Below are 288358 nucleotides of genomic sequence, written 5' to 3' on the forward strand. Positions count from 1 at the left end.
TCCCTGCCTGGGAACGCCGCACCCCCCCGCACCCCCCCCCCTGCTGGGTGATAGACCTCTGTGAGCAGCACGCTTTCTCCACCCGCTCTTCTCAGGATGGCAGCTTTATGGCACTGGCACAATCTCTGCCGGACAACCACTTGTCGCACCGGGCGCACGCTTTATTCCATTCCCTCTTTCCACTTTCCAACACTTTTCCTGCAGCCTCCCCTACCTGCCCGGCTCTCTGTCTGGGAGCCGGGCCTGCCTGCCTCATGTTTTCCCTTGGACGGGTTCCTGCTCCTCGCAGAGGGTGCCCGCCGCCGCGCTTTGAAGTCGTGCTGCACGCTGGCTCTGGGGGCTCTTCCCGGCCGACGTCGCGCTGTGCCCCCCCCTCCCCCGGCCGCATCGCCTCCCCTCGCTTTGATCAGACGAAACCCATTCACAAGTGCTGGCGCAAAAGGCCCCCGGCTTCTCGAGCCAAAACCGGCCGACGTCAAAATATCCTGGCTCTGACTTCAGCTGGGTGCTGGGGCTGCCCAGGAGCAGGCAGAGCCCGCAGAAACAACCGCTTCGTTGCCATTTACGAGCAGGTCCTGTTTGTTTCGCTCAAATGAGTCAGTCGTCATTTGAAGCAGAATCGATCTACGATTGGTTTGAATAAAACTCAGCCCCCCCCCCCCCCTTCTTCGCCCTCCCCCCCATTTTTTTAAGTTCATTTAAAATGATGCCCCAAACTACTTTGCTGCTTGGAACAGGCCTGTTTCCAGGGGCCAGCCCCGCACAGCTGGGTGGTGATGTGGGGAGCAGCCGGGTTGCAGCAGTGCTGGGGAACAGGGAGCACACTGACCCAGCCCACATCCTCCGGGCCCCAGGAAGCCTCGGCTGGGGGAACTGTCCCAGTGAGATGAAGTGGGTGAGCTCTGCATTGGAGAAGTCCCTTTTTGCTAGGATTATAGTATGCAACCCTCCTCGTGTTTGATAAGCGATTGTCTAGAATGAAATCTGAGGGGTTTCAGCCCAAAAGTTTGCCGTCCACTTCACCAAGTTTTTAAGAATTTGTGACTATCGGGGGCTACGCTTGGCCAAACCCTGGGCAGGAAGGCAGCAGCGGGGTGCCTGCAGCCAGGTGCAATATGCCTTTCCTTTAACACTCCAAGCTGGCCACCAGGAGGACGGGTCTGACCTCAGACCTCTGCTTTCCACCCCTGCACAGAACACTGTGCTCCACCCCCCCAGCTGCACACGGGCACCAGATGTGCACTGGTGCTCCACATCTGCCCCAGCTGTGGCCGAGCCCCAGCCACCCTCCATGAGCATCCTTCCTTCCCCTCCACTCGCCAGGCTGGCAACATCCCACCTCGCTCTGCTCAGCTCCTCCAGCTGCTGACCCCCTTGGCTTCTTATTGGTTAGCCAGCAGTCTCCTTCTTTCCCCCCATTTCACATGGGTTCAGCATCGCACGTTTCCCTGTTATTCTTGCTGCCCCTCGTTGCCCTGGCCCCTCGCCAAGGATCCTTCCTCCGCCACTTTTAGCTTCTTACCCCCAGGAGGGGAGAGCTTGAATTTGTTTCAACATTTCCTTCTTTCTATTTGTTTTCTTCTGTTCTGCCAAGCCTGTAATTTAGTTCTGCTGACACAAATGGTGAACCCCATAGTGGGAATCTACTTAGAAACCCTCTCTGAAGAGATCTGGCTCTATCGCTGCAGCCTCTGGCTGTTTGTTCCCCTAAGGCCAACAGCAGTGAGGGGTTATAAAATACTTCCATGCGGCATTACTTCGCCAAGAAGTGGGTGCAGTGCTGCACCATCTGAGTGAGGGTCTGGAACAGAGAGAATTTGCATTCAGCCTTGCACGAGGCATCAGACCATCACCTGTTCCCTGTATTTCCTCAACAAATGGTGTCTCGTTCCCAGCTTGTTTTATGTTTGCACGGGGACGCGAAGGCAGAATTTACGTGTGCTAGTGTGCATTAACTCCTGTCCTGACCAGTGCTAATTACCGCTAATGATGTGGGCCAGTGTTAATTCTCTTAGCAGCATTACTGCTGGCCATACGCTTCTGAAAGTGCCTTTGGGTGAGGTAGCTTACTTTGAAAAGATATTTATGTGGAGAGTAAATACAGAGCAGCTAATACACCGTAAATCCCCCCTGCCGGATTGCGGGCTCCGACGGCTCCGTAGCACTGAGGTCCCTGGGCACGAAGGCAGAGGAACCCTCCAGTAAGAACCACTCAATAGAAAGGTGTTGGGATCACCCCGCGTGATCCCAGGAAAGTAATTTTGATCTGGCATTTCTTTTCTCTGATACTGGAAAAACAACACATCCCTCACCACCTCAGGGGCACCGTATTTCTTTCCCCTGCCTTGCCAATCATTCTCTTCGCTTTTAAACAATATCCTCCAAACCCTAATTGTTTCTATGCCTTTGCAGTAGGGAGCAGAAAAAGCTGTGAACCCATCGTATTTTCCGACGCTGTGTTTTCCCCATTGTGCCGTAGCGTTACCGCACGGAGGCCTGGCCATTTGCTGGGAGGGTGAATGAAAACGTCCCGAGTGCTTCGGCTCTTGGCTGGGCAGCACAGCAGGGCTGGGAGGTATCACTGGGCCGTGCACACTGGTTTCAGCAGCTCCACTCTGATTTATGGGGCTGGATGCCCCAGAACCGCTGCCTGCCCCTTCCTCCTCCCTGCTGCAGCCCCGGACGCGCTCCTCAGTTTGCCGTCATTAACAGCAGCTCTTGGAGCAGCGCTTGCCGAAGAGCCACATCCTTTCAGAATCATCACGGGTTTCTGCTTTGCCTGGAAATATGCAGCGGTTTAGTTTGTATAAAGCCTGCATGAATAAAAATTTAATCTAAGGCTATCGCTGCTCTAGCGGCAGTAATTTCTCTTAAAGGCTGTATACAAAGAATACTAAACACTGCCTATAAATAAGACTGTATTTAATAGAGGAGAGAAGTGATTTAATGGCCTTACTGGCAAAACCTTCCCTGCCACTTCCAAGCCCAAATGTGGGTCTTTTTCCTGAGCAGAACTGCTGTCCTGTGAGGAGAACTCAGACCCACAGAGCTCTGATTTTCAGGTGAAGTCACTCAGCCCAAACTTTCCTCTGCAAAAGGAAAGGAAAACCATCTTAAAGGAAATATGTGTTAAGCAGAGGACATCCCTTTCATAATAGAAGCTACGAGGGGATAAAAGTACGTTCTAATTATAATAGCTTCCTAATTATCTGCCTAACATCTCATCTTTCTGTCTAATCCCACTTTTAATTACAGAGTACCTTTTTTTTGCCTGTCACCAACTGAAGCACTCTATTTTCCTGGCCATAAATCCTTCTAAGTGGTGATATCAGAGAAGGAGTACTGCTGCTGCCCACCGGGATGCACGCTGCGTGGCAGGGAACATCCAGCCACAGCCTGGGGTAGAGCGCATGGATGCTCCCATTAGGAACAGCCTCCTGTAAGCCCTGTAGGTTTTCTCAAGCAAGAAAGCCTTCTCCAAACCACACCGCTCATTGGGCTGTACAAATTTTCCATCAGGCTGCTCAGCTTTCCAGATTCCTGCAGCTTGGTCTGTCTTCCAACCAATGCTCAGCGGGGTCCCAGTGCTGGCTGGTGTTGGAATGGGACTTGGCCTTTGAACCACAGCAGCGTGCAGCTTGCGGAGCGGAAGCAATACGGTATCATTGAGCTACCTTATCTCTGGGCATCTGCTCATCAAGATCTCACCCGGAGATTGCGGCCGGGGAGGAAGCGCTGCTGAGGATGGGAAGGAAACGTGTGCGCAGGGTTCCCGCTGCCGGCCCGCCGCTGGCTTCCTGCGCCGGTGAATCCCGGCCCTGTGCTTCCCCAGAGCAGGCACAGAATTGCCTTTCAGGGATGCTGTCAGGCTTAATGGGTGCTCATCACTGGCTCTAACAAAAGGTGCGATGTCAGTGAGAGGTACCCTTGAAGGTGATTATTCAAACGCTCATTAAAATGCATTTTGTTCCATCCTTTCTCTTGGCTTGTGTGGGAGGAAACTGAAAGATTCAGGGCTTTGTGGGAAAGGGGGAGAGCTCGCTCTTCCTGTCAGGTGTGGGAGCAGGGTGTACTGAGGTGAGCCCTCTGGCACACAGGTGGATTTGCACCAAGGCTCCGAGCCAGGCTGCAAGCTGTGACAGCCCCGTGGCTGGCATGCGTCCTCCAGAGCGCCGAGCCACAGATTGATGGCACCTTCCCCACACGGATCTGCATGTATCATTTACTTAGCCTTGCTCCTGATGGAGTTAGGTATCATCCTTTATTGAAAATTATTCCTAATGTGTATTTAAGCATTAAAAATGAATGCGGGCGTGTGATAAAACTTCGGGAATAATTTATAAACAGCTAACATAACGTGAGATATGGAGTACTTGGCTGCCCTGCAAACCTGTGCAAATGGCAGCACGATGCCAGAGAGAGCTTCTTCCTTTGTGGATGTCTCCTTGCATCTCACTGACCCCTCCATGGCTGCTTGGTAGCACCCATCTGCCACAATAGGGCCCTGGGCAGCCTGATCTGGTGGGGGGCAGCCAGCCCACAGCAGAGGGTCGCAGCTGGGTGGGCATTAAGGTCCCCTCCAACCTCAGGCATTCCTGTGTTTCTATGCTTCTATGTTTCTATGCTTCTGTGCTTCTATGACTCCATGATTCTATGATGTGGGGCAAAAAGCCACTGCAAGTAGTAATTATCATCGCTTCTTACTAAAGTGCTCTTACTTGCTCCTATCATTATTTCTAGAGGACAGGAGGGAGATGAATGCTTTGTGGGGTGCAGTGGTTGCAAGGCTCACGTTGCACAGCGCATTGCACAGCTGGGGGGACCAGCACCACTCACATTTTCTTTGCAAGGGCTGAGCCTCTCTGGTCTCGCACATCCCCACATTGTCCAATCCATGTCCCTGTGGTGCCCTAGAGGTGGTTTGGTAGCGGAGTTCGTAGTGTGAGCTACTGTAGAGCTCCTCCAGTACTAGCCCATTTCTCCTGAATGCAGGACTTGGATGTGACACAAACAAAACCAACAGAATTTGCTCAACATGGCAGAAAAGACACCTTCTACAGATTAAAAATCAGTCAAAATCCAAGCTGTGGGACTGAGCATACTCTGCAGGTCTTCTTGCTAGTCCCAAGAAATACTGTTCTGCAGAAAACTCTGCTTTTATCCTCAAAGTCCCGGGTGGTATGGCCATACAAAATCCTATTCCTCCCCTCTGGATGGGAGGAAAATCCTGTCTGAGATTGGGGATGACAATGTGACTGCTTTCTCATCTCTTTTATTGAAGACCACTGGAGTCTACCCACATGTGTCAGGCATTAAAGACCAGGGGTATACTGGCGATGTGATGAGGTGCATCTCAACCTCATTCCTACCCTCATCCTTCTTTTCCTCATCATATTCTTCCTCCTGATCCTCCTCCTCTTTGGGGCTGAGTTTTGCTCAAGAAAGGGATCCGAATGCAAAGAAGGACAAGAACTAACCTCGGGCAGAACCTAGCCAAATGCCCTGTTAGCGTGCTTTTCTCTCCCTCTGCCTTCACTCAAATATTGACTGGCCTCATCTGTTACTAAATGGATTGTTTAGTTTCATTTTTCAACACTTCATTTCTTAGCTCATTCAAAGAGGCTCTGCTGAGTGGACCAGTGCTGAGGCTGGCTGCCCTTTGGACAAATTCAGCTCTGTTAGTCAATTATTCTGGCAGGACCCTTTTTCAGCATGCTGAACCATCCTGTGCAGGCTGCTGAAGTCCAAGACAGGGGCACTGTCTACTGGTGGGGCCCCGGACTCCCTGCGGGTCTCAGTACTGGCTCCAGTTTCCATCTGGGTGCTCACCACGCTCAGCTGACGTGAGGAGGCTTCAGTGGCCCAGCTGTGCTTTGCAACCCACATGCCAGTTCTGAAAACACAGTTCAAAGCTTTTAGCTTGCATCCTCTTATCTCTGCAAGGAGCATCTGCCAGGCTCCATGCCTTGAACACCTCCTGACCCTCAAGTCTGACAACGTTAAACAAAAGAGGCTTCCTTTGTACCAAAAGGTATTGCTGAAATTACTCCAGTGCTGGAAGGACACTGGCATATAGATGGCCTACTGATAACTAAGCAAGAGAAACAACAGAACTTCCTCTATCTTGCAAAGGTTTGTAAGAGCTGATGCAGGCTCTGCTCCCCAAAATTAGGCCCATAAGCAATGTTTGCTCTTGTGTTACTTGCTCACCTGATGCAGCTCCCATTTCACAAGAACACAGGGAGGACGCAGCCCCCGGACACTTCCTTTTGTCCACATCCTCCCGACCCTTCCCTGCCAAGGATCTCAAAGCAGTGTGAAGTCATTTCCCCATCTGAAAAACAACTGCTAGAGAGCAGCCCTCCAGCTTGTTTGAGGGCTTGAGGAGAGAGGTGGATTCCTTCACTGCCAAAAAGATATTCAGGCAGAAACACTCTTGGCAGAAATGTACGGGTTTTCTGTCCCTATCTGTGCATTTGGATACATCCCCTTACACAGGGTGATGCAATCCTTGTCTATCTCAACAGAAACTCAAGATAGCTCTCATGTTTTTCTGATGGCCAGATGTGCTCTGTAGCACCACAATTTACTGCATTACACCCTTGTTGATAATACCATTCACTCCATCTTGGAACAAAATGTAAAGTATCTATTAAGAAGGAGAAATAAATGTCATTATTTCTGCTCTTTAACAAACAAATGTCATTAACTTTCCTGCTTATTAGCCTGCCTGGAGGCTGCTGAAGTCCACTGTCTTGCAGAAATCACAGCAGAGCATTTCCTTCAGCAAGTCACCATACCTAATCCTCTCTGGAACCACCTGGAAGCTGCACGGTGCAAAACAGGCTCACATTAATTTTTCCACGACACTGAAAAGTTTGCCATAAGTCTTGAGAATCTGCGTGGAACCTGATGGCCATTGGCCATCCTGCAGCTTTCTGAGCAACTGCTCTCCTGGCAGGGTCCCACATCTGGGCCTCTGCATTGCATGCACACATGGAGCTTGCAGATGGCTTTGTGCCCAGGGGCAGGGAGTGACAGTTCTGCACAGAGTCACTTCTGCTTCGCCAAAAACTTAGAAGCTATGCTTCGCATAAGCAGATGATAAAGCTCTCTACAACTACCTGAGAGGAGGTTGTGGCGAGGTGGGGGTTGGCCTCTTGTCCTGTGTAACTAGCAATAGGACAAGAGGGAATGGCCTCAAGTTGCACCAGAGGAGGTTCAGGTTGAATATTAGGAAACATTTCTTCTCCAGAAGAGTGGTGAGGGGCTGGCAAAGGCTGCCCAGGGAAGTGGTGGAGTCACTGTCACTAGAGGTGTTCCAGAAGCATGTAGATGTTGTACTGAGGGGTGTGGTTTAGCAGGGAAATATTGGTGGTAGGTGGACAGTTGGACTGGATGATCTTGGAGGTCTTTTCCGACCTTGGTGATTCCGTGATCCTGTGATTCTATAAGTTGAAAATTGTCAAGATTTGGCAGCAGGCTTTCAAGAAGGTCTTCCAAAATTAACTGTGGAGTGGCAGCCAGTAAACTGATCTCCACTGTCTTCATACCTACACTTCCCATTCTGCAGAAAACACCGTCTTTCCCACCTCTCAGTACAAACTGCTCATTATACTTACCCTAGTAAACACAAGTAAACTCTCCTATGCCAGCCTTCCATACCTCTCAGACGTTGCTGCAATGGGCACTGCAGAAATATTGTAGGACGAGTGTCACCTAACCCACTAATCATTGCTGGCCCTTCCCACCCGAGGGTCCCGTGGGACTCCTCAGAAGCTGACGAGTCACCGCCACGTGTGCAGTGTGCAGTACCTGGGGGGCTGCAGCGGCCGGAGGGATCTGTAGCATGGCTCCCAGCACATGCCAGTGGCTTGCCAGAGATATTAAACCCAGCAGCCCATGCCAGGAGCAGAAGACAAACAAAGCCTGCACTGGAATCAATTTTCAGGCTTTTTTGGATGGTTCCGTTTCACTTCTTTTTCAAAATAAATCAGTGTCTGCGGAGCAGTGCTGGGCGCAGTGGTTTGGGAGCAGGAGGCAGAGCTTGGCCCGCGGGCAGCTCTCCTGCAGCTCCCCACGGCTTCACCCACGCTGCATTAAAACACAACCGGGAACAAGGGCTCCCTCACCCTCCTGTTTATTGTTGGAGAAGCGCTTCTGATTGAGAAGGAAAATGCTCTCCGGTCAGCCCACGGCCTGGGAGCCCCTTCTTTCTCACGCTGGCCCTGGCTCCAGCCCCCCCAATAGCTCAGCTAATGCACCTATTTCTCATAGCGCATCCCGCTGCCTTCCAAAAAGCCAATGAATTATTCTTGTTTTTAGTGCAACCGCTGAAGATATTTCAAAGTGAAAAGGAATTGACCCAACCTACTGTGCACATTATTTATTCAGAGGTAGTACAAAAACGAGTCCCTGATGTTACTAAAACAAATCCTAATAAGTACAGAGAGCATCAATTACAGGCTTCCCTTTATAGTCCTATATATCTCTTTCCCTTTCTAGAGATAGTATCACATGTGAGGGGGCACCGTGTTGGCTTTCAAACCTATTGAGCTTTCATAATTATAACCTCTGCTTTAACCTCTTTTATAGGACACACTATAGCGCTCCACGTTATGTTCCTTGAATCCCAACCAACCCTCAGAGAACACGTCTTTAAAGCTCGCTTCGTCTAAGACGTGCAGAAAATGGGAAGCATTAAGCATTCATAACGCCGCGCACACACTACATCAGGGTGCCCAAGCAAAATACATCTCAGGAACCCGCTTGGAATCTCGCTGTAAGCTCAGTAAATATTCAGCACGCACATATTCTGACATAATTAAACCAGGAAAGTATTAATTGCAGCAGAATAGATGGATTTCTATTTTTTTTTTTTGTTCCAAGTCTGCATGGAGTGTCCTTCTATTTAATCAAAAAGCTTGGAATGACTCCTAATCTATCATAAAAATTTTTAAGGACATGATTAATTCCATTGTTTAAATTCTGTTTTATTGCCATAAGAAACTCTCATAAATGATCCCGCACCTTTCTCTGTGATCATTTCCTTCTAAAGTAATACACTAATTAATTTCAATTAAATATATGTAAAGGAAGATATATTTTGAAAAATGCTTCTCCCATGCCATTTGTTAATATATTGAAAAAGTGTAAACCTTGGAACATTTAGCATAGAAAATATTCATTTTTGGTAATTTCTCAAGGGGGCAATTTATTAAATGAAAGGCTTTTAACATTAGCTAAAAGCAGCCCTGTAAATCATGGGTGTCATCAAACTGCTTCATCACTTCATTAATTTAAAAGATTATTATATGCGTAACTGACATAATTTTGAACAATGTTACATGGTTAATTTATTAATGTAGAAAAGCCGAAATGACATGCTGAATTGATTTATTATTATAATTGTATAATTTTAGGACTTTTCTCTGTGACTTTCACCAACTGAGCAAATGATTCAGGGCAAAACTGTGCCATTGATTTTTTCCAAGCATGGCTCCTCCTCGGTGTCAGGCGGGGACGGAGGCTTTGAGGAGCCAGCCCGGCCTCCTGCTCTGCCTTCCAGCCCGAGCTGCAAGGCCTCCTTGACAACCTCCGGTCACCTTGGCCTTGAGTTAATTTTGAAGTGCTTTTATGTGCCTCCCAGTGGCCGAATACATTCACAGGTTCTTGTGGTTACGCTAGGAACCACCTTGAGTGCTGCGTTCCTTGTTGGGCCCCTCACTCCAAGAAGGACACTGGTGCCCTGCAGCGTGTCCAGAGAAGGGCAGCGGAGCTGTGAGGGGTCTGGAGAACAAGTGTGATGGGGAGCGGCTGAGGGAACCGGGGGTGTTTAGTGTGGAGAAGAGGAGGCTCAGGGGAGACCTCATCGCTCTCTGCAACTGCCTGAGAGGAGGCTGTGTGAGGCAGGGGTGGCTCTCTCCTACCAGATAACTTGTGATGAAGGCAATGGCCTCAAGTTGCGCCAGGGAAGGTTCGGGTTGGGTGCGAGGAATAATTTCTTCTCCAAAAGAGCATAGGCTGCCCTGGGAATGGTGGGATCACTGTCCCTCGGGGTGTTCAAGAACCATGGAGATGTGGCACTGAGGGACATGGGCATGGTGGGAGTAGGCTGGGGTTGGACTGGACAATCTTAGTGGTCTTTTCCAACGGTACCAATTCTACAATTCTATGATAAAAACCTGGTTCTGGGTGACTGCACTTATACATGCCCGTACCATAGGCTCTCCCCATGCACAGAAAGAGGTTGCTGTTAGTGGAGCTTGCTCAGCCCCACCAAGGAGCCTGGAGCCCCATGGCTCGTGCAGAGCAGCCCCCAGCACTTTTGGCCATAATTCTATTAGCCAGCAGTTAGTGCTGGCTTCCTGCCCGAGCCGAAAATACGATGCAGCATCACTTCTTCGCTAGGCGCTGCTTGGAAGCACGGTTAAAGTTGGATTCAATAATACCATACCACATTTGGGATTATTTTTAGATGGAAATGATGCATGACTCCGAAACCCTGCAAAGCCAGTGGAGCATTCCTGTTCCAGCACAAGTGCGGGCGGGTGGGTGCACGGACTGCATTCAAGAAACCTTGCTTCAAAACCTGCAAAGGGACACAGCTTGGATTTAACCAAACAAGGCCCCAGTTCAGCCTCGCAGCCTTCTTTTTTTCAAGCTGAATTATCACAAAAACAGCTCAAAGTGTTGCCCATGTTTTGGCTGAGCTTTCCATCCCTTGAGCATAAGCTGCATTGCTCCAGTTGTGCTGGGACGCGGTGGGGGTGGATGCAGGGTGATTGCACAACGCTGCTGCAGCATGTATGCACCATATGAAAGAGCAAACATTTCCAGCAGCACGGCTGTCTTCCCCAATGTCCCCAAGCCCCTCAGCTTTGTGCATTTTGTTTATTCCAAGCTGTCTTTGGTTGGCTGGACACAACGGGTCTGGGCTCTAGGAGGGACATCTGAGATGCCAATAATGACACCAAAATCAAAGGACTGCGCCACGGATAAAATTTAAAATGCAAATTAAAGACTATAGCGTTTCGGAGCAGTCGTTAAGGATCCTGCATCAAAAAAAATGGTGTCACAAGAGCATTCTGGGCAATTACGGACAATTTTTAAGAGCGTATTTTTCTTTCCCTGTAATCTTACATAATGCCTTTCATATGTAATACCTTGAGCGCATGCAGTATGCAAAACACTCTACCAACTGTATACATGCAGAAATCATTTCACCATTAAATGCAGCCATGCCCAGGGTGCAGAATGGTGACCAGATGGGCTGAGCAAAGCGCTCTGCACGACTAAAGCGCAGGGAACGTTTTAGCCAGGGCCACTGGGGCAAACCCAGGCTCCTAGGAAAGCACTGCATGGTTGTCAGTGCACACAGAGCAAAGGCAGGACCCTGATTTTCAGATACTGCCCCTCAAGATGTAAACGGTGCAGAAAGGCATCCTTCATGCCATCGCTCACGTATATTATTCCAGTGCTCCAACCCTAGATAGGATACATTATAAATCTCCAATTACCTCTGGCATGCGTGAGGTTGACTTTTTATGATGATCAATTTTTATTTTTTTTTCTAAGGGTGTCACTAAGGACATAGGGAAACAATTTAGGGGATTAAAAAAAATGAGAGAGAGAGAAAAGATTAGAGCCAAATGCTTTCTTACAGGAAACATTTATTTGCATAAGAGCGTCTCATCTAACAAAGTTCCACCATATTCTCCCACAACAGACAGGAACTTGTCTGCATTAGCATTTTAAGAAACGAATCCCAAAGACCAGCAAGTGTCAATAAGCTGTCACAAGCAGGATTGATGGCTCTTCACAGGTCTCTTCTCACATGAGTGCAAATGACTGTCCCTTAGTTCATCACAGGCATTTTGGTCAAAACAAACTTTTCTGATTTTCACACAGCCTTTAAAATCCTGACTAAAGCAAAAGAGGGGGTCTGATCCTGCCCCGCCACGATCAATGGCAATGCTTCTCTTTGCCCAATTCAATGCAAAACCAGAATTCCAGCCAGCATGAGCAAAAGGACTACCACGATTTCCTACAACCTCATCTCTCAGGTCACGTCACAAGGTGAGAGTTAAAGAAAATAACTTGTCCCAAACCAAAACACACGTCCTCCGTGACCTGGAGTGTATACGTACTGGGTAGGAAGAGCTGGGCTTGCTCCAACTTTTGTTTCATATTTAGCCCTGCAAACATCTGCTAGCCTTATTACAAATTGCACTTTGGTAGTCATAATTAGTAACCACATGATTCTGTTCTACATGTGACATTCTCAAAATCAGAAAAACATGGAGCAGTGGAAGTACTCCATTAATGTAGTTTCTGGATGTTCTATACAACTGCTGTATGACTCTCAGCTTTCCATTCTCCCTTGATGCAGAGAGATGCTTTCTTATAAGGGAAATATTTTTCCCTAAGTGACAGCTCGGTCACAGATTTCCTCCTGATGAATATCACCACTGCCAGTGTCTCTCAGTTTGCCCTGAGGAGTGCTGCCTCCAGAATGGAGGAAACCTGAAAGCCTCGCTCACCCTGGAGCTTGGGTGGGCAAATCTGGAGACGTAGCACAGACAGCAACAAAGCTCAGCTAAAGCTGTAAAGCTGCATATTTCCTCGGTGTTGTCCCGTCCATGCTTGACCCATGGAGCAGAAGTCTCCAAGATTACAATCACTGGCAGCAGCTTAATTCAGATAATTGAACACCCATAAACCTCCCAGCATGAACCAATGTGAAGTCAAACAGAGGGCTAAGGAGTGCTGACAGCAGGAGCCTCCCAGAAGCAAGTGGAACAGGAGGGTAAAAGAAGAAGGGACAGTTTGGGACCCATGTCCCTCTGCTGCATCCACCAGGGCAAAGCACTGATTGTGAAGCTGGGCTTTTCACCTCACAGAAATCCTTTGGCTCCAAGCATGTTCCTTTCCAGACACAGTAAAATGAGGAATGCCAGACACCATTTGCGAAAAACAACCAGACTTATCAAGGCAGAGGGCTGGCAAGGGAAGGAGGGTCTTTGCCATTCTGAGCTCTCACTTTCTGGCTGGCAAATGCAGTAATGTTGTGTGACCAGCATTTGATTCAGCTCCCAAAAGCGACAGCTAAGCTGTGGAGAGCGCATCACTCGTGGTCACATCACTGTTAGCAAGCAACAGTATCCGTGCCAGTGGGGTTTAACACAAAGCCATCCTTACCACTTGCTTTTTCTGAGTCAAAAAACGAACCTGAAAATCTACCAGAAAGAAACCAATCTGATGAGCTGCTTAGACTGATGCTGTGAGACATCATCTCTGGCTGGAGGTCAAGTCCCCCAATAGCCAAACTGACTTAATTTAGGGGAAATGTCCTTCTATGCCTCTTGTGTGCTTACATTCCTTCCAGGTATTGTGGGTTCCTGTGGCAGACAAGATTCTCAGTGAGATCTTTAGTTTTGAGCCACTCTGGCTGTTCATATGCTCTTTTTGTAGCCAGGAGCCAGCAGCCAGGCTCACCATAGCACAGAGGCTCTTCTTAAAGACCTCCCAAGATGGAGATGAGTGTTGTCCCCAGGAGCCACCCACATCATCTGCTGGAGGCAGGACTCCATTTCCTTAGGCCTAGCCTCTATAGATGTGTCTCCCACAGAGGTGCTCCAGACAGTTGCTGAACAGTCTGCTCTGGAGCTTAACCATTTCTGATACAAGTTTATCTAGTATCTAATCTCAATCTCCTTTGCTGCGTATTAAACTGATTATTTCTATTCCTCCCCTCAGCAGACATGGATAAAAATCTGATTGCCCTCTACTTTCTACTTGCAGATAGTGGAAGGCTGGCAGCACCCTCTAGCTTAAAAGAATCTCATCCTATCCACCTTTTTGCTCGTTTCATGCTGATATCATAGAAAACTTAAATCCTCTCCAGAGCAAGTCATGTTTTCTCTGCTTCCACAAGAGGTAACAGGGCAGGTTGAATTGTCTGCAAGAAAATGTCAGAGTCAATAAAGCAGGCAGTGTTCCCAGAGAAGATTTACAGGTGAGGAGGCACTAGGAGCTGTGCTGTCCGAGTGCTTCTCCTGGAAAGCTGTCGGGCACAGCCAGCCCATCCCTGCCCTGCCAGCTGCAGGCTGTGGTGTGGCCACCACTCCTCCACTGGGAAGGAGGGCTATGTATGGGCAATTAGCATTTTTCAAGAGTGGTGCTGGAGCCTGCTGGAGGGAGAAGTGAAAGCAAACATAAAATAAAAGCCAGGCAAGAGGGTAATATTTCCATCATCAAAGCCGACAAGCTGCACTGTGAGTCCTTTGAGCAGCACAAATTTGACGTGCAAACCCCTTTGAAAGAGAAATCTTTGTACGAGCAGTTCTGGTAGGATAATTTTAAGCTTCAGCACTTCTTTTCACAGGGGCAATTTTAAATCTGGAACCATTCACGACATCTAAGGTCATGGAGTACAACTTCTTTTAGAACAGGGGCTGATTAATCTCTCCTACATACTCCTATAAACATTACTGCTGGGAAAACTGTGTTCACAAGCAGGGATTTCCATAGTCAAACAAGAGATATGCTTGGGAGGACAGGCAGGACTTCCACCAGGACAACCAGCCCCTTGAACTGGTGGGCTGGCACCAATGGAAGGGTGCTCTGAAAGCTCCCTACCTCGCTCTGTCCCGCCCTCCTGGACAAAGGTGGCACCTGACTTGGTGACGTTGTCATGCAAACTCATTGCTTGGCAGCCACTATGTTATCAAAGTGAAAACTCTTTTCATGTACCAAGGGAACGGGCCAAAGCAACACGCTTGAGCATCTTCATGCTTGAAAAGTGATGCTTTTAGAGGGGTATATAAATGGTTAAGAGTAATGATGGTCCATGTATGTGCTGACGGAAAAGAAGATATCACAGAACTCAAAACAAACTAGTAGGACAATAAAACCCAGCAAAAACCCTAATTCTGGCTCCCTCCCTCCCCCCAAGGTTAACAAAACCTCTTCAAATCAAGAGAGACCGCACCAGCAGACAACTATAGGAGGCTTTACATTGATGTTTTCTTTCTTTGAAAAGGCTTTAAATGCCTTTCTCATGTTTTTACAAAAGCTTTTACATTTTTGAGGGGTTCTCTTTCTGTCTGAATGCCACCACTAGCAAAGGAAAGGAAATTCTTCATGTCCTTTTGTTGAAGCTACGGCAAGGGCTTCATGAGAAAATTCCGCACGCAAGGAGTCCCGCGTGGGGCTAGAGGGAGGGAAAAGCAACCACGGCACAGGAAACAAACAGATGTTTCATCGACGGCAGCGTCAACAAATCAATATTAATCAATAGCAAGATCTGTCCATTGCCCCCAGAGGTGACTGCCTAGATGATTTTCCCAAGACCTGCCTAGGCTGAAATCCAAGGGGATTCTGTCATTTGTACAAATGGGCACAAAAGCTCACCTCCAGATGGCATCCAACCAAGCCAAGCATGCTCCCCACCAGCATGTGCATGCAGCCTTGACATGTAACTAGTTGAAGACCTACTTATTGGCCTTAGTGTTACATCTAGTTTGCAGAAAGCTAGCCATTACTCCTTGTTTTGGTGCCCATCCCCAACACCCTTTTTTAATGATTATCAAACCATCACGGGGCTTGCTAAAGACATCCCCCAGAAGTCACTCCACCCACCCAACATTCCTGTTAAGTCTGAGCTGCACTTGGTGAGAGCAGAGAAAAGGAGTGGAAAAAAAGTCAGTAGTTGGGAACGGAAGGGAAAGGACGGATTAAATGGAAAGCTCTGCCAGGAAGCAGGCGTGGAAAGCTAATTCACCATGGGCACAGCAACTTGAAGGAGGACTGAGTTTAAAGGGTCGGAGTCTAGGAGACAGCTGGGACTCAGCCGGTGATGCTGCTGGTTTATGCTGCTCCAGCATAGCCCATTACCGACCCCAGGATGTCTTTTATATATATGTGTGTATGCATACGTATGTATGTATACATATATATACACACACACACACAAACATACATACATATATATTTTTAAGTGACACGTACAGGAAATTTTTCCTCATTGCACATGAAAGCTGTTCCAATTCCCCAAAGTAAGAGACTTGGCAAGTCCACCACAAGGAAAGTAGAAGTGCTGAAGCATATGAACAAATTTTAACAACATGCAAGCGTAACTTTTATTGCCAACAGTAGATGCACGTTGGAATTTGAGGGAGGAAAAGAAACCCTGATGAAGTGGCAAAATGCAGTTGTTTTTCTTTATCTACAGAGAACACTGTGGTTTCATTTGCAGATGAATCACTTTGTTGTGATTTATTTCGTTTGTAAATGGATCTGATTTATTTTCCCAGGGGATTTGAGAGATTTTTAGTAAAGCAAGTTACTGAGCTGGCTAAAATGAGAGGAAGCATAATTGCACCGAAATGTTTGAAGAAGATCAAGTTCGGGTGTCACCTGCCAGAACATTTTGGCAACAAAACAGAACAAAATCCAAGAATATAGGAACATAGACAAAAAAATGCAAAGAAACCCAAAATAAACTGATCCAAAATAAGGGAAAACTATGATCCGAGCTAACCAAACACAGACCTGCCAGTTGTTAGAAGACAGCCTTTAAAGGAATATCCTCCTCCGGCGCACTCAGTTCTTGGGCACTGCAATGTCAACTCTGCCAAAGCAATTAAACTGTTTAATAATCAAACCTGGATCTCATTTATATGGCATGTGAACAGAGTAAAACAGAGCGTATGGAATGTGTGGTGTACAATGAGATGCGGTTTATTTCCTATCACAAGTTAGCTGGTAATTAGATAGTTCATATCACAGGAAAGATGTTAACAGCCAGCAGATTTATCAGCTTCAATAGCTTTCCTGCACACACAGTCTTCATTTGGTTATTCTGTGTCCTGCTGAGAACAAGGAAGATAAGATTCAATCCAAATCTCAAGAGTGAGTGGAAAGATCTTTTGGTTAACTCAATGAAAGCTTATCTGAAACTCTCCACAGGTGACACTGTTATACTGAAGCGTGCACACAGAATCTATCCTTCTGGCAATATTTTTAAGCTGATCGTGGTGAGCCTGCTCCGGAGGCAAGCAGCTTCTCTCAGAGTTTCTGCAAAACCCGTGTAACCAAACAAGGGGAACACCTCACTGCCTTTGCTAGAAACACCATCACTGCAAAGATGGGATTGCAGCTTGGAGAATCAGACTGATGCTTGACTTTCTGCCACTGCAGAATGTATTTGGGTAACTAGGCCACCTCCCCTGGCAGCAGGGGACTCCAAGTCTATTCCTCCCAGCAGTGGAGAACTCCAGAACACCTACTGCTCCCAAAGTGAGCGTTCCTGTGGCAGGTTGGGAAGAGCTGACAATGGGCTTTGGTGCCTTTGCTCAGCCACATTTCCTCTTCTGGGATTTGTTGGGAAGAGGGGGAGGGAGAAAAAGGAAGAAGTCCCAAACCCTTTACTATCTCTTCTGAGCTTGTTGTCTTTTGTAAGCCACAAAGAACAGATTTTCTTTTGTAAATCCTTAGTAATTAAATGAGTACTTCAGTGGCTATATTCTTCAATGGTCTTGTTTCCTAGGTTTTGCCTTTGACAGTCATATTTTGCAAAGGCTGCTAAGATGACTAGGCACCTTACCCTACTTAACACTAAACCAATTGATGCCCGTGCACGCTGCATGAAGGAGGAAAAGTTTCATTAATGGCACTTCATTAAAGAACTACACTGGAAAGCCCTAAATATGACCGAACCAACTGAAATCCAGAGCAAGCTGTCTATTAGGAGAGCAACAAAGACAGTTTCGGAAACTGAACTCTGGCTCCACTGCAGCGGATTAGGAAGAGTGATGGGATTAGTGTTTAATGACTTGGGGCAAGAGACAAAGGGAATTTCGACAAAGAGGCTTAGATATGGAAGAATTAACACTCTCTATCCCAGCCATGCCTCTGATGACTTCCAGCATTCTTTCCTGGCTCTACTGATGTTGGGAGGGTGGGGGGGGAACAAAACAAAAAAAGACTAGCGGGGCTTTAATACCTCCTTAGCCTTTTCTTATCACTACTCTTTCTCTTTGTAAAGAAAGAAAAGATCTTTTAATTTTTCCTAATGCAATAAGCAAAGTTGCTAAGGGCTCGTGCTTCAGCACACTGCAGACGATCACATTCCCAGCCATGCATGCATGGGGGATGTTCCACCACGCTACAGAACTTCCTATGTGTGTGTATATGTATTTATACAGATAAAGCACATTTAAAATTTCTTCAAAGGGAGTGGAAATTTCTTGCTGTTGCATGGACTTGAGAAATCCTCCTTGATTTGGAGTTGTCATACAGCAGGGATCCGTGTGACACAGGATATGATCCATGTGCTCAGACCTTACGCTTAACCACGGACTTTCCCTGAGTGACTCTGCTGAGGGCAGAACGTGTCCCAGTGACCAGTGGTGCCCAGGATTTGGGGTGCAGAATGTCGAACTCCTCTGGGGTAGCTCATGATTTTCTTCAGCGTAAGAGACAAAGAGGAGAAGATTAAGCAGTAGCTGTATACCAATCTCCAGTAATTAATAATAATTTAAAAATGAAAGCCCTGTAAGGAAGCTGATGCCCTCAACCGGATGATGGAGACACTAACCCATCTGAGCTCTAAGCAGCAGTGCCCTATGGGCACTCATGCCAAACAAACACAGAGCAAGCCCCAGCCACCTGTGGGAGATCTTAGGGGAACCTCTGCTGAGAGGTGCTCCAGGACTGTCCTTGCACTGGGGCCATTTGGGGCTCCTGTCCCCCTGCAAAACCTGCTTGCCCTGTAAACCAACGCAATGTGTATTTATTTTTTATTTTTATTTTTTTTTTCAAAAGCAACCCAAAATGATGGCAGAAAAGCTAGGTATTCATTTCACATGTTAGCCAATATGAAATGCTCCCAGAGCAGCTTTAGACTCCAAAGTATTATTTAACCAGTGTGGTTTAGTAGGACAATGGCAGCCCCCTGCCGTAATCCATTCAGAGGCAATACCATCAGTCAGTGTGAAATTAAATACATTACAGGGTAAGAGCTTAATGCGTTTTATAGGCAGTTGTTCATCCACATCAAACTTTAGCTTTTAAAATCCTAACATTTGATCCCACAACAGGAACCATGCCTTGAGAATGAGATTGGCACATTTGTGCTGCCAGCAGGGCAGAAAAAGCAGAGTGCAGCCTTTAGTGGGAAACGCAATTGCCTGAGAGAGAGAAACGCTCACATCAAGGGAGCTCTGCAGAACCACAGCCACTTGTAATACACGAGGCGGGGCTGGCAGCACGGGAAATGCAGACCCAGGGCTGGTGGTGGGTTGGTAGAACCAGTGCTTCCCACCGCGCTGTGTACAGATCCCACTTACCTATACACACAATTATAATTTAGTTGTGCACATTCATCCGGACCAGTGGTGGCCCTGCTCCTCACGACCCTGCTGGTGGGTCCTGCCCAGAGGTGACGCTTGCACAGGCTCCAGAACCCGACTGCTGCGGCCTCCCCCTGCCCCGGCAGCATCCTGGGCTGTGCAAACAGCTCTGTCCGTAAAAGAGACGTGGGGATGTGCCAAGCGGAGGAGGCTGTTAAATTCTGCTCTCGGTTACACTTGCTCAATGCAGGAGTAAATTCCATTTGCTTCAGCTGAGTTACTCCGGATATAAATAGGTGTAAGTGAGATCAGAACTTGGTCCTTGGAGAGCCTTCTGCCTTCTGTGATGCTGCTTCTTGAAATGAAGTGCTGATAAGCCCCAGTGGTAAAAAAATTATTATTTAAAATATCTTCAGAGCTATCTGTTGCCCAAAATGGCTTTTAACTGTTGAAAGAGCATCAAACATTAAAAAATGCATAATCTGCTCTCAGCACCGGCACGCGGTGCCAGGAATATTCGTCAGCCTTATGTTTTTGGATCGTATGTCACAGTGGATTATCTGACATCCATGAACATTGACTGCTTCCTCCAGTTGCGGCCACAAAACTTGTTCCCAGGCATGTCGCTGGGTGCTGCTACACCATGCAGCGGTCCCTGCGTTCACAGCCAGGGCACTGCATCTCTCTCCCTCTGAGCAACATCCCGATAATGCCTTCCCCTTTGAGCAGCAAGAGTCAAAAGTGATGAGTTTTCTTTGGTGATGATCGTTTGGATACCTCTTTAAAACATTTCAGGGCTCCAGATGCTATTTATCCAGCGGCGTGGTTGGAGAGCCGTAAGCCCCACGCCTAAAGAAAGGCTTTATTGCCTGGGGTGAGTGGGTGGGAAACTCTTTAGGCTCAAATGGGGTCAGTGAAGCTGTAGGCGAGCGCTGCAGCTGACTCCAAACACAATGGGCAAAGGACACAAAAAGAGGATGCAGCGAAGTCAAAGGAAGAATTGAATTTATTTGCGGGCTTGTATTGTCTAGCTAAATGGGGACAAGAAAGGAGCCTCCTTTGCAAAACATTTTGACGAGCCAGAAATACCTTAATTCACAAAAAAATCTTTCTTTTTTTTAATTATTTTTACTTCCCCCTCCCGCTGTCCAAACCAGTCCTTTAGAAGACGCTCCTTCGGCCTCTTTCCTTCCTTCCACTTGACTGTGCATTATGTGTTTTTCTGGGACAAGTGGCAATCTGTCTGAAGAGAGAAGAGGAAAACCTCTCTTCCCTGAAGACTCCTGCTCTGCTCCCCTCTGTCCCTTCTCTCTGCCTACCCACACAACCCCGCAGGTGCGCTCCCTTCCACATGCTGCAGCACTGGAGCAAGGCAAACCACTCCAGACGGCGCTGCAGCCCAGTCCCAAGCCCAGTCCGTGCTGAAAGTGAGTGCCAGAACCAGGATGTTTTCCCAGACACGTAGCGATGGTGTTTACATTCGGTCTGGCTTTCTCCATCAGTCCTGCAGGGCTGCTCTGAAGTGCAAAGTGAGCTTGGAGACCTGTTCCCTGGCTGTGCTGCCTGCTCCCAATGCTTAGCACAGCCTTGAGATATTGGATATTTTCACGAGCATTTCAGGTCCAACCTCACCCCATCCCTCATCCCCAGTGGGTTTCAATCCCTTCTGGCCGTAATCCTGAAAAAAGAAGCCAGAGAGTCAGAAACAGGCTGGCACACTAACCCAACATTTTTATCAGGCCGTTGCAGCATGATGCTGGGCACTGTTTTAGGCTCTGACTCACTATCATACCTTGTGTACACTTCACCCTGGAACTGCGTCAGCAGCAGTAAGTTGCTGCCTGACTTGGTGCAGAGGAGACTCGTGTCTGTCAAGTACAGAAAATACAAATTTAGCCTGGTGCTCCACTGGTGAAACTGAGAAGGTGATGGAGCCCTGCATTCAAAATGGAGAAAGTCCCCGAAGCTCAGTTGACTTTTCTCTATCGTTTTCATCCTTAGTTGTGCAACAAAAAGAAAACAGAGGGAGTGAGGTGCCCCCATAGCCGCGCACTTCTCCTCCTCAAAAAAGTTCTAGAAAGGAGACCTATTTTCAAGATGCTTCTGGTCAATTTTTGGTATCTTCTTAAACTGAGATATCTCAGCTATGTGTTTCATCTACTGTTTCTTATACAAAAAACCCTTGAAACTTGGAAATTTTAGGGCTTCAGATGCAATTTATCCAGTGGTGTGGATGGAGAGAAAATGCAGCTTCTTCTGTTCTTCCCTTCTCCCAGGCCACTGAGTTACTTGATTTCACCAAACCCAAAACTAACCATAACCTGTCTCCATGATCATCATATTCGGATGCTTTCTTTATATCAAACTGCTTTTGGCCAGTGGATAGCATACCAGAAAGCTGGCACATTAGCCTGCCAAAGTAAATAACTACCCTAACAATACCGATTTGCATACAGCTTCCTTTAGGAGGATTTCCAAAGCCAGACGTTGGCTTTTAAACTTCTCTCCTCGTCCCTGGTTCCCCAGTTGAAAGAAATGCCAAGGCAAGCCCATCTTCACAGAGACTCCTACCCAGAAAGCAAAGCAGCCTCTTGTAGGGCACTGCTGTCAATGCCTCGAGGTGGTCTCTCAAGAAAGAAGTCACCCAGTGATGGAGCTCTCCTGGTGCTGGGCATTCCCCTCTATCAACACGTTTTTCTTGCCCCACGGTGGAATATTTGTGAACAGCTGCTGCCTTACGTGTGGGACAGCCCGATAGGCCATGCGGAAAAGAGTTTGTTTTTTCTCTTTATGAATTGCTATCTCTGATCCATTTTTCACCCGTTTCCCCGTGCAGGCGCACAAAGACAAATATTCATTGTAATATTTATGAACACAGCCCGATAGTTACTATGGTTTCAAAGAAAACAGGGAAAATGGATCAGAGACTGGATGCGCTGCCCGTTGGGCGGCCATAGGTACAGCACGTGTTGCAAATTCGGCTCAAACTGACTCACTTCTTTCGATGAGGTAAGTGTTGACATTAGACAATTTGGTGGGGACCATTTATTTCTGCATTTATTAAAATGTCAGTAACAGCAGGGGTAACACCTCCTAAAAGGCCTGCAGGTGCTTGTCTTCAAAAAAAGTCTAACGTTTGAAGAGGATAAAAAGCACAAATTACATTGACAATGATTCACCACTGGCTGAAAGAGAATAGATACGTTTGGTGCTTAATTAATACGTGTAATACATAATTAACACCACTCAAATCCAGGGGACTGGCCAAACTGCTGAATTTCAGTTTGTTCAGAACTCCCCGCAGAATCAAAGCAGGAAGGCAGCATTTGTGCCGATTTGGACACGCTGATGAAACAACGTGCTTAATTTATTCAAGGGCAGTGCTTCATACATTCCCAAACGCAGGTGAACGCTACCTCTGAAATGCAAAGCGCTCAAGTGAAAGGGAAGGGAATGAAAAATATATTGGGGAAAAGGCATTCAATACGTAAAAATAGCTCTGCAGAGGTCAGGGCACGAAGCAATGAGCGATGCCTACAGCCTAAGCACCGAGCTGGTAGGACAGCACCAAGTTCTCTCATTCTCTCTGCCCCAAAAGGCTTCAGAAGGCTGCTCGTGTCCCCCTCTCCTTGGCTTGCCGGAGCCATTGGTAGGGCCAGAATGAGACGTCGGCTTGTTCACATCACAGGGAAATACAAACTGAGGTCAAGGAAACCACAACATCTGGAACGTGAGAAAAGGATTTACTGTTAAGGGCTTAATGAACTCTTAAAATAAAGTTCTCAACATTGCTAATTTGTTCGGGCTTCAAAGGGGAATAAAATGAGATGCTGGAAGAAGGTTTTATTGCTCTCCCGAAGAAATAAAAAGTGCATCAGAGCTAAAATTAGCAAAGCACAATGACAGTAGAGATAGCATCACTTATTTAGCTGATGCTAGGAGAAAATGCTAACTTGTGACTTCTAGGGATTTATGTGCAAATTACTGTGGGAAGAGAGTAAAGAGAGTAACCCCAGGTTCTGGGGTTTGCAGCATCCCTGAGCTGATGGGGATGGCACTGGGTGGGACGTGCCAATACCTGCAGGCAGCAAGGACCTGCCCAGTTCCCCAGGACCAGATGGGTGGAAGGATACTTCCATCCCTTTGTTTTAGTTCAAATGGGAAATGCTTGCAGCTGCAGTGCTTTCATTCACATTGGGAACTATTTCTGCAGTGTTCAAAGGGAGACTGCTTAGATGCAGGGAAAGCTGGAAGATACATCTTTATGCACTCCAGGAACCATCAGGCATTCAGATCACAGAGCCAGAGGAAAGGTAATCCCAAGGAGACCCCTCCACGGTGCACACAGAGGCTGGGACAGGTCCCCAGCACTGACTGCTTTGCTCCTGTGTGCTAAAACAAATCGCAGCACAGCTCAGCTGCTTGGGCAGGTTGCTGCTAATGTTCCCTCAGGCTATCTCAGAGCAGCCTCCTACAGGCACTGACCCTCTCCACTGCTCTCTTATAACAGCTTCATCTGCCGTCAGGCTGGGGGCAAGAAGTGGGGTACAGGTACAGGTTGTTTCTTGGGCAGCTTCACTCCAGCCACATGCCCAAAAACGAGCAGTAAGAAATCCACCTGAGAACTTAGATCTCCTTCCTGCAGGATGCTGAATGTGCTGGTCTTGTTCCCATAGAGCAGGAGAGCAAATGCTTCTCTGCAAAGGGACCACTGGCTCAATCCTTAGTTCCCTCACAATGCAAATCAGACACAATTCCACTTAAATCATGGGAGTTTCTGCTGCGCAGGGACTGGAAACGAGAGACTGGGGTCCCCGGGATCAGGATCTAATTAGGATTGCCATTCACTTCCCTGCTTTCAGCAAGGGGCCATCTATCGCCTGATAATTGAAGCTGCAATAATTTCCGAGGCCCAGGCCAGGAGGTTAGTGGAACAGGAGCACATGGAGCAGCAACCGGGCGATTTCCCCAACACAACTCTTTGTCAGGATTTCAGTAGCCTTGATGACCTTCTTTTACCTTTAGCCATCAATACAGCTGCCTACAGCTTCCGTGACCACACGGAACTGCACATCAGCTCTGCAGGATGTGAAAAGGGGCACTGGTACCCAACGCAACGCCTTGTCCTGCGCTGGTCCGAGCAGTGGGTGGGGGACTGGCCTCATGAGATCCCAATTGCTGCATGTCCCTCGGACGCAGCACCCCAGGACAGCCACCCACAGAGCCCCAGCACAATCCTTTTCTGCATCAGAAAAGCCAACACTTCCCCTACATCCAGTGTGTTCTGGTCTTCCATGCAGTATGGAAAATACATGAAATTAACACACTAAACAACAGCATTGTGGTGCACGTTGGAAGTGTTGGTTTGGGGCGTGGGTGCCCACGCTGTCACTGCATCACCACAGATGGCAGTAAATATCCTCCATCTCCACGCTCCTGCCCGAGAGGTGAACACCTCACTGGTATTAATTTACTCTTTCCCAAACCTCAGACCACATTACAGCATCCTCAGGGCAAGGATCTCTAAGGACATCACCACCATCACCAGCAAGCTAAGGCTTGGCTGCAGCAAGATGCATCAAAGCCAAACCTCAGCCAAGCACACTGGGGGCTGCCGCTACAGCACCAGGCGTGCAGGCCAACCTCCTCCCCTTTCACAATTATTAATTGTAAAATAACGATTTCCCCAAGAAAGAAATTTAATTCTTCAAGTGTACTCACATCTGTTTGCAGTAAATATTTCAAAGTGACTTCGGGGAGGAAGGAAGGAGGAAAAAAAAGAAAAAAAAAAAAAGCTTACATGAGTTCAATATAGCGATTTCCAAGCGTAAGCTCATAAAATATTATTTGGGGAAGATGAAGTGAAGCGCTGATTAACACACAGTGTTTGTTCACAATGCCAAGTTACTGACACTCCGGCCGGGTCCCTTTTGTCCCCGCTCCGAGGATGGCTGTGGCCACGGGCTCACGGCCGAACGGGAGCAGGGTCTCCACCCTCCGCTCCCTGCTCCTCCCCATGCAGAAAAATGGCAAAAATTGACCATTAGCCGGGGATTAGCTCATACATTAAATAACGCTGTAAAATATTTTTATGGCGCTACTTCTAGTGGCTTTAAAGATGACTATTCAGGACATCTAAAGCTCAGGGTAAGAGATATATGAACTTTTTTTTTTTAACAGTAAAATGATTCTATGATTCTATGATTATCTTTAAACAACGAAGATTGCAGCTGATTGCAGAGCTGCAAAGCACTGGCATGTACAGCGAAATCATTCTGCACTAAATACAAAATATCGTAGGTATGATCACGTCATAATAATTACCTAATCCCTATTATTTTGCTTTTAGAATATTTACTTAGGCTTGGGTTACTAAAATTTCAAATAATACGGGCCCTGCTGTCATGGCTCCTTATCCATCTGAATCGTGGTCTCTTGTAAACAGTTCTGTGATCTGATTTCCATCGGGACAAGAGTTGTAAAAGGCTGGGGATTTGCGATGGATTTACACGTATACTGTTTCAGTTAAGTTACCAAGGTTGACTTAACAGCCCTTTTCCTCCGAGTCTTAAATACATTTGCCACCCAGCCTCCTTCTGCAACGATCAAGGAAATGGGCGCTGTGATTGCAAAGGGTGCTTGAACTCCACTCCAAGCTCCCATTTACGCTTTTTCAACCAGAGGTGAGATTTCGTTTTGTTGCTTTTTTTTTTTTAAAAAAAAGCAAGCTTTGTTGAGTTGCTAGAAAGCCACTCTTGCTAATACGCACTTGGGCAGGACACAGGTTTCTTTGAGTTTTGAAAAGGTCGCTCCGCTTCCCAGCGTTCAGAAAGCAACAGCGTGCCGTGCTGGCTGCCAGGCTGTGCTGCAGATACTAGCACGGCCTTCTGAAGCCCACGGTTTGCTCTCCGGAGGAACATATCGGGTTACTGACCCGGTAATAGGCAGGTCTTGCTAAGAGCAGGGCTCTCCTCCAGACTAAACACAAAACAAACAAACATCGACGCCCTTCCATTACCTGGGACGTTGTTGGTAATGTTCCACCAGTTGGGCTTGCGGTGATTGTGCAGAAATGTACTGATAATAAAGGTAAATGAAACCCACAGCTAGTTCTCAGCTCTCAATGACTGGTTTGATTGTCTCGTTCGCTTGGCAAACAATTTCTTTTCTAAATGTTATTTCAGCCACAGATATAATTTCTCTAACACTGCAGAAAGAATCAGATTAAAATATGATACAGAAGCAGCACTTACCTTGGGCTGATTAATATGCTTAAGCTGTTACCATGCCACCATGCTTAAAAGCATAAAGATACGCTTTTCTACACCAGTCTATATATATTGATACCTCCTGCGTGCCAGGAAAACCTCTTTGATTAGTCACACTAAACCACCGCTTAAGTGGTATGAATTTCTCAGGCCTGCACTTTCCATAATCAAGTAATAAATTCTGGGACTAATCATACGCGGCGCTGTCTCTTCCCCGCGACGCGCAAAGAAATTCATCAGGAGTTTCTTTAACCGCAGGAAAGCTGCAACACCTAAGGAACTGAAGACGCAGATGACAGCGCAGAGCAAATCTCATCGTAACACAGACTGAAGACTGTGCACCACCGCGTGTGTTTTGGGAGGGATTTTGGTTTGGGCACCAACTCCTCTCTAGTCCTAGTTTCATCAGCCTGTGCTTTTTCATGGGAGAAAAACCCTTTGGTAAAAACCAAAGTGCTTTTAAAATAAAGGTAGTGAGGATTTTCTTCTTCCCCATGCAGCCTGTCTGCCCAAGAGGCATGGACAACCCAGATCTCCTTCCTCTGTGGGCCATCTTTTAGAGCTCCCAGTGGCAGCCTTGAGAAAGCGTGATGTCCGAGCTGGGAGCTCGGGAGCTTGCAGTGAATATCTGAAACCAGAGGGTCTGCAGAGTGCTCCTCAGCCCTCAATGACAACATTCTTTAAAACTGCGCGTGAAATTTAATCTAATTCTTTTGTACTCATGTTACCATACACTTGGCTTAAACGTTGCGTTTTTAAGCCAAAATGCAAAGTTAATCATAATGCCCCTCCAGGTGAGATTTATTATAGACCGCTTTCTAAAACCAGTGTGCTCTATGTGCATGTGCATACCATATTCATCTTATTATTATCCAGTTGAAAAATTCCCAGTGTGCGCAACGCCTCAGATATAATAGCAGGCATGCCAACAGAATATGACACTTATGCTAATCTGCACCCCGCTGTGGAAAAACATACACAAGGATTCCATTACCACATTCATTAGGCTGCAGTGCACTTCATCTTGAATAGGGATTATGAACTATAATAGAGTGAAAACAGTTGATTGAATCCACTTAGCCAAATCTCTATGACATCAGCCAAATATTTCAGCGCGAGGAAGAGGAGGAGCAGAACCTTTGCCTGGTCCCATCTCTCCCTGATGATTTTTTGGTTTGGGGGAGAGGGTTTGGGGACCGCCAAGGTCCCGATGACACTTGGCACTAACAAACATTGAGAGCTGCCCAGGAGTTCGGTGAGAGCAACGAGACACGGCCGTGGGGACTTTGCATACACGTGCACTGGGAATGGTTTTGCATGGATTTTACCAAATTCTGCATGCACCTGTCATAAGCTTTCTTGGCACCGGCGGAAAGGATTTCCAAGTCAACCATACGTGCAGCAAAAAATGGCAGTGACATCATTACGCTACTTAGATGGTAATCACAGTCAGATGAAAAAAGACGTTGTCCAGTTCTGTGTTCAGGTTTCCCAAGTATGCTTTGAGTGGATATTCAATTTTTGCTCCTACACAATGCAGTGCAGCCTGACAGCCTGCCTTTCTTGGCAGAAAATTGGACTCAAACTATTTAAAATATTGTCAGAAATAATAAAGAATGGAATACAAGTTACCACTCGAGAAATGTTCTGGAACTTAGTCGTGTCCAGAAGAAAAAAAAAGAAAAAAGAGAAGGAATGAAGCCTTCCCCATGCACAAGATTCAGAATACGATAATAAAAACCTTCTGTGCTCAGCGTCCAGTCATTTCTGGGACTCTCTTGTTTATATACTTCCTTTTCATGTAGCAACTAAACAGGAAGTTCCTGTTAGCAGCAGCGTAATGTAACCAAAGGGAGAATCGCCGAGACTTGTGACAGACACTGTTTGCTCCGCTCTTTTTTTTTCTTTCAGTTTAAAAAGAAAAAGAAAAGAATAGAAAAACACAGAAAGCATCATCAAGCAACTAAATATATTCAGCATGGCTAAACTTTGGTTTGCCTGCATGCACCTGACCTGCGTTGCGCGGCGCTTACTGGGGGCCCTTGCTGAGCTCACATCCCCCGAGAAACCCCCACACTTCTTCTTCTACCCAAATTTTGGCAATGTTGGAGGCAGCCCTGGTGGGACAGACGAACCCAGCACCATCCAGCAGCAGCTCGGGGAGGAGACATCCCTGTGGTGTACCAGCCCAGTGGGGTGGAGCTGGTGGAGATGGCAGGGACAGCCCTGAGCTCTTCCCTCCCAGAAGTGCACGGAAGGGAGCTGAGGGATAAAGGGCACTTGGAGGTGCTGAGGAGGAGTGCAGATAATGTTCTGAGCTGTAAAAGCAGGAGATGGATGGAGCAGATGGGAGGGCTGGGCACCAGCAGGGTTTGGTGGCAGCAGTCCCGTGAAGGGCGAAGGGACAGAGATGAGATGGGGCTCGGCAGTGGGGCAGCTGCGAGGGACTGGCCAGTGGTGGTGTGGGATGAAGAACAGACCCAGTTTCAGAGTCTGGGAAGGAAAAACGAACTCCTGGGCAAAAAGAAAGGAAAGGCACCAAGAGCCAAACCTGGCTCACATTGCTCCAAGGCAGCTGACCATCCCTGGGGAGCAGTATGGGCTGCAGGGCTCCAGGGACATGCAGCAGGGCCTGGGGTTAGTGCTTCTGCTATCACACTGCTGAGTTCTGCTTTGTACATTTTTAAAAGAGACCCCATGTATGGAACTGCTGAGCCTGCAGAGTTAGCAACGCTGTCAGTGCAGATATTCTCAAGGTCCAGCCCACCACCTCACAAAGCCCTGTTGGACCCAGGATTTGCCAGTAGCCCGTGCAGACTAGATCTGTTGCATGGCATTACTTCTTATGTCCCCACAGTTATGCCCAAAGATAAAACACTGGGTTTCTGCATGCATACAGGTACGTGCTGGGAAAAAGATGCTGAGTGCTAGGAGAAAGTGCGGTTTCATGGAAGGTCAGTGTTTTATGGTGCCAGAACCTTCGCCTATAGCTCTGGTCCTCCTGGAGGAAGGTTTCCCAGTGGCTTCAGAGGGAAGAGGTCTGTGGCCAGCAGCAAGCAGCCCCCCGAAGAAATAGCACTGCTCCTGAAGGAAACACGGCTCCCAGGGATGGTGCGAGGGAAGAAAAAGAAGCGTCACTAAATATATAGAACACTTAATTTAGCAGAGAGAGGGAACAAACTCTGGGGAGGATTTTTTCTTTTCCTTTAGTTGAGGTCCAGCTTCTATTTTTCAACTTTGAAAGATAAGTGGAAGCATCAAACAGGTTGAACGAGGCACTGTTTTCTTGCTACAGGAACATGGCCCTTTGCACCGAGATTGTAATACAATCCATCCTCTCTGGGACTGCAAATGCTACAGTGCAAAACTGTGTTTGAAAACCTCTTTTATCATTCATCGTCTCCAGACTGAAATCATTTTTGACAACCTCTGCAGAAAACAAGCAGCTTTCTGGCTACTGGCGAGCCGATTAAAGGGAGGAAACACATGTTCACTGTCAGACAGAGCCCCTGGAGAAAGCATTGACAACCTTTTAACCTCCTTTCCCAGTGAAAGTGCCCAAATGTTTCTCTGGAACAAAACCCCAGCATTGTTTTAAGCATCTTTTCATTTAATGCACTGTATTTTTCAAGATACGTTACAAGTCAGAGGAATTCCATTTTAATGGGGAGGTTTCAAAATCCGTTCAATTCCCATGCAAATGGGAATGAAAACAGTTACTAATGGGAAATATCTTTCTATGAACCTTTTTTTTTCTCCTCTTTCTTCTTCCTTTTATTTCATTTTCCTTTTTTTTCCATTCTTTTTTTTCCCTTACTGTCTGACCACAGGTTAAATGCCAACACATTGAAAAGTTCAGTAACCTCTGCAGTGATTTCTCAAAACAAGCCAAAAAGCCGCAGGAGTGAAATTTTCTGAACAGTAGGAAGGCTGACTAGCAGACATTATTAGCACTTTGAGCATTCAAATCTGGCCGTGGAAACTTCTGAGAGTTACAAGATGCTGGGGCAGGAAGCACCACACATTACCAATGTATTTGTTATCAAGGGAGCCGGTTTCCACCGTATTTAATCATCAGCAAGAGGGGAAAATAAATTTGCTTTTCAGAAGTAGAACAAGGATTTTTTTATTATTATTTTCTTTTTTTCCTAAAAAAAAAAAAAAGGCCTTCGGAGCAATTGGTCTGGCTCTTTGTAGTTACAAACGTCCACTCAGAGGTTGTTTAACATTTAACCTTGCTATTTTTACCTTAATATCAGCAGCTGGAATAGTTCTGTCTGTTTTGATAAAAACGAGACTTTTTTCCATGTTGCATATTTGCTTTTACAGCTGAAAGGAACTGTTCCAGCTGAAGTAGGTAACTATAAAACTGCAGCGGTCTGAGCCGCCTGGGAGAGCAGGAGATTATTTGATTAAATGTTCCTGTAAGTAACTGCACACGGCACTGCCCAATATTTGCTAATGAAAGATAAAAGGCTGCAAGCTCTGCAGCTATGACGTCCCACGAGGGTTTGCTGCTCCTTTTCCAAAAGCCCCTGCTCTAGCTGCGCTCTGCAGCTCCGCTGTGATTCCACGTGCCTGGGCTTCGTGGGGATCATGAGTTGGCCAATGATGGGGGCACTTTGCAATGTCCAGCATCACCCCAAAAGGACTTATTCTGTACTGGCTTCTTGTTTCATTTTGATTTCTTCTAAAGTAGCCCCATGCCAACAACCAAGCTCAAAGCTGTCCAAACTGCATCTCCCTCTGCTCTCAGCACCGGTCCCATTGGTGCATGGCTCTCCATCACGGGCAGCACCAGGAGGTGGCTTGCAGGGACATGTGCCACAGATGTCCCTTGTTGTTCCCCCTCCTGGGTCAAACCTGCTTGAAGTGATCCAAGGGGGAGGAGGAGGGGACCGCAGCCTTGCAGGGTGTTATGCACAAGACCAAGTCATTTAAACACCGTTAAAAAGGGCCACCCATGGAGGCAAGGCATGCTGCGGCTGAGCACCTTGCACTGGGCAGAAAGCAAACAATCCTGGCTTTCTTCTGGCCCCCTCATGTCTTGCCCCAGCAAAAATTCCTATCTAATGCATCTCCCACAGTTACAGGAAGCAATCTCACTCCTATTTTAAGTAACACAACAGCTTTAAAGGAGGAAATTTCCCTGAGAACAGAGTTGCCAAAGCAAAAGAAGCAAAAGTTTCTCCTTTCCGGGAGATGCTTGTTGCACAGCTTGGACTATCCTCCCATATCCCAGAAAGCACCAGCAAGACTTAACCATTACAAAAACTGTGGTATTCACCTTCTTCTTGGATCCAAAAGGGGATCTCCCTTCTCCTGAAGTGGCGTAGAAGCAGTTGGTGGCAGGGCTGGGAAGAGGAGCCAGATCCCATCCCTCAGCCCCACACCTCCTGCAGCACATAGCAGCTCCCCTGCAGGTCAGGTCTGGAGGAAGCATTGCCTCACCCAGCCTGAGAGTTTGTTGCGGGCCATGAAATGCCATGGATGGAATCATGCTCATAGGAAACTGCTAATTCTGTTCGGTCACTTCCACGGCTACAGATAAATGCAGAAATCCAGAGTTTACTCTCTCCTGTTTTAGGCATGCATGGCTGACTGTTCAATCTGTCCATAACTGCAAGCAGGTGGGTGTAATCTCTGTTCTATTTCGCCACTGTCCAAAGCTTATTTTCTGAAAAATGGCCTTCTCTCTTGATTTGAAGAAGCCAAAACCCCCTTCCTCTCATACTGACGGTTTGTCTGAGCAGTTATTTATTCCAGGCATGCTTACATTTGTCTTTTTTTTATCTTCCTGATACCGACTTTGTCTTGCATGATTTATCTGCCACATTCAACAACTTGGTACAGCATGGAGCCTTCTTCCCCTGGTTCATCCTACCAAGCCACCTCTCAGCCTTCCGTTCCACAAAGCTAAGCAGGGATTTCTCACCCCTACCCCTGCAGGGCTTTCCTACACTGCTTGTTACACTCTCACTTAAGTCTCAGCATCCCTCCAAAAAGTGAAAACCTGTACTGTGTGTGCTGACATGAGTCTCTGCAATGCAAAGCGTGGGTGAAAGCCCATCCTGTCTTTCACTTGCGTTTGCATGTCCAAGGACAGCAGCAGCACTTGCTGCTAGAACATCATGCTGAGGCTTTGCTTGAGCCTTATAATCACCCATTGCTCTTTAAGGTCCAAGAACTCCACAAGGCAGCTCCATTCTGTTGGCATGAAAATACATTTGCAAATATCTTTTAATTGGTATAGGCTAGCAAGAGGCTGAGCTTGACTCTTCCTCATCATTATTTACTGGTGTAAATACAGAAGTAATTCATTGTTATTACCACATCATTATTTGCCAGCATAAGTGCATAAATAATTCAGTGATATTCACATTACTATTATGTATAATACCATGAATTATAGGAATAAAAAAAATTCATAGTGGTTACCATTAAAAAGTCAACATTAATCAATGTTTGCCTCAAAGTTCTGTACGAGATAGCATAGCCTGCTCAGCCCTCAGAATAGGAAATAAATGTGGTGCCTCAGATACCACAGTATGGGAACAGTTGGCAGATGCCGCTTCTAAAACGGTAACCACTGTAACTAGAAATTTAATTGGAAAGTGCATTGTATCATGCTCGCTAAATAACTGTGGCTTTCCACTTTTCTAAATGCTCACCTAAATTATCCAGCCGCAACATCTTCAGGGAAATGGTCCACAGAAATTCCTCAAAGAGCAACCACATTCCACTGCTTGCATGGGATTCTGCAGGAACCATCTGTCCCCATGCAGTGCGGCAGAGAGGGGGACTGTACCAACCCCATCCCGAGCTGCTCAGTCAGGATCTGCCTTGTTGCTGCATTCATTTGGTTCCCTATTGACTCTTCTTCCTACTAAGCCCCACTTGAGGCTAACACGTATCTGATGTGGCTTACGGTGACTCTTCACCAAAATCGTACGACTGTAGGTGCGTCACTATGGATCTTACAGCCATCACCCAAGTAATTAACACTTACACTCATTTATATGCAGATTTGTATAAGCTCTCTACACAAAGCTTGTGTAGAAGAGGAGAAACACAAGATGTCCAGATGTCACAGAGACACTCTGATGGTTGACGGAGGAGTAAATACTCAGCAAAATCTTGAACTTTTTCTCCTGCTCTGCCGTATTTTGATTCAAAATTCAGACTATATCAGCAAGAACATCACCTTGAAAATGACTTTGTGACATAAAGGAAGGCAAACAACGACGAGTGATGGTTCCCTAAATATTGTGAGGCTCACCAAGTTCCTCTGGCCCATTTCTCTATTATTTTATAGAATGAAAAATAAAAAGTGAAAGAAGATTTTAAACCTGAGGTGCCACAAGATGGTCTGGGTTAAAAAGGGAAAAGCTGAGAAACTTCTCAGCAGCAAGTTAGCTAGGGATGCTCAAACTCTAGATTTTAATTTCCATTAAGGGAGAAAAAAATCCACTGTTCCTCACTGAAAAAAACAACAAAATCCATCAGAGGCCGTCAATGGATAAAGGAGATGTTTCCATCAAGAGTGGAGACAGAGTACATTCAGAAATGACTAAAAAGATTGGCTTCACAAGAAATGCCTTAGACTTTTCTTCAACCAAATGGTTGAGTTGGAAGGAACAGTTAGAAAAAAACTTATGTTAAACTCATGGAATATTCTTAAGACAAAGAAAAAAAAATGATATCCCTCTGCTCAGCTACTCCTTTTCCACAGCCCATCCCTGCTTTTCTCATCATAGAGCATATGCATACAAACTCCTCTTCAGCTCTCAAAGTTGCCATGAAATTATTCTTTCTACAACCATGGTAAAGTCTCCAGGGATCAAGATCCAGAGAGAAAGGGTGATGAGAGAGCCCTTCCATTTCTTGAAGGCTTCCTGAATTCGTGAGACATTACAAAGCCTGTCATCGACATCCCATCCACATCTGGTCAAATGACGTTTTATGCTGCGAAAAGAGTGCTGCAGCAAAAGCCATTCATTGCTTCAGTACCCCTTCAAAATTTCTGTATGGTCATGCTCTGAGTATTGAAAACAACAATCCTCACTTTCTTTGATGCATTTCATCAAGGAAGATGCAACAGCTACACATGGTATATTATTTATCAGAGAAATAAACTATGTTTCCATATGCAAACCTCATGCTCACATATTTAGAGAGAGAGATTTCTGATATAAGCAGCACAGCTCAGGGCAGAAATGAACCAAAGTGCAGAAAAACACAAGTTATTGCATTTATTTCACTGGGTTGGGATCAAGCCCTTTGTATACAAACACACGTACATGTGTTATTTCCATTTCATGCTACACAGCTCGCATGTTCATTTTCTGAAATGCTAAACCCAAAGTTGGTAAAGAAAAAGACATCTTGCTGGGACTGCCATTTACAGAGTTCCAGGGTCCTCGTGGAGACATCAAATCACCTTACAGTCTTTCCTTGCATATAAATTAATATAAGGGAGTTGTCCAGTACCAAAAAATACTAACTCAATTACTTCGGGGTTGTTTCTCACAGCCGATACACACAGCCTTCTTGTTCTTCCCTAACCTGAAACTTGCAGAACAAGATGCAGAGCTCGGATTCTTCCTCAGGCTCTTACTGAGCTTTGATACCAGCCCCTTCTCCCACACCCCAGTAAAACGTGTTTTTTAAATGCAAAGTTTCGTACAAACATGCACCTTAAAAGAAACTGAACACTGACTAAAGCTTGCCTGATGAAACCCTCTGTCACAAGCCTTGATAACATTGGCAATAGCAAGGAATTCATTTATTCCACTTTGCCTAATTATACTGACCTATTTAGGAAAGCACAAAAAAAAAAAAAAAAAAAAAACAAATTAAGCAAGAACCATCTTAAAGCTCGGGAAACCTTTTAGTGGCTTGGAAAAAAAATCAGCTAGTGCCTTTCTGTATTTACATAGCTCCAACTCTTCCTGACTTTCACTGTCTTCTCTCTCTCAAGTTTCCATACACCACATGCCCCAGTGGTATCTAATTCAGAGGCAGGCGAGAAGCACCAAAACCCCACAGGGAAGCCTGTCTGCAGGATTTCCAGACTTATCCTGCAGGCAGTAGAAATTCAGATATTTGGGAGAAGCCCCAGGCACTAGCTACCACATTTTTGGAGGTTCACCTTCCAGTAAACAAGACCAAACCCAACACACAACTTCATCGTCACACCCAAGCCATGCCTGGGAGATCAATATGAGCGGCGACGTGTGGGTCGCTGCATGCAGAGGCTCCCGTTGGGCTCATTGAATCATAGAATCATAGAATGAGCTAGGTTGGAAAAGACCTACAAGATCACCTAGTCCAACCATCCACCTACCACCACCAACCCCACTAAACTATGTCTCCCAATGCTATATCTAAACGTTTCTTGAACACCTCCAGGGATGGTGACTCCACCACCTCCCTGGGCAGCCCGTTCCAGCATCTGACCACTCTTTCAGAAAAGCAGTATTTCCTGATGTCCAGCCTAAATCTCCCCTGGCGCAACTTGAAGCCATTCCCCCTCGTCCTGTCACTAGTCACAAGAGAGAAGAGGCCGACCCCCAGCTCACTACAACCTCCCTTCAGGTAGTTATAGAGAGCAATGAGGTCTCCCCTGATTGAGGTCAACTGGATCCCATTGGATGTGCTGCCACACCTCAATGGTGAGTGAAATACAGGCTGCTGGCCCTGGGCTGGAATTCACCTCGTTATAGCACGAGCCTTACCTGAAACTCAGTGCTTTATGCGTTAATAATATATTTGATACAGCTATGCTGAGGAACGCTTAATTAAAGTGATATTTTCTTTCAGCTGAATAATCTCCGACTGTTTTATTGTCATTTGACATTAAATTGCAATTTGCCATGCCACGTACATTTCTGCACACGTTGTCAATTTGATCATAAAGGCACCATTATTGACCAAGAACATAATACTTACTGAGTGCCTTGAGAAAACACTGTGATTTTTAAAGTTCTGCTTTCTCTTTTCTGTTGTTAAACCTCAATCGCTTTGGTTTCTTTAAAGCTCTTTGCTGCCCAATAACTCCGAGTGCGAACAGAATTTAATATTCAGTTGTCATGCACGGCTCAGCTCTCACCCCGGCGCTCCGTGAACTGCGTGCAAGCCCAGGTCAGCCTTCCCCTGGCGTGCACCTTGTCACCATGTGTGCGTGGGATACCGGCGTCCCCTCCGTGCCACCTCTGCCCCTTCTGCAAGAGCCGACAGAGGGAGAGCCAGCGTCAGGGCACCAGCACTGGGCCCCCGCTCCCCTCTTGGTCTCGCAGATTGAGTTCAGGCTCCCTCCTTCAGGCTACATGAATCACTTCTGCCGTGAACTTGTGACCCTGCGACGCAGCACGCTGCTCTAGCAGGACCATACGGCAGCTAATGCACAGCGACTTTGCCCCGTACAAGCCCCGACGGCCGGCAAGCTGCACCGAATTACCGCGAGGCAGCGCGTATCGCAGCAAGCTCAGCATGCACTGGGAATAAAACGCTTGGGTAGTGTTTCCTAAAGTCGGAGGAAAGAGCTAAATCCAGGCACTCTCCTATTTCACTCTGATTGAAGAGGTAAATAAAATAAAATGGGCTTACATGAAAATGTTGTCTGTATTAGTGCCATGTTATTTCTGCTTTACCAGCAAGCTGAAAAAGTTGTTGTATATTTTCTTTGTATTTCCTGCCTTGGTCTTGAATATCTGGAACTGAGCTGGTGTGTTTTCTTTGAAAAAAAAAAAAAAAAAAGTTTGAGTACTACATTCAGTTTGGGTTAAGTTCCATTTCAGCTGGATTTTTCCAAGATTACCAGTCTTAAATACAGTATTGCACAAGAAGAGTTCCTGAAAAAAAAAATATGAAATCTTAACTAATTTGGAATTAGCAGGTTACCATTGCCCAATGGCAAAGCCAGCTGCCATGGCAAATAAGCATCCCAACGATGCACAGGAAAACTTCAGCAGCCTCATGGCCTGCTGTATCAGTTACAGTAGGGTCACCATGAGTCACTCTTTTAATGGCTCATCTCATTAAATACTAAGATATTGCCTTGCCATTAGGTATCGTAAGCGGAAAAAATACTTAAGTTCAATTAGGGATGCATCTTTTACTGCAAAAGGTTTAATGAAGTTGCAGCATTACCACAAGTAACTAATCATGAATATATCTTTTTTTTTTTAATGACAAAATTAGGATTCTTATAGAAGTGGCTGGCATGTGTAATTCAATGAGCTCGCCTAAATCGTTCGTTCGTGGATCAAAAAAGCAAATTATACTCACTCGAACAGTTCGACTGTGGATCAAAAAAGTAAATTATATAAGTGGATACTGCAAGGCAGAAACATGTGGACACAGCTGTAGTGTCATGTGTCACAGCTCCGCTCCCTGCCAGCTGGCATCGGCACAAAGGCAGGCCAAGCCAAACAATTCCTGTTATTCATAACAGCAAACGTGTATTCAAAACTCACAGTGCAGGCTCTATAAAATAACTTGGTATTCCAATGGATCCACGCTGCAGGACTGTTTTTCAATTGCACGCTGCTGCGCTATGCCCGTACACCAAAGTGTCCTCGTGGCCCACTGGTTCCTGTCTGTCCCCAGGGCCATGGGGATTGGGTCTGCCCATCCATGGGCTGCTTGTGCTTGGATCTGCAGCTCCTCCTGCACTTGGTACATAGATGCACACCACTGGTGCATTCAGCATGCAGCTTTCAACTAACAAGGGTGCCTAACATGCACATCCATGCTGTATCAGAATCAGAACTTCCCCAGCACAGAAAATCACGTCGTTAAGAAGTGTGGTTATTGAGAAAGCAAGCAGTCAGGGCAGTTCCACAGACACGCTCCTCCTAGACTGCATTTATATTTAGAACTTAAGTACGAAATGCCAGAGGTATTCATGCACTCCTCTACACGGGGACCTCTTCCAAGTATGCAAATGTGCTCCATGTATCTAACCTCAATGGGGACTTCATGAAATTTGCCCCTACTGATGAAGAGGAGAAAAAAAAAACAGAAGAGGGAGTTTCATTCAGCTCTACACTGCTGTTGAGACAAGGCTTACATGGAAATCTCCTTACCCACCGCCAGCCTCCTTCTCCATCCCAAATCAAGCCAGAGAAGGAATGACGAGCTTTCCCAGCAAACAGAGCTGATGTGAAGGCTCAGCCCTACACCATGCAGCTCCTGAGGCAGGTGATGAGCACAGCAACCCAGGGCTGGCTGAGCCTGCAGGGCTGCCCCACTTGCACCTGGCCCAGGACCAGCCTGTGGCTTTTTCACATAGAATCATAGAATGGGTCGGGTTGGAAGGGACCTTAAAGCCCATTCAGCTCCAGCTTCTCTGCCATGGGCAGCATTGCCCCCCACCAGCTCAGGCTGCTCAGGGCCCCATCCAACCCGGCCTTGGGCACCTCCAGGGATGGGGAACCCACAGCTTCTCTGGGCAGCAGTGCCAGCGCCTCACCGCCCTCATCATGAAGAATTTCCTCCTAACATCCTCCTAAAATCCAGGCTTTTATCTGCGCCAAGAGCAAGACTTCTTTTTCCTAGGAAACATAAATAAAAGGCTGCAGATGGAGGCGACGGGAGGGGTGACAGCTTCTATCACCTTGTTTACAGTAGCCACTCTTTAATGTCTGGTGCCTCGGGTTTGCCAAGCAGCATTCCATTTTTTCCCTCTGGAAATGTAGACGAGGAAAATTACACTAACTACTTTTTGTGTGTGTGTGTGCATCGTTTACAGCCGGCGCTCTCAAAAAGCAGCCTCTTTCCCATCTTCAGGATAATTGGCACATGGGTAATAGGTACCAGACATCCCCTATCAGGCACTGTGGTTTCAATAGGCACATCATTAAGGTGTCTTACTTAGGCCATGTCTCCTGTTGAATTAGTGGTCTACGGGCCAGTGCCAGGGAAGGGTTTGGGGCCTGCAGGCTGGCTATTGAAACATCTAAACCTTGGCCCCAACCTCAAAAGGAAGTGTGAAATGCCTTGGAAGAGGTCCCAGTGTTCAGGCTTTCCCTGAGGTTGAAAGCAAAGCTCCTGCAGGCTCCACAGAGCTGTTCCACCCTGAGCTGGAGCAGCATTCAAGGGGAGCTTTCAAGAGGACACCAGCATTTCAGTTTAACCCTTCTCATAACATCCCTCTTCAACTTGTATTATGCTCAGTAATGAAATTGAGTTCCATGTAAACCAGCAGATGTTTCAGCAGCAAGGGTTTGAGGTTTTTTTCAGGCCAGATACAATTGCTCACAGATGTTACCTGCCACATCCGAGTGATTCTGTCAGGCTTGCTGTTTTGTACTAAACTTGGTGTTGAGCACACTGAAAAGCAGACTGCAAGGCAGGAACACGTAGCTGCCCACAGCTGACCCGTCAGATCCACCAAGCTGGACCCTCGTCCCACATAAGCAAACCAGAAGCAGACTTTTCAGACATACACTGCACATAAAGCCCTGGCTGAAACTCCTGCTGAGCCTGTTTATGACAGCATAATCCTCACCAAAAACAGGTAATAGAAAATGCTGTTCTTTATTTGACCATGATGTAGTTATCCGACAGCAAAATTGGGTTGACTGCTCTGATAACAATACCTGCTTAACAGGGTCGGGGGGGTCACACATTAAAAAAAGGCAATGAAATCTTGGAAACTCCCCGTGACTCCTTTTTTCTCCATACTCAACCGCAATAGATTTACTGAGCTGTGAAAAAAGCATCTCTGGAATAGAGACATATTATTACAGCCTCTGACCTGGCAAACAAATGCTTATGCAGTGTGCCTAACGTGATGTAAATTGCTGGCAGGGCTGGAGCCACAGCCCCGGGCTGGCCATGCGCCGGGACACGGCTCGCTCGGCGTCACAGCCCACAGATCTGGCTGTGCTGAGCAGCCCCAAACCCACTCATGTTGCGGGGTGTGGAACGCTGGGGAGGAGAGGAGAGCAGAAGGAACCTTCGTTCCTTCCCTTGCACAGGGGGCTTTTCCTTTCCTCCCTTGCCACATGAACAAGATGACTTGAGTGAAGGACAATGTGAATTTAGAGTGGCATCCATCATGACACCACCTTTGTGTCTCCTCTAAGAAAATGAGATACTTTATGCCCTATTACTTTTTTTTATTTTTTATTTTTCACTTTTTTTCTGCTTATTTACTTCCGCTTATTTATTTTCTGATTATATTGAAAATAGCCTATTCGTTTTCTGATTCTTTTTGAGTTCACTCAGCCTCACACAGAGAAAATTACCCATGGAATGGGAAATGTGGCTCATTAGCAAATGTCCAACTTGCACAGGTATGACAAAGCAGGGAGCCAAGTGAACTACATGTTGTTGGTCTCGAATGGTTGCAGAGATGCAAAGGACCTGAACTTGGCTGACCCAGTGTCCCAAGGGAGGATGCTGTACGCAGTTTGGATTCAGACCCTGTAGCCTTGCATATTCAGGGGGCTAAGCTGGGAAAGAGCTTGAGGAAATCAATTGTTTTCTAATTGCAGCATAGAATCATAGAATCCTTAGAATTGGAAGAGACCTTAAAGGTCACCTAGTCCAGCTCCCCTGCAATGAACAGGAACATGCGCAGCTAAATCAGGTTGCTCAGGGCCTGATCCAGCCTCGCCTTGAAAGTCTACAGGGATGGGGCATCCACCACATCTCTGGGCAACTTGTTCCTGTGCCTCACCACCCTCACTTTACAGACTTTTCTTTCATCTTTCCAATTTGGAGAGAAGGATGTAATATTCTAGAGGCTTCTGAAATTTCTTATTTTTTGAATTTGTTTAAGTGAGAGCAGAGTACAGAACATTTCTGAGCACCACAGAAGATGTGGCAGGCATGGACACACTGCTGTGGTGGTGGCAAGGGAAAGCAAGACAATCAAAGAACTTACTAGCTACCTCTGGACATTTATTTCCTTTGGTTTGAGAGCGTTCCCCCTCCAGATTATTTGCCTGGCCTTGAAGAAACCAGCTGGGAGCTGCAACTCCAACTTACGAGCAGCTTGTCGGCTCACATCCCTCATCCCTTATCCCAGCATCACCTGCCTCCCTCTTTGGCTCCCATCACCCCAGATGAAGAGTCTAAAGAGCATCACATGAGGAAAACAAACAAAACAAAAAAAAAAGAAAAAGAAACAACAACAAAAAAAGAGAGAAATCCCAACAATAAGTATGAAAATCAATATCACAAAAACAAATTCAACTTAATGCTTGCAGCTATGGTCTTTGCACCTTCAACACCCTTCTCATTTGTCAGCCTTAGATGGAGCCTGGAGCCTGGAGAGGCTGCACACAGCTTCAGATCACAAAAATTGGTCTGTTGTTTTCTCCTAAGCAGTAATACAAGATAAATCGAGGCTATATCCATATAAAGCTATCTCTTGCTGCAGTTCATTCTGTCTTCCTTAGTTACAAAATATTCCCTTTTCTGCTCAAAATACTTCTAGGAGGAGGCTGAGCTCTTTTTCATAACTCAAAAATGTGTTTTAATGAGACTGAAAAACAAATCAAAAATCTTGGTCAGCATTTTCTGAAGCTGCTAATGATCTGGGGACATCCAAGACAATACATGTGTTGATCTTAACGAGGACTGATGACCTGACATTTTAGGAACAAGTTTACCTGATGCTGAGTACCTAAAAACACAAGCCAACAATTAGAAGGATTTTGTTTTGCAGATGGAGTCATGAAAAGTCCTTACTCAAGTTGAGATGGCAGTGGCAGCACCATCAGTGAGAATCTCCCAGTAAGCAATGGAAAAATCTGCAGGAAAATTAAGTTTGGAAGCAGAACACCACTGGAACTTCCCAAGCCCCACTGCCAGGTATACAACCTCAACCCAGCAGCTTCCTGCTTTTACAGACGTTATGGACAAACAACCCGTGGAGTCCTCTCCGTCATCCGAGTTTGCTCATTCCTGTTCCCTACTGAAGTGGTGCCAAGTGGGCTTCCCATCCCCATCTCCATCTCATCTCCATCTCCATCTCCATCTCCATCGCCATCTCCATCTCCATCTCCATCTCCATCTCCATCTCCATCTCCATCTCCATCTCCATCTCCATCTCCATCTCCGTCGCCGTCTCCATCTCCATCTCCATCTCCGTCGCCGTCTCCATCTCCATCTCCGTCTCCACCTCCGTCTCCATCTCCACCTCTGTCCCCATCTCCACCTCCGTCCCCATCCCATCCCATCCCATCCCATCCCATCCCATCCCATCCCATCCCATCCCATCCCATCCCATCCCATCCCACACGCTGTTTCCCTGGGAAAAACTCAGGGTCTGACAGCCAGTGAGGTCACCCCCAGTCTTGCCAAGGCCTGTGTGCCATTACAATGAAGTAATAATGTATTTATAACACACCTAACCGCTGATGGCTTCTATTCCAGCTGGGGCTTTTTTTTTCCCTCCCCCTGCATTTGCACAGATGTTTTTTGAGAACTGGCCTCCAGAATGAGCCTTGCAGAAAACAAGCTATGTCTGTTGATTCTGGCTGGCTTTTATAACGATAGTTGTTAGCACGCAGGATTTATGTTTCAAATATCATTTTAATTTCTCGGGCTGCATTTTTAACCACAAAATGTTAATTCAATGGTGTACTATAAATGCTGCAGCTCCTTTATAAAAATGTAGGACAAGCTGTTTCTAAGGAAATATTCTGAGAGTCTGATTCATAGAAATACGACTCACATACATTTTCCATGGAATTTGCTCTGAAATATGTGTGGAATACGTTCTACAATAAATTATGTACTTTTGTGATTCATTAAATCCTCTCTCCCTGCTCACAAGTAGCAAGCTCTTCATTATACACAAAAAAGTGCAATCAGCCAAAACCAGAGACGTTCTCTTTCTTACACTCAGTGGATGCTCTTGTTTCTGATCTTCAAAAAAAAAATTAAAAAGAAAAAAATCTATAAAAGCATTTAGGGAAAGACAGCACATAACTTAAGCTGGCATCCAGCTCTAATTTACACGAAGGCAAATTAAGGATATCTACACACGTAATTACTTCCGTGTTCAATTTAAGGCGGCAGGGCTCAGAATGACTCTCATAAAAATCACAGTGATTATTAGGAATGGATGACTACCGAAAAAGACATTTCCAGGAATATTCACTCGAGTGTTATTTTCCCTTCTATCACTTTGTTCCAGCAACACTAATGCTCCTTTTGTGCTGCCTGCGAGCTACGCTTACCTGTGATATGGTGCTAACAGCATGAATCTTCACGAAAAGAAAGTTTTAAGGCACTGTTTGTGATGTTCATGTTCCACTTCAGCTCGCAGGTGCTCACATTAGCAGCGTTCACCAATTAGGCAGGAGAAAATATAGCATGTGTCTCACTGGGCTGATGACATTTCAATAACTGGAGCCAACTGGCTGGGCTAGCAGCAAGCCACACACCGACCTTGCAGTCCCTTCAACGGTATAACCTATCCTCGTTGCCCTTGGTAGCATTAAAGTTGTGATGAAAGCACAGATACTGCTGTACTCATACGGGCTTCAGCTTTCACCTGCCCTGTGCCACCTGCCCAATAAAATGATTTCTCAAGAATCACCAGAATTTGGTTTAATCAGTGTTTCTTCTTGCTGGAGGTAACACCTCCCAAACACGTCCCACCCAATATCCACATCCCCATGTGCAGTATGGGCAGCAGCCCCACAGCGAGCGGGGCCAGGTGGGCTTGGGATCCAGCACCGGTGTGCTCTATGCATGTCTGCAGCCCTGAAGTGAAGGGGACAGAGGCAGAGGGACAGCCTGGCTCCCACTCTGAAGCCAGACTCCAACTAGAGGTACCCTGCGAGCACACATTTTGCAGTGAGAGCCAAGACATGTTCCCTCCGCACAAAATAAGAAATATACTTTCACCATTCTCTTTAAATGTCCTGTCCCAGCATACCAAACTCATCACATCTTCAGACCATCCCACCGTGCTCCATTAGCTACCAGAAGATGTGAGCCAGCGCTAGCACAACAAACTCCCGGTACAACCATATCATTTCGATTCTTCACACATTTTCTTCCCGGGCGCACAATGCATTCCCCAGCTCCGTACAAGTCCCACTGCCACGGGCTACCAGGCTGAAACAAAGCTCGGTTTCAAAGCTCCAGCATAATGGCAAGGCAGGAGGGGACACATGAAAGACCAGGCTGTGGCCATGCTGTGCCTCCAGATCTCCAAGCCGAGCATGTGGGCTCAGCCTCGCTGCTGGGCAAGCGGCATTGAAGTGCCACCTCTTGAAGAGCAGCATGGTGAAGAGGGGCAGGCTGCCAGCCCAAAAAACGTCACCGTATGAAAACCCCAAGGCCCCCGCAGCCAAGTTTGCTTTTGTCCCATATTCGCTTCTGCTAAGGCAAGTTGGGAAACGGGCCAGCAAGGGGCCAGCGTTCCGGGCAGGGAGCATCTCTGGGGGCGGTTGGGATCCTGGGTCATGGCTGCCATGGTATGAGGCTTTGGGGCAACACTAACAGGAGCAATACTGTTAGCGAGCAGCAAAAAACATGACATTTCTCACAGGGGAAGAGGAAAGGGGCTAGCAGCATCCTTGCCAAATAATCCCTAGTGGGCTGTATGAAGCTGTCTTCCTGGATGGGCAGGACTGGGGGGGCGGTGGCTGGACAGAGAAATGGTTCAGAAGTCAGAGTGTAAAAGTATCCACAGAGAGCTCTCCGGCAGAAAGAGAAGCTCAGAAGGAGAAAGAGGGTAGCAGGAGGAACATTTTTCCCCGCTTGAGAGAATGTCGGTCCAAGTCGTGTTTCAGCCAGCACCACTTTCCCTGGTGAGTCTGGATCTGACTTCTCGCTCCCTGCACCTTGCCTAGTCATTTGCAATTGTACAGAGCCGAGCCAGGAATAAATACAATCTCCTTCAAATTTGGCAGCACTTTGCACCTCTTCAGTTAATGCAAAACAGAGCTACGAGGTTGGCCAATTTTTTTCCTCTGGTGAGAAAAAACACGTATGGCACCAGTGGAACCATCTGTTGCGTATTCCACTTGGAAAAAAAAGGGATGGCTACTGAGGAACAGTGCTATCCCCAGATGCCATTTAGAGGAGAACGTGGTCTCCAAGCACAGGGACGAAGACAAGAGGGTGCTGTAGTGTGGCTGCAGGACTGCTCCGCTTCTCCTGCTGCTCTCAGGATTCTGCATAATGAAACAAATTACACAAGCGAAACACAACAAAGCCAAAACTTTTTTACAATGCTAAACTGAACAGACTGGTTTGAGTTCTTACATCTCCCGAGCACTTACAGGCACCTGCAGCGGAGCATAAGGACTGGCAGAACATGGAACAAACTATCCCCAAGTAAATGCATCACAATAGAACAGATTTCAGCGGAGCAGCTTTCAAAAGCAATAACACAAAGTCCCTACAAGGAGAAGTAACCAACCAGAAGCCTAAGAGGCAAAGAAAGTTTGAAGGCAGAGTTTTAAGAGAATCACAGACTCAGCAGCAGAGTCCTGGAACACAAAAATCTGGGGGGAAAGGAAGGGAAAAGCTTTCTCGGATCAGCCTGACCCAGATTTATGTGTTTATTTCTTGCAAAACCAAAACAAACACAAATTTGTTTGGCTCGTGAAGGAAATGTTCCATTAGACCTGAAACAAAACATTTTGTTACAGACACTTGTAAGCAAAGGACCTGGAGGCTTTTTCACACCACCGCTGCTGCTTTCTTCTCTAGTTCTGTGCGCAGTGATGCTGCTTAACCTTTCTGGGATGCGAGGCCCATGTAACCTTTCACGTAAAACCAGGTAAAAGGAAAACCAAGTTTTCTTGCTCTTGTTTTTTTCTTGTTTTTTTCTTTTTTTTTTTTGTCCATTTGTTGTTTCTTTGCAGATTTGGATGTCTTTTCTGTCTTTATAGCCAGCACTATTGAAAGGACAGAGCTTTCAGAAAGGCCGGGAAGTGAGGTTTCTTATCACCTGAGCTACTTCTAAGCCCTGGGGAGGGAAAATCAATGCGTTTTGCTCATTCCTTCTTTCCTTTCTTTTTTTTTTTTCCTAATGAAGTGGAACATTTGTATAGAAAGGATTAACAGTGGCTTCACTCTCTCCAAAGGAAACCTCCTGAGGACTGAAGCCCCTCACCCAGCACTAACCACACATTCCAGTCCTGCTAGGACTCTGCTAAAGCACGATCTTAATCCTGAAGTCTCTCGTATCTTTGCAAGTTATCTTAACCCACCAAGTCTGAAGAGGGGTGAGCATCCATTTCTTCTGGTGAGTTTGTCCCTTTGCTACATGTAACTAAACATTTATGAAGAGGCAGAAGGTAGAGGTGTGATTATGAGTGGGGTCATTCATGTGCGTTCTGTTCCTCAAAGGGAACTGAAGGAGTGCTGAGGAAAAAAAAGGTGAAAGAAAAAACTTCTGGATGGATACAAAGAGAGATGAGAAGATGGAGAGCCTGACAGCAAGTCAACTGGGTGGGGAAGTTTGGGAGAGCAGGACAAGAGTCAATGTGGAGTTATCGACGGAGCAGGGAGCCAGCAGTGGTAAGAACTGAGGTTTCGGAGGGCGGAGAAGCCAGCATCCCACAGTGCCCATGAAGGCCATGGTCCCATCAGCTCTGCCATTAACCCTTCTGTGGGATGACGTGACACGGGCTGAGTATGACATAAAAACTCCCTTTGCCATGGATGTGCCACATCACAGCCACGGGATGCTTAGGCAGAGCTGCTGTATTCTATCCTGATATGAAGTTCCACCTAATGCTGAAGATTTTCCCTTCAAAATGTCAAAGAACAAGAAAGTCGGTGGGAAAGTTGTGTAAGACGACATGCTACATTTTAGGCAAGCCAACTGGGAAATGGTAAGCACAGAGCAATACTGCAGCCTATCAAGGCACACAGCTCTTTATGTGGGCACAAACTTCACAAAACTCACCATCTGAATAACGGGGTTGAAAACGCATTTAAAGAAAAAATACAGATGAAAAGGACAGATTCCTCTGCCTTGTGACTGCAGGCACTGGCCAGGAATGCTCAAGGCACTTGGATTTCAGCTGACAGACGGGGGCAGGATGGAAACCTCACGAAGGCACTCAAATGACAGATTACCACGAAACACTGACGTGACCTGAAACCTATTGCTAGACTAATTTTAAAAAGAAAGGAAAGCTGATGCGTGTAAGGAGAAAAGGAAGGGAAAAAGCTATTCAGTGAGATACAATGAGAAATCGTTCTGACTCCAGCGAGCATTTTAATTTCCTAACGCAAACAGAGAACTGAGCAGCACTGTGCTGATCTTGCGGATGTACAATATGTCCAACATCCCTGGAAGGAGAATTTTCTTGTGTGATGTTGAGCTGGGCTTTGGTGAACATGAATTTAGTGGGAAAAGAATGTCGTACTGTCAAAGGATTTTGAAGGCTAGACCTTCCCGGGTAATTAACTGAGCAGCTCAGGCTCATACGCTTTCACTGGAATATAACCCTTCCCAGTTCTGTGGCTCTTCCTTGCTTCACCTGATTTCTTCTCCCTGTACTGAAGACCTGAGAGCGACCAAATAAACGCAGAGGAATAAAAAGGTACTTTCCACAGAATCACTACATCAAGATTGCACAGCATCTCTTGCATTAAACACAGGGGGAAAGAATGATGCACTGTGTGTAATAAGAAGGGAACACCATGTTTTGTGAAACAGCAAAGATTGCATGGATACGAGTTGCAAAATGCAAAGAAGATGGGATCCTTCAGGTTGTATGGCTCTACTGTTCCTTTTCTAAGCATATAGTCAATAATTATCACTGCAAAATTCCCCGTGTTTTTCTTCATCAAGTTCTTCACCCAAACCACAGACTGTACATGCTTTGAATTGTATGGAATTAATTTTTAATTTTTTTGCTTGATTAATTTATGCAACTGTCCCGATGATTGTACTTTGCACAAGTGACTGTTAAGTGATGTATGATACGAACCCAAGCAACACAAAATATCTTACCACGAGGACAGATGCTCTTAAATAAAACCCAAATGCTGAAAATAAAACAAAAGCCTACTTTTACCAGAAATCAGTCATTACAGTAAAAAAAGTTAGTAGTAAAGAATGGGTCAGCATCTTCTCAAAAGCTGAGCTCAAATTATTGTTCAGAATAAAGATACATATAAAGTTCATCACTCTTTAGTCTTCCTGCCGGTTTGCTTCACAATTTCTGTGAAGGGCGTTGACTAAGCATAGGAGATGGCTGCTCCTGTGGTATTTCTTACTTTGTCAAGCTCATAAATCATAGAATCTCACCAAACTCTTCATCTTTTTTTGAATCCAACCTGGTTTCTGGGGCTGGAAGGACAGCTGGGACCTGCTGCCACACCAGGCAATGGGTAGGAGAAGGCACTTTTTTTTTGGACAACCCAATGTCCACAGACAAACTGCAGGCATTAGTTTGCATGGGGTGAAATTGGGTGAAGGTACATTTATGCCACGCTCCTCAGAGAGCCTGAATCTCAGTGAGGCCACACACCGCTGCCTGGTGCTCCGCGGGACTGCAGCTGCAAATCCCAGCTTGAACCACGGCGGGTGCCCTGGGGATCCCTCCACCCGACAGACCAAACCATCACGGGGCTACCTCTAACAGATGCACAGTGAAAGCACAGCGTGCCCAAGCTAGGGAACTGCACAGCCCTGCCTCCACGTATCTATTTTTAAGATTCCTTCATTTCCAAAGGATCTTTTCTCCTGACAGCATTCACTTGATGAATCTATCCCGATACAGACATCATACTCATCGTGTTACAATAGCGGCAGCAACAATCCAGAAAGTGTTTTTGCGGCATCCTTTTACACCACACGACTGCAGAGTAAACAGCAAACACTGAAGTGCTGATTCTTCACCTGGAACAAATCTCTGCGATGTCATAAAGCTGCAACGATTGCTTCCGATCAGGGCCCTAGGTTTCAAAGCAAGAATTTTTTGAAGACTAAATACTGATCTAGAAAAACGTTATCGTATAGAAGATAGCCTTTGTGTCAGTTTTTAGGCTTTGCATTTATTGCATGAAATTCCATTAGTACTTTGCAGCTTAAAGCAACCCAGCAGCACTGACACGTGCTGTGCCACTGGCCTTACTGGGGGTGAGAGAGACAACACAGCCTGCAGTTCAGTGCTCGCTGAACGCGTTTCCTATGTCTATAGATTTTGCTTAACTACCGTTACTTTATCTCAAGTAGTTATAAGTAACAGTTATTAATTAATGGGATATTTGCCGAAGTTCGTTTCCTTTCTTCTTTTCTTTTACTGAAAAAAGGCACAAGGGGACAAGCGGAGAAGAGCTGAAGACACGCGTATTCCATTTGAAATCCATGATTAAAAAGCTTAAAAATTCAAATCAACGTAAAAAACTGTTTTATTTTAATACCGTGGAAGGTTTCAGTGAACTCCATTATTTTCACTCACTATTTGCTTGAATAATTTAGGCAAGAAAGCTAAATTATACATAAAGTGTACAGTTAGAAGAAAAAGTTCATGCACAGCCTCGGGCTATAGCCATCCCCTAATGATGTCTGTAGTCAGTGGAAAAGAACTCGTTAGACTGAGAGTAATTTCTCGGGGTTTAAAATTTTTTTCTTAAAGCAATCATGTTCTTATAAAAATCTGACAAATAATACGCTGAACCCGAAGCCACAAAACAAAGGCCGTTCCGAAAACCGCAGCCTCAACTTTTCATTTCATCTAACTGCAACGCTGGCTTCTCGGATTCTGTGTGTCCTGTGTCTTTAGCCATCAGTTCTTTAGCAAAAAGAACTGATTCAATGGAAGCAATTCATGTCTCGGTACCGCACAGCTCTTACTTTGTTTCACCGGAGACTGAAAGTTTGCAAGGAGTTAAAATAGATGCCATGCAGCTCTCTGAGCGAAACTGGAGCCTGCTGTGAAAGAAGTTACTTCTACACTCGGCACACAGTCATTTTGCTAGTGGTTGCGGCTCGCTCCGTGATTGTGTTTAAGGAGCAGCTCATACCATTAAACATTTACGGTCTGATTCGCTGAAGTTTCGCATGCCTTTTCAACTTGACTAGAGAAAGTGTGCATGCCAAAATGGAGCATGCTGCCAAAACTCAGTGAATTCACCTCTGATGTCGTGTCTGTCCTCTTACCCCGGGCTCAGACACGGCAGCGGGGAGCTGTGCTGGGAGCAGGGAATCATTGTATGGAAATCAGCTGATACGAAGTTTGTGCATCAGACTTATCATCTTTTGATCAAAGTAGCTCAGCCAGATCAGAGAAAGAGACAAGGAGTTTTATTCAAAGTGTTCCTTAGAATCCTTTGCATGAAATGAATAACTTTCTATAGTATTAATGATTTTACATCACTTTATACTTGTATTATTCTGTCACATTAGTTTAACATTACTACCATGTACAGCGGTTTAGCATTAATGTGATCAGAAGTGAAATTACATGTGCACTTTCATATTGTTATATTGAAATCAAGGTCTTCTGCGACACTAATATGCAGCACACCTCAATAAAATAGATAATTTCTAACATAAAGACACTTTTATATGGCGTTGGAACAAGCACACATATTACTTCTTCTCAAAGGCACTGGCAGCACGGCATCACGGTACGCTGGGGAACACCCCGAGCAGCCCCGTGGGGCAGAAGGTCACTGCCCCCTGCTGAAACCCACTCCCCATGGCCCTGTTCCGTGGGGGCTGTGAGATGTCTTGTGCTACGAGTAGGACATTGCCACTCGGAGCAATCCTTTGAGCTTATTGCATTCACTTTCTTCCTAGAGGCTGAGGGTGTTACAGACGGACACAGCACAGAGCAGGTGTGCTCATAAAACAAGATAACCAACACCGGTGATTTCCAAGCCCCAAGTCCTTTCCACCGTGCACACCAGGATGCCCTTTTCAGCCCTGCTCCTGGACCACGCAGAGGTGGAGGGCTCTCTCTGATGATACAGTGCCCAATATTCACTTAACCTCATGCCATAAAAACAGGTAAAACCCACCAAGAGCACCCATTTACTAGCAGAGAGCATCTACTGGAGGGGTACGGTCAGTGCTGGCTCTCCAGCCCCAGCACGCAGCACAGCGGCCTCCTCCTCCCCAGAAACTGCCACACTATGGGGGTGTTGGCCTGAACTTCACCGCACAGCTGAAGCAAGAACCAGCCTTAATCCCCCAGCGCTATCCCAAAACAATACTGTCGCTGTTATGTTTCATCCTCTTAGGTAAAAAAGAAAACACCCTCTTCACAGATACAGTTGTATTTAATTCTATATTTTCCCTAGCCCTAATAAAGATGACACCAGCCTATAGCCAAAGCAGCTTCTCCATGTGGGCTGATGTGATGCTCTTCCTTTTGCCTGCAGCTGCTTCAATTCTCCCAAGTGATTTGGGGTCAAGCTCTTCATCAGCACTGTTGTTACAGAGCCTACGCATACTCGAGTCCCTAACCATGCTCATCATGATTGCTTCTCATCATTGAGGAACGCTTCCCTCGCTTTCCTCCTAACTGCCCCCTGTGCAACAGCACAAACACTTGTTCCTCAAAGCCAGCCTTCCCTCTCACTAATCCATGAATTAAACTAAAGAAATGGATGTTCTTTTTTCCCTGGAAATGGTGTTTATTCCAAGTACCCCATTGAGTACATGCACGGAAAGGGAATTTCATTCAAAATGAAACGTGAATTTATTAAGTTTTTAAACCTCCAGGGCTCCATTTTGGTATTCAAAAGCATGACCAGATTTTCAGAGCGAGGGGAACTCCAGCTCCTGAGGATGCTTTGGAAATCTGGTTGCTGCCACGTAGAAGCCCTTACACTTTTCTCCCAAACTATGGCTGTTGAACACTCCAAAACCAAACCAAACCAAACCCCAAACTCTCCAGCTGAGGACTGCTCATGACAGAGGCCGTGCCCCCTTCCCTTGCCAGCCCTTGGGACCCTGCTACACTTTGGGTGGGAACTGACCCGTCCCCACCAAGCGTGGCTCAGCCACCATTTGGGGACAGAGCTGCCTGCCGTGAGCCGCAAGGACATTGCCTCAATTTAACTCTCTCATCTTTCTTTTTCTTTTTTTTTTTTCTTCTCTGTTTGATTTTTTTTTTTTTTTAATTCCACTCACTCCTGTGGGAAGGCTGCTCCGGTCTCACCCTTCAGATGGCCGGGCATCTTTTTCTCATCCCCAGTGTAATGTATTCATGGCCAACGTCTAGCCATTTGTCCCCATCTCCAGCCATTTGTCCCTGTCCTGACGCAGCGCTGCAGGCAGCATTTGCCAGCCCCGAGGGATGCTGAGGATGGGGATTCTCACCACTGACTCCAGGGCTCTGCAATAAGGCGCTGCAGCAAGGGGTTGAGGGGAAGGGAAGGGATAATCTTCATGTAGAACGCAGAAATATGAGAATAATCATATTCAAGAAGCTACTTTAGCCTGATTTGTTTATACATTATCTGAGCATTTTATTTTATTATGCATTTTAATAATGCAAAGGCTTAAGAGCTGGAAATGAGCATGTTCCACGAGTTCAATATATTGCGGTTTGTAGACCATCAATTGTTTTTCCCTGCGATTATGCAGTTTTATTTTATCATCCCTTTGATAACAATTTCTGCATAAAAATCTGACTTTATATTTCATTTTTCTCCGTCTGTTATCTTAGCAAAATATATCCAACACATCCTTTGTACTGCTGCACTAATATAACAGATCAGGAGAAGCTGTGGCATAAGAAATCAAAACCATAATAATGTCTTTGGGTTTTGCATTTTAAATACTGCATTCATTGTTGCACTGAGGTTTGAGATCCCTTTTCAGACATTACCGAGATTACCTTTGGTAATGCCTATTTCATTGTACTTTGATATAAAATAATGTATGTCATAAATCATCTAAGTGACTGTCATCAGAGTGAAAAGCACCTACTTAGGATATGTAACAATTTGCTTTTCTAATTTGAAGAGGATTGAGGTGTTTTAATTATATAAGGTCTAAAGCCCTTGCGGATGAAATTAGAATTCAATGTGAAATCACTTCCTTCTCAGAGCTGTAAGTTGGGAAATGATAGCGGCTATACTCATCAATTCCTAGTTTTGGGGTGGACCCAACGCAGGGACAAATGGAAACATTTCTAACGCCTGAAGTTTCATTCCAGCAGGAAAATAAAAACAGCAAAAACCCTTCTTGTCATCAACTTGAGTGGTTCTTAAAGAAGACTTCTGACGTAGGAGACAAAAAAAAAAAAACAAGAATAAAAAGCCACCTTTCAGGCGAGCAGAAATTATTTTAATGTAAAGGAGCGCTGAAATTTTGAGTTGTAGGAAAGTCATGGGAGTACAGACAGGGTTGGGCAGAGAGCTACTTAAAGTTATTGGTGTGCTTCACATTGTCAAGACCGCTCCCATTTGGGAGCAAAGCGGGGGTTTAGAGCCTTCCCTGCGCAGAACCACTTAAAATTATTGGAGCGCTTCGCTTCGAAGGTGACGGGGGCTCTGAGCGTGTACACTGCAGAGAGATTTAAAATTATGAGAGCCCTTCAAATTGCTTAAAACATTGATTTTTTATAAAATTGATTTTTTCCCCCCATTTTATTTCTTCAGTGGCTGAGTAATTACAGCAGAGCAGGAGCCGAGGTGCTCCTCTCCCTCCCTCTCTGCTCTCCCACTCTTTCTTAATAACTTTTCTGGTTTCCCTCACCGCTGGGACAGACACATCCCGCTTTGTTCTTGCTCGTAAATCTCTCTCTGGCCAAGGAACCAGGAAGCTCGTAGGGGTGAGGAGAAGGTCAGGTTGAAAACTCATTTGGATCTGCCCCGCTGTGGCCAAGGAGCACCATGCCCGTCTTGGGGAGCGAAACCACAGCTTGTGAACTGTGCAGATCTGGCCTTTCATCAGCGCTGCGTCCGGAGGAACCCTCCGGTGCATCTCCCAGCAAAGGGTGCGGGGGCTCAGAGGGATTAAGGAGCAACCATTAGTTGGGATTTAGCTGCACGCGTTTATGGGCGCACGCACGTGGCTTTTTCCAAAAGCCTTTTTTCTCTTGCTGAACACGAACAACGATACAGAAAGCCCCACAGGTTCATTAGGCAGATTTAGGTGTGTGGTGTTTAAAGAGAAGAGCACAGATTTTCCCCAAAGATTTGAACTCAGGCACGGGGAGGATGAACGTTTTCATCCTCTCTCATATTTATGGATTGATTTTTGTTTTGTTTTAAATAGGAATGCAAACACTAAGCCTCCAGATTAAAGAGGGCTTCTACTACAGACTGCGTATAGGATGACACGGATGTGATGGGGCAGAACAGGCTTATATCAGCTATATCTTCGCTCACGTAAATCAGCAAAGCTCCGCGGGGACCAGTGCAACCGGCAAGTTCTGCTCTGACACAGATTGCTTTGCACAGGTCAGTTTAAGTCCCACTGTTTGACTTGCAATAATAAGTAGTTACTCACACTAGTAACCCCAAGGCGTCCATGTAACTTTGGGGTTCGCAGTTTGTCATAATTCTACCGTTTTTCGAGAAAGCAAACAAAAAACCCCCCACTTCATCGATGCTCCAGGAAGTGCATCATTGTGTATCAACAGAGAAGAGCTGAAGCATTAATTTAGGGGAATAATAAATAGACAGCCTTCTAGGGAACCATTACACAGATACACTTTTATCTAAATACACAGACAAGCACACATCTAAGATGATTGGTAATTTCTCCTAGTCCATAGGATCCTCCATTTGCCTGTGTTTAAAATAAAACTGTTTTGCCAAGAGTCAACGTAGAGCTTTATGTATTTTGTAAAAGGCCATATCAAAGCAAAATGAACATATTACTGAATTTTTGTCAGCTTGAAATAACACCTGCCACACACAAGGTCTTTAGCCTTTCATGCACATCATAACTTTAGTCTAAATTTAAAGGAACAGGGAAAGCAATAGAGCAAAGCTACCCAGATGTTGTACGGTCTGTGCAATTGTAAATTTAAAAGTACCAGCTTTCCATCCAGATTTTAATGCACCAGAAACAATATGAAAATTCCAAGCCACACCAGATTATTGAAATGTCTGGCCATTTTGAAATGAATTTTGGAACAGATGTACAGAGGTAGGCAATAAAGCTGTGATAATAAGGAACATTTCTACATCATCTCACAAAACTACTAATCTATAATGAGGACCAAAGCTATTCATGGGAGAGGGTGTTTTTCATTATTTTTTCTCAGCTCCAGTTTGAGTATTCCAGTTCCTTCACTCGGTTGTTGGGTTTTGTTATTGTTGTAAAGCATTTGGTAGCTATCTGACATTATCACTTCTAACCCATAACATAGGCAGGCGACTACGTAACTTCATTTCTTCCTCTCCTTTATTGAAGGGAAATGGCAGAAAAGGAAAGCAGCCTAGCTAATTTATCGTGCTTTGTCTTACTGTAATTAAACTACCAAACCCGCATCTTTCAAGAGTGGCTACTGAGTTCAGATGTCTCTTTTTGGGGCTCTCAATTCCAGACATCACAAGAGGTTTTAATTTAAAGATGATGCCAAATACACACACCACAGAATGAATGGCCAGCCACACTGTGCATCCCAAACTCCCAAACCCCAGGTGTCTGGGGATTTTGGGTGTTAACACAGAAAAATATCCCGTATGAAATAAACAATCATAGTTACGTTTGGATAAGACGGCCATAACGTAGACCCAGGTGGAAAGGTTGGAAAGAGCAGGCAAATCACAAACCTGAGCTCCAAACTGCTTCTGCAGGTCAGCTGAGAGCAGAGGTGCTGCCTGCATTCTCTTTGGCTCCCAGGTGACCTGCAAAAGGGCTAATGTGCCTGAACGCTTGTCTAACGCTCCTAATAGAGCCCGATAAATTACTTTGTCTAGTAAAAGATATCATCACTTCCAACAACCCTCATCACGGTGACACAAAGCTGATTAGTCAGGCAAGTTGGGTGCTGCGCCGGATTAGGCTGCATACCAAAGGCTTGAGTTTAGACATATTACTCATTACATTTTTCAGGCTATCTGTTCAGTTCATCCTGCCATGAAAAAAAAAAAAAAAGCACAGACTCATTAAATCAGGTCACTTTTAATTTCAAGGTTGTTAGATTTAAGTCCTTTTTTCTTGTCAGGGACATGAAATTTCAGTCTGGATCTCAATGTCCCTGAGCTGCGCAGTGGTTCAGAGTTACCTCTCTTTCCCATACCCTCCAAGTATGCCAAACCCTGGCAGCTTGAGAGCAATTCCCAGGCTGTTTAGGCAAAGCCAACAGCTCCCAGATCACTGCTTCCCATCCTTCCTTGCTTCTCCTTGGAAGTTTCCCATCCTAGCGTTGACCAGGCCAAACCTACACTTATGAAACAGAACAAGAACACAACCCAAAGTAATTCTGCTTTGGTATGCACCTGCTCATTTACTCCAACCCCACCCAGCAACTGGGGTTTTAGATGTTTTCTCGGCTTTGTTTTTGCTTCAGGTGTGTGTAACACTCCCTGTGTGGGTCACCGGAGGGTGGGAGAATGTCACAGAACGAGTTTGCTGGTTTTTTAACCCAAAGAAAGGCTTCACTTTGCATGCTCTTTCACACCCACGTACATCTCCAAGATAGCACACATTTCTACTTGGACAAGTATTTTAGTCATACTGAGAGGATGGGAAGATTAAAAAATAATCACAAATAAAGATTGCCAAGCAGAAATTTTCATCTGATTTGTGCAGTTTAATGAGCAGAGAAGGAGGAGAGGATACATTCAAGGAAGTCTGCTGCTATCCCAGTCTCCTCGCCTGGAACTCTAGTGTCCCACCACGGCACTTTTTAGTAGCAGGACAGCCAGAGGTACAAATACTATGATTAAGTATCATGCAACAGTTTGGAAACGTAGCAGCCATTCCTACTTGAACTTGTAACTGGAAAGCCAGGCGACACATCATGAAGTTCAGACTTGAATCTCTGTTTTGCCACTGTTTGTATTTTTTTTTTTTTTTTTTGGACAGGCTCTGTTCTCTATGATTCAGCTTCCTCTCTGTAAAATAAATGCTTCTCTCCTTTGTTTTGCTTCTTGAATTACATGCATTTGCCGGATCAAAATCCACAGAGCTCAATCTTATCCAGAACTTTGAAGCATTATGTAAAAGAAACCACTACCATTACTTAGACACAGAGAGACACATGAGCAAGCACAATGAACCACTCAATGACTGCTCCAAACTCACTCACTATTTCCAAAACAAAGAATGCTCTCATCTAGAGGGTCGTCCCAACCAGTATAATGTTTGCTCACCCATTAGACACAAAAATTAAGATGCTTTTTGAGTAGGTAAACAGAGTATTTCCAAGGATGGTGAAAGTTTGGGCAGTTTACTAGTTTTTGAGATGTTTTAATGTCTTAAACGAAGGGAAATAAATTACAATTGTATTTACAACAGCTGTGAACCATATGCTTTCCCCTGCTTATTCTTTCCAAACACTACGTTGCGTTTCCTGGGTGTACACCAATGGAGAGATGTGACTGGAACAGTGCTTTGTGTCAGAGGGGAGCAATCTAACTGTGGAGTCCTAGGGCCCCCCTGCCCAGCCTACAAAGCCTTTGGGTTGTACGTGGAGACAGCACCAGCAGAAGGGAAGCAATGAGAGAACAGGAGGGTCTGATAAAGGGCTATAATGGTATTTGACACAGCAGTCACCATATCTTTGATTATTACCTTTTTTCCATAAAGTAAAATATAATAATAATAATAATACTGCAAGCATCGCACAAACAACGACCCCTCAATCTCCTGGAACATCAAGCTGAATGCACAGCATGCAAATTCACATTTCCAGCTCCTTGACCATAAGATCGTATTATCTGAGGCTGTATAGCTGCCAGGAGAGTACCTAACCTACCCAGCACAAGGAGCATGCATTTATATACAGGGATGTTTTTTTAGTCAGTCCATTATGAAGTATGAGAATACTTTGCTCAACAGATACTAAAATAAAGCTTTTTGACTGAAACTGTTTACCAATTCAACGTAGATTTGAAACAAAGTTAAAAAAGGTTTTGACAGGAGAAAATACTGCCAAGTTCTAGTCCAAAGTCCTCTTTTCAGCTTAATAATATAATTGGCAACAAAGCTTCACAGAAAACAGTGCTGTGTCTGGAAATCAGGTTTTGTCAAAAGAGCTAGTTATACAAGAATACTATTATTGTTTGTCCCAAGCATAATTTACAACAGGAACCAGAGTCCACTTAGCTTGTGGTTTTTACTAGCTTCTAGAATAAAATGAGTGTAGCAGCTACCAGCAGAGCTGATGTCCCTGGATGTGTCCCTGGATGTACTCACACCCCTCTGCAACGGCTGAAGGATCTGGCTGTACACCAGCAATGCCATTCACACTTACCTGGAGGGACGAAGGATTCAGGAGCTGAAGCAGAGGTTCCTGGAGCTATTTGAGGCACCACAGAGGTAGCCCACAGGGCTTCCAGCTGCTCTTCTGGAAGGGCACAGGTCTCCTGCAAGGGCCTGTGTCACATCTGCAAATCTTGTCCGGTTTTCACGTGTGCCAAGAGGATTCAAGATGGGACTTGGCATATGTATGTGCACACCGGAGCTGCTCCCGAAGTGCCCTGATCCTCACTACTCAACAGGAGCCTAGAAATATTAGAACTGAAGCAATTCAAAGCAAAGACTGTAGCAGTAGCATAAGCATATACTTGGGCAACTGCTGCCTCTGGGTATTACTCCAAGCACTGCACTGACTGCTCTCAAAAGACAAGACTGAAAAACCTCTCCCATCCAGCCTGCAAGACAGTAGTGACTATGTTCATTTTATTACTGACAAATATTCCCTGAGCCTATTCCTACTCATTGCCAATAACAGAAATCTCACAGCTTCACCAGGCAGTCTATTCTAGTTCATTGCTACCGGGACATCTGGAGACCTTTTCCTAGTGTCTAATCTGGAACTTCCCTGCTATGACTGTGGGCCCTGATGCAAACTTGTAACACAGGTCATTAATTTTCTCAGAAGTTTTCAGTGTACTGGAAGGTATCTAGGTGCGACAGCAGATAGCATCTCCTCAAAGCGAACTTTATTTTGTCAGATTCCTCCCCATGAGCCAGGCTTTGCAAGCTTGATTATTCTCAGTGTTATCCTCTGAACTTTTTCCAGCTGACCCACATTCTTTGAAGAACAAGAGTAAAACTAACAGAGAGCTTATCACTGCTGAGTAGCATATAGAGTGTCTCAAGAAGCAGATCCATAATAAATTCCTAGTTCAAGGACTGCCTTTCTTTACAATACTATCACCTTTTAGTTGTTCTATTTGCATTCAGCATGTGATCAGCTGTAGTTCACCAAAACTTTTCTGAAGTGCCATTAGTTACGCATCCCATGCTCATGAAGTCAATTACTTCTGAGGTTAGATCCCTGTCTTTTTCCCAGTTTTATCTCGTTGGGGCTTTTCTGTTTGGGCTGTGTTTTTGTTGCATTTTTATTGACCCATTCCTCAATTTGCATATGCCCTTCTAAATTCCCGATCCTGTCCTCCACTATATTTGCAGTCCCTTCCAGCTTTGTGTTGTCTGCAAATTTAATAAGCGTGCTCTCTACTGCACTGTGCAAATCATTAATGAGAGCACCGAACAGAGCTGGAAGCAGGACAGATAGCTGTGGAATATTACACATCACATCCTTCCAATTGGATAGGGGAATGCTGATAACAACACTCTGGATACAATTAACCATCTAGTTTTGCACTCATAGGAGTCTCATCTGGTTTAATCTCTTTTCCTTTCCCCACTTAAAGTACACGCATTCCATTTACCCTTTTCTACCTCTCAGTGGATTCTCAAAAAAGTCAACGGCTCAGGAATGGCTTCAAGAGCTACAATTCAGACTCTACAAGGAAATGCCTATTCCATCTAGGACTTTTTCGGTCCCTACTGCAGGTTGAGATCTAACATCTCCACAGATGCTACATCCAATTTATTCATTAAATTTTACTTTGAATACGTGTGAATTTTCAGAAACATCAGAGAATTTAGTTATGCATCCAGCACTTAAGCCTGGCAATTTAAGACGAAACTTGAGATCCCACCTGTACCTCATGGCCTGACTTGAAACTAGAGCCTCTATTGCTCAAATAAAAGGTCAGACGTACCCCAAATCCAAGTCCTAGCTCCGAGAACAACTTCAAGAAAGCCGTTTGATGGACAGAATGGGTGACAATCCAAGTTAGGTATACTCACAAGTTCTTTGTCCCCAATCCTGATGTCTAAGCCCAAAATATGGGGTGTTACAGAAGTACCACATTTTTTTCACGTGCAGAGACTTCCCAGAAATCACTAGCGTGAGTTACCGTGAGAGCTAAGCACTTCTGTCTCTCTGGAGACAGCCAAGAAAGGTAATCCAAATTAATTTCAAAGCAGGATTAGTTAAGTCAACTAATTAGCTAATCACACCTCTGCAAGGAAACATTTACCAAGAGCTAGGGTGGATTGAATCAAAGCCCAGCAAAATTCAGACAACTTTCATTCCACACAAGGGTGTCTACACAGCTCGTACTCTGTAAATCTGCACCTAATTCAGATGAACTTCCTGAGTGTCCCTTCGGGGGCAAACTAACGCGGAAAGGAGCGAGCATCACAGATTTTATTTTATTTTATTTTATTTTAAATGAATAGCTCGATGATTCAGACTTGGACTGAAATCTATTTCCTATGTGTTACTTAATCAGATAGCTTCATTTGGGCAAGAAGGGAGCCAAAAATAGAGCTGTGCAAAGTGCTGGGACAGCAGATAGAGTGGAGCTCCAGCTCTCCTTCCAGGCCTGGGAGGACTGCAGAACTCCACGAGGTTTCAGGGCAACATGATGATGCTGGCAAACCCTGCCTGAAACATGGCTTTGCAGTGAAATTTGGCATCAAGAAAGGCAAGAAAGAGCGAGCCAAGCAATTTCTGCAGCATTTACACAGCACAGCAAAGAGAGAGTGGTTGGGTTTGAATATGCTTGCTATGAGAAATGCAAAGGACAACTCACTACTAATTCTTTCCCCATCCCTGCAGCATTTTGTACAAGTGGCAAAGAGGAACTGACCTTTTGGAAGTAGTTAGAGAAAGATATTTTTGAACTGATACCTAAAAACAGATTCAGTAAAAACAGGCAAAGATGGAACTGCCTTACCCACCAAGCTAGGCAGATAGTTTTTTCGCAACCAAAAAAGGAATTTTTGATGCTTTTATGGCCCTCAGTGCATTGCAAAAGTTTGTACCAAATTCTCTGGCATTTAGTTGCACGTCAAGGAAAGGATCATTTACAAATGACACTGGGAAACTGCCATTTCATACAGGACACGCAGGGAGTGGAAACTCTGCGTTTCCCCATTGGTTTTTCACACCCTTTTCTCAAACAGAGCCCAGTTTTATGGGCAACCTCTGAGCAGAAACAGAAGACTTTCTGCCAGCCTCTCTGGATGACCACAAATCCTACCACCTTCCGTAGGCGGCACTCTGCACTGCCATGGCTCATTCCCAGGCAGGCACAGACAAGCTCTGCTCTGGAGAAACTCTAAGAGCTGCACATCGCAAGGCGAGATGGTCCGAGGCCCATTGACAGGTTGCTTTGGCGTCTCCTCACCTTCCCACAGTGGGAGGTGCTCTGGCAGTCTCCTCAGATGGATATACCCACTGCTCCTTGGGACTGAGCAATACTCATCCCAGCCAATCCATTCCACCTGATCCAGGAAGGCAAGCAATAGCTTGACAAATAGAACCAGAAGTCATGTCCCAGACTTGCAGAGATTAAAGTCCATCTAACAATATTGCCAGTCAAGTGAAAAACATTTTGTAAGGTTGCGTCTCCCTCGCTCACTGACATTACTGCAGTTTGGGGATGTGCAGACCATTTCCAGCATTTTGCAGAATTGACTACTGCAAGAATTTAAACTAAAAGAGCATCCCAACCAAACACCAGATAGGAAAGCTGCTTTGCAGGCAGGCCACTGGGAAGGAGATCTCAAGGAAGCATTTTTAGGGTCTTGAAGTGCCGGGTCTTTTAGAAAGGGGACCTAGGGGATCTGACTTCATTTTTCTGTATTAGCCCCAAAAGTGAAAATGATCTGCCAAGCACGCGGAACATTTTTTTTATTTTTGTAATTCCTTAAATGAATGCACATGTCTTTTGTAAGCGCTGTTTTTCCCAGGCATTTAGAAATATTCTTTTTTTAATTTATTTCTTCTTCTTGAGAAGACAGTAGAGCAACGTGTGACACATTACCCGTGGATATACAAGGAGATGGTTCTAGAGGAATCATCTGATGGAAATGCTGGCTCTTTGCTCGGCTCATCTGGGTGTTTATCCTTTGATCAAACCACGGGGATGTCAGTAACTGCACCTTCCTCACAGAGGCACTTCTGCGTAGCAGAGAGGTGTGATTATCTCATGACACAGCTCTGTTCTGCAGCCCTCCTGCTGAATCAGCTTTCTTACAGCTACTGAAGCACGTGGATGGTTTTGCTTTTTGCTTTCTCATGTCTCTGTACAGAAGAACAGCTCTGTGAATAACTTGAGAATGAGAAGTGCTGTTTATCTAAACGAGTCCTCCGGTGCCTTCTTGCACCTTGTATTATTTCACTTCATTTAATTCATAAAAATACAGAATTTATTCCTTGGCCAACAATTCAAGGAACCAGTTGCAAATAAAATATGCCTTCATTGAGAGGTTCTTTCATGCAGAAACTCTTCAGAAGTGCACGTACATGCAGAACTCCTGGGGAAATCCCTTCTCTTTCTGCTGAGGAGTCTTCCTGCAGCCATCACTTCGGCAATTCCAGCCAAAACAAGAAGGCACACACAGGTGGGGTGCTTGCTTTGCCAGGGGGTAAATCCCAAACCGCTCTCAAATGTGGCTCCAGGAACACCACTTCTGTGCTCTCCTGGGGCACAAGGCCTCTCCTGCACACCGGTCTCTCTCAGGTCTCACACTGCTGCTGCCTGATGTTGAGGTGACAGAGACATAAGCACCAAGCACAGTGTCCATAAGAAGCGCTTCCAGAAGGTCAGCAGCTAGAATGGGGAGGAGGTATCTGGAATGGTGGTGTTGTGGTGTTCAGTGGGGACTTGCCAGCATCACTGATAGGGGATGCAGCTCCCTCTGATTCAAAGCCTATGCTCCTCATAGCAGACATCAACCACTACAGGGGTTTCTAATGCGTTCTCAGGAGTAACAGCACAACTGCATCAATTTCACAAACTGAAGCAAAAATTGTAAAAAGTGGGGAAGGTTTCGCCAAACTTGAAACCTGCTCACCAGCATAGAATCACAGAATCCTAGAATGGTTTGGGTTGGAAGGGACCTTTAAGCTCACTTAATTCCAACCTCCTGCTATAGGGACACCTCTCTCTAGACCAGGTTGCTCACAGCCCCATCCAGCCTGGCCTCAAATGCATCCAGGGAGGGGGCATTCACAACCTTGCTGGGCAATCTCCTCCAGTGTCTCACCGCCCTCACAGTAAAAAATTCCTTCCTAATATCTAAGTCTACCCTTTTCCAGCATGAGCTTAAACGCTCTATTTTGCCAGTAAGCCAGCTCACCAGATACTAAGTGGAATAGCAACAAGATGCCTGAACGTAGAGAAAACCAGCTGAAAATTAGCAAACAAGGTGAACCGAGGAACAAGTGGCTTCAGGGAGCTGCCGTGGGCACGGTCTCCCACCACCGAGCGCACGTGTCAGAGCGCCGGCTGTTATTCTGTCCTCAGTAGCGCTCATTTATCCGGGAACGAATATGAGATTTCTAAGCTGGATTTGTGAATTCCTGCGGAGGCTTTGATTCAGCCCCCGACATGCTGCGGGGAGGCACAACCGGAGTCAAGGGCTGCATGCCACGCTCGGAGCTTAATCTGCTCTGAAAAACGCTGCAAAAAGGAGAGCCCTGTCACAAAAAAAAAAGCATGCAAAAGGGCGAGAGCGGCAGAAGACACCGAAGTGCACCTTTCTGGGAGTGTGGGAGACTTCTCTGTGTCAGAGGCAGGGCTGGTGGGAGCCCTCGTTTATGCACGCAGCTAATTACCCGGGGTCCTCTTATCAAGCAAATGGACTGGGATGATACGCCAATAATGGGAGGAAGGATCTAATTGAGGCATACCAGGGGGTAACACCGATCTTCTTGTTAAACTAAATTTGTTAATCTAGTGTATATGAGAAAAGGGCAAATGGGAGGGAGAATTCCTCCTTGTTAAACATTTACCAAATGTTGGGTTATTTGAGCCCTGGGGAGAAGTAAATGTATTCACTACTTAAAGGCTGGAGCATTTGGTCTTCTCAGTTGGAATTTATCCCCGATTTGAAAGGAACATTTTTTCCCACTTGGAAAGGTTAGCAGCCTTTGTCTGTGCGAGTGATTTAATATAATGGACCATGATTATTGTTGGATTATTGTAATGGCACATTGGCACAGTTATAGTTAAAGTTTTGGCAGAGTTTGTCTCATAAACTGCTATTTTACAACTCGGCTGTAAAAGTTTACTTCGGTCTGAAACTTGAGATACAAGATCTCAGTCCAGAAGGAGTCTTTTTTTACTTTTTCAAGCCAAATTAAAAGAAAAAAAAATCCTTAAAAATTCTCCTGGCTAATGTTTAAGTTATGCAAGTATTAAATACAAATTTAAATCTACTGGCTGAAGACACTTGATGGCATTCGCTTGCTCCTGAATGTCTTTGAGTTAGATCAAAATATTTCAACCTCTGATGGAGAAACATGGCTTTCTCACTTTTGGTATTTTCAAGAAAAATGTGGAATAGTAAAACAGCTGGCGTATTAAACATCGAAAAATGAAGAGAGGGAATGCCACAAGCACTTCCTTCAATAGGATTACTAGCGTGTATTTGTTATTAAGCTTATAATTGATTTTTTTTTCTTTTGCATATGTAAATACATTTGTTTTAAATCAGTATCACAAAGATTTTTGCAATATACTGGTATATTGAGCAAAAATTCATCTCGTTTTAAAAGCCCCTCTGGCCATTATAGAGTAAGTTTATAGGATGAATCAAGTCCAACACATTATCATCTGCACAAAGCCACTGAGTTCTGTCCAGATTCCTTGAATCTTAAAGGCACAGTAGCCAAGTGACCACATCATTTCTCATTTCTGCTTCCCTGAAGAGCACTAAAGGAACTCAAATAGCAGACTACCAAACAACCACTTACTGGTACTGCAATCCAGCCACCTGGTGCCAAAGCCATTGCAGATGGCAAATACAGCACGGATTTGAGAAAAAAGGGCTGCGGGAAATACAGGGCAGGAAGCAATTTCTGGACCAAAGCTGTAGGAACTATAATAAAGAAGAGAATTACTCAGGATGAGGATAAACGCAATAAGCCGAGGAAGAGCCATCAGAAGATTTTGAAGAGGAATGTCATGGCTCCCAAATCTATTAGAGTGCTCTGAACAAGTCCATGCAGGTGAGGGTGATACAAGGAATACAGAGTCCTTGGATTCCCCAGAAGGTCGTAGAATCATAGTATTGTTTGAGTTGGAAGGGACCCTTAAAGGCCATCTGGTCCAACTCCCCTGCAATGAACAGGGACATCTAGAGCTCCATCAGGTACTCAGAGCCCCGTCCAACCTGACCCTGAATGTCTCCAGGGACGGGGCATCCACCACCTCTCTGGGCAACCTGTGCCAGTGCCTCACTGCCCTTATCATAAAAACTTCTTTATATCCAGTCTAAATCTTCCCCTCTTCTAGTTTGAAACTTCCCAAAGTCCCTCAACAAAAGCTCTTACAGAAGCAAGGCTGGTGTACAAGAAGTTTTAATGTAGTTTTATAGGTAGAAACAAAACAGTGATAAATGGTTGTTCCTCACACGGGAAGGAAGTTTTGAAAGCAATCTCCAATAATCACTGCTGTTTAATATATTCATTAGTGGCCCAGGAAAGGGGATAAATAGTTTCATGACTTCAATAATTTCCTATCAGCAGCCAATCAGAAGGTAACAGCAAACAGCTGCGGAAGGACTCTCTGCAATGAGCAACTCAGTGATAAAATGACAAATGAAATTCAATGTCAATAAACACAAAGTAATGCACTGGGGAAAAATAACTGGAGCCATAAATACCCAAGGATAGGCTTTAAGTTTGGTATAACTATGCAGGAAAGAGGGCTGGGGGTCTAAGCAGACAGTTTTGGAGAGGAGAGCTCAGTGGGAGTTAGAAGGGAAAATGAGGGTTTGGCATTCTTAGGGAAGGAACTGGAAGACCTGCTCATTTCCCATAGCTGCAGGCTGCCTCGTGTAGGATGTAATTCTCTATTTCAAAAAAGCACACACAAAATCTAGAAGGGAAGAGGGTCAAGAAGGATACATGCCTTTTGAGACAAGCCATATGGGTAAGGACCTTTGGTTTTAGGGTAGAGATCCAGGAAGCACTATTGGCAGAGCTCTGCAAAGCCAGAAGCCGCGCAGAGAAAGGGTGTAAAGAGGAACTCTTCATCACTGCTCACTGTGCAAGAATTGGGGCAGGTGAAAAACAGGAGGAAGCCCCTGTGTCATCTTTCAGAGCAAAGCAGCAGTAGTACCACGGGAGCCAGAAGCACAAATGATTTCTAAAAGGGATTGGGAAATTCACAGAGGAAAGGTTGTTGCTGGCTCAGAAAACTCAGCTGTTGCCCTTAAGACTGCCCAGACTGCTACTTCACAGGTAGGACAGGTCTTCTTCCACATCACCTCTGCCTCCCCAGAATGCCTGGCTATTCACCCCCTCCCTCCTGCCCACCACTTGCTCCCTGTCTCACTTCTTTACCCCAAGCAGACAATGCTGCCTGCTGGAGCATCCCTGCCTGCATTACTTCTGCTGTCAGCCCGTGTCCCCAGCAGAAATACCAGCTCTGAGCATGGCTCTACTAAAACACTTTCCTAGAGCATCCACCACCGCAGAACGTCACTGTTCTGGAGCAGGTTCAAGTTTCCAGACTCGCAATGTGTAGGCTGTTTCTGCCTGATGCTTTGAGGTTATCCTCCCTGTTTTGCTTGAAGCCACTCTTGCAATATCAAGACATTTATACAGCATGGAGCTGATGCAAACAGATGTGGCTCAGGAGACCCGGAATCAGGGATCTGCGGGCACCTTCTGAGAGTGCTTGGAGCTGTGGGACTAATTCCCCTGCTGCTGTATGGTGGGGAAAATGATGGCTGCTCCTCGGTGAGAGCTCACCCATCCAGCCAGGCAGGCAGCAATGCGTTCTCTTAAGAAAGAGCCTTTACAGAGAGGTCTGAGCAGCTGAACCCCGCAGCCCACTCCCCTGTGTTGCTGCACAGAGCAGTGGGTGAAGTTCTCCTCGCTCTGCTTCACTCCCTCTTTCCTGCAATACCTTTGATAAGAGCACGTAAGAGGAGCAGCACGCCACAACACAGTGCTGGTGTCTTTCAGCAGCAACCAACAACAAGGCAATGGCCAACCATGTGCTGGCCACCGGGACACAGCCCTCCGTGCACACACTGCAACAAAGCACTGAAGGTCGAGACAAACTCCAAAGGAAAGCAAATCTGCTATCTACCGTGAGACAGTTGGCATTTTTCATAGGATAAAAAGCATTAACGGCAGCCTATAACTTCTAATATTGAGTTAAATTAATTTTTCATTTTTTAATCCTGCTCGCAGCACAGTTTGTAACATTCCAAGTCATATTTATCTTTTGTGTATTAAAACACTATGCCCTTCTATAAATAGCTACAGGTTTCTTGGCAATGGCGCTGCAACGGTGGATTAATTAAACTGGAAAGCAGAGAGTATGAGGACTAGATTTATATAATGAAAACAATATATCTGCTAACACGGGAGAAATGCTGACACTGTAATAATGCTGATATTAATATTTAGTGCAGAAATCTCAGAGCGCATTACTAAGAAAATCTGGTGGGCTGAGAAATTATCAGCAAGCAGAAGTCGCCAGGACAAAATGAAACTGTTGCATCACTGTTAAAGCCATGGGTGTTACTCCCACTCAGGAAGGTTCATGGGTATAGGCTGCTCTGAAAGTAATGCCTCCTACTTATTTCCAAGGGAACTGCAATCGATATAAAAAGCACAATAACACTCTTTGACAGAGTAAGCTCTCAGCTACGAAACACTGTTTTTCAACACAGTCACCACCACGAGCTGTGCATTTTCTACTAGTGATGAACAAAAGCCTGCATGCCACACTCATAAAATGTGCAGCAGCAGAAGTGACCCTCTGTAGCCACTGCTGAAACACACCACCCGCTGCCTCACTGTGCTCACATCCTCGGTTTGGTCTCCATAAACATTCAGCAAGCGACAATGAATGTCAGTGGGTGCCATTGTTTCCACACAGAATAACTCAGTTCCACACCTTTGCTTCACATGCGCTTCAGTGTCAGACCCCATTCTGTCAGACTGCCCCTCTGCTGCCATCTGTCACACAGCAACAAGCGTAACAGAATATGGGTGGGAAGGTTCAGCCTTTACTGCTACACCACCATTATCTGCCTCTGACATCACCAGCCAACATAATAAAACAGGAGGCATTATTTTCAGAGCAGCCTTCGTATTTTAAGACCCAGCACCTGCAAAGAGCTGTCTGCTGATCTCCATGTAAACCCTACAGCAGCCACAGGAATATTAGGATGTTTGCTGGATTGCATCCCTAGACAACACCACACCACGCTGGTGTCAAATGTGGGATAGAGAAATTAATGAGAAAAAAAATTAAAAGAAATGATCCTCTCTTTTGGTAGTCCAGGTAACTCACATGGACAATGTGTTACACGGTTGCACATAACCCCGCTGACGCCAAAACTACGGTTCCAGTGTGGAGAACGAACAACCAAGCCCTACAACATACAACCTTAAGGACCTCCTCCAGGATTTTGTAGAAAGTCTCGGGTAGAAAACTGTCTTCAAAGTGTATACTAAAGCCAACCGACCAAGCAAAAACCAGGGAAAGCAGCAAATGAGCAAAGAAACTAATTAAAAAAAATCCCTCCTTGCACCAAGATGTCCCAGGACACTTAAAGGCAAGAGTGTTAGAACTCATTTAAACTTTACTATGCCTGAAAAATGAAAGGCACCTAATAACTTTCATTTCATACCTTCTGCATTTCAAGTTCCACCTCATTCCATGGTATTGCACACGATGGAAACAAACAGAAAAAAACAAGATATTTATTAAAATTATAGAATAAAGAGTAACAGCAAAGATATATATGCATGTCAGTGGTCTAAATAAATTAGGGTCATTTACATCAGCAGATGATGACAATTTTTACATTTATTATAATATTTTCCACATAACTATTCTATCCAGTGACATCTGTGAGCATATATTAAATATATGTGACAGTACGCAATATATTGCTAAATATTTGACCACTGCTAAATGCTGCAGTGCTTTGAATACATTTACAAACTGTCAAATATTTTAGACTTTCAAGTGATGTATTTTAGAACCGAATAAAATGAAGATAACTTACAGAGGAAGAGAAAGGTTCCCTTCTTGGCTGCTAATAAGGAACCCCAGGCTGCCTGCAGGTCTGGGAATAGCAGAGCACATCTTTGGTCCCCTTAGAGTTAGGACTCACAGAGGTGGGAAGATGTGCATAGGATCCACTCTGCCTGTTAAAATCAGTACAGAGCTTTTGAGAGTGTTATAGCAGTTCTCCTCAGTTGAGAGCCAGGCCAAATATCTTAAATCCCAGCTCACATAGCATACGTGTTGACATGGGAAGAAGGACATGATATAAGGCAGTAGTATTTGAGCTTTTAAGGCAATCTTTCTTCTGGCACTTGGCGTTTTTGTTTGTTTTTCTTTTAAATAAACAGGTTTAACCTGGAATTAGCACAGATTAAATTTATAGCAAGAATGGCAGAAGAAAATACTCAGAAGACAGACCCCCTTCAGTTCCATCTACTTCAACCCACGTCTTGTCCCTCTTCTCCTCCCCAGCCCTCACCCTTCCAGACCAGCATCCCTTATGCCACGATCACTACGCCCTCCAGGCTCCAGCCTCCTCTCCCAACCTCAATCCTTCATTCCCTGACTTTCTGCCCAGAGCCCCAGCTCCTCACCAAGCCCTCTCCAGGGCTCACTGCCTCTCTGCTCCTTCTCTCCCACCCTCCCTCAAGCTCAGGAACCTTGGGTTTGGTGGGAAAGTGCCCAGCTGTTCCCCTCCTCCACCATCCAAATCTGACATTGGGGCATTTTATCTTTCCACCCAGCAGCTCTGAGGGCTACACAGAGGTGCAAGCTTCCTAGTGCAAGAGTACACCCCTACAAAGCCCGAGGAAAGGGGCAGCACAAAGTGCAGCTTCCACCCCACAGCCCTTTCTCTAGGGAAGAGGCAGAGGCTCTTTGGGCAGACAGCCCCATGCGCTGCTAAAACCCAACTCCTTCCTGCTGAATATGCATGAGCTAAGTTTGTTAAAAGCCTGACAGCTTTGCAAATGTGGGTGGATTCTGACAGAAACTGCAAAAGGCATAGCCTTGAAACAAAAGGCCAGTTCTCTGCCAGCTTTCGTGCCTCTGCTCCAAAGCAAGGGAGTGTCATGCAGCTTTAGAGAAAAGAGCACCAGAAAGGGTTTTTTTTTTGCCTTTATTTCATTATTATTTTTATTTTGCCATTGCAAAACACTGTTCCAACCTCCCCCCCTCCCAAGCTCAATTTTGTGGGATTGCTTTGGCTGAGATCTCGCAGCCTAGAGCAGCTAACCTGGTGCAAAAAGCACGTCCCCAAAATGGTTTAACTTCAGCAAAGAAGCATGCACCTGTAAACAGGGTGTCTCCTGAAGGTGCCCTGCTTACAAAATGCACATCCAGCCCTAATTTCTCAGAGCTCAGATCACACAGTGCATGCTGTTTTTCATCCCAGCTCAGGCTACTGCTGTTTGCGAGGTCAATTCCAGCAATGGAATGGAGACATTTAGGGGAGGTGCAGGCTTGTGCCAGCGTGGCAAGGTGCTTCTCTGTTCTATGGGGAAAGGCTTTTAATTAAAAACCAGTTCCAGAGAAAGGGATGAACTGAAACATGAAACCGTTGCATCTAGAGTTAGTTAATGGCTTATTTTAAACATTTGTCAGGTGCTCTGAGTCCAGGCGAGGTTCCAAGAACACTGAATAAACATAAATAAATAGTGTATTCTCCCCTCCCTGCCATGAATGGGATATAAGCAAAGCCCTACAAGCTGCCTGCAGAGTTTAAGGAAGGAAACAGATGTAGGAAATTTTACAGGCATTCCCTCAGATTTGCTGCGAACACCGGAGAAGCGTTAAAAAAGAAAAGTGAGCTGTCAGGTGTGCAAAGCTTCTGTTCAGAGCCAAGATCTGGCCCAGCCTCCACGCTGCTGGAGATGCCATCCTGGTCCTTACCTCCTCCCAGAGCAGACAGCACCTGTCTGAGGGCACCGTGTGTCCCAGAAGGCAGCACAGCCCGCGCACTGCTCATCCATTTGTCATGAGCACCAGGAGCTCCAGCTCCTGTCAAACCCAGCAATGGCTGCAGCTGACAGGCCCTTGTGCTGCTCTGTGCCATCCTTTCCTCCCCTCTACCACTGCATGTGCAGAAGTTGGTCACTGAAGCCCAGCCGTCTCTCACTGCACCGCTGAACATACCCAGAGGGCACATGAGCACCCCCCAGTTCAGCTTTCTGCTTGTGAGCCGGAATTCTCAGCTTGTTCCAGGCAGCCACTGCTGCTTCTCAGCCAACGCCAGGCTTTGTTGGGTGGTTCCAGATGAGAGAAACATGGTTCAGGCATTACAGAGTAGCTCCAATGACGCAAACAATTCTCGTTATGGTATATCACAAAGCTCTGCATATGGAAACACAGCCAGGCTGGAAGGCCTCTGCCCATTTACACCAAAGAAGCGGGTGTCACTGGAATGCTCTGCTCCAGTTTTGGAGGTCCTGGGCTCTGTGCTAACCTCCCCAGTAAGTGCTCATCTCCTCTGTGCTGAAACAAAGCATCCATCTTCCTAAAAAGCCTGTGGAACACTGTGGTCTCCAGACTCCATGCGGAAGCTTGGGGCACTGGAATGTAGGTCTGTTCCAGCATCCCACACAGGTTCTTCCCTGGGAAGTCCATGCAGCCCCAGGCTGGGCACTTACTTTGCCACTCACTTCCCTCTGACAAAGTCCTTGCAGGGTACACACATTAATTAAATTCCTTCTTTCAGGGAATGGTTTACGCCAGGACACCCAGAATCAAGGCTTTTACTACAGGCTCAGCCCTGTCGGATGTTAAACACCTCTTTCTAGCCCAATGAACAGCCCCAGCTGAAAGCCCCCAGAGCCAAAATCCCATCGCTACCTTGCGGGGAGGTGATTTCATCCACAAACCATCACAGGTCAAACTAGTCTCGCTACCAGGAAAGCTGCACCAGAGTGGCATTTCCTGCCAATAAGAGGCAATCCTGTTATTCAAGAATCAATAGATAAGCATCCCTTTCTTTTTTGGATATCGGCTCAGTATTACAGAAAGAAAAGCTTCCTTTAAACCCGTCTGGTTCAATTCCCCTTCTAACAAACATATGCGCGCACACACCCCATCCTAGGAAGAGGAATGGTAATTATTTCCCCAGAGAACAATAATTTTGCAATAAATTTCAGAAGCAGCATGATTTGGCAAATTAAGCTGAGAGCCAAGGATACTAAATACAGTTGATTTCTTTGAAGCCTGCGGTATCAAAATTATTTCCCATATCCGCTTAAACACTTTCACTTTGGAAGGATAAACGCAGAGATCTTTACGCAGCTCCTGGCTCGTGCTTTCCAAAGAGCAAGGACCTAAAGTCAACTCGAGAGCAGTGTCCTCCCAGCTGGGAAGTCACATGTGCACTGCTCTGCCCGCCACGTGCTGGAATTCCATTTCATTCCATGAGCCATTGCTCATCGATAGGCTGATAATGGGAGAGCTATCGATAGCAGGCTCCTGCTTAAAGCAGAAGCACTTTTACTTGCATTATTCGCATTTGGACCTTTCCACACGTCAAACGGCCTTTTTCAGACCTTCCTATTACTTGCAGAAAGAAAAGACACCATACTCCTAAGAAAAAAAAAAATAGCTAAAAGCACAGTTTTCCTTATAAAAACAGCGGTGTCCTGCCAACACACAGCCTCTCGGGAAGTTCCAACTGTTGGAGCATTTCTGTGTGGCTGGGGGGTTCTGCACAAAATGCTTTTATTTATTTATTTTCCCTATGACACAGGGAGGAACATATTAAGCTCCTAAAAAGATCCATCCCTCCATCAGTCATTCCTTCTCTCTTTGCTAGGATAAATGCCATCTCAAAGACATTGATACCCATAAACGTGGAGGATTTATAGCACATTTCCAACAATAATATTAAACATATCCCTTAAACTTCTTTTTGGAAGGCTTTAGATTTCCCCCTCCCCCCTTTCAGAATCATTTAAGAGATGTTAAGTCACCTTCAAAGAATTTGCAACTCCTTTGAAGTACAGTACAAAAAAAAAGGAAGACTTCAACATCTTCCAAACAGTTGCAGGTAACGTGTAATAATTTCTCAAAGCAGACATAGAAAGAGCTGTTTAATACCAGGTTGCTACCTCCTACCCTGAAAACGTACTCTTGCCGAAGTCAATTTTACAAGCATGCTTTTGTTAAGCTCCCTCCTTGCACTCCAATGGCATTGAACGTGAACAACAAGGATTCCCCCCCCTCCTTTTTGGATAACTTATACTTCATTTTTTTAAGAGACAAGATGCTTTTACATTCAGCCAATCCCTTTGCAGCAGGACTTTGGTTTGCAGCAATGCCTTGCTATCCCTCTCAGAGCCAACACATATCTCCTCTGCCTAGTTTCTTACTTACAGATCCGATTTGGTGTTGTTAAATGGGAAGACATCTTCATACTTGTCAAAGACTTTCCATTTTGTGACAGCGTTGCCAGGGATTGTCAATAGTAAGTCTCTAGGAACAAAATGTTCCTGAGCAGAATATATCACTCACTCTTGGTCAATTAATAAAGTCTTTAAAAACATCTCTTCAAAGATTTCAAATTTTAGCTCGCTCCCAACTCCCTTAACACGCACACGGCAGACTGATGCTATTGCCCAACCACCTGAAAAAAATTATTTCTAGCAAATGAAAAAATGTTTCTGTTCTTTAAAGTTCAGAGTGCAGAAGTTTTGCATAATTAAAATGTTTTCCGATTCTTACTAGCAGTCCAAAGGTTAAATACTTCTCTTTGCTAGTATACACCACATAATCGAGAGGAAGCAAGTGAGTTTATTCTTTGAAAGGCCATGAAAAAAAGAAAAAAACAGAAGTTTATTTGTGCTTGCAAATCCTTTCAGGTCTAAAGAACCAGCGAGATAATAAATTGTTTTTGTTGAAAACAGGAAGTTTGGCAAAGATGCAAAAGGACAGCTAAACTTTGGCTAGACAACCCAAAACACTGTGTTCTACTTTGAAAGCATTTCCAACAACAAAAAAAAGAGTGAAGTGCCTTGAATCCATAGAAAGCTAAAGGAACAGCAAAGGCATCTGGCAGCAGGAATTTGTTGCCAAACTTGTGGTTGCGTTGTGCTGGCTTACGGGCTGGGTTGCCAGTTTTCAGTAACTTGCATCAAGCGCAGCTGAAACCCACATTTCTAAAGCCTCAGATGGTGTCAGAGCTAGAGAAGCCTCAAGGAGTCTCCCTTCCTCTTCTCATCTGGCCAATACTGAAGGGATAAATAAATAAGCATCACCACAGCGGTCTGACTTTGAAAGGGAGACGAGCAACCCTTGACGATGTGGCCACGAAGTCTGATGCTGCGCAGCCACGCAACGCCATGCGGTGCCATTGGGGCTGTGTAGGGTCCTTCTTGCCCTGCCATCAGGCCACCAGGACCCACTCCTGAGAGAAGGCAGCACCATTTACAGGACACCTGTCTTACATGCTAAATCATTTGACTTTGAAAAGAACATACGCTCATAATGCAAGCACTCCGGACACCACTGGAAAAGTTAAGACGATTCAGCCTTTCCGAGGGATTTAGGATGGGTTATAGGATTAGAGCGGCTGCTACAGACTGGGAAGAAGCCAGTGATTATGCTTATGGAAGGCTCCAGCACCATCCCCTTCTCACTTTGTGGCACAGTTTTGGCCTGGGTGAATGAGCTGCTTCCCAGCAGCCACACAGGGCTCAGGCGCTGCCACAGCCCAGGGCCCTCCCCAGGAAGCTGCTCGCACACTGCTGCCTTGTTTCGAGGGGAAAGATTTCAAACCACATGGATACAAGCTGTACCACAGCGCTTGCCCAGAGGAATGGAGAACAAATCCCCAAGCACTTCACTAATACAAATCAAGGAAATGAAGGCAAAGGTCCCTTTCAGTACTATGTCACGTGAATGAACACGAGGAAAAGTTAAATATATGAACTCTACTTTACTGGATAGAACTGTCCACAATTAATCTAAGTGTCTTCTCTCTCAAAACACCTTTTTTTTTTTTAATTTCCCTCCCCACCTTATTATGCAAATGCATATCTCCAAACCACTTATTGCAGAACTCCACTGGACTCTCCGGGCTAACCAAAGCATAAGCATGCTTTTGCTTTACAGTGTCCACTCTGGGACAGCTGAAAAACATCAGGCTTCCAGAAAGCTGGAACCCTGATGTTCCCAACTCCTTGAAAACCTAAGTGAGGTATTTTGTATTTAGCACCCAGATCCTCAACATTTGCTCCTCAGAGCAACAATGACAACAGTATCCACACCTTGCAACGTAACAATTATCTGCTGAAAGCAAAGCACTTCACAAAGGAGGCAAAACATCATCATTCCTGTTTTAGGCACTGGGCAACCAAGGATGAGCAATGAAGTCACCTACCAGACCCAATCAGCTGAAGCAGCAGCGGAGCCAGAGTCCCTGTGCAGATCTCCATCATGAGCCTTTACGCGCTGGGCCACACCTTGAGCTTCAGTAGAGCAGGTAATATGCTTGACTCACACAGAGCTGGGTTGAGCTGTAGTTAGGATCAGGAAGCACTTCTAAAGCTGGGGAATAAAAAAGCACCGTATAAATGCAAAGCGTAATTGTTATTCAGCAGATATTGGAAAAATTACTGCAGTTTGTATTTGTTTTTCTGTATTTGTGGGATTTATGTTGTTTCAACACTCAAACAGATTTTGATAATGACACCATCTGTTAATTCTCACCCCTCACTAAATTAGAACAAGCGGTAGAATTGTTAGATTGCAGCTTCACAGATCCCAGCTTAACAAACAAATGAGAGCCCAGGGTCAGCTCAAGGGGTTACCAGCAGCCTCCAGCCAGGTACCTCTCCCAACCCCAGCTTAGAGCAGAGCACAGGAGCAGCAGGAGCAACACAGCTCCCACAGAACCCCCTGGAAGAGATTTTTTGGTAGGTTATGTCCCCTGTCCTCTCCCCACCATGTGAAGTTCACTGCCTTAGGTGCTGTGTACACTGGGGCCCAGCAGCAGGTGGGGTATTTCAGATTTGATTTACCTACAAGATGGGACGCACACCTGGGTACAAGTTAAAGGCTTGCTGGTTACAGAGGCAACTGACCCCCTAGCTAGAGGACTCCTTAAATTAACATTGCTAGATTAGGGCCCAAGATGGTGTAAGTTATGATAATTTCATACCCAGAGCACACGAATTGCCTGCAAGAAATGCCTGTTGAGCAGGAGGACCACCTGCATGTATTAGCAATACATATTTCAGTAAAATATAAGTTTACAATCAATCTGTAGGTTTTTTTCTCCTATTTGCCTTAAATACTGTTATCTCTCCCTCTTTGCTCATAAGATATGCTCTTCCTTACTCTCTGCGAAGGTTATATGAGAATTTGTTCCAAGCACATGCAAAAGGATCAGACTGTGCCACAAGCAGGTCACACACTGAAAATAGATGGCTCCTGGTCTCTGGACAATTCTTTGTAAAGACTGTTGGGCATCCCTTAGTTTTTTTGTCTCTTGCTGAATTGGTCTTGATCCTGTCATTCTTTTCTTGGGTAGTGAATCAAATTTGATTCATTTGAAATCTATTTCATGTAGCCATTTTCTTAAAAGAATGGAGTTCTACCACAAGGTGTAATACGAAGATACCTCACCATATAAAGCAACAGGGAGTCTGTGTATGTTATTTACGAATGTTCAGGACACATCTACAAAAAACTCAGCCCTCCATGTTGCTGATTGTGCAAGTCAGGCACAATACTGCAGTTATACTTGTCTAGCAATACCATTGGTGGAGCTCACCATATTAAACTTGTTTGGTATTCATCATCATTGGAACACCTAATTATGTCCAGGAATGAAATAGATTTCTTACCTGCCATTAACACAGTTTCCCATTGCCTTATAAGGGCTTATAAGAAAGTGGATGTAATGCAGGGAATTGGGCTCCTTTTTGCTTTACAGACAGGAATCTAAAGGTATATCTCCGGATGTGTTTACATCAAGAAGACAACCTGGGACAATTTGTCAAGAAGCACAGGGACAATTTGTCTGCCCTAAAGTCATACAAAACATCAGTGGTAGGCTTAAGCAAAAGTCTTAAGATTTTCCAAATCCTACTTCCATGTCTGACATGGAAAGAAACTCTTCCAACCAGAATTTCCTCCAGCAGCAAAAGTGTGAGCTCTCACAGAATCACAGAACTTCAAGGATTGGAAAGGACTACCGGAGATCACCAAGTCCAACCTCCCTGCAAAGAACAAGGGCACCTACAGCTAGATCAAGTGCTTACAGCCCTGTCCATCCTGACCCTGAATGTCTTCAGGGATGGGGCATCCACCACTTCTCTGGGCAACTTGTGCCAGTGCCTCACTACTTTTATCATAAACACTTTCTTTACCTCCAGTCTAAATCTCCCCTTGGCCCACTGCTCAGCCTCTCTAGGTCTCTCTGAATAGCATACAGACCCATGGGTGTGTCGACCACACCACACAGCTTAATGTCATTTGCTAATTTGCTGAGGATGCATTTGATCTCACTGTCAATGCCACTGATGAAGACGTTAAAAAGCACCAGTCCCAGTACTGACCCCAAGGGACAACACTCACCACTGATCTCCATCCAGACAATGAACCACTGACCACCACTTTCTGGGTACAATTTCACAATCAGTCCCTCGTCCATCAAACAGTCCACCCATCATATCCACATCTTTCCAATTTGGAGAGAAGGATGTTACAGGGGACCGTGTCAAAGATCTTTCTGAAGTCCAGATAGAGGACATCAGTGGCTCTTCCCTTGTCCACTGATGCTGTTATGCCATCACAGAAAAAGCCACTAGGTTGGTCAGGCAGGAATTGCTCTCGGTGAAGCCGTGCTGGTTGTCTCATATCACCTCCTTCTCTTCCATGCGCCTTAGCATAGCATCCAGGAGGATCTGCTCTATGATCTTCCCTGGCACTGAGGTGAGGCTGACAGGTTGGTTGTTCCCTGGGTCATCCTTTCTACCCTTTAAAATGGTTGTGACATTGCCTTTTTATCCAGTCTTTGGGCACTTCACTTGGTTGCCATGACTTTTCAAATATCATTGAGAGTGGCCTGGCAACTAAGTCAGCCAATTCCCTTGGGACTCTGGGATGCATCTTATCGGGATCCACAGACTTATGGATTTTCAAAAATCCGATCTTTGCTTAGAGAGGGAGAGGCATTGTTCCTCCAGTTCTCACCTTTGAACCATCTGCTCTAGGGGCGTGTGAAGAGCAGTTGCGAGTCAAGACTGAGGCAAAAATGTTGAGAACCTCAGCCTTCTCCTTGTGCATTGTCACCAGCATGCCTGAATTGTTCACGCTGACTGTGACTACTTGAAGCATATTGCAGTTAGCTCAGAGTGCACCCTAAGTGACATAAAGTCACTTGCTGCTGTTATTGAGGGGCAATTATTCCTAAAAAGGAAGAAGAACGAGGCATTTACTGGGCATTATGGGCACATGGTTGACATCACTAGGAGCCAATCAAGATCCCTGAATTCAGGCCAGCTTTCTAAAGCCCTTTATGTCATTGCTTTACAAAAGGTATTTGATACCATTGCTGCGTTCTCAGATGTGATCTCATCCTTGACCCTGTTTGGCACTCTTAGGAATAGCTCCCTCAGGTTTCCTTTTATCGGGTCATAAACGACATCATATTCCCTTGCCTATGAGATGTGCTAAAACTTGTATCATTTGTAACTGGAAATCCTGTAGACATGTTTGACATTTTTGGTTGGCAAAAATCTGAAGTCAAAGTTGGAATGGACAAGGAGGAAACTTCTGGGATTACAAAAGGGCGTGTTTGGTAGAGGGAACTAAAGTCTGGAACACTATTCCCTAAATACTGTAAGGGCCAAGATTTTCGTAGTAACAGCAGGGCTGTGTCCCTTCTTGGAGTAATACACAGTCCCTCACTGACTCGTCTCAATAAAATTACAAATACATGTTATGTACGATATTACATACTTTCAGTCTTCCCCAGCTCTACCCTAAGTGAATGTATTTTACAACAATTGCTGCAATTTTCAACCGAGCTTTCTGTGAGGAACCAGAGCAGTGCACAGTCACCTCGCAGTGACCTGGGGACTCGTGGAGTTACCCTTTACTTTGCAGAGATGCGAACTAGGTATGTGGAATTAAATGGTTTGCCCAGCACCACGGAGTAGCCAGATTTCAGGGTAGAGTATAAGCAACACACTAGCCAGCAGCGTGAACATCAACAAGCTGGCAGGTTGGGGGGTGGCACCAAGGGGCCAGGAAAGCTCAAGTCACAGCTGGCACAGGCCAGCATACAAGATGAGGGGCAGAGAATAAGCTGAGGCTAAATATACTCCAACTCCTTGTAGACTCTGTGCTGGCGGAGGGCCAGTCTGCTGCAGCAATAGCCAGGGAAGGTTTGCAGAGCTCTCCCCTGCCAGCTAGTCAGCTCTGCTTTAAACTAGCCCAGCTGATTTTGTAGTGAAACAGATGATGGGTCCCCATAAAGCCAATTACACAAGTAGACACGAGTGGGGAAGGCTCTAGATGAAGTGTGGAGATTTACAAATATCTTGAGCCTTCGCCATCTTCCCAGCAGTGGCTTTTGACAGTGACCTAAATTCTTAAATCCATCAGAAAGACAAAGTTTCTGGTTAACCTAAGCTACATCACTTTCAGGGGGCTTTGTCTAAGAGCGCTATACAGACGATGGAAAGAGGCTTTCTGAGACCATTCCTCCATTTGATGTCAACATGTAGCAACGAATTCACTCAAGAAGTTCCTGTGGATTGCTTTCCTGTTAGAGTCATCCATTTCTCTGGGCTCCTTTTATTACAGTCTCTGATCTTTCCAACTGAAAGAAACCACAATGCTGCTTTACTGGAGACTTGTTTAAGTCCTGATAGAAAATGATGCTCACGTATACCGTTAACAATTCTACTACAGTCCAACCACTTAGTATTAAATCAGTTTAGATAAAATAAAACCCCAGTGTCTGTAAAAGTATGTGTATTTGCATGGATATAAATATACTTCAACTGCTAAATTTACATGCCGAGCCTACATTTTCTGCAATAAAATATTTAAGTGGTTTCAACTCTACAGTGAGATTTTAAAAAAAAACAACACACAAAAACCCATAAGATGGAACAAGACATCAGCATAGGACAGTATTGACTGGACACAATCACCTGCATGAGTACAAAATTAATATCTTCACTGTGGACTGACAAGGGCTATTACAGATCTTCAGAGACAAATGACTTCAATAATACCACCTCATGCAACAGTAAACTAGGACTATGCTTTCATTTTGATGCCTTGCACTTAAATATCTGGAAAGTCTGATAAAGAATTGCCTGAGGCTGAGCCAAAACAGAGCGAAATGTGGGGCTGCGATCCAGCCCCATCACACTTCTGAAGCTGGTGGAGGCCTAGGGCAGCAGTTAGCTGCTATCATGGAGCGCAGTAAGAGCTAAATACTTTGTTTCCCTTCCCAGTTCATTTTTTTCCTATGCTTTGGAAACTGGCCTTTCTTGAAAAGCCACCTTCGGGGTTGCTCGGTCATCACTGAAGCTGGACTGGTGGCAGGACTTGCTTGAGCTGAGTCCTGGTAGTTCAAGTGGAAGCTCTCCCACTTGTCATCACAGAATATATGACCTTATTACTCCTCCCTCAGTTCTGGCACCGACTGCTAGCACTGTTTGCAGCCAGTGAAGTTTCCTCAGCGCTCTCTGCTGTCGTCTCTCCCAGCTCCTTCTGCTTTTGTTTTCCAATTGCAGCAAAAATATGTGAATCCCATTTTCTGCCAACGCCGAGATGAACAAACTCCAGAAAACAACATGAAAGACAGCAAAGCAGGAAGAAATGTGATAGGGTTATGCTTCTGGCAAAGGACACGTTCAAAGCTGCAGGAATGTATCGGTGTGTGGACAAGATGATGCCACTTGCTGCTGCAGTGTGTGGACAGATTAATGAACCGTGGCCCTCAGAAGCTCGGATTTATCTCGGATTTTGCTGGCTGGGAGCACAGAGCTAGAGAAGCCACAGGACAAGCCCATGATCATGGAGAAAGCCGGCAGCAGACTGAGACCTGCTGGCTCTCCGCCCCGGGCTCTGAGCTTCCTGCAAGCTTCCTGCTACCAAGGGGCGTTGCGGAGAGCTGGGGACCCAGGTGGTCTGGGGCAAAGCAGCCCCTTTTCCACCAGCTGTGAGAAGGTGGCCGGGTAGGACAGGGAGATGGCAGCCCAGCAGATCCTCGCTGGCTCAGAGCAGTCCCTCTGTCTGAGCGAGCTCCCCTTGCACAGCCCTATCCAACAGGCATTGTCTGGAAGCAATTAGAGAGATTTTTATTTTTTTTCCATCGTTGCCTGACAACTTCAGCAGACGCACATGTAGTCATCCCCCTCCGCTTCTAAAGAACTTTGCTTACTATTAACTATTTAAATGTTGAAAGTATTAAAGCTAATTGAACTCATTGCTCAGAGAACTGAGTCTGAGGTCAACTGTCGTCTACGGTAACACTGTTTGGGTACAAGGACTTGGGGGCAGTTTAGAAATCTTTAGAAAAGCGCTCATGCCTGTCCATATACTTGTCAGTCTCACTTGTCGTTACTGGTGGGATTTTCGGTCAGGCAAACAGATGGCATTGCTTTCAGAACTCCTCCATGAACAGTTTAAAGATCCAGCTACAGTCAATGCTGAAAGCAGTGACATGAGGTGCTCCTGGGCCCAATGAAAGCATCTTGCTTCGGGTGCTTAACTTGGGACAGTCATTCTCTATGGTCCCTGGTGGGGCAAGGGAGGGGGGAAGAGGACTACTTCTATAGGGAAACTCAGATTCATATTTAGATGCCTTCTGGGGAAACTTTTGTGGCACTGTTTCTTTGTCAGCTTTATGAGAATCCAAGAGAAACCATCCTCCAGCTGCAGATACTGAGAATATCCTCTCTGAGGGTCATACTGAGAAAGACTCCCAGACGGCAAATGAGAAAAGCTGTCTTGACTTCAAAGGTGTTATTGTTGACTTACATCCTGCTGAGGATTCAGCCCAGTGTTTTTAAAATGCTAATGCTCCCCAGCCTGCGGTGAACAAATTTATTCTGATTGCCATACATTCTGGGAGAAAAAAGGAAAGGAGGGAGGAGAACTTGGTGGGTGTTAATGGAGCAGCAGAGGGTTCACCCCTGAAGGTGGCAGATCATTGGCTCGTGTAAAGCCAGAGTGACACCAGGACCAGATCTTACAGCAAAGCTGTTCCCCCAGTGCTGCGAGAGCATCTCACAGAATCATAGATTGGCTTAGGTTGGAGTGGACTTTAAAGATCACCTAGTTCCAACCCCAGCACCTCACCGCCCTCCAAGTAAAAACATTTCCTCCTAACATCTAACCTAAATCTCCGCTCTTTTAGTTTAAAGCCATTCATCCTTGTCCTATCACCATCAGACCATGTAGAGAGTCGGCTCCTCTTCTGCTTGTAAGTTCCCTTCAAATACTGGAAGACTGAAATGAGGTCTCCTCAGAGCCTTCCTGTCTCCAAGATGAACAAGCACAGCTTTCTTAATCTGTCTTCATAGGAGAGGTGCTCCAGCCCTCTGAGCATCTTCATGGCCCTCCTCTGGACTCACTCAGTTCCACATCCCTCCTGTACAGGGGCCCCAGGCGTGGATGCAGTACTCCAGATGGGTCCTCACAAAGGCAGAGATCATCTAAACTGGTAACTTCGGGGGTACCAGGTCTTTTGTTGTTGCCTGGAAAAAGCAGCCTGCTAGAAATAAATGGCAGGTATTGTTGATTTTTTAGAAGCGTGAGTTGTCTTTAAGATATGCTGAGGAATGGGAGCATCTCACATATCCAGAAACTTCTCACAGTCGAAGATCAAAAAAAAAAAAAAAAAAAGAGAAAAGACACCACGGCAAGGAAGGTTCATGCTTTCTCATCTCTCACAACTGGCCAGGTCTGAGCTGGGTAGCCTGGAGTTCCTCTTCTGTAGGAGGATGTGAAGCCTGCTGGAAGCACAATCCTGGAAGGTCACAAGAAGAAGTCCTGCTGTTGGAGAGGGTATCAACGGATCAGAGGCAGCCAAGTTTAAAAGAAGACTGGAATTACGGTAAGTCCATGCTGTCTTCTCATCAATCATCTAGTCAATCTTCTGGGAGATGACAAGAAACCCCCCATATCCCTTCACATCTGTAAGTGTGGCCTTGCACAAACTTTGCAAAGAACAACATCTGAGCTTCCACCAGGCTTTGAACTAGGGTGAGAGCTTAGATCCCCAGCAGCACAGGAAACGGTCACGAATGACTCGCTCTTTACTTACTGGGTCATCAGCCAACCTTTGTAATGTGTACAGAAATAATGAATTACTACCAAAGGGATATGACTGTCCATAGCAACTGCAGGCCTCTTCTCAATGAAAGCGAAGGTCTTGCATTTGTCCTCCGTGTATCAGAATGGGAATAACCTGATGACCTAAGAAGTGGAGTCATTTTTAATACCTGCTCCTTTCTCCCAGTACCTGGAGGGGTAGTCTTGCATGCCTCATCTCACTGGTTATCATTATTATGTCATCCAGATCAATCATTTCAATCTCATTGGGTTGTAAATGCAGCTTTGATCATTCGTTACACTTTGTTAGTATTTATCAGAGCCAGGACTCTGCTAATTTGAAACAGCAGCACACAAAAAGCAAGGAAACCCGGGCTCCACGAGTGCTTGCTTGGAGGGCTGATGTTTTGTTTGTTTTCTAAATTATCCACTTCTAAAATTTTGCAGACTGCTGCAGGATACAGCTGTGAAAGGCAGGAGGAAATTTTCCCTTTTTCAAGACGGACTCTGTGAGAGTGAAGATCTAAGCACCTGATGGTTGCTGGAAGCCCACAGCTGCTTGAGTGGGTTGGAAATAGGCACAGGAGAGGGAGTCCTTCACTGGCAAAGTCCCTCTTTGCTCAAGGTATGTGTAAGGCTACCGAGGCTGATCTAATGTGTACTGAAGTCGCTGAAATCAATAGGTCTACTCCTAAAGTGCTCAGGAGCAGGTCTTTTGCCTGTTTTAATTCCTTGTATGCATTGCCTACTGCTTACATTTCATTTAGGACAAAACGAAAGCATTGGATTTTAATCCCAAGCCCAGGAAGCGAAAGAAAGACTGCACTCCACACGCTCTCCTTAGCGACGACAAGCAAAAATTCTTTAGCACCATCTAGCTAACGTCGAAGGTAACCCACACTGACACTTCCTACAAATCTCTGCCACCGACAGCACTCCCTGGCTTTAGCATGCAGACTTCAAAAGCCGAGAGATCGCCGCTGCATGCTGATGAGCAGCCAGGGGCAGGGCGTGCATTTCACATAGAGCCAGATGGGGCACCTAGTATTGGCCGCGTGAAGTACAAGCTCAAGTTCCTTAAAACAGTTTGCATCATATCTTGTTCACCAGCCTGGGAAAACACAACAGCACAGACATGGGAAAGGATGAGAATACTTTTTTTCTCCCAAAATGTCCTTGAGAATGACAAATGCTGTGGAAGAAAAGCTTCATGCAGGAAGATTTAGTAAAGCTGCATAAAGATGTATGCAGTGAATGGGAGGTGGCTGGAAGAACTTTTGAGAGAATAGATGGAGGAAATGTCAATCAAAATCCTTTATAAATACAAGCAATATTTGCTGAAATTTTCTTGTAGGAAAAAAAAATCATAAAGGAGACAGTTCAAAATAGCCAAATATTTTGTAATGAAAGAGCTAAGATTTTCCATTTTTATTTCTTAAGGTTTTATAATGATATATTATTGTATAAAAATGTAAAAACAAAACCCCAGAAAATCAGGCTAGCAATCTACATTTAATTTTTTCTAAAACAAATATTTCAGAGTCCCCTTCACGGACCCATTTTGTGGAAAAAAATTGAAACTGATGAATATCGCGTTTCAGAACGAAGCCAAACATTAAAAACTCAGAGTGCTTGATGAAAAGGATTTTTTCCCTCTAGAAGTTTTAAGGAAAAAAATTCAAAACGTCTTCTTTTTTGTCTTTATGTTCTGATAATAAATCAGTGATGCTGCTGCCGGCACTGCCTGATGGATAGATCACAATCCTCTAAAGGAGCGCGAGACTTGGGAGCTCCCTTTTCTGACAAATTACTCATCAGCAGTAAAGCGTGAGTTTACCAAAGTTATTGTTTGACGTAGGAATGAATCTTCATCTGAGAAGAGTACGTCTTCACCTCACGTGGTTTTATCAAGGAAAAAGCCTTACAACACAAAATTGGAAGCGTTCCGATGGAGCACTGGCCCATTTACCTGTTTACATGTGGACCTTCAGAAAAATCATCAGCTGAATTTTAATTTCTCCCCCAACTAAAATGCTACATTCCATTCTGATACCGATCTTTCAACCTAGGTTATTCAGAAACATTTGCCAGACATTCTTATGCCCCCTCCACCTACTATTTTCTTTAATTTAATGACCCCAAACAATAACATGCCACGTTTACACAGGCAAGGACTCGGGCTTGTACAGAATTCCCTGTCAAAATGCATGTGTTGAAATTGCCTCCGAGACTTTGAATGTATGCTATTCCTACTATTCCCACACCCTGTCACTCCCTGTGTCAGGCTTTTTATTCTATCGTAATTCAGACTCAGGAATCAGTCCTTGCTTCCTTAAAATCACGCAAAGCCCTACATTTAGCATTTTGCTGCTGCTTTTGCTTTACCTGCTAAGAACCCTTTCCCTTCCCTGAACTGCTTCCATATACTGGCTGAATTTGGACTTCACGATTGCTTAATTAAGACATACTCTGTATTTCCTACTGAAATTAGCTCGTGAAATCACTGTGTTGCTGCATGGATCACTGCCGTAAATCCAGAACTTCGTTCACATTTGCAAGATGTTTATGGAACGTATGGCTCATCCTCTTATTCAATATTTCTGAATTTCAGAGGGATGTTTTGACACCCAATGCCATCTTATAGGGCTTTACTCCTGCAGAAGACAGGTGAATATTTCCAGTACTCCCAAGTAAGCAAGGCACTTGCATCTCCGCATGCAGAACTCACGCAGGCAATTAGGAGTCTCAGCCTCACTGAGAACTAATGAAAATAAACGAAAATTGAGATGTTTTACCTAAGTCACATAGACCATTTGCAGTATTTTATAGTCTTTATCTTAAGTAAAGGTGCCTACGTTGGACACCTCAGCCTGAATTTATGACAATTTTGAAAAGCCCATAAGAAGAAAGGAGTCATTCAATAGCAGCAGCTCAGGATAACCCACTTTTAGTAATCTGAAACAATCAGAAACATAATGTTCATGCAGGAATATGATCCAAGCTCCTCTGCAGCCAGCACACTTCCCATTTAATGCGAGAGGCATTAGATCAGGCTTATATTGACTGATGGGAGGACAGAAACCGACTCTTCTGGCTTCAAAAAAGCAAACGTCTTTTTTTCTGAATAATTATTATTATCGTTCAAACAAAATGTATATTTTCTCAGCTTTTTATTTACAATATAAAGTGCTTTCCACAGTAAATCAACAAATATGAGTATTCATGTCACCAAGTGCTGATGATTAAAAATAATTACTTTAATGGTGGCTGGCCTGATGCCAAACATGATTAGCTTTCGCATTTCAAGCATGATAGTGGATAATTTACATCTCCTTTCACACCAATACCAAACTACTCCTAATGGATTCTATTTTAGTTTTTATGAATTAATAGAAATTTAGTGTCCAATTCTCTATGTTATAGCCCCCATTTGCTTTCAAAACCAAAGAATTGTTTCAAAAAAGGGCACCAACTATCCGAATCACATGGGCTCTGCAGGATCCATACCAATAAACCCAGCTTCCACGCTGACAGTGTCCTCAGCTATGCCCTTAGAGCTGTCGGAGGAGGAAGAAAACTTTCTCAAATAGGGCAGGGAATCCTGTTTATATGAAGAAAACCCCCAGGAAGGTATGCATGGACACGTGCAGGTTGGGGTCCCGCTCTCCTGAAGTGAAAAGCAATCCTCCCATCCACTTTGGTAGACAGGGTTTTATTCTGGGGATAGTGAAGGAAATTGGACATTTGCCCTTTAAAAACATGAGAAGCTGTTCAAGGACCTGGTGGGTAAAAGCAGAAAATATATTTACATTCTTCCCAAGTAGCTTTAAAACCATTTCCCTTTTGCCTACCCATTCGGTTCGAGCCCACAGCCCTGTGCTTATCCCATGGGGACAAACATTGATCTGCACACACGGAATCCCATTTGCACTGCAGGGTGAAAAGCATCCATATGCTCTTTGAGGGAGGAAAAGGAAGAGCCAACAATTTCCCTTCCACTTGGTTTTGAAGACTCTGCTCAGAGGCTATGTGGAAATCCAAAGCAAAAGAAAGTAGCTTCATGGGCAAATGGGAAGGTCAGAAGGACAGCCTTAGCTTGAAGAAATGGGAATGGATGTAGTCTGGATCCCTGCTTCTTAGCTGGACACTAATCCAGGGAATGACTCCTTGAGGATGTGAGGTGAGAAGGGAAAGCCAGGTAACGCCGCACAGCCAGCAGGAAGGGAAAGGAAAAGCGAGGCTGAAGCCCCTGCAAGAGCCAACCTCAGCAATTTGGTTTCCTCTTCACTCCAGGTCTGTGCCCCACAGGTCCGGTGAATCTCCAGCCTGTGCCTGACTGCCATCAGGCCCTGATCCAAAAGGCTGAGCTGCTTTGGGTTGCCACAGGAAGCTGGCAATGTTTTCAAAGGAAAACTCTGGGAAAAGTATCCAAAAAAAAGCATCACTAAAAAGAAGCAAAAAGATCCAGCTCATCCAGCTTTCCTCATGCTACATGATAGAATTTCTGCTGTCCGTGATGCCCTAGTACTGTGCTTAAGGGCTGGAATAATGAGCCCCAGACAAGCAAATAGGTTTCAAAAGACCTGTAAACATCTTGTTTCAGTGTTCATTTTCTTTGCTGATCACCAGTGAAAAAAATATGTATTTATCACGTCTAAGTCCTCACCTTTCAACCTACTGCTGACGAAGAATATAAACACTCTTACGAAACCCTTCCAATTTACATTTCAGTTGACCACAACCCTCATATATACTGACAGACGAAAATTTCCAGTGCTGGCAACCTCAGAAGAAGCACAGAGCACACGGATGTGGTGCTGGCTTCCCTGTGCTGCCTCTCAAGCTTTATTCTTGACCCTCTGCAGGTTCCTGTAGGGGCTGATGGGAACGCAGGTCTTCCCATCAGGTCAGTGCTTGGTTGCGCACATCCAACCAGCAGCAATGAGTGCTGCTGCAATGCTGCTGTGATGCTGGGTTTTAATGGGCGGACAGCTGGTGCAGTTTTCAACAAAGGTCGCTTGCATCACTTCCCAGAGGGTGTACAGCAAATATTTGGAGGAGGGAAGGTGGAGGGAAGAGCAGACAGAAGTGGTGGTCCCCACCAGTTGGAGCAAGTCCGGAATTGCTTACTTAGAGATAAAACTCAGTATCACAACAGGAAATCCCGAGGCCCAGCCCAGTCCCCCGATTAAATGCTGTTGGTCTGGCAGCACAGCCCTGTTGCTGAGCCATCTCCTCTTGCTAGAAGGCTCCCAGCACCCCCCCGCCTCTCACTTTGGCAGAAATCCGAGCGTGTCCTCCACGCCCCGACTTAAAGCAAACCGCCATGTCATCGCTCTAGCACAAAAACACACAAATACCCTCCCACCTTCGTGAAGAAGCAAAACATTAAGCTTTATGGGTACAACAACTATTATAAAAAAAGCCTGACTATTTAATGCAATGTTGTGGTTGAGAATTTAACCACACAAAAGGCAGAAAATTCAAACGTACAATTCCCACAGAAACCATAACTTGGCCAAGTTTCACATACACAATGCAGAAACTTTAACAGTGCATTCCCCCATCTGAACTATTGCATCTGCAGAAGAGGTACCACTCTCTTCCTCCTACCTTTGCTTTTTCTGCCTCATTTTTTTTCTTCAAGTCCCCACTAGTGATATTTACGAGGGGAGAGGATGCCAGGAGGAAGGACGAGGGGAAAGCCAAAGTGGGTACACATACAGAGGTGGTCCCCATGCAGAGGTCAGCCTCTAAATTGCTTCCAGCTTAAGCTGTTCACATCCAGGCTCCCAAGCCCAAACCTTCCCTTGGGGCAAATGCCAAAACCTGCATTCTCTCTCATGACGTGATGATACGGCACCTAGCAACAACTAATCTGGATGGTACTGCCCAAGGGACAGCCCTACAAATCTCAGCTCTCTCCTTGCCCCTTCAGTGTGACTGGAAACCCACCAAGGGTCTACCCAAACCTACTCGGCCCCAGGTGTGCCAGTTTCCTGAAGCAGCTGCACGAGGAGATAAGATAGTTTGCAGCTTGCCCACTTCATCCCATAGTGTGAATGAACGTTACTCTTTACAAGGCATGCTGAGTGACGTCAGCCTTTTGTATAGGTCTGGAGTGAAGATGAAAGACATTGCAGGAGGTTACCTTCATCACTACAAAATGGAAAAGGCCAATTCTATAGAAAATCACAAACTCCAAGCTTATCTGCCCAGCTTTTAGGGCAGTATGCTCATGGTGATGTACACACAGGCAGTTAAATCTTCCTCCATTCCCCAGCCTCACTGCTTAGTCCCTTCCTGCCTGCTCCGGGGAAGGAGTTCTAACAGGTAACCAGCTACTTTCTGCCTGAATTTCCAGCCCCAAGGTTGGAGTTAACTTTGCCGGAGTGTCTTTACTCATACAAGAAAATGGGCATTTGTACCTGCAGGGAAGCTGTGGATCTAGCTATTAATCTGGACTGCATGCTCACTTGGCCAGGGGCAGTCACAGCAATCCGAATGGAATATGTTATACTTAATGTGCAGCACCACATCTGTGATGGCTCTGAGCAGCTTGTCCTGAGTGGCCTGAGCAGTCTGAAATCTGAATTTTTTGGCACTAGTGAATTTCAGCTTGTAGAGAGGAGAAAGATAAGGTAATTTCTCTGTTCTTTGTACAAAAATTAAGAACATAAAAATAGAAGAGCCATTCTGAGCCACCAAGGGCCCATCTAACCCAGCATACCATTTCCCCAGTAGTCAATGGTGGGTGATTCAGAAGCAAATATAAGAAGCATAGCAATTACGGCGATCCCTCTTCTGGTATAACCTCTCAGATTCCAGCAATCAGCAGTTTTGGGACTTCCCGAGCCAGAGGTTGCATCTGGACCCTCGTGTTTAATAGTTCCCAGTAGACTTCTCCTCCATGAATTCGTGTAATCCCTTCTTGAACCCATTTATACTCTTGGCTTCCTCAACATCCTGTGACAAGGAGTTTCACACTATAATCCTGCTCTGCGGGTGTTGGGAAAGCAGGCGGGAAGAAAATCTCCTTTTTGCTGATTTAAACTTGCTGCCTGATTATTCCAGGGAGTGTCCTCCAGTTCTAGCGGTATGAAGAGAGGAGAAAAGCTGTTCCCTAGGAACTCCGCACCATCCAAACCTTTATCCGGCTCATTTTTCACACCACTTTAGCTTCACTTTTACAGGCTAATCAGTATCTCACTGCCTATTTACTATCTCTCAGAACAAAGTTATTCCACATATTGGACACCTTTCTCTGTGCTTTTCTGTTTTACCCTTCTGATAAAGGCATTTTTTCTTCGGCAAAGGACAGTTCTGACAACTAATCAGAGTACATTATTCAGAAAAGCTTAGAAATAAAATGATCTACCTTAACAATCTAGGCATACATATAGAAAAAGCTCATTTTGCACTTTGATGGCTTCACCGACTTCAACCGTGCAACTGAGCTTTAAGCAGATCTATGTTTGATCTTCACTCAGCTATCTAAGTTAGCTCCTGAGCTCCTACATATACCTTCATATAATAATGCAATGATATACTGTTATACGTTATTAATTACTCAATAATCACTATAATTGAATTATGTAAAAATATATAATTATATAATAAAATGCTATGACAATATAATACGTAACAGACATACATATAACATACATATAATATATAACAGACATACAGCATATAACATATGCTCGTTATACCCATGTATGTATGCATATTATATTTAAACATAACAAATATATAATATGATCTCTATCTATGCATAACTTCCTTCAACTAACTAGCCCATTCCACCCCATTCCTTCAACTAACTACTCCATTTCACTCCAAACAGTGACTACTCACACATTAGGAAAGCAGATAGCACACAGCACATGGCACAGTAAAGTGAATTTGGGATACTGGTCATCAGAAACAGCAAACAAAAGGCCCAGAGTTTCAGCTTGGCCTGGATGCAGAGAACAAGTTCAGAAAGACCTGGCAGAGTTGTAAGGTAAGTCAGACATAAATTTGGTCAAATTCATACACAGCAAAACATGTAGGGATATGTACACTGCCACAATGAAGCTTTCAGGGCATGCATACTTTTAGGATCTGCAAAGCACTACTAAAGCTTCCCTTGATCTCATGAGCCAGGAGGGAGTTTCACTGCCCATCCCACCCTCCTCTGCAGTTTTGAGTACACCCCAACTGGGTGAGTTTTAGTGATCTACGGCCCTTCCAGGGACAGTGTGAAGGTTAGAAGGGAAAGAGAGTAATCTATGGGAAGAGAGGAGGATGACCAGAAATCAGCAGTACAGGACCAATAGTGTGTGCTGAAGCATGTGGGATGGGGCTCACCAGTCATTCCCCCCCTTGCCCAGCACTGCAGCAAAGATGCACGCGTGACAGTGACCACTTGGATCATGACCCAAATGAACAAGAAGGCAGGACCCCAACAACAACATCATCTTCACTGGTTTTGGTGTCACCCTGCAGCACTGGCCTCTGCCACAGCCTCACACCACTCCCTCCTCTCTGCTAACCGCCTTCTGCTTCCCCCTGACTTCTGCTGTGCTTCTTATGCAGAAGTATTCGCAATGCCAGGTGAGACTTCATCTTTCACCAGGTGTCTGTGACAACACACTGCACATGGAGTGACAAACAGCATCACCAGTGGCTCGGCGCAGCTGAGTTTGTCCAGTCTTGGGGCAGCGGGCAAGAAGAACTGCAGCCAGCAGCAATCACAGCAACAGCTTCTGTCACTGGTGCTGACCATGCCCTGGGCTCAGCCTCCCCTTTCCCTGTGTGTCTGACTTTGCAGAGAAAGGTTTGAGCTGCAAGAGCAGAAACAGCAACTCCAGCCCAGCTCAGCTCACTTCATTTCCTTCATCTCCCAATGAACATTCATCCTACTTATTTAAAGTCATTTTAAAAGACTTGCAAGCTAAAAGGGAGTTTATAAAAATCCCCTGCGGTGAATGGGAAAGGAAATCATATTAAAATGAAAGCAGTACTTTATATTTACCACTTCTAGTGCTTTAACTAATTTTCTTTCTTTCCTCCATACATATTTTTTTTAGCAGAAGTTTGCCGTGCCAGGCTGCAGCCTGCATTCAGCCCCATGAAGGTTGTCCAAGAGTTGAACACAAGCATCCTGGCAGGGCCAATTGCACCCCCTTGGTTCAGGCACTATTTTTTCTATCTAGACAAGCACAGGCATTCTGTGTGCACAGAACCCCTTTCCCCCACGCTCCGCTGGCAGCGATGTGGGGGTTTGCTGGAGAAAGGTGTATGCTTCATGTAGACATGTGCAGAGCCTTCAACTCAGCCTTCAAAGGAGATAAATAAAAGGACGTTTTGAAGTCCACATTATGCATCTTCATTCAGCAAAGAATACAGAGAGTAACAGATCCATAGTGGCTAACAGAAATTTTGAGAACCAGCTTCTGCTTGCCAGCAATTAAAAAAGTTTGAAGATAAGAAGTTATACTTAATGAAATGACCCCACCAAATGCACTACATACACCCATGTTACTGCAGAGTTATCTGTGTGCAAGGGTGGAAATAAACACCTGAGAGCAATTAAAGGTCTAATCCCCAGAATTAAATAAATGAGATTTGCTATGTTGTATACAGTTCTGGCCCAAACTCATGGAGAGCGATGCCAAGCTTCTTGGCCTCTCTTTAACCTTTCATTGCCTCAGTTTTTTCTTTCTTTCCTAGGGAAAGATGTGTATATATGAACTTCTCCAAATGTATTTTTGAGTGTGTATACTAAATACAAACATGAATTTGCCATGAAGTGATCTTATGAGGTCTGTAAATCACAAAGAAGACTGAAGGGCGCTCGACACAGGCACTGTATAACTCTTATTATACCAAACAGAGGTTTGTCTATCCTGCTCTAAAGGCTGAGCACACACAGATGCTGGGCTTCCCAGGCAATCTGGTCAGTGTTTCACTAACCTGCACCATTAAGGAAGTGCCTCCTATTGTCCAGCCCCATTTTTTTTTTAATTGAAGGGTGAAAAAATAAGAGCAAGCAAGCTACCAGCCTTCCTTAGCAGATATATCCTTTGTTGCCATCTTCTTGGTTGACCTTGTCTGCTATAGCATACCGAGAGCTAATAATAATAATAATAATTAGCACTTATGTAGCACTTAATCCTCAAAGCACTTTACAAACATTAGCTAATTAACTGAAAGGCAGGCTATATATGTGTCTGTACATATAAATAAATAAACAAATAAATAAAGCAGATCTGGGAAGCCTGCCATGTTCATTCTTGCAGAAGTAAGGCCTTGCAGACCATCTGCGCAAAGCAAAACTTCCTGCTTTCAACAACACCTCATGCCAACTGAGTTCAAGCCCCCAGTTTAGCTTATGAGTGTGCTCTCTGCCATCTATGTAGACCTATGGAATAGGGAAATATCTTTAGGATAGCCCTGAGATAGTATTAATTAAGCAGTCTGAGTTAATTTAATATTCAATAGGCTTATTTTCCAACGCGAGGAGTTGCTAATGACTGTAAATACTTGTGTTATCATTGCTAGTCACTTTAAATAATTGCTAGATACCAATTAAACTAGGAGAAAAAGAAACAAGGTCACGGAAAAAGCAGCATTTACCATCTTCCACCACCTTACACAAAACTCATACATTTTCTTTTCATCCCAAATCCCATGCAATCTTATGGACAAACACATACCGGGGAGGGTTACTGCTCAGCCTGAGCTACACACTGGGGTTACTTTTGTCCCCTCCTTAGAGACCACAGCGCACACACAAAGATCTCGAGCTGTTGGGTAACGTGGGGCCAGAGAGGCTGGGACCAGTCCCAGAGCCACAAAGCCCAGCAGCAGTGAGCAACACTCTCCTTGCTGGCTGCTTTGGCTGCTCTCATCCATCTCACAGATAGCATGAGCGTCCAGATGGGGTCTGCATGGCCTTTTGTGCTCACTCCTCCTCTCCCTTCACCTCTCCCTCTTTTCTTTCTTCTAATGATATAACCCAGTTCAATATTCGGATTTGTTCCAGACTGGCAGCCTACAGCAGCAGACTCAGGAGATGAGGATCCACTGAGACTTAAAAAAAAATTAGTAAAGAATGAAAACATACAAAATAGAAAAGCTGCCTTGCTGACTAATTGTGGGCAAAGTGGTTGTGATACAGTGTGATGAAATTCATGCTTCGTGCGCCTCCCTCAAAGGACAAAAAAGAAAAAAAAATCCTCTATAAGAATTAAATAAAAAATACCATTCTCCTTGCACTTGGTGTATGTGAAATGTGATTTGGCTGCAAATGTTGGCTGTGAGATCCCTCCCTGGTCTCAGCTTTCCAGTCCCACTGGAACATGGACACACGCGAACGCAGAACGGACTCAAGATTCTGCACATACCAACACCCTCATCAAAGCAAGAATAAGATTTCAAGCTCTGTGAGAGCAGAAGAGGAGACCCCACCTCTTCTTGTGGCCTCTCTTGATCCTGCGGTGGAGCAGCATGGGCCAGGTTTTCCTATAGAAAGACCTAAGAGGCAGTGCAGGTTCTCTTACAGCACCCCAGATCCCTTCCTCAGACAGATCTCTGCCTTGCATGCAGTTCTTACTGTGCACCCTCTCCAACACTCTACCAAAAAAACGATGCATGTAAGAAAAAATGATGGGCAAAAGCTGAACATGTTCTTATCTTCAAGAGAAACTGTAGCTCATTCTGCGCCAAGATAAGTATTACACACGGTTACACCACTGCAAATCCATATTGTCACCCCCAGATTTGTATCATGACACCTGACAGCAGTAATAGGACTCATTAAATTGCAGGGGGAACAAGATCCTGCTTCCAGCTGCGCAGGTGTAACACCCACAGAAGGCAATGGGAATTGTACCAGGCAGCTGAGAAGAGAACTTAAAGCTTTATATTTTAATTTATTCTCTTTTAAGAAAGGAATCAGACTTGAATATGAGCCTGAGGTGTGCTTGCCAAAGACCTTGAGTATTCCTACCACCAAAACAAAAGCACCACTTGTGTCATTTTCCATTTTATTGTATTTATTTCTCCGAGTTGCAGTGGAGTCCCTCCCTCTCTGGATACAGCTGGACCATCTCTGCCAGAGGACATCCCTGGGGCTCAGAAAAACACTTCTGAAGAGCTTTTTTTCCCCCTCCTTTTGCATTCAGAATGCAGTAGATTATATCAAGTGTCAGATATTTTCAAAACACTTCCCAAGGGACAGTCCTTCTATAAATTCTTCACACATACACCGCCTCACTTTACACACGCTGAGTGCTGCGCTGCCCACAGCCCCGCTGGTGTTACTGCGGGAATCAGAAGGATGAAGATTTGCACTTGCTGCAAATTGGAGTGGTGGCTCCCAGAACCTTTTAGGGCTATGAACAAGAGAAAATAAGCTGTATTTAAATACATGAATCCATGGGCTAGCAATTCCTTCAGTTCTGTGAATTTATAAGCTAGGAGACTTTTATAGTTGCTGAAATCACTAATTTAGTTGCCATCGGGTCTTTCTAAATAAAATACAAACAGCATTACTATTTTTATTTTGGTTTGGAATTAATGGAGTAAAATTTTCAGTTTCCTGTGAATTGACACCCTTTATGGAGGCCTAGAAAGAAAAAATTGTTCACAAATATGCACATCTTATAAAAGGTGCACCAGTACCAGATGACTAAATCCACCTGTATGTCCTCATTCTTCTAGTGTACGTACATATTTTAGAACACCTTAAATTGTATGCTCTAAGCCATTACATAAAATGCTACAGAAGTTGGCTGGTATGTCCCAAGGTCTTGGAGTGCATTGTTTGCTATTCAGAGAGACCTAGACAGGCTCGAGCAGCAGGCCCAGGTGAACATCATGAGGTCCAACAAAGCCAAGTGCAAGATCTTGCACCAAGGTTGCAGCAACCCCCACTATCAAGTACCAGTACAAGCTGGGGATGTAAGGATGGAGCACAGCCCTGCCAAAAAGGACCTAGGGGCACTGGTGGATGGCAATATGGACATGAGCCAGCACTGTGCCCTCCCAGCCCAGAGAGCCAATCACATCCTGGGCTGCATCAAAAGAAGTGCAGCCAGCAGGGTGAGGGAGGGGATCTGCCCCTCTGCTCTGCGCTGTGAGACATCACCCGCAGTACTGTGTCCAGATGTGGAGTCCTCAGCAGAAGAGAAATGTGGACCTGTTAGAACACATCCGGAAGACGGCCACAAAAATGATCCCAGGGATGGAACACGTCCTTCTGAGGAGAGGATGAGAGCTGGGGTTGTTCAGCCCAGAGAAAAAAAGGCTTTGGGAAGACCTGATAGCAGCCTTCCAGTATCTAAAAGGGGGCTGTAAGAAGGAAGGGGACAGACCCTTTAGCAGGGTCTGTGGTGACAGGACAAGGGGAACTGGTTTCATACTGAAAGAGAAGAGATTTAGATAGGAAAGAAGTTTTTTACAGTGAGGGTGGTGAGGCACTGGTACAGGCTGCCCAGAGAGGTGGTGGATGCTCCATCCTTGGAGACATTCAAGGTCAGGATGGATGGGGCTCTGAGCACCTCATGGTGTTGTAGGTGTCCCTGTTCATTGCAGGAGAGTTGGACTAGATGGCCTTTAGGGGTCTCTTCCAGCAGAAACAATTCTATAATTCTATGATTCTGTCCTGAGAGCTTGTGAAATGAAATTTGCAGATGCAGAGGTCTCTGCGGGAGAAGGAGAGTAAAGGAGGAAACAAACTACTTGAAGATGCTCCGCCAACATGCCAAAACCACATTCCTTCAGGTAACTTCCATCCCGTCTTTTGGAGGGGTCGCTCAGCCCCCCGCCCCAGGGTAATGCCAGGATGGGCACGGATGTGGGTGCAGCCTCCTGCTCTGCGTGTTGCTACAAGCTGAGGACACTCCTCCTACCCCCGACAGGGAGGTGCTGTGTGCGGTGATCTATGCTCACCCTGCCCACAGGCCTCCCAGCACTCACAGGCTACTGGCTCAGCCCACACCTAATCCTTCCTTTCTGTAATTCCCCTGAAATCTGGCACTAGCTAACTTTCTTTCCACCTGTCTCAATTCCCCGGTAAATCCCGGGCTGAAGTCACCCCACCCAGCCACCCCTTGCATGAAAAGGTTGCTAACAGATGGCCGCCTAACCAGAAGCAACAGCAAGAAATTATTAGAAAACACAACTTAGCAACACACATGCACAGAAGAACCTTTCCCAAAAAGTACGAGTCCTCTCTTTGCCATCTCACACCCTATGAAACCAACGTGCTACTTATGTTGAAAAATGAAAAGCAATTAAAAAAAAAAAAGGCTGTTTTGTGCTGCTCAGCAAGCAGTAGCACACCTACGTACCCAACACTTTGGAGTAAGGGTCTTTGCACACTGGTCTAACATTTCTTTGACTCCGACAAAGTGAAATAAAATCTATTTCAAATATATTATTTGATGAAAGCAGATGTCAGCAGATACTGCCTATGTAATTGATATTTGATTTATTCAAGATTTATGCATGCTGTGCCTTAGATTTATTAATGATAATCCCCTGCTCTTGTGTTTAATATAGTGGAACCAAAACATAATTTGCTGGGATCAGTCAGAAATGCATCAAAGTGATTAACTCTACATGCAAACCATTATCCAGTGACATCCCTACTGTGCATAGTGCAAAAGGAGGCAATAATACAGTAATTGGCTTCACTTAAGCAAGTCAGATATTTGCTGTGATTGCTGGTAAAATTTGGTCCCTTTAATCTCAGTGGTGCTACTTCCTTACATCCTTCGTCTTCCCTTGATGCATCCCTTTTCTCAAAACTCAGAAAGTTAAAAATAAAATAAAATTTAAAAATTAACACAACCAAACCCTCCAACAACCTAGCAATTTACTGTGAGGAACTCATCAGGATCCCATTCAGCAAAGCAACAAAACACAGCTCTGTTCTTGAAGCAGCTAAGAGGGTCTATCCCCCCTCAATGGCCATAGTATTCGCAGGTTGTTTGTGGCATCCATCTCATCACAGGGATGCCAGTAGGCAGGTGGGCTCTACAGCCAGCAGGACATTTTGTGTGCCCAAGGAGCGAGGAGGAGATCCCCATCTTCCCTGTGGACCCCAAGGCCTGTACCAGGAGGGGAAGCACGCCCTGCAGAAAGGCAGGTGGGGAACTGGGTGGAGAGCAGCAAGGTAAGAGCTGGAAGAGAATTCAAAGAGGGGATTAAGTTCAATGGGGAGGAGAGGCTGTGACTCTCAGAGCAGTCACATATCTCCTCCCCATGGTTGGGCTGCCAATCCTTGATCCAAGCAAGGAGCCTCTGCACCTTGAGAGCAAAAGAGCCAGTCTCCGTGGGCAGGATGACGAACGCTGTTATGAAAAGGAGTATGATAACCAAAGACTCAATTTGGTCCAGTTAACTTCTTCCACTCTTTAACAATACAAATTCAGTTACACATCTGGTGATTTGTTACATTCTGAGGCAGGTTCACTGCCGTTGCAGAAGCAGTCATATGTCTCCATGCTGAGGGACCAAACCTTTTAGCCTATGGACCAGTACAGTAACCCTGATGACTTGCTGATCTACAGGACAAGCTGGATTCCCTCCTGCAAAACCACAAAACCACCTTCCCCTTGAGTCACTTAGCAATGTAGCAGCAAGCACCGCCCAAGAGCAGGCCACAGAAATTAAGTCTGCTAATCCTGGGACCAAGGCGAACAAATAGATGTTGAATCAAGTTTAAATTTTTATGAATGCTATTTCACCCTTACCAGTACAAAGCAACTCTACATGAGTCCAACTGCTTTAGAACTTGCAGCTTCTCGTCATCCACGCTCTCGTATTTGCAATAACCATGAAGCTCTTCATGGGTTGCACCCAAATAAAGCTTTGGCCAAAAAGAATGATCAGGGCATGCAACGCAGCCCTTTAGATTCAGAGAGATGCAGCTTTTGTTAAGCAGCTCTGACATCATAAAAAAAAGAAAAGAAAAGAAAAGAAAAAAACCCACAATCTTCCAAAACTCCTTATTTCTATAAGCACAATTTCTGACTGTCCTGGGGACTGTGCTGTGCTGAAAAACAGTAAACGGTGTCCTCTGGCATTCAGAAGGGAGTTTGCTCAGGAGAGAAATATAATCAAGGAAGAGTTTTCAAATGGGATGTTTAAATGCTCTGTCATTATCGCTCATGGAAATTTGAGTTCAGAGAGGTTTTACTTCTACTATAATCATTTCAATACAGTACAAAACTGTCTTCTTCTCATGGGCTGAATAATTCTCCAAGAGTCAATGCTCCAACAAAAAACAGCAAGACTTTCCCTTATTTATCTGGTTATTCAAAGAAAAAATTACCCCGCATTCCAAAATGGTGTAGCTTTCAAGCTAAGAAAATGATGTCAATTCTGTCTGGGAGGAAGGGGCTGCAATTCCCTGGTGAATTTATCTTTGAACAAAATGAAGAAAAAAAAATGATAGCTTCAATTACAAAGGGAATTCATATCACATGCAGTTTTAAAAAATCTTCATTAATATACTTTTTCCAGATTGAGAATAATCACAGCCATCTGGAGATCAAACTATAAAATGGAGACTGGTGCAGTAAGAAGAAATCTTGTCACTCAAGCCTTGTACAACTTTGCCCTTTAAACAGATTGCTAACATTGATTTTATAATGCTCTGTTTCATCCTTGTTCTGGAGTGCTTTATCTTTAATTAAATGTTGTTCCAGAACACAGTCCTGGTGTGCCCGTGGAACAACGAAGACAGCTATACCTCCTGATCATGTCCCTTCAGCCCCGTCACACACTGCCAGGATAATAATGGGAGCAGAGAGCACTACCAGGAGGGGCATGGAGTACAACCGAGGAAACAAGTGCCTGGGAGGGAAGGATGTCCCAAAACCCAGAGAAGCTGTTGGCATACTTTTCCCCATGGAGTCAGAGAAGTGCCAGAGACAGCTGCTGCCCCCTAAGCCCAACAAGCTCCAGATGGGGTTCCCCCAGGATGCCAAATCCCGAGCGGCTGTAGATGCTGCCAAAACAGGCTGCTGGACCCACAGACGCAGTCTCCAACTGTAACTTGCCTTGAGCTCCTCAAAGCTGTGTGCCTGGACCTTCTCTTCATCTCCAGCAGGCCCCTTCTCATCCTCACCAGTGGAAACAACATGTTTCCTGACATTTAACATGCGTCCTCAGGACCAAATACCTGGCACAGCCCTGTCCGGCTTCTAACTCATCAGCTGAGTGAGCATGAGGAAGATGAGGAATGTCCCAGAAAAAATAGTTCCTCTGAGGCAGCACTGAGGGCTTAATACTCCCCAAGGGCAATCCAGTTGGGTTGAAGGAAGGCAATTCTGGACCTCATCAAAACTCTGTCTTCAGTAATGTCTTCAGGGGAGTACATGGACAGGAAAGCACGTGAGACCATATTCCTTAATACAGCCCTAACCTCCAGCCTAGGCTTAGGTCATAAATAAGAAGTGACTTCCAGAGATGCTGTATCCCCGCAGTGGCACAAGAAGAGGGTGATGGGTTTACAGAACTGCTAGCGCTTTGCTCAGAGTCATGCTGACAAATAGAAAGTGGTAAACTGTAGAGATTGAATTTTACCCTTATGTCCAGGCAATGAGATGAAAAGCTCCAGGCTCTGCAAATGAAATGAAGTATGCAGGCTTTCAGGACAGACTGTCTCTTCTCTGAAAGAGTACTGTGAGCCAACTCCTACAAGGTGCCCTCGACTATCAAACAAGTAAAAAAATGAGGTTGAACTTCGGGGAAAAAAGTGAATGCTGAATGAGTGACTGAGTCCAAAAGAAAGTACCACATCCAAACTGAAAGATGAAAAAAACTCTTACTGCAAAAAAAGAACCCACTCCTTCAACACCCACTAAAGAAAGCAAGATTGCTAATCTCTTGCATCTCAGAATCATAGGACAGTCATCCAAAAATCATGCATTAAGATGAGAAAGAGCGATATACTAAAAACCATCTACTTAAAACCCTTCTATATGCCTTCACATATGTGACACTCTCTAATAGACACATTTTCATAGTCTTTTCCACGGCTAAGAGTGGCAGCTCCTTGAGTGAAAGCTGGGGATTTTCTTTGAAATCATGATTCCAGGAAGTGAGAGATCAAGGGAAATACAAAAAGAAACTCAAAACATCAAGTATCACAACATTCATGGCTGAAAAAAATGGATGAGCTGGCAATGAGGACAGAAGGTCACCTCATTAGAGAACTTCCGATACAAAAGGTGGGTAGCTTTTCTCAAGAAAAGCAGCAGAATAGCAGTTTAAATTAAATTATATATTAGACTTTTTGGTGTTTAAGAAGGGATGGCCTTCTTTAAGAAGTGCTCAAAGTATATAAACAGTTAACCACGTATGACTCCTCACACACAGAAGCAGCCTCAATTCCCCACCAACACTTCTGCTCTATGACCAGTATTATTACTGATGAGTTAATGTTACACCAGTAAAAATGATTTCCTTCATTACGTAACAGGCAAGGTTTGGACATGCAGAAGACATGCATCTCTGCAACCCTCTGGACCGTGGACTTTCAAAACAGGCAGTGCAAACCCAAAGCAAGCAATGGAGTAGCAGAACTTGCAACCCACCAGCGAGCCAGCTTTGTGTTTGCCAGCCGTAATTCCCAAGGCTTTCAATTCTTCAAGGCTTTTAGATGAGCTGATGCAGGATGCTCAGACAGTGGGAAAGGATTAAAGTTGATAAGTGCTAAACTGTAAAATTCACTGCTGAGCTCATTCCTGAGTTACAATTATAACCCCTAGAAACTTGTCCCACATTCAAAACACACCAAGGGAAAATAGCAAATATCTTTTTCAACACCATCATAAAACAGCTTTGACAGCCCCCTAATTAGGACTTGCCAGAGAAAACAACTTCTCTGGGTAATTTTGTTCTCTATTTGCTACCAGCTTTTTAGCACACCTACGTACACAGCTGAGCCATGTCTCTGTTCATGTCATTTGTAGCATTCCGTTTCTTTGTGGCTTCCAAGCTCATTACCCCACCCCCAGCTACCCACCTCTCCAAACCCAACAGCTGGTGAGCAGCTCTTTGCTTACAAGACACTCTGCGAACACTCTACACATAACATTATGAACATTATTTCTACTTGTGAGAAGCAACAGTGGCTTCGAAACCCTCCTCACATCACCCTCTGGGAACGGTGCCCTAGCAAAAGGACTTCTTGTCCTGACCCCATGGCTTCTTACATGAGCAGGCCACAAAGGGTGCAAGCCGTGAGCGACATGGGGCAGAATGACACACTGCATGGTAGGGTCAGTGCTGATGAGTGGGATTAGTCGCTGCAGTACATCCGTATCTGAAGACTGCACATGTAGATGAGAACAGTTTAAGGATATGAGGTTGTTAGCAGGGTACAGTGCCGATAACTGAAGATAGTGTTTTGCTTTAAGCTAGGTGTCTTGCACTGGCAGAGTGATGATGGTAATGCTAGAAATATTAGTTAGCAAACTCTGTGGAGATACATAGGCACAAGTAAGAGCAGAATTCAATACTTTGCCTTCAGGATAAGTCATCAAATAGATGCTCCTAAGCAGCAGCCAACTATATATCCGCATCTACTGTTGTAGGTGTTAATGGAACAGCTCCCAAATATGAATGCTGAAATAACATCCTGATCTCCTGTAACCAGAGCTAAGAGGATTTGCCATTGATATACCAGCTCTGAGCTGGATTTGCTTCAGAATTCTCAAAAGCCCCTGCAATGGCATAAAGCACGTTTTTGTGTCGAAGGAATCCAGATGAACGCTCCACATGGGGCACTGGGCGATATGTAATGAATTCCACATTCTGGTTTTGTCCCCGCAGAAAGCTCCCACAGACTCCACAATGGAACAAGAGGTTTATTGAATGGGACAATGCAAAAGGAAATCTATTTTACAACTTTAAGCGAGCTTCTGTCCGCAGAGGATGAGCATAATTTGCTGTTGAAAAGAAAACTAATATAAGAAAAAAGGCCTACATGTAAAAGGAACAACATTTCGGCTTTTATAGTTCTTAAAAAAGAAAACGAACACCCAAACAACTTACTTGTTATACATGTGCACTCATCCATACACACACATATGTATATGTAGCACGTATGCACAGATATTATACATAAGCACTTTCCAAACACAAAGGAGCTAAAAACAACCTAATCCTGTCTTCTGGAAGTTCTTGGTATGGAAGCAGTAATTAGATCAGTCTACATTTGAATGTAGTACAGTTAATCAGAGCTTTCCCAAGGGCATTTTAGAACTAGGAGAAACACTACTAAGGAATACAAATGTTTTATTTCCTCAGCTGCCAATAAAAGGACATGATCAACTTAAAAAAAAAAAAGAGTGCAATGGAAATAAGTCGCCTAAAAAAAATTCAGCCCAATTCACTCCAATGTCATGAACCTAAATAGGATGTCATTGTGCCAGGGAATTAATTGGGTAGTAAATAAAAGTGAAACCGATCAGTAAGTTTTTATTGCTCATGATGAGTGAAATGCTAGGAGTGTACAAAGAGCATAAATGATGAAAGTTGAATTTGTTCTGAAAAATTCTTTCAGTTTGAATAATCTGCAGGGTATTAATGGCACTGGTAAGAATTTTTATTATAAACATATGAGGACAGTGTGAATGAGGAATAATTCTACTGAAATCAATGGGATTGCACAGAGGGAACATTTTTGAGGGCTGGAGAATGGAAACTAACAGATCAACATACTCTTTTCGCAAGAGCAGAATCAGGCCCATGGTTTTCTTTTTGTTTTCCCCTTGCTCTACAGTGCTTTTATAGAAAACTCTCTTTTCTTGAGCAGTTGGCCCTTTAGATTTACATCTGGGTGCTCATGTCTGACTGTGGTGACAACAACATCTTCGACTAAAACAAACACAGCTACCAATGGACTCAGCAAACTTGCCGTAACACAGGACTCACTGAACCAAAGTGTGACAAAGAAATGCAAAATAGCACAATCCCAAATCTTTCAAAGAGGTGCCCAGGATGAGACAGAGACTTTATGAGATGTGACACTGGGGGCATCATCTCTGGAGGAAAACGTGTGAAGTCAAGAATCACAAAACAGAAGAAACTGAATGAGAAGCTATGCCTTCACGTCATATTTTAAGGAGCACCCTACGCTGCCTTTTCCAAAGAGAAGAGAGCAGATGCTCAGGAGGACTATGTGGATGGCTACCATGTCAGAAATCTTACCTGCTGAATGGAGGTGAAGGCCAAGCACCTGCCCAGACTTCAGCACACCCTTCCTCAGTAGCCCACACTATGCAGCAGGAGAAAGCCTTGAGTGAATCAGATGCCAGCGAATGGAGGGAAATGCCCTGGGGGTTCAGCCTCCTAGCCCAGCCACTTTAGTTAGATGGTATAAATACAGCTTCTCCTCTCTTCCTGCACCTCCCAGTTAACTAGAGACTGCATGGAGTATTATGATCTATCTAAGGCAGACCAATTTCAGTTAGCTTGATTGCAGCTAGAGAACAACATAGCACAATAAAAGTGTAATTGCTATCTGAAACGTGGTGGGATAAAACACCACAGAAGGAGAAAACCTCCTCATCTTAATGAATGGCAGTACAAAGCTGTGATTCTATTTAGGCTTCAGACAAGCAACCAGCTTGTAACCAGCAGAGCATTTATGTCCTGGATTGACCCCTAAGAAGTGCCACAGCCAGCTCCCTTGAAGATGGAGTCCCATAATATATTAAAGGGTTTTCTGGATGATAGCAGGTGATTGTGCTTGCTGAACTCGTGAGAACTTTCTTGATGGTCACAGCACCACTTAACTCCCTTCTCCCACTGCAGCCCAGCATACCATGGTATAGCTGCACGCTGTCCCTTGCAAGGCCTGGCTGTGCAGCCAATAAAGGTTTTAGGAAACCTGTAATACTTTGTTTCTGGAACTAAAACCTAATTTGTTTATCTCACCTCTTAAGGAGTGAAATAGCTCAAGGGAAGGAAAAGCAGAGACAGAGCACATGCGCAAAGGGGATGGACTCCCCTAGAATAACATAGTATACTGATTCATTCTGATATTGCTATTTAGTACCTGCAAAGTCTACCATTATGCATTATTAAATTCATGTATTATTGAATCACAATCCTTGTTGCCTGGTAAGAAATGTGGATGATTTCTTAGCTTAAATTAAAGCACTGCTTCCCTTATTTGAATAAAACTGCATTACTGGCTGCCTAGCATGGTAATCAGAAAACTGCATTAGGCAGGTAGTACTGTATGAATTAAAAAATAATGAAACAAGACTTTTCAGTCAGACATTGTTCCCTTGCCTGCTTTTCATGACAGCAGATTTCCTACTTTGAGTTGATAAGACAACAGCAAATGAAGATAACAACATGAGAGCAAAATCATTCACTCTAATAGGCTCCACCTGTGCAGACTTCAGCTCATTTACATGACTGCAGAAAAATTAGAAATCATGCAGCAATTAGTCTCTTCTAGATTATGCACTGTGTCAACTGATACCACTCTGGAGAGCACTAGTGCTAAAATGGTTTCAAAAGATAAATCTACTAGCCTGTGCAAACATTTTTAATTACCTGGAAAACCGGATTGCCTGTTTAGAAATCTCTGCTGCAAACCAGGCTGCCCACACAGCGCCAGAATCAAATGTCTCCGCGTTCAGATGTTTATATAACTGACTGTTATCGCGTTTGATGGCTTGGTGAAACAGAGCTTACGTATCTGGCTCTGCAGCTTAGAGAGAGGTAACACAACCTGCGGTAGAAGGAATTCTTCCTCTTTTTGTGTTAGCGGATATCGATCCCTTCAGCCTCAGATCGCATCACGCTCTCTGGTCATCCATCGTAAAACGATGATCATTCACAGCACTGAGCGAACCCAGCAGCAGCAATTTACAGGAGGAAAATTAAGGGCTGCATTGCGAACCCGGTACTCCTGCTGCTAAGGAGCTCTTCACCTGCGACGCCCAGGGAAGCCATTTTAACTGCTCGGGAGTAACTGCTCATCCCTGCAAGTAAGCAGTTCACAAGCTGGGCTTCAGTTCTTTGCCAGGATTAGCATATGTTCTGGTGGAAAGGCAAGTCTGTACTCCCAGCTGGTGCAGATCTGCAGCCTTCCCAAGCTTGCAGAAGTTCTGCACATTCGCACGGAGTGGTGATCTACGCCCCTCGAATTCAGCCTGTTCTCACCGCACCTTTGCCATCATTAAAGATTTTTAAGAGCAACTACTAAGATTTGAAAATGGCCGTTTCTGGGTGTACTTAAATTCCTCTCAAAGAAAAAAGCCTTCAGCAATCGATGGGGAAGAACGTAATGAAAACACAACAGACTTCAAGAGCCATAGAGCTGAATGCAGAGCCAGGTTCTTTCAATCTATTTGACTGCTCCTCTCACATTCAAAGTTCAAGTTCAAAAAGAGCTCCAGAGCAAGGAAAACCCCAGCCATGACACCTGCCCTCCGATTCAAATTCTCTATGTGACTTTTCCATGGGGTGTAATCATACCACTTTATAATTCGAACTGGATGAACTCATGAACAGCCATCTTAATTGCACAGTCACGGTTTTGGTAACGTAGTCTCTTCCCTGCACGCTGAGTTCAGATGCAGGACGTAACCCCTTAAGGTCCTTCCTTTTCCTCCTTGAAATTTTGCATGTGTCTTCCCACGTCATTCAGAAGAAATTTTGCCGAGTACAGAAGAAGGTTTGGAGAGCTTCACCCATATGCCCACAAGGTATTTACACAGCTCAGTTCTGAAGTGACACCAGGCTTGCATTAATCTCAGTGTTTAAATCAGCAGGACCCCTGAATTACCTCACTTCAGGTATCAAAGCCTCTTGTTAAAGGTTTTGAAATTCTTAGCTGAATGTCTTCAGCATTTCCAGTTACAAATTACAGAGCTTTGAACTCAAAGCTGAGTTCTTTACGTTTAGGTGGTGGCTCTTAGTCACACCTCTGTCTGGGGGTATTGTGCAGATGCACAGCTCCCCAGAGCCCCAGAGACCCTCTGGAGCTGGCAAGTGCTACTGAAAGTTGGATAATTTGAATGCTAAAAATGTTGTGAGGACACAAAAACTGGACTGGAAAAGACTCATGGCTAGGTGGGCCATCTATGTTCAGATATAGATCTTCAAAGATATCCCACTCTTTCCTTGAGCATCTCACAAGCTGGGCTGACGCCCATGGGGTGGACACCACTCCACTTACTCAGACAGACTCACGGAGTATGGCCACTCTCAGGTTCTGCTTTTGGGAGTCTTTTTGAGTGTCAGAACGCTGTTTGTCCACAAGCAGCCATCATGCACAGTTTTGCTACTATTTTTTCATGCACGATGCAGTTCAACCATTTTGAGGCTAAGGTATATTTGTGTAAGATACAAGCATAACCAGCCACACAGCAGCAGTACGCAGGAGAGCAAGGGGAGGATTGGGCCCTTTGGACATGAGGGGAAAGCTGGAGAGACAGAATGCAAAAAGCTCCTTGTAAAGCAGCCAGAAAGCAAGAGAGGCTCCAGAGGTGCCGCATGGAGACGTGTACACAGGCATCTACACTGCTGCAAGCCAGTGCAGCTGAGCTTTAATAGGAAGCGCTGGCAAGAAGAGCCTCCTAACAGCCTTAATTTATTCCTTGATGATGCCACAGTTGGTGGTAGTGACTAGGATTCAAATATAAAAAGGAATTTATGGAGAAATTTATGAGTTTAATGGAGAAATCTGTTAAGAGCCCTGAAAGCCCTCATATAGCTAACGAGGTGTTTTAAGTCCCCTAGCAAATTCTACACTTGCCTGATGAGGTTCAAGTTTCACAGTATAGCCAGACAGCAAGGGGAAAGAATGACAGTATATGTGGCAGAGCCATAATGCTGACCGTGGGCTGCTCATTTGGAAACCTCTTGGAAGATAGGTTATGAGGCTTGCTCATCTGTCATTATTATTGACTGAAATCAAAGGATTAACTGGGTGAGCCTGATCTAAGACTCGTGGACTTGGCATCATGCATGGAAACTGCAAAAGAATACATGGAGTTTACCACTAAACAGAATCTTAAAACCATCAAGGAGAAACAGTGAGAGAAAGGAGGGTTCACACTTGCCACACTTACTGGGACTGCCTTAAGGACTTATGGGCAAACCCAGCACTGTAGAATGCAAGAGTTGCCACAAGATGGGACATTCAGCTCACAAATATGAAAGTTGCTGGCAGAATACTGAACTTTACATCAAATGAGCAAAGCTGGACTGATAAGCAGCCACTTAAAAAGAGTTAATCCTTTGTTCCCTTTGTGAATCACCTGCTGACAGGCTGCTGGTAAAAGCCTCCTGTTCAAGTCAGGGGTGACATTGGGATAGCACAGAGCTATGGTTCCCTTCCAGCTCACCGCTCGTAACTGACTGGTGAAAACTGAGAATTGGGCATTTCATCCCGCAGAAGGTTTCCAAAATGTCTGTTGTTTGTCTTCCTTTGACTGTGTTAATGGAGACATGTCTCTGGCTGTAAAGTCAAGCGGCCAAGTGGTGCCTCTGCTGGGGGAACTACTGCAGCCTCCTCCTTAAATGAATCTTCTTTTCTTCCACAAATTAATAGGTATTTTCAAATACTGCTGTGGCTAAGTGATGCTTCGGGCCACACAGAGTGAGCGAGCAAGCAAGAGACAGAACAAAATGATTCCCTGCTGCAAGCAGCACATATCTAGACTCAGCCAGGGCAGGAGAGTAAAAGTGTGCAATAACCTGAGTAAGAAAAGTTGTTTTTAGACACCAACATAACATTCAAACCACTGTTTTCAGCTCCATTCCTTGGCCAGTATTTTAGCGGCAGCTGGAGTTCTCAGGGTAACGCAAGCTTCTTCTGGATAAAAGGTGATGGATGGAAACATAGCTTCTGCAGTGTGTCTCACCACGAATGGAAGGAAATGAGTTGAATAACTCACCTAATGCACCATATGGAGATAGAAGTGAGGAAAGTGCGGCTGCTAGAAGTTAATGCAAAAAACACTAACCACAAATCCAGCACAGGGCCAGGCTCCAAAATGTAAGTGGAAGTGGCCTAGAAAACCCACACAAAGACAGTACTTTACAAGCAAGGGTTCTGTGCTTCTGGAAAATAAAAAACTGCCTGCGTTAGTAATCTAGGATCTGGAGCAGAGTAACTAAATCTACTGGGCTTAGACTGCCTGAAGGCATAACATTAAACTGGGGAGAGACATTCAGTTTAATCTCCGGCATGACAGATGTCCTTAAGGGGATTCTATGTAAATATGCAGTATATTGTTTCTGCCTTCTTAGAAAAGCAGGGGGAGTTGAACCACCTTCTCCCATCAGATGGCACGGATGTTTTGCTCTGCCTTGAAGGAGTCTTGGTGGAGTTTAAGAGCCTCCTCATGATTACAGTTCAACCCTTCCCCTGGGCCCATGTAAATCAGCTGCAGGGATGTTGTAAGCAACCCTCGGTGAATGCGCCTGCTTTATGTTGCCTATGGATATGCCAGCACCCAGGCAACACACGATGCGGTATTAACACAAGCATCTCTGACTTTTCAGCTTCGTGTAGGCAAGAAAACAATGGGGGAGATGAGAGGGAAAGAGACAAGAGAGAGATGAGAAAACATTTCCTGGAGACCACAGGACACAAGGGCCCACATTGCATTCCCAGGGACAGTTAATGCGCTGAGTTTTTGGGTCATCTGCAGAAGAAATGTTCTGTTTTGGCAGTTTAAACTGCTGCTTAGACAACAGCATCCAAGGTCTGACGATACCAGCAGCTCCAGTTCATATTGTTCCTGAAACTATTGGATGGGACTAAATGAGTTAATCTCAAGGGCAGGGGATGGAGCCAAATGAGTCTGGTAAGGATATATTTTTTTAAACTACTGTTTTGAAAATAAATAATGCAGAAAAACACTAAGGGAAAAGTCTGTGAATATTCCAAAACAGACATGGAAGCAGATGATCCTGCAAATTCACCTGAAAGACAAGAAGGAAGTTCATGTGTGCAGACTGCAACCTCCCAAACCTCTGGTGCATGCAATTTCTAAAGCAACTGAAATGTTTGAAGTTTTCTAATCCAAAACTAAGCTGATTTTACACTACAACCACAATTATTTTCTTTTTAAAATCAGGAGTGCCACTGCCAGATCCTTAGCAGGTGCAAATCAGCACAGGCTTCAAGGGAGCACTATGATCTACACCAGCTGAATGTCTGGTGTAAAATGAGATCATCTTCTGAAAAATGGAGAGAAAGGCATTCCGATTTGCCATCTCCTCTCTCTTCTAATTGCTTAGTAATATCTTTCTAGCTGCTCTAGAAATCGAAGTGATGGATACACTTACTATTCTGGCTGTTGACACCCCCAGAATGCCACCGCACGTTGCTCACACCGAGCTCTGCGTATCGATGTCTTCTAGCCAGGGATACTCACTCAGGAAATACTTATTCCCAAAGGATTTTGGCAGGCTTTTCTTTCAGATAGAAGCCATCAGGCCGTAGCCCTGTCTCATGCTCAAAAACCATTGCATAATCTGAACCACAGAACCCCAGACTGAAACCATGAAAGATACTCCTGGTTTCTTTAGCAAGGATTACATCCTAGAGGATGTAACATCCTGCAGCCAGAGGAGCTGATATGACAGAATCCCTTCCACACAACGGCACATTTCCCACAGCAGAAACCACCCTTCAAACATTAAATTGCCACCATGATGTCTGCTTCTGCTCTGCTGATCACTTGGTGCTGTCTCCTTTCACTATAATAAAAGCATACAGTTAACACAGGAAGGAAACAGAGCACCAAGGCAACAACACTAACAGCACCATTTAAGACACCATGGAGGTTTACGCTGCTGTACCTGGGTGGGTGCCCAGTGTCAAGGAGCTTTATGGATTAGTTAATGCTGGCATCTTCCTTTTGTAGCAAGAGAACTGGCAGGAACCATCTGTGTCACGGAGTATGGAAGGCCGCCATGCGACGTGCGGCCCAGAGTGTCTATTCTGAGCTCCTTTGTAAACCCCAGGAAACACAATACCAAGAGCACAGAACAAACTAAATAGCATTAGTTTTTCCACATCTAATGCATCGAAATGTGCCAAAGGATGAGAACAGAAGAGAACAAGCAGAACACCAAACCTCAGCTAATGAAAAATGTCTAGATAAACCACGAAGGTCCCTGCCCCATGGCTCAAGAGAATGCAACAAACAAACAAAAAATCCAGCACAAACCTGTGATTAGTTTAATCTTGAGCTCATGAATAAGACAGAAGAAGCACCATTCTCACCTCAGAGAGCTACTCATTTCCAGCTACAGTGAATTCCTGTTCCTTTAGAGGAGAGGAAACCCATCAGGATGTATTTGCAGGACAGAGAAAATAAAGTATTTCCTGGCTGTTTCATTGCTGGCGCTGCAAAATCCCAATCCCAGAAACAGAGATTACCCCTTTTAATCCCCACTCATCAAAATGCCCTCTCGCAACTTCAGTTTTAGCTCCTACCTTGTTTACTAAACCCTGCATGACACTCAGAAGGTAATCGGTTTTCATTACCAATAGAAAAAGCTCCTTGCCAAATGGCCTAAAACCCTTCATGGTCCCACTTCTGCAGCAATCCCTGGGACTGAACTAGATCCATTACTTTTCAGCAGAGACTTGAACTATTCTCAGCCCCACTCAAAACCTGAGTTTGTAACAACCTTGTTAAATCTCATGCAACTTTTCGAGGCTCTTAGGAGTAAATGCAACGTTTGGAAAAAGTGTCCAGTTGGCAAAGACACCCACTGTTCATTTGCATAATTATAGGCTATGCATTAACACTACTTATATTTGAGGATGCCTGACACTTTCCATTAAGAAACTCAGCTTTGATCTACTAAAAAGATTGCCAAATTCTCTCTGTTTGGTTTTAGATTTTCCTAGCCAATGCCTGTCTGTCTTGGGCTGAATTATTTGGGAAAGTTTCAGTTAAAACAGTCCGGCTGTTTCCCAGAATGAAGTAAGGGGGAAAAAGAATTTGCAAAGAAAAAAAAAAGAAAGAAGTATAATCTTAAATGGAGAAGTTCTCACAACCACATGCTCTGGAGTAGGAGCTTAAAGCACTGGCAGAGGTTTGCTTTTGATATGTGCCTCCAGAAACACCCATTCAGCCAATTTCTGCTTTTGGTCAACTTGTAAGCCTACAATGGCACGCATGCTGGATACTGATTACAGCTAGGCAGCTAGATTTTCTCAAAAGACGTCTGTTTTGAATGCAATCTGAGCTCACACAGCTCCTGTAGGCAGAGAAGAATCCCACCTACTCCAATTTGTCCAAGTTGTTTGCTTTCTTCACCGCCCCAGATTATGCTAAAAGGGAGACAAAGACATGACTGGTCCTTTTCTGTTCTTCCACATAGTTCTCCCTCCATAGGTAGGGTCTGTTGGACAACTTTTTCTTGCCACTTCAGAGGCAAAGCTTGCCTGCTGAGGTGGAGTCCTTGATTCAGGGTGTCAAGATACTATTCTGTTCCTACAAACAGCAGAAACTGCTCTGTTCTTCTGCAGAAGGAGACCCTAATACAGATGGTGCGGTTACAGTCTGTGGTTCAGAAACCTGGTGGTCACTTATTTATCCGTTAAGTTGGTGAAAGGAGCAACCCTAGTGAGCATCCAAAGGGAATTAACCAAGAAATGGATGAACTGAGATAACGAAACACTCCTTCTCCAACAGCAACCAAAGAATCCCCAAAACAAGAACTCCAAATTCCATGTATTCAGATCAACACTAAGAAAACACCAAAAAAAAAACCATCATGCATGCTTTCCATATGAATAAGCACTGTATACAGGGTACTGAGAAGAAGAAATGCTGCCTAGGAGCTAAAACCACAAAGTCAAGAGATTCAACTTGTATTCCTGGCAAATACACAATACCAGCATTCACAAACCCAGCCACCTGAAGAGAGGCACCAACATCCTCATTCAGGCACTTAAACATAGGGGTTGTATCCAGCAGCCCTGCAAGGCCAGTGTCTGTTATGTATGCTTTAATATTTCCTCCTTAACTGTCTGGTGTCTTGGGTGCCTCCATTGGAGTTAATAGTGTCCTTGGTGTTCAACCAGGGGAAATATTTGGGGTGGAAAAAAATCTGACCAAACACAAAGTTCCCTCCTGTGACTTCCCCTACTGGTCACAGGTTTTCTTGCAAGCTAGCATGTGGAACAGCTGGTTCCCTATTCAGTGTCTTTTCTGGAGGAGAAATCTGCCAGTGCATAGCAAATAGCTGGGGTTAGGAGCCCTCCAATGCTTACACCCACCTTCATGGCACAGCAGTGGATAGAGGTGGACATAGATGCTCAAGGTGCTGTAACAAGCTCAGGTACCGATAGCTCCACTCAGGTGGAAAAATGCCTCACTCTGTGGGGAATCCCACTGATCTCAGTGGCATTATAAGCAAGAGAAACTGCTAACTGCCATGAGCTGGGAATTACCGGTTGGTCACTTTAATTTAATCAGAATGAAATGTATTGTAGTTTCAGATTCCCAAAGGAAGGATGTCTACAATAATAACCTGCAATTACATCCTAAATACTCAGAAAGTTTTTTTTTCTTTCTTTCTTACGTCATTAGTAATTTTGCTCAAGAGAAAAAGAATAAGAAAAAATATTCTGAAATGAGGATTTCTCTTAAGCACTACATGCACAGAACTTTTCAGCGGTATCAGAGAGCATTTATTTTTTGAGTGCTATTCAGTAAAGTCATCATACCTTTCAATAGACGACTCCGTCATGCTCTTAGTTTCCTTCACAACGAATGGACACTGGAGATAGCTACACCAGGAACAGCGTAACGCTCATGAGGTAGGGTCTGTTGGACAACAACACACGGCAATTCTTCCAGCAGATGCTGCTTCTTGATGAGCAACTCAACCTCTCACTTTATAGCCTCCAGGCACAGTGAAAAGCAGGGGGTGAGCAAGGCAGCGGTCTACTCTGGAACACAAGATTTGGAAAAGCTATTACTCACCAAGATAGGCTGTGTCCTGCAACTAAATGCTTTCATCCTAACTCCAGTCCCAGTCACTCCCGCAAGCAGTGGCCAAGGCTACTTCTTGCCTGAAGCCGCCCAGTGGCCCCACAGCCCCAGCAGGAACCCAGCCCAATGCACTGGGCAGTACTGCACTTTCCCTTATGTCAGGGACAACAATCACAAAGGAGCAAAGCTACCTTACTGTGGGTCATATTTTAGGGTGGCCTTGATGCAGATGTTCAAAGGCAAGCCCTGCTCCTGGTGAGCTATGCCTGTATATAAGTACCAATTTAAATTTTGTCTTCTTTCATAAACACTTTGTCATATTTGTTGAATGGGCAATAGATGCAGCTACATTCCTTTGTATCTTATTAGAAAGCATTCTTCTTTTTTCAAAAATAAATAAAACGAATGCATAGTAAATGCCTAACAGATGAAGCCATAACAAGCTGTTGCAAAGCATATAACACGGAGATATTGTTAAAACAATGCGTGTGCCTGTTAAATGCAGAAACATTTAATGTTATTATTAGCTATGCTATAAAACCTGTCATTATTTATTAAATAATATTAAAGTATTTATAGATGGACCCTTCTATGCTACGTCACCCATTACTACTGTAACAAACATGCAATGCCAAATCTATCATTTAGGCTTTTTAACTTTCCCAAAGCATTTTTTTTCCCTCCTATGAAAAAGCAGATGTTCTAAAGCAACAGTGACTGTAAACTCCCAATATACGCTCAAAGACCGAGATCTAATATTTAAAATTAACTGTTCCAGCACAAAACGTCTCCATGGTGACCTCTGGTAGCTGAGTGGGAACTAGCTTTGGCAGTGAGTCCAAGCAGACTGCAGCTCCTGTTGGTGGCATGCACTGACCAGGGATGCATCTGAGCTCCAGACCAGAGCGAGGCGTCAGGTATTGCTCCATGCACTCACCCAAAGGAACTAAAGAGGGCTTTCAGCAAACTGCTCCCACCAAGTGAATAGATAATATGTCTGCTTTGTTGTGAATTAGTAATTTATGTAATGAGGTCAGGCTTTATAATGGTTTTTAACCCAAACAGTAAATCTTATTGAGAGCTGCTACCAGCAATTAACAAAAGCTACTTTTTCTAATGAGGTACCCACAGAATAAAGAATATGAAATTCTGCATTCCTAAATGGCTTAAATATCTGCACTCCTAAGCACTGATAAAATGAAATAAAAGGTTTGCTTTGTTTTTTTAATTAGGGCGTTCAGATAACTCAAGCCTCCAACAAGTGCGCAGCGGTTCAATAACTAAACCCATCCCCAACCAAATAACTAAGCGTCACCAGATATGCTAAAATCAGATTTTTATTTTTTTTTGCTTAGTACAGAAGACCCTGGAGTTTCTCAAAACCCTTCTGCATTTTCAGTTTTAACCGTGGAGGGAAAAAAAGAAAAAAAAAAAAAAAAGAAAAAAAAAAAAGGATAAAGAGAAAAAAATCAGAATCCAAAGTAGCTCTTTTAAAGGAAGCTGGACTTATGCCAGCAGAGCTGACAGCAGTCTTTGTCCCCTAATGGGAAACACCAGAAAACTGTTGCTGAAAATTAAGAATGCTACGGAATTTGATTAAGAGTTATATGTAATATTTTCTCTAGTATTTTTCAGAACCGAGCCTCCCTCCTATTCTATATTTATCATACAAGCAGGGTAACAATAGCCAGGGACTGGCGATGGCTACCTGCTTATTGTAGATGTCCCACACCTTACACAAGACAATGCAGCACACACGCCTGGTCCTTATACTGTGCATAGGCTAGAGAAATCTGGAGCTGAAATTAAACACAGCTGAGGAGCCACTCTCTCAAGCTGAAGGAGCTTATTAAAACCCACCCAGGAGGTGAAAGAAGTTTTATTAACCACATTCTCCACCTTCTGAAGGTCTATAAGCCCAGGCGATTGAAAGGAAGTCATACATCTTTAAAAGCAAGTCTTTTCTCCTGGCTCCTATATAGACCTTCACAAACCTCCCAGGCGTGAGAAGAACGGAACAGTGCTGTATATTTGACTAAGCAAGGTGGGCAAAATCTTCCCTGTCTACCTGCAACAGTATTTTGAGCTCAGTTAGAAGGAAAAGGATCAGTCCCAACACCAGGGGCACGCTGGGACAGATTTATCCCTAGGGATCAGAACCTGATCATCTAGGAAAGGAAAACGCTGCTGGTTTTACATCTATTAGGTCTTTCATTGCTTCTTGCCGCTAACTTGACCAGTTAATCTACATACAGCTCTCCGTACTCTTCTCCCTCAGCGCAGACACGCACAAAATCCTGTTTCAAACAAGGCATGACGCAGCGACCTCATCTAAATATGAGGTTTTGTTTCAGCAGAAATATTTAATTTTGCACTTGTGAGAAAACACGTAGTATTTTGGAACAGTTGAGCATTTTGGTCACAGGGGGCGCAGTATGAGTAATGCTAAATGTCCTTCTGCAAGAGTTCCCCCACCCCAGCCTGTGGACCCCTAAAAAAGCTGGGAAGCTTGGCATGGTCACTGGTCAGGACGTGCACATCACACAAATACAGTTTGGACGGCAAGAAATTTGGCTTAAGGAGATGAACAGATTGGTCCAAAACAACAATCTGCCAACTAAAACAGACATCTCAGGCTCGAATTCCCCTCCCCTAGCTCCCATCTCTATCATCACCTTAAAAAAAAAATGGCTTTGGCCCACCACTCAGAAGATCCACAAACTATTTCAGGACTAGAGAGTGAGAGAATGCTGGAGCTGAGACTCTTGCTTGGAAAGCCCCGAAGGACAAACGAGGCACCATCATTCAAAGCAAGAGGCAAGTCCCATTCCATTTATGGCAAGATTATGACTGGGAAGGAAAAAAAATAAAAAAAGAAAGAAAGAAAAGGAAAGAAAGCTCTCCCTCAAGTCAGAGATCAGCCAGCACAGGAGCTTTGGCTGCAAGCACTCGAGGGAGAGACCATAGCTAATAACAAGCAAGCTGCCACGTTCTGGACCAGATCCAGTTCCCAAGTGGATTGTAATACATAGCCCTGTACTTATTTATTTTTACGAAGATAAAGCGTGCGTATGTTTTTATTTCTTCGTCAAAGACAGTTGACCACAAAGAAGCAAACAAAGAATGCCTTCCTATTCTCTGCCTCACCCCACAAGATCTCATCTGAAACTGCAGATGCAGGGTGCCAGGAGGGTGCCTGATGCCCATAAAGGAGAACGCTCAGCCCTCTTTGGGTAAACGCCTCAGCTATCCCAAAGCTATCTAAGCGGTCCCAGTCTGTTCTTGCTGCTTTTTGCAAGAGTACAATAACTACAACTCAATGAAATATGTACTGTTAAGGAAGTGCTGCACCCAGCAGCCCCAGACCCAGCAACAGTCTGTCCTGCTTAGTTAGAGGTGTCCCAAGGAGGGCTTTCCTCAGGCAATGCAAAACTCCCACCTGTGCCTTCAGGTCACATCCGAATGTCTGCTTTGTCATGGCAGCAATGCTTCCACTTCAATACACAGAAAAGGATTCTGGGCAGCAGCACAGCACAAAGCTGGAGTGCTGCTGGAGCTTGCTCTCACATTATTTAACCCAGTGTCATGGTTTTGTGATTTTCGGTTATTGGTATTCCACAGCATAACATCATGTAGTGGATATATACCTGGTTCTCAGAAGAGAAGGACTACTACAGTCCCCACAGTACTTTTCTCCTCTGTTACCATTTTCCAGCCGGAGGGAAAAGATAAAAGCTCACAGTATAAAAACTTGCAGATCATGAGACCTCGTCCCTTTTTCCGCCGTCTCTCGTCTTGGCAGCACCTCGCTCTCCAGCCGTCTTATCGTCGGTAGTAGAGTAAGGCCTACCTTGATTTTTGGGACATTCTCTCTCTGTATTGGATTTATCAGCTTAAATTGTAATTATATTGTATAATAGTGTGTGTTTTTGCATTCCGATATCTTATTTAGTAAATTAGTTTGTTTCTCCTCAGATTGTTGCCGCTGTTCTTTGCTCTCAGGGCCATCTCCCTACCCTTTTCCCCTTTCCCCTTTTCCCGGGACGTGGGCCTGTGGGTCCCCCGTCCCCTTCGTCACAGAATCGGGCCGAACGCCCGTAAACCGTTGACACCCAGATTGGAAAGGGGAAAAAGAAGGTAGATCCACTACCACTAGGCAAGGTCTGTTGCAGGCAACCTGGCAGAATCATAGAATCATTAAGGTTGGAAAAGACCTCTAAGATCATCGAGTTCAGCCATCCACCTACCACCAATATTGTCCAGTAACCACGTCACTAAGACCTATATCTCCTTGTTTCTTAACATCTCCAGGGACAGTGACTCCACCACTCTTCCAGTGCCTGACGACTCTTTTGGAGAAGAAGTTTTTCCTAATATCCAACCTGAACCTCCCCTGGCACAACTTGAGACCGTTCCCTCTCATCCTATCACTAGTTGGTTTGTGGGTTTGACTAAAATTCGTAGATCTCAAGCATTTTAGGTGAAGTAATTAAAGACAGATAAATGAAAGTCATTCCAGCAGAGGCAGCAGCAGCAGGCCTGGTTGGATGCCCTGCTTGAGAACAACACGGACTTGCATGCAGCATGCAAGCACGCATAACGCACTGCTAATGCAGCTACAAGTGCACCATCCCTGCAAGTGATGAATAATGTTTCCAGGAATGCTGAAAATGTGAAGTTTCTTTTGCCCTCTTTAGACTCATTTTTTTTTTTTTTTTTTAAGTAAACAAATACACAAAATAAGGGAAAATCCATATTTAAAGCAGCTAAGGACATATCAAAACACAGAGCTCCTCACATCTTTCAGGATGAAGTTCCTATGGTTTGCAATTGCTCAACGCAACAAAAGTAATGCTTGGTGTACACCAAGTAATTAGAATACATTCTTCACTTCTGAATAACAGTATCTGGAAACGATGACAAAGATGTTCTACATATTAGCTTTTAGTTTTGCTGCTGTCTTTTTTTTTCTCCTGGTATGTATCAAAACAAGAGGGGAAAGAAGTACAATACTGAAAAGTCATCACTGGTTTTGACATGCAAGCCAAAATTCAAGCTACAGTGTAGAAGTTAGGATGTGAAAAAATAGATATATCTCACATGGAAAAGAAGGCAATGTTTCAGGAGAAAAAGCTTGAAATAAATTAACTTGCTATTCCTGTGTATATATTAATTATAAAGTAATTAACACAATATTAAAAACTAAAAATAAAGTTTGGCTTATAATAGATGGGAATTGTGATTGCCAAATGCTGTAAATTCAGACAAAGTCACTTCATTTGAAATGTGTTAGCTGGAGCAGGCAGAAAGTCTGAAGTGGGGCAGTAATGATATCACCTTATATAGTATTCTAAAGTTATTTTGCTCCTTCTAGTGAACAATAACAGTTTACATGGAAGTTCCTCTATCATCTTCTTCCCGATTTCCTTTTTTTTTTCTCTCATTTCAGGCATCAGGAGGAAAAAATGATACAAAGTTAAAACAAAACCCAACCAAAAGAAATCTCATCATTTCCCCACTTTGACTCACTCCTGTTGCCTGAATATTGGACTCAGTGGGGAGGAAAGCTGTTGAAATCAGTGCAATTTCTAGGGGGGATTAAGGTAGTCATCGAGATAATCAAGGGCTCAATTTTTGGAGCTGCTATTCTGATTCAGTTAAAGTTATTGTAGTAAAACTAAAGGGCATGATTGGCCGGCATGAAAGGAGTGATTTTTGCTGCTTTATTCACATTCAGGGAACTGCCGAGGCTTTCATGTTAAACTGGATTCACATAAGGGCAGGCTTTGGCCCAAAAACGCATTTCAAAACAATCCAAACAGATGGTAGCACTTAATATATCCATGAGAAGTGTTTCTCACTACCATGCAAGCTTTCTGAGTGCTCAGCTGGGCAAAAAAGGGAAAACTTGCTTTCAAGTCATGTTTGTTTTATGTACGAGCATATGAAGTTCTATTATGGAGGGAAAATTGGTGACAAACTATCCAATGTCAGCCTTTAATAGGTCATACCAAACAAAGAGGAGCCCTCGAAGACCCAGACTGTGAGTCCATGTGCAGTGCTTCCCTGGGAGGTAATTTTAACTGTGCAGTTCCCAGTAAATCCTTGTATTTTGCACCAGCTATTTATTACAGCATGAAACAACGGTGCTTTGTTCGGGGAATTTAATGCCTAATGATTAATATGAAATAGTTCCATCAAGTGACTCTTTTCTCAGATAACAATTTGTCACTGAATTGTTAAAATCCCTGCTTAGGCCTTATGCTCACTCAGGCTACATGTGTGATGAACTTCAAAGTGAGTATTACCTTAATAAACGATCCTGCAGGACGATTCTCAGCAGATTGTTTCTTTCAGCTCGCTAGAGAGCTGCTATCTTCCTCAAGGCACAAGATCCTGGAATCATGCAGATTACGAGATTGACTGCAGTTATTGTTTCAACTGTAGCTCACGTGATTACAAACGAAAATAGGAAAATACGATTTACAGGGAACACGTAGAAAGAGGAACTGAAACAACCTTGCCACTTCTAAGTTCACCAGTATTATGATTTCTAAGGTCTGATTCAAATGTCATGGCTATTTTGAGCCTTTTCCCTGTAAATTATACAAATGAGCTAACCTCTGGAACTTGAGAGAGGACTCCCTTTCTGTGTAAAAGATGTTCTCGGTTTAAAAATCCCTTTCCCTAGGAAATGTTTCCCTCTGCAGCATACCAGCTGGAGAGGCAGCCATGGGGACTCTCCAAAAGCATTCAGGAGATGCTTGCAGTTTTACAACAACCAAATAGAGTTTAAAGCAAACCACAAGTTAGTGCTTCCTTGAGTGGTACAAAGAGTTTGTGCGCGTGTAATTTGAAGAAAGTGCATTAATATACTTTGCAACTGCTATCTGTCTGGGCTCTCTGCCTTCCTTTGTTGCACTGAAATCCCACAAAATGCTGTGCCTGGTTTCAGAAGATGGGCAGTCCCTCATTTTTTCAGATCATTTATCTGAAAGGTCACCATGCCTCCTGCTGTCACACATTCCAAGCTTGCTGTCTGTCCTATTTTTCACAGAGAAAGCTTCAAAAGTTATCTTAATTATTATTATTATTATTTTTTACCAAAACATCGCTTCTCGGGATGAAATCACAACACCCTGAAGTCAGTGAGAGTTTTATCCCTAAGACAAAAGAGAGCTTTATTCATAGGGGCAAGATTTTACCATCTGCAACTCTTTTCCAGACAAGTGAAGAGGCTCCATGCAAACAGGGAAATTAAAATGGTTAGAAGCTTCCCCCTTAATTTTTACACCAGTAGCAGAAAATAGAATTATTCAAATTAATGCAAAGCTACTTGAATTTCTGTACTTATAATATATACCAATTATATATAATCTTGGCTGTGTATATATCCATCTCAGCTTTGTGCTCAACACCGCCAAAAGAGCATCTTCCTTTCAGTCACAGGGTTAAAGCGTACCTTGCTCTGAACCAAGACTATGAGTCTTTACCATAAGAACAGGGAAGAAAAAGAGACAGAAGACCTTAAGAAGCCTCGTTCAAAGTTGATTTCTTGTCCTCGAGACAGCTCCTCTCTGGCTTTTTAAGGGGAGAACGAACTCGCAGAGCCTCTGGGCTGCGAGGATCACGCACCATTTTCCCACTGCCCGATGGGTTTTGGTCAGCTATTTTAATGTGTCCAATCCTTCATCTACATATGCCACTAGACATCATGCCCCAAGCAGCCTGGGAACGTGGCCATTTGTTAAATCTTGCTGGCGTCAGCTACAAATTGTGCCAGCTTGAGTCTTCATTTTTATTCAAGTGTAACTATTAGCTCCACTGCTAATAAAAAGCCTTTGAAGAGCCTCTCCCTGTACTTGTATTCACTGCTGACTTGAACTCTAACAGCAGCATGCATCCCGAGAGTCCTCACACCTGCTGGAGAAACCCAGCAGATGTAGCAAGATGTACCCTTCTCTTTAAGGGTACAAACGGTTTTTTGGCATCTTTGTGTTGTAGAGAAAACTTACCGAAGCAAACAAACGTGCAAAGTCAGCAGCTCGGCTCACCCTGCCTGGATTACGTGAATTTTATTAACTTTCCATTCCCTAAATCTGAATTTGCACTGAATCACAATCCTATCTGAATAGAGAGCTTAAAGCACAAGGCCAAGTTTTAACCAGGTGCTTTGCACCACGCCACTCACACCCATACCACACAGAAGGAAACATCCGTTCAGCTAAACGCAGGCCTGAGCAAAACAAAATTGCTATTTTCGCCTGTCCCCTCAGCACCTCCTTTTGGTTTATTTGAGTCTCTGGATCCACTTCAGTGCTCAGAGAGCCGCAATGATGAGGTTACTTGGCTGATTGCGAGAGGCAGGCTTGCTCTCCCCACTAAGATCAGTGCATCGCAGCCAGGGCTCCAGGCACAGACGCAGACCTGCACGCAGACAGATTTTCTAAACACAGAGTTAATGCAACCATGTCATCTCATAACCACTCAAGTGGTTATTTACCCCTTCGAGTGTTTCTTGCTCAGCTGCTAAGAACGAGTTCAAAAGGCAGGAAAAGTCCAAGCTGAGTATGAAAATTCTGCCTACCTATTTGGGGGCATAATTTGAAGCGCACTGATTTGATGGAAGGGCTCCAGCTGGCTCCGAATCAAATCCAGTATGGAGGTCCTTAAGTGTTACTGACGTTTTGTGCCATTAACTGCAGAACAACCATTACAGGATTGTTTCAGTTCCTCAAAATATGAGAAGGCCCTTTGTATCATTTTGGTCTCCTGCTAGGGGTTGGTGAAGTTTATTGTAGCAAGGGCATTAGTCACTGATTATAATCTACGCCGTTTGTGATAGCGCTTAGGGTTTCTTTATTTGGGTTGAAAGAACAATATGATGAATACATAAAAACAAAGAGTAGAAGGAGAAAGGACAGACTTCCCCTCCTTGCCCAAATGCATAGGAGGCCAAAAGAGCTCACTGCCCTGCCAAAACATACGTGGGAATGATAGCAAAATGTGTATGTTCAGGGTAGTTACCATGCGTGTATTTTGGACAAGCTGCATATGTTTCTTGAGTGCTCTATCAGACAACAGAGGAAACCAATGCCAACATACTAAAGCGCACACAAAAGCCTGGGGTAAGCCAGCCCCACTGTGCACTTTTTATGCTAAATTAGGGATAAAATGTTGGAAATCAGCCCTAACATAGCAAAAAACAAACAAACCATCCAACGATGGAGCTGCAGATAGCTTCGTTCAGAGACGAGGCTGCAATTTCTTTTGTTCAGGCCCCATAGGTTCCTCTCAACAAACATTCTGCAAGGTGGAGAACATGGTGGAATAAGGTGGGGAAAGAGATTCATTCCCCTTCTCTAACATAAGAATTCCTCTTCAAGAACTTACTAAAAATATAAGTGTCTACTCTAACGATTTTCTTATCTGCACTAAACATTATGTATTTTTTTAAACATGTAATTAAACCACAGAAAGCAATACTAGCTATATGTACATATATATATACAGCCAGTGAGTATACATACTTTACCATGGTATAACAACAAACATACTAAGTTACAGAGGGACCAATTCATTGCAGTGTGTGAGGTCTTTATCTCGCTGGCTGATACCTCTCTGAAGTAGGAGGAAAAAGCAACGAAAGGAGAAAACATCAATACTATTGACTCCTAAGCAAAAAATAAGAAGTTTCTGTACTCCTGGAAGCCCTGTGTAAACAGAGATGTACCTTTACGCAAATGCAGAAGAAACTCATTATTCTAGAGAAAAAGCTTGGAAAAATCAACCTGACATGCCTATATATTTTCAATACAGTGTAGTTAATAGAGAACACTGTGAGGATCGATGTGCCTTTGGCACGTGGTACACAGGAACCGTAATTGCAGAATCCTGTATGTTTGGGAATATAACAAATTCATTTGGAATACCTATCAGCTAGAGAAAGCATTGTGAAGGGCTGTAGTGCAGCACTAATGCTCTTAGGTCTAACGCCGCTCTGAAAGCTTTTTCATTGCTCGTCTGAAGGCAAAGCGTTTCACATAATTTTTTTTTCCTCCCAAATCTCTCCCTTTATTCCATGACTGATGAAGATTTGTGTGGTGTTCTAGACTCCTAATTTCTTTCCCCATGCCCTCACAGCCCTTGTTAGAGGGACAAGTTAACAGGGACCTACTGCCATTCTCCAAAATGACTACTTAAATCTTTCTTTCCTCGGATCTGTCCACCAGGGTTTCTCACCATCCTTATCCCAGCAGAATTCCCCCTGTTCCGCACAGCTGGGTGCAAGTGCTCTCAGGATTAGAGAGCGTTTTGATTTGGAAAATGAGCTTGGATCCATCTTAACATATCCTATGCATTAATTCTGTGATTCTACCCAAAATACTACAGCTAAAATTAAATAATAGATGAGAGCAGCAGGATAACATAAAGAGCTGAGGGGAAGGAAGAAAATATGTTTTCAAATCAGACTTCTAATGGGAAAAAAAGTGAAGGATGCAGAGGAATACAGGAAAACTGTTTCAGAGGGCAGGAATAACAGAGGAAAAGCTGCTGTGGCGAGACAGCAATTGGTCTAAGGACCAGAGGTAAAGCCAGCTTTGGAAATCAGTCAGGATTTTATCTCTGTTTGGATGCAAAGCAGCTGTAAAGTCATCAGGCGACACAGCTATGATCTGGTCTGGTGTGTTTGAGATTGCAAACACATTTTTCCATAGGTAAATGAATTTTTCAGATGCAGTGGGACATCGCTGGTTAGAAGTTGGTGTCACAATCGAAAATATCTGCACCCCCATATAAGCAGCTAAATACCTATAAGTGGGCAAATAACACACGTTACCCTCTTTGTAATTCATATTTGATGCTCAGCAGAAACACTGACAATGAGAAGAGCACAGAGACAAAAATCCCAGGGATACAAATCCCGTCTTTGCAAAATAGAACTACTTTTGTTCATTCTATCACTGACAAGTAGCAGGAAAAGTAAACACCTAAGCACCCTCATCCTTGGAGGCTGCCTAAGATGCAGGAAAGCACAATTACTTGACATACCAGGTTTCGAGGAAGGAAATAGTGAATTACTGATAGGCTTAGCCAGAGGGCTGTCAGCTGCCATATAGATGCTCACACTGCCACTCCCTTCCCCTCTCCCACCCTCGGACTGTCACTCGTACACCTGGGCAAACACTGCACTGCTGACACACTAATCTTGACAGTTGTGACATGTGTGAAAATGAAATGTTGCGCCTTGGCTGTAAAAGAGGTCCCTGGGCTAGCTTGGACTAGCAGACAGAGGGCAGAGAAGGAGGGGAGCACATGCACACCCTGCAAATGGGAGTTGCTGGTGAGCTGGCAGCTGGGGGAGGGTGGGAGGAAATCTGTTGCCCCAAAACAGAAATCTCTGATGCGGCCATAAGATCACATTGAATCTACCTGAAACTTTACTGAGTATGAAACTAGATATGCAGGCTGTTCCGTTTGTGTTGATCCTAACTGATATCTCCATTCATTGTAGACCTTGTTTTAATAACAGCCCTAGATTCAGTGCTTCTCACACTAAAATTCAAGCTCAGGCTGATGGAGAGCTCTATGCAAACTACCCCCAAACAAGCTGCATCAGCTCTGGGATGAGCCGCTGTCACCTAGCCCTTCACACCTGGAGGGGAAGGTGAGAAATGGAGGCAGAGGCCATCCACCTGTGGCAGGAGGACACTAGGTAGCTGCAGACAGGTCCTTTTACACTGAGTAAATCCTGCAAGCTTCTGTATGTCTCGCAAGTTCTGGATCCTAATTACTTCTTTGTCTTATTCCAGAAAGACAGAGGACCAAAACCACTTGTGATGTCAACAGGTACAAAGCAACTGACTTCAGCTATCAGCTTTCAGACCGTTCTGAACAAGTAGTCTGAACCGCCTCCTGAATTCCAAGTACCTGCCACAGAATTCATTCATTCAGAGTTAATTCAAGCGTTTTCATTTGCTGCCCACTGCGGAGCCCAGAAATCTAATTGCTTTTTATAACTTTAACAATTCCTCTCCTAAGTTTCTACGAAAGTATACTGAATAAATAAGTGGTTCAGAATGGTTACCTCCTTTTATCAAAGTTTTGAGTCCACACCTGTATGAAATACTGACTGATCCCTGCTAAGTTCACCAGCGTTTTCCATAAAAGGACAGGAAACAACTTATGCCACTGCTAGCTTGCCATCTTCTCACTCCATCCAGAAATGGAGCTGACGCGTGCCTGCTGCATACCTGCTCCTGCAAATCCTGTCTAAATCTGTTGCCCAGCTTCAGCCACGCTCGCTATAGGGCTACAGACTTCAAAGATTAGGAAGTTCCTACAGATTTCCTGAAAATCAGGCGGAATGATGAGAAAGGCCTGAACTAGCACCTGACTTCCAGCAGAAGAGTGGGCTCAGCTGTTGCAAATTCTGCTCAGGAGTGACCAGCAGTCTGCCTTCCCTGCTGCTTCTGCATGTGGAGCTCAGGCAGCTGCTTGGGCTGGGTGATGGGGACAGCCAGAACATCCACTTTCATTGGTTCTGGCACTTGTGGCACAAAGCATTCTCTCGAAGGCCGAGCTCAGGTCGTGCAGGTAGTCCAAAATAATCAATCTTTGTGTTTGCTTTTGAAGAATTTACTGATGAATAGCTGATAAAAGAGAGAGAATTTCCATTTTCCAGAGAGCAAGTGGTTATCTCTTTTAGCAAACATGAGCCAGAAGCACTACTTCCCAGGAAACGAGGTTGAAATCTCTACTTCATTTAAGCCAGGAACACCGTTCCCACTGATTTCAAAGGGACTAAGTTTTCACTCCAAACTTTCAAAGCTATTCAGCTTCAGCTGAATGCTGTTTTCTTGTGCTGCTGGTTCAGGAGAATTATAGCTCTGCAATTCAGAATAAAAGGATGTTTGAAATGTCTTACCCTTCACTTAGAAATAACCAGGATCAGGTGGCCATGCGATTCCATTATTTATGTAATGCCTCAAAATATCATTTGTCTTCTAATACGGGATGACAGGTTTCACATGTACAAGTTTTCTATAAGAGTAGCATGCTCATCTTGATTCACTCAATACACACATTGCTAATTTGAGATAAAAGATTTATCAAGTAGATCCTGTAGTTATTTGGCTCCAGTAGCCCTTTTTTTCTTTACTACATAGATTTATCCGGAATTTCTTTATAGATGTGCCAATTTTCATAACTGATGTATTTGGATCACAGGTTTCTTTGGGGAAGGCTTTTATTTTCACTTTGTACATGCTCAGCACCTAATAGTACGTGTTCCTGGTGCCTACTTGAGGCTCCCATGTGTTCCTGCATGCTCACACAAATAGAACAAATTTTATTATCTTTAGGGACAGGTAAGAAAATTGGCTGTTTTGTCTGTCAAGCCATACTTCCTTTACACAAAACTGTGCTTATGACTTTAGTGGATTCCACTCTTACACACATACTAACATTTAACTGCTGTTAGAAAAATAACAAGAGTGCTATTTTTCAGCTCACTGACGCTTCTACCAACTCCAAGAAGCAGCCTCCATCATTATTTGCCATTAGCGTCCAAATATTTGACAGCAGCAGATAGTATACAAGAACTGGAACTGTGACCTGGAAAAAGTCACACAGTCACAAAATGGTCGAGGTTGAAAAGTGTCTCTGGAGATCACCAAGCCCAGTGCCCCTGCTCAAAAGAAGGCCAGCTACAGGGGCATTCTGAACATCCCCAAGGATGGAGTCTTTACAGTCTCCCTGGGTAACCCAATCCAGTGTTCAAGCACCCCCCACAGTTATCTGCGAGGATCTGGAAGCCACATCAGTTCTTGAGGATCCAAAGCACTATGAGATAAAGGGGCCTGGTGCAGTCTAGTTTGGCTAACATGGTGTTTAAAATCACAGCTGAATCCCCAAACAGCTATTAAAGACTGCAAGCTGCATTTCCCCTTCCGTGCTGTCTCCTCTTTCAAGAACCAAGCCCCTGCTGAGCTCCGCAGCCAGATGGTTTCTCCCCTCTCCAGCACACACGTGCATTTGGAAGTCCTCTCGCTTTGGCCTGCCCAGGGAAGCAGTGGTTTTTTTTTAGTATTACAGATTCCTCCTCTGGTCATGCTTTCTAGAAGCCCAAATCCCTTCTCAGACAATCCAAATCTGTCCTGTCTGTGAAGGTGCGAAGTATGTCTAGGATGTCACCTCAGCGTAGTTTGCAGAAAGAAAAAACAAACGAGTAACTCATGAAACGAAACACAAACTGTTGACTTAAGCTAATACAGACCCTTTTATCCACTCTTTCACCTCAGAAGTAAAAGAAATCAGGCACAGAGGTGCCACAGAACTACTGCGTCACAGGTGTGAGGCAAAACCACATCACTGTTTTGAATGGGGAGTCCTCTCCTCTTCCCATAACAGAGCCTAAAGGAGAGTGGCTGACACTTCATCCACCAGGCTCCTTCAATTATGCACGTTTTTAAGAAGACTCTGGGATAAGCAAGAACTTTTCTTGTCAGGTTGGGGGAGCTTTATCTGGGATATTTTTGCTGAAGGTAATCTAGCACAGCCTATGCTTAATCTCTGTTACAGAATGGTTAAATCTCCAATAGTGCTTCTGAACAGAAGAAAAATCAAAAATCCAAGGCTGACATGAACAGAATGTCAGAGGTGATCCTGTACGGGGTCACTTTTTTAAAACCTGACACAAGTTTTCAAAATTTGGCAACCGGAGTGAAAGTGGCCTTCTCTTGGAGAGGCAGAGACAAGTAGGAGAATTAATCACAGCCTTGGAAAAGACACGGACACCTGACATTATGGTAAATAGAAGCCACCCTTCCTGGAAAAGGAACACTAAGGGACCCGAGGCCAGTATTTGACCCGTGCTAAAAAACATTTGGATATTTTTATGAGCAGCAGGTTCATCAAGAATATTTCTCAGAGGTCAAATCTCACAGGAAAGACAAAATAAGGTGACTAAGGACTGTTCTTGTGAGCAAAGATGTACAGGAAGAGGCCCAAGCCAGTGTGTTGATCTTGCATTATGGAAATCGATTAAGCATTAATTATAAATGTTGCCGAAGGTTAAGTGAAGTGTGTCGTGCTCCAAAGCCAGCAGCCTGGAGGAGCCGTAGGGCTTCCTGGCACAGAAGGAAATGGGCAGCTCCTTGCTAGGGCAGGGAAACCAAGAGCAATCAACAGTCACGGGCACTGTTTGTGCCCTTCATGTTGAAGGACTTAAATCCTTCCAAACCTCACTCCTCACCTTTCTTGGTGCAGTTTTCAAGCTCTTCCCACAGTGACTATTGCATTAACAAGCCACAGGGCAGGATCAAGCTTTGCCACGCTCCCTGCCATGGCATTCTTCCCAGGTGGAAGGCTGGCAAGAAAAGGCCTGAGTTTCACTTCTGTTTGCTGAGGATGTGGTATGCAATGTTGATCACGCAGTTTCTGCCTTCCCTGCCATGTAGTTTCCCAAACAGGGCTTCTCCTGCCCTGATACCCCCGCAGACTAAGGTAATTTGTCTCATGTACTGTGATTATGTACAGCTTAATTATCTACTAATTGCACTTGCCTTCTTGAATGTCTCCAGGTAACAGGAGTACTGCTTTCTTTTTGCTTACTGGGCCATGAAGGCAACCAGTTTGTCTCATCCTTTCTGGTATTTTTTTAAAAAGGGCCTTTCAAAAGGAAAACACCCTGAAGAAAAAATCAAAGTAATCCCTCTTTCCACACCCCCAACAAGACAAATAAATGTGTGCGCAAGTGTCCATGCTAGAAGCAGCTCTTGGTGCAGTAACTTGAACGTACCACCCTCTAAGATTTACTTATACCCAGAGGGAGGTGCATCTTGCTCCCACAGTTACGTTGGAAGCTATTTATTAAAATGAATCTGCAGAAATGCAAGGCTAATCCTGATGGCAATACCTGCTAACAGCACCCATAAGGGTGTTCTCCCTCACTGCAAGCAAGTCAGCTACTGCCATGCCAGCTCCCACCCAAGGAAGCGCTTGTGCGTTCCCTGTCTCATGCAAAGCACAGCAAAGCTGATGATAAATTAGACAAAGATGTTTGCTTTGCAGAAAAAGGAGGAGCACACTGTCCATTGTTGCATCTTTGAGAAGGAGCAGCAGCCCGGGACAGGGCCACTAGTTCACTTGCTGTGTGCTCATCCCTGCGGTGAGGGTCAGAACACAGCACTTCAGATGTTCTCTTTTTGACTCAGTAGTCTCAGATACATGCCTTGTTTTGGGAATGCTGGCGTGCCTGTGCACTTCCCTGCATTTACACTTCCTGAGTTGACTGTAGCTGGAAAGAATCACTGTACAATAACAGGCAGGAAAAAAGCTGCTCTGAGGATCCAAACTAATCACAGGCACAACGCAGACCCAAATCCTACCAGGAAAATGCTGGAAAGAGACAGGCTGCATGTGGAAGTGTTGGTAAGTGGGCAGACTGGCACTCTGCTGTGTACTTTTGGTCACAGATACATACTGAAACCTGGAAGGGACCTCTGGAGGTCACCTGGTCCAAAGTGATCTGATGCAAAGGCTTCTGTGCCACGTCTGTAAAATGACAGAAGGCAGAGGCCCTGGAGCACCTCCTCCCTTCATGGTACCAGGGGATGTGCTCAGCTCCGACAGGCTGCATGCCCTAGGAACATCCCTAGGCTGGCTCTCAGGCTCAGTTCTTCCAATTGAAATGATCCAATTGTGCTCCTAAAAATTCAAAAATCTCCTCCAGCTGAAGGACGTTCCCCAGTCTTCTCCGAATAGGCCTTACTAAAATCTCTTTTGGAAAATTGATTCTGGAAGACAAAATTAGGAGTAAAGCAGCTCTAAAAAGCATCTGAGCAGAGTCCAGATCTGGAGACCCTGGGATGATGGATACGAGATGCTTATTGACAAAAATGTCAGCAGGACTTCAGTTTTATGGCAGCTATCAGCCTGACGCTCACTGGAAATCAATATTTGCAATTTAAATTTTGTATTTTGTGTGTTGTCAGTTGAAGTTTAATGTCTGTTTCTCTTTCCTGGACTGTTTCTGGGGGGATTATTTTTCCCTAGTCAACATGGTGAGAAGCAGAACTGATTACATACGATGTCAGCACATGCTGGCAGCTGTGCCGGTGGGAAGAAGCAGATTCAAGAGCCCATGTTGTTCCACACCCAAGACAGCAATAAACTGGTATTTCGTTTTATTACACCAGTTTAGCACCACAACATGTGTGAGATTTCCCCTCCTTGGTGTCAGGGGACCAAATCCTATTCAAGACCCATAAGAAAATAAACACATCCAATATGTGTGCGATGGCAATTGAAAAACAAGACAGTGAAGAAGCGTATCCATTCCCAGCCCTTCCTGGACTTTCTTGGGGAAGTTGCGGTGCTACTGGGTGGACGTGTTTCCCATCTGCCAAATTACAGCGGAAGTATTTCCCGTTCCCGCAGTGATATTTAGTGAGCTAATGCATTGAATCCCCTTGATTTCTTTCTCCTGACGTTCACCACCATCCATCTCCATTTGCTACAAGTCAAACCCACCTCATTACTGATTAATGAAAAATATCAAGTCATCTTTCCTCACTTTCATGGTTTTGTTAGCCAAAGAAGTGCATGCAAGCCTCCTTTCAGACTGTTTCCCTCATCAACACTCGTTCTTTGTTGTCTTTACTTGTATTTCAGTGGAATAGGGAGCTCAATCCTATTTAACACAAGTGAAGGCCCTGATTCAGCGGGCTGAGCAGTACCTCGAAACAGGGCTTCTGCCTTTCTGAGGGAGGATTCAAACATCTCTCACCTTAAAAAGGGGGCTTTACTACGTGTCACTAGCTTGATTTTAGACCAAAAAATAATAAAAATTTAAAAAAACAACGCAAAACCCATCAAGTTTTGTACAGGGTCCAAACACAGGTTGTGAACACTGCCTCGAGAAGGAGCCTACAAAAAGCCTAAGTGCAACTTTTCTGGTTTCCACTGATGCTTATGGGGAAAGCAGGAACAAGCTGCTCAGTGTGAGGAAGGTATGGACAGAGAGAATCAGTTTTCCAGGTTACAGGGAAACTTGAAGCCCAAATGCGTGAGCTGAAGACCATCCATGGTAAAAAAAAAACAGCTGAGCAGAGAGTTAAGGATCTCCAGTCTGCTTGGAGGAAAAAAAAAAAGATATTCAGGGTTTAGAGCCCCTTCTGCTTTCAGGGACCTGCAGAGTCCTGCAGCCTTGGGGCACTGAACTGTCTCCTTTTTGTAATGATTTCATGGCAACTACTCCCTGCTAGAAATGAAGGGCTGTGATGTTTTTCCTCATTTGTCAGTTCTCTATTGGAGGATGGGGAGAACATTCTCCTCTCATAGGCAGCCAGATTCTCTGAAACCCTTTCACTTTGTCTGATTGATGTCTTTGGGTCCTATTCTTTAGCACAGAGAACCACACAGAGACACGGAGAGCTTTATACCACCTACAAACCTTGACACACAGTCAGCATGCTCCAAGCAGGGGCATCCTCATCCATCCGAGCCAAAACCACCAAGAAAAGTTATCAGGTCAGCAAGCAGAGTATGAGCAGAGACTTCCCAGATAAGAATTAATGTAGGAGTAAAGAAGAAAGGAAAAATCTGATCTATCTTTTCCTTTTATTCAAGCACTGAACGTACGTGGAAGCTGTTAAATACAGATTTACAGAAACAACTCTTATCAGAGGAATGGACTAAGACATGCATAGACCTAAGCCCTGGCGCAGACTGTCTGGGGGAGTTCATGAACAATCCCCTCCCTAGCAGCAAAGTTCCCAGCAATGAGAAGAATGAGTTTTTTCATTGCATTCCCATCTTTGGCATAGTGAAGACCAGAGTATCAGCACCAATAGAAGTGGGAGCCTGCTGAATCCATTGCTCCTGGGCACACAGAGTCAGAGTTTTGGGTCTATGGTATGCATGCTGACATATGTTAAGGACTCATGCCCAGTTATTCATTTATTTGCAATGAAATCCAGATACTATTGTCTTATGCATCACTTGTTCTCACTGCCACAAGCATGATGCCCTTGAAAGAGCCACTTTATAATAGTCACAGAGTTCATCTGCAAGAACAAACATGGAAGGGGAGGGCTTATTAGAAAGTATCTACCAGGTAGTTTACTCCTGTGAGAGACTAAAACTAAAGCATAGTATGCCTCTTGAGATTCGTACTGCCCAAACCAAAACCATCTAATTGAGTAACAAATGCCATATTTGCTCTCATGCCTGAAGGTGACCAGAGCTACCCTCATAAAGAGCTTCTGCTACAGAAAATAGAGATTACCAGGGAAAAAAGTCATCACACACGTGGAAGGACAATGCCAACTAGTCGAGAGTAAGTAAAGTCAATTAACAAGCACGGTTTCAAAAGACAAAAGCTTCCTTTTAAAACTCTACTTTTGCAGCGGTCTTATTGAGACATTTGGTATTTTGGCACTCAGTGAAGTTTGACAACGGGTTCAACTGTGTTTGGCACTAGGGTGCTGATATTTATTTCAGAAATAAAAAGGCCTTGTAATTCATTCGTAAGGCTGTACGTGGTTAATTCTTGTTGCCTTCTAAATGCTAATTATGAAAGAAAATGTTATAGGGTTCCTTAGGAAATCAATTCTTTATTATACAATAATTGCATCTGCAGGTTTAATGTTCTTCATAAGACTTCGAAAGAACGGGAGAGGCTGGGAGGTCAGATGATGCAAATGGCGGTTGCATGACCTCGAAAGTCATAGAGAATCTGAGGCCTAATAAAATGCCCAGACATCATTAAAATATTTTCACAAGTCCACACTTAGTATGGAGACCAAGCAGCTAGTACATCTGTCTGATTGCACCTTGGCCCAACGCTGGATATAAATCTGGGCACACTTATAATGGAAATGGTTGTTCCGTTATTTGTCCAAGAGCTTTGGTTATTCCTTTGCCTGAATGATTTGATTCTCTCAGGAGCAGCATTTCAGTACTTTTCCCCCTCAGCTTCCCCTGGCTCACTCCCCAGTTGTTCCAGCTTTCAGCATGGGAGCCAGTGAGGAGCTACTGTTAGGGTTATAAGCCCTGGAGACAGGATATAGCTGAAAAATCATTCTTCCAAGAATTTCTGGGTCACTGTCTAATTGTTACTAGCATTAGCATGCTTCATATTCATGTTCCAGCTCCACAGGCAGTACTTACTCTGCACCCAGCCATGTGGGACTGCTCCGGGCGGTGAGTGGGAACCCAAAACAACACTACTGTATCAGCCTAAGAACGCATCAGCCCCAAGAGTTTTTGCAACAGCAAAACAGAGAAAAAGAGTCTTTCTTTCCACTGTGGTCATCAGTGCAGCAGTGTATTTCCCTGCTTTTTATTGCATAATTTTTAAAGGAAATATTCCGTGTTACTTAGCTTATTAATTTGCAAAGAAACCACAAGTTTTTTCCTTACATCACGATGGTTTATTTTAAGATTTTCTTTTAGCTCTTACAGCCTATAAAAATCCAGGGCTTTCAAAGGAAATGAGCTTAAGACTCAGTACATTATAAAGGGAATCCAGAGCACATTCACAAATTAGACACCCTTTGCTAACAGCAAACTATTTCAGGTTGCACTGCAGCTCATCCTTTGTTGAGACAGCAAATGAGAAGGGAGCAGTGATTCATAAAACAAGCTGCGCATTTAACGCACGATAAAATAAGAGAGTATTGCACAGCTTTCTTGGAGAACTGAAAGGCGGTGCCTTGCAACCAGCAAGCTACTCAAATAAAACCACAGTAGGAGGGGTGCAGTGCAGAACTGTTGCAACCACTCCTAATGATTCAGCCCTTCTTCAGAAACTCACCCAGTCAGCACATCCAAAACGCGGTATGAAAATGACACGCGTGCCCTTCCCAAAGCTGATGAAAAAAAGGACAATACGTGTGTGTGTGCACATCTGTGTGGTGCCCAGGCAGCATTTCAATGTGAGAGAATGTTTGCTTCCGTGCTCCTGTAAGAATTTCTGGTTTGCTGCCTGCAGACAGGTCGGAGGGAATCTGCCTCAATTCATCAGCTACATGCCACGGGGGTGGCTGAAACAAAATCTATTGCTCAATGCAGCAAAATTCCCAATAAACCCCCAAAACTGAGAATCCCAGCTCACTGAAGTTTTCCCCCTTCCTTTTTTGCCCAATAATGCATTTTTCTGGCACTTGTCCGTGATAAGCAAGATGTAACACACACTCATTTACAAAGGAATGACACATTACTGCTTGACACCTGCAGGAAAACATGCCAAACTAACTACATGTATACTGGAGAACTGGTAATGCCAAGAAGTCTTTTTGTCCAGCTAAGCAGACTGAATATCAAGCACGACCTCATTCTAAAGCATTAACAGTAAAGAGCTCTACTTCTCTGCTCCATAAAGCCTTTCCTTTGCTACAGAGCCTGCCTGTATACAAGATGCTTCAGTCATACTTTGAAAACTGCAGCTGTGGTCAGCACAAGGAGCAGAAGTGAACCCACTGACTCTATTCCCAAGCTGTCCGAACGATCTCACTGACACCTGGGATAGACTTTTCAAAGACAGCTTGGCACCCAGACAGGCAGCAAGCTAAATGTCCTGGGCAGCTGCGCCCTGCTGAAAGCCCAGCCAGGAGTGCTGCTGTGGAGCACTTCGGAAATCCTGCTTTTGTTGTGAACCCTATTGAAAACCTAACTTGAAGGGAACAGCTTCTCCACGTTTGAACACAAGACAAATATAATCTCAGAAGCCAAGCAATGAAATTAGATGCTTAACTATAAAATAACCAGCCAAAATTTGATAGAAATGAAGAAAAGTGCTTTCCCTCAAATTTTCCTTTCTTTGGGGACAATTTCCACCACTCATACCAGGGTGTTCGCAGCTGCGTAGAAGCCTGAGGACACAATCCAGGCATGCCAGCCACTACCACAAGTACAACTCCTCTGCTGAAAATGTCTGCTATCTCAGATGACTCAAAAGTTTTGATCAAAATTGTGTCCTTCTGGAAATGAACATCCTTGTTTCAGCACTGAACACTGTGTATATGCTTGTAGACAGCAAGAGAACTCTGCTGTTCAGTCAACTACCAAACAGCAAGAGCTTATCTTTGAGCTAGTTCATGACATGTAACCAGCATCACTACCTGAAGAAAGGAAATGGCAAGGTAAATAAATACCTGAGTGTTTCTACTGTTCTTCTGCTCAATGTAAGTCACAAGGAGACCTTATCTTCCAGACAAGGTGTGGAAGGAAATGAGATTAGCTTTATAAACACTAGGCCAATTTCAGATTCTGAAACAGCAAGTGACATTTCAAGGATGTAAGAAAAATCAATTTGGCACTCTGGAGTTTAGTCTTAACAGTAAGACTGGGGAGGGAAGAGAACAGAGACAGGTGCTGCCGGAAGGGCTGCCCAAGCCCTACCAAAAATGTCCCTGCCGTCACAAGCTTCATGTCAAATGCTGGAGGCTCTGTAGATGCAGTTTAAGAAATGCAACCCAACAAACGCAGTGACTGCCTCACATACTACTTCTCAAAATACTGCTGCTTCCCAAATAGTCTCAGAGATTTCAGGATTCAGAGGGCATGGTCTTTATCTGTTTTTCTCAGTTATATACCTTCTCATTTTTTCAAACACCAAAGTGCCTGGTCCATCCCAGGCAGGTGATGAACATCACCAGCTACAGGCATAATTTCCACGATTTTGGTGCCTTTATGATCACACACCCAAAGCTGCCGTGATGACATCTCATTTAACTGCACCTCTTTGATTGGATGCAGCAGCTTGGGCAAGGGGGTTGCTACAGTCAATAAGCAAAAGAAAGAAGGATGAAGAAGAACTGGACACAAAGCCATTCTGACAGTAAGAAAGATTTTAACCTGACATCCCCAGTTTGGGGCACCTAATATCATCTCCCTATGATAATGCTATGAGAAAACCCCTTGACAGACAACTATATTTTTCCTTGAGCTTTTAGCAGGAGTACTGCTCAAGGGAATAAACTTAATAGTGCTGTCCCCAGGGAGCTGCCTATCTACTGCTGCCTAACCAAAACCCACTTAACAGAAGCCTAAGAATCTGGAGGAAAATTTCAACAGGTTTTCAAAATTTTCCCCCAGCACCTGATATTGTCACATTGGAACCAACTAGGCCACCTCAAGGGCTAATTTAAAATGGAGAAGGAACATAAGAGCAGCCCCCACTAGAGCAAGTTGCCAACTGGCGCTCCTATTTCCAGAGGAAACAGGCTCCATTTCAGACCCATTTGCAAAAGAAATGCACTGGGAATGACCATTCCTACTACTGACACATGGAAATATATATCTCAGTAAGAAAATATATACCGATCATACTCATCTGGGTAAGATGGCTTTATCCCAAACACAGAGGAAAGCTGAGAGGGAGTAAGTGATTGCTTTTCAATGTCCTGACACATGTGGACGCAGACTCCTAACAGACAGCCCTGAGTGTTAAAAACAATCCTTTGGATTCCTTAAACATTGTAAGAATACCTTACTAAACATGTCATTTAAATGAGAAATCAAAGCAATGCTTTCTTTCCTACTTTCTTGTGGGATTTAAGTCTTTGGGGTTCAGAGTTTCTTTCCAAAGCCTTAAGACCTCATGATTTAACTAAAGATAAGATTGTCAAGTAACATCTTGGCTTCAGAAGCTTGAGGTTTAGCAAAACACCACTATTGCCAGATAGGATTGTAATAGTTGGCCCTTCTCAAATTTGGTACAAATACCACCTGTTGAGTGATTAACAGATAACCTCAGGTTTATGTTTGGGTAGCACTCCTTTGCTATGAAGTTTTTCCTATGCCATTCTGAGAAAGAGAAGACCATCAACTTTAACTTATAATCATCTGGTTTCTGTCATTTTTCTGTCACAACTTTACTGCTGGTGCTGTCATCTCGAATTTGGCTGAAATTATAGATTTTTATCAAGTAAGCTTTCACAGCATGTTAGAAGAGCCAACCCATTCCTCTTACTTTAAAGCAAAAATTCCAGAGGAAACAGTTGTTTTGGAACAAATAGAGACTTCTGCAGTGGTTTCAGCTGAAGCACTGGAGAACTTGGAGGTTGAACTGATTATAGACAAAAGCTAAAACCCACTTCAACACCATGTTGAAAAGTAAATGCCGCGGGAGTGGCGGGGGAGGAAAAGAGCAAGGGAAAAAGTTAACTGTTCTAATTTTTCCCTCTTGTCTCATTTTAAAGATTTCATAAATAACACTTTTTAAAGATTCCCCTCTCTCCACTTACTTCTAAGTTTTAAGTCTCCAGAAAGTTTTCTGCAGTACAACAGAGTCATTCTTTGTGCAAAAGCAGTAGTTCTACTGTATCTAGTTCTGATGTAATTTTTTTTTTATTTTAAGTACACTTAAAAGTATCATTATCCTCATTCCATAGGTGAGGAAATAGCTTATGGAAATTGCTGAAGGTCACTAACCAGTCAACAGTGCAGGCTCAAGGCTCTCTCCCCCCTCTTCCACACTTCACGGGAACAGAAATTAAGGAAAATTTCCAAATTAAAAATGCTGTTCTTCCTTTTAAGTCCTGCCCTTAATCACTGACCCAGAGACCACCAAATTCTGTGTTATGAAATGCTTGAGAAAGGGGAGAGATCTAAGCTGAAGCAGCTAGTGGGAGCTCCTATCAGTAAAAATGTGAAAGAAACCATTGCAAACACACTGTCCTCCTGGTTCCAGTACCCTGCTCCATATTTTGTCCGGTGTGGACGGACATGGGTCAGCCCACAGACAGCCAGGCTGCCTCTGTGCATCTTTGCCGAGCAGCAGTTTTATGTCTCTCTCTTTCCTCCACTCCCAGTTATATCAGGGCCACCAAAAAAAATGAGAGCAGGAATGCTCTGCTCCCTGTCTCGACCAGGGTAAGAGAGAATCTCGCCTGGGGATGCTCCTGCTTCAGCATGCCTGTTTGTCTTCAGGATTAACAGAATGGGCAACACTAAGTTCACGGAGATCTGACACCTCATCTGCTTTCAGATTCTTCCACTCTCCTCAGCTTTCTACTTCAAACAACAAAAAACAGCAGTGAGAGGTAAGAAGGGGAAGGTTGCTGCTACCCAAGATGCCAGCCCCCAGTGAACACTGTGCTCTCCCAACAAGTTGGGCCTCCCTATCAATTACTTATTCTTTGTTCTTAGAAGAAGTCAGCCTTTTGTTCTTCCCTCCCTATTGTTTTGAGCCAGAACATCTTTTCTAACAGTGTTTGGAGGAGCTCACAGCATTTATGTGGCAGAGCTCCCTGGCTTCTGTCTACCTAGCATGACACTCCCTGCCTGCAGAGCAAGCTAAGGAATACAAACAGGTTCAACAGGCTCTCAGAGACAAGTGATTTCCAGCAAAAAGACTGCTTTTCCTCTAAAGATCAAACATTTCAATCTGCCACCCAGGTCTCATGCAGAATCTTTGTAAACATAGGTTACATGCCAGCAGGTGTTGACTGCTCAACAGAATAAAAATAAGTAAATCACAGCTGGCAAGAAATATCTTAGAACATCACTGCTGCTGACCCTACAATCACAAAAAACCTTACATGCTTAAGACAGCCCAAAGAGGAATGCTGGAAACTCAGATCAGAGAATTTCCTAAATAAGAAGACAGAGCCAGACTCTTCTCAGTGATGCCCAGTGACAGAACAAGAGGCAATGGGCACAAAAAAGAAAATTTCATTACAACACAAGAAAATACATGTTTAGAGTGTCAGTGGTTAAACAACGAAACAAACTGCCTACAGATTTGTGCCGTCTCCACCCTTGGAGATATTCAGTAGAGACTACAGGGTCCTGAAGGAGCTGGCCTTACTTTGAGCAGGCCAAAACCATCTCCAGAGATCAGCTCTCATCTCGTCTACTCTGCAAGGCTGTGAGTTTTAGCTTCTGTAAATTGAAACAAGTTGTTAATTACTAGCAATCGTGACTGTTAATGCACAAAATGCATCAGCAGCTGGGGATGGGGACTTACTCCAGCCTTCCCTGCCCTACACCTTGCCTCAGACAAGCTATCTCCTGTCACAGAAAGCCATAGCTCCTGGCTCTTGACATCAGGGCCTGAAGGTAAGAACTGACTCCAGGAAAAAGGCAAAAAGGACATCAGGAGCTTAGCGAGTAACATGCAGGGTAGGGCACAATGACCAGAAAATCGGTAACATCTTGTGCTCTGAATGCCATCTAGCCCACTCTCAAGTCTGGACTACTCACACTCCCAGTGCTTTGTCATCCCAGAAGCTAAATTCAGCCTGGCTCAAGAATACCAGTCTATCAAAGTGACAAACTGGGGGAACATGTTGAGATAAAATCCTTTCTGTGACTTTTTTTTGGATCTTTCCCTCAAAAGTGGCCCTAAAAAATTCTCATTTAAGAAGCAAAACTGTCCTGTTTTTACATTTTTCCCCCTTTGCCCCCCAAACAGCTGTGCTTGAAGGGCAGGCAAAACCAGGTTACATTACAATCCAATCAAGCAAACAGGAATGTAAGGTGCACAAGCCATGCCCTGAAGAAGGTAATTATTAGGTCAGCCCAAGAAAAATTGATGAACCTAAGATAACACTCCCATACAGATCAACAGTCTTCATATAAATTTTGGTCCTGGCTCCTGTGAAACCATTAGCATTCCCTAGCATTGTAATTTACAGCCTGATGATGCACTGAATCATACTTCAATTTACCAGGAAGGTATGAACAAACATTCTTGGGTGGAAATTAATACCTGATCTTTGGCTACCTCTTGTGGTGTAAAAATCCAAAGAGTGGAATTACATTTTAGAAACATAACAGAAAATCATTGCCCAATGGATGATCTTGTCAAGTATTTCTAAGTAGAAAACCAGTTTCTGTGTTTGTTTTGTTGTTGTTGTTGTTGTTTTGTTTTTTCCATATAAGAACCATAGAAGGTCTGGCTCTGGGCTGGGTGAGTGTTTCCATAAGCGTGTGCCATTGATGGCATCTGTTTTCAAGAATGGTTCAAAGGGAATGCAAAGATGTAGTGTATTTTTATGCTGGGATTCTTTTCTGTCTGTAGAGTCTTCCAAAAGAAGACAACACAGTTGCATCCCCTAAGACTTCTGTCAATTTCATGTGGACCCCACATTAAAATCTTGCCTAAGCCACTGAAGAAAAACAATACTGGAATTACATATGCATCTCTCTGTTTTTAAAGGCAATGTAGGGAAAAAAAAGATACAAAGCTAAAATGTCCCAGGAGGCTTTTTTTCCCTTGTCTTTTGGGACAACCAAAAAAACCAAGAAATAGTCCGTCTTCATACACAAGAAAGTGGAATGCAAATAAAAATTATAAACAAACCTCACATGTTTCATTTTTCTAATGACCTGTTCTCCAAAATATATCATGCTATTGTACAATTTTACGTTTAGAGAGAAATCTGGGAAGCACTGTGACTCACATAACCTGAGCAGCAAACACCCAGGGAGCTGATGAGCCTCTGCTATGCAACTAGAGCTCTCCCACATAAAATCAGACTAAATGACTACCAGCACCTTCAAGCATAGTAAAGGTACAAGATATATAGTTATGGAGACGAGAATCATAAATGCAGCTGTCATGCTGAGAGAACATCTGTACAATTATGGTACCACTGTTCGTCAACTGTTTATTTCAGCAAGTACCATACAAGAAGCAGAAATGGGGAAGATGAACATGAAGCAGAATTTGCTCAGATATAGAGTCAGATGGTAGATCCATGGTTTAACAGGAAAAGCAAAGACTCTCAAAACAAGACTGAAGGTCTATCCAACCTCCAGCTAGGGCAAATCAGTGTGGGCCCAGTATGGATCATGGCTCTGGTCTACCCCACGTAAACTCAAATCTTTCCTCTATAGTTAGAGCAGTAATTTAAAAAGCAGCAGTACTCCCTAGTTAAGGCAGTAATCTGTCCAAAGAGAAATGGAATTTGTGCAACTGGAGCTTCTTTATGGATTTTTAAGAAGTCCTGGTGATTAAGTTCTTGTGTAGGAATTCAGGTCTTGCTCAATCTTCACAACTGAACCAGAGAACAAGCAAGATCACCACGTCACATTAACCGGGTGAGAAAAAAAACCAAAGAGTTTCTTTTCTGCACAATCAATTCAATACTGGGGAGGCAATCGTTTTAGCTGAGAAATTAGCATTCCCTGGCATTCAAGTAAATGTTCTTACCCATACTGCCAAAGCCATCTTATCAAAACAAGAGATGTCAGTAGAAGTTCAGTGTTGTCTGTAGAGCTATGCCTGCAGAAGTATGTCTATCAGTTCAAAATCATCCCTTTCTGTAACCCTGAGCATCACAGACCTTTGTCCACAGGGTAAACTACGCTGTAAAGTAAACAGTGGGAGAACGAGCCGCAGAAATACTTGATATATCCAAAGAATTAAGAAAGAACACAGGGAAGAAGTGAAAACATAAAGAAAAAGTTCAGATGAAAACACCAGAGAGAAAACAGTAACATTTAGCAGTCCTAAAATCAGGGGCAGGAGAGGGCGTCCTAATTGGTAATACTACTTAGTAAGTTCATTTTGTGGCCAGTGACATCTTTTTTTTTTTTTTTGTAACAAAGACGGTAAAAGCTTTGCTTACACCCTATGTCCTATGCATTGTGCCATGGAAGTCAACCCACGCTCATAAGCATTTCTACTCCTCTCCTCAGCATGCTGTGGGTGGTAGGAAACAATCTCTTTAGAAAAGTCTGGCAAGTATCCAGCTGCACGCGAGTAGAAGCAAACGACAGCATTAACTGCAGCACACCCGAGTCTCAGAGCAGCTGTGGAAGTCACCGTTAGGATTACTGTGAAAGGAGAAGGTAACAGGAGGCGGGTAATGCAAACACTGCAGCAAAGGAAACTGAATATTCTGATGGACGCGAAGGAACCAGAGGGACATGACTCCTGGCCAGCCAACAGCGGGCAGCAAAGGAGATCTCTGCATGAGATCTTTCAAGAGAAGGGAAAAGCGGAAAGCCTTGGGGTCCCCGTAACAAGGAACAGGCCAGAAAAGCGGAAACACGTAGCTATGTTAAAGCTGCTCTTTTTATACCCGTGTCCTTCAGAAAAAGCCACAATCTCTCCTGCCGCGCTAATCTCTTGATAGTCAGCACTCACACTCGTATACGTGCAGATACAGAAATAAGATTTCATCACCAACTCAAAAAGCCATTATAAAATTTGCTGAGGAAATTGCAAACCCAAAATGGAAGCCAGCTGAGACCACAGCCTGCAGGGTCATGTATCATTAGCACCAAGTGAACCAAGTCCAAATGTCCAGCTTACTGTTCTGGAGGAAACAAAAGCACTACTATACATGTGGGCAAAGTATCATCTTTTTCTAATCAAACCTGTCTTAGGCCCAGGTTCAGAAAAGCATTCAAGCGTGTGCTTGAGGCTCTCTTTATTTAGAAAATTGCTCAAAGCCCACATTTACCTGTAAGCACTTCCTAAAGGCTGTGAATAACAGTGAAACCATAACTAAAATCTTCTGAGAGAGGGTGTTAAAAAGAAATCTAAACATGATGAGATGTGATTGTCCAATGCTTCGCCTTATCTTCCTGACAGGAACGCTGTGAAATAAGCGATGAAGAATACAAGGCCGCTCCCAGAGAAGTAGGCCTGAACCATCAGACACCAAAAACATCCAATCAGCTCACCAGTATTTCTTGGGTTTATTTATGGTATTGCCACAGACCCAGTGGAAAAATCATGCGAGCAGCCCCAGGTTTGAGCCCACTCTTAGCCAGCACTCAGAGGTGCCATACAACTTTCAAAAGGAGTCTTTCCCAAGAGTCTGAAGGAAAAGTTATGACCCCATTTAGTGCCACCCGCTAACAGCAGCGAGCGTGGCACAGTTTTCACACAGCAGCTCCACGCTGATGCCTGCGTGCAGTTCATTAATAATCATGTCAGAGCTGTCAAGGGGATGCAACACTTGCTGCTCTGATGACGCTCTATCCCCATCTCCATGCCAGTAATTTGTCTTTCATCGCCAGCAGAACTGTTTTCGGGCATTTCTGTTTGACTTGGTGACTTTCAATCTCTGGCCTAATATTCCATTTCTCCGTATATAAAAAGAAAATCCACAAATCTGAATAATAAACTAGAAAGTTGCAGCTTAACAAATCTATAAGGCTGTAAAGGCAAATTACTGCTCATTTTATTGTGTGATTAATATAAGCTGACTTACATCTTGAGGAGGCAATGTTACCTCCCTGGGAAATACCCTTCTGCACCAGTTATTCTTAGGTGTTATTTCTGATTAATTATGCTCTCGCTCCATTAGAAAACTGATGGCCAACTTTGCATCTGTCTCTTTGCTTTGTATCTTACAAAGACAATGGCTATAAAAAATTCATGGGGAATGAATGAATAGATGGTCAGTGTGTCCGAGCTGGTGCTGCAGCTCAGGTTTGCTATCCTGGGAGCATGCGCTACGTATAAAAACGAAGGTGACAGAGGCATCAATTGATAAAGCATCAGATCATCCCAGGTACAGGTGTGGTTTTTCACCTACAAAACTGCAGCTAGAGTTTAAAATGGTAGAATTATTAATAATCCCATGAAAAAATACCAGATGCATCCTTAGTTTTTTGAATGCAAATAGCCCTATTGGAGCCAAAGGGAATACTCACATGTGTTTAAGTTAGACACATGCATAAGCAAAGGCAGGATCAGAGCCCCAGCTATAAATATTTATGTCTGCAGTACAACACGGCCTCAAAAATGCATTCACAAAACAGACTATAATGCAAGATCCTGACAATACAGGTTACTCCATAGAATTTCAATGGGAGGCTCTCCTTTCTTGGGTCCCTTTGAAAGTCCCAGTCTCTATTAAAGCCACCACCATCATTTCAGCAACCTTGGCCAACAGCAGCCCCATGTGCCCCCCCCAAAAAAAGACCAAAAGAAAAGAAAATACAATTAAAAAATCATTTGTCACCACCAGTGTAAAAATCTTTTCAAATAGTTCATTGTTATTTATCAAAAAATACATAATGATCACATTTTTACTATCACACCACATTAGTTATAAAAAATCATAATGAAAAATGGTCCTGAAAGGATCTGACTTTGAAGCCCCAATGTACATCTTCAGCTCAGATGAACACAAATCAGGCAAACTCCCACCTCTCTCTTCCTTAGAGATTTAAAATTAGATTTGGGTGACTAATGAAGACAAAAATATTCATTCGCCTCAGCCGTACAATCTGGTTTCCTGGCACAAATGTTTGCAGAAAACAAATGTCAAAGCAAATGCTATTACTTACTTTGGAAGAATATTTCTATACATCCAATCACAGAAGGGAAACAACAGCAAGCAACTTATGTGGCCAGTCATAAGTAATATCACTCAGGCTTGAAACAGGCAATTCACAGAAGAAGAACATTTGGGGGAAAATTTATCAGATCCATTTCAACTCCAAATACATAAAATAGAAACCAGAAAAGTGCTGAAGGAGAACAAAAGACAGAGTTAGTCAAAATAACTATTTCACCCTCAGCCTAAGGCAATAGAAGGCTTTCCCCCTTCAGCTGGGAAGGTTTGGGATCAGACCCCTCCAGTTCAGGGCAGGTTTGAAGGTTTACACGAATTTGGGGCACCATCCTGCAGGCGATTCTCAGGCACTTGGACTGCCGCAGAATTGCAGGATCAGTCCTGCAGAGCATCAAATACGCATTGTAATTAAAATAATTTACATGCTGTTAGCAAGTGAGCTAAAGCGAGCACACCAGGTTCCCAGCATGGATTTCAATTTGCTTCAAAATTACTCGAGGATAGGAGCTCATACTTTTCAACATCATCCTAGTTAGCCTAGGAAAAATGCTAGACCCAACTGACAGCCATTTGACTGGGAAGAAGGTGGGGGTGACGTTACTTGTAGGTGTTTATCTTGACTTGCTGCCTGGATCCATCATGACAGCAAACAGCCGTATTGTTGGGAGGGCTGTTGTTCTACACCCCTCAATCAATTACCTCAGACTACATATTCCTCTCACTTTTGGGGACAAAGTTGCAACACGGCAATTTTTGGCCAACTGAAATACTGGTTAACTGGAATGGATACAGTGCAAGCACCTGCTCCTCTGCTGGACTACCTTCTTCACCACATGGGATGGTGTAGATGGAGGACATTGTGCAAAAATGAAGAAGCATGTGAGATGTCTCATTTCTCTTTCGTGTGAAACAAGCATCTCAGAGAAAATCATCTGATGATTAAAAAGACCCCACAGAACGCCACCAATATGAGGGTTCAGAGGAGGGCCACGAAGATGCTCAGAGGGCTGGAGCACCTCTACTATAAAGATACACTGAGGGAGCTGGGCTTGTTCAGTCTGGAGAAGAGACAGCGCTGGGGAGACCTCATTGCAGCCTTCCAGTACTTAAAGGGAGCTATAAGCAGGAGGGGGACCATCTTTTTTCACAGGTAGGTAATGATAGGAAAGAGGTAAAGGTTTTCATCTAAGAGAGGAGAGATTTAGTTTAGATGTCGGGAGGAAATTTTGCACTGAGAGGGCGGTGAGGTGCTGGCACAGGCTGCCCAGAGAAGCTGTGGGTGCCTCATCCCTGAAGGCATACAAGGCCAGGTTGGATGGGACTTTGGGCAGCCTGCTCTAGTGGAAGGTGCCTTTGTGCATAGCAAGGAAGCCGGAACTTGATGATCATTGAGGTCCCTTCCAACCCAAGTTATTCTGTGATTCTATGACTTTAGCATTTTCTAACAACCATGCTACAAAATTTAAACATATTTCCTATTAGCATTTTTGATTCAAGTGTTTAGCAGCCATCTTCAGCCACCTCAGCTGATGTATGAGTTCCTGTTTCAAGGAGAGATAGAGACAATTTGTTTCTCTTGTCTACCTCAGAGCAGTGGTGTTGCTGAAATCTCTACTGGCACTTTTGGTTTGTCTTCCCCATAGTGGAAATCGATATTTTAAGGCCACAATCAAAGTGGCTCACAGGTGAGTCTGACCAAACAGGTCAGGAGTTACCCTGCCCTGGAGCCCAGCCCCGCGCTAACTGTGCCCATGGAAGGGTGAACAGATGGGAGTGCCTCTGCAAAGCCCATGCAAAGCCTGGGAGCAACAGGCACATTTCAGTACTGAAACCAAACACTGACAGGCAGAGACCAGAACAGGAAGAGCAGGGCTGTAGATTTACTTTCTATACCTTTTGCTGAAGCCTTTGCTCTTGGATGTTTCTAAAAAGCCATACATGGATCTCACAACATATCTGCTGCGACGATGCCTTTGTTTCTCACATCAGTAACACTAAATCGCATCTAAAATTTTTCAACAGAGTGGTTTGCATATTGAGTTTCATTTGTGCTGTGTTATTAACCTCGCTGACAAGTCACTTAACTACTGAGTTTCTGAGAAGGCAAAATCTCAAGTGCTGTCAAGAACATAACACGAAATATTGTTTAGCAAATACTAATTCACAGGATGCCACCTAAAACCAGCAGATCAAGTGTGAAAGTTATTAGCCTAGATCGAAGGCAGACTTTAGCTGGAACAACGTGGGCTCTCGATCTCCTTGGATTGCGCGGTCAGGAGGGAGATATCTGGCTAGATGGGATTCTGCACATCTGTCAGCTAAATCAGAGATCCAAATGGAAACCCCAGCATGTAAGAACATTATGTGGATTTGTGACCTTCTCCTGAGGATTTGGGGTCCATAAACCAATGAATGGATTACAAGGAAACATAGTTATAGTATTTTCATCTGTGATAGATACTGCTGCAACTCCAGTGTGGCTCATGGTATTTAAAGGAAAACTGTACCCATTCTCCACACACAGGCCCTATGAAACTACAAAAGGCAAGCACCATTCAGCACAAAGAAACTGGAAAATGCATGTTAAAATCAGTTTAGAACCTAATTTGAAAAATGCAGATTCCTAAAAGCAGAACTAGCACAATCGGGGAGTTTCTTCCTCTTCTGTACTCATTCTGTGAATGAATCTGTTCAGAAGAGACATTGGCTGTACACCCTGAACCACACATGACTGAGTTGGACACCTGCAATGAAGCAGAGCGGAGGTGCTAGAGCTTCTTTTAACCCAGGTTCAGTGACATTTAGTACATAAAGTACCTGCCTCTGCTGGTGGACATTTCCTATCAGTCCATCCCACACCTCCCAGCCCCTGCTTCAAATACCTCAGCAGGAGTACTGCTGCATTTCACATCTACTTAAAGGCTTCCAAGGAAATCCAGGAGACAGCCAGAGCTGAACAAACTGAACTTCTAGATGTATTTTGGAACAGCATTTCAAAACACCCACCACCACATCCAGCAAATTACCTAAGGGAAGGCTGGAAATTAAAATTCTAAGGGAACTTAAAATACCAAACAGCACTAAAAGCACAAAGGAACAAGAGCAAAGCATTCAATTTCTGGTTGACATCAGATAACAAAAAGCCAAACCTGGTAGGAAGAAAGGAGTGGGACAATAGCACCCTCCAATTCAGTCACACATGCACTGGTGGCTGCTCTCCTTGGGAAGGCCAGACCCAGGTCACTCCAGCCATTTGTAAACCATGCACAGCTTTCAAAGCTCCTTGCCCTTTGGAGAATGAGCTGTTAGGCACCTTGTCTTCTCTTTTCCAACAAAGTAGCTGTTAATCCAATTCTCCTTAAACATAGCAGAAAATTGTGTTCTCCCCATTGATCGCCTTTCTTTCCTTTGCAACACCTGTGCTTCTTGTATTCACAAAGGTCACATTCCCATCAGGCTGTACACTTCAAAGCGCTTTTCTCACACGAGTTCTTCCTCTCAAGCCCAACGGCACACGTAGGCTCCCAATGAAGTACAAGGCAGAGCAGACAAACAGCAGTTTGCTGGAGATCCGCCAGGGATTTACTCACTAGAGTGTCTAACAGGTCGCTGTACGCTTCCTTTACACTTGAAAAGCTAGGAAAGCAAGACACAAGCTTACTTAGCCACATGGTGTAAAAATCCTGACTTGGCCCGCTGGACTGACATCCTCAGTCAGGGGGTTCTTTGCGCCTGTGGTCCCTGAGCTAGCACTGCTAAGAGTCTCACCTTTTCCTTTCAGATCCTGCTGGAAAGGCAGGCGTTTTAGTCTGAAACGGGGATGGACATTAGCTGTATCATGACAAGACATTATCTGTTTTCTGAGCTCACCTGTTTATATTTAATAAAAATGCTCTTTCCTAACTCATGGTGGGCTAGAGAATTCCCAAATCGCTCAAAATACTTTAAAGTTCTTTTGGGACATAGCCAGATACTTAATATTGTATTACATTTTATAGTTGTCACTTAATCAAGCTATTTAATATTATAGTACATTTTAAAACTGTCACTTAATCACATTTTCTTGACCCTTTTATGTGAATTAAAGATCACTGTAGATAAAAAATGGCATGCTTTAGTTTAAATAGATTCAGTATGTCCAGTTTGACAGTTACTTCTGAGACATTAAAAGAATTTTCTGTGATTAATGTGACCCCCACACGTTACATAGTATAATGTTCCATTTCTTCAACCATTAGAGGAAACGGTATTAGACAGGAGCCAAAACTTACCCAACTGCACGTAAAGCTGTGAAAATCGAAAGATAACGTGCACATACGTGTGGTGCATAATGAGAGTGGACTAAAGCAAGCAGTATTTTCTGTTTCCTTATAACTCGAGGCAGAAGAAACATGTTCAGTTACAACACAGTAAGCCTACATCTCACAACAAAGGAAAGCATCTTAGTGCAGCTTGCTCAGAAAGGAATAAATGCACTTAATGTCATGATAGGTGAGCAGGACTATCTGTGCTTAGTATAAATGATTGATAGCCATGCATTCTAATTTTGGAAGAAATCTTACACAGGCATTTACTCACAAGAGCAAACAAGTGCATAAGATATCTCCGTCTTCAGAAACATTTATAATGGCAATCATCATCATTTTATGCATTTAATCCAGAACTGAGTCATTGAAAGATTTTATGCTTTTAAGTCATACACAGTAAATCACTTTCTCTTATAGCCATGTTTAAAATGACTGCCTTTTTCTGTAACCTTGGGTCTCAGATCCTACTTAATCCACCTAACTCTAATCATTCTCCCTTTGTGTATCTTAATCTCAAATCAGATGTACTGTGTTTATTAACAGTTGCAACAGTCTGCCCATCCTTGGAGCATTTTGTGTTCTTTTCTTGATAGTTCAGTGAGAATAATACTCTACTTTATCTAAGAAGTAGGACATAGCACAATAACATTGATCTTTCATTAGACAGCAAAGTTGTTTGATAACAGGATTTAGTGTAACCAAATCAGCAAGGGTAATTCATTTTGGACCACCAGTTAAGTAGTTAATAGTGTGTATACATTACCCCTGCAAACAATTAACAGTGGACGACAACAACCAAGACATGGAAAGAGCCTACTCAAAATCAGGATGTTGATTTCTTTACAGCAGGAAGATGTCAGGTACTATTGTTACTACCAGCAGGTAAACATATATTCTCCATTTCCCGTTATCCATTCTCTCCCTTCCTTTTCATCATCAGCATTCTTGGATCTTTCCTTCAATTAGATTGTAAAGTCCTTGGGACATAAACCAGGTCATTATTGTGTCTTCATGAAGGGATCATTGCAAGGGGCCAAAACTGTGTCAATGCTGGTTGGAGCCTTTGGGCATAATATTACTAAATTGCCCTTCAACTGCAACCCAAAATTATAGGCATGCTGCGTGCAGTATTTTGTAAGCCATTGTTTTGCAACGTGGAAATATGCAAGTGAACATGATACTTGAACAACATAATTCATTTTCCATTCATGAGCCACAATGGGTATCTCATGGCACTGTTTGCTCTTCAGTTTCAAATATGAACTTGCATACAAAGTCAAGCAAATGAGTTTTCCTTCACGTTGTTTTATTAAGCTCTTGGACTACGTTCTAAGCCCTAGAAAAAAAAATTACAATTGCTGTTTTTTCACAAAAGCAGTGAAATTTCCAAAGAACCGAAGAATTCAGCCCAAGATTATGTACTGAAAGGGCTGCAAGCTCCCTGCATGACCCTTCGGCATGTTTTCTGTTTATCGCTTCCCATGCCAGAACCACATTCGTGATCAAAAGTGAAAATTATGTCTTACTGCCACATCCACTAAAACCCTCATCTTAACTTTTGGGGAACATCCTTAATGACTTTAATGGCTTGAATAGCTTTAACATCATTTTGTTTCAATTTTTCTTTAGCTTTTTACTCAAATTGCCCATGTACAACATTATTACAGTTCTTCTACCAGCTTTATACTCCCCGACTCCTCTCCTATTTTTTTTTTTTGTTCCCCAGCTAATCTTTCCTTTTGTATTAATTGTATTAATGAAGTCCTTTGTAGCTTCTCTTCAAATCTTCATTGTCAACTTCTTTTCCTCCTAGACCTGACAGGTGTTGTGTTGCTTTTTTTTTTTTAAATCATAAAAATTATTAACATCTCCAGAATGCTTCTGGCAATCTACCGTCAGCTTTAATATGCTCTATTATTATTTCTGATCTTAAGCTGCTTTCTCCTGACCCAGGAATATTGGCAAATTACTGACCTATAGCCAAGCTTTTATAGGGAAGGTCTTGCATCAAGTGGTAGCCTTTCAAGTGCTTAACCACCTAGTAATAATCTTTATGACCAACTGTCACCTGCTTTGCAGTTATGTCTAGTTTGCTATGCATAGTGCTAAGAGAGTGTCCCTTAGAGTGGTCAATCACCACTCTACCTTGAGTATCATGTCGGCTCTTACCCATCTTGCTACCAGCACAGCACTGGACACTGCAGATCAGGGTAACCCTTTCTGACCATCTGCCAGGTTATAAAACACAGGGTGCTTTGTTCGATCTGAAGCCATCAACTTGTCACTCTGCATCATCATTCATTTGCATTAAGCAATATGCATCATCTTCTCATGATCAATGCAGAGCCAATGCTCCTGAAAATTGTTGCAGCTGATCATTAAGATGAATTTAATTGTGAAGAGTACTGACACTCCTTTCACCCACTTCATGCAAAGAATTAAAGTTCCTCTACCTGCAATTTCGCATTTTGCTGTGAATCGGTAAATTCTTTCTCTTCCTGCACCATTGTAGCATTGTCTTAGGTGCAATGCAGAAGTTTAGAACATTTTAAGCAGTATTAACTGTTTACTAGTAACAACCTTACAGAATATTTTAGGTCATCTCCTTCGATCAAGAGCATGACTAAAATTACTGCAAACTACTACAAACCATGAAGCAACATGAAGCAAAATGTCCCATAACAGGTTCTTTCCGGCTCACCCCACTCAAATTATTCTGGCTGAGTGGAAATTGTACAGGCAAACAACTTTTCACCTTCCCACCACAATTCATTGCTTCTAAAAATTGCTTCATCGTGACCAGAGATTTTGTCATGGCTTTCATTAGAAAAACAAATCCAGAAACAAACACAGATGACAAGAACTGTGACAGATGTCTTTGTTTGATGCAGTGAGCCTCCCTATGAGGATAAGGAACCACAGTCGAGAGTGGTGAGTACTTTTTGACAAATCTCGTTTTGCTGAAAAGGCAATATTGAGGGAGGAGGTGGCTGATGAAACTTGTTCTCTTAATTAGAAAATCTTTAGCTGTTCCACAGACAATGATATCCTTTTGATTTTCTCTAAACTGGCATACAATTGTCAATAAGAATAATCTTTACCAAAAAGATAGAACAATCAAGCTTATAAAATGACTTTTTAACATTCAGTTACATTTTTCTCCTTTTAGGCTATTTGCATCATTTGCTGTGCTTAATCTAAAAGCTGAGACAAACACCACACTTGAATGACAAACATATGGCAAATGCCCTGTTAGAATAATCCTGTTCTCTCATATGCCCACAAGCACAACACCCTTTGCATATCCTCAGCATTCCCCAACACAACTTACTTCAAGCCAAAAAACAAGTCTTTCTCCTCTCAGGTTAACTCCTACCCCCATTTCACAAAAGACAAAATTAAAAGGAAGTCTGCAGTGTTCTCTAGGCTTATGCTTTCTTATCCTCTTGAAGCTGTTGGGAGCTTCACAGTTGAAATACATTTGAAAACACAGACACACGTGCAATTTTGCTGCTCCAAAGAGGAGCTTTGAACATGAAGTGCATACACCAGTGGACCCAAACCAAAGCCAACATTTGCTTGTGGCAGAAAGCTGTTCGCTGCCGAACTGGGGGTTTAACTCTAACCTTGTGCACAGGCAATGTTGATAAGGGAGGGGAGCAAGCTGAATATTAAAACCGCTGCCTCAAGAATAATATCATGTACAGATTTAATCATAATAAAAAATGATCTGCAAGTAATTGTAGTCATTACTACATCTGCTCAGAGCTGTGGGTAATCATTATGTATGAGTGAATTAAATCAAATTCAGTATCATGGCCCTGATCCTGGAATTTCTTGAGTAAACTCACCTCGTATTAATAATCTCCCTGAGTGTAGAGGGTCTATTTGCTTCTATGGTTATGTTTCCCACATTAGAGTCTTTTGACCCTTCCTCACTCTACCTTTAAATGTGAATTAAAACATAATCCTACAAAATTAAGAAGGTAGAGGGAAATACAAAATTCAAAAGGGGGGAAATTAATTTGTTTCAGGCCACTCTTCTGTCTTCAGAAGTGCTGAAGGGGACAGAGAGAAAGACATCTTGTTGTGGAGCCTGAGTAAAGAAAAAGGCAAAGCCTTCCAAGATAAAAGTTGGGTTCAAATTCTTTCCTTTACTCACTAAATCCCAGGCATTAGCATCAGGCTTGAGACACAGGTGTAATTTATAGCACATAGTAGGAAAGTCAAATCCTGACTCACGTAGATAAGAAAAACCTGTTTACAGAAGCTGCTGAAGGGCAGAGTTGGAGCCAAATTCAAAATAGATCAATAACCAGATGAATTATTAGTAAAAGAAATAAATTAGTGGTGAAATTTCTTCTCTGACATCTGTACCAAATGCTAGACTCTACATTTTCACATATCATCATGACAATCTATCCAAGAGCCAAAGAAAGTTTTTACTCTAACAGTCTTGTGCTGACCTCTACGTATGTTCAAGATGAGGAGGAAGGGATGAGGTTCCCAGCGTACCCTTTGTGTAAGGGGCAGGAGTCCAAGGAAGGCATCACGCTCTTCCAAAGACGCAGCACAGAAATGGAACTGGATCTGAATTATTCCTTGCACACTTTTGGTGAGGTCACAAGAAAACATTTACAATCTGATTTTTTTTTTTTTTTAATGTCTTTTGCATGGTGGATATTGCACCAAAAAGGGTCTTGAAGGCAGCTGGAGCAAGGAGAAATCTTGCTTGTCTGTCTCTGCAGCTGAGCTGCCAGAGAGCAAAGAAGTGCTCTGGGCTGGCAGCAGAGCCCCAGAGGAAGGGTGCAGGCAGGGGGACACATGGGCAGTGGGACAGCTGCTGGTCCCCCTCCAGGCAGAGAAAGCCACTCAGATTTATTTCTGCTGCCTCACTTCATGAGGAGTGGACCACAACACAGCTGGCACTTGGCTTTTCTAAGTAGTTAAGAGGTTTTGTTTCCTGCCCAGGGACAGTAGCATGCCTGGATGGGATGTTCACTGAAGTTTAATGGAAATTGAGGAATTCGGGTTTCTTAAAGGGCAAAAGTAGTTATGGGTGCATGCACCATACATCTGAAGATAATGCAAATATACAGGCATACATTAATCTCCCTTCCACCCACATCTGTGCACGTATAATCTCAACGCTAACACAGATAATTGAGTGCAGTAACACAAATGATCATTTTTTTCTGAAACAGAGATGAGCTGGCAAGCATAATCAAAAGATGAGGATCATTTTTCCAGAGATGAGTGAGAGCAACAAGAACAAAAAAAATATCCAGTGAGAGTTATGACAACAATGTAAGAAAGCAATCACTAGAGAAATCCTGATGAGTGAGGAGCTTACATCTTTAAATGCCTTAAAACAGTACAAATAAATCTAAATTTGAACAGAATTCAATGCACAATTGAATTAGAAAGGAAAAATTCAACCAAATTGCTAAACTTCTGCTACAGAACTTGTAAGTGGTTTATCTAGACAGAGCTATAAAATGAATAAAACAGCAGCAAAAAGGGCTGAACTTTTGCTGTCAGTAAGAAGTCCAAATCACGGATAAGAGTATTATGAATGCCACGTAAAGAGCTCTGCAAAATATCCTCCAGTGAACAGGAACTAATGATAGATGAATGTGCACATGTAATTGAACATGATGAAAAGAAAACCAACATCCCAAGAAGGGAAACAGAAAAGCCATCAGGAGTACTGGCTCATGCTAACATCTCCAAGGGTGAGGAGCATACAAGACGAGAAGGCAAATTACCGAAAACGTGGGCTGCTACGAAAAATAAAATACATGTTTGGGGCTACACGTATTCTTCATTAGATTATCAAGGGAGCGTGTGTCACACATGCAGTCTTAAGGAATGCTGGCAGGGACAGTCAACCACATAAAGCTCACCTGGACTTGGGTTTCACTGCCAACGTTGGGCGCCTTGTTGTTTGCATCTTAACTGATGGCAAACATCCCTTTGACTTCACAGAAAGCAGGATCAGGCCCCTGCAATTCAGCTGGCTCGGGGAAGGGTTATGAAAAAGGTACAGAAACCCTTGAAGTGCACCTCAGCCCCAAGTCAAGCCGCCCTGAAGTACTGATCCCTTTTGCATCCCGCACCATAGGAAATTGGATTTTCCTAGCTGTGTTTTGTGTTAAGTTGTTGGGCTCAGCTAAATCAAAACTCAAGCAAAGCAAACCCACACGAACTAAAATCAAATGAAATTTCACACTCCCCCTGCAAACTGAAACAGCTCCATCCAAAGGTACTTCTAGCAGACTAAGCCGGTGTACCTCTTAAGAGCAAGCAGAAAGTAGAGCATATTTGTAACAGATGAATTAGAAGTGCATCAAGGTATTGGATGAAAACATTTTTTGAATGTAAGCCAAGTACACAGTAGGAATAGGTTAGAAGGCTAAATCATTTCTAACCACAACTTAAAGACGACTTCATTGGTAAAATATCCTCTTTTTAACCCTTTTTTTCTGAGCACACATCACAACTTTTGTTTCCGTTTGTTTTATTCCTCATTTCAAAAGCAGCATTTGCTGTAACAGCTCATTTTTTTTCATGCAAAATACTGAATCTAATTGCGGAAATATGTCATTCCCTCCTCTCCACCACATGGCATGAGTTAATGATGATGAATGAAAGTAATAAAACCCAAATCTTTTTCAAACTAAAGCTCCTGTTAAATTACTGGAAATTATATGCATGCGTCTACAATGAGGACACTGCAGAAGGTCAAAGATCTTGCTTCCTGCTTTTGGCCAAACTATTCAACAGGCAGTGTGGCTGAACCTGCCCAGACACGTTTTTGCTGAGATCTGGGGGAGCCACCTACGGAAAGCAGCTCAGTTTAAGGCTGGTGATTTCATTACCATCATTCTCTCCTTCCCCACGGAACTGTAAATATTGCTCACCAGATCCTAGGACCTGCTTCACGTGTCCTTGCAAGCTGTTTTTGGATGTTCAAGACTGGGGGTTGTAATATATCATTTAACGTGATGTCCATTCTTAGTGACGGTCTCAATTTCCCTAGTACAAAACTTCATTCTGTGGCATTGATGTGAAGCAGAAGGAATCAGCAAATGTAGAGCCAGACGCGGCGTCTCTCCTTCACTGCAAATCACAGCTGATTTCTCCAGACGATCCACTGAGAGGACAGGCAAACCATTCAGAGACTAAGGTCCTTTTAAGTACAAACCCAAGTGGCAAATGTATTCTTTTCCCTTCTGAAAATTCTGTTTCCAATTCTGCATATTGCAGACTGCATCAGATTCTTGCTGATCTCCCTATTCATTCATTTCCTCAGTTTTGCTCAACTGGCTGGTGGTGCCTCTGCCCCGCCACTGCCTTTGGGCAGTTGGACACTATGTTCTTTGCCCCGGCTCTTCCACAGCTCTCCTCAGTCTTTTTGTCTCCTCTCCTTTCATCATCAATGCATGAGGTTTCGTTGTTCTTGCCTTCCCGCTATGCTGATCTCCCACTCCCTCGTACGGTCAGTTTCACAGATGGACCACAGAAGACAGAGAAGGAAAACATAAGGAGAGGAATTCCTGCTAACTTCCCTTAATTTCTTTCTTTCCCACAGATAAGTTTTGAATATCGTACTGTTGTCAATCAAGGTGTTACTTTGTACAAGTCAGCACAGATTATTTCGGCAAAAACCAGTTGTAGTACAAGTCTTACTGGCACAAAGCAAAATTTACCATCCTTGCAAGTTTTTTATTTCTGCCTCCTTCCATGAAAAACAGTTTGCAGAATTGAAGTGCGTAGAATTGAAAACATCAGTTTTCAGAAACAAAAGAGCTAAATTCTGCCACTCAAGCTCACAGTGAGGGGTAACTTACTCTCTAATTAGTACTCATCTCGTTGCAGCCATTAAATCGTGGGCAATTCGGCTCTCAACTCGTTGCTTCACCACACAGCGCAGATTGGAGTACAGCACAGCTCCATGCACAAAGTAGAGTGGGAAGGATCCCACTGCGAAATGTCTGTAAGAGGATGGCTGCAGATAATCATTATGAATGCCCTTCTAGAGCAAAAGAAAGTGAACGAAGGTCTCATGAAGGAGCTGAACTTTTTTCAGTATCTATTTCAACACCAGGGAGGGATACAAGGAGTAAAAAACAACATTTTTACAAGAAAAACCTTTTTACAAGAAGTGAAAATTAAATCACATTTTTTTTTTAACCTTTCTTATCGCATTGCCAAAGTGCCTCACGCAATGTCACAATACAGGATGCACACACACACAGGCAAGAGTTGCTCTACAGCTATGAACGCAGAGATGTTATTAGGAGCCTAAAAATGTATGGGCACAAGTCCTACATTTTCCATGGGACTCAAGAAACCATGTGAACAAGAAGCTAGAAGCCTTCCATCTGTTTCAGACCTTTCCACTTCACACTTGGCTTTCAGATACTGCCTTTGGGATGATTCTCCAGAGCTCCTATGTCACCACCACGCTATCGAAAATTGCTAACTGATTTCACACTGTGAGGAAGCCACCTAGTTTTGTTCCTGAGCACATAGAAAAGGAAGAGGAAATCTTGCAGAGCCACTCAGCACAGTATTTTGCTGCTTATTTTTGAATGCAAAGGATGCTCAGAGGTTTTGACAATCTCCATCATCCCTGAGACAGAAAGAAAACTAACCACACACCACCTCGGCAAACACAACCCTGATTTTATTCATTTAAGACTAGGTTTTTTGGTTCAGCAATTTTGCACAGAGCTTACAAATATCATACAGAATACATTGTGGTTTCCTGGCATCTCATGTCCACAAACAGAGCCATGTGTTGGGGTGGGATTAAAGCCATTTACAAGGCTGAATGTCTGTTTTAATATCCAAGCCCCGGTGCTTTGCAGGCTGAGAGAAATAGCCTCTTCCCACACACAGGCCTTGTAGGAAACAAGCAAGACCAAGTTAAAGGCATAGGTTTCATAACCAAAACTGTGCTGGGTGAGTTTTAACATGCTAGCTGAATATTTGTGAGAACGTGTCCTCATTTACTACGCTTCTGAGAACATTTCCACAATTAAAAAACAAAACAAAACAAATTGAAAATAATCGTCGACATACTGACAACAATTGGCAGCTTTCAAAACAACTCACAATGCCATCTCCAGGCCTTCAAAATCTCCCCCACGGTGACACTGCATTACCATCCTACCCAGATGCTCATGCCAGCCTTCGGAAACCCCCTCCATTCCCACACCCCCATCTATCTTCAAAAAGTCCTAAGCAAGAGTCGATACACAAACCCTAAACTACATTTAGGAGTCACAGAGAAGCAGTAAGGCATAGATTTCACTAAATAACCTTCTTCAGCCCCACGGAAGCTTGGTCATTAGCACAGTAGTACCCAGAGCTGATGCAAAACTTCACGTTAAGATAATATGGAGAAAGGATATTTGCGGCCAATGCTGACAAAAAGGAGCTGTAGTGAACATACATTATAGGCAGCCCTGATGTAGCTGCTCTTTCAGCAGCTATGACTTCTTCTATGTAATATATGGCACAGAATACTTCTCGTTCTGCATTTGGGCAAAGTTCATTGACTGGAGAAGGGCTGTTTTGCTGTTAGGTGCCTCTTCTTTACCCTGAACTCCTTGCTTAAGAATGTCTCTCTGTAGGATCAGAGTTACAACGTGTGCAGCCTCAAGCATCTCCTGTACCAAGTCTGAAGAGGACTCAGAACACCAGCACAGGGAAGCTGAGATTTAATCTGTGGTGACAGGGAGGCTGAGATTTTGTTCAAGATGACAGTGAAGCAGGGAGCCAGAGCAACCTATTTTTCCATCCCCAAAGATAAGGACAGCACAGAAAGCACTACAGCTCTTGTACCACAGGCTTCTCAACAGACGAAAGTTAAAACCAGAACACCTATAGCTGGAGGTGCCCTGCATAGACAGAAAAAGGCCATTTCTAAAATGCTCAAAGAAGAAAATTTCACCTCAGTTTTCCTACTTGGTGCAAAATTTCTGCATAGCTGCAATCTCACAATGTCCAACGCGTCTCAGGAAGAGAGGAGGGAGAAATATGTGGGGCAGAAGGCTCACTTCTGGCTTCTGCACAGCCAACATCATGAAGCTCCAGAGGCATGAATCACAGCTTTGCTCCAGGGGTGCTGAGTTGTGGAGTCTCCGTGACCGGCACCCGCAGAGACACAATTTGAGATGAATAGACAGCTCTGAGAAGGACTGCAGTGAGCGATGTAACACTTACACAGATGGCACAGTCGTAATCATTAAACAGTTATGACCAGCTTGAGCAAGAGAGTGAAGAATGTGTGCCCAGGGTGATAAAATTCACCCATGAAGTTGAGAAAAATACACATATTCTGATTTTAGATGCATGGGTTATCTAAGATAAAGGAACTCTTGCCACCACATGATCTGTTATCAGAAACCCAAGGCAGCTGCTTGGTTTCTGAACTTTGACTCACAGCTTCCCATATGGTCACAGTTTGCTGGAGAGAGAGAGTGAGAAAGAAGGGGGAAAAAAGCCATGAGCTCCTTTAGCACAGCAAGTACAGTCCAGTCAAATGGTTTCTTCTCCTCTCCATCCCTGACCCCATTTAAAAGCCATCTCAAATAGTCCTAGGGCCCCACCAGTCTGTAAAGAAAAAAAGCTAAAGAAAACATAATCTTTCAGGAGCTGACATTACCTAGTTCCCAGCACAGCTACATGCTAGTTGCAGTGAAATGCAACAACCTGATGGGAATTCGAAAGCTGTCTTTTAAATGCCATTATTATCTCTAAAATCTCTCTAACAGCAATCCCAGAATATAGGTTTAAAGAAAAATCATTTTAATGCAGGTCCCGGTACTATGTTTTCATATTGCGCCAAGTCAAGGTATTGATTAGCTTTACATTAATTCTAAAAGCACCAAGAGTTTGTCAAGCTTCTTCTCCCTTTGATATCAGCGTCCATCAGCAATTGCATCAGTTTTCTGCTGAGCTGCCGAGCAAAGTTAAATGATGATGCACTTCCTCTCCCCGACTTTTGATTCCAGCTTGGTTCAGCAATCCCAACCAGCCACTTCCTGCCTCCCTTATCACACTGTCTGGCACTTACTTCAGACGAGTCAATACGTTTAAATTATATCTGTACCAGGCATAATTAATCATAAAGCTTTCTGCTTTGTAATGTCATTTGAACTTGGGCTTGGTGTCTGCAAGTCAAAAGCAAAATAAAAGAAGTTCAACTGCGAAAACCGCACCGCTCCCCACTGCCTCCTCGTTGGGTTGGGGCTCCTTGGGTTTCAGAATCAGAGATGATTACTCGGGAGGTCGCTGCTCTCTGGCGGTTCAAAACTCAGTCATTGAACTCTGGTCAGACAATAATAGGATGAGGGGAGAAAACTCCAGGGAGAATGCACAGCTTTACAGTCAGCTACACACGAAGGCACTTTGCACAGAACCAGCCCAGGGTAGTTTTGTGACTTCAGGCAAAGCCTGTTGCCCCGAACATAAAGGAAAGGCCCTGGAGGTTGTGCCGGAAACCCACCTTGGAGGTGCAGCTCCACCTCTACGACCGCTGCTCTCCAGGCCCACAGTAATTTATGGCCCTTACAGGCCAGCAGTAAATCACGACCCCCAGCCTGGCTTTGAGTCAAGCTCCCCAAGCAACCCCAGGAGACTCAGCGGGAGGGAAATGTGGAGAGCAAGGAATGGTTTGCATTCCCCTTGCCCTTTCCAACCCTGTCCACTTCTGGAAAGGAAACAAGCAACCAACAGCGTTTTCTTTTTCCCAAGTGCTCAGCTCAAATGTCTAGGGGGCAAAAGAGAGCTCAGGGTTTCAGGACACAGCATCTTGACACCTGAAACACCCTCAAACCTGCTCCTCTTGCCTCGTGCACAGCCCACAAGATCCACCCTGATCCACTGAGATGGCCCTTCAGTGCAGGGGGCCGTTACCACCCTGCTTGGACTTTGCATGGGGAATCTGTCCATGAGCCACTGCTCATCCTGGGGGGAGAGAAGGCTCAGCCAGAGTTCAGCCAGCTGCTGGCATGGTTCCTTTCAGTGTTTTAGGAATAAAGCAGTGTAACTCAGCAGAAAGGAGTCTTCCGTGTCATCCATGGCACAGGCGTCCTTAAAGCATTTCAAATAAAAAATAAAATAAAAACAACAACAAAACCTCTTTTTCGTAAAGCATCCCAAGCAGTTTTACAGAGATTAATTATCCCTACTCATTTTTGCCTTTCCATACATTTCAGCTCTCCCACAGAAACTAATCCACTGGATTTCAAATTATGGCACAATTAGCATGAAATTAATTAGCATCTGACCTATCCCCTAGTTTTCCTCCAGCCGAGACTGCCAACTTTAATACAAGCCTAAAGCAAGAAATGTAAGACTTATGCAGCAAATGGGACAAAAGACTTTTAAATTAAAGAGAGAGAGTTTAAAAAATGCGATTTACAGCCACAAGCATTTCCCTGACAACAACCCCAAAACTCCAGTCCTTGGACAAAGCGTAGAGACATACTTTGCCTCCCCACAGCTCACAGAGTTCATTTGCAAAGCCTGCAATCATCCCTCCCACCTTTTAAAATACTCATGGCCTTTCAAGAGCAGAGTCTATAGTTATCAATTAGCAATGCCTTTTAGTCCCATCTTGCTAAGTTCCTTTTGCACGTAACCTCTCCAGACACCTGTAAGGATTTTTAAGTCCATCGTATATATATAATCAGTCCCCCAACTGTACCTTAGCCTTCACAATTTCCTGCATCATTTATGGACCTCTGCAGTCTCTCTCTTTGCTACTGTACATATTTTCCACGTTCCTTCAGGCTTCTATTCACTAGTGCTCAAATTTGTTTCTCTCCTTCCTCTTCAGAAGATTTCAGTCATCATTAACTAAACATTCCTGTTGTTCTTTTTCATAGTTGCTTCCATTACTGCCATCCTCGTCTCCCACATGAAGCCTGTGATTCACAGATGTCCCACAGCAGTTAACACTTTTGCTTACCCCAGCTGGAAGGGCACCTAGCAGCACAGAAAGATCAGCTCCACCAACAGAAAGCAAGCTTTAAATCAGAAAACAAGACCTCTGCTCACAGAATTAGTCCAAATGAGCCTTTCCTCCTGAGCTGCTACGATCACAAGGCAGTGCTGCTTCTGGGAAATTGAATAACTCAAAGGGCAAAAACCCTTGATGCAAACCCCACTGCAGCCAGCGCACTGGGAGGCAATAAGAAGGGCATACAGCCTGGAAGGCGAACCATGCAGATGGCAGCCCTGTTAGAGCTGCAAATCAAGTACCTCAGATAAAGCTTGCAGTAGGAATGGGATGAAGAAAAAGGACATGAACAGGCATTGCAGGGAAAACAAGATTTGAAAAACTGAATGGTGAGGCATGCACCATACAGGGGACATCTCAGTGCATCTGTATTTGCCCACATAGATTCAGTGCATGCAGTACAGATCAGCAGATCCTCACCATTCAAAATCTTGATCTCGGTCAACAGAGCTGCAATATTGTTAGCCTTCGAAAACGCTAAAACCCAGACACCATGGAAAGGAAAAACAGAAAGAGAGGAAAAAAAACATTATATACAAACACAATATATTTTCAAGATTAGATTTTCATTTCACAAGTCTTCGGTTCACCTAGACATTTACTGTTGTTATGGTCTGACAACTCTGGTTTTATAGACTGCATTGACTGTTCTTTCATTCTGTGGTTGCCAATATTGTTTTGGTTTGGTTTTTTCTCTCCTATTTTTTAGTTTCTTTTCCCCAAACACAAACAGAGAGGTCTCTGCTTTTTCATGAGGTGGCAGTGACCAGAGCACCAGTCCACAGCACTTCAAACCATTCTGACCTTCTCAGCCCTCCTCCCTTGCTATTCTCCTTCTTTTCAGTAAAATAAAATCAAAAGAATTCACTTGATTCCCTTACAAACTCAGACAGAAGAGAGGTCCTTGGAAAGCGAGAGAAGGAAAACAGTATCAACAGCTGCAGCCTACTCTAACAGCGAGATGAACCTGCCCCTTACCCCCACACATTTTGGTTGGAAGAGGTAAAGGCAGAAGTACCATCCAGCAGCTGGGCTCTGAACCTGCTGGGGTTGCTCCCGCATACCAGTGTCACCTATTACTTAGACTAGGTAACTGAAGAGGTGAAAAAGTAGGACCTGTTACAAAACAAAACTGTGCCAAGCAGGTATTGCAAATACACATGCAGTCACAATACACTGTGTAAATGCCTTTCTTCTCTGCACTTTTCCACACATTTGCCTGGTTTCCAGCACCAGTACACGATTTAGGCTTCTTTCAGCAGGGTGCCAAACTGATGAAGCAAAACAAGGTGTCCTTTATTTCCCTTCTTATACCCCTAAATACTTACTACAGAATGGAACAGTTTAAAATAACCTTGCTCACCCCAGCACATCACCTCTCCAGAATTCACATTAATTCTTGTAGTAAAAACCTATTTTAAATATTTTTTTGATCTCTAAGAAAACCAATTTCATTCTTGAATGTTCCATTGATCTACATTAAATAAATAGGCATTAGGGAGAAGCATTGTTTATTTATTTGCTTGCCACTTAGAATTTAATCCTGGGATTCTGAAGGGATGATTATAAATTTCTCTAACAGTCCCTAGGGTATGTTTTGAATGTAGCCATCCAAGATAGGACTCGTACACTCCAGGATGCCAGTGCATTACAGCTTTAGAGAGATTGGAGCCAAATAGCTCTCATTTATTATAAAGAGGGATGAGCAGTAATTCTGGGGCATACACTAGATGAGATTGCACCACTACCCAGTCCCTGTGTAGTGCAGAGTGTATCTGGGATACATCTGGGAACGAATCCAAAGCCTGCTTATAGACAGTAGAGCCTCACTAAGAGCATCAGGCGAAACCCTGTTGGTAAAGCAAAGGGTTCGGAGCTTCCTCAGTGGAAGAACGGCTTCTACGTGTTGAGATGGATTTGTATGGCCACAGATTTACAGCCTAGGGAAGGACTGCAGGCCACCTGAGCTCTTACACTGGAAATCTTAGGTTAGCAGTGTCTTCATTCAAACATTTATTTCTCTCGAAAACTAAAGGACAGGGGGTTCTTCTGGAGGACAGGCTTAGGCATGCAGTGCTGGGAGAAATCAGAAGATCACCCCAGCCAGCTGTGTGTAATTACAAGTATCAAGTCTGCCTGAACATCACCTCCTACTGTGACAGGCCATGAAACCTTCCTTTGGCTCCAGAAATAAATAAAAAAAAGAAGCCTCATCTCCCATTTTGGTAACAATTCTCAGTAGAGGAAAAAAGCTATCCTTTAACCAGGAAGCCCTTCTTCACTCAAAGTATATCTAGGACATTGTTAGGCCATGGTGTTGGATAAACTAACCCTACTGAGCTCCTGTGGCTAGGTTTTTCATCTCTCTGATCATTCTCCTAACGTCCTTTCCGAAGCCCTTCCTGATCTGTCAGCACTTCTTCAGCAAAACTACACAGCAAGGGATCGTAACAAATGAGTGAGCTCTTACAGCAACATATTTCTGCATTTCCAAGGAGCAGGAGGACATAACTCAGTGTAGAGAAGTGAAAGAAATGGCTGCACCATGACACAATCTTGCCTAAATACTTCGGAGACTGCAGATCCCCAGTGCAAGTCAACACAGCCCAAAGGAATGGCGGGGCAGGAACGCTAAGGTTGCACGCACGCTAACGAAACGCTGCTGTCTCAGCATAGAGGGGGATGGAGTCTGCTTTGTGTCACAGCAGAAAATTAGGCTGATATCTAACAGATGACATTTGCTAGCAAAAAAATGGTTGTTCACACAGCGTTCGCCTCCTGGGAGATGTCACCAGTTTGAGGAGCATGTGTGCCTGTGCCATACGTGCAGGTACTGAGTGCAGCCTTGGTGCAGATTGCCTCCAACCTGCTCCACAAGTCCTTCTGGAACACAAAGTCTCAGGGTAACAGTCTTTTTCATGTAATTTATTAATCTCCTTCATGCTCGTGTTAATTAAAGACTAATCACATTTATTTCAGCCAAGTGCCAAACACATTTCTCATTTGTCTTTGCTTCCCAAGACCACAAAAGTTCTGCTTTTATTAAAATGGCCTTCTCTCAAGTAGAGATTATGGAGCCATGTGGCTATAGCATTTTGCAGAGATGTTAAAGATGAATGATTAATAGCATTTTTGCTAGCAACTTCTGGACTTGGGTAGCTGAGGCTGAAAGGCTGGAGCACTCACTAACCTTTGCACCATCTAGCCCAAGGCAGAGAAAATCTTTAAAAGAACAGGTGAGTCGAAACCAGGCAAAGCGGTGTTCACTTCTGCAGCAAAGCAAAGCAGAGGGGGCTCTGGCCAGGAGGAGGGGAAGGCAGGAATGGAGATCACCTTTGGTCCTGCATCGTGGGCTCCTATTGCTTGTTTTGACGCAGATGCTCCACATTACAGACTACAGCTCCATTCCATAAGATGTCCTGTGAAGGCAAGCAAGGTCTCTGTTCCGCAGTACCCATATTACCTGCTGTGAAGGTAAAATGGAGTCAGATTGTCTGCACTACAGTAAGACTTCACTCCTTTAATACAGAGGCTCTCCACTGCAAATGCAACCCTGCTAACCTAATGCTCACCACGTAAACAGGTTGATATTATTGCTTCTAGTTTAATTTGGGGGAAATGAAGAACAGAAAGGTCAGTGACTTGTTCCAAATCACACTGGAAATTGATAGCGTAACTGGGAACAGAATCCTTGCCTGCAGAAACCCACTTGGCGTCTTTTCTGAATGTTCTAAACAGCTAAAACTGAGAATTTAGCCACTGACATCTGATGGCCCATACGAACACAAGGGCTCAGTTTCCTCCAATTCATTTGCAAGCAGAAATTTGTAGAATAAATTCCCGACCATAGGTAGACAGAGACTGAGTACCTGGAAGCATAAGGCATAGAGTGGGAAACTCTTGTCTCTTCTAGATCCTATTTAAGTCAAGTCAGACACACAGTTTAGCCAGGCAGATCATGCACGCAACAGTAACTTGAAGCCTATGAGAAAACTCTCCAAGGACCCATCTTGCTTCTTGAGGAGCCAACACGCAGAGGAGTTCCCTGCAATGCCTTTCATGATCTCTATTGTTCACAGGGTACTAAAGTAATGAATAGCCTTTATTTTTCCAAGTTTCAGTCACAGAATGCGCACGCTAGCATTAAAAGGAAAACAAAAGTGCAGAAATGCCAAGATACTATGTAACACACAGCCCTTCATCACTTGCATTGATGCACAGTGTTACAAATTTTATCTAATCAACTGACATTTTAAGTAGTGGAGAATTTAACAAGAATAACAATGTGGTGACAATTTAGTCTTTCTTCCCCCTCCATAAAAACACTGTCTTCTGTTTGGTCTAGATTCAGGTCAAGACATTTCACTAATTTGCTAGTCATTAAAAAGATATTTTTATACCCAGCCTGTAATATTATACTCTTCAGTGATTATGATAGTTCCCAACAGAATTCCAGACTTGAAAATGAAGGCTGGGAAGCTGAGCTGCAATTATGATACTTTAAATAATTCCACAAAAGTAGAACCACTGTTAAATAATTTATAGTCTTTGATCTTGTCACAGATCTACCGAAATCTTCACATCACTCAAGCCAAATATTTTCAAACAGAAATGGGGTAGGTTACTTCTCTCCACTCCCTTCTGTCACCGCAGAAGCCGAGGAAAATAAAGGTGCCAGGGGTCATATTCTTAGTTACTTTGGTGTAAGTTCCTTTGGAGCAAGCTACATGAAAATTTTCCCTCTGGGGCTGAAGCACTCTCAGAAATAAGACTTTTCATAAGTAGCATGCGGAAGGGCTAAGTGGTAGTGGTTATTTTCCAAACAGCAGTTATACTGCCCTCCGATGTGACGCTCTCCCCAGTATTTAAGAAAGCCCTGCATCTCGCACAGCCATGGGCAAGCAGAGAGAAGCAACGTTCTGCGAGCCGTTGCTGGTGGCTGTGCCCAAAGAGGCCCAGCCAATGCCAAACCTCAGCAGATGCCACGGGAGCTGCAGAGGCACCAAAGACAGCCAGAAGCTTCCTCAGGAGAGGGTCAGCTACGGAAAAGGCTGGTAACCAGGGACATGGGTGAGAGCGCATTCTGTACTAAGCTGTGCCATTAAAAACAAAACGGTGGGGAAAAACTGCAATTTCTGGTCTAATCAGTCCGACTCCACCTCACTATCCTGCCAGTCAGGGATATGGACTATTCAGTCACTATTAGGAGCACTGGAAAAAGTCTGCTTTGCAGGGAAAAGTGTGCTTCCCAGCTGAAGATGTCTTGCAAAGCCAGGTTCAGAAGCACTGGTGTAAGTTAGAGGCTCAGACACAGGATCAAGTTATGCCGTGTGAAGAAGTTATCTCTAATTAGCTGAGCCACAGCAGGTTGTACAGGACAAGGCAACACAGCCTCAACGCTTTGCACTGGAGGCGAAAAGAAGCAGAATCACGTTGCAGCCCAGGAAGCCTTCGTGCATGGAGATGTACAATTACAACGGCTCCACTGACTGATAACTTGTTAAATTGACATTACTTGACTCTGTGTCAGGATCCTAAGACTAATGAAACATGTAAAGTACGGCAGAAGTAAACAGCAGCTTTCCAGGAAATCCTTAATTTGCATTCTAATTAAAGCAATGTGGGGCAGAAGTCATAAATAAAGAATTCAATCACAGCTCACTGTATAATAGGCAGACTGGTTTTACACACCTGATATGACAGCCAAGTGCTAATGTGGGGTTATGGAAGATGCCAGACCCAAACAAGCTACTCACATCTGCAGGTGACAAAGAGCTGCATCACCAAAAAAGGTTTCCACGATGCAATTTGTCTTTTAAAAAACTTTCTCTCCCTGGGAATAAATCACATTTTTTATTTTAGGAGATGAAGAATGTTTCTTCTAGAGGAGTCCTTGCAGGTGTGACCAGCAGAATTGGAACACTACATCTTCAGGCTATTTACCGCTGCAGAGCAGTAAACAGCCTGAAGAGGTAGGGTGAGGGAGGGGTTCTCTCAGGTTGAGAGAGCAATTCTCACCCCTGGGTGCCCTGGTAAGGATTCAGCGGGGCAGCAGAGAAGGAGCCTGGTTGCATTTATCCACAACAAACCCATCTACGTAAAACCATTTCCAAATTCAATTCCGATGTCCTTTCTGGGTGGGAGAGTACATACACTTTATGTTACTTCAGGAACATTTTGGTAAGTCCTCTGTTGTATTTATTAAATGTAATCAAGTCAAGAAAAGAACAAGCAATTAAGCTGCTTGCCTTTTAATTAAACAGAATTATTTAAAATATCCTGCTTTTCCCTCTGCTGAAAGTGCTCTAGGAAAAGACTGTCTCAGTGGCAAAAGGTTACTGCAAACCAAGCCAATCTAATGAAAGCAGAGTAAACCTAGGTACCACAATGAAAGTAAAGCCCATCATCGCTTTTGCTCACTTTGCTGCACTTGCTTCATGTTTCCCCACTAACCTGCCACAAGCAGCAAGTCTTTTCATCATCCTCCAAGCACTCTCATTCTGGTGAAATGTGCTTCTTTAGTGGATATTTGTGTGGGTTTTTTGAACCTCAGGAATAGAATATATTGTTATTGGCAGCAGTCTTGAGATTCTAAATGGGTATCAGTCTTTGTTTAATTTCAGTAAGCTGGGACAAAATCACTGAGGTTTCCACATACCTGACTTTCATTAGTAGTGACATACAACTGAAAGCACATCAGGCTAGTGCCTTTTATTGTGCTCATTTTGTTGTTGTTCCTTCATGTATTTAGGAGGCCTGAAAGTTTTGGGGGGTATTTAGGAAAGGTCCTGGGAGAAAAGCCCCAGTGACTCTGGAATGGGAAAGCCATACACCAGAATGGGATTACCAATCTGCAGGGAAAAGCAGAAGTATTTTGTGTTGATGTTTTTGCTGGTTTCTATTTTGTTAAATCATTTAAGATGTGTTACTTTGGTCGATATCCATCTGACTCCGGGCACTAAGCAACTTCAAGAGAGAAGAAAGTCTGTTCTGAAATTTAAGACATCTCTCCAGAAAGCTGTGACCAACAGACAGAAACTGGTGCCCAGTGCCCTGGGCACTGAAGCTATCAAAGATCAGAGGTGACGTTCTTTATATTTCAAAGAGCTGAAAATGCCCATAAAAAACAAGTGCAAGCTCTTCTTTGGGTCAAACCTTTCAAGTATTTTCCTTAGCATTTGCATAAACAATCTTTGCATGAGAGTTGGGGCTTGGAAGCACGCTGCACTAAGAACAAAGATAAAACAGCCCAGAACTGATATGACAGAGGAACTCATACCTCCCGTGATTCGACGTGCTGGGTTTAGCCATTCCCGTGCTATCCCGCTGCTCCCCACAGGAGGACATGGTGGCCTGCTCCTGCAGACCCACTGGAAGTAATGCCCTCCCAAGGCAGGCCTGGGGCCCATGGACAATGCAGAGACGTGCTCAGCGCAGCTCTGGCAGCTGCAGCTGGCAGCTATGTCCAGCCATGGCAGCGTGCCGTAGCCAAAGCCAGGCCTGTGAATGCTTATAATGAGCCCCAGGGTGACGCACGCGTACTTTTTGTCCCCTACCACTGTGGGCAGACAAACCATCATCAGGATGTGCAGAAGGCAAGGGGTTAACCAGCCCCGACCAGCTCAGGCACAGGGGGGCATATTCCAGATTAGCAGAGGAGCGCACAGCGTTTGTTAGAGGGGAGCTAAAATGATTTGCTGCTTGGAGGCCATTTCGTGCCACTCTCAGACAAATGCCTTGTAGAAGCCAGCAGGATGCTCCTCTAGTTATGGGCTGCAGCGGGACTTGGCTTTGGCACTGAAGAAAAGGGATTTGTAAGGGAAGCTTCTGGTAGCAGCATGTACACAAGGGAAGTTGGGCACAGCAGCAGTTTTCTTTCAAAATCTCTCTGCTTCTGAAAGGCCACCCATGGGAAGCAGCCATCTCTGGTGCAGCTATTGTTTGCGGTGGATGCGTGCCACTGTTTGCAGCCAGGGTGGAGCGGAGGGAGCTCTAGGCCTCGCACACAGAAGATGAAGACTGCCCTCTGCCTTTCTGTCTTCAGAGGCCACTCATAGCACAAACGAGGCAAAAAGCAGAGGCTGGTAAGTCTGCCCTACACTGGGCTCCAGCAGCACCCAGCTCCCTCCTACGGCCAGAGCCTCAGCAGAGGGTTTCCTGAAGGAGCCAGAGGGCGCTGGGGCAGATCACCCAAGACTGCTGACTGAGGCACCACGTACTCCCATTTAAGAGCTACAGGAGACACAGCAGTGAATTAGGAGAAGAAAGGGACCATTTGACACTCACACTGCTTTAAGACCGTTGCTACTAGGTTGAGCTTCTCCGTTACGGACAGGAAATTTGCATCCTGAGTGTGAACTGAAGCAAGAAGGGCCTGGAGCAAGGCCCCAGCTGAGGCGGCAGCAGAGCAGAGCCCGCTCCCCTGGTCTACCACCGAGACCCTCCTCCAGCTCCCTCCCTGCAAAGGGGAGAGTCCTCCAAGCCCACAAGGCCCAAGAGCCCTCTTTCACAGAGCAGTCTTTCAGTTCTGTTTCTTCATTTCCCCCTTGGCTTTCTTTTGGGACCAAGGTGAACATTCCCCAGAGAAGGAGGATGAGATTAAAAAGCAGCAGTTATCTGAAGCCTTGTGCATTGAACAAACACTGCACTACCTCCAAACAGAAAACATGCAGGCAGGGCACAAATCAAGGCCCAGCTAGGAGAGGTTTGTCCCTGGAAAGGTGTCGGGGCACATGCATTTGGGTGGCTGCTGCCTTCGGGCTGCCTGGAGCAAGTTTTGACCCAGGTTATTAATGCAGCTTATTTGATACAGAGCTAACCAGGCGTGAGCTCAGAGGTCTGTTTATATTACAAGAGCGTGGGCCTTTGGGAGATTAACGCCTAGAGAAAAAGCATCTGTATTTGTTTTGAGGGCGAGGCTACAATTTAAATTCTTATGTTATCACACAAACTAGACAAGATAGATAATCAATGCCCTGTGATAGCTGGCGCTGAGGAAGTGAGCTAGTTTTGTTCTGCAGAATCATTATTCAGCATATAATTCTTTCTGCATTCATTTATATTTAAAGTCAGATCAGGCATTTATTTTCCTGAGACTTTTATGAATTCATACCTATATTTTCATCTCTTATCATAAAGCAAAACTGCCTGGATTATGTCAGTTCTGTGATTTTTATTTTTATTTTTTGCAGCAACATAAAAATATATTATATTATTGCAAAACACTATGTCGCAGGAATCATATAGATGTCAAGCTAAAAGGAAACTTAAGAGGGCATCCAGTCTATCTTCCTACCCAGAAGCAGTATCAAGTTTACTTCCATCCATGACAGGTGTCTGTCAAACTTCCTAAAACCTTCCGAGGAGCATCTGCAGCATCCCTAGGTAACCTGTTCCAGTGCTTAACAGTCTTATGTACACAGACATTTTTTAAATAGCCAAAAGCCTTGTTTGGCTACTAGCAGAGCCAAACTCTGAATTTATTTTCCTGACTTTAATCCACACCTTAGTTAAGTCCAACTCTTTGCAAACATCTGAATGTAAATCCACAGATGCTCTGCACCTTTAGATGGTAAAGCAGACACAGAGACATGATGACTGTCAGTGTAAAGGGAGCAGCTAGCACACATCAGGGTCAGTAGCGCTGTTGAGAGGTAGGTGTGTGACACTTCTCATTATGCCTGAGCAAGTAAGAACACTGACTTGCTAAATCTTGAATGTGGTTTGGTTTTCGCAGAGCCTTCTATTAAATGGGTGAAAATATAGTACTTACTGTCCTATGCTCGGTGGACATGTTGACTGATCGATCTGCATCTTTTTCCTAACAGCATCTGCCTACTAGAAGGCTTACGCCTTCCCTCAGACATCTTTCCTAGATAAACACACACAAATGTTTCAGTCTTTCAGCACAGACCGTACTTTCTAAATCTTGAACCACTTGGGGGTCATTTTTCTGGAATACAGCCCGTTTTTCTGCATCACTTTTAAAAGTTCAAAACCAGACCCAAAAATCCAGCTTTCAGCTTTTTAGCACGGAATAGAGACGTCTTACACCCAACAGCTTTGCTCATAATCTGCACACTAAGTGTTGTTCTTTTAGTGCCACTGTTGCATATTTCATTCCTGTTCTATTTGCCAGGATCTACTGCACCACATTCTCTCCTGCTGCCACATCTCTGTGTATTTACAGATTACCGGATGCATACTACTTTGCAATTTTATCATCTGAATGCCATCATGATGGTAACATTTTTTTGCTAACGTATCATGTTCTTCTTTCCTACTCCCATTCCTGTCTTCAAAAGAACTTCTGTAGCCACTCAACCTTGTACCCTCCTTATTTTTATCAGTAATGAAATTATCAGCTAGAACCAGGCCCATGATTAACCCTGCTCGGAAAGCAAAAGGAAATTCTGATTTTAGCAGGGCGCTCAGCAGAGCGCAGGTTATTAAAGAGGCAGGCTGTTCCCTGTTATTCAGGCCAAATTTCTGCAGTTTACCTATGAGCCACAGCGTCAAAAGCCTGGCTACTGTCAAGATGCATCACGTTTACCTTTTTCTCCTTATCCACACTAAGCCAGTTTCCCTGTGAAGGAAGACAATTAGATTGGTTTAACGTGATTTGTTCTTGACAAATGTGTGTTGACTCTTTTTTATCACCTTATTATCTGGATGGTGCTTACACATGGATTGCTTAATAATTTCTTCTAGTATCTTTCCAAATATCAAGGTTAAACCGACTTGTGTAATTCCCAAGACCCTTTCTTTTCTCCATTTTATTAACAGTCTAGTGCAGGAAAAGACGGACGCCTTGAAGAGAAGCAAGAGTTTGTGTGCACTGCAATAGCTACATTCACATATTTAGACAAGAAACATCTAAATATTTTCTAAAAAGCACAGGCCAAAATGGTGAGTTGAATTTATCTTCTACATTATCTTGGGATGAGACAAAAATAAGCAAAGTCTAGGGTACATGACCAGAAATGAATATTATATAAACAGAATCATTCATTGTCACGGAAATATGATCGCTATTATATAACCTCTTCCAACCTCCTGCCAGTGGATGATTATTTCTTACAGAGTGTTTTCCACTGCTTTACTCAAAAGAGACTTAAGCAAATCAGTAAATAGCTTCCCTCTGCTTCCCTTGGGAAACTGTTGCATGGCTGTATAACCATCACTTAGGTCTCACTGAAATCTGTAATGTAATACTGAATCATGTATTTAATAGCAGCTAATTGTGACAACCAAGATGTAGCAGTAACACTACCCCTCTTTTCATTCTCTCATTGACACAACTCTCTCTATCCACAGGTGTTATATCTGATTCAGGTTTTATATTAGGAAAAATTTCTTCTCTGAAAGAGTGGTCAGGTGCTGGAATGGGCTACCCAGGGAGGTGGTGGAGTCACCATCCCTGCAGTTGTCCCAGAAACATTTAGATGTGGTACTGAGGGACGTGGTTTAGTGGGGAAATATTGGTGGGAGGTGGATGGTTGGACTGGGTGATCTTGGAGGTCTTTTCCTGCTTTGGTGATTCTATTAGTGTACTGAGTGTCTCCCACATTCTTGTTGCTCTCTACAACAGTTCCTGGTGGAGGAATAGGTCTTCACCAAAGAAATATCTTGCAAGAGGGAAGGAGAACAAGAATAGCACTACACCTGCTGCATTACAATGCCACTATAGTAGAATGATTTTTCCTTATACAAGAGGCTGCATTACGTGTTAGATTTCACCTATCAACAACTCAAGCAGAACAGATCTTGTGCAGACACTGATCTTTTGAGGACCCTCTAAATACACTGAAAAGTTGAAGCAATATTTGGGAAGGAATTCTGGGGGGATCTGAAGGTAGTCGCAGGGAAATTTTTCAGGTTCTATTTTATTTTTTTAAATAGAGATTAAAGAAGCCTTAAACTCTCCTGTTTTCAGCAGACTGAAAAAAACCTGCCTCTTCATAAAATATTTTTGACTCAGATTAAGCATAGCTAGAACGCTGCATTGTAATACATTCATACTTGTTCAATTAGGTATGAAGGAATATACCTTCTGCCCTTACCACCACTGATGTGTGTGATATACACAGAGAAACATACACAAGTGGCTGAATCCAGCAAGCTAAATCTAAACACATCTAGATACTGTCTAGATACTTCAGCACACCTATACTGAAATGCTCAAAACACAGGCTCTGTCAGTGAAGGCTGAGACTTCGTTAATTCCAACCCACCACTTTTCTACTTCTATCCTGATCCAGTTCCATTCAAATTCTTCTGCTAAACTGGCATGTCTAGAGGAGAACAGGCTCCCAAGCTGCTTACACTCCACATCTACCACTATTCCAGCTATTTCAGGTATGCTCTGGCCATTTCTATTTGTAACATGTTCGAAGACTCAGAGGTTTACAGCCAGCTGAGAATGCATTGAGTTCTCATCATCACAACGGCTGCTAAGATTTATTTCTTTATACCAGCCCTTGTATCTATTGAAGTAAAGTGAGATTAGTTTTGATGTTGACTTCGGATTCCCTGTAACCTGTTCTCACATTCAGACAGCGGCTGGAAGTGAAGCATAGCTGCAGTATCACACGATAAACCCACGGCACGAATAAATGCTGTTTCCCATTCTCCATGCATTTAAATCAGAGGTAGTTGACCCGTTTAGGATATAATCTATTCAGCTAATAAAATCCAGCTGGCACATAGTAAAATGTTTTAATCCATGATCCATGCATATACTTCTCTAGAAAAAAAGATGGTTACTGAGTGTAGCATATAAAACGTGCCCTGAGCTAGAGAGCCAAAGCCCTTTAGCACAGAGACATTTCTGAATTGTGAACTTTATAAAACCCAACCCATAAGTTCTGCAGATGTAGCTTATTGCTGAGAAAAATCTAGGATGTTAACTGCCAGTGTTAGCTCATATAAGTTGGTATTTGTAAGAAGTGAGCTGTATAACTTGTATTATTTTTCTCACCTTCCCTGTATAGTAAAACCCAGCAATTGTAAATTAAGGCTTTTTTTTTTTTTTTCTGGATTGCTTTGGGGATTTAATGGGGGTAAGAATGCAGTTTTGTCCTCTGCCATTTCTAAAAACTGCACAAATCAAAGTGCATTTTGTAAAAGAATTTTACTACCTGTTTAATAACTTTTTAAAAGGTTCCACTATTGCATCATGGGACTACATACATGGCAAGTCTTTTCCTTCATGGACAAACAAAGAACATACCCAGGTAATGCTCCGTAACACTAATAGCAGTGGCCATCTAGAAATCCCTTTTGCATTGTAAGTGAAGATAACCAGAAAAGCTAGTTCACTTGAAACTTTATTTTAAGACTTGGGGTTTGGACACCAATCCATACAAGCTGTTTAGCACCAGATTATCCAGACTGTATCGGTTTTCCTTAATTTTATGGCTGTCTGACTATAATTTTGTACAGAGACAGAAAGAGATAGAAAGTAAATCAAAATAATGCACAGGGATGGATGCCTTACACTGTCCACTGAAAGCTATTTCCTTCACCTGGCTGCAGACACCACTTGATTCTGAGTATCCACAGTAGGACTTTTGCTTTTGGCACTTCATACTATCAAGAAGCTTCTCTGCATGCTAATAAAGATGCCAGGAAGACCAGCTGCTCCTAAAAAGTTTGCAGGGAAGCAGATATAATTAATTCACAAGTTGGAAGCACATTTGACAGAATGGTTTTGTTACTCCCAAACAATTGAGAAGCTCATATGAGAAATGTACATGCAAGTACATCTGCTCTCACTTAAGTCCCATACATTTACGCTATCCTAACTGAAGACACTGTAGACCACTCTCATAGCTAGCCATGAAGATGATTTGCAGAATAATCTGAATACTGCTGTGCAATGAAAAGCTTGATCAATAGGCCCCATAAGTTAGAACGTACTAACTCATGGCATTTTAATGGCATGTCCAAGAATGTTAAGATCAGTCAAAGTCTACCTGGCTGAGCATGTTTACTAGGGCTTTGGTCTTCTTTGGGTCATCACGATCATGACTTCCATCAAACTCAGCGTTCAAGACTCACAGCAATAAGAAAAGGATTATTTAAACATTTTCTTCTTGCTTTTTTTTTTATCAACCACATTCACATAAACTTGTCACCCATTTGCATACATTTGAGCAGTCTTCCTGACTATAAGGCATCTGCACTTTTATGTTCATTTCCCTGACATCTGGAGTGCTATAAATTCACTGCTTACCTTATTTTTTTCCTTTTTGTCTCTCCCTCTCCCCCAAAGAAGTGTTGACAGTAGTACGGATCGATCCAGTCACATTCAGATACAAACTCACTGGAGATTTCCAAGGTTAAATGACTCAAACTGGACCAAAAAGTTAAAGTAGTGGGAAAAAAAATGCCAGTTGTGTCTCTAAGGAGAAAGAAGCATTACCATTCCACCACAAGACAATTCAAAGACAAATATTAGTAAGAAAGAAGTCAAGAGCTTAGATACATGGCTAATGTTGCTTCAAGACATGTTGGAAAGAGACAGCGGGGCACAGATGACCAGACCAGCTCCTTGTTGGGTAAGCAGGTGTTAATATCAGCACCCCAGGGCAAAGCACGCCTCAGGGAGGTTCTGGAGTGTTGGACAGAGCAATCCTGCAGCCTTCCTTTAGACTACCAGACCGTTAAGAGACCACCACAGCACTGAGTGGGGGGTAGTGGACACTGTACTGTGAATATGGAAGCTGCATGTTTGCTTAATGGGGATGTTTGGAGTAGCTGAAGCACCCAAATGGGACATATGAGAACCACTTTGTAGGTCTCCAAGGTATTGCAACACACAATGCAAATGTACAATTAAGTTTTGCAAAGCTGGCCAGCCACCAAAGGTTTTGAAGTTGGCTGAATACAAAGTTCCTTGATTATTCCCCTGACTCTCAGCTTTCCCTGTAGATTGAATCAAAAAGTACAGATAATACAAACAATGCTGCTCATTCTCCTGTTGCCTGAACACTGATCCATTTTTCTTGCTCCACTGGGACAGATGAAATAAGAGGAATGAAAACAAGGCTGGTCTGGTGTCTGCTGAGGGATCATCTCTTACTAGCCAAGAAATGGCAAAATCCTCCTAAAGTTTCTTTGGGGAATATTTATTTTGCCCTGCGCTTTTACTATGATAGCGTTAATCCAATAGATTTGCTAAGCAGTAAAGCGTTAACTGGCATGTCTGAAAAATGCTTATTGGGTAATGCACCTGCATGGGGAAAGGACTGAAAATGTCGTTTACACAAGGGTGTGGACCATACATGACAAAGAACACATTATATGTTTCCCTCATGGTAAAATATGTTGAGGTAATGGGGAGCAGGGTTAAAAGCTGAAGAGCCTGTATTTATGCATCAAGTTCAAGAGGTCGTTTTAATTTCTACCCCCGATCAATGATGACAAACTTCAGCTCTGCTTCTGTAGGCACTCCAACACCCTGTGAGGGGTGACCGCCGCTTGTTCATCTAGCACGCATTCCTGTGTGGGCAACTTAAATTCCCTTAAGCTGGCAATAAGAGGAAAACATTGCGCCAAGCATGACAGAAAAGGCAAGTGGAGAAGGAGAAAGAGTGAAGTTAAACTGTGTGGAATTGACAACAATGAAAAATCGGGGTGCTAAATCACGTCTGCAGTCGTTCTGCCTATCACTCCCCATGAAGATACGGAGTCTTCTTACATCTGGGAAACAAGTTGCCTGTCCCCACGGTTTTCTCCATAAGCTGCAAGCACATCGGGGAGCCTTCACCAGACTCCTTGCCTCTCCCTACCGAGTTACACTGCCCACAGCCTCCAGCATCACGCAGGCTCCCAGAGCCCACAGCTTTTTTCCTTCTTTGCTGTTGTTGGCTGCTCTCGGTGCTAGGGCTCAAGTCCTGTCAGCAGAAGCTTTGCAGCGGATGCACAGCGAACCTGCCTGACATGTTACAAACTGACACAATTCCAGCGGTAGCCAGTGGTCTCGCATAATGCAGTTATTTTTTCCAGGCCTGTTTTCTTCTTCCAGCTGAGCTCCCAAAAGGCAGCAATGCTTTCATAGACCCACACAGTGAAAAAATGAGCAACAGCAGCGTCCAAAAGGCTTTTGTTCGTTATTGCATCCAGCCCTGCTGGAGTGTTCAGACAAACCAGAGGGCGAGCTTGGCTAGCGTTCCCTGACTGAAACACTGAGAGCGCCTGACCAAGACTTCATGTGTTGGAGCTGCCCTGCTTCCCACAATGCTGCTTAAAGCCTACAAGAAGAGTGGTTGGCAAGTGAGGGCATCAAACCACACGAGGTCTCCCAGTCTCTGGGCTGTCTGCTCCTTCTCTCCCTTCTCTCCTGAGGGCACCTGGGTAGTGATGCAGCTTTGCCACCATAGAAGCTGAGGTAATCCAGGGTTCAGGACCAATTTTTTTTTTTTTTTTTGAAGCAACTTCAAAGGACCTTCATTTGCAGCAGGATCTCAGCTTCTAGAAGCCTCTGTCAACTCTGAAAATGTCTGCTGAGAGGTTTTCAAATCCACATTTAACCAAAACTGCAATAAGCAATTTCCATCACTTACAGAGTTCTGGCTTACAGTATAGCTTGCAGCTCAGGACAAAGCCTGGTCCATAATGAAATACAAGAGGCAACCTGAGAGAGAGCCAAGGAGAGGGCTTGCCTGATCCAGGTGAAGCCTTGTGGAACACAAAGCCAGTGATAGACATGCCAAAGGTTTGCATTGGCTCCACCATACTGAAAAGCTGTCCTTTCCATAGTGCTCTCTTTCTCACTGCAAAAGCAAAGCTGAAAAAGATAACCCCATAATACCTATTAAGCTCCAAACACACAGTTACCTACACGCAGCATGTACATCTCCCTGCCTGCTGTCCCTCCTCTCCCCCAACTATGGGCACAGAGCTCCAGATGAGCAGTTTCAATTACTTGAACAATGATCTTGGAAGTAAAATATTTCCCTCATTGCCACAAATCTTTATAAGTAGCGAAATAAACACCACAACATGCCTTCTTCCAACAGCTGGAAAATTATGGTCTGACTCGAATGACATCATTCTATTTTCCTACGGAATTTTAGCGCTGTGAGATTTCAGGGAGAAACTGAGTGGTGGCTCGAAGCAGGGTGCAAGACAGTGTCGTGGTGAAGTGGGCAAACCAGAGAAAGGTGAAGCTGTTTATATAGGGCCTACTGCAGGATAAATGCTTACAGAAAAAAAAAAAAAAAAAAAAAAAAAAAAAAAAAAAAGAAAGATTCCTTAAAAGCAGACCAAACAAGCTGTTCTTCTGGCTTACAGCCATTGCCCAGTTCCAGCCTTCAGCAGCCCCATCCTATCTCTAATCTATGACATTACGTTGTTTCTCAACATCTTTTATTGTTCTTCCCCTGTCTTCCTACACTGCTGAAAAAAAGCTATGGAAGATGTATCCCAGTGAGGAAATATCTCTGCCAATACCAATGCAATTCGAGGAGCTCTTCAAAGGAGGCAGCATTAAGTCTAAACCTTTAATTATATGCTCTGCTGTGGATGTCATCAGAAGGTGTGTGACCACACTGGGTATACTGCAATTGCTTCTATTGCAGAGAGGTTTGACGCAAAAGAAAGTCTTGGTCCTGGAAAGTTACAGAGCCAAGTCCCAAAACACGTCTCCAGATTAGAGAAGACGGTGAAACATCTGATGGTAACAGAGTCAAAATTGCACTTGGCCAGATGCTGAGAAGAGATGCAAGCAACAATTTCTAGCAGGAGGTGAAAGCTCAAGTTTACAGTGTCACCATAATCAGAGATGTAGGCTTCAGCTAATTTCTAGGCTAAGCCTGGGCCTCACCTACAGCAAGACAGTAGGAGCCACCCGATCTTCATTCCCTGACCCAACAGGCCAGGTCTGATCATTCAAAATTTGGTCAGCTGCTCTGAAAATTTCTTGAGCACAATTCTAACTCAGCACAGCTCAGTGCAATTAGGTTCTTCATAGATGGATCCAAAAAATCTCCAAAGCCAAACAGAAGTTCTGAATTGCCCCTGGTGATCTCTGCTTTGCAATAAACTACCTGCTTACTCAAAATTGTAGCTGTGGGAAACCAGCAGCAGCACTGGTGCTGACTCTGAGTAGCAATCAGGCTGAACACTAGGAAAATCAGAAATGAAAAAGGGAATGAGAATATGAGAAACACAGCTTTGTTGAAATTTCTTTTCTCTTTTGATTCCCATAGCAGGCCTTGAAACATCTTTTCAGTGTTCCCAAAACAACACAAACAACTTCAGTAGCTTTGGTTTCTACAAATTTCTCTTACTTCTTCACCCTGCCCCTCCTAATTTTCCTTCTTTCCTTGAATAACCACGTACTTAACCCAGGATGACAGAACTAGAAAGCCAAACTTCCTCCAAGCCAGGAATAACCCTGCTCCCACCTTGCAAAGTTTTTCTACATCCTTTTTTTTTTTTTTTTTTTTTTTTGTCATGCAAAGGAATGAGCATCACACAATAGAACCTGAAATTCCATACTTCACAAGTTAACTTTGTTTGCTGCTATTATTTATACGCAATTCCAACAGCTTATTAACTTTCAATCACCGTAACCATTTAGTGGAATCAAGAAGAAAAAGCAATGCTTCAACACTTCAACAATGAGGATCAAAACTGATGTATAAATGTGCGTATCACTTTAATGTAGCCAGTCCTATATATACACATAATTTTGTGTGATTTATGTCCCTAATTAGATTCCCATGGCAACATTCTTCAGCTAACAATGTGTATCATAATCACCTTTTCTTCATACAAATGATTTCCTTAACTTTGCATGCATAACTTAGCAGCTTTTATTTTTAAAACTCATGTTAACAGTTTCTCTCTTGTTACCAGTAGGGGTGCTATGATAAGAAACTAATTTGCTGTAAAAATTACTCATTTGTCAAATAAGCATTAAAATAATTGTTCCCCTTTTGACTGTTACCCTGCTGTTTCCAGTCATTTTCAAAAACTAAATTATTTACTCATTTGAAAGTTCAGCTGTGCATATTTTAATTGATATTCCCTCACAGGACTCATGTTGTTAATGACAATAATTAACCCAAAATGGCTGCTAAATAATTATGCTGAATAGATACGAAGTATTTGTGCCGAAAGTAAAATCAGCATTTGAGAAACCATCAAAACATACAACTTTCCTATTTTATGGTAAAGCTTAGTAATAGTTCATAATCAAATTAAGGATGAAAAGGAAAAATGTAGATTACACGCTTTGATGCAGAATATTTTATGTTTCCAATATAGCATGGTATTCTAGCTAACAATGAGTACTCAGTCATTTTAATAAATCCCAAGTATTGCTATTCCAGATAGTAATATAAAGTATTCTCGTGAAGTCAGTGCAGTTAGGAATGTGGTAAACTATCCATTAATAACATTTCCGTGCCATCTATCTCCCGCATTTCATTCCAAGGAATCAGACCCCTGTAATAATTTATAGCTTATGGAATTAATGCTGAAGGCTCTCTTCTGGCAAGTGTTGTTGATTTCAATGCTAATAGCTGAAAGCTATTTAGACCCAGCTTCTTTCTCTGGACACATCACAGCCCAGATGCATTACCGACCTATTGTTTGTGCATCCATTTATACCAGAACAAAAATGGTATCATTTTTTATTTAGCTCCTTTACTTGTCAATAGTGCAAGTTAAGAGGGCAGCAAGCTCCGTATTGCTAAATAAAGAGACAGGATAGGCTTGTCTGCAAGGGAAACAATCTGAGTTAACTAAGGATGTGATTTTAATGTGGGTTTCTATATACAACTATATTAAGCCCATGTGGACTCACTCATTCAGAATTAAAATAGCCCTAATTCACTTTAATCTAATTCACTTCCAAAGACCACAGAGGGGTTTAAAGTTGTTTAATCTATTTGAACAGCTCATTTGAATCCACATGCCTGACTGTCCCCACAGACACCCACTCAGACAAACAAAAACCCAATAAAGCAGCAGTGAGGTTAAGAGCATGTTGGCAGAAAGTTTAACTTCATGGCTTTTTGACGGAAAATTTGGTTCTTAACTACACCATTTCTTTGAAGAAGGCGCTGACAACAAGTGCTCCTCAATTTCACTTGGAAACTATCTTCCCTTTCTGAAATGCTGCTGTAGTGCTTCTTGGTGGAATGCCCCCACTCCCACAGCCTGCAGCCCGAGCAGCTGGCCCAACACGCTGTGGGCTGGGACAACCACGTGCCAAATAAAAAGTAGAAACCCAGGTGCATCAGACAACATGTACTCTTGCTCCTGACCAATTTTACTATTTTAGACTAAAACATTTTTGGCTTTTGATTTGTTATGGAAAATTCGTGATTTTGCACTGGGAAGTACCCCTTGTTCCTCCCTTTTCTCCTGCCCTAAGGTCAGTCTTACTTGAAAAGGCCTTTTCCCATAGCTCACACCAATACAGAAACCCCAAGTCAAAAGGTTTGGTGGTACTGGCAACAAAATATTTGTCATCAGTTTGGAAACAGCCCCTCTATCATCTGTGTTCTAAGCTCTTCTACAAAGGACATGTCCAAACTCATGGCTTAAGAGTCACCAGCTCCTTACATTTTGCTCTGTTACAGGAAAGGGCAGGCTTGAAGGAGCAACAGGATCTGTGATCACAAGCTCTGCAGATGATACACAGTGTATGCTGGTCGTATTCCCAATTCAGTACAAGGACTGGGTTTTGTAAAACAAATTGATTCTCTACGGGTGTGAAGTTTTCAGATTTGAGAAGCAAGCAATATGCCCCCCTCAGAAGTGTGTTGCAGATTAAGCACAGGTATGTTGACAGCCTTTGCAATCTTGAGTTTGTTCCCTCTCTTAGATTCAAAGACCTTCAAAGCAAGTGTATTTCTACCTTTTGTTGCAAAAGAAAGCACAACATCCTCACCTTAGTGAACTGCAGAGCTTCCAAAAAATAAGCATATTTTAAAAAAAAACAGGTTTGGTGCTTTTGTGGAAGTAATACCTAATGTTTGAATGCTTTCAGTCAGTAAAAGGCTCCATGGTTGCAATTTAAATCCTAGTCAGAGAACGTTAATATGAACACATCTGTCTTACTCACTTAAATTGCCTCCACAGTTCTTGTACGTTTTCACAGGCACCTCTGGGGGTTTGCATGTGTAATCAGCAGCATTCAGAACTCCAGCATGCCGCTCTGTGAGTTTGGCTCATTTAGAGCTACCTTCCACATCTACTAAGTCACATTTTGGAGCTGGAAATTGAATACAATTAGCCAACAGATGAAGAGCACATTTATGAAAAAAAAAGAACTTTCTCTTATTAATTGCTCAGTCTATTGCCGTCTGAAAAATAAGCACAAGCTATTACTGGCACCAGATGACTCCCGGTTTTCACCGGCCAGCAAAGCTGCATCTGCAAGTTCAGTGAGATCAGTAAACAGTGTAGGTTAAGTAACTGGTTACTAATATTTTCCTTAAGCTACAAAATTTTTAAACAAACAACAACAACTGTGATCGCAGTAACTTTCCAGAGGTTAACAGCATGCAGGTGGTCATTTTGAACCAAACGCAAAACAGACGGCTGCAGCATTATAAAGTGAAGATCTCAGCTAAGTTTGGTTCAAGAACTGGGTCTTCCTTTTCAAAATCCTCCGCGATACAACCCAAATGTCAAAATGACAAAAATAAGGAAGTATGTCATAGACTAAACATTTTAATGCCCTTTCTGGCTCACTTTTGCAGGCTAAAGTGTCTGCGTTGGCCACATTTGATGGCATCAGTACTTACGAGTGGCTGCATGCATGAGTTTTTAATAGCTGAAAAAAATGGAGATGGCCCATCAAGTACTTTTCAATCGCTGCTTGAACCATTCTGTGGGCTTTGACTTTAAACCCCTGGCACGAAACATTTTATGTTTCAATTATGATGCCACTTGGCAGACTTTGTGAGATAGCTCCAATTATCAGTAATAAGATACTGAACCGCAAACAGGTTCCAACCCAGCTAGCCTGTGGTATGAGCGATCGGGAAAGAAGCACTCCCACTAAGACTTTTTAGCAAAATGATTTCCAAAGGCAGGCACTCCCTTCTGGGGCCTCCTGCCCACCCACACACTGGGCGAGAGGCACGGCACGAGTGAGTCCATGCCGCAAACCCATAGGCATGCAGGAGATGCCACCACGAGCATGGGGCACAAGTGGAAAATGTCGCAGGACTGCAACTTGCCGTGTATACGTACGAGCAGCCGGCGCTTGGACTCCATGGAAAAGCACCAGCAGTTCTGAAATTTGACACGACTCAGAGGTTCGCATTCAAATTGAGCAGCCGCCAGTAAATAAATATAAATCCGTTGTCAGGGTGTTTCGTAATGACTAGCTCCTTAAAGCTAGTTATACTCATCCCCCGATGAAGCAACATCCCTCTAGGTACAATTACTTCTCAAGCTGCAACACCATCTCCCAAACTCCTGCACTGCAGCTTAACCCAGAGATGAGTCACAGGTGGCTCCAGTGCTCTTGTGTACAGTGGGGAGGTCAGGGCACATGCAACACGTCCTCCAGTGGCTGCTTGAAACAAAGCAGGGGCAGCGCTGAGGCTAGAGACCCCTCATATACATAAATTACAGCAGGGTGATACAAGATTCCCACCCATTGCACTGAAACACATGAAGATGTTCTTTAGCTGTGCTGTTTAAGACAGACGTTTGCTTGGCATGCGTGTCCCACCCCCTCCCCATGGCCGTGCAGCCCTGCGTGGGATCATTGCTGCACATTGCAATGCAGCCTTCCCCTTGCTGCTGGCACCAAGGCTGTGCCCTCGTCCTTCTGCTTGGCTGCAAGTTTTCAGGAAGCTTATAGGAACTTCATTAACTTCGTAAAATCTGGTTTAAATTGGCCAGTTGGGGAGTGAGTCGGGAAAAAAAAAACAAGCCCTTAACACACTTATGAGATCTTCTACTTCTGCAAACCCTCAGTCAACTGAGTAATTAAACAATTAAACAGTGAATATTTTGAACCTCTTAAAATGTGAGTTAACCTGTGGTACAGTGAATGTCCATTATTAGCCCTTCCTTTTCCCAAATACAACTGTTTTCTTTGCCATTTATTTGCTCAAAATGCCTCTAATCTGAGCTGGAAGGAGATGCTCCTCCAAAAACCAGCCATGCTCTCACCACCAAGACCCTGAAGGAATAAAATGCTGTGTTGCACCTGAAGCACTGGAGCCTTGATTCCTTAGTGGTATGATGATTCTGTTCACTTTGGCTTCAGATCCAATGCATGTAGCTACGGACTGCACACCAGAAAGAACACTTTTCAGACCCTCCAGCCTCACCCTGCGTTACCTGTGGGTGATGCATTACAAAAACAAATGCCAGAAAAGCGCATATCCGAATAAAAAGTATAGTATTTCATAATTCGATTTAAATCAATTATACCATCTCTCACTGGAACGCTCATAAGCTTCAGAAATAAAAAATATATGAGTGGAACCAGCTGCTCCGAATACTCTTTCCTTGGGATAGATTACACTTGAACTCAATCAGCTTTCTTTTGCAACACATTGTTGTCATGCAGCATCAGAGCAGAGAGCACATAGTGCTGTATGAGTTATCACAAGGTAACCCGTTATGGATGGGGGAAAAAAAAAGGGTAGATAAAAATTCTTTCCCGCAATGGTTGACTAAACCCTGAGGAATTAATTAATTCCTCTGGGACTGACAGGGAAACTGAGGTAGTTATTGGCACTCCAGCAAAATCCATTGATTTAAGGCTATTTACTCCATTGCGTAATTTTCCTGATTCGTCCCAGCCTGCAGTCCTCTGTGCCCAACAGCACGGAGGTCTGCAGTGTCTGAGATGAAGAATAATTACAACTGGAGAAGCAAATGCAACCAAAGCTTCGTGTTCTTTAATCTCCAAGCATAATGCATGCGTAGATTTTGGCATCGTTCTTAAAATGATTGTTTGCAACTAAATACCGTATCTCAGCACTCAGATACCACGATGACTGATCTTTTCATAAATCACGGTAAATATATATGGCCAAATCCTGGCCCTACTGAACGGCACAGGAGCACTGCCAGCCACTCTAAGGGAGCCAGGGATCGACACAAGGGTTTTGCAGCAGCCCGTGCCATCCAGTTCTTTGGTTCTTTTTTCAGTATTTTCAATTCTTTTTCCCTTCAAGCTCTCTTTTCTCATCCAGCATCTCCAGTATGGCTGTGCCGAGATGCAACTGCACAATGAGCTTCTAGCCAAAGTATATTAATATGAAAACACCTCTGTTAAAATAAAATACAATTCTAGCTCCAGCTGACAAAAGCAACTTCTGGCTTCAATTCACTCTGCTGGGCTGCCCACAGCCTTCACTCATGAGGCAGTGGCTGTTTTGACGTCTGCTAAAGGACCGGTTATTGCACAGAGCAGAAGGGAACACTCATACTGGGTTTGTTCCACGGCATTCCCAGGAGGAGTTCTCCGACAACCTTCTTATAAAGGTAAAAAGCCCATTAACCTAGGCAAGGAAGAACTGCCAGGCAGCAGTAGGCAAAGAAGGCAGCAGAGGGCATTAAGCACCATCAGAACAATCTCTAATATTGTTTTTAGGATTTGTATTATTTTAGAGCTTATTTTGAAAATATTCAGAGACTAAGTAAAGGAAAACTCCACCTCTCCATTTTATTTAACATTTTCCTTAATGAAGTAATAATTTTCCAATGTAGCTACTTGTGCAGCTCCCCTTATCATACCGTCCAAGTATCTTACATTCCTCTGTAGATCTACATGTGCAATTTCCACTTAAAGTAAGCAAATACCTCATTTTACAGCCAGAGTACTGAGACAAAGAAAGGAAAAGAATCTGTGATCTTAAAGACATAACGTTCACATATCTGAAAATAAGATTATTTTCACAGCCACCACATGCTTAACTTTCACTGTCTCCAATAATTTGTAATGAAAAAGTAGGTATCGTGCAATAATTAGTGACTTAGGGAGAGTCAAATGAAATACTGATTTATCTACTAACAGGCTATCAAACTCTGCTTGCATTAATATACTTACAGGTTTGCATCCATAAGTTGTCAAGACTAGAAATGTGTTTGTATAGGATTAACAATGTCAAATTAAGATGTATGACAAGACAGCAGCTTCTATAGCTTGACAATAAAAGCAAAAATGAAGACATAAATCCGAACGGTCTTGTGAATGAAGAGAGAAAAGGAGGAGGGAACAGAAAAAGACAGATTGAAAGAAAGGAAAAATGAGCTACCATTCTCTTTAACAAGAGGTAGAGCGAGTTAAAAACGTGATTTCCTTCTTGAGAAGATTGAAAATATAGATCCTATTGCTAAACCAGTCCTATTGCTAACACATTCAAGGTAATCACTAACAAACAAAAGGACAAGAATAGATTATTACAACTCTTAACCAAAATACGTCATGGAGAGGGGAAGTGAAATTTCTGAATTTTCAAGGATTACTTCCCCAAAATGCACATCTGACCTGGTTATTGCTGTAAGATCAGGCACAGCTGAGTTAAAGTGGAAAGAGAGTTCCACAAAACAAGCTTCAGGTTTTCATAAACAAAGACATTAGTTGAATGTGTCCTTGAATTTAACTGCATGGACCTCCAAACTCTCTGTTGTAACACTTTAGACAGCTGGGGGCACTATCCAATCCAAATCATACAAAAAATTGTTGGATAGATGTGGACTTCCTCTTCAAAATTCCACCCTATTCCAAATCTCAGCACTGGACGTTTTGCCTTTCGCAGCATCCAAGTGAAACACCCCACTGGCTCAACCGAGTTGTGAGCTCCAGCCCTGTTTTCAGTGCTAGAGGTAGCATTCAAGGACCATATGGCAGTAGGTGAAAGCCAATGAAAACATTGTATTTCCTTAGAAAATAACAGCAGAGGACTGAAGAATATGGTCCAGAGCCAAGCTGCAGAGGAAGAAGCATTACTAAAATCACCACATAGATTTCATATCCCTTCAGGTTCCTCACATTAGAATACGAGCTATTGAACTTTCTCCTGGTCTGGAGACTAATGGGAACTAAGCTTTCACCCATTTTGCCAAAGGACCTGCAAAGTTATTTATATGACTCTAAAAGCAACTCCTCTCCTATTCATATGACAGAACACTACACAAATGAAATAAGATCAAGAGTGCTTTCAGCATACCTCTTAAATACATACTGCAGAAGGAACACGTGAGGATCAGCCAGACCATTACAAATAAAGTCTCATTCAGGAGTCTAGTCTACCAAAGAAGAAACTGAAGGTGAGGCTGAAAGCTGAACTAGGACCTACTGGAAAGGTAGATTTTTTTTTACTTTTATTTTTATTTACTCTTCCCTTTTGTCATCCTCCAGGAAGTGGAAAAGCAGAGAAGCTCCCTGAACCCCACACTTTGTATTCACCAGCCACCATGGGAAGTTACGTCAAACGTTTCCAGGGCCCTCAGGAAGCTGATGAAATTCAAAAATAAATAAAGCACACAACTTTATTGAGGTCGGCACAAGCCCAGAGACTTGCAAGTTGCATGTCACCGTTAATCAAAGTGACTGTGCCAACATGATTAGAATATCCACAATGCCAAGCCAATCAAGCAGCTAACCGAGTGAGACCACTGAGCAGATCGCAAATACCACTGGAGTTGTACATTGTCTCAAAAGATTATCACTGCAGTTGTTCAAATTCTTGTGACCAACAAGGGATTCCATTGACTCACTGCTATTGTGTTTCTGCAGCTCAACATTATGTCCCATGCATATTCTGGAGCTCCATAGCACCACATGTGTATAACAATGTGCCGCACTTAATTAAATATCTTTGTGGTAAAAGAAGTACCAAAAATATTTGCACAATAGCAGAATGCCAACCAAGCACTGGACTACATTAGAGCAACTCATTGGGTGTCATTCCAAAACAGCATCTGCCATGGCCCCAGGAAGTAACTTTAAAAAAAAAAAAAAGAAAAAAAAAAGACAAGATTTTTCTGAAAGATCACAGCTTTTAACATACCAAGGCAACTTCAAGAAGAAATTAACATACGACTCACCTCCCTGAGGTCTATCCCATGGTTTCATTATCTGTCGAGCGGAATCCCTTCTTGCAAAAGTAGTTTGAAGTGGCCCCTCCATTCACGTGCCGTGCTCAACACTCAGCGAGTCTCCATGTATGTACAGTTTTGTCAAAAAAGAGGAGGAAGGCAGGACACCATTTAAGAAGAAAACAAACAACCACCTCCACACTGCGGATGGAAAGGCCAGGACAAGCCCATACAAATCAGAGAGGGCTAGCAGAGAGGACGGTCACTCTTCATGCGTTCTTAATACTTTCCCATGAAAATTATGGCCTGCACCTGGGGCACAACAATCAGATGCTCTGGCATAGGTCACGGACGAGAGGATCTCCTGCTAGTTCAATAGCAGTGGTTTCTTAAATAATCTCAAAACAATGAATAGCATGCAGTCACTTCTTCCCCGTAGGATTTGGGAAGGAAAAAAAGGCCCGCTCCTTAGCTGCTGACCTCCTCCTGGAAGCATCGCTGCGGACGGAGTGGAGCATCCTCTGCAGAGCACAGGAGCCAGGCATGCTGCAATGAAAACAACAGGCTTAGCTGACAACCTGGGAAGGAATTACGGAGGAACCCTGTCCAAAAGACACAGCTTGGGCTCCTGACACAACTAAAGAGGCAGACGTAACTTCTGACACTGACAAGTGCTGCCTGTAATACCAGATGAAGGTAAGAGATAAGAGGGAAACCCTCTATACATCAATCATGTCATAGAAAGAAGGCATCACGTGCGGCAAGGATCTAGGCTGAGTGCAAGGTTAAAAGAGAGGGAGTGCAGCGTTAGGTTTTTCCTTGGATAATTGAAGGGAAGGAAGCAGGCAGGTCTGTGTTTTCCAGTTAAACAAAGTCCTGACAGAAAGCTGCATGTGCAAACAGAGGGTGCTCTAACATCAGATTTGGTCTGCTGGAGGACAGGCAGCAGCGAGTGGGAGCCCTGTGGGGAAGGATGGGTCACTGGGGTGGCTCCTTCCCCTCTTCTCTCCCAGGCAACGATGTGACACAAGCCTCTCCATGTTGGGCAAGGATGGCACTGAGAGTATTCCTGCTATTCTCTCTCCTGTATGTTGGTTTTTTTTTTTTTTAATTCATCCTTTATCTACTTTTTTTTTCTTCTTTAAACTCAAGAGGGCAAAAAGAGTAGTTAGTTTAGCAAGAGAGCACTGCACTGGGAAATTTCAAAGTCCTGGGATGGGCTGACAAACAAGGTATGAGGACCCTTACAGACCAGATGCAGAGCGCAGACACGCCCCAAGCCACAGTGGGTGCTAGCATACAGGTTGGCCTTCCTCTCCAAAAATAATAGTCTTTCCTCTGTCTGCTCATCAGACACCAAGGGAAGACCCCAGCTGACAACGTCCACTCTCCTGCTGACATCCATGTGTCTGGTGTGGTAACTATTTGCCACCACTGCACTGTTAAAAAGCCTAAAATACAGCAGTGAGAATCAAGTTCTTCATGATTAAAAAAAAAACCACAAGTAGCTAAAAGGATGGATATAAAAGAGTGAAACTTCACAGTTTCTTTGTGGTCCCTCACTTTCATAGAGACAGAGCATCCTGCTCACGCTGCTCTACAAAAGCATCCAAAATACACAAAACTTGGGGCAAACGTCTCAAACTTTAAAGCATGACTGAAGTTTGCCAAGGAAGGTGAGCTGTGCATGCATACACAACAAACTCTGCGACCCTCAAAGCTTTCTGCAGGTATTCAAGGGACCCTTTCAACTTTCATTCACTTAAGCAAAACATTGCTGAATCAACTTTAATCCTCTGGTTTACAGATACATCCACAAAAGAAAGGGAATTCGCAGCTTAGATCAAACACATGCAGGAAAGGGAGCTGTTTAACATCACTAAGGATTGCACCCTATAATTATTGCATCAGAGAGGCTGGATCTTTCAGCACAGCTTTTGCTTTAAAAAAAGAAAGGAAATAAGGAACTTGATTCAACTGTTCTTGTCTCAATCTCATCCACAGTTTCATGTTAAAACTAAAACAATAACAGCAAGTACCAATTTACCAACCACTGTTTCAGGAGCTCAGACTGTCAGAAGACTATACACAATGAAAAGAGGTGATACCGCCAATGCGACATCAAAAATGTAGAGCAACCTAAGGCAGCTGTACAACAAAACATAAATATTTTTTACCTTTGCACTTGCAAAGCCACAAGAGCATGCTGAAACCTGGAGAATTCTTGAGGAGTTCAGCGCAAAACATGGTCTTTGACAGTAAGACCCTGAACATCCTCCAGACTCATCAACCTCCACAGAGCATACTCTGGGCAACACAGAGTGCCTGTGCTTTCTGAAAATGCACTCACTGTACCAGCAGGAGGTGGTTTTCCAAGCAGCCTTAGCTCCAGAAGGCCGAGTAAGGTGTCTTGTCAATATAAAATAGATGTCCAGAAAGGCACGCAATCCAAATTTGGGAACTTCAAATATAAGCAAGGCTTGGTACTTCCATTCTTGATGGCAGCTTGAGGTTCAAAGTCAATGCCAGACTACTGTAAATTCTCTAATCGAAAAGGAGAAAATCTCTGATTCCAGTTACCACTGAAGTTAATCAACTGCTTTACCAGAAGTCACCAGAAAGCCTACACGATGTGTACAGTGCGTTCAGCATCAGTTTACACACAGCTGTAGGATTTGTGTTAATAGGAAATATCCTCACATCCCGATAACCTCCACGATGAACAGGAAAATAGAAGAAAGCTTGCTCCTATGAAAACCAATGGACTTTTGCTAGCAACTTCGCTAGAATAATAACCTCTGTTGCATTAAAATCCCAGCGATGCAGTTCCTCTGTGCCCTTGAGAAACCCCATTCACTTTTAGCAGCAGAAGCATTTAAGACCTACAATATAAAACAATTGACTTTTGAATGCAGGTTGCTTCATTTTAAAACATTACTGCTCTTTGATGTTTATCTGTTTAAAAGAGTTTATTGCAGCTAATTCGCAGCAGGAGTGCCCTGTGGCATCCTCAAAAATTATATTAAAAATATAAAAGATAAGAAAGGAAAACATCATAATTATCTAATCTAATTTTTTATGGCTGCACAGCTAAAATTAAATCCTAATTCTGTAATGTATATGCATTGAACTATTTCTGACACATACCGAAAGCATGAAGCCATCACACACAGGCCTTTTTATTGGAAAGTCTGACAAACTGAAACAGCAAGAGGCCCAATCCCATGTTAGTTAGGTTTCAACTTTATTTAGAAAATGAGCTGCAAGGATAAGCCAGAAACATATGGATGGAAGGTTGTTATCCACAAACAGAACAAATGTGCAAATGGCATTTTTTGATTTACTTGAAATAATGTTACAGCAGCTGCTGCAGCCGCTCCCCTGCACCTCTTACATTAAATTCATTAATGACCAGAAGTTGCACTTTCTGTAACAGCATTTTGTTCCACTTCCTTGTGCCATCCAATGGATGTCAGCAGCAACTGCGTGCCCCAGCAAACCTATAGGTGAAGTGCTCTTCCTTCAGTTGAAGGAATTGTTAGATTATCTACTCCAGAAGCAAAGCCTGGGGAGATAGGGTAATTCTAAAGGATAGACCAGAAACATGTGTTCAAGACCCTTTTTTGTACTAAAACAAACAAGAATTGATTCAACAGATGTTGAAAAGTCTTCTCTGAATGCCACAGTCTGAGACCGACACATTGTGATTAGCACAGAATCTTCCCAGCACGAGGAGGGTTAAAAATAAAGACTGCCTAACATTACGGAAATATATTCACAAGGAACCAAGTTCCTTGAAGACAAGAGACAAAACAGCCTTGGTTTAAACAGCTTGAGAATGCTAGAGCTAACCTGAGAATGTGATCTTTTCTTATTTCACAAACAGACTAAAAAAAATTTTGGGTACTTCTACTACTGAAGAAAAACTCCGCCAGAGACTTCATGACAGTGTCAGCATGCCCTTCAGTTCCAGCAATAAAGACTTCTGTGGTAAACCCTACCTCCTAAACAGAAAACGCCAACAAGGACATTTCCAAAGGTGGGTCTCTTGCTTTTCTAATGCAGACAGCAGAGATGGAGGATGGCCTGAGGAAAGAACCCTCGTCCCAGCTATTGCAGTGAACCTATCTCCCTCGTTTTGCTGTGAACATCTAAAGTATCTCCAGACCAAGAAGAATGGCACTATTTCCAAAGTCCAAGATGTGCATCCTCTTCGTTTCAATAGCCACCAACATCCAAACAACACACTTGCATTTCTAGACACACTGAAAACATTGCCTTCGGACTTATTATTCCATGAATGTGCCCAAGTACTCCCTTCCCCAGGATTACACATGCTGGCCAAAGTGAAACAGGCTAAGTGCTGCTTAAACCTGCAGCTTCACCAATGGCACAGGCACCTGCAAGGCCCAGCGCCAGCACAAGGCAGAGGCAGGCCACAAGCCGCCGGCTACAGGCCCAGCCACACGTTTAGCTCAACCAATCAACAAAAACACATCCTTGCTCTGCAGCAGTGATGTGCAAAGACAATCCTGATTCCATTCTAGCCTTTGCAGCTGAAATACCAAGGTCTTTACTTGTCCTTGGCTGCCCTTTTACTAACACACCATATATATCTTGGGTTTGCTAGCCAGGGGAATTCCTGCATGATGCTGTTGTTGACTGGAAATTTCTGCAGAAAACGTGAATTAGGGATTCACATGTAATCCCAGTTTATGTGTACATATTTCCTCTCCTAAAAGCCAACTCAGACTTGAAAAAAGAAACAAGTGAAATTTCAGGTCTCCTACAGTTGACTTTGCCTCCTTAAGCAAAGGCAGGGGGAATGAACTGTGTTTGCCATTTTTGTAGTTTCTATTTCATTACTGTCACTAAGGTAGCTCTTCACATGAGAGAGAGGTGGAGGAGAGAGGGAAGAAAAGATTTAATAAATACCAGAGAGGAAAACCCTGATGACGTTAATCTCAACCACAGCGAGACAATAGTCTGAGTGTATGCCAGGTCCCTCTCCAGTCTGGGGCCAAAGCCCAGCATCTAGTTCATTAAAGTAAATAAAATATAACAGTGAATGAAAAAAGAAAACCAAGAAGAATGACTGCATGAATAATAGAGAGAATCTGAGCACAAGTCCAAGTGAATGATGTCAACCATTATTTAATTTTTACTTTGCTTTCTCAGAGAAAACACCAGAGAGAGCAGGGCTGGGGGGAGGTAGGGAGAGTTTATGTAAAGGAGAAAGAGGCAAGGATATCCTGGGGGGGGGGTTGGTAACATAATCCCTGAAGTAACACATATATTTTTTAAAGTGTTTCAACATTGTTAATTTCTTTCCAAAGATAACACAACAGAGAATTGGTGGGGGTGGGAAATAATAATAATAATAACAATAATCTGATCTGCAGGAATATTTTCACTGAATGGCTCTGGGCTATTGCACCCCAAACGTGGCTTTAGTCAGGGACAGCATTCGGCCCACTGGGGACGTTTGTTCATGTAATTGTCTGACTGATTAAATCTCTTCTTGACAAACTACAGGAGGGACGGTTGGTTAAGTCAGCCTTATCTAAAATTAATAGTATTCAACCAGGGATTTGATTTTGGATATATATAAAAAAAAGATGCTACACCTTTTCTTCTGGTTTAGGAGAGCGTTAATCGGAATCACTACAGTATTTCTCTTCTGTGCACACATGCAGTAAGACCTTTTTCAGCCACCTGGTACAACTTCTAATATAAATCCTCTTGCTACCAGATCTCAGCAAAATAGCCTGGCTTCTGCACAAAACCACTTGATCTACCATTTGGATTGGAGACATTAAAAAAGACCCAGGAAATTTGGCCAGTCAAGGACCAAGGAAATTCCTCTCCAAGAGCTCAGAATGACAAAGTTCTGCCAGGTATTGGCAATGAGCATACACAATAAACAAACAAACAAACAAACAAACAAACAAATAATGGCATTTATCAATAACTGAGTACTTTGGAATCTCAGGATCCAGGTTGCTCAGGAAGTTACATAAACGTAATTATAACGCTACTTTGATAATCAGACATTATTCTTAAAACCAAACCAACCAACCAACCGAGCCTCTTGACTGTCATTATCTCCAGCAACATCAGATTTTCAACTCCAGCCATGTAAAGGTCACTGTAAAGCCAGAATTTCTCAGTATTACCAAGTTTATCTTCATTTCTATGCATTGAGGGAAACTTCAGTCACCTGTGCTATCATCCTATGAATTCATGACAAAAAAGTCATTTTGTGCTGACCTGAGTACGAATTTTATAGTTGAACCCAAAATTGCAGATGGGGGGAACCTGTCCCCAAATGCACATTTAAATGCAACGGCACAGATTTTTTTAGCTCTTTGCTGTCATTTTGGGTTTTGATTTGACTGACTTTGTGTCATCCATCCCCAATGGAAATTGGATTTTAGTGCCTACTTAAACGTTCAACCTTTGTTCCTTGTACATGGACAGCACGAGCTATCAAATGTTGAAAATATTAAATTTTAAGTTTAAATAAATAAATAAACGGTATCACATCTATTTCCACCTGGCAACAGAATTGCGATAGTCAATTGTCTAATTTGGGAGCAGGCAAAAAAACCCTCAAAACTAACACAGATAAAATATGAATTGCAAGTCATGACTGCACAAAACCAAGTATTTATGAGCAATCTTCAAACGATGAATTATTAATTGAAGAACTTTGTGAGCAACTTCATATAGCAAATAAATCAGAGAATTCCACAATCTGTGCAAACAATTTATTGAATAAATTATTCATTGTGAATCAACTATTCACTCAGATCTGGATCTTCCACTTCAGGTTTCTCTTTTGGTTAATCACCATTAAGATTACACTCTGCCTAATTTTATTGCCTCAGAGTAAATTAAAATGAATCAGTAACTGTAGTTTTATTAGTAGTAGTCAACCACAGGATAGAAAGAGATTGAGGTCATCTAAACCATAATCTAATCTAAATATGTTTTACTGTGAAGTTTGAGGTACTTCAGACGCAAAGTGATATGTGAGACAGATTTCAGACACCTACAACTAATGGAGTGCCTCAAAGCTGACTGTAACTGTGCAGTGGAACATCTACCCTTGGAAACAAATGCAGGAACAGTTCAGGGAGAAAAAATCAGCTTTTTCTTCTCTTTAAAAGCTAGAATAAGAAAGAGGGAGGGATTTTATGGTCCATTTGTTTTGTTTTGCTTAGCATACCTTACAAAGCATGCCCTCCTCTCCAAGACTTTGTGTGAATTTGGGACCTTACAGCTCATTTGTTCTCATTTTGCTGCAGTTGCCCAGGTCTGCAATGAAGACATCTCTGGGCTGGAGAATAATCACAGCCCACTCCGCAGGGGTTATGACAGACAGCAAGCAGTAAACTTGAAAGCTAGGGGAAGGGAATGATTTCTAGGGATGAGTAGCTTTATAAAACAGGATCACAACCACCAGCAGAATGGCTTTTCCTTCCTCTTCTTGATAAGCTTATACCTTCTGTCTTGGCAGCTAACATTTATGATTACCACCTTGGTTTAGAAATACCGCTTTAAAATAGAGTGAACTCTTAATGTGTTGGATAACAACATGGTGGAATAACGCAGAAAAGGAGGAGCAGTGTTAACAGCAAGATTATTGGAACACGCAGCAAGCACACAGTGGAGAAAGCAGCACCACAGATGTTCTAACTGCGGAGCAGAGGGATCCCTAAATGCACACCAAACCCATGCCAGGAGAACAGTGACCTGAAAACGTGACTCTCCTGCTGCCAGACCACAGGCAGGGAAAGAATCAGTGCATCTCCGCTTGCAGCATAACTGACATTCCCTACGAGCAGGGGTTTCTGGCAACTTGTTTATTTATATATATTTTTTAATGACAAACTAGTGTATTCACTATGGCTGTTTCCCAATACAGCCATTTCTCACTTGGCTTTCACAAACCTAAACAGAGTAGGATAGCTCCAAAAAAATTCCTCTATAAAGGAACATTTTTTCCTTTTGCTACCATAAAAAAAAAAATACCTTCTGGAGAGCATCCTCCCAGAAACTTGGTGCAATTCTCAATGCCACAAAAAGCCAGCAAAATATATAAGGCTAGGGATGGCTGCTAAATTATGCTGGTGGAGGAGAAGGACACCATATTCAGATGTCCTGAACAGAAGGCAGCAGATATTGCAGCCATTCAGTAAAACACCAGAAGTATATGTTGCTCACTACACTCCTCAACTCCAGTTAAAATTCACAGACTATCTATTTGGAAATAGTATTTTCTTACAACCCACATCAAGCACTTCCCCCCAGCACACACACAGCTTACCCTATATTGGTACAACTGAGCATTTTTTTCCAGCTACAGTGAACTTTGTGCAGTAAATATTACTGAGATGAGTGTTCAAGAACTAAGCTAATACTGAGATTTGGATGTATTTGCATTTATATGGAAATCACACTTTCCAATGTACTGCATTTGCCCAAAAGTGGTCATGAGGTGCATTTTTCTCATAGGTGCATATTGCAGAATTTCTGAGGAAGAGTAGCATTTTCAGAAGTGCTGCAGGTAGTCAGCCACTAATAAAAGACATCTCTGAAACCAGCAAGATAAAGGAGCTGGTAAAAAGTCACTTCCTTTGTGCTTTCAGATTATTTTTAGTAACTAGAGGAACAAGCTTAATGATGTTGATAATTATTTATTGAACAGCAACAACATGCTCAGTCACCTACAAAACAGAGCATGAACTTACAGCGTCCACTAGATGGGTCATGCAGATTAGAGACATAACAGCAAATCCTATTAACATTTAATGTGGTACCATTTAAACAACTAATGCAAGAATGCAGATTTCAGCTGGGCAAAACCCCTTCATTTAAGAACAAACCTCACATCCTCCTCTCCTAAAGTCCCATGTCAGAAGACAATGCAAATTTCAACTCCAAAGCCTCAGTTTCCCTCTTCGTACAGTAAACTCAGTGAAAGGAAAGGACCTTGTACTATCACCCAGATTGTGTCACACTGTTTTCCTAGATGCAGCGCTCAGGCTGGCCCATTGGCAGAGGAGGGGAGGCCTTCAGCATGCTTTCTTCTGCCAGATTATCTGTAATTACAGTGTCAGGTGGCGACTTCAGTTTCTCTTGAGGATGGAGGGTGCTTCTGGCCCATGAGGCCTCCACGTGCCTTTCTGTAAGCTTCACAGGCAGGTGACGAGCAACAAGAAGCCTCCAGGATGCTATTTTTTCATCTCACTTTATCAAACAAACAAAAAACCCACAAACCGAGTGTGATGACTTCTCCCAGATCCCATCTCCAGATTTATAAACCCTGGGACCAGCAACACTGCCCGTGCTCAAAGCACCCTCTGGTCCCAGCTCACGAGTGACTGCTGTTCTCCATCTCACCACTGTCTGTTCTAACATTCTAACATGCACAAATGTGTATTTCCTACAAAAGCTTTCCTGGCCCACCTAGACAAGTGGTATTAAAAGACTTATTTACCCAAATTAGCTTAAAAATAACATAGGGCAAATGCAAAGGAAACTGTAAACCCAGTATGATAACAAAAAACACTAGGAAGCAGGTGTAGCTATATTGCTGCTAATTCCATTTTGCCCTTAGAACACATCACTCAGTAAGCCGGGAGTTTCAAGTAAGGCTTTTAGAAGTAATCTTTCTATTAGACTGTACGATCTCCAGGATTCCATCCTCTCCAGGATGAATGACTCATTTTATTGAAGTCAGTGGAAGAATTCTGGGTTCGTACTACTGTGGCAATGGTGAGCACAGGCATGTGCTTGTGACTGCCTTGTTTGAATCTTCTGTGCCACTGGGTACCCTTCATTGTTGCACTGGGAGGAAGGTCAGCTTAGATCAGTGACTTTTTTTTTTTTTAAGAATTCAATGTTTTATTCTCCTATACTATTCCATGTATCCAATCAAACCAATCTTGACCTCACAGCCCTTCTGCATACAGAACGTACCTCATTTACTCTTTCAGTGACCACCACTGTCATCTGCTGTTTGGTCAGATGGACTGAGCCGAAACAAGGAGAGAATGTTCCCACCTAGAGCCACTTTCTCAAGTGCCATGCTCAGTGTCCCCTGCCCTCTTGCACATCTCTTGCATGCTTACATTGTTCTCAGAATAGCAGAAAGGATTCTTGCTGCAAGAAGTGTAACATTCCACAGAGTCACAGAATGGTAGGGATAGAAAGGGATGTCCGGAGATCACCTAGTCCAACCCCCTGCTAGAGCAGGTTCCCTGCAGGAGGTTACATCCAGGCAGGTCACCGATGGCACTTAAGATAGCAATACTGACTAGTCAGTATGTCTTTGTTGTCTTTGGAAAGTCAGCTGAGAGAGCAGCAAGCCTGCTCACATCTGCCCATGCTTGCACTTTCGGCAGCAACAAAACAAAAACAACTTTTTTTTTTTGGAACAACAAGGAATATATTGTTTATTGGAAAAGGAATGCTGTAATATTACAGGAGGTTCGTCCTCTTGCAGTGTCAAACAACAAAAAAAGAATAATTAAAAATAACTAAACATTTTCTCCCTTTATCCGTCCCCAGATCAGAGACTTGGATCAGGCTTGGAACTCATATCAGCTCAGTGCCATGTTGCACTCCCAGCCTGGACATGGCAGCAAATAAAACCTCAGTCTAATCTCACTGTGTAAATGAATGGCTTTATCTTGGGCCAGGCAGTATGCAACAAAAGCTCCTAAAACTTTGCAGATATTCTTCAAAACCACCCATTTCAGTGACCTGTCACCATGTCTGGTTTTGCTCCGCGTATTGCTCAGCAGACTGCAGAGCTGAAGCAGGGTGTAAATCACACAATTGTTAACACAGCCTTAAACCCATGCCTTCAGCACAGCTCCCACAGTTCAGTTCAGCTGCTTAGCGGATGGATGGTGGACGAGGCCAGACAATCCAATTGGTGCAGGGTACTTTTGCATTCATACACGGCAATAAACCCCTTTGGAGGCCACGGGTGGCTCCCGGCCACCGCTTGCACTGACGAATGGAGTCAGTGCCCGTGGTGAGGAGGTTGCTCTGGCATGCAGCACCGCCACCGACCTCAGCCCGCCCGGGTTTTCCATCAGGAAATATCTGGCCAAACCACATCTCTCTCTTACTTCTAATCCGAGGAACACCCTCAAGTTTTCTGAGCAACCATCCACCGGCGCTCTTTTGTCTTCCCCTTCCATCATCCTGCTCGATAAATCTGGCTTCTGGCATATTAAAGCTTAATTTGTTTAAGGACGAGCGGTCGGGGGCCCGCATCTCGCCAATGAGAGTGACAGATCACACGAGGAGACCAAAGACTTCGGGGGCTGAAGATTTGGCAGGTCTGAGTCTCGGCGGAGACGCGGGGCTCATTGTCACGTTTCCAAGAGGCATTACACAGAGCTCCAAGGTGGAGCTGTTTACCAATACCGTGATCTCTCCCCAGATGCAGTTGCTACTGCAGCTAATTAAGAGAACAATTAAGACTAAGGCAATCAGTCAAGTACACAGATCCGAGTCATTTTCTCCACTCTCCAATGCTGCGCTGGCTCCCAGAGGGCTGAACCTTATTCACTCATTCAGAAAATGACAGGAAGAAGCTATTAAATATCTGAAAACCATAAAAATGCAATCATACTGTTCCTGAGCTAAGCCACTCACCAGAGACCAATGCCAGGCAACTTAAGAAACTTGCTGGCCCCCAGAATTCACATACTTACAAATAAGAAAATTAATCAAAAGCAGCTCGGATCAAAATTTAATTAAAAAGAAAAGGATTGCAGAAGACTTCCTGAGATTTCTCTGTTTTATGTTTATGACTGATCAATATTATGTGTTATCAGCTCAGTGTATGACAAATTCCACTGGGCATCTTTAAAGAGGAAGTAACAGATTAAATATTGAGCTAAACAATTTAATCTCCGCTTTAAAAGGTTTTCAGATATTTGTAAAGGTAAATCCTATTAGAGTATAAATGTCTCCATGTGCTAGTGCTGTAGGCTCGTCACGGAGGAATTTGTAAACACCAGGAGACAGGCCCTCATTAAATATAAATTTCCTTCTTTTGTAGAGCTATTGATGAAAAAAGGGAAAGCGTTTATGTCTTCAGCAGAGGGGAAAAAAAGGGTCTTGGGAGTGAGATTTAAATCTATCTATAGGTGCAAATAAATACACGTCAAACTTCAAGAACTGGCAACGCTGACTGGCTCCCTCAGTCCATTTAAACAAAACCCAGAGACACTGATCCTTTCTACTTTACAGCACAAGGCTCATCTTTGGGAAATAACAACATGGTCAACAAGCCCGAGTGCGTATAAGGAAACTGAGCTAAGCCTGACAAAGAAATAAATTAAGGGACAAGGTAATCAAAAGCATGCTATATTTTATTTGTATACATATTCTGCATACACGCATGCTTATATTAAACTAGCACAGCATACACACTGAGGTCACTAGGCACACAAACACAAGCTCCCCAAGGAAACGCAAGGCCGAGCCCTGCAGCGTCCCAGCCTCCCTTCTCCAGGGGAAGAGCTTGCCCTCAGTCAAACAGCACAGTTGAATACCACGCAGTTACAGCAGGACCCACACCAAAACCTACCAAAGAGCTTACTTATGTGTGCTTTCACCCGGGACCACCCCTCCGCACCACTTGTGGAGCACCAGGACGAGCAGCCTGCTGCATCCATCCACCCAGAGCCCCATGGGCAGCTCTTCTGTCCCCGAGCCAGCGGCTGCCTTCGTTCTGCATTTTTCATTTGGGAATCAGTTCCTTTTTCTTTTTTTTTTTTTTTTTTCCAATTTTATGTGAAAAGGGATTAAAGTAATTAGAAGCTTCACATGGTTCCTTCTCCTATTCAACCCCATCAATTAATCAGCGCTACTCAATTTCTACCCAAGCCAGATGAAGAGGGAGAGGAGGAGAAATACTCAGAACATTTGGAGGAATTTGGCGTTTGATACAGACGCTGGGAGACCTCGAAGGCAGAAATACAGTACAGATACAAACAATTCTGTTGTATACACCGTCGCTGTGACAAATAAGAACATTTTAAAAGATAGGATAATCTATCAGATGGGAATGACAGTAATCAGGCACCTACAGTTTCTCAATCAAACCTAAATAAAATCCAAGAGTAACATTTCAAAAGCAGATGTCTTTAAGTTACATGAGATTTCTTCAGTACAAATATGTCCCTAATATGCAGGGTATTACTGATTTTTGTAAGAAGAATCACTAATATTTCAAAATAATGGCTCTGTTTCAGAACAAGCCTATGAGCAAATGCAAAAGTGTTCACTGCCTTTCTTTTAAATCCCACTTTACTGACAGGTAGAGACAAAAAAGAGCCAAAAATTTTGCCATGATTGCGGCAACAAAGAAGGTCGGTCTGTTCCAAGCACGAATTGAGGGATGCCAAACGAAATTCAAAGGGAGTTGTGTAAGACAAAAGGGAGATGCTCTCCTTGGCAGAAGTCCTGCCTTGGGACAGCACTAGAGCACACAGCCAAAAAAAAAAAGGGACAGAGAAGTTGTGAGCTGGCTAGTTTTAGATACAGAGAGACTTCAGCAAGTCCCGTTGCTACAAACTGCTGCAGGCTGGGAGAACACTCACAGGCAAGATCTGCTCACCTGGTCCTGGGGCTTTGGCATCCTGAGACAGACTGCACGAGGTGCAAAGTGTGATGGCCTTGGTTAACACTTACTGTTTCATATATGTGATTTCATATATGTGATGACTACTGTTTACCCTCTGATCCCTGTATCATCTGAACATCGGGACCCGGAGGTTTGGGGGCCTTTATAACATTTTCATAAGCAGGAAAAAAGGGAAAAATCCACACCCCTTTATTGTTGCTTTTTATTACCAATCAATTAACATAGGGAGAAATGAGGGCTTTTAACCCTGTGGTAGATTAAATTATCACCGTACCCGACTAATTACAGTGTTGCTACCAATAGCTTTACAGTCAAAAAGTGCATGTAACATTTGGGAGAAGATGCAAGTACATGCATGTGTGTTTAAAAGACATGCCCTGCCTTCAGCTACGTAGCTGCTGCAGAACCCAAGCAGCGGCAGGACTCCCTGCAGCACAAAGATCCAGCTCCAAGCCAAGAGAAGAACAGCCCAAGCATCCCCGGCAAGACTCGAGTCAGGCCTGAATCAGGATCATGACCTCGATATTCACTCTGTGTACACACAGACTGCCTGTCCTTACGATTCGTAAGGCACTTGAGCAAATATTTAACACATAAGCAACAGTACAGATGCATACAAAAAGACAGAGTGAAAGAAGACTCGTGCTACTGGGTGCCACAAGGACATGGAACTGGAAGGAGCTGTTTTTCTACAGGATCACCACCTTCCTCCATTTGTTTCTAACTGTGCTGTCCCTTGCAAGCTGCTGAGCAGTGTAGCTTTGCATTTTACAAGACAAACTTAGAACACCCACTTGCTACATATAAAAAGGCAGGTACTCAGCATGCTGCATTTGCAAAGGGAACAGAAAGTATCACTGCATTCACTACAGTGTTGTAGGCCATACCAGGGCCAATCTGCCTGCAATCCCCAGAATAAAGTGGAGTTTGCCTATTAAATGAAAACCATCTAGTCTCCTTTGTCTCTTTCAAAGTTTTTTGTTAAAGAGCCGATTCCTTGCTACAGTGCCATATTGCGCTATTGATTACTAGGGGGAACCTCCCACCCCTTTCCAGCTGAAATTTTGCAGGAGTTCTGCTCTATAATCAATAGCATGCTCCAGTGGCATGGACTGACAGTACGGCAGCCCTCCTCCAACACCCCCACGGACAGCTGCAAAAAATGAGAAGGCTCCCTCCCGGAGCTATCTAAGGGCCAGATCCAAAGTTCATTGAATTCTATGGAAAAATTCCCACTGACATCAATGGGCTTTGGATCAGACCCCTGCAGAGGAACACTTTTTAAAACAAACATTAGAAAAAATCATTAGGACTAGAAAGCCTTTCATATTATCTGCTGGGTACATTTTAAAGCAAGAGGGTGGGAATGTGCTCTTTTCTCCTTACGAATGCGTAACTGCCATTAGCGTCGGGCAGAAGTCACACAATGACGAGGTTGCAAAGGTTGAAGAAAGGCGGCCCAATTCCTACACACCCCACCTCTGCCTACATCTGTATTTCACCAGGAATTCTTTTAAAATAACAGGCATACCATTTTTTTTTTTAAATCTCTTTAACAAAGTTAACCTAGATTTGTAAAGGACTGACGGTAGATATAATCATATTTGATACACACAAAGGAGAAAGGGAAAAAGTTAGAAATGACGTTTTGCTTGAGCCACTGATGAAAGCGTAACAGTGTGCACAGGTGTGCATCTGAAGCCAGCAAGCTTCAGGTTTATTTTAGATGAATACTGAAGCATTTCCTTTAAACTTCTCTGAATTGTTGACCTTCCCATCCCAAACTACCATCTGAACTGCACACAGCCTTGTAAGGAATTTCAATAGCTACAGAAGCGAATCGCCATTTCTCTTTGGGGATAGTCTGGAAAAATCTCGTCTCCAAAAAAACAACTGTAACGCCAAGAAGGAATACGCCAAAATGCTCTACAGTCTGAAGTCACTGCACAGGACATCTCAGTTACCTTTCTGAGTATGTGTTCGTGCACACGTGTAGGTTTTGGTTCTGGGAATTCAGGCAGAATCCTTTCAACTCTCTAGCATCCAACAACCTGTGACAAACACAGCAATAATTAAGGATATTAATATTTCTTTTAAAATAATTCCTTAATGACACCGGTGAAATGATCAAACCAGATCCAAAAGCTGGAAATTCATTTCAATGCAGACATAAAAACACTTGGGCTAAGGAGTCGTTCTTTAGCACTTTCTTCTCAGTTATACCCCAGAGATTCACTCACAGCCCACAGCGATTTCAAAATTGTAGTTCTGGGGAATAGTACCCTGGAACCATAAAATTACACTTGAGGTAAGATTTAATTATCCTTTTCACCTTTCCAACACCTTTCAAGAAGTAATCCTTAAAAGCCTTGCAAAAAAGGAATATTACAATTAAGATGATAGCATGCAACAATGATATTAAAAGAAAGACAAACTGCTGTGTAGGTTTCAGAGGAGCTTAAGTTCAACAGCTTTACTCAAAAATATTATAAGTGATGCTGTCTGATGGATTTTAGATATTCAGTTCGGGCCAGAGGATGTTAGAGTAAAATAAAACAAACTGACATTACATCCTAAGAGATCTTTTTGTTTGCTTGAGACACGAGGCTGGAGAAAGGCACCTTAAATATGCCTGATGGACCATCACAGAGGAAGACTCATGCTCTAACATGGTTTCATTCCGGTGGTAAATCACAGCAAGGTGTGTTTCAGCCTCCTCAAGGAGAAGAGAAGGGCAGGAGAAAAAAGGACGGCTCCTCCACGGTCTTTCTGGCTAGACATTCTTGGGATGGAAACGACTGCATGGAAATGACTTGTAGTTGAAATGGGAATATTTGGAAACTGCATCTGGTTTCACTAATCCTGCCTTTCGTTTTGTGATATATGGTCTGGACACTTCAAATTATTGCATGATAATGCTTTTAAGCTAGCAGGCCAGTTTGTATTGAGACGCTGTACTAAGGGACATGGTTTAGTAGGGAAATGTGGGTGGTAGGTGGATGGTTGGACTGGATGTTCTTGGAGGTCCTTTCCAATCTTGGTGATTCTATGGTTCTATTCTGTCTCCTACTCCAGTGAGGGAAGCAACATGGAATTCCAGCTTGGCAAGATCTTCAAAATTATTGCTTGTAGGATATAGCCAGTGTATCACCAACAGTTCAGGACACAGTCAGAACACTCTGGGTGGTAGTAGTGAAAGAAGGGCAGTGGTTCCCACATTAGAGATGGAGCTGTGCAAAGAGGCATCAGGGAACAAGCAGGTCCCCCTGTTTAATTCAGGGGGCTTCACCTTTCAAATAGAAAGGATGCCCCCAAGAAGTCTGGAAGAAAATAGCCACAAAACCCTGGAAAAGCCCTCCAGATTTTAGTTTCTCAAATCTTTTCTCACTTATTAAATGACAGATATTTAGGAGAACAAATTGTCAATGAAAAAACAATCGATTCCAAAATGTTGCCAACAGAAACATTTGATACTGCGACATTTCCTTCCTATTTTAGTTAGTCAAATTACCACTAGTCAGGCATTAAAGAAGAACTTGATGTGCAAAAGTCACACCTCAACCTCTGGCTTCTCTGGCCTTTAATGAGGAATACAATTTCCTCAAGACTGAGTCTTCTAGGGTTTAAAACCTCCAAAATTTCAACAGCTTTTTCAGGTCCAGTGCTGTTGATTCACAATGAAAACAAACTGGGCTGAGCAGTACTACCCCACAGTCCTACTCCCACTTTCTCCTCTTTTTCCTTCTCCTTCCCCTCACCTCCAAGCTCAGAAGTCTGCTGAAAGGATAATAGGAAACAGGAGGGTAAATCACTCTGCATGCAAGACCAAACCCACCCGCAGCTGCCTTCACCTTACAGCCTGAGCTAGGGCATTAGTTGTCACCCTGAAAGATGCTCCTTCGCAGCTTGTATGTGGAGTGGAGCCCAAACAACCTGCATTTGGGAGACTTCAGGCACAAAAGGAGAGGAGCATGGGAGGACAGCCAGTCCTGTGACACTGCCGGCACCTCAGGAGCGTTGCAGTCTTATGCCATGGCTTCCATTTTGCTCTCTCTTTCTCTCAGTGAATGTATAAATCATTCTCCCACTGTGCACGCGATGCCTGTAGGCAAGGCGCACCTCAGAAGAGGGGAGAGGGAAGCATTGCCTTAGGCACATACCCTGCAGTGCACATTACTCGCCCAGCATATGCAAATAAATGGTCAGATGGACCTTCCAGACAAAGGGGAGGCCTGAAGACAGACAGCTAGCTGGAAAACTGAAAGGATTTTAATTGCACCAGCAGGAAGCTCTCATTTACTTTCCTAAGAAGCTAGTACTTTTTTGGGTGGGTGTTTTACTCCTGGCAGTTGACTGCCTGAAGCGTGCAGAGGTATCCTCCCAATCGTACTATGGGCAGCTGTAGAAAGAAAAGGTTTACAGAGTGCTGGGGAACCCCATGAAAGTATACTGGGGTACCCTGAACCAAAGGTTAAATGACAATTCTTATTACATTAGAAATGGTTTTAGGGGGGACATGGGGGCAGGGGTAGAAGGAAACAGGAATTTTAACCAAAGGATGCCATCCCTTCATAAATATTCCCCAAAATGCTCCTAAAAAGAAAGACTGATCCTTAATGCTTTTGCATTGTTACCTAAACTTTGAGTGGAAGGGAAAGGGCATCTACCAATTAGATAAGTAATAAAGAAAAGGTGTGCTTCTCTATATGTTGCCAATGAATCATCAGAGCCAGTCAAACCAAGATTTCTTTCAGTCTTTCCAGAGCAAAGAAGAAAAAAACCCAAAACATTATGTTTTTAATGTGCTTTCAAGCAGGGCCAAATCCTGCTGGTACTACTTTTAACTTATATGAAGAAGGTGAACGTATTTGCCGAACTCAGAAGTCAGATCACTGCAAAGAGAATTATTTTATGTAAAAGCCAACCGCCATATCCCTGTGAAGCAACACAAATGCCTTTGAGGGAAGTTGGAAAATGTAAATCACTGGAAACCCTGAATATCCAATAAATCACTGGCAAGCAGGCCTGGGTTTCAGCGCCAAACAGAAGTAAAGCAAAAGAGTTCCAGAGTCCAGCAAAGACAGAAAGAAAGCATTCATTGTCCTGAGAATGGCACACGATCCGTACTGGACCTTTGTGCACCACGTTGGGACGAAGAACTTACATGGATGCAAGGAAGTGGGAGGTGTTAAGAAGGGAACGGCACCAGTTTACACAAGTGTTACCAATGTTAGAATAATGTTTATCAGTTTACAGTATTTGACTTTGCATAGCTCAAGGGAGAAGTGAGAGATAACAACATCCAAACCATTTGGCTTTACCTGAAGCCTGCAGAAGGCCTAAGTTCTCCAGCTGAAAGTACACCCAATCAAATGTATCTTGGATGTCCGAGCTCCAGCAGGGGAGACCACTTCACTGGGGGTTAAGATAATAATGCACACAAGATGTGTAAACATTTTGACTACTGCATACACTGAAACATAGGAGAAGGAATATTGTATTGTGGAGATGGTTTATCACAAACTCCCATTCAGCATAATTCTTTGGAAGATACTTAGTTAGGAACGCACTTGACTTTCATGATAAAGAACTAAGCAATTCCTTTACACATCAAAAGGCTTCACTAACCTAGTTGTACTACCTTCCTGAAGCCAATGCAGCTATGCTGATTTATATCAATTCATGAACTAACTGCCCAAGATTAATTCCTCTACAGCAGCACAAAGTAGAATCACAGCTGAGACAAAATATCCTGCTTCTATACTAGAGAGCCGGTCAACAACAGCTCCTGTGAATAGTTAAAGAAAAGCACAGCAAACACTTGACTAGTTCCACAACTGAGCAGACTGAAGAAATGTATCTACATGTAGGTGAATGAGACTTGGAGGTTTCAGCTGCTCCTTCATGGCATCAGAGTCGCATGTATTCATACAATGCTAAATCATTCTAAGTCAGAAAGCTAAATTTCACTCATGCACGCTTGTAGATGGAACGGTATTTCAACAGGAAAAAAAAAAAGAAAAGAACAGGCCACAACTCTTCAATCTGGTAGGAGAAATGACTTCAGAGGTGATTAAAGTCTAAATAATTGCACATAGCCTACAGCAAAGGGTCTTCAAATGAAGCCCGTAGGAGCAAATTCAGAACAAACCAAAAGAAGTGTAACAGCTCCTCTGAAGAGCCATGAAGAGTCACCTGCAGACCTCCCTAGCAAAGGACGCTGGCACTACAAAATATTCACCGTGGCTGAAAGTGAAAACTAGACAAGTATCTGGAAGAGAGATCTGCTGGGGGCTAATAATTAGAAATACTGCACAAGGTTCCAAAAATCCCTTGGTCTAAAAGCACTAGAGGGCTTGGAGATTATTGGAAAGGAAGTATCACGCTCGCTTAATCTTCTCTAAGCATCCACTTATAGCTGATGTTAGGAATGGGACGCTGGAGTTGCTGAACTTTTGTCCTGCAGCAGCATAGCTGCTTTTATTCTGTCCACATTTCCATCTAGATTCTGATAGTCACTTAGTTTAAGTACAAAGAGAAACAAAAAGATGAAAACTGGAAAATGATAATAAATGGTAAACAACATCCAATAAAAAGGAGCAGAGAATATTAACATGTAACATGCAGCCACTCCAGGTAAGTAATTTAATTGAGGAGATGGTGAGAGTCCCAGAAGTAAGTCTAATGTGCTCTATGCACTGCTGAGGTTAACAAGAATTGCAAATATTCACACAGGACATTTGGTCCCTAGCCCATTTTCATCAGAGTTAGCACTGAATCCAGCAACTAGAATAGGCTTTTGGTCATCAGGGCTGCTGCTGAGAAGCTCGGGAGCCACTGAATCTACAGATCTGGGGGAGGCGTTAACAAAATGAATTTCACACCCTTCATGTCAGCCTCTCTTCTTTAAAAGTACTGTTCCGCATAAAGCAGCTCTCGCTTTGGGCTAAGCAAGCTATGGGGAAACAGATGCAACAGAACTATCTGAGAAGGGTGCTGTGGGATACACATTTCTATGGCAAATTGGTCATTCATAAAACCCGTGCAGCTTCAGAATGAAAATGTAGAGATTTTGTTTCCAGACAGATCATCTTTGGATTATGCGTGTGAAAATACGGCATAATACCTACTTGACCAATAAATTCATCCCTGCTATAAATCTCTGAATCAAAGATTATTTTCCACTCTGCTACAGACAGCTTTATGGTCAGAAACAAATACGGCAGAAGTTCACATACCAACCGATCTTAAAAAGTTCCATTTCTTTGATTAAACACATCTATTTCTGCAGGGTTCAGTAAATGCATGAATGGAACATGTGACGAGCTGTTCACATAGTGTTTATTTCTAAAGTACTCCATAAATCTTCTCGTCCTCTTATTTTCCTGTTGTTGTTACTGTTTTTCCTAACAAGTCTGCCTACTGAATCACTCAGACATTTGGTAACTGCTTGTGAACTTTCGCCTGATGCCCTTCACTGCTATGCCAAATGCACAACGACTGCCCAGAAATGCACTGCCTGCTGTGTCACATTGCTTAAGTGTTTCCAAGATCTCAACTAAGAACTTACAAGGCATACCTCTGATGTCTAGATACCTCATGAAGTATTGACCTTGCTGGAAAAGGGGACAGAAGAGGAGTGGAGGTGAAGAAAATTTTTCCCTAAGTTAAAAAACACCTGGGGAAGTCACTCAAGGGTGCAGATGAATTTTTCTAGGGAATCACTTTCCACTGTCACCTGAATTTCCTGACAAGACGATAGAGGCTTAATGAAAAATGCCACATTGTCACCATGATCTGACTTAGAAACAAACAAAAGGGTGAAGTAAGCAAGACAGCTTAAATGTGACAAATAACCTCCTGGCCCCGAAATTCCAGGTTTATTTCCAATGGGCAGAAGTAAAGCCATCACCTAAGGAGGAAACATTTTCATTTAAGGTTACACGGATGATGGCATCTGCAAAGCAATGTACATTGTCTGCTTGTGGTGTAAGATGAGGAATTAGGATTTGACAGCCCAATTTAAAAAACAAGGAAGAGCAAAGATATAGCATTTGGTTCACACAAAATATAGCACAATTCACAGTAATTAAGATAAGGAGAGATAATGAATTTACTACAAGTAGTAAAGGAATGTAAGATAACGATATAACCTATATAACGATATAGCTCTGACCACCACACTGTAATGCTGGCTAAACTGAAGGCTAACACTTGCGGAGTCAGGCCAGAGAAGAAGACAACCTTCCTCTTGCAGCACAGTAACAGCAGGCCCCATATCATTTTGAAGACCGTGGAGCACACTGCCCATCTTGGTTGGAACGGCCTACCACACCCACCGTATAATCCAGATTTGGCACCTTCTGACTTCCACCTCTTCAGGCTGAGGAAAGATGGACTCCCTGGGCAACGTTTTCCTACCAACGGTGCCATCATAGCAGCTGTAAATCAGCAGGTCGTCTGCTGGTGCAGATTTTTATCAGCGCAGCATGCAGGCTGTTGTTCATGCTGGTGAAAATGCACAGCTAATGGTGGTGACTACGTTGAAAAATAGTGTTTTGTAACTGAGAATTCGCTCTATCATGTAGCGTTATCATGCTCATTGTATCTGTTGTCGTTTCCATGGAAATAAATAGGAGGTATTACTTTTGGAGCGACCTCTGTATAAACAAGACATATGGCCTGCGAAACATACAGAGTAACTGCTCTCTGCTCTGCCCATCAGCCTCCAAACAAGCACCATATCCATTGCAAAAAAGAAGTGGAGCTGGTGAGAAGAAGGCAGAGAGCAATAGAAACAATCCATCTAGGAGACACAACCTGCTAGAAAGACTGAAATAATCAGATTGTTTAGTGTAAGAGAAGACAGACTGAAAAACAACCCATACATTCATGATGTACACGACTGGCATGGTGCAAGAGAAGCATTTCTTCTTCTCTGGACTACAACAGAGGAAAATGGAGACGAAATTGCAGTGATGCTGAGGATCAAGCAGATATAGGGCAGCACTGGGACGGACTGCCCTGAGAAATTATGTAAGTCCTACCACTGTTTGCCCCTCACACAAGGCTGCATAAATGCACCACGGGAATCATCTGTCCTCCCCAGACTGCCATTACACACAGAGCCCACTAAAAATGGGGTTGGAAGCCATATTCAAGGACAGAATGAATTGGATTTTCCCTTAGGTCATCCTCAGTGAACCTTTTGGGTTGGAAAGGATCACTAAGAAGTACCAAACCTTGCTTTGGTAAGTACAGAGCCACACGTGCACAGAAAATATACACAGACCTTCATGCATTCTCCAGCTGCATCTATTTGCTATGACTCACATCATCACCACCATTTTGAGGCTTCTCCTTGAACATCTGAGAAGTGGCAAAGTAATGAAGAGGAGAGCTCTGTGCTGACGTGGCTTCACAGGCACACACAAACATCCCTGCTTTGTGCTTCACTACTCTTCATCCTCATCCTTCCTCCCTTGGAGTTAGCTCAGGCATCCCCACTCAGTGATGCACCAGGCTGCTCACAAACAATTCTCTGGTAAGGAGCTTTCTTCTTCTCTCCCTCCTTTCCTGATAGATAACGCTATTAAAAAGGATCTCTGCTGCCCTCTTTCACTAATTAGTCCACTGAATGCAACAGAACTGTAAGAGAGAAGCAAGCGCTCAGGAGAGTGGCAGGCCTAACATCAGAAAGACACAGGGCACTCCAATGGAGATGACTGGGGAAGGCTGATCTGACACCCGAGGCTTGTGGGGGTCAGCTCTGACACGGAGCTGTGCCCATACTGAAAACAAGCCTGATCCAGGATTTCCTCTCTCCTTTAAAGAAAAAAAAATGTAGCAGCCATCACAGCCTAGCAGGCAACTGTTGTGGGTGAGTAATTCAACCCCAGGGCATGAGGTACGGCCCTCATTGTAGCACCAGTGCACCCCTTACCACCAGCTAACAGGAGCAGCCAATGCTCCCAGCAAGCAGCTTCTCATTCATCCTGCTACCAGCACTGTCAGCTCAGCAGGACTGACAGAAGAATCACTGTCTGCAAATGAGACCAAATACCAGAACCATCCTGCCAAAGGCAATGCCAAGGACTCGTTCAACCCTGGGCAATACAACGTAAGGTTAAGCAATTCTGACTTCAAATATTACACATACAGTATCCACAATACATCCATATCTGGAGAATTGTGTGTAGTTCTGACCGCCCAGCAACAAAACCGCGAAGGAATAAAGAAAGGAGAGCACTGTGGAGAATGCATAGGTGGCAAAGAAAAACAGAAGTCAGGAACAGGCAGCCTTCCTGGTCCTTCTGTGGGAGTACTCCAACATCGCCTCGACATTCCCAGCCACAATATGAAGCATTTGGGGATAATCAAAGTCCTGACTGCTTCGTATACGTCATCTCTATGGGCTAAGACAATAGGCTACGCTGTGGCTCCTCAGGGAACTGTTTGATGGGAATCTCCAGCAGCTTCAGTAAGCAGCACAAAGTGGACTGCGCAGCCCAGGGAACGCAGATCTGCTGATTTAACTGCCCTACCTTTGTTCTTTCTGTCACTAGCTGCAAGCACCAAACACCAGTCAGACTCAATCCCTGGTTTTAATTGAAAGCATACACAAATTTTGCTGAATATTATCAAGAAGGGCTTTGAAAGAGACAGAAAAAAAAAAATACCTTCTATTAGTCACACTTCAAAGTTATTTGTTTTTTCTTGGAATGGGGTTGTAACCCCATCAGTTCCAAGGCCCGAATAACTTTTGCGGGCTAGAGCAGGTTGCTTGCCAACCCTTAAGTGACTCCTAGAGTTACCGAGTCTCTCCCACTCTGCGTTACCAAATGTGACCTACCCCTACAGTGCACCGCAACGCACCAGGGAGCCTAGTGGATGCACTCCAACAGCGCTTCAGCCAGCAGGGAAAGAACATCCAAACAAATACCACAGGGTGTTAAGACAGCCTCGAGCACACCTCGGGTCTAGTCACCGCAACGCCTGCGAGTAAGGTGGCAAAGCCTGATAAATAACTGCTTTATGTCCCTTTTGGCGTGGAGCAGCCCAAGCCGCTGTGATGCAGCGCCCAGAGGGACTGCAGGGTGAAGGTTGGCACCTCCCGGATGGCTGCTCCTCTCCCGCACCATGGAAGGCCCATGCAGCTCTTGTACATCCAGCTGCGTGCTGCCCGAGGACCCTCCCAAGGAGCAGGCGCAGCCAGAGCTGTGTCTGCTGCAGCCTTTTGTCCCGTACCCTCTGCAGCCTAAAGTCCGAGCAAGAGCTCGCTTGGCTTCTGGCTGGAAGGCAGAAGGACGCAATGAGAAAAATCTCAAATACTGGCAAACAAGAGTAACGCTGCCGTCCGCTCTTCAAAAGGGATTTTTTAAGGGTGGGGAAGCCAAACAGTCGTGAATCAGTACGAGAAATATGACTTTAAAGCCCTAACAAAGGGCAACAGATGGGAACGGAGCGAAGTGCCCACAAACTTCAACTGGAATAACTGTCTCTTAATAAAACCTCCCCAAATATGAACGATCCTCGGACATCTGCAATTAAATCCCCCATTAATCCCAGCTATATTTTAAAGGCGGTTGAGCCGGGCTACTAATCGCGCTATCGACAGACCGAAAACGAAACCAGGAGGAGAGAGATGGTAAAATAATAATAAAAAAAAAAAAGAGCCAAAATGCAAACTTAAGAGATGGGGCTGCTTTTCCACCTCCGCCTGCCTGTGATTCAGACCCTGCGGTAGGCGTTATCTTTGGGTGCTGCAGGGGTTAGGACCTGGGTGCTTCTGCCTCACCCTGATTTCTTACACGCTCACAGGAATGGAGATAGGGAAAATATCACCACTTCTGTATTATGGAAACCTTGCAATTAATAATTGAGAATCTTTTTATCTCTCTCTCTCTCTCCCCTTTTTCTTTCAGAACTAGAGTGCTCTCTTCAGCTTGTTAAGCTTAGTTCACTCCCACTGATAATTCACTAGAGATCATAATTTATGGACAATTGAAGCTGCAGAAACATCTCTTAGAAGGAATAGAGCAGATCCATAGCAACAATTCTTCAGGGGAATATTAATCCCCAGCTTTATGTAGTGCTAAGTGTACAATAGTAATCAGAACTTGAGTAGAAGCTGCTAATCATTGAGGGAAAAGGCTGTATAAAGAATTCATAATGGAATTAGCCTGCGGCAAACAAAGAAAGACAAAATTAAATCAGCCATCAAATTGCACCAAGGAATTTTAATTTACAGGTTAATGTAGGATTATGTAACTAATCACAGCTAACATTTTCAATGAACAACCAATAAAATTCTGCTCTTTTTTTTTTTTTATTCCCGCTAATGGTATTCCAATAACACACTCTTATCACCGTATAATGCGTTAAGAATGATTTTCAAAAATTCTAAAAATCTTCCAAAAAGCATTACGCCGGAACAATCAATGCAAAATGCCGGCTTTAAGTTAATTAGCATAAATATACATCCAGATGATCTACTGTTAGGTCCAATCCAATACAATAAAGTTCCTTTGAGTCTGTATAGGACAGATTTACATAACCAAATGTGCATAACTGCAGCTTTAAAATATATGCATGACTTCCAAAGAGGGAGATGCGGCAATCTGAGAAGCCTCCAAATTAAATAAGTCAAACAACTTCTGAGTACTAAAGTGCATCAGCTAATTCTAAATAAAACCCTTATTATAGATTTTTATATCAATATAGCGTTTATATTCTATGACATATGCACAAAGGATTGCTCTAACTGAGTTTGTGCTGTTTATAATATGAACATCATAAAAAAGAATAAGGTTTCTGGGATAAAAAGTTGATTTGCTTCCCCCCGAGACAAAGGAGAGACCCCGCATTTCACCCAGTTATAGTTTGATATTGGCCAATACGAGGAGATTAAAAAAAGACCGAAAGAAAGAAAGTCTCTACGTTCTAAAAATGTATTTAAAGATCAATAGTCAATGTATGCAAATATATAGAAAAGACTCGCCTAACTCTTTGCAGGTTTTTAAAGGGAAACTCCAAAATTACTCCGCATGCTTCAAAACACATCAGCTTAATCAAAAAGATATTTTTTTTGCAACATATGGCAGCACGAAAATTTTTATAAATTGAGTAAAAAGCATTTTCATAAGCTTTACTTCACTTAAGAGGAATGCTGGGAAGAAAGGCAACAGCATTCTTCCTGCATATGTTTTTCTTGTTCTGAACAATGTGGGAAAACCTCATTGTACTTAAATCTAACAGTTCATTTTATGGAAGCAGCAACATTCTGCCCATTTATTAGCGTGGAAGGTTTGGGGTTGCGGGTTGCTTTTCTTCTTCTTCTTCTTCTTTTTTTTTTTGTTTTTTTTTTTGTTTTTCTCCCCTTCCTTTTATAAACTCTAATTTTAAGATGCACACTTCCCAAAAAACATTATGGTGTCAATTGCACTACCCTTCAGCAATCCTGTAATAACTTTATTCAACCATTTCTAATTATAATTATATTTTCAATTCCTTTTAGCTATAGAAACTCTTTATCAATCAGAGCACAAGACAGAAAATTACTTTATTACAGCTACAGCTCGTTAGTCTGAGTGCTCTTAATGAAGCAGCCTCATAATCAGATGAAAATCATGCTGAAGAAAACTTGCATCATTAGTCTGGGCCTTAATTACCAAGAAATATAGTCACTAACAATGATACTCCATTTCATGATACGGTGCATGCACCTTCTACAGTTCTTGCAATTAATAATTCCGCAGACTGCTACAGAATCTTTCTATTTATTCATAACAATGGAGGGGAAAAAATTCTAAATTTAATTGAGCGGCTCCGAATGCACCCTCTCGCTCTCTCCCGCTCAGATTAAAATGTCAAAAGGCTAATATTCTATCTTACAATAATTCATCATTTTAATTACATATTTTATGTATGTGAAATGTCCTTTTTTTTTTTTTTTTTTCCCCTCCTCTCAATCATTTAAGGAGACATTTTGGGGGGGACGTGTGTAGGGGAAAAATCTCTCCGTTTAGGTAGGTGGCCCACACCACACAGCGCAGCAGTGAACAGGAGAAAAAAGCATTTATTTTCATTGTCAGTGAACGAGTTCCATGTTGGATAAGCTTCAGACATAAGCGAGAGACATTCATTTAAATTAATGACGGCCTTCATCCTGTACACTTATCGGTAAGGATGGAAAGATTCTCAAGTGAGGAATATGTTGATCTCTAAAATCCTTTATGAAAATGATCCATCACAGGGTTAGGAACTTCTACACGCAAGGCTCTTCTAATCTGCTGCATTTTCTGTACGCTTTCACCCTGAGTACGCTCCTCTTAACTCTCCAGAAAGCTCCCAGCACACAAAAGCATGAGGAAATGCAGTTAACGAGAGCCCCCTTCGGCCAGCTAACGAACCCACTGAAAGATCAGATCCCATTCCTCAACGCCGAACACCTGGAGGATTTTTCACTCCAATCTGCTGCGCAGAAAACGATTCCGCAGACCTCAGTGGGAACGTTCAGAACTCGCGGTGCTGCCCGAGATCTGTACCTGCTCCAGCCTTCTCCCTGTCATACCTCGCTGTCACTGAAGCAGGGCGGGCTCCCAAGGGCGATAATGAACACGGCTTTCCAGCATATTAAGCGGTGCAGTGAGGGGCACTGCTGCTTCGCCAGCTGCAAAGCTGCACATTGTAAACTGTGGATTCTGCTCAACATCAGAACGGTTTGACAACGAAATATCGGACATGGTGATTTTTGCAAACTGCCTAGTGCTTGGTGCTCTCTGATTAAGTCACATTACAGTAGGAAGATACTGAATTGGACTTAAGTTACCGAACCTGTGATTAATCTCAAGGGCATAAGCTAAAAAACTTAACTCCTTCACAGCACTGAACTTCCTCATGCTCGCACACCGTGCTGTGCTTTCATGCAGGCATTTCCAACAAGAACTAGCTATTACACAGGCGAGATGAACTTGCCGTACGGATATTCCCATACACCGCCTTTCAACACCGCGCTCCACAAGGCACCCTCACTGCTGCCTCTGCTCAATGAGCTGCTACATCTTCCCGTGATTTCTGGCAAATCACTGTCACCTTTTAAAGCCCTTCACTTCCTCGCCTCAAACAGAAAGCAAGAAGCTCCCTCCTCTGTTTGTGCTGCTGCCTGTGTATGGAACAACCAAGGGCTACTCAGCAAGAAAAGGAAAGAAAGAAAATCAGTCTTGAGTTCTATGAAACAAATCTGTAAATAGCGAGAAAAAAATAATGGTAATATTTAAAAGAAAAAAAGAAGAAAAATGCGTCTTTCTGCCAGTCTCTCCAGCTACTCTTATTTTTTCTTCCTTTCTGCCACGCCTCAGTATTTGTTTTAGGAGAACTTCTTTTACGTAGTCGCTTCAAGAATTTGTATCTGGCACCAGCAGCTGATGGAGAGAGGGGGCCGACACGATGGGCTGCTGTGGCAATTCCTCTGTTCCTACTGCATTCCTGCACTGCGCTTTTTGGCATCACACACGGTGAAAAAAAGAGCATATTTAGAAATGTGACAACTGGAAAAAATATTCTTAAACCTTACAGTGCCTTCTAAAGTTGCAGAGTAAAATGAATTTATAGTATGACTATCGCTGGCCAAAAACTGTGGGCTTGCAGTAAACCAAATGGGGTAAAAACCTGGCTCTGAGAGAGATTCTGAGGTTTTGGCTCCATCCAACAAGAATGCTTATAAACTTATTGTATAACTTACTGGCAAGAGAGCAGCACCAGACTGACCTCCACTTGCATCACAGAAATTACACATTCATTGTCTTTGTGGAGAAAATGTTCTTATGGTACCATATTAATATCCTTTGTGGGTTGGGTCATGAATCAGCATTGGCAGCCGCCCTTGGAGCTGCCGGCCTGCCAGCCTTCCCAGCTGGAAAACTGGTAAGGCAGAGAGGCCTATACGTAGAGGAAGTGATGGTTTCCCAATTCCGAATTGATTTGTACATGAAGCTGCTCAAGTTTAAAGCGCCTGGCCTGCCAAGAACTTGGTCCAACACATACATACGATCGGAGTGCTCACACTTTGCAGCAGCGAGGGGAGGCCTACGCCTGCTGCCCCACGCGGCCTGCCCTGCACTCACAAGCCTCGCCAGGGGGTGAGGCTCCCACTGACGACAGAGACCTTTCAGTCTTACTTAAATAGAGATTACTGGTTTTTTTATTATTATTATTTTTAACTTTTTTGTCTCTTTCTTTTTTTGCAGCCTGCCGCAACAGAAGGGCACAGAGGGAGAATACAGGCCTTGGTCCGGCCTCGCGCCGCAGGCAGGGACAGGCCCGCGCCCCGCAGCCCCCGGCCCGCCCTGAGCGGCCCCGCCGCCCCACCCCGCCGTGCCTGGGAGCCCGGCGCCCTCTGCCGGCCTCCCGCTGCCAGCCCGTGAGACCGCGGGTTCGAGCCCCGGCCCCGCCGGGTTCCAGCCCGCTGCAGCAGGCCTCGCAGGAGCGCTCATGGTGCCCGGCACTCCATCTATCCGGCATAGTAATCAGCACCAACACTACGATATCCCGATAGTCTAACCTCAAACAAAAGGCACAGAGAGGCAAGGCCAGGCAGTCGTTTACGTCTTCCCACAAACAAGCGCACTGTCAGAAGTGCCATCAACAGGCACAGTAGCCTTGTCCCTCCCCTACCTCTCCTGACAGAAAGATTTTCACAATGAAACCTCTCCTCACATGCAGGGCCAGGGGTCTGGGAGGCAACAGTCCCTGTGGCCCAATCACTGGGAATTACATTCACCACAGTGTGGTCACCAGCCATCACCCGACAGGCCTTCAGGCCTTACACCACATGGGTATGTCCGCGGGTACACTGAGCAAGTGCTGGATTTTACCTGTAGATGCGTTCCTGCAGTCCGATCCTAGCTTCCCGATCCATGGCCCTGGGCTACAGTTGAGCAATCGGATCAGTCTAAATCTGCAGTTCCTCCCATTTCATCCTCTTAGTTCCTGCTCCAGAAGACAGCTTCCTGCTCCTCTTCTTCCCCAGCAGGACTCGTCCCGGCCTTCCAAACAGCCTTCCAGCAGCTAACTGGGACTAGCGTAGTACAGCCCTGCATTCGGTAGAAGTATCATCATAGCTGCGGTTTCCCAAACGTGTATAGATCCCAACCGTAGGTGCGCACTGCTCCTCTGAGCTGCCACCGACTGCCACAGGCACCTGCCCGTGTCGCCTGGCCAGTCCACATGCAGGCAGCCAAGGCGAGCGCCAGGGAGGACGCTCCAGCCACGGAGGCAGCTGGCTGCTGTGGCAGCACAGAAAACAATTCTTCCTCAAGTAAAGGCACGCCAAGACTCCTGGTTCCTTGTGTCTCTCTCTCAAATTGCCTGCTATAAAATCCAGACGGAATGTAAAAGGCAGTAGGAAAAAAAAAAAAAAAAAAAAAGACAAAACAGAGACAAACAGGATTTGCTGATTTCTCTTTGAGAAACAAGGTCAATATTGGGTTAAGCTGCTTGGAGGGTTCTTGTTAAGCAGAGACTACAGCTAAGGGACAGGGTGCTTGGTCCACACAGCTGAGGAAGGAGCAGGCAGCGAGCTAGGAGCCCCCGCACAGTGCTGCCACATTAAGTGAAGAGGCTGGACGTGAGACAGCACTGAGGCCTTCAGCCTTAATGGGGTCACCTCAGCCAGGCTGCTGTGAGACATTCCAGTCTCTACTACTCTCCAGCCGGTAAAAGGCACTGCACCAAGATGTTCCCACTATCACTCGCACGAGGTCCCTACTTTCTTTTCCTCCTCCAGCACCATTCCCTCACCTCCTCTCCTCCCGCAACCTGGCAAGACTCAATATTTATTTCCCCCCCACGTTCAATGGGGGAAGGGAACTATGGGGTTTTTCTTTTTAGTAGCAGGATGATTCTTTTTGTTTGTGTTTTTTACACTGCCAGCGGGCACAGGATGAGGCAAGTCCATGCAAGCGTGCAGCAATAGTGCTGCAAGCTCCATCAGCCCAAGTGGCTCATTGCCTGGGGATGTTGGTGGAATACGTGGGCTTCCGCTTGACTACTCAAAATGCCCTTGAAATTGCGGGGTCAGGAGGAAAGGTGCAGTGTAGGAGGAGGTAAACGACAAACAGACAACAAAGCCCTGAAGACCAGTCAAAATTCATGGCCTTTCTGTTCCCACTCCCATGCCCATGATCCAGCAAGACGGCCTCATACTCTCACAGCAGCCCAGGATAAAGTTAGCAGATGATGCAAGTTTATTAGTTCTTCCTTCGTGACCATCTGCCAAATTACCCCTCAACTTGCATCTTCAAGATGCAAGACTTTCAAGAGCCAAAGTAAGGAGCAGGATTTTTTTTCTTGCTGTTGAGTGCTTTTTTTCCCCCTCCTTTTTGTAGATGACTTGGTTTATATTATTTACTCAATGGGATCACTGCCTGTCCGCTGAAGAGTCTATTTTAAATATCAACACAGGTTGGCATTTTAAGAGTTATTTAAAATCTCACCAGTCACAGAACGTTTAATTATTGCAAACATCTTTCAAAAAATTCCACAGTGGGTTTCTTTCGCCAAGTGATTTATTTCAGATATAATTTCTGTTTAATTAATAGGGGATTTAGCTCTGACCTGGAGGGTGTGAGAACCAGCAGAGGAGCTGTAGTTGAGTTAGTTTAACATTAAACCTGCCCATGCCTGTTGGAGGCTGAGAATAAAATTGGGCTGGCACTTACTCAGCTGCTACTACCCAGCGTATTCTCATGTTGATTGCAATGGAAAAACTGTAAAGGCAAACAGAACTAGGGGAAAAAAATTAATCATGAGAATACGAACATTGTGCTTTGTTATTTATTTTAACTATGTATATAATTTGCTATAGAGTATAATTATACCTAATTTCAGCTGAGATAATATCTGGGCCACACTTTGTTCATTGTATACTCTCAGAGAGGAGTTTCTCAATCATCTGGCCTAAATTTCCTTACACCTTGAGAACAATTGGAATCAAAAACCACAAGGCTACTTGGAGGGGGAAAAACGAAAATGTAAAAAGCTTGCTATTAACAAAAAAAAAAAATTACAAACGTGGAAAATGCCTAATCTATGCTTTTTCAACACCAGGTTACATCAGAACCAATTTTTAATATCCTGTAAAAATCTCCTAGTATGACGCACATACAGCTGTCTAATATTGCTGCTTAAAATGCCCCCGCATTAAATAAGATTCTATGCTGTAAAATTTTGCAAGGTGATAAAACAAAAAAAAAAAATGATATAATAAATACAAACCATCTGCATTTTTTTAACAAGCCATTTCAAAACGGATTTCATTTATATTTAGAATTGTTTTGAAGTGTTCTCTTTTTTTGAAAATGTCCCAGTTACAGTATATTAGGTTTTCAGTAGAAAGATTAAAAGAGCTGACGCACAAATAAACACGCATGCACACCCAGAGCAATTTCCAGAGCTATGAAAGCATTCAGTTCTTCAAGGATACTACAGCTGGCTTTTAGTCACATAAACAAGGTTGGTGTGTGCAATCGGCAGCTCTGGAAAATGGATTCACACACACAAAAATGCATTAAAACAACATTAAGATTTTGGCAACAACCAACATAAGCCAGGAAACTGAGCTTCAGACTGAACTTGCATCCTTAACTCCTTCCATGGTGCCCACTGAAAGCATCGGCTGCAATCGGCAGGAGCACAAAACCCACCCTGTTGCTTCTAAACCCGACTGCAGAGATGCCAAACAGACCCAGGGCACAGCCAAGGGTGGCAGAAGAGGGAGTCATGCTTTGTGGTATGATCTAGCTACCTACAGCACCGTCTCCTTTAACAGAATCACAGCAACTTGTGTCAGTCTACCATCTGCACTGAAAAAGCTTTTCACTTAATTCAGCTTCTCTCTATTACTTCTACTGCTCTGAACTTCTACCTCTGCTGGCATAGGGCTCTGAGTGCTTTCTGAGAATTTGTTTCTAAGCAAGCCTGCCAGCACTGGTGAAACAGCAAAGGTACAGCACTGCCCTGACCACCTTCTCAAAGGTAAGAGAATTTAAAGGCTCCCAGAATTGTGAGGAGCTTTGCGTGCCCTTTCATCACTGCCCAGCACCTTAAGCCCCCTGCCTTCTCAAATTGCCATCAGCTGCACCATTCATACCCCAAAGCTCATCTCAGCTTGTAGGTCTTTTTTCTTTCTGGCATTTTTCTATTTATTTAAAATTCGTTTCAGTGTAGCATTCCAAGAACTCATGCAAATTTTCCTTCTTCTCAGCCCCACATCCAGAAGAAATAATGGCTCTGATTTCTTTGCTTCCTCTCTACAAACACCTTCCCAAGATTAGAGACCTTTTTCCCCCCCCAGTAAAGGGATGGTCGCTTGGTATGAGAAGAAAAGGGTGCTTTGTGCCAAACCAAGCAGACAGTCTATAAATGAGATGAGACTATGACCTATCATGACCCCTTTCCTTCCTTTGCCATTCCCTTTCCCAATAAAGCAACAACTGCTAGGAATCATTACTGGAACCACTAAAGAAGAAAGCTGCTTTTAAAAAGAAATGAAGCACCATATCAACACAACAGGCATTTTTCATGCCTACTAATAAACATTTGAGGGGTCATTTATTTAATTTAAATCATTCATTCCATTAATAAGCAAATACACTATTATCTTCTCCCTGAAAACAGCCACCAAGAAAGTTAAGTTCATCATCATTAGCAAAAAAGAAGCTTTTATTGGACTTTGACTTCATATTTCATCATTTAATTACCTGATGCTAACATCTGATCAATGAGATTAAAGTCTGAACAAGCCAGAGATTTTTCAGGGATGTATTTCTGGATGGAAAACTGTCTGTTTACAAGTCCATGCTTTGCCTTTTTTGGAGCCTACTCACATTTCCCTACGCATCTCTGTAAAGCTAACACAGTGAGATCTCTACCCTCCTTGCTACAGGATACGTGATCCAAATTCTCCATGCCCTAGTGTGCTTCTTCACAGTCTCCCTTTGGCATCCTCACAATTCACCGTCTGCTCTTTGGAATCTCAGATCCTCCAACAGCCAAATATTTCAGAGATGCAACACAGACATTAAAATAAAGCAAGTGCTAATAAAGTGCTTAACAGGATTGGCTTATTGAACCAGGCACAACATACCTATTGCTCAAAGCATAACTGAACTTATCAGTAAAGATATATACGTATTCATACCTACGCCAGAGGTATACATTCACTTGACTTGAGGGAGTTTCTCTTCAAAGGTAGTGCTGACAAACTCCATCAGGACGAATTCCCTACAGCGACGTAAAAATGTATCAAATTATTGACACCTTACCTAAACGAGACAAGAAGTTTTAGGGTATAGGATAGTTCCTTTATCTCACAAGCATATGTATGCTGAAAGCACTTGAGCTTCTTACTCTTTTTTTTTTTCTTCTTTAAGGGAAACCTTCACTGCCCAACTGCTGCCTGAAAATACGATCTGAGGAATTTCAGGATTCAGAGGAAAATAAAAACAAAACCAGTCAAACCTAGGTATGTTTTCAGATGTACAGTTTTTTAGGTAAATAAGGGAAGAGTTCTCCGCTATCTTTGAAACGGGGAGGAAAAATAAAATGATGTGACTGACTCCTCATCCCCAATGTCTTAGATAGAGCAGTCATCCCTAAGCAACTTTTCTTCCCTTCTTGTGCAACTTGCTCTGAAAAAGAAGAAAATACTAGGAAGAGACAGAGAAGGACTTCATGTCGCATTTGTACAGGCTTCCTCTTGCAGTCTTCATTCATCCAGAGGAAAAAGATGCAACGGAGAAGACCTTTTGCCATCTTCTGAATTTCTTGTTTCCTCAGAAGAATGTGTGCCAAAGTGGAGGGAGAGTGCCCAGGGAGTCAGAGCTCTCCAAAGGGGTAGATACCAAGACAGCAAGATGGAAAGTTCTCTCAGCAAGTTGGACTTCCAAACAACAATTTCTCATGTGTTCCCTAGCCTCCCACTTTCAGCATCAAGTTTCTCCAGAACCAGTGGTGTTACAGTGCCCAGTGCCTGAATAAAAATTCCTGACTAAGCAGCTCCACAGAAGACAAGAAAAGTTAAAAGGATGAGAGACCAAGAGAGACACAGAAGTTCTTGGGGGAGAATGTTTTCCCCTCTAGGCTTGCCATTTCCTCCCAACGACGACAGAAGAAGTAGAAAATGACCGTACTGGGAAACTTCTTTGTCTTTTTTCAGATCCACAGGCACATGCAGAGGGCATGTTCCAAAGAACAAGCACATTGAGCACTCAGAAAAAAAATATCACCAGGGCATGAAGCTGACTTGGAAGTGTGTAATACCCAATGGAAAGGACCGAACAGGACAATGCAGAATGTATCTGAGAAAAGGACCAAGATGAGACACAATTCACCTTTCAAAGTGGTACTGGCATTTAAGCAGGGCTTTTTTCTTCTTTATCCCTTCCCAGATTTTTTTTAATATCATTTTTTAAAAGATCCAGCATAGAGCCATTTAACAGAATACAGTGAATCCCCAGTGCAGAAAAAAAAAAATAACAAAAAAAAAACCCACTAATTTTCACATTGCCTACAGTTTATCCACAGTCTCACCTCCTCTTTGTTCACAAGCACATGCGCTCACATGTGCATGTTAGCATTCTGGCTGCAATAGCAATGCACTTTCATAATCCCCTTCCTAAGGATGCTTCAGATGCCATCCTGGTAAGCCTTGGCTCACATACTGAATATGGACTGAGTGAAGATCTGGGTCTCTTCCAAAGCGCATGGAGGGGCTCCAGCTGGGTTTGCATCAGATGGCACAGCAGTGAATACACATCACCCATCAGTGATCTTCCTGAGCAAACTTGGCTGTTTTGCTCCTACAGGCTGAAGTGCTTACATGCCCAACTCTAAATGTATTTATACTGGGACATGAGAAAAAGACCAAGCCTGCATCCATCAGTATCAACATGTCAAGAATATGGGAACTGATTATTTTATTTTTACCTCTTACCTTCCAAAACTTAATTCCATAAAATGTACTGTGCCAGTTAAGCATGGCCTGTAATACCCATGCAAGACTGAAGTGCAGTGTTCTGCGGTCCAGCCCCAGTGTAATTTCATTCCAGTTGGGATACTTATATTCCACTGAGAATTATTCAGTGGCCCAAATTCTTGCAGATTGAGGCATTACACTGCTAGGAGCAAGCTGGGTTCTGCTGCAAAGCGGATCGGAGTAAGGCTGCTTCTTAATTGCCTACATCCTTACTTTATAGGAGATTGCCTTTCAAGACTTTGCAGAATATCCTAAAATCAGTAAGCACTTCAGGACTTTCTCCCTCCTCAGCCGGAAGCAGCAGGTGAAGGAAGGCTGCTCCGTCACCTTTCCCTCCCCTTAGGCCCGCTTCAGTAACGTGTTATTCCTCTGACTTCTTTCTTCTCCTTTACATCTTCTGTTGGTGTTTTTCTCCTTCATGCTACAGTAGAGGTAGTGAATGTTGATGAGGCGATAGTTGGTGTAATTCTAGCAAGACAGCTTTTCTGATGATTTCTCATGACCTCAATATCCAAACTGCTCCTTTTAGCAAAGAATAGATCTGGATACCCACTGACAAGCAGGTATTTTGGTAGTCCCTGGAAAAGTCTGAGGGGGAGAAAGACCTCAGAGGAGCCCTGATTTCTCTCTCTCTTTCATTCTCCCTCTCTATAAGAGTTAGTTGCAATCATTATCTTTTCTCTAAGGGTGCACACATCTAATGGGTAGCCAAGACCACAGTAGAAAAACAAAAGGTAAATTTCAGTAAAAGCATTATTACAAAATCTAGTCAAGCATTGTAAATAGAACTGCCATATTATTATTGAGAAAAGGTGTAGTGCCCATGCAAACTACATATTTGATTAGGATCTGAACTCTTTGCTGAACCATGAATCTGAAATAATTTAGGTGATACATATAAATTTAATTTCTTTGTTCAACATTCCACATCTGAAACGATGCACTGCAAATGTGCAGCTCTCACTGAAGTCTGCAAAATGAGTCTTCTTATAACTCACTATACTGTGTGGAAATAATCTGAAATAATCTTAAAGGAAAAGGAATAAACCTATTTTAAAAACAGCTGAGTCCTTTAGATCGTATACCATAACCAATTTATGGAGATAAATGGAATTCAATATTAAAGAAATACTGTTTTTTCCCCTCCTGTGGAAAATTTAAATGCAGAAAGAAAAGGAAAGAAAAAGAAAAAAAAAAAGAGAGAGAAAGAAAGAAGTGGCATGGAAATGCATGAGCAACACTTGGCTATTGTTTCTGATGCAGCACCCACCAGAAGCGTTGTGCCTGGTTTTCCCCAACCCAAGGCAGAGTAGGCGAGCTGACTGTGGAAATGACTCATTCAGTCTCTATAATGGAGATATACCAGCTATTGGACATCTTTATTTCTCATTCATTAAATGAACCCAGTGTCTACTGCTATGATAGCCATCAACAAAGACAGACGAGGAAATAAAAAAGGGGGAAAGAGCAAGAAGGGGAATACAAATGAATATTATAGACTACTGTATGGGCCCTATTACTAAAAATGAATACAAAATACTTTAAAAAAAATACATTAAGCAGGTATTGGCTTACATTGAGGTCAATATTGTGATTCATTTAACTCAAGGGACAATAAATCTTGATATTGACTGAAAACATAAGTCAATATGCATACTGCTGTTTGCATTCCATTATAAAAAGGAGGGGGCTAAGTTTAATAGACAGTTGTAGAAGAAAATTAGTTTGCCAAAAGATTTTTTTTTTACCTTTTAAATTCAACAGCTTAAAGAACATTGCAGCTGCAGACCACCACAGCGAAACAGTTGCTTCTCACTTTGAAGGTGGTTTGGGGCTGGTGACCATCTCACCCCCAGGCACATTGCAAAGCTCCAACATAACCAGCAGGCCTGAGTTGACCTAAAAAGGGGATGGGCTGCAGAAGTTATTTAAAGGTCTACTCTCCATAAGAGGCAGCCCTATTCCTTCCTATTCCAGGGAGAACTTCTACTTACGGAAGTCAAATAGAACCGAAGTTATTACACTACTCTTACAGTGAAAGAAAGGTGTGGATGAAACTCTGTCAATGTTCTTTCAGCTTTTATTTGAGCTGAGCTGCAGGATTCTCTCATCCTACTTCTGATAAGTGAGCAGCAGACATGGGAGCTTGGCAGAGCTCATGCTGGGTAATCACATTTTACCTCTGTTCATATGGAGAGCAGTGAGAGCTTTGTCCCTAATTTCTTCTGAAGCAAAATCAGAAAAACAATGTACAACCCATAGTATAGTCCCACGACAGATGACAGCCTGTTCCATACAAGGATCAAGGGCAGCAGCACGAACAGGCATCAGGCCATCTGCCTCCCACACAGACTGGCTGGGACAGTGGTTTTCAGGTGAGAAGACAGATCCTCTTTAAAAACATGGCAAGTTCATTTTCCTTCCTACTCCGTAGGGATACACCAACATTTGCAATAATTTTACTGACACATTTAAACAAAATATAGGCTCCTCACAATACTTCTCACAACCCGAAATAAGTTTATTTGGGAAAAAAAAAAGTCACATTTTTAGAAATTCGGTGAAAAACAGACTGTATGTCTAATACCTGAGCTCCCAGGGCAGCTCAGCTCCTGCCCTGGCAGGAAGAGCCAGGGGCCTCTCAGCCCTCCTCACCTGAGAAGGTCACCAAAGCTAAGCAGCCTTTGATGGAATGCTTTGGTGTCAGCAGGCTGGCTGACCCAGCACACTGTCCTGCTGGAAAACTCCCAACCTCTCCTCAACTGGAGGCATCAGGCTTACCTGCCTGCACACTCTAAGCATAGTTATCTTCCTCATCGTGCACAAGGTCTTCCAAAAACATGTCTCAAAGATAGCTTCCCTATGGCACATGGTCCAGCCTAACACATGGCTCCATCTGGCCCCCGTTAGCACCCGACCTCGTGAAACAATATGTCCACATGCAGGACAGCCTATCCCACAAACACTGAGCCTGCACAGCAAGGACTTCAAGAGAAAAAAAAAAAAATAGTAGGAAAAAAAAGGAAAAAACCCAGCTACATCACTTTAAAAAGCCCTTCTCTTGTAAAAGTACACTGTTTAACTGAAAGAAATTGTACTATTCTCAGTGAAATGTTTCAACTGTCAAATTAAGCTTTCTGGGAGCTGGTAGAACAGCGTGTGACATCACAGGCAATTACACAGCCCCGAGTTACTGACCTCTGAAGTCAACCAAGGTGAACAACAAAACTTATTTACTCGGCATGGCCAAATATTGGGGAGATTCAGTTTTGACTTTACATTCTGCGGTGCTGAACCTTCACCATCACCACTGAACTGTACTGAAAGCACACAATGATGAGATAGGAAAGCTCTTCTCCACCTGTGGAACTTCATAAGGAAAATCACAGCATTTGCACACAAGTGTGCACAAAAGCATGCACAACTTTGCTTCTTTTGCAGGCCAAGAAACACTTTCCCCCATATGTGCACGTGTATGCATATACACATGCATACATATGTAACAGTACCTTGGTGCACAATAAAGTGCAGGGAGAAGGGAGCATGAGAAGAAAGACCTGTAGAAACTGTTTTACTTCTAAAAGCAATGTGACCCACAGTGTGTAACATAGCACTTCAATTTATTCCTTTCTGGTGACAAGAAGTGGGATGTTTTGCTTCTCACCAACTCCCCGGTGTCAGGAAGTCCCCTGGCAAAATGTGGCTCCCAGCAGAGCAGGCTCCAGAGGTCATGGCTGTGCCATGCCAAGACTCACAGGGTCACAGTGGAGAAAACCATCTCTCAAGGGAAGCTTGACTCCTGGATATCACTCACTTCAACAGACCCAGGACTTCACCAGTGTTCGTTCACAGCCCAACACTGCTTTTTTCACCCAGCTTCCATCCCCACTGGCTCAGGGCAGCCAGCAGTGACATCAGCACTCCGTGCTGAGCTGCAACATCTGGGAATGCTCCTGGGTTAATGCATCTCCTTGAGAGCCAAGAAGCTCCGTGGCACTCACTTTCACAAAAGGCAACAGTTACAGTAGCAGGGACTATGCGCCTGGGAGAGAAAAACACCCATAGTTTTGTGAGGGATGATTCGTCCAGGCAGGTTTAGAGGCAGTGTGCTGAGGCCAGGTACCACAAACCATCCCTAGGAAAGGCATCAGGCTACTTTTAATGGAAGTATGCCAGGGCTGTTATCCTGCCAAGCTGGTTTAAAATGGAAGAGAATTTCCCTGCAATATCTGTGCTCATTGAAAAGAATCAGTCAGAACCTTGACGAGGGTCCATTTCAAACCTTAAGTCTTGCATTAAGCAATGTTCCCACACTCAGCCAGGGTCTGGGCAGGAGCTCCTGCAGCTGGATCGGGCCCTGCAGCACCGGCTCACAGCTGGGAAGGAGATTGGTGTCCCAGCATTGCTGCCACCCAGCCAAAGGGTAAAGAAGAGATGCACAGGATGGAGGTAGCCACATTCCAGCTTAATATAGACACTGCACATTCTGCTGGTCGGTGGCAGGTCAGAGAAAGCTGGCTGCTCCCCTCCACTTAAGGAAGACAAAAAATAAAAAAAGCACAACCAAAAAAAAGCCATAAATTTGAACAAAAGGCACAATTTGTCACTACTCTCCAAATCAAGAGCAGTGGAATTTGTTCCCCTGGGAAAACTTGAGATGTCTTTACACTTCTCCTGAGTAAAACCAAACCTTTTTTGTTTTATTTTATAAAGTTACTAACTCTTCTGGCACTAACTACTTGCAGGGACTCTCCTCTCACCTCTCCCCCTGGCCCAGAACAGCCTTGCAAAGCACAGAGCAAAGCACCAGCCCCTGCAGCCAGCCTCCCAGCTGGCTTTGAGGTCACCTGTTAGGTACCAGGGCAGGATACTTAAACGAACTCAGCTCTATTGCTCTTCCAGCTGCAAGTCCACTTCTACACCAACACCTGTGATCACATTGCTCTCTGCTCCCATTCAACAAAAGTGAGTTCAGGGCCTGCAGGCAGAGCCCCAGCTATTATCAAATTACTTACAGGGACAGGCACACCTCCATTCACACCTATGTCCAGCCTGAGACCCCAATTGCTCCCCTCCATCTCTCACACCGCATGGCTGCATCTTCCCTGCAGCACAGACCCCAGCACGGAGCAGAGCACTCACCCCAGCAAAACAGGGGAGGTTTAGGTCTGTATGTGCACTTCACAGCTCAGGCCCAGCTGAGCACGGAACACATTAGAATTTTCTCTGTCTCTTTTTTCCCCCTTATTCTGAGAGATTTCTCCAGAGACAGAGAAGGAGGAAGCATTTTTGCCTCCAAGAAAGAATGAAAATTACAACCCTATCTACATAGCAAAGGATACTTTACTCCAGGGTGCAGAACAAGAAGGCTGAAAGAAATGTAAGCTAACACAAAAATTATGAGCAACTGTGGATGTGGCTAGGTCTCTGGTGTGAGATCAGGATGCCATCCTTTTTTATTTCTTCCTTCTTTTCTATTTCGAAGGTGTAGATAGATATTCAAATCATACAGTGGGCAATGCAGGTAAATAAAGTTTTCAAGATTTCCAAATACATACAACAGCTCTGCAGTGGGGAAATCTTATCAAACAGAGAAGGATGAAGAATAAGTCTTGTAGAACTAGTAAGAGTAAATTAATTTGGTGCTATGATAACAAATTAAGCGGTTTCGGTCAGGTAGGCAGGCTGGTGCCGTTTCTGGTGCACGTATTTTTGGTGCATATCAGTTTGACAGTGATGGAAAGAGGGACCTGATCTGAAATACTTCTCTCCTTCAGCCAGATAAGCATGCCAGCAGAACTCTCATACGTGTAAGTCAGCTCTTCTCCAGCCCTCAGCTACTCTGCCAGTTGTTTAGTCTTCCATAAAGAATGCATACATTTTTCCTGCATTCAAACATTTTATCAAACTGCCATATAAAAGTCAATGGATATTAAAACAGTGCAGTACTGTATATCCTTGCTACAGCCCCAAATTCAATTATAATCCTTCAAGACTCCAGGGAAAAGTTACAAGTGGAAACACTGCGTGCTCAAAAAATGAGAAATGATTGCATTCAGCATCTGTAAGTTTATTTCTAATGCCTTTTCCTCAGGAAGGCAGGTACAAATAATTTGCAGTAGTGATGCTGCTTTAGATGGAAATGTGTCTTTTGCCTTGCTGCTAACTGCACTTCATCTTTAGTTTAAGCTGTCTTCCAACTATCAAAGCATTCCCCCCTCTACCTAAATGATTCTAAAACATTGTGCTCATTGCTGCAGGAGGAAATAGAAGCAAAGCCAGTTACATTTGTTCCTCATACGGGTTAGCAGTAGAGGCATTAAAAAAAAAAAAACCACTTTTTTTTTGTATAGATACCTTTAAAGACTTTTACTTTGAGCAAATATGGGACTCGTCACTTGATGATTAATTTGCATGTTGATAGGCAGTCAGTGTAGCAGCTTTCAGATTAGGGACATTCCGCTGCACACTAAAAGGCACAAAGAACAAAAAGTGAATTTCAATCTTGCCCTTCTTTTCCAGTCAGTGCATTCCCAGCCCATGTCTATTGATGAGCAGCTGGAACAATACCAAAATGCAGTGTAAGATCAATCCTGCTGTTTACTTCGCTGAGCTGAAGGAACAAAGGACAGAAGAAAGGACTTAAACCCAGCTATAGTAAAAGAGTGGGGATGAAGGATGAAAAATGTGCCTGATGGGCAGTAGCACAGAGTAAACTCATTTAGAAAATAGGCAGCTCCAGCTGAGATAAAACCAATGATGATTTGTATTTTGTACTGTATCTTCAGGGGATAAAAGCACTTCTATCAGATACCATTGGAGGCAAACTTGAAACACTGCAGTAAAATGCTGTGTTCCCTACTAGGGAGAGAATAAAAATTCCCATAATTGCAAAGGAGTGTTAAATATCTGATTGTGCATGCTTTTTTCCTCCCATGGTGAGATAACTCAACCCGGTCCTCTTTTTAACTTCACAGGACCCGTCTAATGGAATATTCAGCTGGATGCTTTTGTATCAAATGCAGCATGACACAGTGTTTTACTTGATAAATACTGATAATTGTAATTTGGAGGATTACTGGTCTTTTAGCCTTTTTTTTTTTTTTTTTAATAAAGCAATTTCAATTGAGAAGGATGTAATTCCAGTGCCGGAGCAGGCCAGAGGAGCCAGAAAGTGAGGGAGGAAAAAGTTTTTGTTCAAATGTAAATATCTTAACAAACTGTAAATAGCAGGAAGGAAAAAAAAATACAGCAGTCCCTTTAATCTCTAAACCAAAATGATCCTAAATCAAAAATCTATTTACTTTTACTGAAAAGCAAGAATACGACACAATGAGCTACCACCATCTCAGGCAAGGACAGCACAACACGGAATAACATAGATGGCAAAAATGAACATCAAGAGAATTGATGGCATCCCTGTTGAGATTCAAGTACAGTGGAATTTGGTTGTTTACTGATCACCCTTTATAGGGTTTGTTCACTTATCTGGCTCAAAAAATCACTTCCCAGAGGCTATTACTTGCTGATAGGGACGTGCTTGCTCCTTGCTTCCACTGATAAATGTGCATTCTTCTCATAAGGATGAAATTTGAAGTAATTTATTTGATTTTCTGTGATGTTTCAAAGGAATTTCCAACTGTCACAGACCAGCAGATAAACAATGTTCATGTTTGCAGGAGTAAGCACTTAGAGACAATTATAAATTGGCCTGCCAGACAGCAGCACACCAGAGTGTGAATGTTGTCTTTGCAAATAGGGGCCTGGTTCCTATATGTGCACGGTCAGTTTGGAAAGGACATTCTTTAAGGGAATGAGAGGCAAAAAGCAGGCAGAAAAATGGGAGACTTGAACAAACCAAGCAGTAGAGAAAAGCTTCTGTAGTACATCCAAATGCAGGTGTGCCAGCATAGCAGGAGCAATAAAGGTCTGAAGTTAGGCACGAGCATCTCTACTGCTGCCTCAACAGCTGACGTATTTCTGTGGGCTGAGGAAGATCCAAAATATTTTCTTCATTTCACCTCATTTTCGAACCCCCTGTTTACTCCAGAGCGACCCAGCATGTCTCTTTCACCCAGGGATACAATAGCCAAGAAATTCAGGTCCTGATTCTGCAACTTTTTTCTTTCAGCCTCATTCAGCAGGAAATGTCAAACCGCTGCTAATTATGATCAGTATTAATATTAGAATCAGAAAGAAGGCACATTCTGCTTCTGTTAAGACAGCTTTATCCAGTCCATTCCTGTGCTAGAGATTTTAACTTTCCTTTTCACTACCCCTGTGGGTGCTTTCCTGCAGTCCCACAGCATGCCAGGATTTCGCCCAGCGGGGCACTAACACAATCACCTCACCCTGGTGAGAGAGGGCAGAGCGTGGCCCAGTTCCCAAAAGAAGAAGAATTTTTTGTCTATTTATGGCAACTTTCTCTAAGTGCAGGAGTACTTCTATTAGGTTCTGTGTGCACTCTCTCTCTTGTTACACAACAAGCAGCATAATCAGATAAACCAGGCACATCCATAATCAGACAAACCAGGCCTGGACCAGCCCCTCCTGCAGCCACCTCCTGCCCCACACCATCATGGTGGCCAGGCCAGGCCCCAGGCGTGCACCCATCGCTCCCAGGACTTGAGAACCTGTTTCAAGATCGCTGAAAAAATTGTCAATTTTCTGGTACACTTGAGATTCCATTTTCAGATCACATAAATAGATGTTTAAATGTAGTGTATAGAGCCACAATCGGACATTCACCTCAAAAATTTGGTAATGTCTCTTCACCAGACTTTTATAAGACCTCTCTCACCAAAGAGAAATGCCCCACGCTTCACCATCACACCTTATTCATGCCATTGCTCTCTGGCAGCGCATACATTTGTGAACAACTTTTTTCAAGGATCAAGCACAGGAAGAATAAAATGTCATCAAAAATCTCAGATGAACACCAGAGAGCTCACTGAGAATTGCAGCCACTGCCATCGAACTAGCATTGTGCTAGTGTCACAAAAACAGGATAAACCATCCCACTAGTTTCATGGTTTTGTTGACCTCTTTTTTGTTTTAATGAAAAGTATTAAAAATTGAAATAAGTTTTGTAACTTATATACATAAAGTATATATTTACAAGAGCTGCTCCAGAAGTAATGCCTCCTGCTTTACGATTTTGGCCCTCAAAGTCAGAGATAGGTATTGATGATATGGCAGTAGAAGTTGAACATTCCCAACTATATTCCACTACATATTGTTACTGTGCAATAGATGGCAGCAGAGGGGCAGTCTGTCAGAATGGTGTCTGACATGGAAATGCATAGGAAGCAGAAGCATGGAATTGAATTCCTCCATGTGGAAAAAATGGCCCCCACTGACAATGATTGATGCTTGCTGAACGTCGATGGAGAGCAAACAGTGGATGTAGCACAGTGAGGCAGTGGGTGGTGAGTTTCAGCTGTGGCAATGGCAATCATGGCTCACCTCTGCTAGTGCGGATTTTTATGAGCACAGCATGCAGGCTCTTGTTTATCACGGGTGAAAATGCACAGCTAATGGTGGTAACTATGTTGAAAAATAGTGTTTTGTAACTCAGACTTTGCTCTATCAAGCAGCGGTACTATGTTCTTTCTATCTGGTGTAGTTTCCACAGAAATGAATAGGAGGCATTACTTTTGGTGCAACCTATGCTTGTGCGGCCCAAGACAATTCTTCTTCACTCAGTGTGGCCCAGGCAAGACAAAAGTTTGGACCGATGAGATAAACTGCTGTTAATTTTAACCCTCCCTGCAGAACTTTCATCCAAGCGCACCATCTGCATTAGGGAAGAGTCTTCTATTTTTATCTATAAGCATAAATATTTGGTACGCTGATGTATCTTAAATTTTTAACTACGTTCCTCTAAGCCCAAGAGTTCACGTAGCTTCAGAGGCGACATGAGCCAGTTTACAACCCTCTGGAAACAAGCAGACTCTGACAAGGGTTCATAGCTGAAATAACCCTTACTATAGTGGTAAAAATTCAATCCCATCAGTATAAAATAAGGCAGCATTATTCTAAGCAATTCTACGTCCATAAATAGCACAAGATTAAAGTGCCTATAAATTGCAAAGTCTTATTTACTTCTAGATACAATTACATTTACAACAGATAAATGTCCAAAGTCTTTGAAATCTTAAGTCCCTGGTGTCATTTTTTTGGATGCAAAACTATAATGTATGTATATGTAATATGCATTCCCCTTGAGAACATAACTCACAGGGAGTCTAGTGAGAAAAAACTACCTTCCTCTGACTTATTTTTTCAGCCATTGGCCCTCTGATGAAATCCCTGACAGTTACCCCCTACTTCCACAGCATAGCAATTAAAAAAAAGGCTAGTCATACATCTTTCCCTCTTAATTAAACAGAAGCAGCATGCAGTGCTCAGGTCTGCAAGGTTATTTGCCCAGTGCCCTGTGCCTTTTCAAGGCAAGAGGATGATCTGGTCACACCATCATGGGCTAGCACAGCAGCTCCCTAAGGGCCCGCAGCCAAGAAGGACAGCAGACACAAAGCCAAATGTTCCGCAGCTGCTGCATTTGTGGCTCCCTGACACCTCAAATGGATCCCTAAGGTTAAGGAAGCCGGGTCTTTTTCACTTTGAAAGAGGTTGTCCTGTTGTAATGTTAGGTGAAGGGTGGGAAAGGGATGGACACGTGTTCTCTAAAGGCAAGTGTAGTGCAGTCGTGTAAGGACTGGGTGTCACAAGGGGAACACCATGATATGAAATGAGGCACATACTCACTGGCCAGTGCTAATGGGAAACACCTTCAGCACGTCTAGAACAACCTCTTAGCCCCTCACCCCACGTTCACAACTGAACAAAAGCATGAGTTGTGCTTGTCCCACATGCTGCAAAACAGGAGAGCAGCAAGCAAAAACGCGTGGAGGAAGTCACTCAACCTCCCACAGGAATTTCTGAAATTGCACATTATTTAATTCTTAATTACTAATTACTTACATACTAATTACTTGAATCCCACAAGCAAGATCTTTTTAATGTAGCTGACATACATTTTTCAGAGATTATCCAAAATTTCACAGACCTTGCCAAAAAAAGGACAAGCAAGCAGCCGATCAGACTTTGAAATTGCAGTGATATCTTTATCGTGTCCTCCTCAGTTCATCTTTTTTCCCATTAATGATAAACACGTGAAAATAAATAAGGAATGTAGGTAAGTCTCTTTCTGAGATCGGGCATACTGGTGTCCTTGTTTTTAAGGGAAAAAAGCTCCCAAAACTTTACAGAGATCTAAAGGTCCCAGAGATTGACTATGGTAAGAAATCAGGCACAAAATCCAAGTGAGGTGGCTTCATTCAGCACCGGAACCTGTTGGTCCTTGAAACAAGAGCAATAACGGGCAGTTACTGCAGGAACTTCTCCAACAATCTCTGCACAGACCTTGCTGATGCCAACAGCTGGGCAGGAGCACACATGTGGTTCCTGGCCTCTTTCCTAGGGTAGCTAGCAAGGACCAAGCTTGTGCCCAGTTATCTATAGAGATGCACCATGAAAGTTGTTTCTTATACAACTCCAGCTTGAACTTCCTCGACATTTCTTTACGATTCTGCAGGCTTGGAACAAAGCCTATTTATTACCAAAGCCTTCCACTGAAATTATCCTGGCTTTTGTCCTCCCGAAACAATGCAAGAATCTTCGTGTGTATACATCTCTGTAGCTCTGGAAAGCCCAGATCAAGAGCTGGCCTATCCAGAATATCCTAGTTGAAAGCATTTTTCCAGGGGGTTGAAGCAGTGTTCAACATCTATCTTTATCTCATCAGCTCCAGCTCTTCAAGCCAGAGTAGCAGACATGCACTGAGCAGACAGCTGAAGATTTAATCATTCTTTTCAAAAGGCACACTGTAAGAGGAAGGATTCGAAATAAAGGAGGAGAAACAAAGGGGGGCAGGACTAAGAGCAGTTTCAAACAGAAGTGTCTCTAATTTGCATCCAAAAAAATCGTTTCACTACTTAAGCTTTGACAAGAAACGCAATCCACAGAGTCTGCAAGGTGATTACAGCAGTTTCAGAGCACTCCCCAGATGATGGAGAGAATGTGAGCTAAGAGGCTAGGAATGGGAACAGCCAGTAAAACAGGTCAGAGTGCAAGGCTTGGACCTCTGCTTTTAAGAGGTTAGCCTGTAAATAAAATAAAATAAAATAATAAATACAAGAAACGCGAAAGCCATTGCTGACTTATCAGGGATCAGGGTCAAGGCTGTGAATGACAGCTCTAAAAGACTGGACTCCATCAGCACTTGAACCGTTGACATCTGTGGGACTTACAGATGATGGCAGCAGACCCCAAGCTGATGAATTATAGCAACATGGCTCTGACCCACACTAGCATTGCCAGAGCTTTTCTTCAGACCAACTGCATTTCTCAAGACAAATTTAAAGCAATTCTGGGCTCCGAGCACAGTATACCAGCCCACTACTAGCGCCATAACTCAAGAAAATCACTGGCATGAGCAAAAGTGGATTTCAGAGTTAAAATAAGTGAGGTAGATCAGAGCCCTAGCAGCTACTGTCTCAGGTTGTCTGTAGATTTGGGCATCCCTTACAGGATGGCAACCACAGTGTCGTACATCCATAAAGGTTGGAAGCTTTTCCCCACAAGCATTTCCTTAACACCACTTGCACCAGGAAACGCTATTCTGATGCCCATTTCTCAACAGCCCTTTCCTCATTTTCTCAGCTTTCACTTCATGTTTCACAGACTTCTATCTTGTATGCTCCAACCCAACCCAGCCTAGAAATATGGGGAAGAAAATAAAGGTGTTAACAGAAATTTCAGAAGTAGCAATTTCAGGAAAAGCTAAATCATGCTAAGGATTATAATACAACATGCAGCCAGTAACCTCTCCGCAACCAGATCTCATGGCTTTCCTACTGTGCAGGAATCAAATGTTATCATCATGTGACCAATGTGCAGTGATTAAATGAACCACATCGGTGGCATGTCTGGCTCCTCATGTTCAAATATCAAAACTTCTTTCCACCCTCCTGAAAAACTAAGCCAAGAAGCTCATCTCTAATTAGCACTCTTTCCATTCTTTCCAGCAGCTGGGTGAAAGGCTCAGTAGGTAACAGAAAGGAATCACTCCTCATGCTACCAGAGAAATAGTGGGCCCAATTCACTATTTTTTTATCCTATCAAAAATACATTCATATCATAAAAACAAGGTGAGGATGGACAGGTGTATCAGCCCAGGTCCCTTAGAGATGGGCAGCATGGGGAAGCCTGCTGAGAAGTAGTCACATGGGCAGCAGAAACAGGAACACTAGCATGGTCTCTAGGACACTTTGCACATTTCTCCCTACATTTACTTATTGTCCTGTAGAGAAACAGTGCAAATGGCTTCAGCAAAGGGAAGAATGTAATTTCCTCAGCCTCCAGTCTGAAAGCAGGATAGGCGTTTTTCCTCAGGGAGCTCAATCACGCATACATGTGCCCGATTTGGAGAGTTTCACGTTAAGTTTTGCCATCCCCCTAAAACAAAATCCCTTGAAAATTATACATAGGGCAGTAGAAAATTTACACCAAGTAATTCTTCATCCTTTTAATGAGAGAAGCTAGGACCAAGGGAAGATGGCTAGCAAGAACTGATAAAAAAAAAAAGAATAAAGAATAAAGCAAGGAGCAGGGAAGAATGGATGTCTGAGCTCTTCCCCTTTTTACTTGGGGTCACTAGCTTAATTTTCTCTTACATTTGAGTTGTTTTTAATTTCCAGGAAGCCTTCTCAGATATCTTGAATCTTTGCCAAATTATCATTAAGCCAATATTTTATCTCCTCATAAAAATGCTACAGTATCTTCCCCGCTCCATACATACTGCAGGACTAGATCTTAAATCAGGGAGGATGGGAATTTGTTTTTAAAATGACTTAACTATTTCATCCATCTCAGAAAGAAGGAGAAGCTTTAAGGGAAAGAAAACCTCCCTTTAGTGCTGCCTTTCCCAAGTATAATCATTATTTTCCTGTGGCTCTTTTTGAAACATCAGCGCTGCATATTAACATTATGAATGCCCTTTACCTTGCACAGCTTACCACAAATGGAGTTTCATGAGAAAAACTGCTATTAGACATCCATGTGCAAGACACTTATAGGTATGGGATCTACATAGAAGCTTCACAAATTCATCACTAGTCATGGTCTCCAGAAGATCTGTACAGCAGGAAGCGAGAAAACCAACAGTACAGAACACAAAGGCTCCTCTGCAGATCAAAACAATGTGAGAGAGATAAGGGATGCTCAGACTGTTAACAAGTATGAGTCCAGCCCAAAATGGACGTTCCACAGTCTCTCTCTTTATTAAAGCAGGGCATTTCAGAGACGACATTTTTTGCTCCTGTTGTTGCTTCTTCAAAAACCAGTAAATAAGCTCAAATTCAGCCTAGTGGAATAGCTGCACCATTTAGTACGTGAGGCCATTTGGTCATCATGGGAGAATCTAGCAAAGAGCACAGTTCCAGGTAAATGATGTAGAGGAAACACAGGGAGCTCATCTAGCCCATCATTAACCTCCTTCGGAGACAGCCCCAGAGGCACTTCTTTAGCCACCAGCACAGCCAGCTGTCAATTGTGTCAAACCAGTAACGTATTAGTTAGCAAGGGAGCAATCTAAAAAGCCAGCCACAGATCCAAATGCCTAAAAGATATTCTCAAATGTGGTAATTATGTCCTGCAGCTGCCAAGAATGTCCTCAGAGAGTTCACAGATATTGGTCGTACCAGTGAATCAGAGCAGATAGGCACCGGAGCCTTATCAGGAGCATTAGCAACAGACAAGGCTCCCTCCAACTTGTAGGGAGAGATTCTGAACCGTCAGCAACATCTGGCATGGTAATTGCCACACTACTTAAAAACAAATCTGCTTTTATTTTTTAAACAGTGTGCCGACCTAGGGTCTTCACTGCTTAATGCACAATTATTTTTAAGCATAGTGTAGGATCTGGAATGATAACTGAGCTCAGTTTCAGAAGAGGGTCCACAGAGGTCCCTGAAAATTGGGTTCCCTGTGGAAAATTAAAAGTTGGGGAACTAAGTATGGTAGCTGGTCACAGAGAAATCAACATCAACTTTTGAAAATGCCGAGACATTTTTACTGGACACTGAAGGAGCAGCCTGTGGGTAGCCTCCTGTAAAGAGTCCAAAGGGATTTACTAATCAGTCTGACATTAGCAGGTGTTTCATGTCCATCTTGCAGCAGAAAAAATGCTTGTGAATGATACTTGGCAGCTAGTAGTCGGCAGAGCAAACTTCTGCTTATTTCAGTGATAAGCAGCTAGCTAATAGCGCTGATAAGGCCAGGCAATAGCAACAGGACAAGTAACTGCTACCTCTGAGCGATTTCCAAGGGCAGACATTGGAATGAACAGGGAAGGAGCGAAGCCACAGAGCAGGCCAAAGGAAACCAAACTTCAAGATCAGCATCCACTGAAAAAATGCCGTTTTGTCAACTTCTAAAAATCACCATGCAAAGCTGCTGACTTCGTGTTTTCAGCAGGGGGTTGGAGGTGGGGTGGGAGCATCCCTTATTTTCTTTTTGTGATGTCAGCATGGTGGATTTCACTCACATCTAAATTGACTTTGATTCAGCTTACTTTTCACTTAAAGAAATTATTTTTAAAAAACAACATTAACTCGAGTTTTTTTCCAGTAAATCTTTTCTTTCTGCAAATATGCATTCACTCAGATGCAAAATGAAAGTGATCATTGCTAAGGAAGTAACGTTCCCATTTTTTTTTTTTTTTTGTCAAGCTCTAAATCCAGCTCCACTTACTAAAAATCAGACTGGTTTTTATAGAAAACCTGCCCAGAGCTCTCTCATTTGTGAAGTCAGAAGAGTGGTTGTAATCATAATGCAAACTGTGCTATCATATCAGGAACTAACCATGGCTTTCCTTTAAAAAGTTGAACAGATACCAGCAGAAAGGAATAGAACAGAGCTGTATCACAAAGCATATCCTGAAACATTTGGAAATTAAGGATTGTGAAAACTAGAACTTCTGATGAACACGTTAAGTGAAGATAAAGCCTGCTCTGAGTATTCCAGAGACTGTGCTGGCTGGAACAATGTCCAGATCAGTCAGTCTTAACTGTGGGGTGTACTGATGAAAGACAGTTACAACAATCCTCAAAACTAAGTCATAAAAGGCAGTTAGGAGGATACCTAGAAGGTCAACTACAAGCATTGAAGATAATCAGGAAAACAAAGAGCCTGCCATTTAACATCAGTTAGATTAGGTTTGCTCTCCAATTGTTTTGATACTTTGGCATTTAGCATTGGTTTCATTTAGAACACTAAAAATGAAAACTTACAAAAAGAAAAAAAACCATCATCAATTTCAAACCAGATCTTCTGTGGCTCATCAGCACAAGCAGCCCAAATGAGTAGGCAGCAGCATTCACGTGCAGGGCAGCAAAATTCCCAGCATCAGCTCCGTCCTTTGCAGAAGGCAGATGGCCACCCACACATCCTTTGATGCATTTCCTCCTGCAGTTGTTTATTTTACATATCTGAATTTAGGAGAAATTAAGGAGGAAGAATGGTAAACTGGGAAAGGAAGAAAGGACTGGTCATGATGACATCAGGCAGAAGAGAGCACTGGTGTTTGGTCCCTTTTCCATTGCTCCTTTCCAGACCATTCATCTCTTGCAGGCACTAGCATCCATTCCTCCAATTTAATCCCAGTTCCCTCATCATTACAATAGCAAGAATGTCTACAAATGATGGGAAATCGGCAATCTTTAATTGAAATTATATAATGAAGTCATGGTACAACTGATGATCAAAAAGGGATTTTTCAGTAGGCTATGTAATTTGCACAGGGGAAACAATTGCTAACATCTATTTGTTTAAAAATTCTAAACACTTCTGCTGGATTGCTAGGCCAGCTATTACTCCCATCTCTTTTTTAACTAAATATGTGACCGAAAGGTTCTTGGATTTTTTTTTGTCATTATAGGTAACTAATACTTTCAAGCGAACATATTTGTTTTCATTTCTGTATTCAGAAGCAACTAAGAAATCTTCCCCCTACCCTAAATAAAACTGTGAATTTGATGTTATTCACTTTTGTCTGTCCAGCTTTTGTCTGGTGAGATAAATAAGCAGAACTACTGAATCCACTGTAAAGGGAAAGCTTATTTTATTTAAATATTAAAAAATTTCTACCCTTTGCATTGTGAGAAGCTCCTCAGAGAGCAACAAATGTGGCTTTGGGTTTCCATTCCAGAAATGTAAAACCCTGAAAACGACAACACATTAAAGACCAAAAAAACCCACTCATTTTAACTGTTTTGTTGCTGATTATTTTAGGAGGAATAGCCTTCTACCATAAGTTCTATATATGCTTCTCGTTCACACAGATGGGATGTTGCCTGTCCTAACACTTGAATACTTCAGGTACCCCCTCAGCTGAAAAACTATAGCTGCGTTCAATGCAGACAAAAATAATCAATAGATGCCCTAATTAAATGAGGTGACACAAAATTGAACGCTAAAGTAAAATAAATAACACATTTACTCTTCAATTCTCTCACTACAATTAACTCCCAAGGCAGATTTGTTTCCTGGGAAATGCATATTTTGTGTGACTCCTTAGATCCTAGTATAGTCTTTTTAAAACACATTTTGCATTTAGAAACAAATGTTCTGAGTCCTCATGCCTAATTCAGAACCCTCAGGTTCACACAATCTCATCACAGCTGAACAAAAAAGTTACTAAAGAAGTTGCGTGTGTGAAGGCCATGTGAACCCCAATGGAGTCTGTGGATAGGGTAAAGGTACCTTGTTTAGTTCAGATCTTCTAGAAGACTCTAACAAGACTCAAAGCACTGTGACTGAAAGTTGATGAGGGGCAGAGAAGTTGTGTGACAGGGACATCCAAGCCCTGTGCCTTTCCCAGGAATCCCTTCAGCAACATTCATTAATTTATTCATGTGAAAGACTCACTGCTTCTTCCAGGCCTTGGCTTCTTCTTAATCCCCACCTCAGTAACATCCAGAAAGTCCCTGTGGCCTAAGGCTCCTTTAGGAGCAGTTTATTTTTCTGCTAACCCAGAACCAGACTACTTTTGTCAGAATATGTTTACCAGGATGTTTGCGTTGGTCACATGGATCAATTCATTGCTAACACAAAGATGATATACAATTTATATCAGTTTACTTCCCCCAAGAACCAAACATCTTTCCTCAGTCCACTGGTACTTCACCAGACCACAGTCGAAGGCACAAGTACGCCTTCTGTAATTGTTCCCACTCCCCACCCCCCGCATCCTTGTTGGACTTCTGGATTGTGAACGGAAGAATATGTGAATCTGCCAGCAAAGTAGTCAGCCAAAACCCATCTCCCTCCCACCCATGGCTCAGCCATGACATCTCTATCACATGCAACTTGATGTCCTGTTTTGGCTCTGCAATAAGCGGCCTGTTTGCAGGAGGTGCCAACACTCAGTTTTAGCATCTGCTGGATTTCGTTTCTTTTTCAGCACACTCTGCATTCCTCCTGGCTGGACCTGCCCGCCTGACTTACACTCCTTTAGATCCAGGAAAAAATAGTTCCTAGATACCAGAATAATTTAATAAATTTACTGACAATACCAAGTATCTTTTCAAGTCCAAATTGCTTCAAAGTTCATTTTCAGACACCAGGAAAGTGCTCTTCAGCTCCCACTGCCATCACCAGCAGCTGCCATCCGCAGCACAGCTGGTCACAGACTGCACTAAGCCTCTCTGCTTCCAGCTTCCCCCCCATCACCTTGCAGCAAGTCATGGCAGAGAGCAGTCAGCAATGAACGCTCCATTTGGCTGCAGAAGTGAAGAGCAAGTGGAAGTTATCTTTTGATAAATGCTGCTCTCTCCTGGGGAGCCCAGAACAACCAGAAAGAAAACATCCACATTCAATGATATTTTAAGGAATTTCTGAGGCAGAAAGAGATTGAGAAAAACACACCTGAAATTCATCCTGCACCTCCTCATCGTGCCCTCAGTGAATGTTTTGAGTTTACGCATATACATGAAGGTCCTGTCCGCTTTCAGGTCCCTGTGTTCCTGCACAGGGGAAGGAACCAGCTGCCCTCTCACACCCCCAAAGGGCTGGCAGAGGGGGGGAAAGCCCTGTCATTGGGAACTTAAGCTTACCACTCTCCAAATTTATACCTGAGATGTTCTTGCTGCTGGCACACACTACCTTCCTCACTGTAAAGCACATGCTTTTTTGCAACAAGAGTAGCTGCATGCTTGAACGTGTGCTTACAGCATTTTATGCAGCCACCAAGAAGCCAAGAGACAACTATCCTTTCATCAACAGCACACACGAAAAGATATTTCAGATACAGGTAAGGGCGGTCAGTGCAAAGTAGTAACTACATTGGAGGTGTTGTCATTTACACGCCTGGCTGTCACAGCCAAATGTTTAAGATGCTAAAATTATTGTCCCAACACAAAGTAGGTTTGGCAGTAGGTATACTGAACATTTCTCTTTTCATTTTTAGTTCCCTTTCCCAAACTCTACCAGAACTCAGTATTAATCTCTCCAAACCTCTATTTCTTCACTGATTTCTAACATTATCCCAACTATCAGGGCCAGGCTGGATGGGGCTGTGAGCAACCTGGTCTAGTGGGAGGTGTCCCTGCCTATAGCAGGGGAGCTGAAATTAGATGACCTTAAAAAGTCCTTTCCAAACCCAACCATTCTATGATTTCTCATGGGAATTCATTCTTCAATAAAAATTCAAGTCCTATCTATCAAATCAGTTCTTGTATCCAGTTGGGAAGTAACACAACTCTCTTCGCACGGATGCTCCCTACGATAGAGAATAACATCTCTCTGAAATCACTGAAATCTTTCAACAGTTTCAAGTGCCAAATCCCAGTTTCTGGCCCCAGAACCAATGCTGGAATGGAGCAATGCACTGAGCTGCCACTGCATCTTCTACATAGCCTGTCATTTCCTTCCTTCTCTCCCCAGAGAGAGGGAAGAATTTCCTCCAACACGCAACTCATTCAGATGGTGCCAACCAGCACTCACCTTGAGACTGAGGCAGATGACACCGTGTAGGTGAAAGGAAACACGACAGAGGCCACTGCCACTCAGCACTTCACAAAGACAGAAAAGGCCTCAGGGTACACAATAGAACGAGAAACTTTTCTCCCCCCTTACCACTGATGTTTATTGATTTGTCCAGTTCATAGGGAGCATCCCTTAATGTTCTGCTTTCATGTTTCTGCTTTGTTGCATGGGTACAGAAAAGAATATTGCAAATTGATCTTTCTTGCCTGCCTTTGTTGGGAATGAACTCCTATTACGTTAGCTCCTCTGGCCTGTCATCTCATGCTCACTTTGCCAGTATATAATCAGCATGGCTAAACACCGAGAGCTGAGCTGATTAATTTCCAGCCTTCTCCACTGAGTCCATTGATGCACTCCTTGTTTGATGATCTATGCAAGCGAGGGCCACTTTTGATTGCTTGACCTCTGCCCTTAAACCTCGAGCTGTCGGCTCTAGCACCTGTCTAAGTTAACAGCACACACATTGTGTTTATTTTCAGTTTAAAAGGAAACCATAACAATGGATTAGCATTCTCAAAACACAAAGGGCCTGATTTTCTGCTCAGTGCTGAACTCTTACAGCTCCCACAGATGTCAGATGATTTTGGGGTACTTAGTACCTCTGAGGACATGCCCAGAATGCAAGCTGAAACTAAATACATCAGGCTAGTTATCTGGATACAAATTTATGAGCCATAACCATCAAAATCAAGACGAGGAAAAGCACCAGTTAACCTGCATCTTCATGCCTTAACCATTCAATTGATTTGAGTTTAGCTAAGCATCAACAGCAACATTTCCACTATTTAAAATACAGTGTGCGGCATTTGATTTATTTTTTTTTTTCAGTGAGGCCATAAATGCTACTGCTGTTTGCTTCAGATTAATAAACAGATACAGCTCAACACATATTTTCCAGTAAGGACTGAAGAGTGATTTCTACCAGGTCTGTAAGAAGTCACAATATTCTTCCTTGCAGGGAGCAGAAAAGTTTTGCATAAATGCCCAAATATTATTTTGAAGACATTACCTTGGAGGTTCAGTAATAAAGGAAAAGGGTGGGGAGAATGGGGTTGGTGGCGAGAGAGAGGAAGAAATGGCAAAACAAGCAGAGGGCAGCTGGTTAGTTTCACGTATGTGCCTACATTCTGCATATAATCTTTTATAAAAGAAAATTTACAGATACGAGGCATTATATGCCTTGTATAATGGAGATGTACAATTTAGCTGTAGCAACTTATCCTGGCAGCCACATCTTCACAGCAGCCTGAAATAATATGCCTGGTGCAGCAGGGGTGCACCTGTGCATCAAGAAGAAAAGGAAAAAAATATCTGTATTCATGAGTGCAAATTGGGTAAAATTGACTGACTAGCAGTAGTCAGCTACAAACCTGTAATTTGAAGCACTCCCTCTGCTTCCCTTAAGTTCTGCCTTGCCTGCTCATCCTGCAAATTCAGCGGGCAGTGGCTCTCAGAAGAGGATTTCAGGGTGCTCCGGTCAGCACTGTGACCAGGTCGGACTGTGGCAGGTCAGGTGCCTGTGGGGGACCTCCCTGCTTCATTTCCAGGCACCGCTTTCAGCTCTATGTGCTGAGTTAATCCCTCTGCAGGTGTTTCTACAAAGAGTAGTGGACTACAAGTGGATCCTCCACCACTCCCAGGTCCAGAGCACAGGAGGGGACACAGAAGGCTGTGCTGGCCCCTCACAGCAGCTGTGAGGAAGCAGGAAATTTCACAAGACATTTCATTTATGAGAACCTCGTGGAAAGCAAACATGTAGTCAAGGCTTCATGGAGAGTTACGGAGGCAAAAAGATTATTCCTTGTATATTCACAGCCCTTTATTCTTAACATATATCCTTTCTCATAGGTAGTTATTTCCCTATCCTGAACTTTTACCTTGTTATAAAAAGGTCACATCTCCGTGACTTTACCTGGAATAAGTACACAGGCTGTTGTACCCTTTTACAAGGGAAGACTACTTCTATTTCTTCTCCTTCATGTGTCCCTGTTTGAATTCTTCCTTCCAGAGCATGGATGACTGCAACAGTGAACAGTACTCACGTGGTTTGTTTGCTTTTTTACTCCAATGCTTTATACAGTGCTCCCACTGCAAAAATTTCATACAATATTACAGGCTTGTGTTAACTCCTGGTAATTAATAACATTCATATTAAATTATATTTCTGTCAGGAGAAAAAAAACCAACACATTTAAGCCTATCTCCACCATTTCGCCCAAATGTGGCATTTCCTACTTGCAGAAAAATGTGTTTGCAGTTCTTATATTCACAACTTCAAATTTACTGCAACAATATTGACAGTTTCATTCCCTCCTCAATGGCAAGGCTGCCCAGTCCTCCACAAGGAGATGTATATCTTCCATCTCTGACCATAACTTCTGAAGAGTGTTGCCTATGTCCCCGTAATTTCTGAAGAGATGTTAAATACAACAGAGTCCAAAATTCCATCCCTGAGAACTACCCATCACAGGCTCCCTACAGCCAAACAGCTCACTACCAACCTGGCCTTCCAGTCTTCTCTTTGGCTGGAGTAGAATTGCTAACCCTTTTTCATATCACTTGAATGAATTCCCTTGCAGCTATAACACTCTGAGCTCTGATGGAACTTGAAAACACACCTATGCATTTCCTTCTTTAAAGGTTAGCCTGCTGCAAAGGTAACTATTATTCCATGCTACCCCCTTCTCTGCTCTCTTGCCCACTGTCAGTCACTCTTTTCCTCATCATTTATTCTTTTGCCTCTAAAAAACAGTGCAGTTGCCATCTCCAGGCCTGCAGCAGAGGATTTCCCACTAGCTAACAAACCTTTGCTCTTAGAGCTGCTGTCATCCTGATATCTTATTCTCCAAAGGGAATATAACTCCAGATCTCTCAAGCAATGCTTGTGACTGTAGAGCTTGTCCACCATTAAGACAAGAAGGCAAGCAGGGAAGGAATCATCTGTCTTCCACAACTGCTAATCTTCAGTTAGACTAATTTCTAATATTATTGGGAACTTGAAAGTGGAACAGACTGACTGGGAACTTCATTTTCATCATGTCTCCTGCACACACGCACTTTTTGTTTCTCAACCTCACTAACCTTGTGGACACAGTGAGGTAGCTACTTTCTAACAAGCTCTCTCCCTTTTTGAGAGGAGGGTTTAAGTTCCAGAGGCCTTTTGGATCTTTTGAAGCCTTCTGAAACTGCCTTCTAGTTCTTCTACTTTTCAGTAGAAGTATCTGACTTTCTACCTTTCCCCCCCAAAAATAAAAATCATAAAGTCCTTAAGGCTGCCATGAAAACTACAGTCAGCCAGTAGCTATAAAATATATACTGACCCAGTAGCAATAAAACCTATGAGATATTTAAAAACCAAACATCACTTTGATGGGGAGAGATGCTGACTCAGACACAAACAGAATTCAGAAACACATGGTTCAGGATTGTTAATGACCAGAGCTCTAGATTTGAGTTACCAGCAGGACTTTTCTTTCTCCTTCCCCCTCTCTATCGTTAACGTACTTCAGACTACCTTACTTCAGAACTGCAATAGTTATTTCAAATTATCATATAATCTACTTTAATCCTATTTACTGGTATTTTTAATTAAAACTGAATAAGAAATTGTCATCGCTGTCAAATCCTAAAACTACTAATTTAAAAAATAAAACAACAAACAATGTAGATACCTAGAGTACAGCAATAGTCTTAATGCAGCTTAATTACATCCTCACAAGACAACAATTTGAAGAGTGACCTATTTTCTTCTGTAGATTTACATATTATAGCAAGCAATCAGTGGTGTCCTGGATACCTGAAGAAAACATGTTAATCTTTAAAACAACTGATGAAATAGGTACTTTTCACATGGGTTGTTTTAATACCTTATGTGTCTTAACCTGCAAACTATTCATTCAGAGTAGCGCTCTACAATAATGGTGTCTACACATCCTTCTGGAAATGGCATCCCACTGCCAAACTCAACTGGAACTGAATGCTTCCTGAACTGGGATCGAGGGATCAACCTCCTTCACCAGAAGCAATAACACAGATTTCTTTGGCTCAGATGGCACTTTACAGTGTGCTTAACTGCACTGCTGAACAAGGCTGGCCTCAAACACACAGTAAATGCTGCTGTAAGCCTTGGTGCCAATGAAGCCTATGCAAAACTGAGCCTTAGAGGCCACCTGCTGCCATTAGAGAAACACTTCAGACCCGTGCATCATGTGGTAATGCTCATTTTTTCTCCCAGAAGACCTGGAGTCAGCAAAGTTACACTGAAGAAGCACACCAGAAGAGCACACCATGCATTACTCAAAGAGAATTTGTATCCCACATCGGATGAAATTGCTCAGGTAGGTTTACCACAGCCTGACACACCAGAAGGGTAACATTTGCTCAAAATCTGGGTTCTGCATAGATCTTGGGAGAAGCAGAATAAAATTTAAAGGAAATGCTGGGCACTCTTATGCACTGAAAGGAGTCTGATCTCTTCCTACCAGTTTCTAGGGAGAAAATATACACAAAAGAACTGAAGTTGCTGCTCAACTCATCACTGGACCAAGGCCTACCCTCGTCTAGATGCAGAAAATGGCTTTCTAGACTGACAACTGATTAATATACGAGCATGATTATATGCAAATCTCCAATTTCTATTGACTTAATTGTGATCTGATGTAACACGTATAATTAACACACGCATTTAAAATAAATGTATATTTAATTAACATGCATATTTATAAAATGAATATTTATATTTAGCGTATAATTTTGGGTGAATTTAGGTGGCACAAAATAGAGGGGTTATCATTACTGATGAGAGCTAGTCACAGCAAAACAGCTTTCACACCTCAGGCTCTCCCAGTGGATTTCAGTCCCAATTTATCTCACCTCTGGCAGGCCAGCCTTGGGCCTTCCTCCACTAAGCCAAGGCTGCAGGTCACGCTGCACAGGTGTGAGAAAGGTAAACATCTTCATCAGAGTGACTTCCCTCCCCCAGCCTCAAACTGTGGCCTGAGAGGAAATCCACAACTGCATGACAAGCTGTGTACAAATGAATCTAAAGGCGGAGGTCAGGAAGTTAAGCGCTGGGCTGCCAAAATTTGTTTTGTATTTTGTTATGGATATATACTGCTGTGTGACTACTGCAAGTCAAGTTGGTTTATTCCCAGGAAATTCTCAGCTACAAAAAAAGGTGTAAAGCTTCCTTGTATCCTCTGGGCAGGGCAGAGGTGGAAGGGATTAGACCGAATTTATCAGTAGTTGAGACACCCATTTCATAGCAACACAAAGATAAGATGTCTTTAATGCACTGGAAAGGCCAACCAGTGCAAAAAACTGCAACAAGAAGTCAGAAATGCTAATTCAGAGAGTCAACCCAATCAGCCTGCCTTACTGCTGTTCTCATAGAACACTGGATTTCACAGGTCGTTGTGTTTATCACCCAGGCCGTGAGTGCAAAGCACCAAAGGTATAACACAAAACATCAAGGATGACTACTTTGTTAAAAACTCTGGTGCAAGCAAGACTTTCTGTAAGCAAAAGGCTCTCATTACCCAGGGAATAGGCACTCTTAACAAGTGAGAGCAAATTTCACTGCCTTCAAGAAATAAATTTTAAAAAGATGATCTGAAAAGTAGTTGTGTGGGGTTCACAGTCCTCCCCCCGAGGGAGAATTGCTGAACGTGTTGCTTATTGCTCTGCTTGGAGGTGCTTGGTTGCGCTGATGATGAGCATCAAATGCAAAATCACATGAAAACATGAAACCAAAACCAGAAATTCTGTCATGGGCTTAAGCAGCATGCTGAGGCAGGGCTCATGCGTAGTAATCATGTATTTCCTATCTTGCAGTGTCAATGCTTGCATAAAGAGAATTACTAAATACCCAGTTTCCTCAGAGGAAAAAGAAGGAGGAAGGTAATAGCAATGAATAGCCACCCTTTACTCCCCAGTGAGAACAGAAATACAATCTCTTCCTCACTTCCCAGGGCTTACCAAGACAGACAGCCCAAGGAAGGCAGAAACTGCCTGCTGTTAAGAGCTTAGCAAATACCCTACTCTGCCCAACGACGGAGCTTATGCTCATCACCAAGCCCTAGAAGGCAAACAAGGCATTCATTCTTGCTTCTCCCACAGTATTTTGGTCAAATACAATTTGAGTCTAAACTCCTTCTTGACATATTTAAAAATCAAGTTCAAGACAGTTCTTGGACAGTTGGTGCACTCACGTTAACCATTCAGAAGCATAGCAACAAACGGAAAGATTATTATCAGAAAGACAGCGTGCCTTCCAGCACCATGCAATGGCAAGGATTTCAAGTCTGAAATGACCTAGTCCTGTGAACGCTGGGTCTGGCAGTGATGTATTTAGACAGAAATCAAAACTTACAAGGGAAAAAAAAAAAAAGGGATTAATCAAACCATGCATTGCTTCATTAGTAAGACATGATCCTTCTTCTATTGCACCAGATCCATCAAATCACAGATTTTGCAGTTAATCATTTGGATTGCACATCTCCAGGAAGCCAAGGAATCAATTTATAGGCTCCTTTGCCCATTTCTTCTTCTGCTCCACTCCCCACACTTTTCTGATGCAGTTTTATTGCCTGTCCCCTCAGACAAATCTTTTCCCTGCTGCTGAGAGCCTTCCATTCTGCAGTCTCTCCTCTCCAAATGGCTTTCATTGCTCTCCCTGAATGCTCAACTTTCCTTTCTATTCTTCTCCCCTTTGCTTACATCTCTTAACTCAAAGCAATAAAGAACAGATCCAAGATTTAACAACTATCAGGATGCCTTTGATAGGAGAGCATGTACACAAAATGAGCCTGCATTGTGCTAAGGAAGGAAGATCCACAAAATAGCGTTAATATTTCTATTGGTATCAACAGGTGAATTTAAAGCTTTCTAACATATAGGGCAATATCATTCCATCACTGCCATGGTTAGTAAGTGAAATTGAAGTTGGATGCTTTAGGAATGAGCTTTTTTTGCTGGCCTGGATATAATTTCAAATCATGGTCAAGTCTATTTTCATGCTCAGAGATTTCCTAAACATTCCAATTCATAGGTTCATTTATAATATACATTTACAATTCATGTGTTTATTTATAATATATGTTCTTCTTTTCAAATAGATCAAAGTAGTTTCTGAAACAGCTGGCTGCCTTCCATCACAGTGACAAAGAGCACACCAAATATTATGCAGACAACTAAGCTCCCTCAAGGCAAATTCTGAATAAGTATTAAAAATATATATATTCTTCAGCATGAGAACAATTGCACATTGACAAAGGCTGCCCAGAGAAGTGCTGGAATCTCCCTCACTAGAAGAAGTCAAGACGCAGTTTGACAGGGCCCTGGAAAACCAAAGGCTCTGCTTTCAACAGTACCACCCCTGCACCATCATTCATGCCTCCTGCCTGCTGCTTCGGAACACACAGCATTGGTCTTCAGCTGTGTATTTTCAAAATGAAATGATTTCTTAAGAACCATTTGGGAGAGGAAAAATCTCAAATACGGGCAAGATGGAAGTCTCTCCAACAAGGATACCTTCTGTCCCGTATAGCGCTCAGAAAAATGTTGCATTTACAGGAAAACACAGTTTACTAGTTCATACGCAAGAGAACACCTGCACTCACTTCAAAGGATCACAGCGAGACACATCAGGTGATGTATGCTCTGCCAGAGAAACACTTCTGAGATTGCTGGAGATATAGAAGTGTTTCTTAAGTGTATCAGACCCCATGGAACATCTTCTGATTCCACAGAATGCCCATGTTGGTATTTCAGATTGGTTATATGGGTATTATAACAGCCATTCCTCAAAACAAGCACTATATGCTCACGCAAGTTTACAGATTATGAACTCACATGCCTCATTTTCTAATTAAATGAATCCTTCCCTTTCTTTTCCTTCCCCTAAAAATCTGACAACCAATATATTAAATAACCTGAAGTCACAAGTAGCATCTAACTCTGTCGCTACAGAACTCCATTCTACCTTGAATCAGTCAGTCCCTTTCCTAGCACACAATACCACATGGAAAAACTTAAGCATACTAATGCCCCAGTACAATTATCTCTGCTCAAACAAGAATACACGGCATACACTACCTCTAGCACTCCATCTATCTGTGCTTGGAAAACTTTTTTTTTCGTACACAGATGACTAGATTTTATTGCAGTTGGGCAATTTTCTGAGAAGATTTATATATGAGAAAATGAAACTATATATTAAGGTAATTATAACTGTTTTCAGAGAGAACTAAACAAAGAGAAGGAGGACTGGTAGAGAAAGAATGGTTTAATTTCAGATACATCGCAGCATTCAGTGCTAGCATCTGAGTGAATGCCCTTTGAACCATTCTCCATCCTTCCTTCCTCATTGGTATCACTGCTGATGGTGAATATACAGACAGCCTTTCCTCATGTGTTGCTTATAAGAACAAATGCACAGGGCAAACGACCAATTAACAATTGAGGAGGCCTATCTAATTAGACAAGACAGGAAATGTATGTTCCTAGGTATTCCTTTAGTAAGCCACAGCTATGGAGGAGGACAGTGAAAATGCAGACCAGCAGCTCCTGGTGCAATTGCCTAACTGCCTGAAGAAGAGTTTAGAAAGCCACGTTGCTGATGCAGTGCACAGGAGTAAACATTTTCAAACAGCACAAGGAGAACACCACTGCAGCATCCTAAATCCAGACTGCTGCCCCATGGAAACGGGGCCTGAGCAGTCTGCAGGTTAAGAGGTGACGGAGAGGAGCATCTGAGCATGTCAGCTCTGCCCTGGAAATTCCAGGGGTTGGCACAAGACTTGCTTAGCTCCAGACATGAGCTTGCATATAAGTTAAGCGCCAGAAATATCTACATTCTACACCAGTGCTATGAAGTAGCAAAATCCTTCTGTAATACGTTTTTCTCCTACTTTATTAATCAAAAAAGAGATTCAGAATTATGACCTCTTGCAATGCTTCTCACATTGATTTAAACATTAAAACAGCATGTACCATACTGCAAGGTTTGTTTCTCTCTTACATATACCTCTACACACACACACACACACTTATCCTTACTTCTACTATATTTTTGGCCCTACTTTCTGCTGCTGTTACTTCCTGGGTGGAGAAATCAAGTCCATATTAAAACAGAAGTGTAACCGTTCCAATTTACCATGTACATCTAAGGTCTTTTAGGCACTGGAGCCCTTTATTCCAAATACAAATCTATTAGTACGTAGAAAAATCCTCTACTTTCAGTAACGTCTTGTTTAATTATTAAATTTAAGCATCGATTGAAATTTGTTTGTTTTAAGGAGACTAAACAAAAAGAGCAGCATCGATTATTGCTACCGGCAGCGAAACATAACAGGGGAAACCTACCACATGTCTATTAGCTTGACCTGCTGTTAGAAGACACACTTCTGGCAAGGCCAGACTTTCTGGCCAACACAGAGCCACAAGGCTTTGCCTATATCTGGATGGGTTTTCATACTGTTAGGAACAAGATGCAGAAAAATAGAACCTTATGCTTTTTATCTGAGTTCCAGTCCTGTAGCCAGGTTTAATTAATCAGTGAGAATTGATTAGGAAATATCGACAAGCAATAATGAGCACCTGGTCTCTGGGGAAAGTATCAACAGTACAGCACAGGGAGAGCAGATAAATAAGGATCATGCATCGGGAAGCCTTTTCTTCTGACAGCCTTCTCCTTTGCCATCCAGTCATTAGCCAAGCCAAAGGTCAGCACCTTGCCAATTGTCCAAGGCAGACCTGAAACACTGTGTGGAAAAGCCCAGAGCTGGGAGCAGGACTAGCGCAAGGCAGGCTCTGCAGGGAGGCAGTTCCTGCTCCTGAACACCAGGTTGCTACTGCTTTCCCAATGGCAAGATGGTGCAGGGGAGGCACAAAGCAGCACCACACATAGTATCACACATCTCTTTGGTGTAGCACTGTTTCCCACCTGCCTTGAGGTCCCAGTTACAGGCTTCATCTCAGAACAAACTGAAACACAACCCGTCAACACCCTCAGAGGGCTATGTATTGCTGGGCTATGAGATCTCACTACAACACGACTGTACAGGTTATAAATAACACATTTCTGAGCAGTCCCTTCCCCAATCTGGAACAGGACATCATGGTCTAAGGACCTTATGATGCAGTGAGAGTGACCCAAGTAGAACAAGCAGGAAAAAATCACGTACCAAGGCTACTTACCCAATTCTGAGAGCTCCTCCTCTCATTCTAATTAATATCTGTCATCGCAGGGTACATGCACCCTTCACAGTCCTCAAGGTGGAACTGACGGTGCTCACTTAACAAACAGAACCCATTCAGTTCTGCAGCCCACATTTTAAAAGCCACAGGGGAAAAAAGGAACCTGTTCCCACTAAGAAAGGCAGGAGTACCCTGCAGACTGGTTTGAAGGAGAAGAGAGATTTTCTATGTTGTTATGCTAATTTGGCTATCACTCAGTCTTTTGTTTTGACCAAAAAAAAAAAAAAAACCCACCAGAATTTCAATCCTGAATTAGCAGGGCACTGATTTGGATGGGGTTGGCAGGAGTTGGCCTATAGAAAGGTTGGAAAGGACACATTTTATCACATGCATAGGCACAGTGAAATTTCAGCCTTGTAGAAATTAGAGGACAAAATTCCCATCACCTACACCGAAGCTAGAATGTCGGTTAACTTCTACTCCACAACCAAAGGTTTATTGCATCCATTACTTTCTATTGATTTTTTTTTCTCCCTAAATTTATAAATGACCTTCTGCATCACACTGAAGAAACTTCCAGATCTGACCTACTCCTGCTTATCTGGATAAGAGCCACCGTATGTAAGCGATGGGGAAACTCCCAAAACAGCTGCCTCAAGCTTCAACTTGCTTCAAGAAATGCAACCAAAAATTGTGCCTCTGTTTTTTTCCCCCATTTTTGGCCTCAGTCTAAAGCCATACAACTGGACTGTTACTAACCATTCTCTCCCTCATACACACACCGCTCTTAAATGCCGACTGCACAAACTTCTTTCAACCTCTTTTTCTCCTGGTTAGCTGCAGGAATCAGACCATACGTAATAGTTGCCAGTGGTCATTTACAAGCATAGGTATAGATACAGCTGGAGGTTCTGTGTTCCTTGACAGGAATGAATAGGACCTTATTTTGTAATAATATTTTGGACAACTGGAGAGAATGGGTGTTAAAATGCCAGGGACTCACTGTGATTCTCTATCTTTTATACCATAATATGGTGTTCCTCCAATTGATGTATCTTATTTATAAATGCAGTTTTTAAAGATGAGTATGTGTCAAATCCTTTCAATATTTTTAACATTTACGATAATATTTCTTTAATGAAAAGATTTAAAATGATTTTGCAGAGTCCACATTACCCAGCCAGCATTCTGCACTCTGCTTTTATATCGGCATAGCAGATGAAAACTGAAGCCTGAAGATTCACCAGAGCTCAGGCAGACACAAAAAAGGAAAATATTCCCCAAATCTGTGCTTCCAGTGGATCCATTCATCCATCTAACCTTTGCATCTTTGTGCTTACATGACCTGAGCAGGTCAGGCTTTTGGTACAGAGTTCCATGGCTGAGGTGTTTTCCGTACTCCCCAAGGCCAGTGAGCTGAGACAACTCTCTGCACAACTGGAGCAATTTCAGAGCTGTGCTCAGCCAAAGCTGCACCACAAGGCTGGAATTCATTCAGACACTAGGCACGCATGGACCATTTTCTCCAACAATATGACTTGTCTGTCCTTATTGCTCTGCATCCAAAATTTCTGCTTGATTCTTTTCCCCAGAGAAAACGATGCCACAACACAGTTCCAATCGATACTTGACATAGTATCGGATTCCTTGCAGTTAAAAGTACTGGCTTAACATCTCATACATGCTTTCTCCAAGAAGCCTATGGTAGCACGCCTTGCCTCAGCAAACCATCAATTTAAATGATTGGGAAAAAAACAACACATAATAAGTGACAGATTTTTCAAATCAGATAAAGATGGGAACCAGATTATCTGTCTGTGGGTGATAGATTGCAGCAATAATAAATTCACTTTAAGACACTGGATCAATTTTTAATCAAGCCAAGAATTATTATTGCAGAAAGATAAAATGACCCATGAGGAGATGCCTTAATTTTCCACCAATCAAATTATAGCCTTTCTAAATAAGATGTAATGAGATCCATGGAATATCCAGGTTACACAGCCTACCTAATTACCCATGTTCCCTGTCATGTTGTGATATAGTAGTGGTAAACTGACCTCTGAATTTACCAAGATGAAAAGGTAATTAGTTTTTCCACAAGGCTGTAGTGAAAACAACGGCAATGACACGTGTCATCTCCTTCCACCAAGTCACAGCCTCTATGGTGTTTGTTCTTAAAATACACAGGATGTGACCTACTGGGTAATAAACTACCGCCATTAAGTGAAACACACGTCTGACAGAAAAACAACCACCATGTCCAAGTTGAGAATACAAGGTCTGGAGGTGCAACAAATCAACCCATATTCCACAGAAAATTTTATCAGCAAGTTATCACAGAGGGGCTCATGAGATGGTGGAGTGTCTTCTAATGAAAGAAGTCACGGGGCCATATATATTTGCTTTCCTGTGCTAACAGACTGCGTGAGTATAATTTCCCTTCTTATTGTCCTTAACCACACAAGCACTTTTTATTGCAACTTGCAGCATCATGCCTTTGGAAAGGCATTCCTGAAAGCACATCAAGGTCAAACTGGGAAACTATCATCCTCAAGAGTTGGTAATTATTTCAGACAGAAAATCACAGCTTCGTGCACAGCCATTGTCTCTTCATCCCGGTTTTTGGAGCTGGGAATAAGAACTGCATCAGCAACAAGTTTCAGTGCTCTGATGCCTCTGCCAAAACTATTAGTGAGAACTGAGACTGAATTTTCTCTGGCCACCTATGAAAGCAGGAAATCCCAAGATGATTTGTCTCTGCCTGCGTGCCCTTTTCTTTGGGCGCTACTGCAGCCTGGAGATACAATGACAGACGTAATTGGCTCTTGCAAAGAAAGCCATCATCAAATTAATGAACTACAACAATTCATTCCATCTGCTGCCTCTTGCTTGCTAATTTATTAATAACAATTACACAAAAAATGGCATGGATTATAAATTTCAATTTCTCCTCTTTACCTGAAAATGTAGTCTATGAGAGTCTTAAAAAATGATCTCATATTATACCAAATAGATTTATGGCTTATTACTAGTAATGTGGCAGTACCCAATTGACCATAAAAGCTAACTATTTAAAAGTAACTTAAATAACCCCTTCTGAGCAAATTGGATATTTGGTTTACATAGCTTACATAGCTTGCACTGCTCTTACAACAAGTGCAACTTTGGTCACCAACCCATCATATTGCTCTACTTGAGTCTCCTCTGGCCTGTCATAGACCACATGTGATGTAATAGAGCCTTGCAAGCTCAATTGTCGGTATACAACTTTTCCTGCAATGGTGTCAACAGTTTATGGGCATTCGGCCCGGTTCCAAATGGCAAAAATGAAGTGATGAAACAGGGAACAGGTTTTTCAGAGGAGTTCAGGCTAATTTTACATCCTCATTAGGCTTTCAGGTGCTCACTTTAAAAAGAGTAAAATTATACAAAGACCACATATTGGAAAACACCTCTTTCCTCCCATAAGCGAGCACACAGGTAGAAGTCAATGAACAGATGCTGTCACCTCCCATGCTAGGGGAGGCATAAACTTCAGGGAAGTCAGTCACATTTTTCTGACAAGTGTCCCACAAAAGATGCGTGAAACAGAGAATGCCACTGATGCCTCTCCATCTGGCACAGAAGCCCCTGGCCAAGGTATGGGGACAGAGTTAAAGCCCAGCTCCAGCATGTCAGATACAGAAATCCTGCATCATTCAGGTGGATCACAGCTTTCCCTGAGGCCTGAACCACAGTCTGAAAGTGCAAGAATAACTTAGCTAGTAGGTTTTTGTCTTACTTTTACAGTTTCCTGTACTACTAATGCACTCTTATAGATACTGAACCGTGATACATAGAAATGCCATCCATCCTTGTTTCTGCACAGAAATAGCTCCATCAATGCAATGCATCTGCACACCTGTGCAGTAGGCAAATTATGTGGCTTTGGGGCACCAGGAGTTACAGCAGTGCAGCTGGAAGCATGCTGCCCATTCTAAGCTGATTTGCAAACACTGAAAAGCTTGTTCTAATTGGAATCACTGGGTATTAGTAACTCATGATGAGGTAATGCTAAAAGTCCTCAGCACTTTTTCCAGTAGAGTTTGCAGACGCTATAAGGAAAACAAAAACAAAACACTGTAACCCAGAAGGAGCTTAAATATATCAGAGGACAATCTTATGAAGATAGCTTGCATCAATGTTCCTATTTCAGTGCTTTGATCAAAACACATCTGTAAATTAAACGCAAAGGCTATATGGTGATTAGAACAAAAGATACATTACATTAAGATTAAAGTCTTGGTATTAAGTAAAATATCTAAACACTAATTTCTTGTTCTGTAATATTTCCAGCAATACCATTATCTCCATTTAATTAGGACATAAAAGTAAGTAAAGTTAATTTAGAAGGAAATTTCAAACAGCATTCCCATTTGATTTTCTAGTAAATTAACACTTTAAAACCTCTAATGGGCATCTTCAAAAGAAAATGTTATTAACAAAATATGGGATAATTAACATAATTAAACCTCTCAAAAGTGTACATTTTTAACAACAATTGTTTTGTTAAAAAACATGCAAGAGAAGTGAATCAAAAAAAAAAAAAAAACCACAGAAATTGCTCTCTCCTCAGAGTGTAGAGATGTATTCAATAGCATAAACATTGGACAATTCCTCATGGATAGCCAGAAATCTAGAATTAATTCCTAAACAGATCACTTTTTCTGAAACTGGATTAACTTTTACACATTCCCTTATCCCCAAAATGAGCTCAGTAAATGGCTGCATGTGCTCCAGTATCTCCAGTCATGAGGAATTATTCACAGTGGGAACACTCACTCTGATCTTATCCCAGGCATATTCTAGTCCCCTCTTACTTCCTCAGGTTTCTGACATCTCTTCCAGCACACCAAAACCCACAGAGCATCACACACGAGATGTAACTGACCAAACCAAAAAAGACAGACCTCACCCTGCTGCAGTGCCTGACTGAAAACATTTCATGATGTTCAGTAGTTGCAGGAAGCAGGTATTTTAGTCACCCTCAGACTGTACGTACCTTGCAAGGAGAGGCCTGGTGAACTCAAGCAGATCTTTTCTGCCTTCTGTGCTCTCCAGAGACTTCTTTGATGAAGTTAGCTAGGATAAAGTCCCCACATATTATTGCGCTTTATCTGAACTGTTCAAATCTCTTCAGTCCACCCAGGGAGTTGTTTATCTCACAGGAGGGCCTGTGCTTCCTGCTCCAGATCAGCCCAGGGTTACCCCATGAGCAAGGCCTCACGTCATCGCAGACAGGACGTGGCAGTGTCCTATCGTATATTAAGCTCTGCACCAGGTGCAACAGCACTGCTGATAATGGAATAAATGCAACTTTCTTCACATTTGGCTTTCTCCCGTGTTTCTTGGGAGGCAAGCAGAAAAAAAAGAGGGAGGAAGGCATGTACTTATCCTATCGATATTTGCCTTTTTATATAAACTCCAGCCCACTGGTGTCAGAGGCAAAGCAGAACTATCTTTCCTTCTCAATACGTCTGCTGAAAATCAGGGAAGAAAGAAGATGTAATCTGCCAGAGATAAAGCTCTGAGAAGCATGTCCAAGGTCATCAGCTGGTCTGCAGCAGAACAGGTAGTCACCTCCCAGACAACCACAAGTCCCACCACCACTCTTTTCCATTCCCCAGGGGCCTCATTTGACACTGGTTTCTACTTACTCAAAAGACACTGCCAGCATGAACAGTGGTGAGCAAATCCACGACCCAGCACTTACAGAAAAGAAAACAGACCTGCCCACTCCTCATGACCCTACAGACTCTTCCCTTCCTTAAGAGGGATTCACTCCACAGACATAGAAGGGCTCCCTTATAAAAGACAGATTTGTAATGACTAAGACCAGTCAGACCAACATCAAAGTACCACGTGCTCCATCATCTTCTTAAGGGATAGGAAGGCAAGATCTGAGGCAAATCCAGCAGCCCCCAGAACAACAGCCTCACCAGCAGAGGTCCAGCCCCTCCATACCTGAGCAAGGTGAGCAGGGCAGTCCCAGGACAGCAGCGAGAGCCACTCAAGAGTATACAACGATGAGGTAGGCCCAGAGTCAGGCTGGGAGCTAAAGTCAGTCACAATCAGACCACAGAGAGTAAGCAGGTCAGACAGCCCAGAGAGATACATGATAACAAGACAGGTCCAAGACTAAGCCAAGAAATCAGCCCATGGGTCAGGCAGAAATGGCCATGACTGCAGCTGATCCAGAGACCAGCACTCCTCCAGCAAAGCTCATACAAGGACTGAGCCCCTTTGAGGTTGGAGCTCAAATGATACACCTGGGCTAGGGGTGTAGGCAGAAGGTCCCAGGTGAGGCTGTTTAGGGCCATTAAGGCCTATTAGTGCACTCAAATTTCTAGCAACCAAAATGCTGTTTCTGCTGTGACTGTGTTGATGAGTCTCCCACGTAACAAATATTTACTCACAGGGCAAAGCCACTTCCCTGCCCCTGTATCTCAAATTCATTTATAAAAAGCTCTCAGGTGCTGGACTTTGCATGTCCTTCCTCACGCTGCTGTTCAAGAGGAAAGCTTAGCTCAAGTGAACTCTGGAGAAAGATGCTATCTGCTGAGCAGCCTCACTAGCATGCCAAGTGCTCCTGGACAGGACAAACTCGTATGTGTGACCAGTGCAGCTGAAGAAGGCAGCAGCTGATTCAGAGAGGCCCTTGTTAAAGGGCTCACACCTCAGACATCTCTGATGAGGAATCTCAACAAGCTTACTGCAGTGCTCCTGCTGAGCCGTGCTTTGGGGAAAATGAGAGACTTACAGGCTAAAGTAATTCTCACGATCGAATATGGAAGGGCAGCATGAGACAGTAAATAAAAAAACACTTTTTTTCTCTAAAACAAGAAAAAAATTAATTTGTCGTAAGAGCAAGAACTGGCTGAATATTTGGGTTATTTGCTACGTCACTAGACCTTTGGCAGCCACAGCTAGCAGATACTACCACCTGAATCACGAGCTGATTTACCAAACAAGTCATGACACTCTACTAGTGTAACCTTATAGTATGGCAAGCATTTGCCACCATCTGCAGTAAATTCAAAGCATCTGAAGAACTTTTTTTTGATGAAAGTGATGTGGCATACCCCATCATAAATTCTTTTGATATTGTTATTACAATATTCTGCAATAAATAAAACATGCACAAGTACAGCTCAGTTTAACAACATAAATCAGCAAAGCTTAGCAACTGCTTTAATTATTATCAGAAGCACTTTGGCCATTTTCCTGCCTGTTGCCTTAGAAATATTTTACTCACCACAGAGAGCAAAACTTTTCCTTCTCTGTGAATATCTAAATGTAAGATTTTTTTTTAAAAGTGCTCATTTCTTTCTTTCAATCTGAGCTGAAATTTTTCAAAATCGCTCAGAAGTTACTCAGTCTCTGCTTCCACTGCTTCTACCATTGCCTGGATAGGTGGAAGGAAGAATAACGTGCTTTATAAAAATTCCAGCTGTGGGTATCAATGCTGTGTTTGTCACCATATTATCCAAGAAGCTATCATTCTTGCACTGACATAAGAGTTTCTCTCTATCCACCCACTAAGAGCGGTTTAGCTGATTGTGGGAAAGCCAGCAAATCTAGCTTTTTTGCACAGAGGATGGACAACTTCCCGGGCATTTTTATCTCTTGTGGAAGGGGTTCGGTTACAGCCAGCTGGCCTTCATCCAGGTACTGATCTTTCCCAGGCAAGGCAGAAAGATGGAGATGGAGTCAATTGCCTCCGTATAAAGACAATGCACTATGGCATGTTGCTAGAGTCCTAGTTGTCACACGAACTCCTCCAGCTGTTTAAGAAAGATACTAAGCAAGATGAGTTGCAACCAAAAAAAAAAATGCAATGTTGGGAAGATGAACAAAATCGCCCCTTAAAGCACCATCTCAAAATCTTTTTACAACTCTATAGTAGAAAGGCAGCTTCAAAACCACTGGTGATAATAATAACAGCTGCTGACTCAGCCACAGGACCATAAACTTTAGCCAGTATCCAAGAAAAGACTAGAACACTCATCACCATAAATGTCACTATTTTTGATGACATCATTCCAGAGGTAGGATTCAAGACACCTGCAATAACCAGATGAAGTCAGAGTCAGTTATTTGTTAGCTTTTAAGCTAAAAAAGATAAAAGCACTAAACTGTTTTTAAAGAGCGGGCTACACAGACATGGGAATTTCATCCTTAAAGGCAGTACCAGAGATCTTGAAGCAGGCATAGGGCCCAGAAACACATCCTACTCTTATTAAAGCTGTTTCAGGGACTAGCCTTTTTCTATGACTGGTAACCGCTTAAATGTGTCATATGTCTGTTCGCCTTCCTTTGGCCTTTTAAAGCCATAGTTTGAAGTTTTTTCAAGTTTGTTTCAAGGTGGTGAGGTTTTGGTTTGATACTTGGATATTTTGGGGGAGTGGGGTGTCACTTCATACATAGCATTTTCCTTCCTTTTACTCTTGATTTTAGGACAACTTTATTCCCTTTCAGCTTTGCTTGCATTAGGCTAAATAAAGTATATTCCCAAAGGAGATAAATTCTGAGTATCCTAGGAACCCTTCTCCAAATTCATCTTCTAGAATGCAATTAGCTAGAATTAGCATGTAGGGGTAATTGACAGAGAAAAGATCTCCTTTCCTATCTGAGAACACTATTTACAGAGATGCTTCACGTTTCTCAATCATCCCATAGCAAATACAGCATTCCAGCCCCCTTCCTACTTATCTAACTCCTAAACTATGAGTTGACATTGGAAACAGGATGTGAGTGTAACTTCACATTTTTCACTAGTGCATTTAATTCCTTTTCTCTCACTTTCTTTCTCACGGTTATTTTAGTTTTCCCATGGGAGATTTAAAGCTTTCTCTATATTGCCAGTATATCTCACTCTTCCCCATCAATATTAGCATACTCCAATTTTCATCATTAAAGAACAATCTTCAACTCAATCCAGAGCCAAAACTCATTCATGACACCTTTCTGTAGTAACTTGCTTTCAGCATGTTAGAATCTCTTTCAGATTAACTGCTTTCTCTTTTACCTTTTCCTACCCACACTATGGTGCTGGGATCCCCTTTCTTAACTATTTAAATGGAGAACTGGCTGTAGAACAGCAGGGAAATCTAAAGATGCAATGTAGTAGATTTAACTCATCTAATTTTTCAAAAAAAAAAAAAAAGTATCTTACAAAGAGGAAGTGATCAAAGGAGATATATATGAAATATGTCTGGTAAAATTTTATCTCTCTATTCCATCTTCCTTATCTAAACATTCTTTATTGCTTACTACTGAATTTGCAATACACAGAATCATCTCTGTCAGACAAAAAAGCAACTACTTCGGTATTTGTACATCCCCAACTCCCGCTCATCTCAGTACTTGATCACAAGTTGCTCGTCTTCAGCCACTACTCTTGAATCAACAGGATGAGTTTGTTGAGACATCACAAAATTATGAAGTCCCAGGAGTCTAGAACCTTCTGCAGAAATACATGGTCCTCACACTTATAATTTGCCTTTACTGAACAGCCAGGATCTGAAGGAAGTCATTTTGAGTCGTCAGCAAGATTTACAATGTAAGTATCATTGAGGGGTGAGATTCAGTGGTTCCTACATGGTCAAGGATGCTAAGTGTCCAGGTCCAACCCCGCAACTGGCCTTACAGGACTTTTGCACCAAAGCCTTTCCGCTCATGTTCCAGTTCTTATTTTTAATTCACCTGTTGCATCATGCACTCAGATCACAATGGCAACTGAAAGCTGTGGATTTCTACAAGAAAAGCCTTCTGAGCACCCCACATGTCTACAGGGACGGCAGCAACAACTATCCCAAGCATTTGTTAAACTACCAAGTATTACCACTAATAAAAGCAGTGTGTCCTCAGCATTGAAAGCACTAGATTTTTGAGCTATACAAAAGGAAAGCCAAAACTTCCTTAATAAAGACAAACACTGAACTGTACTGTTTTCCCAATTTCATCTGTCTCTATAGCCCGAACTTCTTCAAACTATTTTCATTACTTTAGCTATTTAATTAATTTTCACCGAAGTCCCCAGTATTTTCATTCCTTAGCATCCTGCTCATTGTGGCCCCAGAGTAAAGAATACACATCCACGCTCTTAGAAGCTAGAGAACTTACCATATTTAACGTGAAGCATCTCTGACAGTAATTGGAGTTTCGTATCAAGGTAAATAAATGGTAAGATCATAAGAACATACTCTAGTGGCCACATGCATCCTGCAAACACTAACATCAGAGAGCGAATTTAACATACAGTCTCAGTGGATACAAATTCTCTATAAACAAACAATCTGAAAAAAGCTTCCCTTTTGTCATCTGTTATTCCCACTGAAAAGAAATGAATATTCTGTTTCATATGTTTCCTACCAGGTGGCTTCATTATTTACCAGCAGAATTTTTTCCTCATCATGTGCATAACACTGTGGGATCCTCAATGACAACAGATTAACTTTCTTTCAATACTAGCGTTCAGTGCAAATTATCCAAATTATTCAATATGCTAGAATGATGGTACTTCACAAGATGTACCAAGCACCGAGATGTGTTTCTCATGTTGCTTGAAAAAGCAGCTCACTTCTGTCAGGCTACAAAGTGCTCACTTGCACAGAACTTATTCCCACAAGCCCAGGGCAGAATATAAGGATCGGAAGGGTCACAACGGGATACCAGGGCCTCCACTCATCCCAGTCCCTGACCACGTGAGGAACACGGACATGCCATTTACTTCCTCTGAACATTGGCTATTCCTCTGTAATACAGAGATAACAGCGCTTCCTTCCTTCAAATGAAGTGCTGGAGGCATAAAAATTCCTAGGTTGAGAGGCCTCTCTTGATGGTGAGGTAAGTGCCTTGAGCAAATAGCGGCTGGATAACTCAGCTGACTGAAGGCTGAGCACCCTATTTAAAGAGTTAAGTTTGGAGCAAGAGGGGAAGGCAAAGGAAGTTAAAAAATGGCTCTTTCTAAATTCCTAAATATCAGCGGCTTCAGCCAGATATAGAACTGGCCTCCAAATGCCAAAGTTGTGTTAATGTGTATGGCTAAAGAGAAAGAAATATGTATTTGGTCTTGAGAGGGGGGAAAAAAAAAGCAAGGCAAATGCCACAGCTTTGAAATAAAAAAGCAAAAGGAAAGAATAGGCTCCTAAACACTCCAAACCTCTGAAAGGCTTTTAAGAATATTTACTATCAAATATCCTAGTGCAAGCCAAGGAAATGAAATGTTTTTGAAGGACTGGACCAACAGGGCAAATGCTAGTACAGGGGGAGAGTACCTTTGTACTGCTCTGGGATACAAAGGGGTCAAAAGTGCTCCTTTCTGGGGAAGGACATTTGTGAAGGCAAAGAACAAGCTGGAATTGTTCAAACTGCTGCACCTTGTTGCAGTGGACTGACACAACCCCCAGGCAGCCTCCAGGAAAGAAGCCGGGCAAAGACAGATCTCAGCTGTTTTTGCCACCTTCCTTCCTCAGACCTTTGAGGCTGCATCCCTAACTCCAAGCCTCCTCCACAGCACCATGGCCAGCCTGCAGCTATGGTTGTGCCAGCCAGCAGCTTCCCAGCAGGGGAACTCTCTTTCCCTCATAGTTGACATGAACTGCATTATGATTTGCTTACCATAATGGCAAAGTCCACTTGACCTTTTCATAGTGATATAAAAAAATAATACAGGAGATGCCCTTGTATGACGAGGTACCACAATATCCCAGGCTGCATTTTCCTCTTCAAACGCTCACTGCAGAGCCACCACAGACTAATAACCAGATACTATAGCCTCCAGGTATTCCCAACAGGGCAGGCACTTCTATTTATTAACTCAACATTTGAGAGGCACATGATGGAGAATCAGAGGGAGGGACTAAATCATGTGAAACCTTAGAGCCCTGCCAAGTTGGCTGGGCTGTGCTGTATCCTACCTTATTAGTTACACCTACAAGTTGTCACCATCTGCAGCCAATTAGGCAAAGAAGGAAGTGAGACTTTCACTTCTCTGCTCAGCTGTGCTCATTTTGTTGCCTCACAGGCTCTCTCACTCCTTTCCCAATAGTTTGCTGCATAGCATTTGACACAGAGGTCCTTCCCTCTGCTCTCAGACCCTTGGGAACCACCTCCCTTGTTAAACCTTAGCATGCACAATAGGCCCTCCTCCTGATCATCACTAAAGGCAGAGCAGGACCCTTTGCCCACCTTCACCATGACTTACATTGGTGCAGCTTCTCAGGGCAGTATACTCTCTTAGGATATTCTTCCCTAGAGCTCAGTAGAACATGGACACTAAACAAACAGAAGGAATTAAAGAGTGGAAGTCTGCCTCTGTCTGCTCCCCTCCACTTTAAGATTTTAATTCCTTACCTTCGCAATAGGAAGTTGGAATCTCTCATCCCTGGTTTATTCAGAGCAAAAAATAAGCATCAGGAATTCCTGCTTCCTTTGGCAAATGTTGCAACATTTCTAAGAAGCCGATGAACGCAGGTTCAGGCAACCTGTCACTTGCCTTTGAGGTTATGTTGCCATTGACACTAGTAGTATCCTAGGGCTTTCCTCACAATGCTACTAGAAAAGCCACCGGTGAACATCTTTGCATCTTGGGCCATGACAGGAGTGTGCCAGATGTATGTTTTAGAAAGCAGAGCATGTATCAGCCTCTTCATAGAGCCCTGTCAGAACATTTGATTAATGGCGACGTGCTGGAAATCTTAAACAAAAACCATAGCCCCCCGCAACTGTTCTATCCAGATCAAAGCCACGTGCCTTTGGATACTCAGCACCAAATGTCGTTTCTGAAGCTATTTTGCCACTCAGGTGTTTGAAACCAATAAACATTTCAGGCTAGTAGGAGGTTTGGTGTCATGTTTTCATAGCCCCTGAATTTTAAGAATATTCACGTTAGATTACAATGATGTGAAGAATCCTAAACCAACAACGAACACCTTACTTCAGTTACTTGGGATAGAAGGAAGAATAGGCTTTCCACTCCTGCTCCTTGGCCCAAGGGTTAATGGACTAATGCAATGAAACAATAGGTTATAATAAGAGTCTCAATACAATTAATATCATAAAACTAATAATGATCTGTTTCATGCGGAGCCACTGATGAAGCTAAAGCATTAAATATTTTTTCTCCATTTATTTAAGCACATTGACGATTTCAATCGTGTAAAAGTGTGATTTTACATACATGCACTTGCATGCACGCAGACAAACCTACACAGAGAGATCCATTAGAGCCACTGGAGTCTTATAGAGATTTCGCTCACCAGGAAATGATTCTAGTTTCTACACCAGGAGGTTTATTGATGAAGCAGCTCAATATGGGTTTCTTTCTAATAGAAGAAAATACTTGCTGAAAGAGGGAAAAAACACAACACAATAACAGCAAGAAAACCTACAAACCTACCAACTACTAGGGCTGCTCTGAAAGAAATGCCTCCTGCTTTATTATGTTGGCCAGTGATGTCAGAGGTGGACGTTGGTGGGATGGCAGTAGAGGCTGAACTTCCCCACCAGTATGCCATTACAATTTGTTTCCATGTGACAGATGGCAGCGGAGGGGCAGTCTGACAGAATGGTGTCTGACATGGAAGTGCAGATGAAGTAGAATGTGTGGAATAACTAGCACTCACATTCATCGATGCTTGCTGAACATTTATGGAGACCAAGCAGTGGATGTGAGCACAGTGAGGCAGTGGGTGATGTGTTTCAGCAGTGATGATAGTGGGTCACCTCTCCTGGTGCAGATGTTTATGAGCACAGCTTGCAGGCTCTTGTTCATCCCTGGTGAAAATGCACAGCTAATGGTGGTGGCTCTATTAAAATGCAGTGTTTTGTAGCTGAGAATTTGCTGTATTAAATAGTGTTACTGTGCTCTTTGTATCTGTTGTAATTTCCTTGGGAATAAATAGGAGGCATTACTTTTGGAGTGACCTATGTATCTTCCCTCCCAGTCAGAGTTCCTTAAAGAAAGGCAGTTCAAATGTGTAGTTTGTGCTTCAGTTCACATTCTGGAAAAAAAAAAATGAAAGAGTGGTCAGAGAACCCCAGTGTCACAGTATTACACTTCTATGCCAATCACTCCTCCAAGAAGGCACAGACCAGCACAAACCTAAGACTTCATAATTCCTATTCACTTTACTAAGGGCATGCAGGAGCTTATTATGTTATCTTGAAAATGAGCTTTAATTAAAGCGTGTGAAGTTGGCGGTATTGCCTGCCATAGATTCTCATGATCCTCTTGTGTGTTCTACTTTGTCTCTAAATGAAAACGATGAGAGGAATTTTCCCTATGACAAGAAATATTCCAGTCTAACCTGCCATTGTCTTCATGCTTTCAATACATTTCTCCAGTACCTAACCCCTTTTTGCACACTTTTGCATGAAAGTGTTATCTGAAAGGACAGATTTGTGAATAGAGAAGGAGATCCAATCTGAGTTTACATTTACGAAGACACCTATTATTGAGCTGAAACAAAAACACAAACTATAACGCATTTCAATAGCCTTCATAACTCTGTTCATTCATTGACATGTCCTTTCCCGACAACAGTTTACCCACATGCAAGAAAAGCAGGTGAGCTGCAAACATGATCTCCTTTTCACTTTTTCCATTGCCTTGGACCAACATTGAGTGCCATAAACCAACTCAGATTTAGAAAAGTGGCAGGTCCAACACAAAAGTACCTATTCCAAAGTTTTATTTCCTTCAGTCTGTATTACACCGACCCTTAATTACTGACATTAATGACATGTATGACAGTAATGAGGGATCGCATGAAGAGCCATGGAGCCTAACACCTGCCATAAAGAAAATAAAGACCTTGCAATCCAAGTAACAGAGCAGGAGAAAAGGAGTTGCCTTCATACCGCACATGGAAAACCACACCATGGAGACGATAAAATGACTCATTAAGGAGGAACTAACGCAGGAATTGAACCCAGATTTCTCACATCTTAGTCCATTCCCTAAACCATAACTGATCATTTCCCACACAGCCTTGGAAGACTTTCACTACTGAACTCCTTTGAGGTTGCTGCATTTTGGCCCAATCCACACGGCCCAGTGTGCTTTTCACTTCCCTTCATGTGAGCTGGCTATTACAAACGCTCCTTCCTTGGCCTCTTTGAAGCACTCTGTGGACATGCATCTGTCATCCTTTCAAAGAAATGGGATCCACAAGTCCAGCTACTTTCTGCTCCCTGCACCAGCAGGGACACTCCTGCTGCCCCACTATAGCAGAGAAGCACTCTTTCCCATCCTCACGAGTTTGCTGGCTGAGCAGCTGTCCCCCCAGAAATGTGCAGTCAAGTCAAATTAGACATGCTCATTCGTAATGGCTGCAAAACCCACGTGCTTCCTCACTTTATCTACAAACTTGAGCAAAACACTTTACACTCATATATATTCTGATGCTTCTAACACTTTTCAGGCATACATCAAAGTCATCTTATTAGTTTAAGAATCTTCCTGCCATCATCTTCTCTGACTCATACAGTCCCTGCCTCTCTCTTTATTTAGTTCCTTCTTGCTTAGCCAGTCTTACAAACCTGTATCGTACCTCTGTTACCGAAGCATGCACTTCTGCTCTTCCTTCCTGCCCTCTGCAAGTATCTCTGAGATCCCCTCTGCTTCTCCCACCACCTTTGAAGCTTAAAACACATCATTAGCCCTCAGTGCCTTTGCTCCACTTCTGGGGAGGTATCACAGCTCCAAACACCTTCTCCGCCAGCAAACAGCTGGGTTGGTTTCCCTTGCCTTCAGCTCTCCCACAGTCAGCAAGGGATCCCACCCAAACAAAAGCCAGCAGCCCTGCTCAGGGAGCAGTGTGGGCCGTATGCTGTCAGACCTGTGTGCTTTTCTCAAAGTCCACTGTTCAGCCACACACTGTGACTTCAGAGTCGCAGAACTAATGTGGTACAGAGAGACACCTTCTCCCTTCTCACCTTAGATTATCACATGGATATTATGTGAGCTCATGCAGCTATTTTCTAGATGCTGCCTGAGCTATATGCAGTCTAATAAGACTGCAGTATTTTATTTTTCACTATTTGCTTTTGGGCTGGAAAAGTGCCGTAAAAACAGAAGAAAACTGAGAACAGATCCTTTCAGCTGGTGAAAATCTACATACCTCCATTGATTTGGGTGGATTTATGCCAATTTCAACAAGAACAAAGATTCAACCCTTAAAATATCAAGTCACGTGTTTTGCACATCTTCTACATTCCTAATAAAATGTTTGACATGATTTTCATTTCATTAAAACTTAGCAACAAGGTATTTTTGTATAGAAGGAAATTGATGGCAATCTTATTAATCCTGGACGACTTTGTCTGCATTTTGCACTGGTGTAATAATCAGAAATTAGAGTGAAAAAATATTATGTTCCTGTTCAGCTATCTGTGCCATCAACCTGAGTTTTACCCAAAAAATGGATAGACAAGATCACATGCTAAGGATTTCACGCTATTAGGGAGGTCATTCTGAAAGTAATGCCTCCTATTTATTCCCGTGGAAATGACAACATATACAAATAGTGCAATAACACTGCTTGATAGAGTAAGTTCTCAGCTACTATACACTATTTTTCAACACAGTCATGACTACTACTTGTAATTAGACTCAAATCATCAGGGACTTCTTGAACCACAAAATAGCTGTCCAGCAGCAAAATTTTGTCTACAGAAAGCACCCTTCACTGCTTCATTTGTAAAACCTACAGCGCTGGCATTGGTGTTTTAGTGTATATTTTCCTCAACCTGGAGATTCACTTTGAGATTAATAAGGAGAAAATAAAATAAAATTAATCATTTCTTTTTTTAAAAGTGAGATAAATTACTGAAAGGATAAGCTTTGTAAGAACTTGATGAAAATTGGCCAGAATTACAGGCAAAGTGAAACGCCCCCAGTAGCACTTCTGAGTAATGCAAGTACCAGAAACAAGTATTCAAACTATTTTTCATGGCTTCTCAGTTCAAGCCACGTATTTGCCCAACTGTTTTTTCTTAGCTGTACTAGGATGTCCCAGAGCCTTACTCTTTAGTAGGAAGATTCCCCTAAATCAAACTTCGAAGTTGTCTCCATTATAATACTTTTCCAAGCCACTGTTGCTCCTCTTGCAGATACAATAATTGCATTTGGTTGCTGGTTTCAGAAACATATCAATATTTCCTCAAAGTTCTGGAAACAGGAACAGATGCTACAAATTCCCTAAAGTACTTAACATGTTAGAATTCAACCAGCCCCAGTGAAATTGCTGAATTGGGATCTAGTGCTTTGTCAAGCGTTATTTAATGGTGTGGTCAGGGGAGATGATGTTTGCAATGTTACCCTGAGAAGGGGTCAGATTCTAAGAGGACTGACAGACTGCACTTCATTTGTTAGAGAAATCCACAGTATCCAGTGGACATTACCATATTGCATCTGTTGAGTGAAACAGGTCTGGTGGTATCACTCATTTCATCTCCTAAGGAATCAGTCTGCCTCAGCTCAGAGAAGAACCAGATGTCATCTAGAGCCTATTCTGAACTTTATCAGCTCTTTCCCCCGTCTTGAATTTTGACTGATCTCCCCTACAAAGGTCTGACTCACTATTTCCATTTTTCTTTAGGCTGTTTAGCATCCAGGAGGAATCACTGACATGAGTACACGGACAGCAAGGCTCCAGATTTGCGGTTCCACCCTACTGAAAGCACAGAGGCTTCTGTTAAAGTCAACATTACAGTATACCTTTATATGTCATTATGCCGATACAGTTGAAGATCTGGCTGGCTGCATCTTTTAGTACCCAACTCAGCATTATCAGCTGGACAAACAGATAAAGGTCCTGTTGCATTTTGCAGGGTAGAGAAGAGGGGGAGACTTCGAAGTCAGTGGTGCGCACTTCAACCTTCAATTTGCCCTAAGAAATATGAGATTACCTTGAAATTGTCATTGTATTTGTTTGGGGTTCCTTATTTTCTTTCCATTTTTAGTGCTTACTAGTATCAGTCAGTTTTCTACACTTTTCCTGTACTTCTCTGCTAAATCAATGAAAATCACAGTCCTCTCTTTTTCAAAATAAAGTGAAAATAAAAACAAATAATAATAATCACTTGACTCCAGGCTTTATGGAAAATATCAAACATCAGATTTTGCAGCCCTTTTTCATAATTAGCCACATAAAACTCAGCCTAAAGAGAGATCTTAGAAGTCATATAAAAACAACAGGCAGTCTTCTTTTCTATGCATAAACAAATAGGGGCTGAAGACCTCTGAAACAAAATCCCTCGGAAACAAATTGCAGAACTTGCTCACTGCCTTGGGGAAGAAGGAAGTACAGCAAGAAATAAAGTGTCCAATTCTGTCAGTTCTGACATTTGCCAAGCACTTCGGATCAGGTGGTCCACACAAGACCCAGACTAGAGTAACTAAACATGAATTCCACTCTATGCCATACTTCCAGGCTTTGGGGAAGAGCAAGAAACAGGACAAAAGAATTTGCGTCTATGAAAAAGTGTACTCCACAGCTCTGAAATTTCTGTCCTCACTGCAAAGATTGAAATCAAATTTATGGTGCTTATGCTATTCTCTTTGTAGTATTCCCGTAGAGCCCAGAACAGCCAATCCCTCCATCTCCTCAGACCTGCTGCTTGGTCCTGTGTTCTGCCAGGCTGAGCCTTCTTGACCAAAGAAAATACTACTCTAACTTTTCCTAGCCAGGGGGAGAGCAGAGCAACTACCTCAAGTCTTTCAACACTTTGTTTTGTGCTTGTAGACTGTTTTATTCTGGCAGGACTGTGTAGGTGTTGCCAAGAGTTTGAGTGTTGAGTGCCTTCAGAGAAATAGAAAAGGATGAGCCATGGTGTCTGGCTGGCCAGGAGAGGTCTTTCATTCTCTGTAACAAACCCCACGCAAACACAGTCTGTGCTGCTGCATCTAGCTATGGAGACTCCCGCTGGAGCACACTATGGTGCTCCCATCTTATGATCCCAAACGATGGGGCCGAACACAACAGTGACTTTTCTTTCTCTTTTTCTAGGAGTACCAGATACTTCAAAGCCCCTTTTCCTCCACTCTCTACCTGCACTTGACCTTTTAGAAAGGACGCAGCACATACTGTCAACAAGAAAATTTACTGGTTGCAATGCAGAGTGTGCAGGGATTCTCAATCTGAAATGATTTCTAAATGATGAGCACACTGAAATGAGCCCGTAACACTGAAACATTTTCACCCATGTCTTTGCCCAGAAGACTCTTGAAGCATTTTCCCAAGGTATGGTTGTTTTTTTTTTCTTGTTTTCCTGGTAACTACATCTTGTCGGACATATGAAATATTGGAGTCTTCCATTTGTGAATGATTATAGCTAATGGACTCATCACAATCATAGGATTTCTCTTGTTTTTCCTTTTTACTTGATAATATCCAGTCATGGAATGTAGCAGCACAAAATGCAGTCTTTCTTCTTTATTTCATTCAGTATAGCAGGTATACTGAGCAGCCCTTACTGACAATCTGATTTCTCACAAAGGAGTATTTGCAAGGTGAAAGATGAATATTCTGTGGAATATTTTACTTGTCATCAGTTTGGTGCTCTTATATCTCAGTCTGAGACATCCTCTGACAGATAAGTTCAGTCATCAGAGGGAAGAGCGGCCGTGCCTTTCTCAAAGGCTAGACCACACTGCTCCCGTGTGGTTTCAGAGGAAAACAGAGGATGGGCTGAAACAGTGCTGTTCTACACGGAAACTCCTGGTTCTCTGCTTGTACAAACCAGGAACTTTGCGTGCTTTTTAGATGGCACTATGCATTTTCTCAACACCTGAGAAAGTAAAAATGACAGTGGTAAATCTCAAGCTGGCACTTCTCTTCCACTCTAATATCAGAGCCAGTACAAAGCTCCCTCGAGCAGTGAGGCACTCAGCCTGGAACTGGGTGGTTAATTAGCAGCTGGGTTACCGTTTCACACCAGAATTGAAGAAAGAATTCTGTGCCCTTTGAGAAGATCTCTCTTCAGACACTAAGATCAGAGGACTTGTCTGCTTCACATTGGGCAGAGACCCGCATTCTGCTGTGGTTTCCCTGAGAAATGCAGCACATGGGTGCCTGCAGACTCTCTCTGTGTCTGGCAGCATTTGCCATTTGGCCGCTGCTCTCGCACCTCGCAGGCAGTGGGCACGATCCCTGCAAGGATTCAAATCTGAATGCTGCAAGAGTTTTTAGCAGGAGTGCAAGTATTTTCCTCCTGGGAGAGATGCCTGAGAAGTCAAAAGCTATTGATGAGCAAATAGCCCAGCAGAAAGTACTTCCAGGATCAGGTTCTTGATGTGCAAAGTATTTAATCTGTAATACACATTTATATCAACCGAGGTGACAGATACAATACAAGGTATTATGGAATCATAACCATTAATGCCAACTGCATTAGAAAGATGACTGACAAAAATAATTGTATGCTGGGTATACTTGTTCTTCATGTGTGTGCTAAGACCAAAAGTGTTTCCTGTAATTTGACATTTAACTCCTCTGAGTTTCACACAGCCAATTTTACATTAATTCAGTGCATCCTTTCCAGAATCATCTAAATTTTCTTTCTTATTTCTATGTTTTCTTCCTTATTCTCAAACTATACCTGCAAGAAGATAGTAAAAAACAGCTGTTATTTTTCAGAGAAAGAGTATTTCTAATCCATTCCATCAGAAAGGCCTTCCTTCCTTAAATTCAAACTCAAAAGCTATTTGCTCTTATCTGAGGGATGTGCAGACTGGAGGAGTGAAACAGGGGAATGAAAGAGACCTAAGAGAAATAATTATGCATAGAAACAAGCTTTCCTGGAGAAGCCCCGAACAAAACCCAAGAAGCTAATTCTCCCCAGTTCCCTCTCCCTTTCTTCGGAAAATCCAGCAGACCAACAGCTCACATAAATGGAGCAGGCAGGTCTAGCACAGTGAGAGGGAACAGAAATTCCTCCTGGGTTGTGCAACAATAGCTATCCCAAAGTTTGTTACTGTAGTATCATCTCAGATTGCCTGCAGAACTTAGTGCATTTAAAAAAGACATTTGTCAATCAGACAGAAGAGTAGTATCTTAGAACTAAATGAGAGGATCTGTCAGTGTCCTGGAGAGTTTACTTTTAGTGTGTACCAGGTCTTAGCCACATGCACACAGAGGACAGAGCATAATGAACACAGACTTAAAAGTTGAAATGGTTCATAGGCCCTCAAAAGGGATGAATGGCTCTGAAGGAGACGTTATGGTGCATCAAGCAAATCCTCCTTAGTTCACACAATTATTGACCCGAGACATCACAATTATTCCTTCTGAGCCATTAAGGGTCAAATGTGTTAATCCCATTGCCACCACGGATTATTTGTTATATAGTTTAGTGAGTAGGATGTTATATGGGAACGGCACACACTCATCACATGGTGACTACATCCCTTCCCTGTGCCAAATTATGGTCTTGGTACTGAGGGGCTTACACCGCTGATGAGATGCAATGGGAGATGGAGTAGAGAGAGGTATGCAGCCACCAGTAGGCAACGCACCCCACTGGGACAACACAGCTGCCCTCCTGCCATGATCCAGCTGCGGAGAAATGGCCTTGGAGCTGGAGAAGAATCATTTTCCTCATAAGTGCAACATGCTCACAAAATAGATAGGAACTGCTGCGTCCCTCCATTCTCTCTGGTACAAGGAATTGCTGTCACCAACCTTTCTACCTGAATGCAGGAAGGAGCTTTTGTATCCTCCTCCATCCACTGGCAAACAGACATGTGACAGCTAACCGCCAGCCACACCAGCTGAGGGAAGCAACACCTCTAGAACAATATGCAGCCCTTAATGCAACACAACCAAGAAGCCAAATCTGCAGGAGCCAGCACAGAACTACAAGACACATCCATGCGCTGTGCTTACCTTCTTCCTTGAGAGATAGTTGCAAACTCTTTTGGGGGTAGTACCTTAAGGAAGAGGCTTATCCTAACTGTCAGAGCAAAACACCCAGTAGAGAAATGAGGCCTTCCACAGCCCTTTCTCTGCTTGAAAACGGCTGACATGTAACGGCTGTGACGTAGATCAACAGAAATCAGCATTTCTGAAGCTACTCTAAAATTGATGCTACTAGTCAATGCCAATTTGTTCAATCTCAATACTGAAATTATTTACTTTCTCCAAAGACAGGAGAGCAAGGATGGCCAAGATTGGAATTGCTTGAAGTGCCTAAAAATAATTTTAAACTATTCTGTTTGATACGAGGTCTCTTGTTTTCATCCATGATCAATAGTTTGCTGAAAAAGCTAAGCTGAAATTAACATGGGGCTGTTGATTTTTGGCTGAATTGACCATTAGCTGTAAAGTGATGTTATTCCTGAAAATAACAGCAGACAGTGAACGATGAAGTTGGTCATCTCCTCAGTGGAGGTGAACAGGAATGTGTCCAGGCCCACAGCTCAGCAGCTGCTACGCGTGACTATTGTTTGCTTACGAGATATAGAACATTTGAAGCAGCAGAAGAAATGATCTTTTAACATTACAACAGTTTGTTCAAACGCATTCTGAAAGCCACCATCACTCTATCATGTCTGCAGTATTCTGCATTGTTCCTGTGGAACAGAAGTACACTTTTAATCACGGTATAAACAGTGACGGCACATATAAAAATAGGACACAACACGGGGCTGAATATAAACCACTTACTGCACCATCTCTCATTACAGAAGACTACCCCGCAGTTCCTGCTTTGCTCTGCTACTTGTAAGCTGTATAATTGCTTGTCCCATGACAATGCTGTTTATGTTGCCTCCACTCACACAGTACATTACTCTCCGTCCTGTAGGATATGTACATATATGCTAATATATTATTAATACGATAACACTGGGCCTCATTTTCTTGCAATTTTTTAATACTGAATTGGTAGCAGCTGCACCGCAGCTTCTGGTAAACTGCTTTTCAGTAGCAGAAAACTTCCACGGGGTGGGAAGTAAAAAACATATCTTCATCTGGGGTTTAAATTGGCCTCCAAAATGTCATTAAAATATTGCTTAAAAGATGCATTTTTGCAAAGTGTGGGAAAACCCTTCAGTGATGTATGGGATATTCACTTGGGGGGGAAGAAAGCAGATTTCAGTTGCATGTACATATCAAACTGCACACAAGCCTAACATTTATAAATTTCCCTCTAGATATCTGAACATTACCAGAGGCTGGGAGAGAGAGGGAAGGCAAGAGGAGAGAAATACAGGAAAACAATAATTCTAGCAGGTTCCAGAAAAGAAAAGAAAAAAAAGCCTTCCATTTGCTCTTCCCGTGGAGATGTACAAAATTTCAGAAAGCGAGCACAGCAAGCTCGTAAGTTGGATACCCTACCTGCAAAGTCAAGTTTTATTGTGGCAACAAAATATTTCACAGCTCCTAAATAGCGTAAGCAGAGAATCTGAATTCTCTGCTTTCAATTCTTTTTTTGTAAAGGCAATGAAGTCCAGATCCAGCAGAGTACTTGAGCAGGTTCTTAAGCGTTAAGAGTGTTATCTCAACTAACACGTATGGAAGAAGTCAGAAGATTTAAGCTAGGCATGCCCTGAAAATATTTTTGTGAATCAACATCACTCATCTGACTGAGCAGATGTAAAACGTGAGTAAATACTAAGATGGTGCGATCATCTCTATTCCTTCCTCTCTCGGACCCACAGATCCCCAGCTGCACTCAACTCTGCTGGGCAAACGAGGATTTTCCAGTCACTTGTTTTTATGCACAAGAAATTCAAAGTAATATTTTTCCTTATAACTGCTCTCCTGCGGTGGGAGGAAAACTCTTGTTATGCTTTTATCTTGAATTCAGTAAGTCCTGTGAGAGGTGATTGTTTACACTTGGCCAAATGTTTTCACATTTGTGCCAATTTTAAAACCACGGATTTGTTCTTCTCAGTGATTACTGATGCTGAGATGACGACCACATTCTGTGCTGCTCTTGTCTACAAGTATAGCTACGCTTTCTAACAAAAAAATTCCTCATAAACCTGCAGGTAAGACAGTAACATCTTGCACATGCAATGCAAAGGGAACATAGATGTCAGCAGTTGCTAAAAACCTTAAGCTGACATTACAAAGATTTGCAATAAATATTTTTAGCTTAGCCTAGATATAATAAATAAATAAATCACATCTGTGTATCCAAAAACTAGTCAGAATCTCACATCACTACTCCTAGTTTTTTATGGATATCAGTACCAGGTACCTGCTATTGGAAGTGATGGGTGCAGTCTGACACCTTGGGCAGGACTGAGTTCAGCTTACACTGGTAGATATACACAGGTAACAGTCAGGGTTTTGTTTTATAAAGACAGAAGGGAGAGATCTGGCCCAGAACTTCAGAGACATTTTTAGTTGGAGGAATTACAGCAGGGGCAGGACAAACTGCAAGGCCTCCTGTACACCTCCTGTTTTGTATCTCCTCTCAGGTGACCTTGAACTGTTTTTAACTACTCTCTACTTTACAGCTTTTTGGGGTTGCAAGTTCTGGGACATAGACCAAATCCACCTGATGCTCAGAACTCACCTTAGCATCACCGTTAATGCAGCTACAATGGCTGAAGTGTTCCAGGGCCCAGGGCAGCAGGGTCTGCAGCAAATGGAGATCCTAAAGCACACGGGCAGCCTCCTTTACTTCAATGAGAAGTGCTCTGCTGGAACAAGGATATGAGAACCATCATTCTCTTCAGAGTACAGGTAGAACTATGACATATATAAAAATTAATTACCACTGTACAGGATCCCTCAAACAGCTTTGGGTTCCTTTTCATTATTACAAAGTGTTTCTTGCTGCTCTCATCTAGGAAACTGTTTCCTTCTTAGGAACTTTCATTACAACCTAACTGACAAGCTCTACAAAATCCCTGTGAAAGGGATCCACAGACAAGTCTGGCACTCACCGCTCTACACTGATTGCCAGTATCTCACTATTCTCAAAATAAAAAACTTCAATGCTATTTTTAGTTGCTTGGGGCACTAGATGCTTAAATATTACTTAATAAAATTAAACAATAATTTTTAAAATGACAAAATCATTTCCCATGTGATTTTTCTTTAAAAAAGAAGAAAGAAAATAAGCATCAACTTTAAGGAACAACCATCAGTATTCCCCTGTTAAGTAGAAACCAGCTTTGAGGTAATAAAATGCTAGGGGAAAGCAAATATACCACAACATCAGTTCATCTCTCCAACCAGATCAAGCGTTCTGTCACTGAGTTACAGACAGACACACCAACTGGGCTATCACTATGAAGAGTAATACTTCACTAGAGATGAGTGATTATGCAGTGCAAGACTTTTACCCAGCTATCACACGTTTAATGGTATTCATGCTACTCATCACCCGAGGAACTTACACAATGGTTTTTAATGAAGGACATGAGGTATCCAGGAAAAGAATAACACAGTATTATTAGCAAAGGAAAAATAAAACACCAAAGAGATTTTTGAAGAGGGTCAATACACATAGATCCAGCTGGCAAGATCCACCCCTGAAGACACATCCAAATATTTTGCCTCCAAGTTGCAAGAAAATGCTGCTGTTTACCATGTCCCTCTTCCCTCTGCAAACACCAGAATCATTCAGAGTTCATATTTTCTCTGTCTGCAGACACATCACACGTAGTGAAGTCCATCTCTTTCCCATTACCAATGGTGTGAAGAGCTAGATACTTGCAAAATCACTTATGACAGTAGGTGTTTGTGGAAATAGGGATGCTTTCTGCCAGAGAACTCTTTTAAAGTACCAAGAATTCAAAATTGGGCTCTGGCCATGCCTCCGTTGGCTGGGCTTTGACTATCGAACAGCCTGAGCAACCACATTACCATTTCAGATAGACTCATCAGTACAAGAAGAAATGCATTTTACAGCATAATCCTACTTTATGAACTCAAACACAAAAAGCCTGAAGTTAAAAAAAACACAGTTCTAGTTCAGATGCTGGTGGAGAAATAAGTCCTTTCAGGTTAAATAAGTCTCATTCAATTACCCTGAAATTACAAAGCCAAACTGAGCATTAGTTCCAGCAAATGAAACCTTGTGGCAGACCACAGCTTTCCCAGTCTGTAGGCAGTAGATAGAAAGGAGAGCACCAAGGATTGCTCTACAGGAGGGAATGATCCTGGGTGGGGCAGGAAGGAGCCCAGCACCACTGCCCTGAAGACAGCAATGGCTCAACTTGCTCTGCATAGTGTGTTGTCCCCAAACTTTGCTGTGTGCACAGAAACAAGGATGGGAGCTGCAAATATTCCCACAACATCGCTGTCCATGGCAAGGACTGTGCCACACCATCCCCATCCAGCTCTGGGGCCAAGATCCCATCTCCATTAAGAGGCAGGCATGTAATTGCACTTGATTTAAATTCCTATCCCCTCATTTGATGATGCACAGCACATCATTACAGCCATCTTTTCAATAAAAGGGAACGTTTATTTTAGACACACAAAAACAGGCAACTTAATTATGACCCTTCTGATGAGACAGTTCCTAGGTTTTCTATCAACATGTTCCCAGGCCCATTCCCAGGGGAACTCAGTGGTAACATGAAGAGCGTGACCGTTTATTTGGCTTAAGGAACACATTAATTTATCTGGCTTATAGAATTTAAACATCTGACGAATGACAGTGTGGTTGATTTTATTCATCAGCTAATTGCTTTGCCACCTGGAGCTGCAGCTTTATATATTCAGCTTATAAAAGATCTGAAAAGGATCTCAATTATTCTTTAATTTGTTCCTTGAATATAAAGTAGGAAAATCTGGCTTAATCAAACATTGTCTCAATTCTATTGGGATATGTCTTGTTACCTTATAACAAGGTAAGCTTTCATTTAATCATATGATATGATAATTTTCCACTTTCAAGCCAAGTATCCTCTTAGTTACAATCAATTTTCTATTGAAAAAATAAACATTGTCTCTTTACTGAAATCCCTATAGAGGAAAATAGTCCTTTTAATGCAACTTGCTGTTTGTACAGCCACTCTAGGAATTTTTGCATTGGAATTCATTAAGCGCCCTAATTTAGCACTAACAGGTAGATAGTGATATCCGGAATTTTTGGAAATGACCCTGCACAGGAAAACTTTTGGCTTAGTTAGAAAAGCCTGATAGCAGACATTTGGTCAGACTGGTGGGATCATTGAGTATAAAACAAGGATAAGTGTATTTATGGAGGAAAACAAACACCCACGAATGCAAAAAAATCCCACTAAAATTGAACAGATGAAAAACCCTTAGCCCAAACCTGCTGCCTGGCATGGTCCTGAGTGCTGAGCTAGGTGAGGAGTCTGAAGGCCAGACACGCTGAAAAAACCCTCTACTGATGCAAATGGCACAACTGACTTGGGAAAGATACGGAGGGAAGTAGCTGACATAGCCTGACGTGAGCCATCCTGGAATGGTTTCATAAGATAAACATTGAGAAACAGAAGTTCTTACATGAGGCAGAAAAGAAAAAAAAAAACTCAGTGAAAGACATAAGTGGAGATCTACGTGATTACAACTATTTTGGATCTCTGGCTTTGGTTAACACATGGTCCAGTTCCAACTGCCTTTCTTTGCCTGCATGGGAAGCTCCTCATCTTGCACATCCCGACTTTCAGAGCCTCTCATGTGACACTAATGGCATTAGCAACAGTACCACGCAGCTCTAACATTATGTTCTTCCTGTTAATTTTTGTTGATAAATTCATTCATTTTAGAAATCATACTTGTATTAGAGTAACTTCATTTGAATAGCTAGTTGCATTAACTTTCCCTCAGATTCACATCTCCAGGAATTCAGATTCTCACTCCTTCTGGAAGACTTGACATGCAGCTGGTGAGCCACGGTACGTAGAGTGAATATGAACACAAAGGCACTTCAAATTCAAAGGCCATTGATATGAGTAAATACTTGACAAGAAACTTGAGATTCTTGTAATAAAGTAAGTGTTTCTGTATCCAAATGTTATACCCTGGATTCATGAGGCAGAGCGGAAGCTTTCAGCAAAGGAACATGGCATTTGGCAATACTTCTTTGAGATCTCCTTCGAACTTTCTTCTGTGGGAATGTCAGTGTTTTTCCCCTCTAGCATCTGATACACACATGAGGTTGAAGCAATAGCTGACTTCTCAATTAACTTTGTTCACTGAATTCAAGGCCTATATTTTTGGTACTGAAAGACCTTTTAATTCATCTCACTATTGCCTCAGAGAAAGCTGGATCTTGGTTGCGTTCAAGCTATTGTGGATTTCCAGTCTGTCTACGTGGAGACAATTCTGCAAAATGTGTACAATTTTAGAAAGAAAAAGGTATTTGCTTAGGTTATGCGTCTTCTCAATACAGCCTGTGATTTACGTGTTTTGCAACCCATAAAGCAAATTAGATTGAAGCAAATTCTGAATTTCAAGAAAAACACAAGAAAAAATTGGACCCAGACAGTCAGCAAAGACTACTTTTCAGGATGATACCTGAACAATAAAAATATTCTAACACAGACATACAAACAGCTACTTGGTAATTCTTATCTCCTAATGAATTAACTTGCCTTTTCCACCAAGAATAATGGAACGTGATCTACAAAGCATCATAGAGTGTTGAAAGTGATAAGATCTGTCCTGATTTCTATACGGTGCTAGTATGAGAACAGAGAGTGCAGTAAGTTTTGTAGAAGTTTAAAAGCAATACATCTGACAGAGTGACTCCTGGCAGAACTCAGAAATACCTACTGGATACTTACAGCTGGAGTCACTAGAAAGAAGTGGAGTATTCTCTGCCACAGCTTTTATCTCATCTAGTGGTGCTTGTCCTATGTTTGGAAGAACTGCCAGAAGTCAATCATGATAGACATATGTATGTCATCAGAGTTCATATGTTTGTATATATTTAGTAAACATGGTTATTTGGGACCCAGTCATGCTCGTTTGGTCTGTTCCTATTCTCTGCTTATGAAAATAGCAAGATACAACAGTAGCCCCATTAGGTTTTGGCTAGCATCAGAGAGTCTGTCCTGGCCAAGAAGGAGAATGTATTTCATTTCCCCAAACATATGGCAGCTATCAAGTGGAGCACACAATTAAAGTTGTTCAGTACTCTCCAAATCTAATCTTTTTTCAATGAATAATCTTTTGTTTTCTTAAAGAAATACCTATCCATGAAAAACACATGTTAGAGGAAGATTTGGGACAGCATTTTCTTTATTAAAAAAAAAGCTATTATTTTCATTTTCTAGGCTGTAGCCCTCTCATTTATTTTTCATCTCCCTTCATCTCTTCTGCCTCCAACAACTAATATGGGAAATAAAGGAATCCAATCCTCCCTAATTTTTAGAAACTGAAAAGCTTTGGATGAATTTCACTACAGAAAGAAAAAAAAGCAAGAAAGGAGAAAGAAAGAGATATTTAAAATAAAAATAACTTGCAGAGCAGATCCAATCTTCTCCCCAACTTTTTCCAAGCTCCTAGCAGTGCCAGAGAAAATAATATTTCTCACGTTCAAACCAAACAGCATTGCCAGCGGTGCAATCACCTCCTCTCATAACAGTCTACTCACCAGCTTGCAGCTGGATCAGCATTAGGGATCCTGACAACACTACCAAGAGATACCATAACCTGAAAGCCTATGTAGATTGAGCATTTCTTTAGGAATTATCACTCCTCATAGGAGAAGCAACTTGGCAGAGCAATACAAGTGCTGCTTCCCTTGTTTTGGCTATTCTTTGGGTAAACCATACTCTCAAGCACAACATTTAATATTTGCATAGAGCAATAATTTTAGTGCTTAGGGAAATGATAAACTGTGAGAAAGACCTCATCCATTTTCATTAAACTCAGAATTCTTGTCTTCACAATTTCTCTTCACGCAGGAGGAAGGATAATAAATAAGGAGGGAGAAAAAGAAGACGAAAACGGGAAAGCAATGACCAAACTTCTTGTGCCAACCTCCTGCCACAGCATGTGCACCTTACAGAGGCAGCTTTACTACCAGCACTGGCACAAAACTTGAATTCATCACAGGGCAACCTCATTAAATTGACATGCTCTGAATGGACACCAGAACTTGAAATTACTCATGAATTCAGGTTTACAGAGCTCAGCACCAGATTCAGCTGGGCTGATTAAATGAAAGTATAATTCAAGTATACCTCTCAGCTGCCCCTCGTTCAAGCGGTGTTATTATTTCAAGCCCTAACAAACCTGTCTTCCACAAGAATTTAGTACCTTCCCACTTTTACTGAGAAAAAGATTTACCTCTGAAATAAAGAATCGCAAAAAAAAAGACATTATAGAAAGAATTATTTCCAGTACAGAA

At 43.3% G+C, this 288358-nt stretch overlaps 2 long non-coding RNA genes across 3 annotated transcripts; one reads left to right on the top strand and one right to left on the bottom strand.

Annotated features, from left to right (window-relative positions):
• Nucleotides 18842-222080, bottom strand: LOC110396321. 2 transcript variants are annotated; one of them, XR_002436926.1, is made up of 5 exons: nucleotides 221553-222080; nucleotides 191010-191546; nucleotides 115074-115298; nucleotides 76416-76582; nucleotides 18842-23078 (listed from the first exon to the last, which is right to left on the bottom strand). It is a non-coding gene; the product is annotated as an uncharacterized LOC110396321 (long non-coding RNA). The 2 variants fall into 2 exon arrangements; XR_002436925.1 differs by lacking the exon at nucleotides 18842-23078 and adding an exon at nucleotides 69075-75264.
• Nucleotides 45873-51122, top strand: LOC110396322. The gene is made up of 3 exons (XR_002436927.1): nucleotides 45873-46385; nucleotides 46693-46853; nucleotides 46958-51122. It is a non-coding gene; the product is annotated as an uncharacterized LOC110396322 (long non-coding RNA).

Source organism: Numida meleagris, chromosome 3 (genome assembly GCF_002078875.1).
Source record: "Numida meleagris isolate 19003 breed g44 Domestic line chromosome 3, NumMel1.0, whole genome shotgun sequence".
Taxonomy (NCBI): Eukaryota; Metazoa; Chordata; class Aves; order Galliformes; family Numididae; genus Numida; species Numida meleagris.